Source organism: Rhinatrema bivittatum, chromosome 2, assembly GCF_901001135.1.
Source record: "Rhinatrema bivittatum chromosome 2, aRhiBiv1.1, whole genome shotgun sequence".
NCBI lineage: Eukaryota > Metazoa > Chordata > Amphibia > Gymnophiona > Rhinatrematidae > Rhinatrema > Rhinatrema bivittatum.
Window position 1 is genome coordinate 403359284 of NC_042616.1, and position 288358 is coordinate 403647641.

General features: G+C 46.2%; 2 protein-coding genes across 4 annotated transcripts; both read left to right on the plus strand.

The window, feature by feature from the left end:
* Positions 1-40308: 40308 nt before the first annotated feature.
* Positions 40309-156002, plus strand: CARD10 (caspase recruitment domain family member 10). Of its 3 annotated transcripts, XM_029590053.1 has the most exons (24): positions 40312-40917; positions 59558-59809; positions 60348-60485; positions 66815-67140; positions 71316-71504; positions 90498-90650; positions 91197-91322; positions 91492-91674; positions 92426-92590; positions 98086-98116; positions 110643-110680; positions 111728-111843; positions 112668-112708; positions 117674-117791; positions 118869-119049; positions 123851-123974; positions 126796-127036; positions 129321-129402; positions 151291-151387; positions 151812-151976; positions 153607-153722; positions 154861-154976; positions 155353-155574; positions 155713-156002. In XM_029590053.1, exons 1-23 carry the CDS (start codon positions 40911-40913, stop codon positions 155558-155560), a joined length of 3213 nt encoding a protein of 1070 aa, XP_029445913.1. In that variant the 5' UTR covers positions 40312-40910; the 3' UTR covers positions 155561-155574; positions 155713-156002. The 3 variants fall into 3 exon arrangements, with proteins under 3 accessions (XP_029445914.1, XP_029445913.1, XP_029445912.1); XM_029590052.1 differs by having other exon boundaries at positions 155353-156002; XM_029590054.1 differs by lacking the exons at positions 118869-119049; positions 123851-123974; positions 126796-127036 and having other exon boundaries at positions 40309-40917; positions 155353-156002.
* A 13036-nt stretch (positions 156003-169038) lies between these two features.
* MFNG (MFNG O-fucosylpeptide 3-beta-N-acetylglucosaminyltransferase) lies at positions 169039-230354 on the plus strand. Its single transcript, XM_029590055.1, has 8 exons — positions 169039-169844; positions 201620-201668; positions 202053-202155; positions 219900-220053; positions 223543-223628; positions 224131-224296; positions 224580-224665; positions 227296-230354. The coding sequence occupies exons 1-8, from the start codon at positions 169545-169547 to the stop codon at positions 227363-227365; spliced, it is 1014 nt and encodes a 337-aa protein (XP_029445915.1). The 5' UTR covers positions 169039-169544; the 3' UTR covers positions 227366-230354.
* The last annotated feature ends 58004 nt before the right edge of the window (positions 230355-288358 follow it).

Sequence of the window (288358 nt, forward strand, 5' to 3'; positions counted from 1 at the left end):
TATAAAACATCAATCATAAAAATAAAACCATACTAATAAAAAGAATACATAACCAGGTTAATAAGATATTTATTATTAGTTCTTTGTAATTGTTCACATTTGAAGATAATTTGAAGATAATTTGAAGACAATTTGAAGATAATAAAAAGAATACATAACCAGGTTAATAAGATATTTATTATTAGTTCTTTGTAATTGTTCACATTTGAAGCTCTGTTAATGTTCTATGTAATTGCTTTCATTTACCGAAGCACTGTTTTCTGTTCAATGTAAACCGAACTGATTTGTAAACCCTTACAAGAATTTCGGTATATAAAACTGTTAAATAAATAATAAATAATATTTAAAACTGATGAATAATTAAAACCTCATAAATAATTAAAACCTCAAAAATGTTTATAACATTTCTCAAAATACCATTAAATATTTCAAAACAGCAAACATTTCAAATAACATCCAATAATGAAACTAATGAGGATTTTAACAATCTCCCTTTCTTCATACCTGGGATGCTTTGATTTCCAGCCACTCAGATTGTTGGGGATTGGAGGATGGAGAGCTGTACAAACGTTATCCTCTCATGCACACGCACATAGGCTCTCCTCCACACACACACACAAGCATTGGCTCTCACCCATCCACACTGGCTCTCACCTACACACACACACACACACACACACACACACACACACACAAACATGCACGGACTCTCACCCACACGCCCACCCACCCAAACACACACTCTGGCAGTCCACATGCACACACATGCTATCACCCCACACACACACACACACATTCCACACACACACACACACACAGGCTGTCAAGCTCCCACACACATACACACACACACAGTCTGTCACCCACAAGCTTGCACCCAGGCTAACACCCATCCACCCAGGTAGTCATCCACACATACACAGGCAGTCACGCATCCATATCCACACAGTCACACATAGACACACTGGCTGTCACCCAGACACACACCAACCCAGGCTCTCACCCCAACCAATACAAAAGGAGTTACCCACACAAGCAGTCACCCAAGCACCCTTACACACACGCAGCCTCTCTCACACACACACAGATCCCATCTACCCACAAACACACACCCAGGCTCTCACTCACCCACCTAAATAGTCATCCACACAAAGGCAGTCACACATACACCCCCACCCTCACAGGCTCTCACCCAGCCACACTCACCCACCCACTGATATCCACCCACACAGGCTGTCACTCCACACACACACAAGCAGTCATCCACACATACACACATAGAAGCAGTTATCCAGCCATGCATATATATATATACACACACACACACAGGACCTGGGTCTCTTCTTCAGCCACCAGCAGGATGGAATCCATTGGCAGTCATCATGTCCTCCTTCTCTCTCTCTTCTCTCTTTGGTTGTTAGCGGGATGAGGTCTGCTGGCAGCCACTGTGTCCTTCTTCTCTTCGGCTGCCAGCAGGATGGTTGTCCATTGTAAGCCACCACATCCTTCTCCTCTCTTCAGCTGCCAGCAGGATGGGGTCTGTGGTGGCCACGGTGGCGGATCTCTCTCTTTAGCCGTTACGAGACAGGCTCCGTGGCGGCCTGCTGAGTCATGGGGTGGGCAGCAGCAAGAGTCACGTTTATTCAAACGTCATCTCCTGCTGCCGCGGGGCTGGTCCCATGGTAAGAGCTGCAAGACTGGCCCCATGGCAGCAGGAGATAATGTATGGATAAATGTGACTCTTGCTGCCTGTTAGGGTGGGGGAGTGACATGTAGCTAGATGTGATGCAGTTGATCGGATCGAGCAGGGGTTTATCCCTACTCGATCCAATGTATAAATTTGGGGTGACACTTGCCACCTTGAAGCAACGCCTATGGACTGGGGATTCACGAAATCCTTTGAAGGCCCTGACCGCATGCCGTTGTTACTATTGTTGTTACTATTTGTATCTGCATGCTCTGTATTTAAATACATCTAGCATTTTTCAGCTGTTACACCCACTTCTCTGTTGCGACATTCTAACTAACTTGGTTTGGCATCACCCTTCGAAAATACCTCCTTCAAACCATACACTGCTGAATATATGGGCTAAATTAGCCACATAAGTTTATCCAGCTAACTTGTTGAGCAGCACAGAGGCGGAATATTGACCTTCTTATTCCTTGTCTCCGACAGAGAAATGCACCTAGGAAGAGAAACCTCTGGAGAAAGTGTTTCCCAAGACAGTCCAGGAGGCACACCTAAGCAGTCTGTTTTTCAGGATAACCACAATGAATATGCATGTGATAAATGTTCATTGGAGACCTAGAGCATGCCATGCTATCTCATGCATATTCATTAGGTTTACCCTGAAAATGAGACCAAGCAGATGTGCCTGCAGGACTGGACTGAGAACCACTGCTCTAAGAGAAATTCTTGAGAAGATCTAAAGTTTCAAATTGAATATGATCCAGCACCAAAACCTGGCAATTGTCATTGTTGTTGTCCTTTGTTTACCCAATAATTTTATTTTTAATCTTCTTACTAGTTTCTAAATTTGTTCCCTTATAATTGTAAATCATTTCATATATTACTTTGGCAATACATGTAAAACTGTCATGCCAGTAAAATTATCTGAATCTGAAAGCCTGTTTTCCTGTTCAGGGCTATATGCCCATCTCACTGCTGCCACCAGCTGGTTTCACTATAAATAGTCACTTTCACTTGAAAGAGTTATATTCCTAGTTAAGGAAAAAAATGTTGCCGTACATGAGAAAAATTAAAGAAAAGTTGTGTCTTTGGCCTAGTGTGTGATATTTTAAAAGTACACACAGTGAGGAGCAACCCTCACCTTCCTATCACAGTAATAGCTAATTGGTTAAGTTACAAGACCAGATTCCCACCAACTTCAGTCTTCCTTTCATTGCTAACACTAACTAGGCAAAAGATGTTAGTATATTAGTTAACAAACCAGAGATGAATGTATGAATTCAGGCAGCAGCGGCCAGAACTAGACACATGTTGGCATGTATTAAATGACTGGGAAGGAGGGAAAGGGTACAGGGAAGGAATGAGGATACCATCTTATCACTGTGTAAGCCTGGGCAGCTGGCTATGAAGGGCTTTTTCAGTTTGCCAGTGCATTGAAATAGGTGTTGTTTTCTCACTGCGAGGAGTTATACTGGCATGTATTTAACCCTTCACATACACACATAGAAGCAGTTATTCCTTGATAACTTGGGTTGTAGAACTGAGCTGTGATCTGTAAATAGTGGACTTTGAGTGAAAATTTAAAAATGAAATCATGCCTGCATTTCACACCTTATCTCTAGGAAGGTCAGGAAGTCAAGAGCTTATCGAGGGGAGTACTACCTCACAGGTTCCCTTCTTCAGTCTTCAAAAAGATCCCACTTTTCAAAGAGTACTATACAGATACCACACTTCTATATCAGCGAGTCTCTTTACGGAGTCTTGAGAAAGTGAATTTTTTCAAAGCAATTTGCTCAGGTACAAAGTATTTTAACCAGGTAAATTATCTACCTGATAACTGCCTTCCCTGGGGCAGCTACAGGCAGGGGTGGTGGAAGCACTAGGTGGACTAGGTTGCCGCCTAGAGCACCACCATCCAGGAGAGTGGCAGAACGAAGAAGTGGAGTAACAGGGGCTTCAATTGTTGCAGTAGGAGTAGGAGTAGCTTCAGGCCCATGGAGTCTAAGAAATGAGGAGTAGTAGGAGGGCAGGTCCTTGGGGCGAAAAAAAACCAAAAGAGCAGGAGCTCCAACAGTGATAAGCCAGCGGGGTGAAGACAACTGAAGAAGCAGAAGCTCCAGCAGTTGTGGGCCCATGGGGTTGATGAAAGGAGGCAGATCAGGAGCTTCAACAGCGGCAGCCACAGAATCAAGAAACAAGGAGGAGCAGGATGTCAAGCAGTGGTAGGTGGGCCCAAAGAAATGAGGTGGAGCTGGAAGCCAAGCAGTGGCAGGCCTGAAGAGTAGAGCAGGAGCAGCTCAAACTCAAAGAAAGAGGAAAAGACTGCTGCTGCAGCAGCTTGTACTTCCAGAGAGGGAGAAACTGAGTGAATGAGAGAGAGAGAGAGTGTGTGTGTGTGTGTGTGTGTGTGTGTGTGTGTGTGAGAGAGAGAGCAAGCATTGTGTGGGACAGTGCGTATGTGTAAGAGCACGTGTGAGAGTGTGAACGTAAGCACGCATGTGTGAGCATGTAAGTGCATGTTGTTTGTGAACATGAGAGCTTATGTGTGTGAGAGCATTTGTTTGTGAATGTGAGCCAATGTGTGTGTGAGAGCGAGTGTGTGTATATGTGAGCGGGTCTGTGAGAAAGGGAGCAAGTATGTGTGATTGAGAGTGTATACGAGTGTGGGAGCGGAAAAAGTATGTGTTCACAACAACCATTCCTGCCACCTGCTAATCTACATTCTAGGGGCAGCTGAAAATAAAAAATTCACAGATATGCAGAGCAGAGGACATTTTTTAATGTTTAGTAGTTTTAATTGTGTTTGCTGCTTTGAAATATTTTATTGGTCTTTGGAAAATTTTTAAAATTTAGCATTATTATTTAATGAACTTGATATGCCACATATAGCAAGAACATCCCTTGTTGCTATAAGTACATCATTTTTAATCGTGTGTGTGTGTGGAGGGCTGTGGGAGAGGCACAAAGCTAGAAGGCCAAATATCCTTGCCCTGGCTAAAATTCCACATGTTGGTCCATGCATGTGGGTGCTTTTAGCCGCATCAAAGGGAGGTGTTCCCAGGGGCGTGTTGAGGTTGGTGTTGTGACAGACGGCCTCGAAAGGCATTGCATTCTGTTGTGTGATTCGGGTTTTTTGTGTGCCCTTGGGCCTCAGCCCGACCCCAGATGGATCCAGGACTAAACTGAGGGTTGGCAATGTGTCCCAGCATGGCAAAACACAGTCTTACCCTCTGCTGGGCCTGCAAGCTCCCAGAGCCAACAACAAGATGATGTTGGTAGGGGAATGGTCCTCCGACCGTTCCAAGCCCTTTCGGACCTGCCGCTTGGATCGGCATGGAGCAGCAGGCCGGCCTGAGGATGAGGGCAGACGGAGGCCTTGACATGAAGACATGACACCAAGGTTGAAGCAATGGCATCACAGACAAGGGTTGATGCGAAGACATGACACCGAGGCTGATGTGAAGACAATACACCAAGGCTGATGCAACGGCATCAGAGACGAGACGAAGAACTTGACAAAGTCCAGACGAGACAAGAAGCTGGGAAGGTAGACGTTGGCACTGTCTCTCAGGGCACCCTACTCAGCCCACCTTCATGGGCGGACCCAATGGGCTGGTCGCGGACCACCCTGTCCCACTACGCGCCCTACACAGCCCAAGGAGGCTGGTCACGGACCACAAGGAGAGCGGAACGAGCGCAGGAAGGAATCCAGCCAAGGCGGGACTTCGACGATGGAGCCAGTGTCATCCGGAGCACCACAAAGGCTGGCAGGACAGGACGGCTCAGGAACACAGGACACCAGTCCACTGCCGGCATCTCCTAAGACGGAGCAGTGTCACCTGGAGATCCACGGCCGGCAGAACAGAAGGCTCCAGAGCACAGAAGCAAAACACCAAGGAGGGCAGGAACACCATGAAGCGGGACATCAGACGACGAGACACCAGGACATCTGGACGGGGACCTCAGGCAATGAAGACATGACGAGAAGCAGACAAGACGAGGAGCTCCACAAAGAACACAAAGGACCTGTCGGAGAGCTGGCAGGCAGGAGCCTCCAGGGCTGAAGTAACTCCAATGCAAGGCGAAGAGCAAATGCAAACACAGCCCTTTTATAGGGCTAGGACAGGAAACAGTCTCAAAAGTGGGGCCCAGGGCATATCCGGCCATAGGCCCTTTAAATGTTGAAGAAAGGCGCGGCCGCGCGCCTAAGAACAGGAAGGAAGCTGTGCAGGACCGTGGACAGCAGTTCTGCACCGCCGTCAGCGATGCAGCAGCAGGGCTGGGCCTGGAGACAGGCCCCGATGACGGCAGCGGCTCCAGCCGCTGCAGGAGGCCCCGAGGGCAGCTCCAGCTGCCAGGTGGACTCGGGGATTTCGGCCTCCAGCCCCGGAGGAGAGCAGGACGGCGGCGGCAGCTCCGTGCCGCGTTGAAAGCAAAGAAGTCCACGGCTCCGGCCACGGCAAGGCAGAACAGGATGGGCGGCCTCCAGGCCACGAAAGGTAACAGAGTCCGCGGCTCCGGCCGCGTGGGAAGGCCCGACTTCGGCGGCTCCGTGCCGCAATGAAGAACACAGCAAGGTGAGGTGCCTGCTCGCAGGGAGACCCGCGGGCACAGTTCATAACAGTTGGAGAGGAAAAGAACAGACGTAAACGGCATTTTCTAAATCTTTTTATGTACTTTTCCAGAAAAATTGTACCCACATGAAAAAGAAGATGTGCGCTAACGCATGACACTTGTGGCAAGTTTCCCTGTGAAAGTACGCACACACTTTCATTTTGAGAATTGTTGCAAAGCCTGTGGGTAAAAAATACATGTGGATTTTGTCTCGATGCGGACGGTTTGAAATCACCTCCCCCATCCCCACCCCTGAGGTACCTGTGTATCAACAGCTGTAATGATAAAGTTGGTTTCTATTCACAAGTCCAAAATAATCTGGAAAAGAAAGAAATACCACCATGGGCCCCCTTCAAAGAACCTCAGTAAGCGAAATGAGAATTTGGCTATAAGCAAAAGATAATTTTTTTTTTTATCAATATGAGACTTTTTTTTCTAATTGCTAATAATTACTAGCTGTTTTTCTTTTAAAAGTCAAAATTAACATGTACATGCTCTATCTACTCCTCACTAGGAAGGTAGGGGGGTGTTGAAATTCCTCAGTTTTGTTTAAACAAAACATTCAAAGTAGACAGTGTGGTCTGTTTTGACAAAAAGCAATAAGTGATTTAGGAGCTTTAAACTTTAATGTGCACATTAGCAATTTAAAACAGCAGCTGTGCAAAAGGCTTTAATGTTAACGTTGAAATGGTCTGGAAAAATGTTAGCGTGAGCATGCTTAAATTAGTGTATCCATGCATATAACTGAATGGATGTCATATGCAAACGAGGGTTTAGCATGTGTAATATAAATAGGGTGGTACGTTCCTCCCCCACACTATTTAACATGTGCTTGCTAACAAACTGAAATTTAACACTTGCCTTGAACCAGGTGTTATCTTGCTAATGTGCACACTCTAGAAAGCTTAGCTAATTGCAAACAAATGGCTTAAGAAACAAGGGCGAGGACACTGCTAAAACTGTACCCATAGGTCCTTAACCACACTTCACTTTGCCAAATCAAAACATACACAACACACACATTTTTCAGGTATTTTATTCAATACATATGTGTTTCTCAAACACAACATTGACACTTCACAGAGGCTTTTTAAGCAAGGCCCCATACCTCAGAATATAGAAGGCACAGAGGTTTGATAGTGGTTTGTAAATAGGTAGTCTTTAAACCTTATTGAAGTCTAAGGTACTGACATGATTTTCAGGATCATTGCTGTCATTGTTCTGGTTAATCTGGCCAATGAGCAGTGCAGGTATTCTTAGATTTGATCACAAATTGTGTTTAATGCTTACTTATATTGTAAACCACTTGGATAATTTGTTTTTACATGTTATATAAAATTTAATAAATAGTTTTGTGAGGACCCTCTACTAGTCACAAAGATAAGGGGTTTCCTTCTAAGGGACTCCTTCAGGGGTAAATTACAGAGCAATGGACCTTCCCAGATCTTACCCCTATCCCCATTATAAAAGGAACATTTTCACAGGGCACCATCAGGACAGAGGAGACATGGAGAAGAGGGAGAGAATGACAGAGAAAGAGAGAGAGAGAGAGAGGTGACAGGAGATACACTGAACTCTTAGGGCACAATAATCAAAATTGTTTATTTGGGTAAATGCATGTTTACCAGTTTAAATGTGCAGTTTGAATGCTGTTCCCTCTCAGTGTGGATTAAACTGTTCAATGTTCACATCATACATACTATCACTCGTTTGAAAAAAAGGGACAGGGATGTGTTGGGGTGTGAAAGTACGCACAGAGATTTCATTTTGATATCTCCATATATACTGTCATACACATACGTTGTACTTTCTTCAAGGTAGGTGCAAAGTACACAGATACAAAAGTACAGTATTTGCGTTTCCCCTCCAGCCCATATTTTTAAAGGAAAATTCCCTTATTGCACTTTTAAATAAGAAATCCACTTTTATTTACGAAAGGCAAATTTATTTTCAAGCAATTGGTTACCAGAGGACAAAGGTCTGTTATGATATTGAGGTGTTTGGTGGATTCTCAGGGGCAACAGTGATGGTACCCCCTCGGGGAGGAGCCCTGTAGGGAACAAGCACCGGGCTAGACTCAGATGCACAAACACAGAGAATATATCTTTTATTATACAGCTATTGTGGTCCACCAGAGGTGGCAGTAGAGAGTAGATTAGGTAGCAACAGTCTGTGATCCTTGGCGTAGGAGACCCGTTCCACAATGGTGGTGTAAGGCCCCGATGCAGATATCCAGTGAGGCGCTGTAGGAGAGACAGACTGGCAGATGTTATAACACACTCCCTGGTAGCTGAGTAGATAGAGTTCCCAATGAGCAGTAGAGAGAGGATAGGTATTAACAGTCTGTAATCCTCGGCAGAGGAGACCCGTTCCACAATGGTGGTGTAGGGCCCGATGCAGATGAGCAGCGAGGAGCTGTAGATGGACAGACTGAGAGAAGTTGTACTCACTCTCTGTAGCTGATAGGTAGTGTTCCAGCAGGTTGAAGAATTGGTAGCAGGCACCAGGATAGACACACAGGCCCTCGAGGAGCGAGTACCTGTATTTAGGATAGGCACCTGGAAATAAGCAAAGGGCCCCCGAGGAGCGGGTACCCAGGTTAGTAGAACCCCGGAGGGTGAAGGTGGCTTCCAGCAGAGTAGAAGCAGCAGAGCAGCTTCAGACCAGAACGAATCCAATCTGTTGCTAACTCTGTGAGAGTCAGCAAATGGGCAACCTTATGAATACGGAAGCAGTGACGTCACTCGAGGGGGACACCCCTGAGGTTCGCGCCAACACTGCTACAAGATGTGAGGCGTCCACGCGCCCTAGGAGACCTCAGGTCAACATGGCGGGACGCCACACCAGAGCCGCTCCGGGGAAGCCGGAGGGTGCAGCAAGGAGATGCTACGGACGCCATTCTCCCAAGGCTGGTGGAGAAGGCTGAAATAGAGGCGATGCATGTCGGGCAAAGCCATCTGAGACCGACAGACGCAACAAGGTCTTTGCTGTCATTGACATTGTTAGTGGCCAAAGATCACTATAGGCATTGAGAAGCCTGAAGCTGAACTGCAGTCTGTTTAAAATCTTCTAAGAGCTCACCAATTGTTTTGGTTTGAGTGCAGAGCTCATTTCTGTGAGCTTTGAGGAACTAGCAAATGGTGTGGTCCAACCATTGTGGTGTCTACACTACAGAGTGATTATAGAGGGGGTAATGACCAGATATTGGTGCCCTTCTGAGTCAAGTTGACCAGATTCCTTACTGGGCCATCCCCTTCCATTTTCCCTTCTCTCCTTCTTCTCACATTGCTCTTTGAAGACCTTTTATTGACACAGAAGACAGATGACATACCCATGTCAGTTTTCTGCTTTCCTGGAACATGGCTTGCCTTTCACCTCATTTTCTATACCTCTTCCATTTCTTCCCTTAACAATGACAAACAACACATATCTGCCAGGCTTGCTTGCATATCCCTTGGAAATACACAAGAGGAGCCAGGAAGAAAAAAAGAACTGAGCATGGTCAATTTGGCATAATCACATTGTTTAGCTTCCCATCAGTAAGTAATTCATTATAAGGTGAATTTTATGTTTCAACAATTTTTATTGCGAAAATATTAACATTGCCAGCCGGGAGAGAGCTTTCCCCACTGGCAGATACAACACCAAAACAGTTTGCAATAGAAAAGATAAATATTTTCCCCAATACCCTGCCTTCCCCCCCCCCAAAAAAAAAACCCCCCACATGACCCAAGGGATGCCCAAAAAAATCCCTCCCTTTTCAGCCTGTAGTAACACAGCAGTTCATAATACCAAGAGATCTATGAATTGGTCAGACATTCACTATGAGCCTCCGAGCGCAGTGCGGCAAGGATTGGAGGTAGCTATCCCATATTAATAAAAATAACCGCCGACGAGTCGGAGAAGTGGTGGATGCCATATGTTCCATCTGCATTAGCTGGTGCAAGGAATTTCTCCACATCCAGAACTTAGGTACTTCAGCTCCTGTCCAAAGCACAAGAATGAGACTCTTCCTAACCAAACATGCTTTTCGCACCAGTAGGCGAGCTCCCCAGCTTCGGATGGTTACTGAGGAGATGTTGTTAAACAGAAGCACCTCAAGGGTTACTTGAATAACAATATTTAATAAGTCAGCAAGATACTGGGTGATATGATCCCAAAATACTTTAATCTGGGAGCAGCCCCAAAACAGATGAAAAACAGAACCGGGAGCTTTATTGCATTTAGAACAGGAGTCACTCATAGCTAATTTAGCAAGGAACAGAACTCAAGGAGTCAGGTATGCTATGTACAAAAACTTGAATTGCAGTTCTCGATAATACATATTTGTGGTGATGGTAGTGAAACATCGAAAACTGGACTGCACTGTAGACGGGGCAAGGGCCAAAAGACTGTCTTTGTTCCATCTTTCCGTCAGAATAGAACTGATATCCAGTTGGACATGAGATCTAAAGTTTTTATAATATGAAGACAAGGAGATATTACCAGGGTGGTCTAGAAAAAGAATCGAATCCAAAGACTGAAATACCATTGGTTGGCGAGCCTCCAGAGGGATAGAAAAAATATAATGTTGTACCTGCAAGTAGGAAAATACCTGGGAGAGGTGAATAGCATACAATTCCTGCAATTGTTCAAAAGTGAGAATCTTCCCTTCCCCATCAAGTATATGACCCAACTGTACCAGACCTTTAGCAGCCCACTTAGCAAAAAACCCCAGAGTGCATACTGGGTAAAACAGCGGTATTACCCCGGATATGTGCCAAATACACCCACAGACGAGAAAACCCAGTTGTTTGGTCAAGCGGAGCCAAGATTGGCGTATCAGTTCCAGCAAAACATGACTCTGAAGGGACTCCGGAAGATTACTAGCTGGTGCCTGTAAGACATAGCGAAGGTCCAGGGGAGCCACCAAAGCCTGCTCGGCGGAAACATTTACATAAGAAGATCGGCCCACCAACCAGTTCTCTGTCCCTTCCTTCATCTCTCTTCCAACCCCTCTATAGTTCAACCTGCACACCTCTTTCCTTCTCCTTTGCATTCTTTCTGCCTGAACTCCTCTTGTACTACTGGTCTGCACCTACTCTTATAGTAATTGCGACCCAACCATCATGCTCTCTCACCACCAATAAACCAAACACAGATTAACAAACAGAGACAGATAAGCAAACAATTCTTTCAAAGCAGATGTTGACCACTCGAAGGAAGTTCTTGAGAATATGATTTACTCTTTCAGTCTGTCTATTAGGGATGTGAATCGTTTTAGGACGATTAAAATTATCGTCCGATAATTTTAATATCGTCTTAAACCGTTATGGAACACAATACAATAGAGATTCTAACGATTTATCGTTATAAATCGTTAGAATCGTGAGCCGGCACACTAAAACCCCCTAAAACCCGCCCCCGACCCTTTAAATTAAATCCCCCACCCTCCCGAACCCCCCCCAAATGAGTTAAATAACCTGCGGGTCCAGCGGCGGTCCGGAACGGCAGCGGTCCGGAACGGGCTCCTGCTCCTGAATCTTGTTGTCTTCAGCCGGCGCCATTTTCCAAAATGGCGCCGAAAAATGGCGGCGGCCATAGACGAACACGATTGGACGGCAGGAGGTCCTTCCGGACCCCCGCTGGACTTTTGGCAAGTCTCGTGGGGGTCAGGAGGCCCCCCACAAGCTGGCCAAAAGTTCCTGGAGGTCCAGCGGGGGTCAGGGAGCGATTTCCCGCCGCGAATCGTTTTCGTACGGAAAATGGCGCCGGCAGGAGATCGACTGCAGGAGGTCGTTCAGCGAGGCGCCGGAACCCTCGCTGAACGACCTCCTGCAGTCGATCTCCTGCCGGCGCCATTTTCCGTACGAAAACGATTCGCGGCGGGAAATCGCTCCCTGACCCCCGCTGGACCTCCAGGAACTTTTGGCCAGCTTGTGGGGGGCGTCCTGACCCCCACGAGACTTGCCAAAAGTCCAGCGGGGGTCCGGAAGGACCTCCTGCCGTCCAATCGTGTTCGTCTATGGCCGCCGCCATTTTTCGGTGCCATTTTGGAAAATGGCGCCGGCTGAAGACAACAAGATTCAGGAGCAGGAGCCCGTTCCGGACCGCTGCCGTTCCAGACCGCCGCTGGACCCGCAGGTTATTTAACTCATTTGGGGGGGGTTCGGGAGGGTGGGGGATTTAATTTAAAGGGTCGGGGGTGGGTTTTAGGGGGTTTTAATGTGCCGGTTTTGTGATTTTTAGATTTTTAGATTTTTCACGATTTTTCACGATTTTTCACGATATTTTACCCCCCCAAACGGCAACAATACGATTCCCTCCCCCTCCCAGCTGAAATCGATCGTTAAGACGATCGAGGACACGATTCACATCCCTACTGTCTATTGGTCTGTGAATGATAGGCCAAAGAAAAATCCAGGGTGATATCCAGTTTTTTTTGCAGAGACTCTATCAACCTAGAGATAAACTGTATATGTATAACAAAATAGTACTCAAAGACAACTTTTGTCAGAAGTCACTTCCTCACTAGATCTCCATGTCCTCCAAATATCCAGCACAGACTTTAATTTTTGGACTTAATTTATCACCTACCTGTAGCTCAAGCCAATGTATAGTTTATGTCACTGTTATGCATCCCGGCCGTGCTAGGCCCATGCCCAGGCCTACTCATCCCAGGAATCCAACTGCCAGCTCTGGTTCACCTTTGCTCGTGGTGGTGGGTAGCCGCCTCCGTCCCCGAGCGCCTGCAGCCACCGCTGCCACTTCTGACTCCTGCGCAGTTCCTCCTTGTGCCCGGCGAGTCTCCCTGCGTGGGCCGCGGAGTGACGCCGCTGCCCTGCTTCTTCTGGACCCTGGCTTAGGTGCGCAGGCATGTGACTCACTCACTCTTAGAGGGGCCGCAGCGGGAAAGTAGCATGCGGCCCCAGATGATGACATCACTGGGCCTCTGTATAAAAAGCAGGGAGTAGCCACTTGTTCCCTGCCTTGGCAACAGGTCTCCACGATTGCTCGTGTGCTCGTTGCTCATTCCTGGTTCCTGGTTCCTGTTCCCATCATCGTTCCTGTCATTGTTCATGGTTCCTGTTCCTGTTTTTTCCTTCATCTGCTCCTCGTACACTTGGACTGATTCTCTGGTTTTGACCCCTGCTTCATTTGGACTATGCTTGGACTGATTCTCTGGTATTGACCCCTGCTTCGTCTGGACTACGCTTGATCTGATCTCCTGGCTCAGACCTCAGCTCTGCTTCCAGTACTGTGCCTTCCTGCCGCCTGCCCTGACTCCAGCTTGCCTTGGACTCTCCTTGTATCCTACGAACCTGGCCTCTCAGGCTTCAGCCTATCTTTACTTGGACGCCCCCTGCTCTCCTCTGTTCCTGTTGGCATCTGGGTCTTTGGAACCCTGCCTCGTCCGGTCCATTCTCGGCCCTCCAGTACCTCTGCTGGTTCCTGGCATACCCTTGTCTACATCAACTGGGAGTCATCACGCAGGGGCCCACCTAAGTCCAGCTGGCCCCGGCACACAAGGGCTCAACCTAAGGGGAACGTGGGCTGGTATTGACGAAGCTCCAGTCGTCCTCCGTCTCATAACCTGCTCTGCCACCCGGTGGGGACTTGTAGGGCTTGCCCTGCAGGTAGTGTCAACCCCACCTTGGGCCAAGGGTCCACCAATAGCGCAACAGATTGCCAAGGCCATGGATTCGGCGGAGCCTTCCACCCTCCAGGACATTCCTGGCCTGGCCCTGAAGATACAAGAACAGCAGGCATTGGCCTCTTCTGTCAAACGTCTCCACGCTCGGCTGGATACTCATGCACAGCTTCGATGTCTGCACTTGTCAGCCCACCAGGGCTTTGCTGACCCTACCCGCTCCACCCCGTTTTAACGGGGACCCTCGTCTCTGCAGAGAGTTTATTAACTAGTGCTATATGCAGTTTGCTCTGCAGCCTTCCATCTTCCAGGATGAACTGACATAGGTGACTTTTATTCTTTCCCATTTGGAAGGCAAGGCTTTGGCGTGGGCTTCTCCCTTATGGGAGCATTCAGACTCTCTCCTGCAAGAATTGTCACGCTTTGTGACCGTCTTCCGTCGGAACTTCGATGATCCTGACAGGCAGGTTGTGGCCAGTACCCATCTCTTACGCTTATGACAGGGTCAGAGATTCCTCAACAACTAAACCATTGAGTTTCGGACTCTAGCCATTGAATTGGCGTGGCAAGAGGATTGTCTTCAAGCTATTTACTTGGACGGTCTTTAATCCCAACTGAAAGATGAACTCGCACCTCGAGAACTTCCATCCTCTCTGGAGGATTTAATTGACTTGACAGGCTGGATTGATCACCGCCTCCAGGAACATCACCGTGAAGTTCGGACACCCTGACGTGTTGCTATGGAGTGATCCCACTCTCCTCCTACCATGAGGCCCATTAGTAGTGGGATTCAATCTACCATCAAGTTGGAGAAACCTATGCAGCTGGGTCGTGGACGCCTTACTCCGAAGGAACCTCCGACAGAGGGACTCCGGCTTGTGTACTGTAGGGCTTCTGGCCTTGTCCTGTCCGTCCAGGAAAATCCTGGGCCTAAGTTCGGTTGAGGTCCTGAACTTGGGCACTACTACTCTGGCCCCTCAATTATCATTGCCAGTTATGCTAACCTGGGACTCTCATTTTTTCCCAACCATGGCTCTAGTTGACTCTGGTGGGAGTTTTATTTTGAAAGACCTGGTATACCTTTTAGGCATACCTACTCATGCCATAGAAGTCCCTCTGCAGATCGCCTCCATCCATGGCAAACCGCTACCTGGGCAGATCTCTCAGATTAAGGACAGATACCGGTTACCTTTGATCTCCAAATTGTTTGATCACCTACAGGGCGCTACCGTCTTTACCAAGCTGGATCTGTGGGGCGCCTACAATTTAGTCCGTATCACCCAGAGGATGTTTGGAAAACAGCATTTAACACAAGAGACGGGCATTATGAATACCTTGTCATGCCTTTCGGACTTTGCAATGCCCCTGCAGTATTTCAACGGATGATCAATGAGATCTTTCACGACCTTTTATACTCCAAGGTCATCACGTATCTGGATGATATCCTTATCTTCTCAAAGGACCTGGATTCCCATCGGGCCGATGTCCGCACTGTGCTCCAACGGCTTCGCGAAAACCACCTGTTTGCCAAATTGGATAAATGTTTATTCAAGTAGTCCAGTTTGCCTTTCTTGAGTTACATCTCCCAACAAGGATTTACCATGGACCCTAGTAAGTTAAAGGGTATCCGTGACTGGTCTCAACCAGTGGGCCTACGGGTACTGCAAAGATTTCTTGGATTCACCAACTACTACCGTCATTTCATAGCAAATTACTTTGTGTTGGCCGCACTCCTCATAGCCATGACTAGGAAGGGCAGCGATACAAGAAATTGGTCCCCTGAAGCCTTGGCTGCCTTCCAAAACCTTAAGGACACCTTCTTTTCTGGACCTTGTCTCCGCCACCCAGATCCAAATCACCCCTTCGTCGTCGAGGTAGATGCCTTGGCTATTGGAGCAGGGGCAGTTCTAAGTCAACACTCCACTCGTGGAGCTCTCCTCCCTTGTTCCTTCTTTTCTCATAAGTTCTCTAGTACTGAACAGAACTACAGCATTGGAGACTGGGAATTGCTGGCCATTAAGCTTGCCCTTGAGGAGTGGCGCCCCTGGTTGGAGGGCGCTCAGCACAAATTTACTGTCTATACCGACCACAAGAATCTCAAACACCTTTGGCATGCCCAGCGTCTCAATGCTCGCCAGGCCCGCTGGGCTTTATTCTCCTCTCGATTTGATTTCGAGCTCCGATACCATCCGGTGGAGAAGAATCTCCGAGCAGACGCCCTATCTCATTCTTTTGACCCTGATGGCATTCAAGAAGAACCCAGCCATATAATTGATTCTGCTTGCATCTGCCTTTCTGCCACTATCACAGTCCCAGCCGGGAAAACCATTGTGCCTCGTCAGCTCCGAGAGAGAGTCCTATGCTGGGTGCACAACTTCAAACTTGCTGGTCCCCCTGGATGTGCCCGGAACTTAGGGCTACTACAGCGTTTTTATTGGTGGCCCACCATGGTTTCTGACACCCGTGCCTATGTAGATTCATGAGTCACCTGTGCCCAGCAGAAGCTCTGCCACCCAACGGTGGGGACCCGTAGGGCTTGCCCTTCGGGTAGCGTCAACCCCACCTCGGGCCAAGGGTCCACCATTAGCGCAACTGTCACTCTTCCTCCCCCCTCCCAAACAGCATTATTGATGTTGAATTTCAAATTGATGATACTTTGCAAAGTCTTGTATGTTGTAAATTGTAGTTACAATACAAAATTTAGCACATAGTGCATGCTGATTAACACTTTTTACTGCACGATAACTTCATGTAAATCAGACATTACCTGTTTTGAGGCCTTTAATGCAACTGCAACATTGCTCCCCACTTAGACGGAAGGGAGAAAAGAGAAACTGGATTCAGATGACAACAGAGAGTCCCAACGTCCATGGTCTGGGATACTGATATGCAGACATAAAGAAAAAACACAGGACTGCTCCTATGGCCAAGTCCTAAAGGAAACAATGAAAGTGTGCATGGGGGTAACCTGCTGGTGTGGCGGTTACTAGCCTTAACCAATAAGCCATGATACTTTTGATGCAACTCCAACATTGCTCTTTGCTTCAACAGCAGGGGGATGAGGGAATTGGATTCAAAGAGCAACCAACAACGACCTTGACTTTTATGGTCTGAAGAACTGATAAGCATGGGGGTAACCTGCACAGAGCAGCAGTTACTACCTTTAACAGAAGGTATGGGATTACGACCCTTAACCTATAAGCCTTGATGCTTTTGATGCAACTGCAACATCGCTCTCTGCTTCGAAGGAGTGGGGTGGGAAGTGGAAGGAAGACGAATTGGATTCAGAGACAACCAATACGAGCCATGACTTTTTCACAGTCTGGAGTACTGACATGTAGACATTAAGGAAAAACACCGGACTGCTTCTACGGCCAAGTCCATAAGCAAAGCACGTCAAGCAAAACTGATTGATAAATGGGGGTAACCTGCAGTGCACGGCAGATACTACCATGCGACGCTTGCTGGGCAGACTGCATGGATTATTGGTCCTTTTCTGCCATCATTTCTATGTTTCTATGCATAACTAATTCATATTTAATAGTCTTAATGTCTGCTTTTTATTTAAAATGTCTAAACCTTTTGCTTGCCAGAGTTTTCAAGTGCTATTGAGCACTCTTGGATGAACAGACCCTCTTATATTTTAAAACAGTTATTATTAGAAACTTTATATGCAGAAAGACAAAGAAATAATGACATGGTGAACTCTCTGCATTAAAAGAAGCACATAGTACAGAATTTAAAAAAACGATGTAAGGCCCCTTACCTCCAGCATAGCACCCTGCACCATGATGCATCCAAGGGTCCTGTCTAGAACTTCCTGAACTCCTGAGCTCCTTTTGTAGGTCCAAAGCTGGGACTTCCTGTGGCACTGACTGATAACATCACTTTCCGAATTGGTATATAAGGAAACCCTGTGCAACCAGTCAGTGCCTCATCAACAGGTTGTTCAGCATTTTTAGTTGATGCTATGTTGCTTCTCTGTGTCCCTGCCTGCCCTGCCAGTCCTTGCTTGTTCTGCCATGTTCTTGCTTCCCTGATCATGCCTGCCTGCCCTGTTCTTCCCTATATCTTTGGTATGACTTCTTGCTGCTGATGATTGCCTGTTTTATGACTCTACTTGAACTCTGCCAACCCTGACCCTTGCCTCTTCTATAACTCTACTTGAACCCTGCTGGTCCTGGCCCCTGTTGTGCCTCAGCTCTACCTGTGATGAGTTCGGGCTCGCTTTGATTTGGTTGCACTCACCTGACAGGAGCCCTTTGATTCACTTCCTGAAATCTTACAGTTTGCTGAGTCCATGAGTCTGTTGACCTGTCGCTTCTAGAGTATCTGTTCAACAACAGCAAAGCTGTCTGGGGCACATCATGAGACTCCTGCAAGACCTCTCCACCTATGTCAACAATTTACAGATTGCCAGAGTGCCAGCCACATCCCCTCCTACAGCACCTCCAATTCCGGTTCTGTCTCTTGTTCAGCAAGGGCTCACCCTGCGACTCTCACCACCTCGTTATTACAACAAAGACCCCCAAGTCCTACTGCAGTTTCCTTAATTAGTGCCTCATACAATTTGAGTTGCAGCAGCTAGTTTTGGTTCTAATTGAGCCAAAGTGACATTTATTAGCTCCCTCCTTTCTGGCCAGGTCTTGGCATAGGTGTCTTCAGAATGGGAGAGGAATGACCCTATCCTGTCCAACCTCCAGGCTTTCCTAACCCAGATCTGGAAGGTCTTGAATGAACCTACCCATGCCTCTTCTACCACAACTGAGTTGCTTCGTCTGCTCCAGGGTCCTAACATGGTGGTCTAATATGTTCAGTTCTGCACCCTGGTCTCAAAGTTCCAATGAAATGAAAAAGCCCAGATTGCCACTTCTGGCAAGGCCTATCCAACTGAATTAAAGATAAGTTGGCAGATTGTGACACACTCGCCACATTGGATAACCTGATCTCCTTGTGCCTGAAAGTGGACACCCACTTCCATAAGAAGGGCTGAGAACGGGATTCCACCTGTAGAAGCATCTTCCTGGCCCCCAAATTCCACAACTTCTGTCCGAGGAAGAACCCATGCAACTGGGCCAGCCAAGATTACCAAAAGAGAAGCACAGACGAAGGTCCATGAACTTATGCCTGTATTGTGGTGGATGGGGCCACTGCACTACTGCCTGCCCCAAGAAACTGGGAAACTCCAGGGTCTAGGGGCTGATTGGGAGGCCAGTCCTAGGCACAATTCGATTGTCTCCCCTACTACGGATTATCTTGCTGGTTCACCTGGATGCCACCTCAGGGTGGGTTTCATTGAAGCCTTTTTGGACTCTGGAAATGCTGCAAACTTTATAGAAGAAGGGCTGGTACAGGACTACTACCTTCCCTTTGTCCCTCTCAAGACCACATTACCATCTCCTCTATCATAGAAACATATAGAAACATAGAAACATAGAAATGACGGCAGACGAAGACCAAATGGCCCATCCAGTCTGCCCAGCAAGCTTCACACATTTTTTCTCTCATACTTATCTGTTTCTCTTAGCTCTTGGTTCTATTTCCCTTCCACCCCCACCTTTAATGTAGAGAGCAGTGATGGAGCTGCATCCAAGTGAAATATCTAGCTTGATTAGTTAGGGGTAGTAGCCGCCGCAATAAGCAAGCTACACCCATGCTTATTTGTTTTACCCAGACTATGTTATACAGCCCTTATTGGTTGTTTTTCTTCTCCCCTGCCGTTGAAGCAGGGAGCTATGCTGGATATGCGTGAAGTATCAGTCTTCTCCCATGCTGTTGAAGCAGAGAGCCAAGCTGGATGTGCATCGAAAGTGAAGTATCAGGCACATTTGGTTTGGGGTAGTAACGGCCGTAACAAGCCAGCTACTCCCCGCTTTGTGACTGCGAACCCTCTTTTCTTCTCCCCTGCCGTTGAAGCAGAAAGCTCTGCTGGATGTGTGAAGTATCAGTTTTTCTTCTCCCCTGCCGTTGAATCAGAGAACTATGCTGTATATGCATTGAAAGTGAAGTATCAGGCTTATTTGATTTGGGGTAGTAACCACCGTATCTATGGAGAACTGTTGCCCATGACCATTCACTTTGTCACCAAGCCCTTGACCTTTAAGGAAGGACTCCTGCCCCAAGAGCTTATCTCCTTTTACATTCTCCAGAAGTCAGTAAATCCAGCATTACTCAGTTTATCATGGATACAGCAGCATGATCTCACTATCAACTGGTGGACTGCACTGGGGTCAACAATGCTTCCAATGCTGTATTCAGCCAGTACCCCCACCTGTCTTGCTCAAGTTATCTGAACTGCCATCTGCTTCCAGCCTCCTCAACACCTATGCAGCATTCACCGATGTATTCAGCAGGAGATAGGCTAAGACCTGACTGCTCCATTGACTTGCTGCCTGGAAAAATGCTGCCATGAGGAAAAATGTTGTCCAGCTCGGAAACACAGACAATGTTTGATTATATCAAGGAAAACCTGGAACGTGACTTCATCAGACCCTCTTCCTCTCCCACTAACGCAGGCTTCTTTTTTGTAGGGGGAAAAAGAACAGAACCTTATTACCCTATATTGACTACAGAGGGCTGGATGCCATTACAATAAAAAATAAATATCCACTACCCTTGATATCTGAAATTTTTGACAGAACCAGAGCACCTCCATATTAACCAAGTTTGACTTCAGAGGAGAGCAGGGTTTCCGTATGGATCCCTCCAAACTCTCTGTGATCCAGGATTGGCCCCAAGGCTCTACAGTGCTTTTGGGGCTTTTCCAATTATTATCATGAATTTATACACCAATACTTCCCAATTACTGCACCACAGCCACTACCGATACTGGAAAGATCATGGACCCATATTGCCATGGACTTCATCACAGGTCTTCCCTCTTCTGCCAGCCATACCGTTGTTTGGGTAGTGGTAGAGCAGTTCTCAGAGATGGCCCTCTGTTCCTACCCACCACTTTTTCCAACAAATCTTTAGAATATATGGCCTCCCCTACCAGATTGTGAGTGACAGAGGAGTACAGTTTACTTCCAAGTTGACACAGTCTCTGCAAAAAAACTGGATATCACCCTGGATTTTTCTTTGGCCTATCATTCACAGACCAACGGACAGACTGAAAGAGTAAATCATATTCTCAAGAACTTCTTTCGAGCTTATGTTTCAGCCCAAGAAGATGATTGGTCCCAGCTACTTTCCTGGGCAGAGTTCAGTTATAACAATCATTGCAGTGAGTTTTCAGGGTCCTCCCCCTTCCATATGATCTTTTGCAGACACCCCAAGATGCCATTACCCCTTCTTTTGTCTATTAGCACTCCAGAAACAGAGCAACTATCACACGCTAGTCAGGAATACTAGAGGGAGACACAAAAACTCATTGGAAGACCTCCAAACATGATAAATGTAGTGTGGACAAAAAACACTGCTCAGCCCCAGTTTTCTCCAAGTGATAAGGTGTGGCTTAGCACTAAACATATCTTCCTAAAGACTTCCTCACCTAAATTCACCCCCAAATTCATTGGGCCTTACTCCATGGTGAAGCAACTTGGTCCTATCAACTCAAACTACTTCCCACTCTTCACAGCTGTTATCTCCTAACATGTATCCTTTTTAAAACCCCTGATTCTAGGCAAAAGTGCTAAGAAGATCTCGAGTCCTCCCAGCATTGTGGCCAACCCTGATATCAAATTTGAAATCTGGAACATCTTAGATGCCAAGACACACAGGGATCGATTATATTATCTCATCGACTGGAATGGCTATGGACCCGAAGACAGGTTGTGGGAGCCTGCAACCAGTCTCCATGCTCCCAAGATGATCCGGAGATTTCATTGCCTCATCCCCCACAAATCCAGAATGGGCAGACCTGGAAAAGGGCTTAAGAGGGGCTACTGTAACACTCCTTACCTCCAAGCACCTTCGTCATAGAGCCCTGCACCATGCTGCATCCAAGGGTTCTGTCTAGAGCTTCCTGTTCTCTCGTGCTCCTTTTACAGGTCCTGCATCCAGAACTTCCTGTGGCATGGCTGATGACATCACTTCCCAACTAGGTATATAAATAAGGAAACCCTATGCAACCAGCCAGTGCCTCAGCAACATGTCGTCCAGCATTTTTAGTTGATGCTACTTTGCTTCTCTGTGCCCCTTCCTGCTCTGCCAGTCCTTGCCTGCCCTGCCATATTCCTGCTTCCCTGACTATGCCTGCCTGTCTACTCTGTTCTTCCTCTACCTTCAGTTTGAATTCTTGCTGCTGACCCTTGACTCTTCTACAACTCTGCTTGAACCCTGCCAGTCCTGAGCTCTGTCTATGCCTCGGTTCTGCCCATGTCAAGTCAGCTGCTGCCTGTCGGGATCAAATCCGGGTTCACTTTGACTTGGTTGCGCTAATCTGACAGTGGCCCTTGAGTTCACTTTCTGAAATTGGACAGACTAAAATGAAACTATGTCCTCATAAGTAAGCACCGTTAAGAGTCCACCCCCTTTGCCAATTCCAGCATGGTGCCTGAATTAAATCATCCACACTGAACTGCTTTGAAGCATGTAAGTCAGCTGCTCCAGCAGTGCAATTTCAGCTGTCCTGAGCTCCCACCTGGCCAAATGCACAGCTAGCTTCCAGAAGCATGTGACTCTCAAGCAAGCCACGTGAATTAACCGGCTTATCAACCTTGGGCAACAGAGGACAATGACCCATTGTGCCACATACCCAACAAGCATGCTGTTGGACGCAAAACAAAAGGTCCAATTATTCATCTTGGAAATATTTTGTGCCACAAATAGCCAAAAATTCTAAACATAATGACAATATCACCACATGTATATATTGCAATCAGGTGGCTTTAATAAACCCACTGGGAACTTTCCTCAGGGGTAAACTGAATGCAAAATCTGTTCTATTACTTCAAGGATGGCACAACGTACGGAAGGTGGAGTTCCCACTTGGCTGCTTTTACTTAAAAATGTCATAACAGGTTTGGTTTAAACAGTACATATTATAGCACCTCCAAATGGCAATATCTCAACTGTACTACAAACTGAAGAAGGCAAAAATAATCACAATTCTAATGTCCCTTGGATTTGCCAGCTACCGTAGTCACAAATTCTTACAGGCCAATACAATAAAGTGCGTTCAGCTGAATGCACAGTTTTATCCACACAAGCGCGCATCTTGTGCAGGTAAACATTACACTGGATGCAGGAAGGAGTTTTACCTGTACAAAATGTGCACTCAGCTCAATGTCCTCACGTGGAAATTCCATGCTAATGAGAGTGTTAAGCATTCCCTCCCAATGCAAAGAGGTGCACCAGCTGAGCACACATTTTCTTAATGCTAGAAACTTTATTCCTGGTCAGAGTGAAGTAAAGTTTCTAACGCTGGATCTGCTCTTGGGGTTCCCCCGTTCTCAGGAGGACAAGCAGCAGAGATTCAAAAGTGCATTTACTTTTTAAGTCTAACTGTGGCCAGATGGCTATCTAGGAGCACAACAAGAGATAACCCATCTAAATTAGGAGCACACCTAAAGATATGCTCCTATATGCTCTGTCTCGTTCAGCCCTTCCCCTCCCAAGTTAAAATGTGCGTTCAGCCTGTGCTGATGACATCACTGGCTGATGTGCACACATTTTGACTCCTGATAGCATAGCATTAGCTTACTACACTGGGAGTTGAAACAAAAATTTAACCTGTGCATTAGAACCATGCACTGAATTTCAGCATGCAGGCTCTTATCGCACAGACTACTGCATCAGCATCTCAGTGTTTAACTTCTGCTTTCTTACCATGAAATTCTGCAGAGAGAAACATGCACTCCATGTCATGGCTGTGGCACACAGACAGGCAGCAATATCCTCATTGACTGTTGGCTCCTCTTTACCATAATAGATGGAGACAACCCATGCGCTATTACTGTTTATGGGGGTCTTCCGCACTGGCAGTTAACTAACTGCTACTGTTTTACTGCATTACATTAATACATGAGGAGAGTTCACATGACATCCAATGGCTCGCTCACTTCCCTATTTGTTTCTCCTGTGTTCCCAGAGGAATGGGATTCTCAGAATCCTGAGCCTGGTCAGGAATTTGATTCCTGCGACTTTACAGCACTCTGATTCTGTTATGCACGGACTTGGTGAGATGTTTTTTCAAGATGCCTGAACTGTTCTATTTGGAGCTCATACTCCTCCCATTGGGAGTCAGCTGGTTCTTAAGAGCTATTAAGTTACCCAAAGATTTTAGGTCAGTCCTGGATTTCTGACAACCCCATCCGATAAGGGCTGTGTAACATAGTCTGGGTGAAACAGGTGGGCATGGGTGTGGCTTGCTTGTTGCGGCGGCTGCTACCCCTAACTAATTTATTTTATTTAGGATTTTTTTTTTTTTTATATATACCGGCAATCATGAAGACATATCTTGCTGGTTTACATAGAACAGGAGTGCATTATATACAAAAACTAGAACTGTGGTGACGGAAGGTACAGTTACATTTAACAAGGGAAGCCGAACTTGGAGAAGGAAGAGAAAGGAGAGAAGAGAAATAGTTAAACAATATACAAATTAAATATAGTGTACAAACTAATATACAAAATAGATGTTAAATACAAGAGAATGGTGTTTTTGGAGTCATTGGATTGTGTCATTGGGTTGTGTCCGGAAAAGCTTGCTTGAATAACCAAGTCTTGAGTTTTTTCCTAAAAGTTAGGAGGCAGGGCTCCTGTCTGAGGTCTGTGGGAATGGAATTCCACAGAAGAGGGCCAGCTGTGGAGGTGGCGCGATCTCTTGTGGTAATGTGTCTGGTCGTTTTCGCTGGGGGAACTTGGAGGGAGCCTCTATAAGCATCTCTGGTAGGTCTAGTAGAATTATGTACTAGGAGGGGGAATTGAAGATCGAGAGTGGTGAGTTGATGTATAGTTTTGTAGGTGGTAGTTATGGCTTTATACATGATGCGGAAGTATACGGGTAACCAGTGAAGCTCTTTCAGGACGGGGGATATGTGGTCTCTTTTCCTTGCGCCTGACAAAATTCGGGCTGCAGAATTTTGAACCATCTGTAGGGGTTTGGAGTATGATGAAGGTAGACCTAGCAATAGGGAATTGCAGTAGTCCAGTTTCGAAAAGATAACTGCTTGGATGATCGTTCTGAAGTCTTGAGCGTGGAACAGAGGTCTTATCCTTTTCAAGACCTGGAGTTTAAAGAAGCAGTCTTTGGTTGTTTTGTTAATGTGTGCCTTGAAGTTAAGCCGGTTGTCAATTATTACTCCTAGGTCTCTAGCTTGAGTGGTAGGCAGATTTGTGGGAAGAGTACTGTTGGAGGTGTTCTCCGGAGAGATGAGTAGGATTTCAGTCTTAGAGGAGTTTAAGATGAGATGTAGACTGTTGAGTAGTTGTTTGATTTTTTTGTGGCATGATTCCCAGTAGTCAAGAGTGTTAGAGTATGTGTCTTTGATAGGGATGATGATTTGAATGTCATCTGCGTATAGGAAAAACTTTAGATTGAGGTCGGTGAGAAGTTGGCAGAGAGGAAGAAGGTAAATATTGAAAAGAGTCGGAGATAAAGACGAACCTTGTGGGACTCCTAAGGTAGAGTTAAATCTAGAGGATTCCTTATTTTGGAGTTTAACTTTGTAACCTCTATTGTTGAGAAAGGTTTTAAACCAGGAAAGGACGGTGCCGCTGATTCCTATGGATGACAACTGGTTTAGGAGGATGGCGTGGTTGACCGTGTCGAACGCTGCGGAAAGGTCTAGCAAGATCAACAGGTATGAATTTCCTTTGTCAAGGCCCAGTAAGATATGGTCTGTCAAAGAGATAAGGAGGGATTCTGTGCCTCGATTTTTTCGGAATCCGTGTTGTGGGGCGAAGAGGAGATTGTTGTCTTCGATGTAGTTTGAGAGTTGAGTGTTGACTAGTTTTTCCATGATCTTGGCGATGAATGGAAGGTTAGCTATGGGGCGGAAATTGTTGGGGTCTTTCGGATCAAGGTTAGGCTTCTTTAGGAGGGGTGAGATTGAAGCCATTTTGAGATCATCTGGGAAGGATCCTTGGGCTAGAGAGCAGTTGATGATGTTAGTCAATGATGTGGTTATTGTGTCTGGAATAGATAGAAGAAGTTTGGTAGGGATGTGGTCTGCAGGATGAGACGAAGGTTTCATTCTTCTCAAGATGGATTGTATCTCGGTGGAAGAGACGGGTTCAAAAGTGTTTAGGCTGGAGTTTTTGAAGGTCGAATGTTGACATGTTGGAAGGGCCTCAGCAGTATTGGAAGGCAGTTGAGTTAAAAGATTGTTGATTTTATCTTGGAAAAACTGAGCGAGTTCATCAGCTTTAGACTGTGCCATGTCGCCGGGGATTTCTCGCGGTATGGTTTGAGTGAGGCTGGAGACATAAGCGAAAAGAGCTTTTGCATCAAAGACCAGGTTGTGAATCTTAGATGCAAAATAATCTTTTTTTGATTTTGAGGTGAGGGCTTTGTACTGATATAGAGTGGATTTGTATGAAGAAATGGTAATGTCACAAGGGGTTTTACGCCAAGTCACTTCTTTCTTTCTTAAGCTTTGTTTTAGTTTTCTAAGTTCTTTGGTGAACCATGGTTGTCTGTTGGAGGCATTGGTGTGAGCTTTTTTTGTAGTTGAAGGGCAGAGCTTGTTAGCTATATTTTCTGTTATGTTGTTCCATGAACGAATGGCAGTGTTCGGGTCGGTGAGATCTAATAGAGGGAGCTGTGAATCCAACTGGTTGTTAAGGTCTTCTGGGGAGCATCGCCTCCTGTATTGAAATGAGGGTGAGGGGATATTAGCAGTATTGGTTTCTTTCAGAGCGAAAGAGGTGGAGATGAGAGTGTGGTCCGACCATGGAACCTTTTTATTATTCAAATTGGATGTATTCGTAATGCCTTTGTTGATGAAAATCAAGTCCAGGGTGTGACCCGCTTTGTGTGTGGGTTCATTGACTAATTGTTGGAAACCCATTGCTGACAGGGCTGTGAGGAGGGATACGCAACTGTTAGATGGTGAAGGATTGTCTATGTGCAGATTGAAATCTCCTAAGATGATTGCTGGGGAATCCAGGTTGATGAGAGTGGTGGTGATTTCAAGGATGGGGGAGACATCGGATTCTAGGAGCCCTGGGGGGGCGTAGACAAGAAGGATTTGAAGATGTTGTGATGTGAAGAAACCAACTTCCAATTTTGAGTTAGAACTGAATGGGTGTTGGGTAAAGTTAAGGCTTTTTTTGGTAGCCAAAAGGATTCCACCTCCTCTTTTTTTCAGTCTTGGGAGTGAAAAGAAGTCATAGGTCTGCGTAGGGAGTTGATTTATTAGAGCTGTGTCTGAGGGCTTGAGCCATGTTTCAGTTACTGCGCAAATATCTGGATTGGCGTCGGTGAGGTAATCATTGAAAATTAAGGTTTTTTTTGTTAGGGATTGTGCATTGAAAAGTGAGAGTGAAAAGAGGGTGAGGCCTAAAAGCTGGGTGGTAGGTGCAGTCAGAATAGGGGTGAGTGCCTTTAAGTTGTAGTGAAGGGCTTGTCTTGCAGATGGTCTTTTAGGTAGGAGGTGGTGTTGCAAAATTGGGATTGGAAGAGCTGGAGACATTTTGGAAGGTTAACTGGTTGGAAGGTTGTCGGAAGAACGCTGGATGGTTGCTTGCAGGATGATGGTTGTTGCAGGATGATTGTTGCAGGATGTTGCAGGATGGTTGTTGCAGGATGGTTGCTTGCAGGATGATGGTTGTTGCAGGATGATTGTTGCAGGATGTTGCAGGATGGTTGTTGCAGGATGGTTGTTGCAGGATGATGGTTGTTGCAGGTTAAGCGCTGGATGGTTGTTGCAGGATGAGCGCTGGGTGGTTGTTGCAGGATGAGCGCTGGGTGGTTGTTGCAGGATGAGCGCTGGGTGGTTGTTGCAGGATGAGCGCTGGAGGTTGTTGCAGGATGAGCGCTGGGTGGTTGTTGCAGGATGAGCGCTGGGTGGTTGTTGCAGGATGAGCGCTGGGTGGTTGTTGCAGGATGATGGTTGTTGCAGGTTAAGCGCTGGGTGGTTGTTGCAGGATGAGCGCTGGGTGGTTGTTGCAGGATGAGCGCTGGGTGGTTGTTGCAGGATGATGGTTGTTGCAGGTTAAGCGCTGGGTGGTTGTTGCAGGATGAGCGCTGGGTGGTTGTTGCAGGATGAGCGCTGGGTGGTTGTTGCAGGATGAGCGCTGGGTGGTTGTTGCAGGGTGAACGCTGGGTTAGCACTGTCATGGGACCGATGGGGTAAAGCTCAGGGAGAGCGAGGGGCGAACCGAAGGGGCGATTTAAATAGCCCGCCGGTCGCGCCTCTGACGTCACCGCCGCGACGTTTTCGTGGGCGGTTCGGGGCGAAGGCTCGCGTCTCAGCTCGGGGCCTACTGGGTGCGAGGGCTCGTGGTCCGAGGCCGGGTCGACGCGCCGGATCTTGGCTCCGCTCGTGGCCGGCTGGAGGAGGAGAATCGCGGCCTCACCGGTAGGAGAGTGCTGGATAGACAGGCCGGCTATCGGCGAGGGAGCCCGATCGGGGAGAGCGGAACAGGAGGCCTTACCCCGACGGGCTTCAGCGCCGATCGCGCAGGCCAAGTTCACCGCTGGAGCCCCGTGGAGGTAAGAGGAGGAGGTTGAAGAGAGCAGCGATTTAAATAGCCCGCCGGTCGCGCCTCTGACGTCACCGCCGCGACGTTTTCGTGGGCGGTTCGGGGCGAAGGCTCGCGTCTCGGCTCGGGGCCTACTGGGTGCGAGGGCTCGTGGTCCGAGGCCGGGTCGACGCGCCGGATCTTGGCTCCGCTCGTGGCCGGCTGGAGGAGGAGAATCGCGGCCTCACCGGTAGGAGAGTGCTGGATAGACAGGCCGGCTATCGGCGAGGGAGCCCGATCGGGGAGAGCGGAACAGGAGGCCTTACCCCGACGGGCTTCAGCGCCGATCGCGCAGGCCAAGTTCACCGCTGGAGCCCCGTGGAGGTAAGAGGAGGAGGTTGAAGAGAGCAGCGATTTAAATAGCCCGCCGGTCGCGCCTCTGACGTCACCGCCGCGACGTTTTCGTGGGCGGTTCGGGGCGAAGGCTCGCGTCTCGGCTCGGGGCCTACTGGGTGCGAGGGCTCGTGGTCCGAGGCCGGGTCGACGCGCCGGATCTTGGCTCCGCTCGTGGCCGGCTGGAGGAGGAGAATCGCGGCCTCACCGGTAGGAGAGTGCTGGATAGACAGGCCGGCTATCGGCGAGGGAGCCCGATCGGGGAGAGCGGAACAGGAGGCGGAACTAATCAGGCTAGATATTTCACTTGGATGCAGCTCCATCACTGCTCTCTACATTGAAGGTGGGGGTGGAAGGGAAATAGAACCAAGAGCTAAGAGAAACAGATAAGTATGAGGGAAGCTTGCTGGGCAGACTGGATGGGCCATTTGGTCTTCTTCTGCCGTCATTTCTATGTTTCTATGTTTCTATGATGCACTATGAGACCTGCAGCACTGATTTCAATGGGTAGAATCAGGGACTATAAATACCATACTGCATTTGGATATAAGTTCAAAACTCCTCTTGGAACTGGGTAACTATTATGAACGGCGGTCCGTGAGCCAACCCCGCAGCCTGCCACTCCTACCTCTCTGTCAGGCCTGGCTGCGTGGTCCTGCGCCGCCGTGCCCCTCCTGCCCAACATGGCCATCTCTGCTGAGCACGACAGGGAGCGGTGCCGCGCTGCTCCGGCCTCCAGTTCCCCGAAGCGGCAGGACACTTTCGGGGCTGCTGCGCAGGGCTCCTCTCCCTAGGCTCTGCCTCTTTAGGCATGTGCATGACCATTTCCCCCACACTTAAAAGGTCAGAGGTGGGAATGGTTGGCGGCGCTCCCTCAGTGATGTCAGCGGCCTATTTAAGGTCAGTTTTCTCTCTGTCCTCCATGACTTGGCAATCAGGATCCTCGCCTGTAGTGTTGCTGGCACTCCTGCTCCTGAGGCACCTTCGTCCAGTTTCTCTGGGCTTCTAATTCAGCTGCCTGGTTCTTTTTGCTTTCCAGTTGGATTTTGGGACCTGGTTTGGACCTGATCTTACCGCTACCTTGGCTTGACCCTCCGGTGTGACCTTTGGCCTGGTTTACGACTCCGTTTGATCGCCACCTGCGCTGACCTCAGCCTGCACCTGACGCTGTGCTTCTCTGTTCCTGGCCTGCCACCTTTGCACCACATCGGATTCAACCATCCAGAGGTCCATGCCTAAGTCCAGCCAGCCCTGGCACCCGAGGGCTCAATCTAAGGGGAACGAGAGCTAGTATTGGTGAAACTCCAGCTGGGCCTCCACTTCAGCTTGCTTCACCTGCCGACGGTGGGGACCTGCAGGACTCCTCCCTGCAGGTTGTGCCAACTCCCTCTCGGTCTAAGGGTCCACATCGCCAACAGATTGCAAGGCCATGGACTTGGTGGAGGCTACCTCCTTTCAGGCCATTCCAGAACTAGCACATAAGATCCAGGAACAGCAGCTCTTCCTAGAGGCTTTGCTGGGCTCCATTGAGTGTCTCAATGCTCAGCTGGATGCTACGGTGATTCAAGCTGTCCCCTCATCTCCAGCAGTGGCTCCTTCGACTCCGGCTGCACAGCCTACTGGCTTGTGGGCTCTTCAGAGATTCTTGGGCTTTGCCAATTATTACCAAAATTTCATCATTAATTAATCTTCACTTGCTGTGCCCCTCACAGCCCTCACACGAAAGGGGGCTAATGTCAAGACCTGGCCTCCCAAGGCTGTGATGGCTTTCCAAGATCTGAAGAACACGTTTCTGCTGGAGCCCTGTCTGTACCAACCGGACCCTAATCATCCCTTCATCTTAGAGGGAGGGGCCGTTCTGAGTCAGTACTCTCCTAAGGGCACCCTGCACCCATGCTCCTTCTACTCAAGGAAATTCTCTTCGGCTGAATGTAATTACGGAATAGGTGATGGGGAACTCCTCCTATTAAGATGGCCCTAGAAAAATAGCACCACTGGCTGGAGGGCGCCCAGCATTGGATTACGATCTACACCGAACATAAGAATCTGGAACACCTTCAGCACACCCAATATTTAAATGCCCGACATGCCCACTAGTCTCTTTTCTTCACTAGTTTTGAATTCGGGTTGAGGTATCGTTCAGCAAACAGCAATGCTTGAGCTGATGCACTCTCTCGCTCCTTCCTGACAGTTGATCTTCCCGAACCACCGCAGCCCATCATAGATTCATCCCAAATCCTCTTGTCTGCCTCCTTGACTGTTCCTCCAGGGAAAACAGTTGTACCCCGCAGATTCCGCAAAAAGGTGTTGAGATGGTCCCATGACTCCCAAGTAGCAGGTCACCCTGGTTGGGCTCGGACTCTCGCTCTCCTCCAACGCTATTATTGGTGGCCACAGATGCAATGCAACGTTTGACCTATGTGGACTCTTGTCCCACCTGCGCACAGCAGAAACTGTTGGTGGGATGACCCTGGGGGCTGTTACAGCCATTGCCAGCACCCAGGGAACCCTGGACCCACTTGTCCACCAACTTTATAGTGGACCTCCCCTTCTCAAATGGCTTCTGTGTTATTTAGAAACATATAGAAACATAGAAAATGATGGCAGAAAAGGACCAAATGGTCCATCCAGTCTGCCCAGCAAGCTTATGGTAGCATCTGCTGCGCCATTCAAATCACCCCCTTACTTAGTTTCCCAAACCATCAAAGTCAGGGCTCTTGTTGGTTGCTGGCTGAATTCATTTCCCTGTTGCCTCTTGCCGTTGAAGCAGAGAGCTATGTTGGAGTTGCATCCAAAGTATCAGGCTTATTGGTTAAAGGTAGTAACAGCTGCATTAGCAAGTTACCCCCATGCCTATTTGTTTTTCCAAAATCCATTGTCCTTGTTGGTTGCTGCCTGAATCTAATTCCCCTTTTCCTCTTTTCCCCCTGTCGTTAAAGCATAGAGAAATAATGGAGTTGCATCAACAGTATGAAGGCTTATTGGTTAAGGGTAGTAACCGCCACACCAGCAAGTTATCCCCATGCACACTTTTCTTCATTTTCATCCTCTAACCTTTTGGGATTCACAGTGTTTATCCCATGCCCCTTTGAAATCTTTCACTGTTTTTGTCTTCACCACCTCCTCCAGAAGGGCATTCCAGGCATCCACCACCCTCTCTGTGAAGAAATATTTCCTGATGTTGGTTCTGAGTCATCCTCCCTGGAGTTTCATTACGTGACCCCTAGTTCTAATATCTTTCCAATGGAAAAGGTTTGTCGATTTTGCATCATTAAAACCTTTCAGGTATCTGAAGGTCTGTATCATATCTCCCCTGCACCTCCTCTCCTCCAGGGTATACATATTTAGGTCCTTCAACCTCTTCTCATAAGTCATTTGAAGGGCGACCATTTTTGTTGCCCTTCTCTGGACCACCTCCTTCCAGTCTTTGTTCCTTTTGAGATAAGGTACCTAGACCTGAACACAATAATCCAGGTGAGGCCTCATCAAGGACTGTACAAAAGGACTATCGTGTCCTTTTTCTTACTGGTTATTCCTCTCTCCATTCAGCCCAGCATTCTTCTGGCTTTAGCTATCACCTTGTCACGTTGCTTTGCCATTTCAGATTGCTGGACTCTATCACCCCAAGGTCCCTCTCTTGCTCCATGCACAACAGCCCTTCACCCCCCAAGACATGCAGCTCTTTTGGATTACCACATCCCAGATGCATGACTCTGCACTTCTTAGCATTGAATCCCAGCTGTCATATCTTTGACCACCGTTCAAGCTTCCTTAAATCACGTCTCATTCTCTCTGCTCCTTCTGGTGTGTCCACTATGTTGCAGATTTTAGTATCATCTGCAAAAAGACAAATTTTACCTTCTATCCCTTCCTCAATGTCGCTCACAAAGATAATGAACAGGACCGGTCCCAATACTGATCCTTGTGGTACTCTGCTTAACCCTGCTCTCTTTTCAGAATAGGTTCCATTTACCATCACACGCTGTCTTCTATCCGTCAACCAGTTTGTAATTCAGGCCACCACCTTGGCGCTCACTCCCAAGTTTCTCATTTTATTCACAAGCCTCTTATGTGGGACTGTATCAAAAGCTTTGCTGAAATCCAAGTAGATGACATTGAGCGCTCTTCCTCGTTCCAATTCCTTAGTTACCCAATCAAAAAAGTCAATCAGATTTGTCTGACAGGACATTCCTCTGGTGAATTCATGCTGTCTTTGGTTCAGCAATTCTTCTGACTGTAGATAGTTCACTATTCTTTCCTTCTGCAGCATCTCCATTACTTTTCCCACCACTGAGATGAGGCTAACCAGCCTGTAGTTTCCAGCCTCCTCTCTGCTCCCACTCTTGTGAAGCAGGACCACCACTGCTCTTCTCCAATCACTAGGCACAACACCCATTTCCAGGGATTTATTGAACAGATCATGCAGCGGACCCACCAGCACATCTCTGCGCTCCCTCAGTATCTTGGGATGAACCTCATCAGGCCCCATGGCTTTGCCCAATTTCAATTTTCCTAGCTCTTCCCATACATTCTTTTCTGTAAATGGAATTGTATCTACTCCACCCCCCTCCATTTTCTTGTTAACTAGTGACGATCCTTCTCCAGGGACTTCTTTAGTGAACACTGAACTGAAGTATTTGATTAATATTTCTGCCATTTCTTTGTCTGTCTCCATACATTGACCCTTTTCACCTTTCACTATACTACTTTTCACCCTTCTCACTATACTACTTCGGACCTTTCTCCTTTCTCTGATGTACCTGAAAAATATTTTGTCACCTCGCTTTACCTCTTTGGCAATCCTTTCTTCCGCTTGACTTATTGCTTTCTTGATTACTTTCTTCATCTCCCTCAGTTTCACCAGCTATTCTTCCTTGTGTTCCTCCCTTTGGGATCCTTTTATATTTCTTGAATGCTTTTCTTTTTGCTCTTCTTTTATCAGCCATCTCTTTTGAGAACCAGATAGGTTTCATATTTCTCTTGCTTTTCTTTACTTTTCTAACATATAGATTAGTTGCCTTTGTAATTGCTCCTTTTAGTTTGGCCCACTGTTATTTCACCTCTCTCATTTTCTCCCAGTCTTCTAGTTCTCTTTCCAGGTACTTCCCCATTTCAATAAAGTCCGTATTTTTGAAATGCAAAACTCGGGTCTTCGAGTGATCGACCGTTTCTCAAAAACAAAATGGCCCATTTTGTTCCACTTTCAGGCCTTCCTACATCACCCAAGCTCACCCGACTCTTCTCTCAGCATGTCTTCCGCCTTCATGCGTTACCCCACCACATGGTTTCCAACCGAGGTTCCTAATTCACAGCTTGATTCTGGCGATCTCTATGTAAGAAGTTAAATATATCTCTGGACTTTACAACTGCATACCACCTACAGGCCAATGGCCAGGCTGAGTGGACCAACCGTTCCTTAAAGACGTTCCTCAGGGTCTATGTGTTGCGACAGCAACCTACAGGTCCTGATACGGGCACGGCCGCTAGCTCATGGGAGAGCGTGAGCCCCTGAACCATGGCACAACTCAGAGAGGAGCCCCGAGCCACACCGTGGGAGATGAGCACATGCAAGCACGTGCGGAGCAGGAACAAAGCAGGACTGGAACTAAAGCAAGGAGCTCAGAACAGGCACCAAGTAGGATCAGCCCTCTGCTGGACCTACACTCACCAAGAAGACCCAGCAATGCAATGCTGGTCTAAGGAGTAGCCCTCCGGTCACTTGAAAGCCCTTTCGGACCCGCTGCTTGGGAACAACGAGTGCGTGAGGCCAGACGAGAGCTGAGGGCAGGAACAAGATGAAGACTTGGAACTTGGAAGGACTCAGATGAGAACTTGGAAGGACTCAGACGAAGACTTGGGACTTGGAAGGACTCAGACAAGGATTCAGGTTACTCAGAAGATCTCAGGCAAGGTTTCAGGTCTCAGGCGAAAGTACTGGGTGAGAACTGCATCGCAGCGTGCCCTACACAACCGCCCGTGGCTGGTCGCGGACAACGCTGAGCGCAAAGCAGACTCCAGGTGAAGTAGTGGAACTTGAGATTGGAACATGTCAAAGATTCAGTAGAGGCCTGCACCGGGGCACACCCTACGCAGCCGCCTGTGGCTGGTCGCGGACCACACTGGAGTGAAGCAGGTTCTAACAGAGTCTTGGGCATGGATGGAAGGAAGCAAGCAAGGAACTCCAAAGACCGGGACAGGATTCAAGACTCAGGATTCAAGACTCAGAGCTTGGAACTTGGAACTCAGAACATTAAAAACAAGGTCTTCCGGAGACTTGCACTGCAGATGAGAAGAAGGCCTTGTACCACGAAGTGCCCTACACAGCCCCCCATGGGTTGGTCATGGACCACAACGGTGGCACGCCAGGAAAGGTGGACGCAGGAAACTGGGAACTGGTTGCAGAGGCGAAGATGAAGGCATCAGGACCAAGATATCAGGAACACGGAACATCTGGAACATCAGGACTCAAGAATGGAACCACGGAACATCAGGACATGGAACAGGTGACGAAGGAGCTCCGACAAAGGACAAGACCAGGAACACGGAACAAAGAGCCATCTAGACAAGTGAAGACCAAGGAGGACCTGGACTGGCACGGAAGAACATGGACGACCATGAAGTCTGATCCGAAGAGCTTGAGGAACAGGAACTGAGCCCTTTTATAGGGCTAAAGCAGGAAGTTGAAGAATGAAGACTTCCAGTGGGGCTGCAGGCTTTTCCTGCTGCTGGCCCTTTAAATAGATTGAAGAGGCACACGCCGGCACCTAGACGAAGGCCCAGAGAGAAGCAAGACCATGGTGTCCCTGCTGCACAGATGCAGGAAGAAGCAGGCAGGCATCGGAAGCGGCCTCCAGGCCGCAGGATGGCATCAGCAGCGGCAGCAGCTTCCCCAGCTGCTCAGGGATGACTTCGGCGGTGGCAGCAGGGTCCCGGCGGCGGCGCAAGGCCGCGATAGCAAGGAAAGCAACAGTGGCAGCTTTCTGCTGCCCAGGAAATCCAGCGGTGGCACAGGGCCGCAAAGCAGAAGGTTGGCGTGGCGGCTCCACACCGCAAAGGAGCAGCAACTCGGTGGCGGCACCAGGCCGCAAAGGCGGACAACAGCGCCGGCCTGAAGTAAGTGAAAGGCTTGCTCTCGGGATGGGGTCCGTGAGCATGATTGTAACACTATGCCAACAACCAGCAGGATAATTGGGTCTCCCTCTTGCCTTGAGCGGAGTTCTCCCTCAACTCCCATGCCTGCACCTCCACTGGATCATCACAGTTCCAAATTGTGTACGGTAGGCAATCCCTACCTCCATTACCTGTTCCTCTCTCCATTCCACTGCCAGCAGCTCAACTGACGGCAATTGAACTCTAGAAATTATGGGTTTGCACCTCAGAAATGTTGCAGAGGGCAACCAACCCGTCCAAAAAATCAGTGGATGCCCATCAGAGACCTACACCTCAATTTAAATCAGGAGACAGAATCTGGCTTAGTACCTGCCATATCCGGCTTTGACTACCATCTATATGATTTGCTCCCAGATACATCAGGCCTTTTCTCATCACCAGGCAGATTGGTCCTGTGAGCTATCAGCTATGTTTACCTAATTCCTTGGGGATTCACAACGTCTTCCATGTCTCCCTGTTAAAGCCATTAATCCTTTCTTGGCCCTTCCGGAGATCACCAAAACCCCAGGAGATTTCCTCTGAGACCGATACTACCTATAAGGTAAAGGACATCCTCAACGTCCGTCAACGAGGCAAAAAATTAGAATATTTCATTTCTTGGGAAAGTTCGGCCTGGAAGAAAACACCTGGGACAATGCTTCCAATATTCTAAACAAAGGTTTTCTGCACGAATTCCATGCTGCACATCCCAGTAAGCTTAAAACTTCAGGGAGGGGGTTTAGAGGAGGAGGTACTGTTATGCACGGTGGTCCATGGGCCAACCCCGCAACCCACCTCTCCTACCTCTCTGTCAGGCCCGGCCACGTGATCTCATGCCGCAGTGCCCCTCCTGCCCGTGGCGGGCCCGACATGGCCATCCCTGCTGACCACGGCAGTGAGCGGCACCACGCTACTCCGGCCTCCAGTTCCCCGATGTGGCAGGATGCCATCAGGTCTGCTGCGTGGGGCTCCTCTCCCTAGGCTCCGCCTCCTTAGGTGCATGTGCGGCTGTTTCCCCCATACTTAAAGGGCCAGTGGCGGGAATGGTTGGCAGTGCTCCCTCGATGACGTCAGCAGCAATGACATATTTAAAGCCAGCTCTCTCTCTTCTCTGTGCCTTGGCAACCAGGATCCTCGCTTGTAGTGTTGCTGGCACTCCTGCTCCTGAGGCATCTTCATCCAGTCTCTCTGGGCTTCTAGTTCCTTCTTGTGCTGTTCAGCTGCCTGGTTCTTTTTGCTTTCCAGTTGGATTTCAGGACCTGGTTTGGACCATGTCTCAGCGTTTCCTTGGCTTGACTCTCCGGTGTGACCTTTGGCCTGGTTTACAACTCCATCTGATCGCCACCTGTCGTGACCTTCTGCTTGGTTATGACTCCGTCTGATTGCCGCCTATCCTAACCTCAGCCTGCACCTGATGCTGCACTTCTCTGCTCCTGGCCCGTCATCTTTGCACCTCATCTGATTCAACCACCCGGATGCCCGTGCCTATGTCCTGAGGGCTCAACCTAAGGGGAACGAGGGCTGGTATTGGTGAAACTCCAGCTGGGCCTTTGCTTTGTCTTGCTCCGCTTGCCAATGGTAGGGACCTGCAGGGCTCCTCCCTGCAGGTTGTGTCAACTCCCCCACAGTCTGATCCACATCACCTACAGTAACTTTGCAGCTCTGGTTCTGGTCTTCTCCATGAGAACTTCTCCTCACTGCATACTCCCCCTTCCAGATGAAAGATGGTTCTGGTTCTTTCTCACTGAGTGCCTACTTACACACCCAGGACCCAACCACATGGAGTCCTACTTGTGGGGGTGTTCCTGTTCAATACCTTGGTGACAGTTTTGAAAGAAGCAGAACAATAAAATGATTAAAATAAATACTACTACCTATACACAAGATTCCAGTAGCATTTTCTGGTGTACAAGGGTGGCAGAAATCATTGTGGGGGTGCCTCTAACAAGGTGGGTCTCTTTACACTTCATTTTGTTTAACTTGCTGGTGGCCCCTACCTGCACATGCCTTACACAATGGTTTCTGGTAGTATCATAGATACTATACATCAAAGACAGCCTCTGATCTCCCAAAATATAGCCCAAACCATCTCTCAACATTTGGAGCTAGAGCAGACTACCATAAAAATTCCATTATCCGGCATGTTGCCATCCAAATTTCTCTGATAATCGGCATCTTGCCCAGGCAGCACTTTAGGTGAGGGAGACTGGAGATGAGGGGATAGATTGGGAAGAATAGTTTTTCTCTAATGTGTCCATTCTAGTTTCACCCCCTCCCCTCCTGTTCCCTGTAATGGACAGAAGAGGAGGGGAAGAGAGGGGAATGACTGGAAGGAAAATGCTGGATTATGTAGAGTAGCTCTTCTTGAGCCACTTTGTGCTCAATTGATTGTAGCCTCATCCTCTCCTCTTCTGTTCCCTGCATGCTGCTGCTGCCTGGGAGGGGAGTCCCTGGAGCAGTGAGCAAAGCCTTCTCAGATAACCCGTATGTGCCTTCTCTATTCCCCATGGATGCCGGATAATAGAACCTTTATTGTACTGTTTTAAATTCTCTTAGTAACTATTTAATTTATTAGTTAAACAGGACTCACAGCAATGGAAGGACATTATGCTGTCCACTCTGTCCCTCATACTGCCTGGCACTAACTACTCCAGAGAAAGAGTGTGCATTTCTAATAGGAGAGCTTAATATTCACATGCTGTACATATATGATTTGGGAAGCTAGAAAAGAGACTCTGAGGGGAAGAACTGTAGATACCATTTCTGCAGCAGGGCCTGAATTCTTCCTGGATGTGATGCGGTGTGCATGGAACAAGGGTGGGCACATCCAGCCCTGAAAGTGGAGCACAAGCCATTTCTAGCACTCTCTTCTGTCTCTTAGGATTTATTGTCATTCACAAGTCTCTATGCCTTTCTGGGACTCTATTCCCGAAACCAGCCTGTCCTATTCAGTTTCCCAGCTTCCAGTGAATTCAAGTCTTTATCTTTCTTGGCATCTGTGCCATGACAGAAACCCATAGGAATGCGGCGTCCCGACCAGCAACACCCTTTCTGTTTTGTCTGGAGAAATGCAGCCCCCGGCTGCATACAGGCACTATGCTTATTTCCTGCTGATTCGTCTGGGAGTCAGCAGTTCCAGTGGCTGGCAGATTTAGCCCCTGGAGCTGTTACAAGGCCTGAACTCCCTCCCTCCCATCCTTAGAAGTGTTCCCTCTGGGCAGGTGTGCTTAGTGGTGTGGGTGTGGGTGTAGCTTAATTATTATGGTATAAAATATATGAGCGGCTTCAGTTTTCTAGCACCTTTCAGGGGTACTGCAGAAGTCACCAGTGAAACATATGACCTCTCAGAAGGAAAAGGGAAAAAAAAAAAACCCTTCTGGATAGGATTCCCATATCCCAACTGTGCCATGACAGTGATTTGTTTACTCCTCTGAGGATCTGCTTGCCACAGTACAGACTGCTAGAGGTGCAGATAAAAAGTCAGGGGGCTGACCTGCACTTTAAGGAAATATCTAGGGCACTTTTCCATGGAGGGGGTCCTCTTCCTGTTAGATAAGCTCTGAGTAACATTCACTCATCTTGATTCATAAAATCGTTTTCTTGGGCGTGCACAGAGACTGCCTCTCTCTCCAGCTGCATGTGAAGCTAAAGTGCTTCCATGTCTTTCTCTTAGGCGGAAGTGCTTTATTTTCATTAACGAGGCAGGCTGCCCTCGCGCCCTTTTTTCACGATAAGGATTTGATAGTGGCCGTGAGTACCGTCACATATTAACTTTCTCAGCTTCTGCAGGGGCACTCTCTGTTAGGATTCACAACCTAGGCTCTTTGGCTGTGGGCAGCTCCCTTCTCATTTCTCTTACTCTGCTGGAGGTTGCCACTTTGGGCCAGCCTTGAAGGCAGCTTGGATCCGGTCAGGGCTGTGTGGGCACTGACTTGCGGCTGGCCTAGAGAGGAATCTGGCGTCTGAAAAAAGAGATTCCAGCAGCTGTGTGGGTTTATTGTGTTGCTATCCAGATGAGAGAAATATCTAATTTTATTTTTACAGTTATTTTTATTATCTATTTTTATTATTTTTCTTCATTTGTTGACCACTTTATGTATTTCTACTTTGGCTACACGTTCAAATTGCCGTGTCAATAAAGTTTCCTGAAGCTAAAACTAATCGGATTGGCCTTGGGATACCTTTTTCCTCCTCTTCCACGTTTTGCAGAACTTAAGCCTGGCAGACACTCGGGCTCCTTGTCTTGTTCTGACAAGGGACCTGTGCATGTCTCCAGGTGAAATGCAGCAGGGTTTCCTTCCTGCTACGCATCAGCTTGTGCAGTGTATGGGAGGAGGAAGGAGCGAGGCAGAGGTACAGAGAAGTGACACAGAGAGAGAGAGAGACTTTAGAGTTGCAAAGGAAAGACAGAATGAAGCTGAAACACTGCAGGTGAACAAAATCCTTTCCCTGCTGCAAAAAGCCAGAGGGGTAAAATACAAAGGTCTTGATTTCATTCGTTTTTAACCTCCCTTAGCAACCTACAAGATAAGAAGGGGGGAAACAAGCTGTAGCAGAAGAGGAAAAATGAGAGTGAAGAGAGAGAATATGAGCTGAAATCGGGATCACCTTTAGCCCTACCTGGACGGAAAGTGACAGTGGGCAGGGCTGGAGAGAAAGCGTGGAGGGCGGTGCGAGACCTGTCAAGAGCAAGGCGCCAGTCCCCGCTTTGAAGCGGTGTCTCTTGCCCGCTCAGGGGTCGGAGGTGCGCGTGAATGCCCCGCAGGAGAGGGGGGAGAGGAGGAAAAGCCCTGCCCTGAACCGAGCAGTAGGAGTCAGCAGGATCCAGGGCTGGCTGCGGCTCTTTCTTCCCTCGCCGGCCGGATGGATGGTGAGTACGCATGGTAGTGCTGCTGGGGGGGGGCGGCGGCCGTGACCTCAGGGCCAGGCTCTGCTTTTCTGTTTGTCTATGGCAAGGCTGGGAGGCAGCTTGCCACGTCTCACTGGGGTTGGGGAATCGTTCTCCGTGGACAAACGGAGCTGGATTTCTCATCCTAATCGAGCTCCAGCCATGCAGGGAGAGGGATCACCCGATGGATTTGGGGGGAGGGCACTGTCATAGCTACTGGTGGTTACTCCCTCCGTGCCATAAAACAATCCCTTGTTCAGCTCCAGAGAGGCTGATGAACACACAGAGCCGTGATCTGGAGATCCCTGGTTAAACCCTACTACGGATATACCTGGCCCTTAGTGGGACTTCAGGGCCAGGTATATCAAAGTTTAGCTACAGTGAAGAAACTGCTGCACTTTTGATCCCGGTTGTCCCTAATAAAAAAACAAAACAAACAAAATCTAGGGCATTTTCATGGATAAACCAGTCATTTTTGCACTGGAAAACTTGAAAATGTGTCTGTGCTGAACCCTTTTTCCAGTTCTTGCACTCTTGAATTTCTCTTATTTCACCCCAGTGATGCAAGACGTACATATTTGCTGCTTTGTTTTCATTCCAAAGGTGCTGCTGCTCATTTCTTTTTTGTCTGTGTTTATGGTATTTAACATTCAGCTGGTATAAATGACTGATTTGTTTGTCACTGTGTTTATGAAGTGCTATGGTATGGAGATGGACTGACTAAACTGAAAATCACAGTCTGGAGATTTTGAGATTTGGGATTTGTTTCCAACTTGGTGTAGGCCCAGGTCTGAAAATCATAGTTCACAATGAGGAAATTATATTTTTGGCCCAATTTGAGGGTTTAATCCCTTTGGCAGGTATAGATAACTACATCAATTCTGTATAAAGTGAACACATTTAGAGATGTGGAAGTAAAAGAAAGCAAACTGGGATCCCACCCTCTTTTTGGAACTTTGCTGCCCGAGTTAATCTGCTGCTTTGGGTTGCCCAGTTGCATGGCTTTGTAATTCTAATTTTCTTAGAGTTGATCTGCGGTGAGGTGGCAACCCTAGCACTCACTGCCTTACGGTAGCACCAGGCCTTGTTGATTCTCCATCACTGAGGTCTTTCACAATTTCTTTGCTCCACAGTTTGTGCTTGATTTAACTGTCAACAAGAAAGATTAAATCAGCCACAACTAGTAAGTGACATCATTTGATGGTGCTGATATGGACCCAACTCTCAGAGCTCGGAAGTATGGGAGTTCCCACATGCAGCCAATGCCTCATGAGCCCTTCAGTCTTTCTTCATCTAAGCTACCACATGGACATGTTACCACTCTCTATTCTTTTTGACATTTTTACCTTTCGTTGCTGTTGCAAATATTATATTGAGTTCTTTTTGGCCACTATCTCAGTAGCCCCTCATAAAAAAATAAAATGAAGAGGAAAAGTCCAAATCGAAGAAGGTCATCAGTGCCTTCAAGGTTTTTGAGGGTAAGTGATGAATTTCCATCATGGACACCCATACCATCTGCTACCTCTGTCTGGGGCTGGACCATATTGTCTTGGGCTGTGTCTGATGTAGCAAGATATCCCCAAGGATACTGCAGTTTCATGTATGGAAAATGGAGGTTCTACAAGCCTCTGCATCAGGTAAGACACTCTGTGCCTCTGTGCAAAGGTAGGCAGTGGAGCCACTCTGCTTCCTGGAGTGAGGCCTTGACCTTAGTGGCATGGTGTCACAGTGTTTCAACAATAAAGCAGTGAAGAAAGACTAAAAGTGATAGAAAAGCAAATAAATGTCAAAGATAATATACTCATGCGTGTTTTGAAGTTACCTGGACCTTCACATACATATCCGGAATTTTCGCAAAAATTATATTTCTACTCGAGATCTGCACAAATTTTATTCAAGATTATTATTCCTGCAGTTCTGCTGCAAGAGAACAAAAGAAGATCTCTACACCCTTAACACAGCTCCTTCTCCTCCTGCACGCATTCTCCACCAAAAATGTTAATTCATCTTCTTAAATAAACAATCTAGGCAGCATTTAGTAAAAAGAAAAAAAGGTTTATTCACAGAAGAAGTAAAAGAGCTACAACAAACATCTCAGAAAGATAAACAAAGCATAAAAGTTTCTGAAGCTTCTGAGGGACAGAGATCTTACTCTGCTATGCTACCAAAAACCAGCAAAGCAAGATGTCAGTCGAAGTATCTTTTGTTTCAGTCAGGTCTTTATACCAGTCTTATCTCTGTTACGCCTATATTTTACTTTTTGCCCTTTTTTGGTCTAAATTCCATAGGACTACATTCCTGAGCACATGCTTATCACAGTGCTTGATCTATGCGTGTTGTCTGACACATATACAGAGAGCACTAAGTAACTGCATCTAAAATTTTCTAAAAATGAATATTAAGTTTCCTCAACAGGGAGCATTCCAGACATCGTAGGGAGTTGACATTTCCTTTCTCTCTCTGTAGATGCTCTGTTGGTGCCACCTCATGGTTCTTCCTCAGGTGAGTGCAAGAGCATGGATAGGCAGGCTAAGGTGCAGGATGATATTCTGAGAAGAGCACTTGCTCTGTTGGGGCCAGCCCCTCATCCTCAGCTCTGAGAAGGGCGCTGTCCATTTCCTTAGTGAGGGGTGCCACGGCATAGAAAGTGCCATCTTTTACTACATTGCGGAGCTCTATGGTGCTTGGCAGCCTATTTTTCCACGGACATGGCTGTCTCTGCCCCAAAGAAGGTACCTTTGTTTTCAATAGCATGGAGTATCTCTATGCCAAAAAGGGCAACAACGATGGACCGGAGCTCTATGGTGCAGAGAGAATTATTGCTGGCACCTATGGTATGGCCTGCTTCTAGAATGACTCAACTGGCTTAGCATGCCTCTGCAGCAGATGCATCCAGGAATCGGTGTCAACAATGCTGAGTTGATCTTTGGCGCACCTGGGTATCCCACCTCTAGATCACAGAGAGAATGAACCCATCTTGGTGTTGGAAGATGTCTCCCCCACCTACCCCAGTACAATGGTTACTCAGTTGATAGAACAAGTGAAGACTTCTTTACCTCCTTACTCACAGAGGGAGGAATGCTCTCTCACAGTTAGATTTTGGAAGGCCCTCAGAATGTTTCCATATCACCCTAGTGGGCTTCACCATCCATGGGAGCCCAGTCGATGTGGCTACATGGTCTTTTCCCCTGAGTAGCTAGAGGGATCAGAGGGGGAAGAGGAAGGATCGATACGGTTGGAGTTCATGCAGGTATCCTCCACCTCAGTCTTTAGAAGTCCTCATCTCAGGCTCCATTTACTTCACCAGCTGAGTCATGAATGAGTACATCCTGCAGGTCAGGGGATGAAGAAACCATAGTAATCCCTTCCAACCCCTCTTTGGCACTATCAAGATATACTTTGCAACTGGAGGACCTGAGCTATTCCAGATTCCTAGAGAATAACCTCAGGATGGAAGAGGATCCTAGAGCAATGTCTCTAGCATCCTAGAGCAGGCTGCCTCATTTCATTAAGCCCCCTACTGAATCCACCACAATGCTGGAACATAGCTTCCTGTAGGATCACCAGCTGAGGAAGTGGCAGAACCCAAAGTCTTGCCAGCTGGTGACATGCAAGATTGACTTGAAATAAAAGGTCCAGCCCTGTCTAGGTTTTGGCATGGTCCTAGTCCAGCTTCTCCTTGGTGATGGTTGAACTGGTATTGAAATGTGTGAGGCACTCCAGAAAATAATTCTAGCACACCTCCTGGGAAAGACCAAAATGTTCTCAATACATTCAGGTAGAAGACATTACAAGGGTCCATGATCAGTGCGAGGATTACAGGACACTAACATTTCCTGGTGCAGTACCTACACGAGTGTGTGGAGAAGCTGAAAACACTGGTAGGCTCTGGATCAGGGTCTAAGTGCACTGAATTGCAACAATTCTTTGCTGATGTGGAGGAATACAGGAAGCAATCGATCAGGTAGACGTGAGAGGAATTGGACATTGTAGCTGTCAGTGGTGTCCACTGGAGTCAAGTGGCTTGATTGGCTAAGGGTGAACAAGCTTAGAGAAGATTTTCACAACCATCTGGTGGATGTCTGTTGTAGAGGAGAAAACCTCTTTTGGGACAAAGTGAAGGAGATGGTCATGCTGATTAAAGAACATCAGTCCACCCTTCAATTACTCTTCTCTGCTCCTATGGATCATTCCTCCACATCCAGAAGGCCCTATTTCTCTTATAAGAGACATTTCTTCCAAAAGAAGCTCTTCCTGAGGCAACAGACCCCACCACTTCAGCCTCAACATTACCCTGCCAAGGGATGCCCAAGAGAACAGAGGCAACTAAAGCACAGCTGCCCCCTCAACTCAAGTCTGGGGCAGGTTTTTTATGCTTTTGGTGGCCACATCCCCATCTGTCCCCATGGATGGAAGGATTGAGTCCTTCTTGATGGAGTAGAGTCACATAACAAAGGACAGGTGGGTACTGAAGATTATGGAATATGGTTACTGCTTGTGTTTTTCTCAACTTTCCCATGTTAGCTGGTAGGAGAACTCTAATCCATCTCCTTGAGGCTGGAAGTAACATCTCTTCTACAGCAGAAGGCCATATAGCTTGTTCTTTCTCAGACATAAGGTGCAAGGTTCTACTTCCAGTACTACTTAATCCCTAAAGAAGTCAGAAGGATTTGAAATATATTATGGACCTAAGGGACTTGAACAAGCTGCTGGTTTGTAAAAAGTTCAAAATGAATTTGCTCCAACTATTCTCCCATTCATTCAATCAAAGCACTGTCTGTGTATCTTGGACCTAAAAGATGTATATGCTCACATTTCCATTCAATATGCACATCGTAAACTCCTCAGATTTATGGTGGGGAGCACACTACTATCAGTACAAGATTCTCCTGTTTGGCCTCTCAGCTGCCCTAAGACTGATCATGAGGTACCTGGCAGTAGTAGCAATGCAGCTGTGGAAGCAGGGAGTCTGTGTTTCCCATATCTGGATGGCTGGTGACAAACTCATCCCAGAAAGTTGTCCTTGAGTCCTTCCAAATGATTTTCTTCAGTCACTGGGGTTCAGTCACTGATCCCCTCTCAGAGGATACAGTTTATAGGGGTCTGGATAGACTTGATCAAGGAAAATATTATCTTACCAGTACAGGGATCTAGTGGGCCTTGCAAATGCACTTCTGGGAAAGGGACTATATGTCAGTGAGGTTAGTTCACATCCTATTAGGGTACATGGTGGCAGTAGTCCAGGGGGTCTCTCTGGCATGCCTCCACATGTTTGGCCTAAAGTGGGCCCTCAAAGATCAGTGGGATCAATTATCCCAACTTCTATCTCACTAGCTACACTTCTCCTGAAATGTGTGTCTCTCTACAGTGGTGGATAGATATGGAGTCCTTGCTAAAGGACTTCAGTTGTGATTCCCAGCTCATTAAATAATGCCATTGCTTCCATTAGAGGCCGAGGGGCTTGCACCAGTGCTTCATGGACCCCATGAAGCACTGGGATCTGAAGCAAAAGTCATCTCAAAATCAACCGTCTAGAATCGTGGGCTATCTGGTATGCTCTGGGAGCTCTCTCCCACCTTTCAAACAAGAGGAACTGCAATCAAACAATCAGGTGGCTCATAGGCCCTCTGCGAAGAACTCTTGAAAATCTGGTCATGGGTCTGGAACAACAGTTTTTATCTCCATACAAATTATCTCCTGGGGATCCAGAATACACACGTAGACTGGCTCAGCAGAGTCCTTCAACCACATAAATGGTCTCTAGATCAGAGGCTCATGGTTGACCTATTCTTCTGTTGGGGGTACCCCAGTGATTGACTTATTTATTTTGGGGGATGACTGGAAGGTCACTCCGCTTTGTTCCATGAGACCTAGCAGCTACAGATCAGCTCCTGATGTATCCGCGCTATACTGGAGGGTCGGCCTGCTCTGTGCATACTTCCCAAAACCACTCATCTTCAGGACTGTCCAGAAGATTCAACAGGGCAAAGCAAGGTCATTCTTGTAGCCCACCTTGCACTTGTCAGGTATGGTATCTTACCTCTTCCATCTGTCGATTCAGACCCCAGTCTAGCTGAGGGTCTCCCCAGTTCTCATCTCCCTGCACGAAGGGAAACTATCGGCTAAAACTGTCATCCCTCACAGCATAGGTTTGCTTTGAAAATTGGTGTAACTTGTGTGCATATTTGCCATCTAAGTTATATAGCCTGTTAGAGATATTACCCCCATGGAGGTAATTTTCAAAGGAGTTATGTGTGTAAATATAACATACTATCATAGCAAGTTTCAAAAGCCATTTACCCGTATAAAGTGCACTTAAATGGATAAAACCTATGGACAATTCAATAGCATAAATTGTAGAACCTTTCAAAAGCCCATTTGCATGCGTAAAGTGCATTCACATGTGTAAAACCCAGTTTTAAGCACGTAAATCCTTTTGAAAATTACCTCTAATATGTGTAAGAATCAAAATCTGACATGGCTCTGTTTTTAGATCAAAACTATCAAACTCAGAAGCCAAAACAACTTCCTTATAGCATTGTCCAAATGCCCGCTAGAGTGGTACAGATGCCTATATAAAAAGAAGGAACGATGAAAAATCCTAAACATCTCTCTTCTAAATCAGTTCACTGTAAACCTTTGGGTTGCTGGGCTGGAGTGCAAGGTGTGCACTGAGTGCACTTTTACATCTTGTTGATCTTTGGAAAGGCACGCTGAATAATAATACCAGCCAGTTTACCCCTAGTACCCTCTCAGAGGGATACTGCCCCTGGGGCTGTTATTACTGCCCCTGAGGAGGGAGAGGGGCCAAACTGGCTTGAATTATTATTCAGATTGTCTTTCCAAAGTTCACCATGATCATCACAGCTAAAGACCGCCAGTGCTGGCTGAACATGTTTTGTAGCTGAGGCAGGCAGGTTTTAATCAATTAAAAAAACAATGTTGTGCTTTTATCTGGATTGGGGTGGGGGCCGGCGGGTTCCTCTAAACCAGATGAAGAATGAATATTTTTTTCTAATCTTTTTTGTTTTGAATATTTTTAATTGAATTTTCCAACAATAAAAGATAAAATAGAAGACCATGTACATTCTTACAGCTTCACCCCCTTCCCTTTCCCCTATCCTTCCCAACCCACCCCTTAGTCATCCATAAAAGAGATCGATTGAACTAAGTAACTTGATATCGAATACCGTTACCATTATAGGCTCTATACATCCAATTGTATATACAAATACATATATGTGGCGTCCGTGTATCTAACAAAAGCATCTATACTTTGAAAGCTATTATTTATAAGCATTGCGCGCTATAATACTGCACCATTTCCGCAGATCAAAGGGTAATGATTTCATATATAGTTCTCAAACTTGTTGTACCAAGGCTGAGCCTTTCTTAGAGCCACCTCTGACAGACTTGATCTCTAACAAATATATATCCATAAGAGCATCTTTCCATGTTGCCAGAGTGGGGCTTAATTGTTCTAACCGCTTACATAATATAAGGCGCAGTGCCACCAAACATCCCTTGATTAGCAGCACCTTATATGACCACTTAAGGTTTGAATTTACACTTACATGGCTTAGCAGACAGAAAACCACCGACCAGTCCCCGGTTGGAATTTTCAGGGTCTTAAAATATTCTTTTACAGATTCCCAGAATGATTGTATAGGTCCACATTCCCATAAACAATGTAATAGGGAGGTTGACGGACAAGCACACTTCAAACAACACCCAGAAGCAGCTATTTTTGCTGCATAAGCTTTACTTGCCAGAATATAGTTCCATGTAATATCCTAATGTGAATCTCCCAAAGAACCACACATTTCATGGCCCACCAGGCCAATAGATCACATTCAAGGATATCATCTTCTGTCAGGTTGACTGCCAACTCGTGAGACCAAATCTCGGCTAGTGTCAGATATATTTTATTTTTATGTCTCATGTAAAAAACTAGATATTTTGGGCCGGATTTTCATACCTACGCGCGCGGCGTACATTTGTGTGGGCTAACCGGCACACACAAATGTACGCCCGATTTTATAACATGCGCGCGCAGCCGCGCGCATGTTATAAAATCCAGGGTCAGCCAGCTGGATTTATGCGCGTAGGACTTTTAAAATCTGCCCCTTTAGATCTAGGATTAAATGTTTTTGCCATTAAACAAAGAGGGGCAGATTTTAAAAGCCCTACGCACGCCGATCCTATTTTACATAGGTCCAGCGACGCGCGCAAAGCCCCGGGAAGCGTGTATGTCCTGGGGCTTGAAAAAAGGGATGGGGTGTGGGTGGGGCGGGGCAGGGGCGGGACCGAGGCCTCCGGCACAACAGCAAAGCCATTGCATGCCGACAGCCGGCCAGCGCACACAAGTTACGCCTGCCAGAGGCAGGCATAACTTACAAAATAAAGGTAGGGGGGATTTAGGTAGGGCTGGGGGGTGGGTTAGATAGGGGAAGGTGGGGGGGGGCCAAAGGAGGGAACGGGGAAAGCCATCGGGGCTCCCTTAGGGCTCGGATCACACAAGGTACACTAGTGTGCACCTCCTTGCATGCGCCGACCCCAGATTTTATAACATGCGCGCGGCTGCGCGCGCATGTTATAAAATCGGAAGTACATTTGTGCGTGCCGGGGAGAGCACAAATGTACCCCGCGCGCATAGGTATTAAAATCCGGCCTAGTGGAGTGGATTTTAAAAGGGTTACACGCGTAAATGCTCCTGCGTGCGCCGAGCCTATTTTGCATAGGCCCAGCGTCGCACGCAAGCCCTGAGATACGCACATGTCCCGGGGCTTTGAAAAAGGGGCAGGGGCGGGACCGAGGCCTCCGGCACAGCGGCCGTGCCGGGGGATCGGGCGCCGGCAGACGGCCTCTGGCAGGAGTAAATAACAAAATAAAGGTGGGAGGGATTTAGGTAGGGCTTGGGGGGCGGGTTAGATAGAAGAAGGGATGGGAAGGTGGGGGGGCCGCGCATGTTATAAAATTAGGCGTACGTTTGTGCGTGCCGGCTAGCGCGCACAAATGTAGGCCACGCGCTCAGGTTTTAAAGTCTGCCCCAGTAAGCATTGGACAGCACCATTTTTTATTTCCCTCACCCCTAACTGTAACATCTTTCCCACATAGCTTTTTATTTGTAAATAAGTAAGACAATCAATTTTAGTTAGATGCAAATAATTGTGTACAATATTCAAAGGAGTGCATTTTGCCAGACTGCAAATTGACAAAAGGCTGTATGGTTGCTATGCCTTGGGACCATAGAGATTGATACTCTCTATCAGGCCGATACAGTACCAACGCGTAAAAAAAAGTGTGGCAGTGCCGGGTGCCCGCGTGTTTGACGCGCTCGCATTTTGGTTCGCAAGCCACTTGATTCAGTATTCAAATTAGATGCAAATCCAAGCGGCGACAAAAGAGTGTCAAAAGCACGCCTATGAAGCGGTAGGCGTTCGCAATCCATTTTACTGTATAGAGCGGTATACAACGCCTAATCAGTATCCAGGGTGCACTGGCACCATACCTGTCATTTCAAATGTCATTTCAAATGTCATTTCAAAAGTCATTCCAGCAGGTAAGTGGATGGTTCTTTTCTACAGACCCCGCATGGACACCGGGGCCGCTGCCCTGAGCATCCAGACGTCCTTGATCGGAAACCACCCCCAACCTTCCATGTCCAGGCGCTTAAGGACGTGCAAGGACATCTGGGTGTCTGTGAAGGTCGGGGCCTCCAAGCATGGACGCCCAGAAAGAGATGGGAACGCTGCCTTCCAACGTCCATGGCCGCTGCCTTGAGCGCCCGCCTGGACGTCCAAGGCTGGGGCTTCCGTTCATGGACGTTCCCGCCTCTTTCCGGGCATCCATGATCGGAGGTCCCGCTGCCTTCTACCGTCCATGGCCGCTGCCTTGAGCGCCCAGCCAGACGTCCAAGGTCGGGGCTTCTGTTCATGGACGTTCCCGCTTCTTTCCGGGCATCCATGAACGGAGGGGAGGCCTCACTGCCTTCCAACGTCCATGGCCGCTGCCTTGAGCACCCGCCCAGACATCCAAGGTCGGGGCTTCCGTTCATGGACGTTCCTGCCTCTTTCCGGACATCCATGACTGAAAGGCCCCGCTGCCTTTCCGGACGTCCATGAGGTGTCCATGTCTCCGCTGGACCCCCGGAACCTCAGGACGCCTAGTAGACTCCGGAGGAAGGCCTGGCATGGTTACCATCTCTCCGGCGTCCGTAGAGGCATCCATGTCTCCGCTGGACCCCCAGAGCCTCAGAGACGCCCAGAGATGGACGGTACCATTGAACACATACCTCCTCCAGTCTTGCTGCAGGGTTCTCCTGTTGGCTAGGTTGGCTGGGTTCTCCTTGCTGCAGGGCTCCCCTGTTGGCTTCTCCAATCTGCCTTCTAGAATTTGCTTGCCAAGCATTTCTTATTCTGCTTCTCAACCGAATGAAAAAGATCGCTAGAACCAATATATACATGTTGTCCATGACGCTGTCCGGTCCGAAGCTGACTGAACACCACACTAGTGCCAGGGTCAGGGCAGGCGGTAAATATAGAGGTTAAAGACACGATAAATAAGCTGGTTAAAGACGCGATAATTTGGGCGCACGTTACTATATCAGAGGGAATAGCTAATTTGATCATTAACATACCATATACATGCGACGGTCGGAAATGGATACGCGTCTTTTTCGGCAAGCGCTAAGGACCCGTAAAAGCCGATACTGAATCGCGCGTCCATCTTACGAGCTCAAAACGTGCGTCCAAAGCGGGTTAAAAACCGCGCAACCACGGCCGCACTTTACTGTATCGGCCCGTATGTGAGGCACCAGGTTTAAAGGTGGAGTTCCCAACTAATGGTAAGCAATAATACACTTGCCAGTTCAAATCCAGGTGCTTCCTAGTTGCTCTCCAAGTCTTCCTTATGGCACTGATCAAAAGCGATTGTAATATAAAGGGTGATAGCGCCTCATCTTTGGTATGAAGCAAATGTAGCAAACTGAAAGGCTTCACAAACTCACTTTCTAATGCTGTTATCGAATCCTCTCTTATGGTGCTCAACCATTCTCTTAAGATTGTTAAAAGGCAGGCCAAATTGTAATAATATGTCAGCAAATCCCTTTCCACCTTCTGTTCTGGGGGCCAACAGAGTGGAAAATTTAATTATTGCCTTTTTTGACTTCCAAGAAAAGCATGTACACAATTTTTACATGAGTCGAAGGTCTTTTCTAGTAATGAAAAAGGGTGCCATTTGCTGTTTATATAAAACCTTAGGGCCGGATTTTAATAGATATGCGCGGGCGTAGATTTGTGCGCGCAACTCGGCTGCACAAATCTACGCCTGATTTTATAACATGCGCGCGCAGCCGCACACATGTTATAAAATCCGGGGTCGGCGCGCACAAGGGGGTGCACACTTGTGCACCTTGCACGCGCAGAGCCCTAGGGGAGCCCCAATAGCATTCCCCGTTCCCTCCGAAGCCGCTCCGAAATCGGCCTCGGAGGGAACTTTCCTTTCACTCCCCCCCTTACCTGCCCCCCAGCCCTACCTAAATCCCCCCCTACCTTTGTTTTCTTCATTACGCCTGTCTGAGGCCGGCGTAACTTGCGCACGCTGGCTGACTGCCGGTGCACGATTCCCGGCACGGCCGCCATGCCGGAGGCCTCGGTCCCACCCCCGGATTGCCCCCAGACCAGCGCCCCGCCCATGCCCCTGCCCCTTTTTCAAAGTCTCGGGCCATATGCGTGTCCCGGGGCTTGCGTGCATCGTCGAGCCTATGCAAAATAGGCTTGGCATGCACAGGAGGGGTTTTAAAGGGTTACATGCGTATCCCTTTTAAAATCTGCCCCTTAGGTATTAATACCATCTTAACTAATGCCAAACAGCCCAATAAAAAAAATGAGGAAGTGCTCCCAGCTGAGAAATTTTTGCTTAAGCTCCTGAATGAGAGGCTTAAAATTAAATTCATACCATCATTGAGTATTCCTGTGAACTTGAATTCCTAAGTATTTAATGGTTTCTGTCACCCAGATCAAGTGGAATTTAGTCCAGGTATCCTTCAAATTACCCATAATGTTGAGAGCCTCAGACTTGGATAAGTTTAGTTTTAGGCCAGAAAAACTGCCAAAGAGGAAAGTACAATATAATACCCTGGGAAGAGAAACTCTAGCATTTGTCAAGTTCTTCAGCATGTCATCTGTGAAAAACATCATTTTCAATTCTTTCTGACCTAACTTTATGCCAACAATATTCCTTTGTTCCTTGATTTTACGAATTAGTGGTTTCAAGGACAAGATAAATAAAAGTGGGGACAAGGGACATACTTGCCTAGTCCCTCTATTTAAATTAAAAGTAGGAGATTGGAGTCATTAATGCAGATATATGCTTTTGGGTATTTGTACAGGCGACAAACTGCATTTAAAATGACTCCTTTAAATCTGAACTTCTCCATAACAAAAAACAAATATTCCCACTCCATCCTATCGAAAGGTTTTTCTGCGTCGAAACTGACCAATAGGGGGGTCTGCTAACTGAAATTTACTACATGATTCTAGTGCTAATATGAGACGCCTAATGTTGGTACTCGGTCTCCTCCCTATCACATAACTGATCTGCTCTGGATAAATCATAAGAGGTAGTATATCCTTGATGCAATTGGTGATAATCTTGGCGTATATTTTAATATCCTGATTTAGAAGCAATATCTGCCTAATATGTCCCAGGTTCAGTCAGATCCTTACCTGGTTTGGCTGTCTCGGACATTTGACTTAGAGATACTGTCCTCCTCTGCCATATGGTTGAATAGTTCCACGAGCAACACTGATACTGCAGGTGCTTATAAAATAAAGAGTTTAGGCAACTATATCTTTTTTAAGATACGGCGACCAGAATTGTACACAGTATTGAAGTTGCAGTCTTACCATGGAGCGATATAGAGGCATTATGATATTTTCTGTTTTATTCACCAGTCCCTTCCTAATAATTCCTAACATTATGTTTACTTTTTTGACTGATCAAAATTGAATTCATAACTGGAGGGGGACAGTTAGTAAATCCACGATTGTAGCACTAAATTTTCAAAAGGGAAACTGATAAAAAATGAGGAAAATAGAAAAAAAACTGAAAGGTGCACCTCCAAAGCTTAAAAGTGTACAACAGGCATTGTCCTTGTTTAAAAATACAATCTTAGAAGTGGAATCCAGATGTATTCCATACATTAAGAAAGATGGAAGGAAGGCAAAACGATTACTGGTATGGTTAAAAGGTGAGGTGAAAGAGGCTATTTTAGCCAAAAAAAAATCTTCAAAATTGGAAGAAGGATCCATCTAAAGAAAATATGAAAAGGCATAAGCATTGTCAATGTGTAACCTATCATTAAAACCATCCATTGCACCTGAAGGCTGGAGGGTGGCCAGCTTAACCTCAATATTTAAAAAGGGCTCCGGGGCAATCCAGGAAACTATAGACCAGTAAGCCTGACTTCAGTGCCGGGAAAATAGTGGAAACTATGCTAAAGATCAAAATTACAGAGCATATAGAAAGACACGGTTGAATGGAACACAGTCAGCATGGATTTATCCAAGGCAAGTCTTGCCTCACAAATCTGCTTCATTTTTTTGAAGGGGTTAATAAACATGTGGATAAAGGTGAGCTAGTAGATGTAGTGTATTTGGATTTTCAGAAGGTGTTTGACAAAGTCCTTCAAGAGAGGCTTCTAAGGAAACTAAAAAGTCATGGAATAGGAGGCGGTGTCCTTTTGTGGATTACAAACTGGTTAAAAGATAGGAAACAGTACGATTAAATGATTAATTTTCTCAGTGGAAAAGGGTAAACAGTGGAGGGCCTAGGGATCTGTACTTGGAACAGTGCTTTTCAATATATTTATAAATGATCTAGAAAAGAATATGATGAGTGAAGTAATCAAATTTGCAGATGATACAAAATTATTCAGAGCGGGATAAGCCGAACCTGAAGGTTGGAAATGGAGAGCTGGAGCATAGAGGTACTCACTGAGGAGTAGTGCAGGAATCCTCCTGGTAGTAGATGAAGGCGGGACCTGAGGTCCATGGTGCAGGTTACCCTGAGCTGGATAGGCCCTCGAGGAGCGAATACCCAGGAGCGCAGATGGATCCTGAAAAGAGAAGAGAGACCCCTGAGGAGCGGTTGTCTAAGTTAGGTAGTAGAAACCCCGAAGGGTAGGTGGAAGCGAGAGGCCCCCGAGGAGTGGGTGCCCAGAGCTTCTTCAGGAGCGAGATACCCCGAAGGGTAGCGAGGAATCCAAGCATGCAGCTTAGAAGCAGTCAGAGTAGCTAAACCGAAGTCCTTGCTAACTCGTTGGTTAGGAGTGGAGAGGAGGCTTAAATACCCAGAGGTATTGACATCATGCGGTGGGGACGCCCCCGAGGTTCCCGCCATGACGTGTTGATAAGCGTAGGCAGCGTGCGCGCGCACGCACCCTAGGAGGCCACGGGAAGGAGCATGACGGACGGGGACGCCCATGCTGAGTTGGAGACGCCGAGGGTTTCAGCACTCGGCACCAGAGGAAGCCATCTTACCCATGGAGGAGGAGAAAGGTAGAAAAGAGGAGAGGCAGAGCGGTCGCAGCCGTCTGTGACCGACGGATGCAACAGGGGCATTCCATGAAGTTAGCAAGTAGCACATTTAAGATTAATCGGAGAAAATTATTTTTCACTCAACACACAATTAAGCTCTGTGTGGTTAGTGGATGTGGTCAGTGTGTTAGTGTGGCTGGGTTCAAAAAAGGTTTGGATAAGTTCTTGGAGGAGTAGTCCATTAATGGCTATTAATCAAATTTACTTAGGGAACATTCACTGCTATTAATTGCATCAGTAGCATGGGATCTTCTTGGTGTTTAGGTAATTTCCAGGTACTTGTAGCCTGGATTGGCCTCTGTTGGAAACAGGATGCTGGGCTTGATGGACCCTTGGTCTGACCCAGCATGGCAATTTCTTATGTTCTTATGTATTAAGCATTTCTCCCATAAACTTAGAATGGGAAAAATGCCTTAGTAAATCAAGCACTTAGATTATACCTGAAGCAATGGAAGGTGAGCTGATTTGGCCAAGGGTCACAAGAAGCTTTAGTTGGAGAAGCAGGATTTGAACTTTGGTTTCAATGGTTCTCAGCCCTCTGCTCCAATCAGTAGGCTTCTATTGACCATCACCCTTCCTTGCCTCCTCATCCCCAGCACTTTCCTCCATGTTAATTAACTGGTTCTGGCCACACAAACACTTTTTTGCAGGGCTCTTTCCCATTCAGAAATATATACCGAACAATTTTCTCCTAAGAACAAACACACACACAAAAAATAAACCTGCCTATTCATCTCCGACTCACTATATATATATATATATATATATATACACACAAAAAGATCAGGTAATATGTCATAATACGAGGTACTCAACAAACAAACCCAAATACACTCTGCAGGAGTGGGAAAAATCACTAATATGAATGAATGTGATAACAATTAAAACAGTATGGGCCGGATTTTAAGAGGTACGTGCGGGTGTACATTTGTGCGCACAACCTGGTGCACACAAATCTACGCCCGATTTTATAACATGCACGTGCAGCCGCGCACATGTTATAAAATCCGGGGTCGGCGCACTCAAGGGGGTGCACACTTGTGCACCTTGCGTGCACCAAGCCCTAGGGGAGCCCCGATGGCTTTCCTTGTTCCCTCTGAGGCCGCTCTGAAAACGGAGTGGCTTCAGAGGGAACTTTCCTTCCGCCCCCCCCCCCCCCACCTTCCCCTCCCTTCCTGTATCTAACCCACCCCCCAGCCCTATCTACCCCCCTCCATACCTTTGTTATGCAAATTGCACTTGCCTCTGGGCAGGCATAGGTTGCGCGCGCCAGCCAAGTGCCGGCGCGCGATCCCCCAGCCTAGAGGCCCTACAGAGGCCTCTGGCCACGCCCCTGCCCCACCCCGGACTGCCCACATCCCGCCCCTTTTTTAAGCCCTGGGGCATATGCTCGTCCCGGGGCTTGCGCGCATCGCTGGGCCTATGCAAAATAGGCTTGGCGCGCGTAGGGCTTTTAAAATCTGCCCCTATATCTGTCAATTGTACAAAATAAATAAAATACTAGTACACCTTAACCTGCCTAAATATCTTACAACAAATAGCCACACACAACCTCTTATGTATGGCTGAGAAAATATATTGTTTCAAGAGGCACTTCCTTGCTTAAAGAAGATCAGTAATACTGAAAAATAAGTGCAGAATTTATATGTCAGGTTTAATATACACACAAAGAATATTATGAAGACGCTGTTGTCTCAGTTTATAGAGCATTTACATGTCGGGTTTCACAACTAAACAATGGACGCTGTTAAAATATTGAAGTCTCCGGTTAAAAATTTTAAGTAACTTGAGATTCAAAGTGTTTGAATCTCAAGTGGAATTGCCGCCAGACTAAGAGTTCAATGGGAAGAAATCATCTGTTTCAGTCGATATACATGGAGAGTGGCATTAGCAATTTGGCTGAGATTTGTAGAAAATGAATGCAAAAGTACAAGAATTTTTAAAGAAAAATTAGTAAAAAATGAAAGAGGATACAAAACTCGTGATTGCAACAACTGGTCATTGAGATTCTACAAAATCAGATTCTTCACCAGTACTGAGGTCTTTCTCTTTTTTAAAAAAATAATTTTTTATTTTTTGATGGTTAAAATAAAAATAAAGGATAACATTTTAATTGTGAAAACATAAAAGTTGGAGATTCGCATTGGCAATCAATTGTTTCAATATAAGTTAGGCAATACAGTAACATTTAAAGTGTGAGTCTCTTCCTGTTGCAATACTATGTAAACCAAGTAACCAGATGTATTACAAGTTTAAATGACATCGTAAGATCAATATAACATGGTCAGCTTGACATTGTATGAATATACATTGCTAGAATCCACCTATTAGCGAATAGATACAATATCATTTGAATGTCAAATCTAATCAAAAACATGGAACACAGTGCTGTTACAATATGAAAGTATTAACATGTTATTACAATGAAATACACATAAACGCTACAAACAGACCCTATAGGTGATAACTATGTATGAAAACAGTGATGTAATGCAAATACTAGCTGGGAAAACATTAATCCAAAGTCAAATTACAACAAAAACATTGCATATAGTCATAAATTAAACCATGATATGTTTATTCAATGATCAAGTCTACAAAATTGCATGAACCTGGTGTTCCACTTGGGTATGATGACAAATGCCCCGACAAGGCCCTTGTTTCACCACATATGGCTTCCTCAGGGGGAAACCCTGATGTGTCCGACAGCAAAAAATCTCATGCCTAAGCAGGGGGAGGGAGATGTATAATTGGATTTAAATTACAGATAGGCTAATTAAATCAGTTAGAGCTACTGCTTAGCTAAATGTCCTTTAAGACCGGCAAGAGCAGAGGCGTGCTTGGTCTATGTGCGTGATCCACGGAGCAGCGACTGCACTCAAATAGGAGTAACAGCAAAAAGCTCAAAACAGCATCTTAAACTTAAACGGCTCATACATGTGAGAAAGGTAGGGCCAAGGTGAGTAGGCACAAGATCGCCCCTCAATCCAATGGCTGCTGATTTCAAGGCCCGATTCACGAGTTTCTTAAAACGGTTGCACGGCATCTTCCTCCCATGCCTTCCACACTAATGGGGACGACGTGGGAGAAATGGCAAAGGAAAGAGGGTTGTGCCAAGCTTAATGCAGAAATCCCTGACTGACACCTTATGTGGCAACCTGAGCTGTCTTGACTAGCCTAAGAACAGACTCAGGCTGGACTCTGGCAAGTCTTTCATAAACTTCTTTATTATTGATCGGAAAACACAACAGACGCGGCTCTGCTTGCCTATGCATTTCACAAAATTAAACTAGTAACATAACTTACAGTTGAACTTACAGTTCAGCAGTCTTCCTTCTCTCCCCTGGGGCCTCTTTGTTCTCCCTAGGCCTAGCTTCTTATTCCCTTCTAAGGAGCCCGCCTTCAAGTGGAATTCCCTTCCTGTTTGTGGTTTAAGATGAACCAGGCTATATGCCTGGTCCTGGCTTTTAAGGAGGGTCTAATGTGCACTCCTTTACAGTAAGAAAATATGTTTTCATTGAGAAGACAGTAGATACCTGCAACAGACTTCCAGAGGAGTTTATAGGAGTCAAAATAGTGGCAGAATTCAAGCATGCATGGCATAGACACAGGGAGGGTAAAGTTCAAATGTTCTGTGGATAAAACAATGTTTTATATGTAGCAATGACCTTTTACAACATTACCTGACCAGCATGCGGCTAAACTTACATGTGTGTCATGCTCACATGTATATTTACCTGGACTGAGAGGAAGCACTCTTGGGAGCGGAGTTGGGGAGGGGTTTACACTTACATGCATGCTTTTACATTTTCAAAAGCATGCACATGTGTGGACTGGGAGGACCAAGCATTCCTTTTCTGTCAATGGTGTCTGCTTCTGCGTTTGTAATGTGCTCTTTGTGATGCAGTTTTTTATAAAATGTGTTATAGAAACTCAACCTTCTTTCCTTTGCCTAGAGCACCCATGAGCCTTTACTATTGCTTTTGCCACAGAATTCCGTATCTTATGACTCTGTGTTTCAGTTGCAGCGAACCTTTCTCTGCTGTCCCCAGCAGAGATTGCATGTGACCCTGGGCAGGTGGGGAGCAGTGCCTTGGAGAAGCAAGATGAGGAAACCTTGTGGGAGAAGATTGAGGGTGTGCGCCACATGCTGACTCGTTCATTGAACCCAGCCAAGCTGACCCCCTACCTGCGGCAGTGCCGAGTCATCGATGAGCAAGATGAGGAGGAGGTGCTCAATGCATGCAGGTTCCCTTCAAAGGCCCAGCAGACAGGTAAAGAGGGCAAGGGTGGAACAACCAGGCTCAGCCCTCTCCTTCCCCAGGCAGCGCTCCCACACCATCCTTTGCCCTCCCATTCTCACACAATCAGTGCTCCCTCGCGCTCCATTCCCCTCCCTCCCTCACACCATCCCTTCTTCCACAGCCATTGCTTGCCTCTCACACCCTACTGCCATTCGACAGTTAGAGCTCAAATACCTCATGCAGGTTCCTTTCAAAGGCCCAGCAGACAGGTAAAGAGGGCAAGGGTGGAACAACCAGGCTCAACCCTCTCCTTCCCCAGGCAGCGCTGGGGAAGGAGAGGGTTGTATATGCATTGGACACATCATGTCCAATGCATATCCACCCTTACCTTCAAGCCTACACTCTCACACCTTCACCTCCTACCCCCAAAGGATTTCCTGTTCTTTCTGGAGAGGCTGAGACTGACGTATCTCTGAGTTTTCAGACCTTGGTTTTGAGTGTAATTTGGTGTAATCTTTGTGTGCCTGTTCCTCTCTCTCTCTTTCTCGCTCTCTCTTTTTCTGTCTAGGTCGGTTGATGGATATCCTGCGAGGTCGTGGGAAGAGAGGTTATGAAGCTCTGCTGGAATCCCTGGAGTTTTACTATCCCCAACATTTCAGCCGACTGACGGGACTTAAACCGGTGCAGCGCTGTTCCATGATTCTGGGTACATATGAGGCTCTCTTCTTCTCAGGGAGGGAGGGGCTTCAGCCTTACTCTTCTATGTTAATCACTTGTGCTTCTACTTACACAGACTGCCTGATTCACTAAGGCTTTTCTCCCATTCTGTGTCTATGGGAAAAATACCTTGATGAATCAAGCCCAAAATGAGAAATATTTGAGTAAGGTAAAACAAAACAGTGGGAACAATATGATTTTTTGTTTATTTATATTTTATGAAAAATATTACAAGTAGCCATTTGTAACAGAACATAGGATATCATACACAGAACTATTACAAAGAACACAAAGAAAAACCCCAGGGGTGGCCAACTCCGGTCCTCGAAAGTCACAAATAGGTCTGATTTTTCAGGATATCCACAATGAATATGCACCAGAGAGATTTGCAATTTGCATGCACTATGCAAATCTCTCTGGTGCATATTCATTGTGGATATCCTCAAAACCATGCCTGTTTGTGGCTTTCAAGGACCAGAGTCGGCCGTCCCTGCCATAGATGATGTTGATATAAAAAACTACCATATACCTACATCACTGCATTACCCTCAATTAAGCCCCCAATATTAGAGATGATGGGAATCCAATAGAAAACAAGGAAAGATGTAACCATCATAAAAAGAAAAAAAAAGGATTAGCTCTTGTGTGGGGAACATATACTTTTAGCTTGCATAGCTTAATTACCAAGGCCATCTAATAGCAGTCCATTATTCAGCAGTCTTTTTATCAAGAAATTATCTCAGATGCTTAGGTTTCAACAATACATAGTGAACATTAGAGAATTTGATTAAATATTTAGAGGGATAGTGCAAAAAAAAAACCCCAAAACCTCCCCACCAATAGTGATCCCCTCTTGTCACATCTGCAGGGATTACTATCTGTTCTGTGTTTGCAACGAAAGAAAAGCCGCATCACAGAATCTGTGTCCGTTTCCAATACAAATGAGACCAAGAGAGTAACATAAAGCGAATCCTCTAGGAATGCAGTATGATCCAAACTGGGGTTGGATGTCCACTGCTGGCTGCTCCCCAACCCACTTCAAAAATGGGAGAGAAAAGACTATTCAAAGGAGAAACAGCTTCTCCAGGAATCTTCAAAATTTCTATCAATAATTTCTTAAACATCTCCCTTGGATTTATAGTGGGTACTTGGGGGAAAATTGAGAACTCTTACATTCAAGTGATACTGTCTGTTTCCCTTAACTTCGGTTTATGATTTAACAAGTTAGTCTCCTCTACCAACTTGGAATTCACCCTTTGCACCTGAAAAAACATGTCTCAAGAGACCCAGTCTTCCCATCCTGCCCAGTCCAATTTGCTAACTCACATACTGATAGTCTCAAGGGTATTCTCCATATGTGTAATATTTGTACTCACTGCCTTCTCCAGAAGCATGACGGCCTACCAGATAGTCTCAAGAGTGATATTGCAAGGTCTCTCCAAAGTTGACGTCCAAGGCACATCTGGATTTGCTGCTTTATCTGCTGCTTCTTCAGTCCCTGAAAATCCTCCTGTTCTAGCAACTCCTTCAGCAGCAACCTTCAGGTTGCATTTACTGGAATACACGCAGCCGCAGCTATGGCTTTATCTTCCATCAAGCTGCCTGGCTCCATCGCAGAATTTTGAGACAAAGTATCACTGCAATGCCTCAGTCGTGGCTCTACAAATACTGAGGTCACTGATCCTAGAACCCATGGAGGGACACAGTCTTCAGGGTCTAAGGACATATTGGGAAAGCCAGCATGCTTCTCTCTGGGAGTGAGATCAAGAAATAGGTCAGCTATTGGGGATCAACTAGATACTTGTGGTCCAGGCTGGCCACTGTTGGAGACAGGATGCTGGACTTGATGGACCTTGGTCTGATCGAGCATGGCATTTCTTATATTCTTATCTCAGGCCCAAGAGAGTTTCCCTCCTCCCCATGGGCAGCAAGAGACACTACCAAGTCTTTGGTCCTCTGTGTCTGCCCCACAAACTGAGATATGAGATTCTGTCAGGGAGGAACAACTTCAGGGGGGACTCCCTCAACCTTCCCTTTCCTTTTCCCTCCGCTCTCCCACCGGTAACAATAGAACATTTTCAGTTGTAGAACAGAGAGAAGATGCCTTCCTGCTCCAGCGTCATCCTAGATTCCTATCCTGTTGATGTCAACAGTGCAAATTGAAACTAGCCACATCCTGATCTAACACACTTCAGCATTCAGAGGGAGAATGGGGTCTCCGGTTTAAAACATTTGTCCCTTTCCCAAAAAAAAATTAATATCCCAGAGATCCACTACTAGTTTCCACACTTCAGTCCTCTCAGCCGTTGTTCTTCCAGTCTCTCCTGGGTTCCACAAACACCCGCTAAGTTTTAAAGCTGCCTTGTGCACATAAGTCCGCTTTGAAAGTTAGGGCTGAAGTCTGCATGTACTTTCTTGAGTCCTGTGTGGGCTGTTATAAAATTACCCTTTCTTTATTCTATGAGCTGAAAAAACCCATCACAAAATGATGGGCAGCCTTGGCCTCCACACATAGACACTATGGCCTGTACTGTTCCTACCTCAGGCTATGGTGGAGCAAGTCTCTCCCCAGTGCTTCTCCCTGCTTCGCTGTCCTGCCCCACCAGGACCTGGGCAGGCTGCTGTGCTACTGACTGCTGTAAAGCCAAGCCACCTGTGGAGTCAGGGTGGGGGGCATGCACGATGCATGGCTGATTCTAGACCGTGACTGTGCACATGCGGTCATTCCTATGCACACAATAGAGCATGTCCCGAGTCCTCATGGGACATGAATCGTCTCCATGCATGCTGATGTTTCTCTCCTGCAGGCGGCATGTGAGAATCAGGGTCAGTGCTTGCTCTCAGGCTAATTTTAAAATGAACGCACGTGTGCCCAGACACATGCGAATGGGCGCGCGAGCAGAGCTACGCTGGAATTTAAAAATCATGCGTGCAGTTATGCGCGTATAAGTCAAAATATGCCTACCATGTGGAAGTGTGCTCCTAGTTTTAAGAGGTTCCGCGAGCAAACCTACTTCATGTATCTTCCTTAGGACTTTGTCAGCTGTAACACATGTATGTAAACAGATTTTAAAACATGCTCGCATGAGGGGCATTCCCATTTTTTTTTTCAATTAGTCCACCAGTTTTCCCAGTCAATCTCGAGGTCATCCAGATCCCTGTGGTTCTTGATCATGCACTCCCCCTAGGTGTCCCGGACCCTCACCCTGGCGTGTTAGGCCTAAAACGCGATTTCTGCAGACTTATACCTCAGCAGCAGCAGCAGTAAATATACGCTGCTAATAAGCTGCTGCGGCCCCGGGTTTTAAAATACAGAGTTATGCGCGTAGCTGTTTGCCCCACCACCTTTTGTATTTAGGGAGGATTTATTCATTTAAATATGCTTAGCATCTTCTTCCCCAGCTGAAGACCAGCTGTCCAAAGAGCAGCTGCACATAGTCAACCAAATGGCATAATAAAGCACATGGAAACAGCTATGAACGAGCGCACCTTAAAAGAAGAGAACCAGCCCTTCCATAGCCAACTGGCATGTGAGTCCAATCTCTTTCTTAAAAAATGTTCTAACCAGCATATTGAAACATAGAAACAACGGCAGAAGAAGACCAAACGGCCCATCCAGTCTGCCCAGCAAGCTTTCACACGTGATTTTTTTCTCATATTTATCTGTTACTCTTGGCCCATAGTAACCTTTTGGTTATTTCCCTTCCATCCTCGCCATTAATGTAGAAATTATAAAGTTATAAATTTATAAATGTATAAATTATAAAGTCAAAAAGAGACTCCCCAAAAGCAACCCTCCCCCACACCCTGACTGCACCCCTACCTAAACTGCTTAGGGAATAACCCAAAATAGGAGCGATACAAGAAGACATATCTTTGGGAATAACCATGCTTCCATTTTCTTCTAGAAGGAAGAGATGCTAAAGCACGTTCATTCAATGATCAAAACTTTTACCATAGCATTTGCATGTGGGCCATGGTGACTATACAAGCAAAAAATAGCCCTCCCGACTGGGCCTCTTTCTTCCTCAGGCTATGTACTATTAAGTATTCCACAAAGCATGTATCTGTATCCCTGGAATCAGTTCAGCTACAAGAAGTTAATGTTATTCATCCATGTTTTCTTTTTTTTCCCCAAACTGAATCGCAGAGAAAATCTCTACTTATTTGTTTAGTAAAGACCTCGGGTTTCTAACTGATTCTGTTTACTGCTTGCCTCTCTCTCTGGTATTGCCATCAGTCTGTCTTCTTTTTCTGCACACTTAGGCCGATACAGTACAGTGCGCTCTGGTGGAGCGCACTGTTAACCCGCGATTGGACGCGCGTTTTCGACACACTAGCTTTACCCCTTATTCAGTAAGGGGTAATAGCGCATCAAAAATGCAGCCAAGCCGCACATTTTACTTTCAGAAATTAGCGCCTACCCTAAGGTAGGCATTAATTTCTCCGGGCACCGGGAAAGTGCACAGAAAAGCAGTAAAAACTGCTTTTCTGTGCACCCTCCGACTTAATATCATGGCGATATTAAGTCGGAGGTCCCGAAAGTTAAAAAAAGTTAAAAAAAAAAAATTTGAAAATGGCCAGCAGCTCGCGGGTTGAAAACCGGACGCTCAATTTTGCCGGCAAAATTGAGCGTCTGCTGTCAAACCTGCTGACAGCCGCCGCTCCTGTCCAAAAAGAGGCGCTAGGGACCTCATTTGAATACAGAATCGCGCACACAGGAGAGTGGCTTCCTGCGACTTTTACTGTATCGGCTCGACTGTCAGTACAAATGTGATCAGCGCTCCCAGGCCTGGCGTTTGGTGGAGTCTAAGGTTCCAAATCCCCCAAAAGTTCCTTCCCTCTTAGTATGCTTTTTTTTTGTCGCCTCCTCTGATTTTTTAATGTCTGTGCATATTTGACTAGGGAAATGGGGGGGGGGGGGGGGGGCGGGAGTGCTGTACAATTGTCTTAGTTTAAACAGTGGAAAAAAGGTCAGTGCTGTGTACCACCCTGATCCTGTAGCCCCCGGGAGATGGAAGTGGCGCAGCAGGAAGACTTTATTGGAACCTGCGAGGTCCTGGTGGGCCATGTGCTTTGGACCCGGTGCTGTGCAAGCAATGGCTACTTTTCAGCATCTGGTTGGGCGTGAGGCTTTGTTCGACTGAAGCTCTTACGTGATGCACACATCATCACATTTGCAGCATGAAGACTGTCAAATGCTGCATTTTGCTTTAAATGTGGATATCTTTTTACAGCTTTTCAGCTGGGGCTGAGGGTTATATAGCAGTCCTTTAATCTATTTGGGGGCATTAGAGCTTCCATGAAACAAAGTGTTAGGGGGAAAAGCAGAACATGGCCTTGGCAATATTAAAAAAAATAATAATAATAACCTTGATCTGGTAAGGATGGGGTCATTATCAATAGGGTCAAAGTTCAGAAGTGCTAGCAAATATATCTACAAGCATGATTTATACTTCTGGCCTTGGTATGTGCTGTGACGATTTTTTTTCTTTTTTTTTTTTGAGCTTCTGAGCAGATCGTTCTTGGAGCTGCTAATGCTTATGGGCCGATACAGTACAGTGCACTATTACCCCTTACTCAGTAAGGGGTAATAGCGCGTCCAAAACACGCGTCCAAAACATGCGTCCAACCCCCCCAAACCTAATAGCGCCCGCAACATGCAAATAAACTGCTTTTCTGTGCACCCTCCGACTTAATATCATGGCGATATTAAATCGGAGGTCCCGAAAATTTAAAAAAGTAAAAAATAAAAAAAAATAAAAAATTTAAATGGACCCACGGCTGTCGGGTCGAAAACCGGTCACTCAATTTTGCCGGCGTCCGGTTTCCGAGCCCATGGCTGTCAGCGGGCTTGAGAACCAACGCCGGCAAAATTGAGTGTCGGCTGTCAAACCTGCTGACAGCCGCCGCGCCTGTCAAAAAAGAGGCGCTAGGGACGCCGGCTAAAAGTGCGCTCCATCGGAGCCGGCTCCATCGGAGCGCACTGTACTGTATCGGAAAGCCTGGGTGATTATCGGATAGGCCTCATGTTATCAAACTGAGCAGGTTCTGTTTTACCCCATTGCGTGGTGCGGAGTTGCAGTATCAATATCTTTAAAAACGAAAGTAGAACTATATAAGCCCACAGATGCAGTGGGTCAAAACCCGGATTGAGTAGTCTGTTCAAACAATGTGAAGCTCTTTAGTATCCCTAGCAGCAAATAACTGGGAATAAGCCTCCTACAAAAGGCCCTTGGAAAGAGGGCCAATAATTCTGGGCGGGACTGCATCTGCCTCCTCTCTGCTTTTGCTCATCTCTTCCTCCTTGCCCCACAGATGAGGAGGGACCAGAGGGGCTGACCCAGTTCCTGATGGCAGAGGTGCGGAAGCAGAGGCTGCAGATGAAGGAGCGTCTGGCCTGGGGGCAGCAGCTTCTGGTGCAGAACCAGGGCTTGGCGGCTGAAAAGGCGGGCCTGGAGCAGCGCGTGCAGGATCTGCTCCACGTCCAGGAGCGCTATCGGACCCTGCGGGATGAGCGGGACCAGAGCAGCCTGGAGCTGCAGCGACTGAAGGACGAGAACTACACCCTGGCTCTGCGCTACGCCCAGCTCTCCGAGGAGAAGAGCACGGCGATGCTGCGCAGCCGAGATCTGCAGCTCCAGGTACCCACCGAGACTGCGCTGCTGGCCTGCGCGTGCCCGAGCTTACATGTGTGGCTAGCGTCTGTGCATGCTGGTCACTGCAAGGGGTGTGTGGGCACATGCTGAGCAAGAGTATGCACAGACACGTGTGGATACGTGGCTGCACCTGTTTGCAGGTGTCATGGGCGTGCATATGTGCGTGTGACTACTTGGAGTTTTTTGTTTTTATCTAATTTTTTAATGGATGCTATTCTGTGCATTCCCAAAAGAGAAGAACCTGCTTGTTCTTTGAAGACAGGGTCTCCAGATGCATTTGTGTAGCCACGTACATTGAGATGTGTCTTTTCCTAAGTCTTTTTTTTTTTTTATGTGGAACTCTGAAGCACCTACAGTTTAGAATGCTGCACATGCTAGACTGTGAAGACTATTGCCCATACCTGCAGACTTAATTTAGGGCAGTATACAGAAATCCATCAGTGTAAACCTCTTTAGATTGCGCAGTAGGGAAGAGAGAAGAAAAGCAAGCAGCATAAGCAACGGGAACCATATATGCCCATAGGTCTCTCTGGAAAAAAAGGCATCATACCAATGTTTCATTCTGCAGAAAATAAAGATAGGATTGTACAAATCACCAAACCCAGAGATACAATCACATGATAGTGATCTATGAGGGATCTGTCTGTACCACTCTTCTTACATAATCTGTGATTTTAGGATTATCTCCTTTTGTTTGACTAAAGATGATTATTAAATTTGCCTTCATCTCTCCAAAATGGATTTATAATTCTGGCTCATGCCAGAAATTTCTGTGACGCTCTGTCCATTCTGAACATTCCAACCATCCTATTTTCCCCACATGGTTTTTGTCTGGTAGGACGCCCTCAATTCATTTCACCAGCATGCATGGATTAGCTTTTTTCTTACTTTGTGCATTGATTCACCAAAGAACATCCAAAGAGGTAGGTTTTAAAAGCATCGTATGTGAAAAATGGCCACATGTGTGTGTATTTGGGCCATGCGCAAGCAACACGGATTTTAAAAAGCTGCAAAGTACACACATATTTACTGGTGCACGCGTCAAAAATAAGAAGACGGAAAAGGGGAGGGGCCTGGACGTTCCAGGGCGGGGCCAACAGTTATACGTGCAACTCCGTATTTTAAAACCGGAGACCGCAGCGCACATTGGCTTGTTATACGTGTAACTTTACTGCTGCTCCAGTTGAGGATCAAGTCTATAGATTTTGAGTTTTAGGATTTACAGGACAGGGTGAGGGGTTTAGGTCAGCTGGGTGGCATGCAAGATGAAGAATCAGAGGGGTCTGGAAGACCTTGATATTAACTGGGCAAACTGGTGGATTAATTGGAAAAACTGGGTTGTCCCTCATGTGAGCATGTTTTAAAATCCACCTACATATGTGCGTAAAAGCCGACAAAGTCCTATGGAAGACACATGCACTAGCTTTGCTCGAGTAATCTCTTAAAAGTAGGAGCACAAGTTGGTGTATTTTAAAACATTTGTACGCAAGTGCATGCACAATTTAAAATTCCAGCGTATCTTTGCTCGCGCACCGATACACACATGTATGGGTGCACACAGGTTCATTTTAAAATTAGCCTGAAAGTGGGCCAGGCCAGGCTGCAAAGCAACACCTTAATCTTAGTAGGGCATCCTTGGATTTTTTGTGTCAGAATTTCTGACTTTTCTTGCAGGTCCAAAAGCAGTGAGGTAATGAGCCTGTCTGAGATTGACATTTGAGGCATTTATCAGCTCCTAAAAAGCCAAATCTTTGTCCCTGAAAGGGAAAAGTTAAGGAGCCTTCTTAAGGAAGGGATCCATTTGGATGAGATCTTACTCATGTCCTTACTGTGTCCTTGTTAGACACTGGTGCCTAAGGTGGGCAGTAGAGTTCATGAATTTACGGTATATGAATCTCATAGGAGCTGCCTGTAGACACTTCTGCTATAGCCCTTGGAACTGGACTGAGGCCACCAACTCATTTGAACCAGTGGCCTAGTGGTGAAAGGCTCTTCAAGGCTGCTATCATTCCCCTGAGCTGTCCAGTCCACTTTGATAAACTGAATGCTGGGTAACAAAAGCTCTTGACAGCCAGTGGTTTCAGGCTCATCAGATTACTATTTCCTTCCCAGCTCCCACAGCCACCCTCCTTAAGTTGAAATTTGTGACCAAGTTTAATTATATTTTCCAGCTTTTGTGAACTCTGGCTTACAACATCCACACCTGCATATTCCAGTCTACCGCCATACCCTTCCCTGAGCTTAGAGAAGCAATGCCTCCTTTGAAGATAGGCATAGAAGTCATGCTTACTAAGGTCAAATTTGTTTTACAGCCATTCAAATGAGCCAGTTTTGTTACCTGTGAAGGGAACCACTAAATCTGAAATTGTATGCATGCCCTTATTAGTCCAATTTTTGAATGCCTTGTTTTGAAGATCTGACCCAAAATCTAAGTTGCCCCAAAGGATCACAAATGTATTAGATGTTTTGTCAAAACTGATTACATTCTCTCCGTGCTTTGACCATTGAAAATTAAAGTGGGTTGTCCTCAGGGCTGGAGTTGTTGCACTCGGGGATGGACCCTTGGTCCTGGAACAGTGCGGGGACTGCCCCAGGGGGTGGAGCACGGAAGGAGACAGAGGCAGTGTAGAGCTTCACCAGTGGAAGCCCAAGGTCCCCCCAGGAGGAGCCCGTAGGGACCCGGGCCGCTTGGACTTAGATGGGCCTCGCAGGGTCTCCTGGGAAAATGGAAGTCCGGTGTGCCCACTGAGACTAGGGGAGCGCTATTGGGTTCAAGGCTGGAGACAGGTTGAAGCAGAGAGAACCAGTATAGTGATGGTGATGACAAGGCTAGGGACAGAGCCAGAATCAATGGACAAGGTCAGACAGGCAAAGGTCAGAATCCAGAGGTCAGTTCGAGGAGTGGTCAACGAAGCAAGGGTCAGGAGCTGGAGGTCAGAAGAGGTCAAGGAACAGGCTGAGGTCTTAGGCAGGCGGCAGGCAGGCAGGCAGGTCAGGAACAAGCTGAGGTCTTTACCAGTAAGTCAGTCCGGGGTAAGACCAGGGAGACGAATAAATGGACGTAGGCAGAAGCAGGATAGGAAGCAGGAACAAGTAGGAACAGAACTGGAACAGAAAATTCCTGGAACGAGACTAGGGACAAGCAAGCAAGATACACGAACAAGGACAATTTCAGGAACAAGCCAACCCGATTGCCAAGGCAAGGAAGTGAGGACAGGAACTTCCTTTTAACAGGAACTCAATCAGGGTGCCCGCGGAACTAGGCCCCACCCTGGAGCCTACATCAGAGCGGCTAGTCCGCGCGCGTGCGCCTAGGGGCATGGCCCGGGATGCTGAGGACGCCGAGGCTCGGCGTGATGCCTGGTGCACAGCCGCAGGCCCGGCGACCGCCGCCGCGGGACGCCGGGGCCTAGGTGGACTAGCAAGAGCCACGAGGGAGACTGAACTGGGACCCGCTATGGAACCCCAAAGGTGAGCGGTCCCGTGTGTGGGACGGCTGCGGGTGGGCCGCGTAACAGGAATAAGACAAACCTGATGTAGCTTAAGGATTCAGCATAAGAGACCCCCTGGCATCTTTAAAAAAAAATGTAAAACTTGAAATGTAATAATATTTTGTTTTGTATTTAGAGGCCTCTCAGTAATTTGAGGCCCTTGTTTAGGCTTGTGCCTAAATCAGACACTGATTATCTTATATATTTGAGATATCTTTTTTTTCCTATGTCCACCACATGATTTTGGCATATCTTTTCATATAAACACACTTACCTGTACTTTTTTCTATGTTGGCATGTTGCATGTGCATCTGGGATAGAAGCCGTACCTGATCATGCATGTGTGTGTTAAGATAGCTTTGCTGTTCTGTGTGCAGCATGCATTGCTATGCATGCATTTTTTGCATGCGGGTCTCTGCATACACTGTGGCCGTGTTACTATTTGTAGATGTCTGTGTGAATCCTCTCCTGTATGCAGACCTTCAGAGGTCACCCTCATTCTCATGTTGCCCAAAGCAGGAGGGGAAAAGTCCCCTTCCCCAACCTCTATTTCTCTACCATTGCAAAGGTTCTTTGAGTACTTTCCAACTCATTAGAAGCCCCGGCCACCCAGTATTGTATGAATGCCCGTGCACAGCGTAACCCTGCTGTGCTCCTTTCCACACCCAGCTTGACCAACTGAAGTGCCAAGTCAGCAGCCTGCATGAAGAGTGCTCGCTCATCAAGAAACGCTCCACCAAGCTGCGCCGGGACCTGGAGGAGAAGAGCCGCGATTCACAGCGGGACAAGATCTCCAGCCTGCAGGCTGAGAACCAGAGGCTGAAGGCATCCCTGCAGGAGCTTCAAAGCACCGTTCAGGTACAGTGGTTGGGAGTAGGGGTGTGCATTCGTTTTGAACGCATATGTAAAACGCAACTTATATTTTTAAAAGAGAAAAAAAAAGGTTTGATGCACAACGCATCGCGACTTCCAACTTATTCAACATAGCTATGTTGAATACGTTGAACCTAAATAAACACTTAAACCCCCCACCCTCCTGACCCCCCCAAGACTTACCAAAACTCCCTGATGGTCCAGCGGGGAGTCAGGAAGCCATCCCTGCATTCCTTTGCGATTTCCTCACGGCGCCGATAGCCTATGTCACAGGGGCTGCCCATGCCATTGGTCAGCCCCTGTCACATGGTCACGGCGCCATCTTGTGCTTCTACCACGTGACAGGTAGGTCATTGTAGAGTATGGAGGCAAAGAAGACACTTGAGACAGCTTTCATCGCAGGCAGGAAGAGAAGGGCTGAGCCCTCACGAGGCTCTTCCTTTTATTGTACATTCATACAAAGGCAGATGATGTGTCATTACATGATTGGCTACATTCCCCATAGCAACAGGCGAGTCCCTACACTATTGGCTTTGGCTCAGGAGGTGTGCACGGATCATCTCATTGGCTGCTGAAATCTATACCTCCTGGCTTTGTCCTGCCTCTGGCTAGGGAACACCCAGCCCCTCCCCCAGGAATTCAAGGCTAAGCACAAGCCAGAGAAATACATGATAGTCAGGTATCCTTTCCCAGGCAGAGACTTAAGCACAAGTGATGCTTTTATTCAGGCAAAGGTCAGGGAGAAGGGAAGTTAATGTTTAAACCCTGATGAAATGGCTTGCTGGCAAGCGCATATTTCCCACATCTCACCCTTTCTGTTTTTGTTTAGGCAGCTCAATGAAGCTTTAGACCCTTACTGAAATCTGTTATGTCTTGGTATGGGCTGGAAATAGGGGAAGGGGGATTATGGAGAGAAGAAAGCTGATTCGACGTGGTGTGCCAGCTGCCGATGAGCTCCTGAATCTCCATATCACCCAGAGCTGGTGCAGGTGGTGTGCCAACGCTGCAGGGCTCAAGATTCCCTATTAAGCATCTTACAAGACATCTTTGTATCCGGGCTGAGAGCAAGGTTTCAATATGGATATGAGGGTTGGATATGCACTGAATACAGCATCACAGGCAAATAATTAAGACAATTATGGTTATTATAATAGAAATCGCCCTTTTGAGACCAGAAATATCAGGGAGTCAGGACCATAGCCAGTCCCATGGAGAAGTAGGTATTCTGTCTGAAAGTGGTGCATCAGCAACCATGGTTTCTATCTGCTCTATGGTATGTGTGAGGTTTGCTTTATAGTCTGATATGTACACACAGCAATGAGATCCAATTAATGCACAAACACCACCCTTTAAGGCTAAAATGGTTTCTAAGGTATAGCTGTTCTGTAATGCTACTTCTCTAATCTGAGAAACTTCTGTTGTGAGTAGTTTTAATGCATGGACTGTCTGATTAAATATGGCAGTCGTCCAGTTAGCTAGGATGTGTAAGTCTCTGTAATTCATAGCTGTCCCCATTGGGGGAAACAGGCTTCTAGCTATCCGAGTTTCTGTATACTTTTCTATGGGATTATTTATCGCCTCCCTTTTGTTACAGAGCCTTGCTTTGGGTAAATTTTTGACTGCATAGTATGAGGGGAGGATGTAGCCTAAAGTGCATCTGTCTCTCCATCTTGGGGAAATGTACATATATGCTCTACGCCTACATAACATCCATATGTTTCCTAACAGATTAGTGGACATGTCATTGGTTATCATTTGGGCTATATAACTACAAAGGGTAAATCCTTCATCCCCTCTATACTTTCTGTACCTGCTTGGGTCTCCCACTGCACATCCTGAAATCTGCCAATTGCATACATATGTGGTATAATTATGTAAGTGTTCAGTGATTAATACAAAAGTTCAGTTACAATATGGATATTTCCCACCTGAATTCCCTTTCCCATCCCCTGTATCATAGTCCCAACAAAGAGCGGCAGTCTCTTGAATACAGTTACCAATGTGCAGTATGGTATTATTAACTGGAGAGTTAATGAAAACACCTCTCTGTAAAGGATAATTAGTCCATACTGTAAGGTTAAAGGGTACAGCATGCATCAGTAGTTCTCCGCAGGCTTGGGTTGGCATGTGTGTGCAGATCCAACAGTCTGTTCGATTCAACAGGTGTGAAAAGTTCTGTGCAGAGGATGTACATGTTGTTCTGTCAGAGTCCTTGTTCTGAAATCGCCATAGCTGGAGAAATAAGGCAAAGGAGGAGGATGCAGAACACAATTGTTAATGAGTTGGCATTCAGGCAAGAAAAGGCGGCTAATAAGTTCTCTGGAGTTTTCTCAAGGCCTTGCTGTTCTAAGAGTTGTGCAGATTGGTTGGATAGGGCCTTGATCTGTCCCCAGGTCATGTGGTGCTGCTTTTTGCAAGGAGTCCGGTCTCTGTCCTTCTGAGGGCTGTGGAGGCTCATGGAGAAGTTGGGGATCGGGTCCTGTAGACCTGGACACCTTTCCATCTTTCCCCGGCTTGATTGGACCTGTGGAAGCAAGCAGAGAAACATATCCTCGTTCCCCATTTTAAGGGAACGGGACCGTACCAGACATTAAATATTCTATACAAAACTGATGGCTGTGGGTGACTAACCCTAGTCCCATAATGATTACTCATGGCTGTGGTCTTAAATTTGATATGTTTAGATGATTTAAACAATACTTTGTTCAGGGGGAAAATCCAGGGGCAATCCCTCTTTTTTCTTTTTGTTTGGTCCAGAGCTCTTAAGGGTATGATTTGCTCTCTCCACAAGGGCTTGCCCTGTGGTGTTGTAGGGGATGCCAAATAAGTATTTAATGTTCAATTATTGACAAAATTCATGCAAAGGAATGGCTGCAGTAAATAGAGCCATTATCAGTTTTCCGAACAGAGGGTAACCCCATTATCAAGAAAGTTTTTATGCAGTGATCAATTTTCATTCAGTAAAATAGCAATAAATGTAAATTAATCGTTTAAAGGAACAATCATTTGCAGTAAGCTGGATCACAAATGACAAGTATGCCATACATTATATTAAACATATGTTACACAAAACTGACATATATTCATATTCATTCTGCAAATATTCATTCATAGTCTTCTTGGCATCAAGACAGACAAAAGATAACACATAATTTGAGCTAAAAATCTTATCAAAAAGTTATCAAAAACAAAATTAGATCAAGGATCAAAAGTCAAAAGGTGTTAGAAAAATGTTAAAATAAACTGCAAAGTGTTCACCTTCACATCTCCTCATGGCAGGAAGGCTGTAAATCTGGAAAATATTAAAAACTGGCATACAGCAAAAAATTTACTAAGGTAAGGATTAAAGTGAAATTCTTACTTTTTTTTAACCTTGGAGAATCAATTCTATCATTCAATTTAATAAAATCAATTTGGATTTGCAAGAAAAGGCTTGGGAGGGATTGCTTTAGAATGATGTAGCAACCTCTATCAGTAAAAATTTTAAGGTTCAGAATTCTGTAAAAATTTGTGAAAAAGAAAATAAAACTGAAGTTTCTGTAAGACATGAGGACCGCAGATCTGAAAAATAAAAACTAGTATACAACAGAATTATTAAAACAATAATAACTTGTAGAATAGCATAGCGCCTCCTAGTGGAGACCCCATCATTACTTTATAGATTGCAACTATTGTTCCAGGTTGCAGTCAGTAATACTCTGAGCTTACTTTCAATGTGGAATATCAGAATAGAATTTCTTCTTATAATTATTAGAATAGGAAATTAAACACGCTGTTCAGTAATCTCAGTTCAGTATTAAGGAAGTTTGAAAGTATGTTTGAAAGTATTAAAAGATTAAAGACAGATTGAGAGGAAGGGCTAGTACAGGAATGCTGAGTTATAACATATAGAATCTAGAGAGAGAAACTGCAGTACTAAGTCCAGTTTTTTTTCTTTTCAAAAGTTCTCCCTCCCTCCCCCATGAGTGGCAAGCACGAGTTAACAGAAAGACAGTAAAGGGGGGGAGGAGCAGTGTTTCTCAAAAGAAAAGAACTGCACCCAAGGAATTAATCCTTCAGTCAATAGGAACTTAAAGATAGCATTGTTTAACAATTTAGATATCAACCATAGACAATGGCTTGGCAAGGACTTGCTGATTCCTTGCAGACAGATACTATTTTTCTCCTGTAGAGAAAATTACAATAAAAATCTGTGTGCTGGCAATTCAAGCTATAAACTTAAATCTCAGAGAAATGGAGTCATTTTAAATGTGAGCCAAATTAATTTTGCAAGAAGTGAACATCTCACATGAAATCCACACAGCAATTGTTCAAATTTCAGTACAGTTTTAACATAAGGCTGTGCATACACTTTGTGGGGGGAAATACTCTCAAAGTATGCAGACTTTCTGTAACTGAATTCAAAGACTAATAGAAACCATTTTTTCCAAATCTGTACTGTTTGTTAAGAGAAACCATTTTTTTTTTCATAGTGATATTTTCTTTGCTTGTAACGCAGGAGTCTAATTAAATCCTTTTTTTCATATTGATATTTTCTTTGCTTGTAACGCAGGAGTGCAGCTGCTTGGCCCAAGGTCTTACACGCTGATTTCTTTGAAGACCTGTGGGCATAGCCACTGCTCATGGCACTCCGGGCACTCAACTCTATTGCTGCCACACCCAGCTCTTTAATCCCTTTTGTAATAGGAGAGGCTTGAATCCCTTTCAATAATTCCTCTCTTGTGAGATTTCCATGTTCTAGGTGAAATCCCATGCTGACCGCGGCACATAAATTGTTACCGGGAGCAGTGGTTTGAGATGGTAATTTACCTGGACAAATTGATGATGCAGAATTAATGACTGTCTCAGGCAATGGCAAATGAGGGTACAGGGAGTGGTTGGTGGGGGAAGGGGGTTGCAGGCAAGATGGAGGAAGGCTAGTTTTTCTGACCTCAGTGTTTTCAGTTTCCTGGGGCCTTTTCTCTGAGGTGGATGCAGAGGAAGCCACAGGAGCCATGTGAGTGTGTGTCCCCAGATGTTCTATTTCATTTTCTGTCCCCCTTTGTTCATGGTTCTTTTCTGTGATGGGGAAGGCTTGAAGTCCTTCCAACAATTCTTTTTCTGTAAGGCTTTCTTTCTGCTGAAATTCAATGCTAATCGCCCCACCCAGGCCAGGTTGTGGCTCAATTGTTCTCAAGGACTGCTTTTCTAAAGAAGTGGGGAAGGTGTGAATGGGCTTGGGTGTGGGTATGGAGAGCTGATACAAAGAATTTGCTGTCTCTGAGGGAGACTGAGCATAAGATGGGGGAAGGGTATTCTGATTGAGTCTGCCTGCTTCTAAAAGCACATGGTTTGAAACTGCTGTCTTTAAACTTTTTTTTTCTATGTGTTTGATGGCCTCTGTACATTTTTGCCAGATTAATCTTTGCTTTATGGGAGCTCTGGGAGCCATATGAAGACAATTGCCGATTAAAATCCATTCCTGGGTATTTAGAGTTCCAGCCTGTGAATACCAAGGGCAACGGCAAGCTATTTCACTTATTAATTTTTCTAAGTCCCCCAGGCTGACTTGCGCTATTTTTCTTCTGGTGATGAAATAATGATTATTGATTATTTTCTGCAGCTCCCTGGCATGTAGCCTCTGCTGTACAGTCAAATCATTGCCCATGCTCACGAGTGTGGGGAACAAACTTGCTGAGAAATACTTTAAAAATTACTAAGAAGTACTTTTTTAAAAAATATTACGATTGCAAATCTGTTGAATGGTACGTACCTAGGCTATGACCAGCCGAAATGAGCATGGAGTTTATCATCACGTCGCGGGGATCACCAGATGTAGAGTATGGAGGCAAAGAAGACACTTGAGACAGCTTTCATCGCAGGCAGGAAGAGAAGGGCTGAGCCCTCATGAGGCTCTTCCTTTTATTGTACATTCATACAAAGGCAGATGATGTGTCATTACATGATTGGCTACATTCCCCATAGCAACAGACGAGTCCCTACACTATTGGCTTTGGCTCAGGGGGTGTGCACGGATCATCTCATTGGCTGCTGAAATCTATACCTCCTGACTTTGTCCTGCCTCTGACTAGGGAACACCCAGCCCCTCCCCCAGGAATTCAGGGCTAAGCACAAGCCAGAGAAATACATGATAGTCAGGTATCCTTTCCCAGGCAGAGACTTAAGCACAAGTGATGCTTTTATTCAGGCAAAGGTCAGGGAGAAGGGAAGTTAATGTTTAAACCCTGATGAAATGGCTTGCTGGCAAGCGCATATTTCCCACAGGTCATGTGGCAGGAGGTCGCTCCGGGACCCCCACTGGACCCAACCGGGGTCCGGGAGCGGAGGCGCGGAGGAGCACGTGACGCCGGCGTCACGCCGACGTCACGTGCTCCTCCGCGCCTCCGCTCCCGGACCCCCGCTGGACCCAACCGGAACTTTTGGCCAGCTTGGGGGGGCCTCCTGACCCCCCCCAATCTGGCCAAAAGTTCCGGTTGGGTCCAGCGGGGGTCCCGGAGCGACCTCCTGCCACATGACCTACCTGTCACGTGGTAGGAGCACAAGATGGCGCCGGTGACCATGTGACAGGGGCTGACCAATAGCACAGGCAGCCCCTGTGACACAGGCTATTGGCGCCGTGAGGAAATTGCAAAGGAGTGCAGGGATGGCTTCCTGACTCCCCGCTGGACCACCAGGGAGTTTTGGTAAGTCTTGGGGGGGGATTAAGGAGGGTGGGGGGGTTTAAATTTGTATTTAGGGAACCGGGAAAAGTATGGACAGATCCTCAACTTATGGAATTCTCCATAAGTCCATATTGAACGAAATCGACACCCCACGAAAACTTATCAATGATTCAACGACAACTTTTTGTCTGCACATCCCTAGTTGGGAGCAGGAAATATCTGTTTCCCTCTCTCTCTCTCTCTCTCTCTCTGGGTCTGTATAGAAACAGAGAACATGATGACAGGTAATAACTGTAAGGCCTCCAGTCTGCTCATTCTCCCTTCCTATGACAGCACCGTAGACCTCACTTGATCTCTGATTTGTACCCTTAACTTCTCTTCTCTAGAGATCATCGGTGCTTATCCCAGCCTTCTTGAATACTGATACTGTTTCCTCCACACACACACACACACACACACACACACACACCCACACACACACATACAAGGAAGCTGGTCCATGCATCCACCTGCGAGGAAAGATTTTATTGTTCTTCTCTGGAGACTTACCCCTTTGAGCCTCAGATTTTAACATCTTACTCTAAAAATTCCTTTCCACTGAAAAATGCTTTCCTCCTTTGCATTATTCTGCTTCTGAGGTATTTGAATATTCCTGTCATATCCATCTTCCCTTTCATGTAGGGGATATACTGTATATTTAAGACCTTAAGACTCACCTCATAGGCCTTAGTTTGCAGACTGTACACCATTTTGGCAGCCCATCTCTGAAAATGTAGCTGCGTGGCTAAAACATCCCCTTGGGGTGAAATATTTGTATGTTTCATTGACTTCAGAAAAGCTTTGGTTTCCTTTTTTTGTTTGGACTCGGGGTTTGCCTCCTTCTCCTTTCTGCTTCCAGCCCAGTCAGAATTAGGGCTGGGATCTGGCGGCAGGAGCCTCCCTTCACAACTACTTGGGAATTTTTTTCCCCTTCAAGAATACCTAATCTGACCTTCCAGAACCTTCCAGAACCCTGCAATCATGGACCCTGACTCTGGCTATGAGGTGTAAACCGTGGGCAATGGCCACAACTCCATCTTCTCACCTCTTCTCTTCTCAGCAGCCTTAGCCCCTGCCAACCCAGGGAGTAGAAGACCCGAGTTGGGGCTTGAACTAGGGGCCTTCCACACTGGGCCAGCCAGGTTGTTCATTCTATTTGGCACCCTGACCAAAACCTCAAACTACTGCAAACTGGAATCGGCTCTTGGGTGTGAAACCTATGACAAAATTAAATCCATGAAATTCATTCATTAGCTGTAAGGCAAATATAAACAACCTGCAGACAAACTGCTTGAGTTTGGAATGAGGACCGAGACAGGGATGTAGCCTGAGCCCAACCCTCTTTAACATCATCTACATCTACTGGAAAGATCCTCAGTTGCAGGTCTGAAACTCAACATCTCATGGATCAAATGTATCCTGCTGTGTGCAGATGATTTGATCATTTTATTCCCTGCTGTAAAATGTCTACAAGAGAGTCTAAGACAGCAACTTTCAAAATGGCGCATGGGATGCACATTTGCATGCATACGTCAGTCCACACCCAGGAACGTGTCTATTTTATAACATGTACATGTGTGCCAAATTTTAAGTGGGCGTGCAAATCCTGAATCTACTAGTAAGTTGGGAGATTTTAAAAGGGGCGTACAACAACGCCATTACCAGTTTGTTCGCCAGTTAAAAGCTAGGTCCTCTAGACACCCCCCCCCCCCCCCCCCCCGGTTTGATAGGCCTATACTCCTCCCAGTTACCTCAGACCCTTTAAACCCCTTCAAATTATCTCAATCTTTTTTTTTAACTTACACACCATCCTTAGCAGAAGTAAAGTTATGCAGCAGGAGACCTTGGTGCGCACCGGACTGTGGAAGTATTTATTCTCGCATCACTTGGCCAGGTCCCAACACGCCCATGCCCTGCCCCTTTCAGAAAAGTTGTGAGATGTGCACACGGCCACATTTACATGTGTATCTGGGCGCTTTTTAAAATGCTGTCGGTGCATGCAGGCCCCACTTATTCGCACATCCCCAGTTATTGCATGTGCCAGACTTTCAAAATTCACTTTTAAATGTGCTAGAGGCCTACTGCAAACCATGGGCCTTATGATTTTCCCTAAAAGGCCAAAAAAACTTTTTTATAAACTAAACTTTTACATAATAACCAAGTGGTAGCGCATACCCTAGAGTAGGGCCTCCACTATACATAATGGGCCTGATTTTAAAAAGCTTTTACTCGAGGAAAACTGGGTTTAACTTGAGTAATTGAGCTTTTGAAAATTGCTACAATATATGCCATTGAATTGTCCATAGGATTTACTCGAGTAAGTGCACTTTGCTTGAGTAAATGACTTTTGAAAATTGCTACGACCGTATGTTACATTTATACGCATAACTTCTTTGAAAATTACCCCCAATCTTAGCCTGAAACTGAGTGCATCTCAAAGCCTTAGATTGGCTATGAAGATACAAGATGCTGCTGTACGGGCCAAACTAACTCTTAGTTTCAACTCTCCAGTAAAACTACTATTAAAATGATTCAGTAATATTCTTCATCCAATTCCCTATATGGGCGTGAAGTCTGGGATCTGTCATTAACCTAAAACTTTATAGAGTGAGACAGAACCCTGAAAAATATGCTGCACCTCACATTTCTTTATTTATTTGGATTTTAAATCACATTTCCTTGGAGCTCAAGACACTGTACAAGAAATAATCATAGAATAGACAAATAGAATAAAAATAACAAGTAAACACAATGGGCCCAATATTGAAAGCGCGTTCAGCACTCAGTAGTTGGATAAGTAGGACTGAATATTAGTTGTCCAGCTATCTCTTAGCTAGCTTGATAGTGGTTGGATTTGGGTAGCGCTGCTTAACTGGATAACTTATCTGGCTAAGTAGTGATATTTAGCCTTAGCCAAATAAGTTATGTGGGTAAGTTATAGCTGCCAACGAGCACGTTTAACTTAGCCAAATATAACTTATCGAGCTAAGTAGAAGCTTGTACAGAGATATTCAGCAATATAGCCATGTCGCTGAATATCCCTTGAAACTTAGCCAAATAAGTCAAATGTGGCTACCTTAAGTTTCTTCAACAGGCAGCTTTCAGTTTTGAGCCCAGTATAAATTAAATCATAAAATTCCTTAAAACCATATTCTAACACCCCTAAAACCTCAATACTGTCAAAACATAAACATTTCAATGTCTAAAAATAAAAAAATCAAATAATCATCAACTTCTATATATAAAAAGTGAAATCACTAATAAACTATACATCAAAGGCAGTTCCAAAGATCGATGCTTATCAGGTGTCTAAACATCATATATACCTTCTTTCCAGGAGCTTCCCTTGGAAATGCAGTGCAAAGCACAATTAAAGGCACATACCATAGTCCTGACCAATTTCAATTCTCTCAGCGGGGACACAGAGGAAAGCTTCTTCAGGTGACCTTAAAGCTCACAGAAGCTTAGAGTTCAATAATCGGTCCTTTAAATAAGTAATTCCAGTGCCCCTGAGGACTTTAAAAATAAGACCTAACATTTTAAATTAAGCATGAAAAGAAATAGGTAGCCAATGTAAATCATTAAGAGCTGAACTTGTACGCTCTCTAAAATTCCAGCCCAAAATTATTCACACTACTACATTTTGTATTAATTGCAGCCAACGAGAGCTCTTAGCAAACAAACCAATAAAAAATGAATTGCACTAATTTAGATGTGTCAATACCATGACGTGCACTATAGATTTTAGATCTGTACTTGACAAAAATGGTTTAAGTTGATGAACCTTGTGTAATGTAAAAAAAATGTGTTATTTGCCGCAAATAAGATCTACACCTCCATATTTGGAGCTGAATCCAGCACTACTCCTAAACTTCACATGTGGAATTTTAAAGAAATTCTCACTTCATCCAAACTTAGCTGAATATTTAGAATAGTTTTCAGCTCTGTCCTGCTTACCCATAGAACCTCCGTTTAGTTTAATTTATTAGCATTCATCCAGTTCGAGATCACATGTAAATACTGATTTAAAACTGAGATGGATTCTGTTGGATCCAAACTCAAACTAATATATCTGGATATTATTGGCATGAAATTGATTTTTCGTTCAAAATGATCTAGTAATATTCATCAGTAAATTAAGGTATATATTAAACAGCACAGAAGCTAAAATGGATAATTGTGGGTCACCACATTTCAGCAAATTAGGAGCAGAGGAGCACTCATTTCAAATCGCTGGTTGCAATCTATGCACTAGAAAGGATCAAAACCTTTGAGCAACCTTTCTAATAAAATCTCATAATCCACAGTGTCAAAGGCAGCCATTGAGTAAGATCAGAAATGATGATTTTTCCTTTTGTCTAAATCCCATCTTTAGGTCATCCACAAGTGCAGTTAGAACAGTCACATTACTAAACTCAGATCTAAACCCTGATTGGCAGGGATCATTGAAGTCAGTCTTGGCTAGGAGCTCCAGCAATTGTTGATGGACTGCTCCCTCACTTAGCCTACTCAGTGGCAAGTTGGAAATTGGCCTATGATTTTTATGCAAATTCGAGACAAGACAGGGCTTTTATAAGAGAAGACAGACCATAGCCATGTTTAAGTAGCCTTAGAGAAATTGCTTCATTTAAGCAGGTTTTTATTATAACCTTCATCTGATCTGGTAGTTTTAGGTAAGCGTGAAAGACAAGGATCCAGTGTACAAATGGATGGCTCAATTTTAAGGGCAATTTTCAGAAGCCATTTATGCGAGTTAATTGGATGTCTGAAGATTTCTGTCATGTAAAAAGGAAGCCCAGATAAATGAAAATGTACTCTGTGTTAATCAGACCAATAAATTATGCCTATTGTAACATCAGAAATGCTCATAAGAATATCACTAGTAAAAGGATAAAAAAAATAAAAAATAAAACACAAACAGCTTTATGTGTTGCTTCTGAGGCTACTGGATAATGGATATAGGCCCAGAACTAACATGGAAGTCCTGGGATTTTCAGTCTGAACATTACAATTAACCTGGATGCATCTACAATTAGACTAGATGTCATATCCACTAGATCAGCCTGACAAGTTACATAAGAACATAAGAACATAAGAAAATGCCATACTGGGTCAGACCAAGGGTCCATCAAGCCTGGATTGGACCAAGCCTGGATTGGATCCAGCCTTGATGGACCAAGGGTCCATCAAGCCTGGATTGGCCACTGTTTCCAACAGTGGCCAATCCAGGCCATAAGAACCTGGCAAGTACCCAAAAACTAAGTCTATTCCATGTAACCATTGCTAATGGCAGTGGCTATTCTCTAAGTGAACTTAATAGCAGGTAATGGACTTCTCCTCCAAGAACTTATCCAATCCTTTTTTAAACACAGCTATACTAACTGCACTAACCACATTCTCTGGCAACAAATTCCAGAGTTTAATTGTGCGTTGAGTAAAAAAGAACTTTCTCAGATTAGTTTTAAATGTGCCCCATGCTAACTTCATGGAGTGCCCCCTAGTCTTTCTACTATCCGAAAGAGTAAATAACCGATTCACATCTACCCGTTCTAGACCTCTCATGATTTTAAACACCTCTATCATATCCCCCCTCAGTCGTCTCTTCTCCAAGCTGAAAAGTCCTAACCTCTTTAGTCTTTCCTCATAGGGGAGTTGTTCCATTCCCCTTATCATTTTGGTAGCCCTTCTCTGTACCTTCTCCATCGCAATTATATCTTTTTTGAGATGCGGCGACCAGAATTGTACACAGTATTCAAGGTGCGGTCTCACCATGGAGCGATACAGAGGCATTATGACATTTTCCGTTTTATTCACCATTCCTTTTCTAATAATTCCCAACATTCTGTTTGCTTTTTTGACTGCCGCAGCACACTGCACCGACGATTTCAATGTGTTATCCACTATGACACCTAGATCTCTTTCTTGGGTTGTAGCACCTAATATGGAACCCAATATTGTGTAATTATAGCATGGGTTATTTTTCCCTATATGCATCACCTTGCACTTATCCACATTAAATTTCATCTGCCATTTGGATGCCCAGTTTTCCAGTCTCACAAGGTCTTCCTGCAATTTATCACAATCTGCTTGTGATTTAACTACTCTGAACAATTTTGTGTCATCTGCAAATTTGATTATCTCACTCGTCGTATTTCTTTCCAGATCATTTATAAATATATTGAACAGTAAGGGTCCCAATACAGATCCCTGAGGCACTCCACTGTCCACTCCCTTCCACTGAGAAAATTGCCCATTTAATCCTACTCTCTGTTTCCTGTCTTTTAGCCAGTTTGCAATCCACGAAAGGACATCGCCACCTATCCCATGACTTTTTACTTTTCCTAGAAGCCTCTCATGAGGAACTTTGTCAAATGCCTTCTGAAAATCCAAGTATACTATATCTACCGGTTCACCTTTATCCACATGTTTATTAACTCCTTCAAAAAAGTGAAGCAGATTTGTGAGGCAGACTTGCCCTGGGTAAAGCCATGCTGACTTTGTTCCATAAAACCATGTCTTTCTATATGTTCTGTGATTTTGATGTTTAGGACACTTTCCACTATTTTTCCTGGCACTGAAGTCAGGCTAACCGGTCTGTAGTTTCCCGGATCGCCCCTGGAGCTCTTTTTAAATATTGGGGTTACATTTGCTATCCTCCAGTCTTCAGGTACAATGGATGATTTTAATGATAAGTTACAAATTTTTACAAATAGGTCTGAAATTTCATTTTTTAGTTCCTTCAGAACTCTGGGGTGTATACCATCCGGTCCAGGTGATTTACTACTCTTCAGTTTATCAATCAGGCCTACCACATCTTCTAGGTTCACCGTGATTTGATTCAGTCCATCTGAATCATTACCCATGAAAACCTTCTCCATTACAAGAAATCCATCCATAGGGAAAGGCGGGACAGAGAGGGTGGGCAAGGAAGGCAAGGAGCAACACAGGAGGCAAGGCACACTGAAGACCTGAAGAGATGACCACTGGGATTGACATACAGGACAAGGACCACAGAAACTGGAGAACGAAGATACTGGAACTGAAGACCTAGGAACAGGAGGATGAAGACTCTGGAACCAAAGACACAGGAACTGCTGAGGCAACTCACACTACTCAGAAAGTAGAAAGACCTGTTGCCAAGGGGAAGAGTGGATGCACTGGTGGCCTTTTATAGGCCCTTCCCTGTGAGGTATTAAAGGGGTGCCACTGGCTTTTTCCTGCCACAGGCCCTTTAAATGAAGGGAAGTTGAGGGTGCATGCACCTTAGAGAGGTCCAAGGAAGACATCAGCAGTGTCCCATTAAGGAGACTGTTGGCAGCATCCTGCCATGCCATAGAGTGATGTCCTATTGCACAGGAGGAGAGAGAGATACAGCGACATCGGGGAGCAAATGGTGAGGCCTGGCCTGAGGGGTAAGTGTTACAGTTCACGGGGAAGGCCTTGCCCATGGACTGTGAAATGCAACATGATTCTTCCAGTAGTAGCTCCTAGATAAGAGCTGTTTTATCTTTTCATTGGCCTTGCTTTCATTGACATGATCTGCAAGCTGGAGGAAAGGCCCTTGGACACTTAAAAGGTTTCTCTTTGGACTTTCCGATTCTGCCTCACTGTCTTGAGTTCCTTTTTAAATTCATAACACCCCCTCTCCCAGCTAGTAATTACACTAATCTGCTGGCCTAAGCTCATCTTAAACAACCTATGGCTATGCATACAGATAGGTTATGATGCAATTCATTTTGAATTGGTTGTATTTGCTTTTATTGTGAGATGAAGTTCATGTGTGTTTATACATTCTGGGCCGGATTTTAAGAATTGTGTGCGGGCGTAGATTTGTGCGCGCAACCCGGCGTGCACAAATCTACACCCGATTTTATAACATGCGCGCGCAGTCGCCTGCATGTTATGAAATCCAGGGTCGGTGCGCACAAGGGGGTGCACAATTGTGCAACTTGCACGCGCTGAGCCGCACAGCCTTCCTCCGTTCCCTCCGCCCCCTACCTTCCCCTCCCTTCCCCTACCTAACCCGCCCCCCAGCCCTACCTATACCCCCCCCCCTTACCTTTAACTTCTAAGTTGCACCTGCCTCCGGGCAAGAGTAGGTTGTGCGCGCCGGCCGATGGCCGGCCTGCGATCCCAGGCACAGCGGCAAATGGCCGCTATGCCTGGAGGCTCTGGCCACGCCCCCACCCCACCCCCAGACCGCCACGCCCACTTCCCGCCCACACCCTGCCCCCTTTTTCAAGCCCTGGGACATACGCGCGTCCCGGGGCTTGTGCGCGTCGCCGGGCGTATGCAAAATAAGCTCAGCACACGCAGTAGGGTTTTAAAAGGGTTTCGCGTGTATATTACGCGCGTAACCCTTTTAAAATCCGCCCCTCTGTGTTTTATTTATGGATGTTATCCTTGTTCCCTGCTCTGAGCCAAGTATTTAGGATCATCAGGATATAAATGTTCTAAATAAATAAATACATAAAAAAAACCAGAGTCAGCACAGATAAGGCCTGAAAATGACCAGATTAAATGGTTACAATTAACACAAAAGTACGACAGCCACTAGCTTTGATCCCACAGATCTACTCATAATTAATGTTCCAAGGTTGAATATTATTTCAAACCATTATATAACTACCTACCCAATCTATTTTGCATCAGTGCTGTTATCTAGAAAGTTCAAACTAATTGATTAAATGCGAAAGGTGTCTTCATACATCCACCCACCACCTCACGCAGCATGAGAATTTGTGAGGGAGCCGACAGAGTATTATAATCATAGGGCTCCAAACAACACTTATATGGGTTGTTTTTTTTTCAGTTTATTTATTAGATTTCATTACATATACATGCACAACAAAAACAAGAAAAGAAACATATACCAACCAAAGGCCAATAAGTACAAATTTAACAACTAAAGAATCACAAGTCTTCAAATAAAAGAAAAACAAGGGGATAACTTAGATTAAATTACCTGGGGTCCAGTGGGGGGGGGGTCCCGTTGTGATCTTCCACTCTCGGATGTCGGGCGCGTTGATAGAAAATGGCGCCGGCGCTACCTTTGCCCTGTCATATGACAGGGCAAAGGTAGCGCCGGCGCCATTTTGGTTCCTGTTCCCCGACATCACAAGCGTAGGAGATCAGCTCCCGGACCCCCGCTGGACCCCCAGGGACTTTTGGCCAGCTTGGGGGGCCTCCTGACCCCCACAAGACTTGGCAAAAGTCCAGCGGGGTCCGGGAACGACCTCCTGCACTCGAATCGTGTTGCCGTACGGCTGGCGCCATTTTGCTGTACGGCAATATGGCCGGACCCCCGCTGGACTTTTGGCAAGTCTTGTGGGGGTCAGGAGGCCCCCCCAAGCTGGCCAAAAGTCCCTGGGGGTCCAGCGGGGGTCCAGGAGCGATCTCCTATGCTCGTGACGTCGTGGAACAGGAACCAAAATGGCGCCGGCGCTACCTTTGCCCTGTCATATGACAGGGCAAAGATAGCGCCGGCGCCATTTTCTATCAACGCGCCCGACGCCCGAGAGTGGAAGATCACAACGGGACCATGGCAATATGGCCGGCGCCATTTTAAGCAAAATGGCGCCGGCCATATTGCCGTACAGCAAAATGGCGCCGGCCGTACGGCAACACGATTCGAGTGCAGGAGGTTGTTCCCGGACCCCTGTTGGACTTTTGGCAAGTCTTGTGGGGGTCAGGAGGCCCCCCCAAGCTGGCCAAAAGTCCCTGGGGGTCCAGCGGGGTCCGGGAGCGATCTCCTACGCTCGTGACGTCGGGGAACAGGAACCAAAATGGCGCCGGCGCTACCTTTGCCCTGTCATGTGACAGGGCAAAGGTAACGCTGGCGCCATTTTCTATCAACGCGCCCGACGCCCGAGAGTGGAAGATCACAACGGGACCCCCCCACTGGACCCCAGGTAATTTAAGACATTTTGGGGGGGTTCGGGAGGTGGGGGATTTATTTTAAAGGGTCGGGGTGGGTTTTAGGGATGTTTTAGTGTGCCGGTTTTCCCGCCCTCCCCCGATTTACGATTTACACGATATTTAAAAACACAAAACCGCGACGATCCGATTCCCTCCCCCCCCAGCCGAAATCGATCGTTAAGACGATCGATCACACGATACACATCTCTAATATTCATTCCTAAACTGACCTTAACTGTCCTGAAAAGTGTCAAATTGTATCATTTTCTGTTAGCACGCACTAACAATGGTTAGTGCGTGCTAACAATGCTAACAATGGTTAGCGCGCACTAACTCCTGTTAGTGCGCACTAATCGGAAAAAACAATTTTTTTACTAAAAAATCGTGCCAAACACGATTTTCTTCTCCTGCCAGACGATTTCGATCGTTAAGACGATCGGGCACACGATTCACATCCCTACTGGCTACTGGGCTCTTTTCACTCTCTCCTAGCAATTGGCATTGAGATAAACTAGGTGGTGCATGGCTTTCAGGACAAAGTGAAGTGTCCATGGATTCTCCTGAAACATTTTGAAGGGAAATATCTGAATGAGTAATGTGAAAATCTATAGGGCCACTCATCGGAGTCGAGGCTGTTGGGGGAATAAAATCTTTTCCCTTTCTTTACCTGTCCATGGTATTGCAATGAAACAGGGGAGAAGGGGTGCTGCATAGCTGATTTTATAGTTCCCTTGAAACCGAAGGTAATGTCAGCGCCACACCTTGTAGCAGGCTTCCCTGAAACTCCCTCCACCAGGAACACAGGCAGGCCACGGATAAAAATCAGGTTGGATGACTATATATCAATATATATTTTTCTTAAATCCTTTTGCTCAAAAACAGGATAATATCACAAAAACACATATTTGTATTTGGTTACATACCTCCTCATTTAAGCAAAATTTATCAAAAAACGAAAGCGCTTCCCTTTTATTTAAAGACAGATATCTGGCATTTCTTTAAATAAAGGGAAGTTATTTTGTTTTTGATACATTTTTCCTAAATGAGAAGCTATATAACCAAATACATATTGTATATGTGTTTTTGTGATACTTGAGTATACGCTATTTTATAAACTTCAAACATACATGTGTATGGGTTCACATGTGTAAAAAAGAGGTGATCCAGGGTCATTCCTGGGTGGGGCCAGCATTGAAACCTGTAAAGTTGCTATTATATAAGACATTTACATTTGTAGATTTGGCAGCTTACTTGTGTATAATTTACTCTTGCTCTGTATCTGGTGCAAGTGATAGTAAATATCTTTAATGTGAAATACTGACTGAGTGGGAGGTCTGGGTGAACTGGGAAGAGTTCAGACTGAAGAGACCTACAGATGGACTGAGAAAATTGGTGGACGAATTTGTAAAACTGGTAATTTCATTGATGTGGATGTGTTGAAAAATCTGCTGACTTACACAAATAAAAGTCGACTTAAGGGAATAAATGCAAGTAAATTACGTGTGTACAATCTCCCAGCATATACTTCTACAGTAAGAAGTAAAAATGCATGCACAGAGTAGTTGTGCGCTACTTAGCTGGCTTCACCACTACTTAGCTGGCTAAGTAGCTCTATTTAAGATGAATTCAGTTATCTTATTTAGCTGGATAAGTAGCTCTATTTGAGATGTATCTGGCTAGCTTTCTTAACTGGATAAATAGGGCCTATAAGACTTATCCAGTTAAGTAGCGGCAAAACTGCCAGTTAGCCGGATAAATCGGAACTTGTCCAGCTAGCTTGAATATCTATTTGTGCTTTTTTTACATGCCTGTGAATGTTGCAGGGTAGAATTATGTGTATTTTATATCCCATGCGTATATGATACGCATGAGTTATAAACTACTGTGGTAAATCTGTGCACGGCCATATGCATGCATATACAGCATGCACATGTGTGCAAGTCTTTTAAAGTTATCCTCCCTAGCTCCAAAGTTCACTAAATGCTATTTTATTTCAATTTTTCAGGCAGGGGAAAGAGAGGGGGGGGGGGAGAGAATTGCTGTATTATTTTACCTGTTCCTCATCCCCTCCCACCCACAATCTGCTTGAAGTTGCAAAGGCAAACTTGGCTGGTCTGTATTTAAAACAAGAAATGTAAAAGGCAAAGCCATCAGTTAGTTTAACATAAGGACACAGATGGGATGCATACAGCCACAGTTTTGTTTTGATTTGAGGACGTTTCCCCTGTAAAGTCAGTCCCCTCTTTCCACAATACACCAGGGTTTCTCGTACTGTGGCAGAGGAGGAGGAGGAGGGGTCTCACTGCACGGCTCCTGCGCTGTGCCTGATCACCCCCCTGTCTTTCCTGTCTGTCTGCAGGCCGGGAATGTGGAGGTCCCGACCGCAGAAAGAATCCTGCTGGATGTCTGGGAGTACGACTGCAAGGAAGCTGAGGAGCAGCAACAGGAGCTATGCGAGAAGATGAACGCCTTGCAGGATGAGCTGCAGCATGCGGAGCACCTGAGAGACAAGGTAAGACGTTGCCTCCTTCTGCATGGGGGTGGGTCCCGGTGCTGCAGTTTATTTTGGAAATCGGCTGGCTTTACTGGATACTCAAATGCATTAGAGAGATCCTTAGGTGCTAAACCTGCTGGAGAGTCGGATATAAATGGAAAATATGGCAGATTTGGAGGGTGTGGTAATTGTTCTCCTCAGGACGAGCGTAAAGAAGGTGGCTTCCCCATGATTAGGGAGGTCCTTTAAGATGATGGACTTTGCGTTACTTTCAATAGCCGAGCCGTACCGGAGCATGAAACTTTGCGTGTGTAGTTCAAGTTTACTTAGGGAATAGTCACTGCTATTAATTGCATCAGTAGCATGGGATCTTCTAGGTGTTTGGGTAATTGCCAGGTTCTTGTGGCCTGGTTTGGCCTCTGTTGGAAACAGGATGCTGGGCTTGATGGACCCTTGGTCTGACCCAGCATGGCAATTTCTTATGTTCTTATGTTCTTATGTTCTTATGATATCCAGTGGCGAGCAGGGCTTGGCATTACTCTTTTTTTTTCTTGTTCCCCACAGTATCTCCATGAGGTGGAGGATTTGCAGCTGCAGCACCAGAGCCTGCAGAGGGACTGTGAGCTGTACAGGCTGCGAATGAACACTGTGCTGGGTCAACTGCAAGAGATCGAGAAGGAGAGAGACCAGGTGACTTCTCGGATTTCTACACTGAGAGGGGGGGGGGGGCAGGCCTCATTCCTCCAACCCCACTGTCCCATGTTGGGAGGGAGGGGGGGCTATCTTCAACCCTCTGTACCTCTGACCTCTTTATGTGGTTTGTTTGGTTTTTTTTTTGGGGGGGGGGGTCATGTCTTAGGCCATCCAGGGCTTGGATCAGCTGCAGCTGCGGTACTCTCAGAGCCTGCTGGAAAAAGACGAGTACCGGAAAAAGGTTCGCGCCCTGGAGGAAGAGCGGGATGAGCTTCAGAGCAGACTGCACAGGATGGGGCTCGCGAATGGACGCGTGCAGGAGGAAGCGCAGCAGAGTCGGGGGAAGGCCGTGAGTAGTGGACCCTGGGGGTCATGATCTGAAGAGGAGTGAGGTGCAGGGTGCCCCCTTACCCCTATTAGTCTTCAAGGCGAGTGCATCCCTTTCAGGACTGAATATGATTTCTTGGGGGAGTTTGAGAATTATCCAAAGAAATTAGAGTAGGCGCGCTTTTGAGAACATGCACGTCTCTTCTTCAGAGGGAAAATAAAGAGAGGGGAAGGAAAGAAGGGGGCAACAGACGCTTCTGCAACAATGTGTTCTCTCCCCCCGCTGCCTGCCCAGGCGTGACCGCACCTCTGAAATGTCAGCACCCACCACCACCAGCCCATTCAGCTTGGATCTGATACTTGGGGGTCTCAAGAATAGACTCTGCAAAGTGAGCAGTTCAGCACTGAGCTGGCAGGGGATCCCTGAATCTTTTACTTTCCCTGATTAATTTCCTAGGCCTGCACCACGCTGCTGGGGGAGCAAACACATTTTTGGGTACCTTTTCCCAAATTGTAATGTCTCACTGGAGGGCATCACACCATTACCCCTAGTACCTCCACCTGTGCTGCCTAGCTGCTGAGCCTTCCTCCGTACACCAGCCTCTTATTTCCACTCACAAGACTGATCTTTCCTATCTACAGGAGCAGCATCCTTGTAACTCCAGCTTGCCAGCGCCTTTTCTTCCATACTAGAGAGGAGGTGTGGGGACCTAGGGGAGGAAAGTGGAGGAATGGTAATCCAGTTGTTCACCAGATGTTTTCTCCCCCTCCAGATGTTTGCAGCAGATCCTCCCTCCCTCGATTTTGACCTCGTGAGCAGCTGGATTCTCTTCGATGGCTTTTCCAAGCAAAAAGATCAGTGTTTGGCCAGGACTCCGGGGGAGAGATCGGAGAAATCCGTGTGCACCTGCCCAAAACCATGTGTGAGATCTGCACTGGTAAGAAAAATGGGTGAGGGAGGCAGGGTAGGATCTACACACAGGAAATCAAAAGCTTTTTTTTTCATCTGGGCTAAGTACTAAAGTCCAGTTATAATCCCTCTGAGATAAGGCAGCAATCAGCTTTCTAACATTTTTTTACTCCATGTTGACCCTAAACAAATCCCATTCGATCTGGGGCCACCAACTGTGGCAATACAACATACAACCACCTTGCTAATGCAGCTATGAAGAGCTTCAGGTCAATATTAACAACAACGTGGAGCAATATGAGTGCACATCATACAGATCTTTATTTTTTGTTTTTGGTAGGCTTAACTTAGAGACTTGTTTGTGGACAGGTAGCGTGTATGTCTGATTGACAGCATGTATGTACGTGAGAGCATGTTTGTGCATGTGTGATAGACAGTATGTGTCTGATTGAGAGAGCATATGTGTGAGAGAGAGATAGGTCAGGGAGGTGATTTCTGTGTATGTGTGGGAGACAGAAGCTGGTCAGGGAGGTGACAGGTGTGTGAGGGAGACAGAGACTGGTCTGGAAGAAGACTGGTGCGTATGTGTGGAAGACAGGGACTGGTCTGGGAGGTGACTGGTGGGTGTTTGAGAGACAGAAACTGTTCAGGGAGGTGACAGGTGTGTGTGAGAAGAAAGAGACTGGTCAGGGAGGTGACTGTGTGTGAGGGAGAGAGAAAAACTGGTTGGGGAGGTCACTAGTGTGCTTGAGACAGACTAGTCATGGGCCCTAAGGAAGAGGACCATGAGGACAGAGCTTCAGCATCCATTGCTGCTTCTGGTGTGTGCTTTTGGCCTGTAAGGAAAAAGAGTAGGAAAGCTGCTGGAGAGGGTAAGTAACAGTAGCTTTTTAAGTTTATTTTTTTTGAATGACTGCCATTTTAATTATTGGGTATTATGTGATGTGTCTGCTGTTTTGAAATATTTTATTGGTGTTTGAAGAATTTTTAATAATTTTTATGAGTTTTTAATTGTTGAATGTTCTATTCATCAGCTGTTTCGAAACATTTATTAATATAGTTTTACAATTATTTCTGTGTGGGAATCTCTAGCAGCTTGGCTTGTTCTGTTTTCCTAATAGGAAGTGTCTGGTTTAATATTTGTAGTGTTGCCTTTTTATAGATAAGTCTGAGTGTGTTCAATAATACAGGTGTAACTTTGTGTGGGTTAGTTTGTAATCATTATTGCAGATCCTAAGTGTGTGTTAGGTGCTATATTTCTCTTTCCATTTCTCCAGGTTTGCACTGTACACAGAGTGGTTGGTTTTTTTTAGGGGGGGGGGGGGGGTTCCATTCCAATTTCTGTCTCCATATTTATAATTTGTGGTCTTTCTGTACTTGTGAAGGTCGGTTTTGTGTTGTAGCATAGGTGAGGTATTTTACTAGCATGTAGGCATTTGTATCGGTCTTATTTGTTGTGTTTTCTCAATAGGACTTGCATTGGTGGTAAATTAGTCTTTTCATAAGGAAGGTTATTGTTCCTGGTAGTAGAAGGAGTTTGTTTTGCTGCTACTGAGATGACACCAGAACATCTTTTTTTTGATTGGTGAGTTGTATGGGTAATGCCCTAGTTCTGCTCTGCACCCATTGTCGGGGTGGTCGAGGAGGTTTCAGTGGATGCAGAGTATATGTTTACATTTAGCCCCATGACAGTCATGTGTTCAGTGTGTCATGCATGTAAAAACCATCTGTCAGGTGTGTCCTGACCGAAAAAAGATGTAGAGAACCACTGATGTAGAGAATTGTAATTGCAGGAATAACCTGTGGATTATCGGTCTCCCAGAGATGATAAAAGACACTAATTTACCTGATTTTGTTGAGCAATTGCTTCCATGAATGCGCAAGAATATCGGCCGTGCTGCAAACATGCACACTGAGTAGATACACAGCAAGAAAAGATAGCAAGGCCAAGGCCTGAAGTGGCTCAGATCCTCAATTGTTTCCATAAAGTCAATTCGCTCAAAGCATACAGCAAAGCTGAAAAGTTGGAATGCCAAGGCAGTAAGATCCTCTTCTTTAATGACTATTTGATGTAAGTGGTCACTCAACAAAAAGAAATGATGATGCTCTACAGGGAGCTCTATCGGAGGGGAGTGAAATTATCTCTCCTGTACCTGGCTAAGATATGGGTTTAATATAATGGAACTGTACACTTCCTTTCAACTATATCAAAGGTAAATGTGTTTATTGCCACCCTGCCAGCCACTGAGGGTCAGTGGCAGAAGAGCTGCGGATGAGAAGCCATCATAAGAGCTTGGTTTATAGCGTTCGGGATAATAGTCTTCAGTACTGCTAGCTGGCACCTTGTTTTGAAGCATGCAACCTCACTGCTGCTCTGTGGTCTGCCATGAATTGGCCATTATTCCATGTGCAGAGACATCTGTTTTTTGGAAAGGCTTGTTAGTATACATGTTGCAGTGAATGTTTCTCTGGAACTTTGGAAAAGTTGTCAACTGGAGTTTTAGTTTGCTTTGGCTGTTTTATCCAACATTACTGCTGGGATGCTCCCCAATTGGGACTTTACCGCATATTGTTTTTTATTTACTGTTTGTAGAGCAACAGAGTTGAAAGACCACTGTTTCTTGGGCAACCTATTTTTCTTTTCCTAATTATTATAAACTTGCTGGGGATGCCTTGATACTATCCTGGTCTTTTGATCTGTGTACCCACAGCAGCCTCGGGGTTTGTTGCAAGAGTGTGAGGGAAAGCTTGTATTAAGATGGTGCTGAAGACTGGCTTGATTTCTGTTTGACTTCGAACTGCTTTTGGGAATTCACAGTCACCCTAGTTTATTGGTCGATTGCTTATTAGTACCGTTTGATATTCGATGGGAAGCCTGTCAGGGCACACCCTAGAGTAAGAGGTGGAAGAAACTAGAGTTTGTGATCCCTTGAAGAGTGAAGGGGGTGGGGGTGGGGGCGCCTGAATATGTTTATATCTGCTTCAATGGTTATGTGTATAATTTATTTATTTTATTTATTTAAAATCTTTTCTATACCGTCGTTACGCTGGCTGCCGTCACAACGGTTCACAATAAGGCACATAATAGCATGTTTGCTTTAGATTATGTTAACTAAATAGGTGCCAAAAAAATACTGTAACGTAGTTTCATATTAAATATTACTTAGTGGTAGTGATAAGTCATGTCTACATATAATGTATGTGTGAGAGTGTCCACTGGAAAGGCATTATTGCTATCAATATTGAACAATGGTTTTGGGAATACCCCAAGCAGAGCAAGTAAGCGACATAAGGGAGTATTGTCGATATTAAACAGGGCTGCGGAGAACGCGGAGCCCTGCGCTACTCCAGATGTTAATAGGTGCCAAGATGAAGAGAATGTACCAATCTTTTGTTGAGCACAGTCTGACAAGTAAGAAATGAACCAGTAGAGTACCAAGCCTGCCATCCCAATATCCTTTAGCCGATGGATTAAGGTAGAGTGATTGATGGTATTAAATAATACTGCAGTGAGATCTAGCAGCACTCGCATGTAAGAGAACCACTGACAAAGCCACAATGAACAGCATCTAAATTCGAGATCAACAGGGTTTCTGTGCTATGAAAGGCACGAAAACCAAATTGATGTTGTCCAAAATGATATATTTATCAAAAAATTAGGATAATCGCCTTAGTATCACGGATTCTATTATCTTTGAGAGGAAAGGCAAAGAAGACACAGGTCGATAATTAGAGAAATCTGTTTTGTGCAAAGAAGGGTTTTTTTTCAAGAGAGGCCTTAACTGCTTACTTATTTGAGGCAGGTGGGTATCTCTTCACTAGATAAAGATAAGTTGACTAGGTTAGTGATCTCACTCAGATCTTCAGCTTAAGAAGGGCTGTTAAGCATGGGTCCAAGGCACATGTGCAGGAACTCATACGCCAAAGCACATTGATGATATCAAGTGATGAGACTGAGGAGAACCTACCCTGCCTTGCTCCAATGAAAGCATCAGTTAAGTCTAGACTATGAATATTCACAAAAGAAGAGGGAAGGATGGAAATCTTAGTGGTGAAAAATACAGCAAAGAATTCAGACAGTGTGTTAGATAACTTTGCTGAAGGGAGGTTCGGGAATTGGGAGGTGAATCTTGTGAGGGAATTTACTGTATCAAAGAGGTCACGAGTATTATTGCCAGATGCTGGGATATGTTTGTTGTAGTATTCTTGTTCAGCATCAAAAGTGGATTGCATATAGCATGCTAAATGTTGCTTGTATAATGACAGACTTTCAGCTGTGGAAGCTTTCCTCCATCTGGATTCCAACAGATGTAGTTTTCTCTTAAGCAGCACCAGGGTCTGAGTGTACCAAGGAGAGGAGCGAGCTCTACTTTTCTTACAAAGCTTAAGAGGAGCTAGTTCATTCATTACAGAATTAACTGTATTATGCCGTCCATCAACCATAGCTGAAATGCATTCAGATGAAACAGAATGTAACAATGGTAAAGGCTTCTCCTTGAAAGCTGCTGGTTCAGCGTGAGAATGCTTATAAAAAGCAATATTAGTACCACAGTAACATAGTAATGACAGCAGAAAAAGACCAAAATGGTCCATCCAGTCTGCCCATCCCTATTTGGATTTCTAGACTCCAAAAGAACTATGCCAAAGGATCAAAAAATGATCAGACCAAGGGACCTTTGAAACATGTAGGTTAGCCTGATTTAAAGAAAAGGCAGAGGAATTAACAAAAATATGGTTAATTGTATGACCATGGTTAAGCTCTGCGGGTGGGACAATGAAGATTCTGATCCCATCCACACGCTGATATAGTATTAAATAATAGTTCTCTAGTGATGGGGTGAGAGATGAAGTCGACATGTACACTGAAATCACCCAGTATAATTGTTAGTACCCTCAGATCAATTCATGGGAGGGGGCACTGCAGGAGCTCCATCTCCCTGTGTCCAATCAGCTGCCAGCCATAACTGAAAGTCCCATCTATTTGTTATATTTAAGTGGTCAATACATTTGTTAAATGTATTGTGTGTGTGTGTGTTTGTGTAATTGGATGCCCATGGGCCAGTATGGATAAAAATGCCCCGGGCTGATATTTTCGCACAATCCGCCCCTGTACACAAGGCCTCAGTTACCCTTCTCCTCACCTCAGTAGATCAATAGCACTGCTGTTAGGGCCTGACCCACTAAGGATTTTTTCCCATTCTGTACCTGTAGGAGGGAAAAATGCTTAGTGATTCAGGCCCCTAGACACCAATCTGGCAGGGGAGTGAAGGCTGATGTATTTGCTACATGTAATTTGTAATGTTGATAAAAAGAAATACAGAAATAGGAGGGAGATGGGTATAGGTTGGAGTCAAATACTAGCTGTGAGGAGGAGCAGTGAAGTTTAAAGCGGTACAGTTCTGGCTTGCTGTGTTCTGGTATTCAGACTGACCTTGGAAGTCCAAGGTTTGAGGGAGATGAAGGCAGCATTTACAGTAGATGCTGACATTTGAAATTCACACTTCTTTTTATGTAATCTTACAGGATGGCTGGTCAAAGTCTTCGGATCTAAAAGGTATGGAAGAAAAAAACAGAAAGAGAATGTGTGTGTGTGTGTGTGTGTGTGTATGTGTGCGTGAATGAGGTGGGGAGCTCCTGGATTATGGCAGTCACTCCCTGCTCAGCTCTTACTCTGCTCTGGGGATGACTGGTGCATTTTTTTCTCTCTTTCTCTCTTCGTCTCATTCTCTTCAACTCTGCCTTTCCCTTTCCTTTTGTTTCTCTTTCTCTCAGGGTGTCTGATGCGAGCCATTTTCAGTCCTCTCGGTCACACAGGCCACAGCTGCTGGGCAGGAGGAGAGTTTATTTGAGTCCAGGGTTTTTCTTCTCCCATTACAGGCAACATCGGTGATAGATAGGGTGGGCCTTGGCACAGGAGGGGAACTGAGGCCTGATGAGAGCGTGAGGGAGGACTCATTTCCATGTTTTGGTGTGTTAGTGTGTAAATATTGCTCTAAGCTGTCCTACCTTTGGTTCTGCACTTGTGAGATTTCAGGCCTTGGACAGAGGCTGTTAAGGAACATGGTTGCTTCCAGGAAGGAGGACAGTGACTCAGTAGCTGGAGTCTTTTTTTTTTTGGCAGTTCAGAAAGCTGCTTATAGCAACCTTCAAAACAGAGGCATCTGACGAAGTGGACTCTGTCCTCGAAAGCTCATACTTTAATAAACTAGTTAGTCTATAGGGTGCCACTCGATTCCTGTCATTTTTAAATCATCCTTTATTTATTTATTTTAAAAGATTTATAGTCTGCTCATGTCCAAACTTTCAAGGTGGAGATTACAATAAAACTACACATACAAATAAATCATATTAACATAACACATAAAAACTAAATACATAACTTAGCATAAAACATTAAACTGAACAATGCCATTAAATTTCAAATATAATGATTAATATTATTGATCTTGCAAGCACTTTAATCAGATCGTGAAAAGTCTGAAAATAATTGAAAAATAAATCCCTACCAAAAGCCTGACAAAATAAATAAAAACTTTCTAAATGTGGTAGCACAGGTTACTATCGTGATAGAGCCGGGAAGGGTATTTCACAATGCCATCCCTGCAGCTGAAAAGGTTTGATCATGGGTTTCATGGAGATGAATAACCCGGAACGATGGGTTGTCCAAAAGGCCAACATTAGATGATTGCAGAGAGCGTGTTGGAATGTAAAAGTGCAGCATTGCATTGACCCATGGAGCGATTTTGTTATTTAACAGTTTAAATACAAGCATTATGATCTTATTCTTAATGCAATATCCTACGGGCAGGCAATGCAAAAACTGCTCTTCAGACATCAGTGGTTTAACTCTGAGTAACAAATGCAATTTTAAAAAGCTTTTAAATGAGCTTTCATGAAGAGGTCAGAGCCCAGGATTACTCCGAAGTCACGAACCACAGGGGAGGCAGGAATATCCAGCTTCTCAAACCTAAAACATGAGGAAATGTCCTCTAAAGGAAGCCTGCTCAAAATTAGAAGCTCTGTTTTCTCCTAATTTAATAGCCAGGAATGCAGTTTCAATCCCAAAATTGGGCCAAAATCCCGAATGACAAGAATAAATATTCTCCTCCTCCAAGTCGTGTCCCATTTTTAGTGACATTGCTCATTCTACTAGCTCAGCTAAAATTGGGAGATTCAAGAGAGGTCTGGAATTTGCCACCTGCCCTGGTCCAACATTAGATTTTATTTGTAAACTGAATGAATCAAAGCTTCTTTCAAACCGGTTTGACTGGGACATGGCTGGGACATGGGCAGTTTGTAAAGAAACATTAATAATAATTTGCAACACTGGTTTCAAGTTCAGCTCCATGATTTTTCACCCACCAGGCTGGATAAGGAACCATAACTGTGCCAGATGGCCTGGAAGCTTTTAAAATTCCCTCAGACTCTTGATTCGAGAGTAATTCAAGTTCCCTCCATTTAACTTCTTTCTGTACCAAATCCTGACCTCTCCTCTTGTTGTTCACCCCATCAAGACTGGATTTCAAGCGACTAATTTTTTTCTTAAAATAAGAAAGCAAGATCTGCTGCCCCTAAAGCTGCATCATGTTTAATATCCCCAGTGTATTGCTTTAAAACAAAAAGACTGAATTTCTGGAAAACCGTTTTCGGAGGCTAAATCTAAGGCTGCTAAATTTCCCCAAAGTAATGGGAGAGTTGCCTAGAGTGACTTTACGTAGATATCTGATAGAGGTGTTGCATATTGCCTCAGAAGAGATACCAGCATTTAACAAAGTTTATTTTCTTCCCTTTTCTCGTTTACAAGGAGATGGTAATCAGAATCAAATGGATTTGGGGAACTTGACAGCTTTTTTAGAATCTTCCGAAGCAGAGATTGTGGGAAGAGCCACCTTGCTAATTTCTTTTATATATGAGAAAGATATGGGGGTGATCATGAAAAGTTACTTTCAGATATAAGCACACAGTTTATGGGCCAAAAAGTCCAGATCTTTCCTGATCTGGCGAAAGCCACACAAATGAGGAGGAAGGGATTCTTGGCTTTAAGGCAAGATACTGGTCTACTGGGTGCCACTTTCCAGCTAAGGTACCCATGTAGATGTATCGTGAAATTTAACAATAATACATATGTTTTCCTTAATCCTGAACACCTCAAAGTGTGGCTCGATTCCCAAAATAGGGTGATGAGACAATCATCACCTATGGTCAGTCCAATTTCTCAGCAATAGATAAATGCAACGAGTGTTTGTAGCAAGCTATTGGCAATTTCTTTATGTTATTTTTTTTGTGTGTATGATTGGCTTCACTTAATGACGTCCGCCCCCCCAAATATATTTTGTGGACTGTATAACATATTTATTTCTTTTTCCTACTATTGTTAATGATCAGACTGATCGTTTATTATTTGTTTCTGAATATTTCTGTGCAAAGATTTAAAGCTTTGTAGTATCATGAAAATTTAATAAAGAGTAAAATAATATCCCCAGTGCCTTTATCTGCACCGCCTTTCAATTCCTTGATCCAACTAAAAAAGTGCCTTTCGGTTTATTATCTTGAGCAAAATAATAATTTTTTTTTTTGTTGCCTCCTTAATGGCTATGTTGTATCTGCATGTGTGCTTTATATACTTTTGTATCCTGTGGTAACTTTAACCAAATACTGCAACCCAAAGCCCCAGGTGGGAACCTGACTGGCTTCCCATTGGCCTGCACAGCTCCTGTTTTTTATTTACTGGGAGCTAGCCCGGACCACATGGTTTCCTTTTATTTTATCCAATTCTTTTGAACTGAGTTCGGAAAAACGTGTCGAGAATCGGTTGGGGGTGGGATGGAGGAAAGTCCTGTTTGGGAGCTGTTTCTCACCAGCTTTTAAAGAGAGAGCGCCGTGATCGCTGCAGCACACGTTCACTAACCACCCGTCTCCCCTATCCCTGGCATTTACACCTAAGCCTCCTATTCACGCTTATGCACCTACACTGCACATGTTCCCTTGCACACCAGGACTCAGAGCCTCTCATTCACACTTGCACATTCACTAAACCTATTCGTTAACGCACATGGGATGCAGATGTTAATAAAGATCAATCCAGTTTATTTTCAACTCCACCATGTAACTATAAACTAATTTTTGGGAGGCTTCCCCCTCTTCCTGTGGAGGTGGGGGGGCGGCAGTCCTGGTATGGCTTTGGGGTAGGAAGGGGATAGAGTTAAGGGTCTTCCCTCTGCCTCCAAAGCTGCCGCTGCTACCGTTGCTGCTGCTTCCGGAGATGGCGTAAGAAGGTGAACAAGCAAGTCTGAAAAAGCCCAAAAAAGAAATGACAGCCGCTCGGGACGTCTCACCAGCCAAACACGGAAAGTACCAGATGCAGAACAGAAAAAAAAAAAAGCAGCACATACAGCTGCACTTCCGGAAGAGGGGGGGCATTTCTCCCCCTGCGGAGCAAAGGTCAGGAGAGTGCATGCATACGGCTCATTCGCTGGCGGCGTGCCTGCACCGCAGCAGCCCGGCCCTTTTGGAGAGGCCACTGCATGCTTAAGGCAGTCAGGGGAAAAAACGCAGATCAAGGGAGTGGGGGATAACAGTTACACTTATGATGATTAAAAACAGGAAAAGAGGACAATCTTCAAAGCTATTTACCTGAGAAAAATTGATCGGCTGTAAATTGCCCTCCTCTGGCAGGCTGAAAGTACGAGGGGGGTGGGGGGGGGCTTCCATGGCGTGCATGTTTCTATCCAGACCACGAGGAGGCGTCCCCAGAGGCGTGATTAGGCTGGGGGAGGAGAATTGCTCACCTAAGTGACATTTTCAGACGCTCCCATGCTATTTCACCTTCCTTGGCCTCCTGCACAAAAAAAAAACAGCTGCAAAGTATATTAGGGGGAAACACACCTTCTGGAAATTACCCCCCCCCCCAACACAGGTGTTTTAAGATTGTAACCAATGTACCGTTTATGTATGTAAACGATCTCCCGACAGCGGCCGGTGTTTCGCTGCACAACTTGCAGCTTCATCAGGGGTAAAGCACCTCCTCCATAATGGGACATTGGTTACAACCTTAAAACACCTGTCATTACGGGAGTAAATATACAGACATTCAAGTTACAAAAAAAGCTTTCCTAGGCTGAACAGCCAACAATAGTTACTATCAGGCTTCTTAGCCGGGTAAGAGCCGCAAATGAAGAAAAGACCGGACGGTTCAACCTTGTCAGTTTGAACACGTTGTCAGGCTTGCAGATGCGGCTTTTACTATAAATATTCTTTATCTATACATTCAAGTTTCTTTGCAGAGCCACAAGCGATTTTTAAGTGATATAGGTGGTGCCTTTTGTGTTTTTTGAGACCTTAAAAAAGAACATATTGGGTGATCTAAGTCCAACAAATTCAATGTAAAATTTGTCTAGAGAAGAGATTCATTCTCACTCTGCCAGTACACATTGGACTCAAAAAATAATGTGTGCAGACAGTACTGTTCTCAAGCAGAAAACTTGGCGCTGACAGGAGGACCCTCCAGTAGCAGTCCTGGAGGATTAGCTGAAGAAAAGCCAGTGTGCAGTAGCTGAGGGCTGCTGCAGAGGTGCTGGCTATTCTTGGCTGTCAGCCAGGCAATAAGCCATGAGCACGTGATGCCTGCATGTTTACACTGAGCCTAGCACCATTGCTAGGGCGGTGCATTACCAGCATTTAAAGGGACCATATCTATTTGTGTTGCCTTGAAAGCAATGCTGACAGGCATCCTGGGGCTCTTCGGTCATCAAAAACATCAACCTCTACAGAAGGGGTAAGAAAAGTGACCTACAACAGACACTCTTTGGCCTTCATTTGTATGCACGTGGCATGGTTACCTCCATACATACGGATATGCTTAGGGCAGTGAGAGCGGGAGGAGTGCAGGACATCCTATCCTAAACAATATACAGCATGTGATGCCTGTGCTGGAGAAGATGACAGGCGGCTTGCTGGAGTGGGATGTCTGAAGGCAGAACACCCTGTATGACTGCTGGGGATATAGGGGATGCAACACAGTGATGGGGAGTCCTTGTGTGGGGGCCGAAGCCTTGCTCTCTGTGTTGACATATGAAAAGTAGTTGCGATGCTACGACAGCAAAGCAGGGGCTGACAGTTGCATGGAGTGGATATGGGTAAGGCGTGTGCTTAGTGTCCTGTGAATACTGTCTCTTCTCGGAAAGGACAGCCGTGAGCGAGGGAGGAAGAATACTTACAGGCCAATGCAATAAGGGGCATCCAGCCGAGGGCACGATTTTACTCGCGGTTGAGAGCGTGCTTTGTGAGCGTAATAATAGCCGCCTACGCAGCAAGGAGATTAATGCGCCTAAAATGTGCGTCGTAACAAGCACGTACCAGATAACACCCGCGCATGTAAATTCTATGTAAATGAAGGCATTAGATGTCACCATCCGTGCGCGGGGAAGTGCACCCAAAGGCTGGGCACCCAATGCACATTTTTTAACACGGGGAAATTTACTTCAGCTCTGGAGGTGGAGTAAAGTTAATTTACAGTCGAAGGCTCAAAAAACAAGATAAAAAAATGTGTTCTTCCGTGTTGCGATAAATGTGTCCTCCTTCTTAGTACCATTCTGATGGAATTTACCGTTTCTCCGATTTCCCTGATGAAATCGATGTGTGTTTTCAGTTAATAATATACTGTATATTTTTTTTCCCACCTTGTGTTCTTGTAACTAATTTAATAAGGGCTGATTTAAAAATGTGTTTTGAAATGTTTTAAAAAAATGTGTCTGAAGGAAATGTACAGTGTGAGGAAAAGGTCAGGATTTTAATTGGTACCTTCAGACATAATATTTAATCAACCACAGTTTTTTGTTTGCCTTGATGCCGCTCTAAGTATATCTGGGAACTTTTGCGAGATGAATGAGGAAAGAAACTTTATTGTTGTCTGGACTTTATCGATAAGTTGAGCAAGCCAGTACCCAGCTCTCCACCAAACAAGACAAATTAATGGCAACTAATCATTTAAAACTCCCCGAACAGACAGGCATAGCAGATTTCCACAATTTCATGTTAACTGTGCACATTTGTTACGGACGCGCAATTCAGTTGCCCGTGCGCCCAATACAATAAACTTTGAGTGCTAGAAACACACATTTCTCCCTCAGCACTCATTTTGAATACCGCATTGGGTGCACGGGGGATGTGGCTGCGTGTGCGTTAGGTAAGAGGTTTTTGTGCGCGTCTTATTGCATTGGCCTGTCAGTGTATAAATGGTAACATGCTTGTTGCCTGTTGGACATATGCTGACCTTGCTTGCCAGGCATGCAAAAGGACTTTCAGAATACAGTTTTCTGAGGTAAAAATATCACTTAAAGCAGTGCATGTACATTTAATATACATATTGTATGTCAACCAGAATATCCTGCTAAAAAACAAAAAAGACACTTGGAACCCATATGGAATTAGGCCTATTGTAATGTGTGTTAGGTATGGGCTTGGCACTCAGAGAGCCATGAGTACATGAATTACAATTCCAATATAGTAAACCTCCCATACTAAAACAACACTAACTGCCAGCACTCAATCCATAACAACCATATATATATATATCTATACTAATAAACGAAGCTTGACCGACGTGCCGCAAATGCGCAGTAGAGACCAGCTCTACCGCGCATGTGCGGGCGAGCACGTCAGTCTGAGCCCAGCGTCAGAAAAAAAGAAAAAAACAAATGGCGGGCTACAGTGGCAAGCGGCACGCGTGCGTTGGGTGGGCGGCGTCCGGTGGTAGCGGGCGGCGGGTGCAAGCGGCATGGCGGCATCCAGCGGCGGCGGCATTTGGGTGGTGGCGGCGTCCGGTGGTAGCGGGCGGCGGCGGGAAGGCAGCGGCGGCATTGTGTGGCGGCGGCGGCGTCCCGGTGGTGCGGCGTGGTGGCGGCGGGTGGGTGGCAGCGGCATGGCGGCGTCCAGCGGCAGGCGGCGTTGGGTGGCGGTGGCGTCCGGGGCGGCGGGTTGGCAGCGTCGGTCAGCGAGGGGGGAGGACAGAGAGAGGGAAGGGAATGAGTGAGAGGGGAGAAGAGAGAGGGAGTGGGACTGTAGTGAGAGGGCGTGGGGAACGAAGTGAGTGGGAGGAGGGACGATAGAGAGGGAGTGGGGATCTGAGGAGGGGAGTGGGAACATAGAGGGAGGGGGAGGGGGGATGGAGTTGGGACAGAGGTGGACGGAGTGGGGACTGCGGGAGGAAGTGGGACAGAGGGAAGGAGTTGGGACAGTGGAGAGGGAGGGAAGACAGAGTGAGAGGGGGAGGGGAGGGGACAAGAGTGGGAGGGGGGAGGGGAGCAGTGGGACAGAGTGAGAGTGGGGGTAGGGAGTGAGACTGAGTGGGAGGGATGGGACCTGAGTGAGAGGAGAGGGAGGAGTGGGGGGGTGGAGGGTAGGGGGTGGAGGGGAGAGAGAATGAGGGGGAGGTGAGAGACAGAGGGATGTAGCCCTTTTTAACGGGCGGTGGACAGCGGGAGGGAGGAGAGATGAGAAGAGAGGGAGGGACCTGGACAGAGAGAGTGAGGGATGAGTGAGAGGGGAGGAAGAGAGAGGGAGTGGTGACTGAGGGAGGGAGGGAGTGGGGGACTGAGGGGAGAGTGAGAGGGGCGGGAGGCAGAGGGGGAGGGAGGGAGTGGGGAACTGAGGGGAAGAGTGAGAAGGGAAGTGGAGAGAAGTGGGGGGAGGGAGGGAAGGGAGTGAGACTGAGTGGGGGGGGGAAAGGGAGGGACTTGAATGGGAGGCAGAGGGAGGAAGTGGGGGCTGGAGTGGGGTGAGAGGGGAGGGAGGTAGGGGGGTGAGTGGGAGAGAGAATGAGGGGGCAGGTGAGAGACAGAGGGATGTAGCCCTGTTTTAACGGGGCTTAACGGCTTGTATATAATATGAAAAGGTATGCTGTAAAAATACTTACCACCCTGACCCTCAAAACACCAATACAACTCCTAATGGGAAAACAGAGCAAGTCCGGTCTGCTATGGATCCCCTACATAGAAACTACACACTAGCAGAATAGTCTCACCTTCTATCACACATGTGGAACACAGGGGGTGGGGGGGGGGGACAGGATCCTCACCAAATCATAGAATAAAGGGACAATAAAGTAAAAATTAAAGATGTGCAGACAAAACCTGAACTGGAAACCACAACACTAATCTCTGTATGCAATGCAATAATAAAAAAAAAAACCAGAAACATTGCCATTCTTCATAAAATGTGAAACAATAAAATCAAGCAACATCCAGAATAATAAAACCATGCGGGGTTGATTTTAAAAGTGGTGCTCGCGCAAAAATGGCCACATGCAAGCAACGTGCATTTTAAGAAGCCTCTAGGTCCACGCGTACATACTTGTGAGCGCATCAAGAAGTGGTGGGAAAGGGATGGGAAATAAGCGTTCTGGGAGGGGACCAACACTTACTTGTGTAAGTCCGCATTTTTAAAAAAACCTGACCATGGAGCATGTCAGCAATTTATCCGCCTAATTTTCCTTCTGGTCCTGATGAGGAACAAGTCTGGAGATCTTACGTTTTATGGCATTTAGCAGTGTGAGAGTTTGTGGTCAAGATGGGGCTTGAAGAACCAGAGGGGTCTTGAAGATCTCGATATCAACTGGGCAAACTGGTGGACTAGTTGTGAAAAATGGTTTTCCCCTCACGTGAGCAGGTTTTAAAATCCGCATGCACACGCGTAAAAGCCACTAAGCCCTAGCCGAAATATGGCACGTGCTTTGTGAGTACAATTTAAATTGCAGCATCTCTTCGCTCGCACACCCACTAACACGCATTTATGGATGCACGTGCATTCCTTTCAAAATTATCCTGATACTATTTAACAGAATATTTCAAAATATCTGACAAAGAAAATGACATCAAATAATTAAAAACTCAAAAATTCTAAAACATATTCCAAACAAAAAAAAAAGACATTGAAAAACAGCAGACACATTAAATAACCCCCATTGATTAAAACTAACAAAGATTTTAAAAAATCATCTGCTGCCCATACCTGGGAACTTTTTGATTTCCAGATACACTGAGATTGTCGTGGATTAGTGGATTGGGTGGGCAGGGGGGTTGGTGCGCACAAACATTCTCCTGTCTTTCTCATACACATACACACACACGCTCTTTCTCTCACACACATACCACATACACACATACACTCTCACTCTTACTGCTCCCTCACATACCCTTATTCACTTATACAAACTCCTCTTTCTCACACACATACACACACAGGTTCCTCATCTCATTCACACATATCTCACATATGCTCCTCTCTCTCTCTCTCACAGACACATTCTCTTACACACACACCCTCTCCCAGTCCCTAGTAGTCTTGGTCCCCAGCCACCTCCCAGTTCCTAGCAGTCTTGGTCCATAGCTGCCTCCCAGTCCCCGACAGTCTTGATTCCCAATTCCCTCTGACCTCTCACGCCATAGCAGTGCTGCTTCCCAGCCCCCTCCAAGTTCCCAGCCATCATGGTCCCCAGATTGCTTCTCAGACCTCCCAGCAGCCTTGCCTCCCAGCCACCATCTCCCTTCTCACAACCCATCTCCAGTAGTCTTGTTTTATCCCCATTCCCCAGCCTCCTCTTCTCCTGTGTTAAGGTCACACTCACATTGAGAGACTGAGAAAGTATGGGAGGCCTTAACACTCAAACGCTGCCGCTGGCACCATGATGCAAACAAACAGTCGCAGAATCCTCTGCTCTTAGACTGCTAACTTTTCATAATAAATCCAGACCATGACCAGTCACTTATATCCTACCTCCTTGCCCTCCTGCTGTAGGATCTTCACAGGTCGCAGAATCCTCTGCTCTTAGACTGCTAACTTTTCATAATAAATCCAGACCCTGTGTCCAGTCACTTATATCCTATCTCCGTGCCCTCCTGCTGTAGGATCTTCACAGGGCGCCAGGCACAGCTTCAGCTAGCAGCTTATGGCCGTCTCGGTCCCATACAGCATTCTCAGACTCTGCTTTTTTTGCATGAGGTAGAAAGTCCCATCTTCTGCCCCGTGCTGTGCTGCTCATGCCTGAACTACATCTGCTACCGACTGGCCCCATTGCCGTGAGAATCCCCCGTCACAGCTCAGTTCTTGATTTGATTTTATTTGAAAATTTTTCTATACCGTCGTTTAGTAATATACCATCACAATGGTTTACATTTCGGCAAGAAATATTGGTGTGCCAATATTTTACGGTTACATAGTTCAGTAATATACTCTAAATGAGAGATGAGTTGGGGTTACTATTTATATGATTATATGATTTTGGGATATGCTGTTTCAATTTAATATTTAATAATGGGTAACAAATTATAAAATTGTTAATTTTCTGTTTGTTGGTGATCCAGCGTGCCTTCTTATTGGCATGGAGCACCAGCCCCTCTCTTATGCACTTGTAGGGGGTGGGATGCAGGCTGCTGTTTATCTCCTGCTCAGTGGCTGAAAAAAAAAAAAGGTTGAGAGCCGGAAATTCACTGAATCCCTTGAAGACCCTGACCACATGTCACTGGAGTCCTGGGGTTTTCCCTCCTTGAATTCTATGGAGCTGGGGTGAATAAGTGTTTGGAGAGTGTGCATAGACATTTTTGTCCACTTGTCCTTTGTTTGCTCGGATGTCATGGCCTGTGCATTCTCAATGCAGTTTCCCTGCTTTTTCCTCTAGGGGACCACAGTCATCTCAGTGACTGCTTATCCAAAAAGGGAATCTGAGACTCGTGTTTTTTGTAATGAAGCTGATAAGACATCCCAGGGTCCGTATTCAGTGCATTTACCTAGCTAATTGTGACACTTAACTGAACAAATGCCAGGATTTAAAATTTCTTGAGTGCCAAATGCCTCCAGTTTATCTAGCTAAGTAATTTATCCATATAAATCTTAGCAGGATAACCCTGAGGTGTTCTGAGGGCAGAGTTGAGTTATTTGGCTAAGTTGGCTGGGTTATTTTAGGACTACACGAAAGCTAACTTGCCAGTAGGATGGTATATTCAGTGGCTCATCTGTGCCACTGAATGTGTGGTATAAGTTTATGCAGCTAACTTATCCTCTTAATATTGTCCCCTCAAGGGCTGATGCAATGAGATGTGCGTTAAAATGGGCACTCAAAAAAAAAAAAAGGGCACTCATATTGAGTGAGTGCCCATTTTTCAACGCTCACACACCCATGTCTCCTGGGCACCCGATGCTATATTTTAATGAGCTGCTGCATTAAAAAGGATGTGCTAGGGAAGAATTATGCGTCCCTTGTGCTCAAATACATCGGGCACCCAGGAGACATGATTGTGCGCTCAATTCGAGCATCTGATTTATCCCACTTCAGGTCAATTTCTGGATGCCCAATATACCAGCCCAGTAGCATCCAGAATTTATTTTTCATCAAGCCGTTCCATTATCTCTTTATTCTTAAACACCGCAAGCAGTAGGTGTTTAAGAATAACGATAGGAACCACACAGGACACTATTTTTTAAATTTCTCCTGAGCCCTGGACTCGCAGATTGATTTAATGCCATCTCTGGGGCTGGAGTTACATTTGCTGCATTAAAAAGTGCGCTTTGGGTGCCCAGCGATTTTCTGCATCGGGGGTAATAGCTAATAGCTTCCTCTCCATGGAATTTACATGCAATGAGCGCAATCAGCTATGCATGTGTGGGCACGCGTTTTGGACCCGCTAATCTCCTTGTTGCATCGGGTGCTAGTCTGGCGTGTCCAAAACGCACGTCCAACCGCGCGTAAACCTGGGCGCTAGGCTGAGCGCACTGTATTGCATCGGCCTGTCGGTGTTTTGGAGCCGGGTGGGTCCCAAATGCTTCATTATGCCCTCACAATCACTCAATTTCCTGCTCTTTGGCTTCTCTTACAGCTTTTGGTCAAGCACTGAATAGTTATTTTTTTAAAATTCACTGGCCTTTCCAACTAGCTATTTGCCTCAGTCTCCATTCCAGCCTCAAAGGGATGAAGTCCCTCCCTCTCATTTTCCTTGCCTGCAGATCTGTTCTGGGGGGTAGGATCTGACATCATTAGAAAGCAGTGTTTTTAGTCGGATTGGCAATGCCTGTTTTTTTCTCTTCCTCAGAGTCCTGCAGCGGTTCTGACGAATTCTTGCCTGCCAAGGTGCGTCCATTGTCGGCAGACATTGTCGTCCTTCCGGTGAGGGCGGGCGGTGCAAGACGGCAGCAGGAAGGAGGATGAGGTTTCGAGGGGCCGGGGGTATTGAAGGGAGAACTGACCAGCAGGGGCGTTTGTGTGTGAGACACAAATGGGGAGAGGGCTGTAGACCGGGGACTCGGCGAGGGGCAGCCTTGCTCTGAGTCAGTATCACACAAAAAAAGGGAGCATTTTCCCACCCTTTGGATTTAACCAGAGATCGAATCTGTCCTGTGAACGTCCCATGCAGGTTTTGATAAGAAAGTAATTTCTAAGTGTTCTGGTTAAATTTGAACACAGTCTATGAAATCCTCCTGTCAAACCTGCAACTACAAATCCTCCTATCCCCTTTTCTGAGTTATGTATCAGAGAATCAGCAAATACCAGGGTCCAATAATCTGTACTCACAAGTCACCAGAAATGTAATTTGTTTAGTCAGAATCCCCTGTGTTCTCCCCACTTTCCTATTGTCGTCGACCCCCCAAATTAAATGTTTCTTATCCACACGGTTCAAGGCGCCGCCCACAGTTCTTTGAGATGGCGGCGCCGAGGATTGTGCATTTGGTGCATGCCGGTGCTTGGGTTTCAAATCCTCCAGAGCGTGAGCCCACCTCGGACATCCGAAGACGATGAGAGGCCTGGGGAAAATGAGCCTGTGTCCCAGCCCCAGTTGTTGGAGCAATGTTTGAAAAGAGATAAAGGAAAACCGTGGCTAGCCCGAAAAATAGTTTGGTTTCCTTTTCCTTTTGTTCTCCACAACCCCCCCCCCCCCCCATGAACTCGGTTCACAATAAAGCTGGATTTTGCCGATCTCTGTCTGATACAGTTCGTTGCTGTAAAGCTTTTTGCAGAAATGTCTAGGTTAGGTGGGGGAGTCATGGGGCTGCGGAAGCTGTGGCTTTACCCGTGGAACCGGGCCGCGTGTTGCCTGGCCTTGCTCTGCTGTTCTTCAGCTTGGGCAGGTTGAAGCCGCCTGAGAGTGTGGTTAACATCGCTTCCTCTGCCTGTGTTTAGGGGATCGACGCAGAGTACGAGAAGGAGGTTAACCGCTTGTCCACCTTCCCTTTCCCTCCGGGCCCCGACTCCCTCCGACGCAAGAGAGAACAGGACACCGTTCCACTCTTCAAAAGGTAACGGGGACGTTCATCCTTCCCCTCTCCGTGCTGGGCTTCTGCTCACGGCTCTCCCGCCCCACTTCCTGGTGCGCTTAGGAGCGCTGGCCTACAGCGCCTACCGGCTGGGGACGCTCGGGGGCTGCTGGGGGAACTGGATGCAAGCTCATCCGGCCTGAGGACCTCAGGCTTCTCCTGCAGCAGGCAACTCATGGGGTTAAAACATGTATATTCCATACATTACAGAAAAAAACCTCAAAGCTGATTTCAGTTAAACATGAACATCAAAATCCATACAATAAATCATAATTTGGGTAAGGGTGCAGGCTGTGGGAGAGGGGAGATGGCAGCAGATGTGGGAGAAAAAGAGGGCATGAACTGTGGGAGAGGTGAGAGTGTAGGCTGTGGGAGGGGGAGGGAGTGAATGTGTTGGCTGCTGGATAGTACAGAGCGGGAGGGCGCTGACAGTGGGAGGTGGATGGTGTGAGAGAGCTGGCTTTGGCAGGGAATGGTGTGACTCTTGCAGCTGTGCTCAGTGGTGTGAGCAGAGTGATGGTCTACTCTAGCTATTGGTTTCTAAGAAACAGTAAAGCTAAGTCCTTCTTTGGAACTTCCTTCACATGTTTCAACATTTTGCCAATCTCCTACAGTCCATTGCAATAGGCACAGAAAAACAAACACATAAACAAAAAACAAAAAAAAAAACCCTCAGCTGCCTCCCCTGAAGCTGACCCTCTATAGTCAGGTTCTGGTTTGGTGGCGTCTAGCCTTGCTTTTCTGAAATGGTGAAATGGAATATAAAGCACCTGTTCATAATATGTTTTTACTTTCTCCATCTACAGTTTTTCCTGTGACTCAATGGACAGAAAGATGTATGGAACAGGTAATGCAGGCATGGTGAAAGGATGGCAAGGCCAGCGATGGGTGAGGTGCCGAATCTGATTTCAATGGTGTGGGGGATCGCTCAGGCGTTGGAAGGGAATCGGAGAGCAAGCCTGTAGTGACAGACGGTGGTCACTGGGTGGCGCTGCTGCCCACACAGTTCGGGTGCATTGGAGCCGCTGGCTGCACGGTTAAGGAATTTTAAGTAGCTTGCTATGACACTTGTAGTTTTGTTCTTAAAGGATATTTCTCTATAGGAGATTTGATTCTGTAGCATGCTAAAAATAAAACAGAACAATGCCTGCCTTTGGGTAATATCAGTGATTAGTACTTACGTTAACTGTAAACCTGAATAGTAAGCTGTCCGTTTGTAACACCTCTCGAATGTTTAATTGCATGTTCATATTCTGGGAAGGAGGGCTTTCATGCCAAAACCCACTCATAACCAGCAGTCATACACAGCACTGTTGCATTGAGGACTGGTTATTATATCCGAGCTCCCTCCTAGGATCGCAGAAATCTAGTTTAAGATTTCCTTCGGAGGGATTGGGGGGGGGGGGGGGAGGGGAGCTACAGTATATTCCCAGGCCTCGCAGGATTCCAGTTCCAATTTTTCTCATCCTCCCCAGGCTCATTTAGTGATTTATTTATTTATTTATTTTAACTTTCTGTTGACAACTTCCCTTCTCTCCTGTGATCCACTTCCCAGCACCCAGTCCCTGTCCTGCTCCTCTCTGTCGCCTCTTCCTTTGTATCAACTCCACTTCCCCTCTTTGCTCCACATCTGTAGGGACAGCCGATGAGAACGGAGGGATGCACTACCTCTCCAGTAGTTTATGGTCAGGCATCGAAGTGCCCCCAAAACAGCCACAGAGATGTCTTTGAGATGGCAATAAAAATCCCCCCAAAACTGATTTCTTTTGCTGCACTTCTTATCGCACCCTTGTTCTCTTGCTCACAGCTGCCCTTCTTGAAAAGATTATTCAGCAGGGTTGTCAAATCCTGAAACGATTTCTCACTGACAGTCTTATTTTCACTGACAGTCTAACTTTTGTACTGACACTTTGTAGCATTGCCATTTTTGCTCAGCTGGACTTAATGCCTGCCAAGATTCAGCCTTTTAGTCCTAGTTCTGAACCCCCCCCCCCCCCTCAAAAAATATTTGTACCGACTTGTCATTTGTTTGTTTGTTTTGCTGTCAGTAAATTTGCTGACATTTGGCAACCCTGTTTTCCAGACTCTCGGGGGGAGGGGAAAGACAGCCTCTTCCCTTATGCCTAGGTTCAGTGTTTTCATTGTGCGAATTGATAGAACTATGCTCATATTATCATATGAATGGTTTCTCTCACCCACTACAGGTGTTAATTAACTGAACTATGCTGAAATTATCACTTTTTCTTTGCATTCCCTACACTCTTTAATGTCCTCTCTGTACTCTGTGTCCTCCTCCCCATCCCACTCCATCTTCATGTAGATATATATGCCCGACACGCATCTGCCCAAACTCATGCCCCAAGTCTATAAGGAGCCTTGGTCATCTCTGCGCTCTCCTCCTCCCTCCCCCCTTTTTTTCTCTCCCTCCCCCAGTCCTGTCTCCTCTCTCCATCAGTGCTCTGCTTGCTTGAGCACTGCTGTGCAGCCGGCATGGCCGCCTGAGAGCTGCCTCTGTCGCTGCCCTTGTCAAACAACCTTGCTTTCCTCGTTGAAATGTGTTGTTGGGTTTTTTTTTTTTTCTTTCCACCGGGGAAGGCAATGCAAGGGGAAAAGAACGATTTCTGGCAGAGAGAGAGAGAGAAGCCCTCCGAATCATTCTCGGCCTGGCGAAAGAGAGGGGCCATGGCAGGCGGTGGGGGAGGGGGGGGGGGGGGGCCTGAGTCTAGGAAGGCGATGCTGGTTGCAAAATCAAACGGGAACAGGAGGGGGGCAGAGAGCCTTGAAGGGCGCCAGGTGCGGGTGAAGTGAGGCCGGGGTGTGAGGATGGCATAATGCAGGCACATGAAGGAGAGGATTAAAAAAAAACGAAAAAAAAAAAATGGTGTGGAGGAGGGGAAGGGAGGGCTGGAATTCCTGCCGAGAGGGAGAAGCGGCGATCGATCCCGCAGTAAGAAAGGGTCATAATTTGAACTGACAGTTATGCTGCGAGAGATGAGATGAGGTGGGATCTCTGGCTGAGACATTAAGTAGCCTCCGAGCCTTGTGATTCAGCGACTGCAGCAGAGCAGGCGGGGAAAGGAGCAGCTGGACTTCTCCTGGGAGGATCACCAGGGGCTGCAGAGGGAGAGGAAGGGGGGGGGGGGCAGCGCCCGGGGCAAAAGAAGGGCTCCGGGTGCCAGAGCAGGAGTCAGGCTGTGGGGACACGCAGGGAAGGCTCCCTCTCTTTTGTACCCTCATCCAGCCCGTGTTTTCCTTGCATGTAGTGCTGGAGAGCTTCACCGGCCCCTGGGCCTCTTTCAGACTCCGCCTCGCATGTCGTCTTGGCTTGTTTTCCAAATCGTCCGTGGCCCTGCTTTCTGCCCGCCTCTCTAGCCCGATTCCTACCCCCTCATCTTCCCTAGCTCACGGTGGTGTCGAACCACAGCTGGTGATGGGTCTTCTGGCATCCTCTGACTGCAGTTGCCTCCCGTGTGTCTCTTTCTCTCTTTAACTCCAGACTTGCCTGAGGACTCTAACCTTACCTTCATCTGGGCAAACCAGTGGCAGAGCAAAAACTGAAACTCTTTGGTGGGGTTAATATGGGAAATATTAACCCCACCAAAGAGGTCATGTCCGAGTGTGCACCCGTCCTGGTTTTCTCCCATTCAGGACACTGTTGGAAGTCCCCTATCCCCATATCTTATCCCGTCCTGTGTGGGCTTCAAGGCAGTGACCATTAAACCCTTTTAATATCTGGCAACACTCTGTACCTCCTGTTTCCCTGGCCTGTCTCTGCTGTTTCACACTGTCTCTGTGGTTAAGGCAACTGGTTTTTTTTTTTTATAAAAGTGTTAATCATTCAGACTTCTGACGAGCAATTATGTAAATGGGCTTCTACCCAGCCCAAACATTCCTGAACTTTTAATAAATAATTAGCTGCTAAAAATAAAAGGAAAGACTTTGATGGTCTCCAAAGGTTTGCAGGTCTAGCTCAAGGGCATTGGTGTTTCTCCTTCAGGTTGAAGGAGCAGAGGATCATGGACTATCAGTGATTCCAGTGTCTCAAGGCCTTCTAACTGCTGCTCCTTTAAGGGCTGGCTCAGATGAGACACGACCCTGCGCTTCCCCACACCCCCGAGGCCCACCCCATGGCTATGCCCCTGCTAGCAAACTGTCTGACATGCTGCACCTCTTCCTGTAGTTCAAGCTCTTGTGCATACATATGAACGCAAGAAGGTGTATAAAGTTTTATGATTAGCGTGTGCATCTATCTCCGTGTGGAAAGGCACAGACCGAGCCCGTCCTGGTTTTCTCCCATTCAAGGCCGGTGGAAGCAATAGGCGGTCTAAGTGATCGTCTAGGGCACCACCAGTCGGGGGGGCGGCATCGGCATGGTCTCTCCCTCTTCCCGCCTGCGTGGGGACCGCACCATGGCACGTTCTCTTCCTGCCACGTGGGCGGGAAGAAGAGGAGCGCATCCTCGCCGCAAGAAAATGCAGTACTGGCCTGGGCCGTGCTGCAATGAGGAACAGGAAGAGCAGCGGCAGCAGCCGACCAGCATGACCCCGCCCACTCAGGAAGCCATAACGGCAGCCCCAGTCCCTGCTCGGCTGTAGGAAGCTGTGCAGGAGGTAGAGAAGCGTCAGCTCCCGCAGGCCTGAAGAAAGAGGACCGTGGGCTGCAGGACGAGGCTATTGCTGTTGGCCTTGTGCTGCCAGGGGAGGGGCTGTGAGTGAGCGAGCATGTTTGTGTGTGTATATGTGTGTATGAGAGACGGCATGTGTTTGAATGTATGAGAGCGAATGTCCATGTGTGTGCATGTATGAGAGAAAGCATGCCTGTGTGTGTGGAGTATGAGAGAGGACATGTGTGAGCATGTATGAGAGAGAAAGTATGCCTGTGTGTGTGGAGTATGAGAGAGAGCATGTGTGAACATGTATGAGAGGGCATGTCTGTGTGTGCATGTTTGAGAAAAAGGTCATGTCCGAGTGTGCATGTATGAGAGAGAAAGCATGCCTGTGTGTGTGTGTGTGCGAAGTATGAGAGAGAACATGTTCATATATGTGCATGTATGAGAGACAGGGCATGTCTGTTCGTGTGTGTGCATGTATGAGAAAGAAAGCATGTGTATGCATATGAGAGAGAATAAAGTTTATGAGAAACAACCCCTCTCCTCTCCCCCTGCTAATCCACAACAATCTCACGGCATCTGGAATTCAAAAGATCCCATGTATGGACAGCAGGAGATTTTTTTTTTTTATATCTTTATTCATTTTAATTATTGGATACTGTCTGATGTGTCAGCTGTTTTTAAAAAGTTTATTGGTATTTGGAAAATTTGTATGACTTTTAAATTACTAGATGTTGTTCTATTCGTCAGCTGTTATGAAATATTTATTGTTTTTATTAGTATGGTTTTGCTCTATTGATAATTTATATTTCTTTATTGTTTATGTTAAATTATTATAAATGTATAATTTTATTTGTGTGTAGCGAGGGTGTGACGGGGGGGTGGGGGGGGGGGGCAGCAGGTTATAAGTTTTGCCAAGGGCACCTATTAACCTTGCAACAGCTCTGCTCCCTGTGTCCATAAACTTGTGGTATTAGGATGGGCCCAGTCTGTCCCTTTGCATGCAGAGCTATGTGGTCACTTTCATCCCAGAGGGGCTCAGTTCATCCCAGAGGGGCTGGCCATCTGGTGCGTGGTCTTCTCCCTGGGCTGAGAACGAGGCAGAGGGATCTCCCAGCTTGGATCTTGATCTCCTGTGGAATTGATTCTCTGCTTCTGGCTCATCTCTCTCCTCACTTGCTGTCTCTCTCTCTCTCTTTGCAGGAATCCTCCCGCCTTCAGTAGCCACTAGCTCCTCTATGTCCTTCAACAGTCTGTTCAGCACCAGGAAGTCAGAGACAAAGTCTTCTGTCAGCTCAGAGAGTGGCACTTTCCTGTGCAGGTAAAATGGGCCTCTCCTTCGTTCCCTCCTTCCCTTTCCAGGCAAGGTCCGAGAGATGCCTCCGACAGGCTGAGTTCAGCAGTCCTTGCAGCGTATGGCTCCCCCAGTGCTTGTGAACAGTGCAGCAAGCTGAGTAATTAAAGTAAGGAGCGATGAAACCCGACGAGCCGGGTTCAAATCCCACCACCACCATTTGCAGTAACCTTGAAGCCTGCCCCTTAATCTCCCTGTACTTCACCTCTCTGCCTGCACTTTCCTTGCTTCTTATTCTGCGCTTCATGGTGATAAAAGTGTGCCAGTGCCTACATAACCGCAGTCCAGCATCTATCCAAGAGGACGCAGCCCATTGGCTTTCGGTGTGTAACCCCGATCGACCCCTTGGGAAGACAGTATTGCATCTGCATGCTGCCCTGCCAGGCCCACCCTCTCCTAGGCTGAGATAGGGACACGCTCTCCCTGCCCTGTCTGTCGTGGGCCTTCCTCAGTGCCCCCACCACCATCACCACCACCGTCATGCCCTTGACAGACACAGCTCTGTCTTGGCACCCCCTCTTCAGGAGGTGAGTGGCTGGAAGGAAGCCCATGAGCTGGGGGATGGCCATGACATAACAGACCAAGGTTGTGGGCATCCCCTGCCTAGGAAAAATTCTTTCCTCATCCTCAGATGATGAGAGCAAATCCTTGGGGCTTAGCTTTTGTCAATCAGAATCTCCCTAAATATGAAAAACGTCACAGACCTGCATGTGCATGTCTCCTTCCACATTGAGTCCCCCCCCCTCCCCCCACCCAGTTTTGTGTTCTCTCATAAAACATTCTTTTATGTGTCTGCCTCCAAATCATTTTAAATAGATTAGAAAGCAAACGACTTGGTAGTGGGTGGTGTGGCACCTCCCTACTTGCACGGCACCGGTCAGAGGCAGTCTGCGATCCAGAGTTCATCCTGCACCTGCTGCTTTCCCTGTTTTTGCACGCTCCTCCGTCTCTGAGTCCTGTCCTCTCTGTTAACCCCGTGGCGTCTTTGTGACGTTATTGGAGCTGCTGCGGTGGGGTTCAAGGTTCTCTCCTCTCCTCTCCTAGGCCTCTGATCATCAGCCTTCCGGGGCCCAGTCCTCCCAGCACCTTGCAGCCTGCGCATGGCCAGCTGGGCAGTGACATCTCCATCCTGGGAGGGAACCGCACTGGCATTTTTGTGGCATGGGTGAAGCCCGGATCAAGGGCAGAGGCGGCAGGACTGAGCGAGGGCTGCCGGCTCCTGGAGGTAAGAGCTTCCCAAGGTCGGGGAAACGGAGAGGGTTGTCGCTCGGGCTAGCAGCTGGCTCCGTGTCGCTAAGCCAGTCCAGCTTGTATCCCCTTTTTTTTGTTTAGTGGCTGTGGTCCCGGCTGTCTTTGAATAATTAGAAGGACAAGTCTGTTAGCTGCACTGGAGTAAAGCCAGGGCTGGCTCGGTTTGTCCAGCTGGGCTAGAGCCAGTTGCTAGAACCTAAACGTGAATGATGGAGCCTCTGAGCCCCCGGGGATCCCTAGGGCTCTCTCTGACAGCTCAAATAGCCACAGGTGTGCCCTTTACTCTCAGATTGCTTCAGTATATCCAATGCCTTTCTACAGCAAATGCCCCTGCCGCCTCCCTCACTCTAGCACCCCATGCTGAGGGGACGGCGAGTAACTGCTGCGGCACAGGCTATGGTGGCGCAGCCTTGTTTTCCAAGAAGCCTCCCTATTTATTCTGCCATACGAAACTTTAAAAACAATTGCATGCTAGTCACGTCAGAGGGCTGTGTTGTAAATATCTGCGTGCTGCTCTGCGTTCAGGCCCATGCTGTATGAAAGAAGTGGAAGCGGAGCGTGCAGAATGTGTCGGAGACGTTCTCATTAGCATCCCGGTGCAGGAGAGTGGAGGAGCTGCAGTGCCAGACCGGGGAGCATGTGTGTGTGTGTGTGTGTGTGTGTGTGTGTGTGTGTGTGTGTGTGTGTGTGTGTGTGTGTGTGTGTGTGTGTGTGTGTGTGTGTGTGTGTGCGGTGTATGTGTTCACCTGTTTTTGATATTGGTGAAGCTGCTTTAGATATTTGGTTATCTGACGCGGCAGGCAGTGAGACGATGGATGTCACAGGCCTACAGGAAGCATCATGAAGAGGCTGGCTGCATGTCTGCCGTGCACCGGTGGTTGCGCTGCTGGGCCAGTGACGTCAGGTTCTCTGGTTCCAGTGGCTCGCGAAATGTTTTTCCCCCCAAGTTCTCCCTTTTGGCAATCTGACTACATTTCCCGGACTCCCCTTTCATTTGCACATGGCCCATGAGACGGCCGCCTGCAGCGTGGTGTGCACCCTCTCCCGGGCTAACCAGGAAGACTGCAACCAGGGGGCGGCTCTGTAATGAGGCGACAGCTTCAGGCGGCAGAATTACCAGGCGGCAAAAAAAAAAAAAAATGCCCCTCTCAGAACGCCGCCGTGGTGTCTGCCTCACACCGCCTGCCCCTGCTGTGGCCTGCCGACCCAAGCCGGCGGCGGCTGAAGAGAGGAGGGACGCTGCAGAGGCCAGGCTTGCCGGGTCAAAGAATGAGCAGAGGCTCCACGTGAGAGAGGAAACGTGTGTGTGTGTGTGTGTGTGTGTGGCAGCTTGTGAGTGTGTGTGTGTGTGTGTGTGTGTGTGTGTGTGTGTGTGGCAGCTTGTGAGTGTGTGTGTGTGTATGTGTGTGTGTGGCAGCTTGTGAGTGTGTGTGTGTGTGTGTGTGTGGCTGCTTGTGTGTTTGTGTGTGTGTGTGTGTGTGTGTGGCAGCTTGTGAGTGTGTGTGTGTGTGTGTGTGTGTGTGTGGCAGCTTGTGACTGTGTATGAGAGGATGCAGTGTGTATGGAAGAGGGAGAGAAGTGAATGAGGGTATATGTGTGCATGCATGTATGGGTATGTGTGTGGCAAAAGGAGAGGGGGCGGGGGTGAAAGGGCAGGGGGCAGGGTGAGGGGGGGGACGCCATCTCATCCCTCTCCTCAGGCAGCAGATGGCCTTGAGCCGCCCCTGCCTGCACCCCCCTCCCCCCCAACCTTTACTAACCCGGACGCAACGCAGAGATACACACATAAATAAGAACATAAGAAATTGCCATGCTGGGTCAGACGAAGGGTCCATGAAGCCCAGCATCCTGTTTCCAACAGAGGCCAAACCAGGCCACAAGAACCTGGCAATTACCCAAACACCAAGAAGATCCCATGCTACTGATGCAATTAATAGCAGTGGCTATTCCCTAAGTATAATTGATTAATAGCCATTAATGGACTTCTCCTCCAAGAACTTATCCAAACATGCTTAGACAGAGATACAGGTACACACAAACACGCCGTCACAACTCTCCAGACATGTACATATACGTCCTCTAAAGCCCTCTTACCCACAGATACATATGCACAGAGACAGAAGACACACATGCATACTTAAATCAACATTTTTTTTTAATGTATATATTTTACTTAAATAGTTAGCTCACACCTATTCAAGGTAAGTTACATTCAGGTACTTGTAGGTAGGTATTTCCCTGTCCCCAGAGACACGCACTCACACACGTATGCTGACAGACACCCAGACAAATACAGATGCACAAACGTACACACAGGCACACACACACCCACTTTCAGCGTCCCCCCCCCCCCCCCCGCCATCAACCCACCACACACACACACACACGTACATATGATCACACACTCGCACATGCATGCCCCCTCTGCGCACACACACACTCACACACACACACTCACTTCACAAGGAGGACCCCCCTCTCCAGGGTTCCTGGGACTTCCTCATGTTCCCTGTGCTTCAGCTGTGACTGTCAAACTGGCCTTTAACTACAGCACGATAAGTGGTGGTAACATCCAGCCTGAAAGCTGATAAATGGCAGTGACATGAGTTATTTTACGCTATGAAGGGATCCAAAAAAAAAAGAAGCATATGCACTCATAAATATTTTGAAACTTTTTTTTGGTAAAAAAAAAAAAAAGAAAAGAAAAGAGGAGTAATTGATGATATTAGTAGCTGAAACTACAAATCTGAGTAGTGCATGCGCTTCCGATTTCTAAAACAACTTTGCTCTAAAGACACCAAATGTTGTTTTTTTTTCCGACCAGATGTAATTGCTTTTCTCTTACACAAAAATCCTTTTCAAACATTTAGGGGTAGATTTTCAAAGGGTTGCGTGCGTAAGATACAGGCGCAACCCCCGAAAACCTCCCCCTGCGCGAGCCGAGCCTATCTTGCATAGGTCGGCGGCGGCGCAAGCCCCGGGCCGCGCGTAAGTCCCGGGGCTTGAAAAAAATGGGCGTTCTGGGGGCGGGACCGAGGTCTCCGGAACAGCCACCGGGCCGGGGGATGGAGAGCCAGCGCACGCAAGTTACGCCTGCCCAGAGGTCGGGGGCGGGGGGGGGGTGTTTAGTTAGAGCTGGGGGGTCTGTTAGATAGGGGAAGGTGCGGGGGGGAGCGGAAGGAAAGTTCCCTCCGAGGCCGCTCCGATTTCAGAGCGGCTTTGGAGGGAACGGAGGCAGGCTGCTCGGCTCAGCGCGCACAGGTTGCACAATTGTGCACCCCCCTGAGCGTGCCGACCCTGGATTTTATAACATGCGCGCGCAGTAGCGCGCGCATGTTATAAAATCGGGCGTAGATTTGTTCGTGCCGGGTTGCGCGAACAAATCTATGCCCGCGCGCATGTTATAAAATCTGGCCCTTAGCGCACGGGGCTGACCCAGGGGACCCACCCCCAGTGCTCTTCGCCGAGTCCTGGACCTGGGTTCTGTTCCATGGGCCGGGGATGCTGCAGAGTTCGTGCTCATAGCCTCTAGAGGAGAGAGTGTGAGAGGGAAGGCACCTCAGCACTCGAGGAATGGTGACACCTAGAGGCCGATTCCAGACTTCATCAGTGCCGAGTTAGAAAGGGAGCCAGGGTCTGTGCCTCTCAGACAGCAGGACAGGCGTTGCAAGGGCCAGATTGGGAAGGGAAGTGTGGGAGTCAAAGTGAATGAAAAAAAATATCTGGGAAGCTGTGAATGAAGACTGATGGTTCCGTTTAGACCATAAGCATAGTTTGGGAGAGGAGAGATTTCCTCTCTAAATTCTCCTGGTGCTAGTACTGAATTGGTCCCCTTTTGCACCTCCGCCAACAATATGTCCACCCTACCCCTTGCCCCCTATTTCCCTTCCAAACTAAACAAGTAACGCCTATGTTGGAGACCCATTTGGGCCTGGTTGAGGTGGCAGGAGAAAGAAGTATCAAGGAGCTATCTGGAGAAATAGAAAAAGCCCAAAGGTGCAGACATGAAATGTGAGACTCAAAATAAATCCACAGGCTTTTCAATTTAAAAAAAAAAAAATGGGGCGAAGTGGACGTATCTTCTAAAAAGGTGGCTTTCTTGCACATAGAGGTAACCAGATTGAAACTCCCCCACCCTCCCCCCACAAACACAATTCTATAAGCAGAATTACCGGCTAGACAGAAGGAGGGAGCGAGGCAGTCTGCTGTTAACGAACGTTTTATGTATCAAGAGGAGCAGAATCTGCAGTGTTGTGCTGGAGGGCACTCTCGGGAGCCCCTGGTAAATTACCTTAAGAAAATTAGGAGCATCTCACCAGCAGGAGCAGAACTGGCGAGAGGCTTCACATAAGAACCTGACAGCACATCGCTGCTCGTGGGACTCTCACGGCACAGGAGAAGCCGCTTGCATGGAGAGGAGACGATTAGCAGAGAAACCACAGCCAGCACATACAGTCAATAAACATCACAAAACGGCCATGATCGTCTTTGGGTCACACAAAAGCGTGAAACCAGAAATGACAGAAAGTAAGATCCAGGCAGCGAAGTTCAACGCTCCTTCCCAATAGAGAAGTTAGCGTGCTGTCCCAGTTGGTGTCCGTTCTGGCACTGGTAGATTGCCCCACCCTTCGTGGCATGTCTCCCTCGCGCATGGCTCCTCTAGGTGTCGTACCTGGGGAGAGGTTGGCAAGGGATCAGGGAAGGAGGCAGCAGCTTGGTGCAAATGCATGGACTTAACTCTGACCTCTGACCTGCTCCTTCTTGGTGCCTTGCAGTTGAGAGGCAGCTCTCCTGGCTGGGACCCTCTTCCCCTCGACAGCTGCACAAAGGAGGTGGCGCACCTGAGTCTTCAGCACTGGGATGACCCGGCAGCCCTGACTTTCCAAGCAGACTCGAACGGTGAGTCCTGGGCCAATGAATGCTGAAGGGGAGGCGCTCAAGCCCTCTAACCATGGAGTTGGGCAACTAGATGCTAGTTTCTGAAAACCATCGCTGAGCAGCTAAAACCAGTCACCTGGTGGTACTGGGGCAGCTGTCTTTAGCCATTCATGAAAGGGGCACTCATAGAAACATACAAACATAACGGCAGAAAAAGACCATATGGCCCAACCATCCGGTCTGACCGTCCGCCCAATTAATTTAGCATCATAATTCTCATCACTTTCTTAGCAATCCCTTGTATTTATCCCATGCTTTCTTGACTTCAGATGCTCTTTTTGTCTCCACCACTTCCACTGGGAGACTGTTCCATGCATCCACCACCCTCTCGGTAAAGAAATATTTCCTAAAATTACTCCTGAGTCTGCTCCTTTTCAACCTTATCTCATGACCCCCTCTTTCTAGAGTCTCCTTTCCATTGAAAAAGGCTCACTTCCTGGGCATGGAAACCTTTGAGATATTTGAATGTCTTTATCATATGTCCCCTATTTCACCTTACCTCTAGGTTAAGCATGTTTAGATCTTTAAGTCTATCCTCATATGCTTTAGAATGAAGACCACTGACCATCATATTACCTACCCTCTGGACCAGCTCCATCCTGTTTATATCCTTTTGAAGATGAGGTCTCCAGAATTGTACACGGAATTCCAAATGAGGTCTCACCAGGGACCTATACAGGGGTAATATCACCTCCCTTTTTCTGCTGACCATTTCTCTCCCTATGTAGCCAAGCATCTTTCTGGCTTTTGCCATCGCTTTATCCACTTCTTGGAACACTTTAAGATCATCAGATACAATCGCACCCAATTCCCACTCTTCTTTCATGCTTAGAAGAATTTCACTTACAATACTGTTCAATCCCTTGGGATTTTGCATCCTAAATGCATTACTCTGCATTTTTTAGTATTAAATCTTGACTGCCAGATCTTAGACCATTCCTCGAGCTTTGCTAGATCCCTCCTCGTGTTTTCCACCTCTTCCTGGCTGTTCATCCTGTTACAGATTTTGGTATCATTGGCAAAAGACAAACCTTTCCTGACAACCCTTCCATTATGTCACTCACAAAAATGTTGAAAAGAACCATTCCCGGACTGATCCCTGAGGCATGCCGCTAGTAACAGCCCCCTCCTCAGAGAAAACTCCATGTACCTCTACCCTTTGATGCCTCCTACTCAGCCAGTTTCTAACCCAGTCAGTCACTCAAGGATTCATACCAAGGGCGCTCAATTTATTTATAAGTCTACTGTGCGGGAACCGTGTCAAAGGCCTTGCTGAAATCCAAGTACACTACGTCTAGTGCTCTCCCTTGTTCCAACTCTCCTTTCAACTATCAGATTTGTCTGACAAGATTTACCTCTAGCAAACCATGATGCCTTGGATTTTGCAATCCATTGGCTTCCAAAAATTGCACTATCCTCTGTTTATCAGTGATTCCATTAGTTCGCTCACCACAGAGGTCAGGCTAGCTGGCCCGTAGTTCCCAAACTCTTCCTTGCTTTTATGAATAGGAACCACATCCACCCTTTTCCAGTCCTCCAGAACTGTCAAATAGTTCAGTGCTTCTTTAGAGTCTAAACAAGCATTGAAAAGGTCAGTCAGTAGAACTGCCAGGACATCTTTAAGTTCCCTTAGTATCCTTGGATGTATCTTAACTGGTCACATCACCTTATCTAGTTTAAGTTTGCTTATTTATTTATTTAAAAGCACTTATTTCTGCACAAGTTAAATTTTGCAGGGAAATATGGCCAACAGAAATATGCAGGTTATTCTGTGGGTTCTTTTTGCACATTGACACTTTTGCAAAGTACAACACAGCTTAGTACATCAGTCTCCTGGTGCTCTAATCCCCATCCCTACACATTTTGTAAGACAAAAATGCCTGCACTTGCAATGCAAGTGAATGAGTGGAGGTAATTGGGAATGGATTAGTATGAAGCTTGACTGGCAGCACTGGAAGAGGCACCTCAGGTGTCACATGAAATTTTAGCCCCCCCGTCTGCAGAGAGAAGACAGTAGCAGATCACAGCTGGTGCAGAGTCTTCCTCTCTTTCTACCCCAGCCTTCATGACCCCTGCATGATGGCCTCCTGCCAACAGGAAGAGTCAGTGAGCAGCGCTCTTTACCTGCTGTGGCTGCGGCCTCCTTCTCTGACAGCTTCCTGCTGAAGATGCAGTGAAGAAGAGCTAGCAGGTCTAGCGAGACTACCGGGCTCCGCTCAGTCTTGACTTAAGTGGGAAGCTAGCAGAGGAGGAGGAGACAGCTGCAGCAGCACGTAAGGAGTGCTACTTGCACGAAGGAGATGATCTCAAGTGGAGAAGAGAAGATGGTAATACCGGGGTTGGGGGCGGTAAATGGAAGGGAAGGAAAGCAGTGATGCCAGGGGATGGGTGAGGGAAGGAAAGGTAATGAGGTAATGGGGTAGGGAAGACGATGGTGTATTGCTACAAAGGGAACCCAGTGCTTGGTATTCCATGGCATAAAAAGAATGAGAACCATTGTTGTACAGTATCAAGGTATTGCCAGCTTTGAAGACTTTTTTTTGCATTTCTTAATGGGCAACTCCAGTCCTCCATTCCAGGATCTCAACCTTTTCTGTTTCAAATTTTCTATTTCAATTACTGCACCAGATTTGTCATCCATATCTCTCTCTCCGGTATTAAAGTAGGTCCCTGCCATCCACCCTTTGGAATCCTTATAAAGAAGATGGTTGGTGTGGCAATTGGTTTCGCCCTCTTGTTTATTGCCACTGCTGGTGGTTACATGCCATCTCTCCATTCTCAGGGTACCAAGCCCTCAAGATGGAACTGAAGAAACGGGCCCAGCTATCTGGGGACTCCTTCTATGTACGCACCAATCTGGATATACTGGTGCAGCATGAAGCCTACCTCATCCGGGTGAAAGCACAAGAGATCCTGCACATTCTGGACACCATGTATCGGGGGCGCTTGGAGTGGCACTGTGCCCGCGTCAACCGCGAAACCCAGAAGGATCTGGTGCAAGGGGTGGTGCCCAATTTCAGCAGGTAATTAGAATTTGGGGGGGGGGGAGTTCCTCTAAAGAGCAGAGATATTGAGTTTCTGGGATCTTAGAGACACTGTCCAATTTTCATGTTCTCTGTAATTTCCCAGGATCCTATGAAGAGGGCCATAACTCCATTTCTTTGCTTTCTATCCCATGGTAGGGACACTACCTTACGGGCCGATACAGTAAATCCCGCGGGAGAGCTAGCGCTCCGAGGTGAGCGCCCACTCTCCCAACGTGCGCCCAGGCCACACTCAAGTATTTAAATGAGGGCCCGCGGTAAAAAGAGGCGCTAGGGACACTAGCGTGACCCTAGCGCCTCCTTTTTGACAGGAGCGGCGGCTGTCAGCGGGTTTGACAGCCGACGCTCAATTTTTCCAGCGACGGTTCTCGAGCCCGCTGACAGCCATGGGTTAGGAAAACGGATGCCGGCATAATTGAGCGTCTGTCTTCCGACCCGTGGGCCGCGGGCACATTATACATTTTTTCTGCTTTTCTGTGCACTTTCCTGGTGCCGGCCGAAATTAACGCTAGTCTTTGGGCAGGCATTAATTTCTGAAAGTAAAATGTGCGGCTTTAATGCACATTTTACGTACTGAATCGCGCGGGAATAACTAATAGGGACATCAACATGCATTTGCATGTTACGGGCGCTATTAGTTTCGGGGGGGTTGGCGGCGTGTTTTCAACGCGCTATTACCCCGTACTGTATAAGGGGTAAAAATAGCGCATTGAAAACGCACGGCCAAACGTGGGCTAACAGTGCGCTCCACCGGAACTGTACTGTATCGGCCTGATAGTCAGTACTAGAGCTTGGTTGACAAAAGCAGCCTGTTATTGAATAAAGAGCTGCACAAACCCAAGATGGAGCTGTGGGAGTTAAGATTTGAGGACTGACTCTAGTGACCTGCAGGAGTTTTTATTTATTTATTCATTTATTTATAAAATTTATTAAGCGCTTTAAAATTTGTCAATAAAATTTCCATAGCGATGTACACATATAGCAGCAGAATCATACAAAAGCATTAAAAAAATCAAAATTTTAAAACATAATTAACATATTAATAGCCGTCCAGACTAGCATCCCTAAAAAGGTACTCACCTCCGTCCCGTTACAGTCATTCTATATTTAAGTTTGTGCCCCATATATATCTAGCTGATTTTGGAATTATATGCCAGTATCTCCAGCCCCTGAAGCCTAGATGGTTTTCCCAAGAATTAATTTGAAAGCTCCGACATCATTAACCAAGTTTTTACTTTATGCCGAAATTTCATCAGATCCATTTCTTCTCTAACTTCCATTGGAAGACTGTTCCATAATATAGTAACCGACGTGGAAAAAGACCTATTTTGAAATTTTACATAGCGGAAACATTTTACCGAGTGGAGTTGCAGCTGTGAGCCATACTGAGAGTGAATAACTGTGGGTGGACTCCTGCTCTCTCCTTTGATTGTTCAAAGCTCAGACCCTGTCTGCTGTGATATACGCACATTTGCTGAGTGTTGCTGATAACTCTGGGGTCACTGTTGGCGTCAGGATGCTGGGCTAGATGGACTACTGGTCTGACTCAGCTTGGCTGTTCTTATGCTCTGACTGAAACTAGAGTGTTTCCCCTGGAAATCCAGCCAAAGGCTACACGCTTTGTGCAGTGGAAGGGAAGAAGAGATGGAGGCTCAATTGGATGAACAGACATTGGTTTAATGTAAGGGGGTTGAATGCCACTTCAGTGAAAGAGCAAACTGACCGTAGGTAGAAGAGATAATAGCAGAGCATCCTGGGATTCTGGATGCAAAGGATCAGGTGTAACCCTGCAGTGGTAAGGTACCAGAGAGGGAGGGAGGGTCCTTAGCAGCTCAGGTGAGAGCAGCGCAGTAAATGTGAATGGAAAAAAAATGTGTGGAATTGGTGGACAAAATTCCATGCCTGGAGCCCAAAGACAAAAATCCCTAAGAAGCAACAGGCGAGAGAAAATTCCCAGCTCAGATATGTATATAGTCTGGAAATAGATTTTCCACTAACACAGGTTAACATCAAATAAGGGACAATTAAAAAAAAAAAAAAAAAAAGGTCTTTAAGTGAAAGGTCACACAGAGAATCTCTCACCACTAAGAAGGGATGGGTAAGAGAGAAGGGGTCTTCCCCTTATTAGGAGACTGCCTTGGAATTCACAGGAGATGTCCGAAATGTTACTGTTGGTTAAGCTCCCTGGCTTCTAATGTTCTATGCACTTACTATGTATTAACTTAAGGTTGACTGTCTTTATTTCATCCTTTTTGTCTTTCAGAGCACAGCAACTCATGCTGATTCAGCAGAATCTGGGTTTGGTGGCAACAGCTGGAGGAGGATACAAGACCCCCAAGAATATGGTAAAATGGAGTGCAAGTGCCTCCTATCTGCTCTACTTTGGGGAGTGGGAGAGGTAACTGAAAACAGAGGTTCAGTGGTGCATCCTCAACTTGTAGCTGGCTGAAATGGGTCCAACGATTGTAGGCCGAAGTCGCCCCAGAGTCATTTTTTGGGCTATCCTGAAAAAAAAACAAATGAAAATGCTGTCTTCATGGGAGCAACGTAGAAACCTTCCATGAAGGGAAAAGAGATGGATTTTGTAATAATGGAAGACATCTAGAGGACGGCACGCAAAGGGGGTCATTTACTGAGCTGTGATATTTTATCACGGGAGGGGGCATTTCCATGGTATTTTTCCCCCTCCCGTGAAAAAATATCACAGCAGCTCCCTTTGATATGTTTTCTTGTGGAAAAACTCCGCAAGATAAAATATCGCTGGAAAACGTGTAAAATATGCAATGGCGCCCCCTTTTGCCTGGGGCCACCATTGTCTTAAAGGGCCAGAAGCAACCCAAAGCACCCCTCCTAAATGTGTAAAATACCCCTTCCCCCGGGGGTCTGAGTAGACCCCCCCAAGCACCCCTCTCACCCTCTGTACAGGTGGCTTAAAAGTAAAATAAATGTTAAAAATCAATGTTTACAATTGTGTGGCGATGCCCCGCACCCCCTACCCAAACCTCTTCCTTTTCAAATGCAACTTGCCCCCTCCCCAGGATCAAACCCTTTCTAGTTAACCGTCCCCCTCCTCCCTTAGGAGCCATCCTACCCCTGTCCCCTTCCCCACCCTCCAGACCTACCTCTTTCTTAGATTGTCTAGTGACCCCTCCTGACCCCCAGATTCCTCCGATAGCATCCCTGGTGTCTAGTGAGTGTCTAGTGAGGGCCAGAACACCCTGCAGGCTCTGGGCTGGTCAACGCTATCTGTCAGCGCTGGCCAGTCTTTGCTCCCATCTAGTCATGGGGCAAAGGCTGGGTGGTGCCATTTTGAAAGATGACACTGACCAGCCTAGGAGACGCTCTAGGCCCCAGTACAGACCAAGGATACCCACTGGACCACCAGGGCCATAATGGAGGAGTCCAGCGGGTGAGCTAGGGTGGGGGGGGCAGAACTGGGAAGGGTTGATCATGGGGGGGGGGGGGTGTTGGACTGGGAGGTGGTGACTTCTATTCAAGGGGAGGGTTTGGTAGAGGGGGTGTGGTGTCACCACTTGACCTTCAAAACATTTATTTTTATACCTTTGGGCCACCTCTATAGGTGACAGGGAGGGGAGGCGATTTTACACGGTTAGGGGGGATGTTTAGGGCTGTTACTGGCCCTTTAATTGTCAGCGCCAGAGCATCGGGACAAGCATTAGCATCCTGAAGCTCTGGAGTAAAACACCTGTACAACTCCTGTAAATGAGGTGGCTCTAGCAAGCCAAGATATTTGATTTGGTAGAATGAGTTAGGCATGAACTGCTTTGCATACATTTGAGAACATCATGCATGCAAATCATCTCATTTTCATAAGGGTGTTTTTTTAAGGAAAATATCACATGATATCACTACAATATGGGTGTATCGCATGATAAAAAACATTTTTCACATGTTATATCGATATCATGGCTTAGGGAATAAACCTCGGAGGGAGGTGCTGCAGGGGGATGACTTCCACTCTAGCGAAAGTGGGCTGAAGCCTATCTGCTGCAGCTTCAGAGAGGAGTGGAAGAGTCTGGGACAACCTGCGGGGGTCATTCTCAGGTGCCATGGCAAACGGCTCCTTCATTGATACTGACAAACAGAGACAGCATAACCGTTGTCATAGTGGGGAGACGATTTCGGCCTAGTGATCACCATACCGTGTTGTTCGGCATTAGCCTTACAGAACAGAACCATAAAAGACAGAGGTGCTAGATTTTCAGGAGGGTGCATTTCAACACATTTCATTGGGGAAGCCAAAGGGAGGTAGGGATTAAGAGGACAATTTGTAAAGCCATTTCCGTGGGTAAATTGCAATTTAGCCGCCTAAACTTCCTGTCTCAAATTTGCACGCCTCATGTGCAGGCAAAAGTTCTGGCAGTGTCCCACAGCACGCACCCATTCAGCTGTATGTAGTGGAGGTGTTCCGGGTGGGATGGAAAAATCCAGGCACGTCAATTGAACTCTCAAAGTCTTCGCTTGTTGGTTTCCATAGAAATTCCCACCTGCGCAAAAAGCAGAGGGCAGAAGTCAGCGGATATGTTTGGAAGGGAAAGGAGGCGAAAAAACTCCCTTCTCTGTCCCCCGCATTGGAGTTTGTCCCAAAGCAGCCGGAAGAACGCCCCCTATAGGAGAAAGTAGGGTTAGTGAGGAAAGGGGTGAGCAGAAGGCAGAAATCTTTTACAAATTTCTTATGGCTTACATGGAAGAAGGAGAAGGCGATGCGCCTAAGGCAGGATACAGGGAAAACATTGTGCCGTGGTCAAAATAACATTTAAAGTGCAAGATCACACAAAAAGGAGATGAAGCAATGGGACTTTGTGAAAGTCCTCCCAGCATACTGAGAGCTGACGGACATGCTCACTACACCCCTCACAGCTTGCGAGGTGACCAGGATAAGCAGGTCATAGAGGTGCAGTAGATGTTAGCTGGATTTCAAGAAAGCTATTGACATTGTTCTGCATGAAAGAAGGATAAATAAGCTTGCCAACGTGAAAGCAGGACAGAAAGCTACTAACTGGGCCTGGAAATGATCAGGCAGTGGATCTTAGAGCGTGGCACTCAGTGGTGCCCATTCTGATGAAGGTAAAGTTGTTGGCAGAGTAGAACCAGTCTGGCCCGATCTTGTTCAGTCACAACTGGGTGTGTGCAGGGGGATTCCTTGCGTCTCCAGCAGAAACACTTACTGTGAAGTAGAAATAACTTGGCACTCTTCTGCGAAAGCATGCAAGGACCCTTTGCTTGGGAAACTGGAATAGAAAAATAAGAAACATTAAATATACAGTTGTATGGTTTTGTACTGCACAGAGCAAGAGCAGACTCAGATTCATTAATACAGGTTACTTGCCATCTAGGTAACCCTTTCAGTCCCCCTCTGTCCCACACAGGGTCAGGTGACACAGCCAGAGAATGTTAACCCCTTGCTGTCCGCTATGGAGAATGACCTTCTGCTATTGGTCCTCCAACAATTGTGAGCATTGGGGTGCACAAGATCAGTGTTTGGGTCAGTTCTTTTTAATATTTTTATTAGTGATGACATTTTCAGTTTTTTGAGCCTTTCTATGTAGGGTTTGTGTTGTAGGCCTTGTACTATTTTGGTAGCCCCCCCTCTGTTCTTCCTCTGCAGAGGTACAGCCTCCAGAACTGAACACAGTAATCGTGGTGGAGGGTCTTACCAGGGATCTGTAGAACAACAAAATTACCTTTCCATATTAATGCAAGCACACTGTGAATTTTCCTTGCCGTATTATTACATTGACGGGCAATCTTCAGGTAATCCAAGATGATTACTCCTAGGTTCCTTTCCTGTTCGGTAGTTGCTAGTTCATGGCTTTTATTTATTTCATCAGGCAGTCACTCATTCACATTTATTATATGCTCAATGCTGAGTGAGGCTCAATATTCATAACAACATTTAATTGAATTTTGCATTTCAGGTGCATGAGTTTCTAAGCCCTCAACCATTCTTCCAGTTTCTTCTAGTCATCTTTCATATTTTCTAGCTCTCCCAATGTGTCTATTCTGTTACAGGTTTTTGTGTCCTCTTCAAATAGGCAGTCCTTCTGGCCACAACATGACCTGCCACTTCCTCACCTCTCCCATGGACCTCTCTTCACACAATGGATATTCCCTCCCTCACCTTCCTGCAGACCTTCCCTCCCACTGTTGATCCTTGCCAGGGACCTCGACTTCCTCTTCCCCCTCTCCCCACAGTGACCCTCCAATTCCTCTCTTCCTTCTACCTCCTGACTTCCACTCCCTCTCCTCCCACCCCCTGCTGCAAACCTCCACTTATGCTTCTGTGTCTGTTCTTTCCCATGCAATATTATATTACCTATAATCAGGCCTCAATGAAGTGAAGTATTATCACTGAAAAACCCTTCAACTGCACAATGTTTTCATCACTTTCGAAGAGATCAGGGGGAAAATGTTACATGGCATCTTCAAGATCATTGCCTGAATGGTGTCAAAAAAAAACTGCATAGTTTGCCTAGGTAAACATGAATAATGAATAAGCTCTTGTGGTTTGAAAGTTGTATTGCAGACCTCCCCACCCCCAACCCAAAATTCCTTTGGCTATATTGGTGATAAACACCTGAGCAGTTAATGTAAGTAGAATTGCTTTAGAATTGGTAGAATAATATTGAAGAGTGGAACTTTGATAAGATTAGCGGGACTAAGGACGGTCCCACGCCTGAGGCCATAGTGCTGTACTGTGAAACACAACAGTAGGGATCAGGACTGTTGTCTGATGGATCTGGAAGGGCTTGGGCACAGCAGAGAGATGGCACGCTGGAACCCGGGGAGAGAAGGAGCATGGGCCCGTTTGTTGCCAGCCACAAAGTGACTTGGCGTTACAGTCTTGGAAGAGACTTGGCTCTCAGCCCTTTTGGCTGGCGAGAGTACCTGTGCCACTTGGGCAATGCCGTCTGTGGGGGGGGGGGGGGGGGGGGGGTTGAATAATGAAGGGAAAAAAAAAACAGGAAGAGAAAAGAAACAATTAAAAAGATAAAGAAGATTGACACACCTAGGTGGGAGATAAAATCAGCTAATTGCAGATTTTCAGGACTTAAGTGCTAGGAAAAGTAAGCCTCAATCAATTACAAATAACACAGCCGGAATTGGATCCATACTGCATGCACAAGTCATTAATCATATTCCAAGAATCCTTATAAACATGTCAAAATGTCTGAGATACCGTCATGCCGATGATTTCCAGGTGCATGGAAACAAGAAAAAAGAAGATGATACCTATCAGCAATATGTTGCCCGTTTCTTGTCAAGAGGCCCTTGCTTGTGAGGAATCATAAATCGGAATGGAATAAGATTTGTCTGTTTGAAAGATTCTTTACTACAAGTAGCTGAGCTTGGAGCACTGATCCCTGGGACTCTTCAGTAACATTCCCTCTAACATAAAAACATAAGAATTTGTCTCACTGGGTCAGACCAAGAGTCCATCAAACCCAGCATCCTGTTTCCAACAGTGGCCTATCCAGGTTACAAGTACCTGGCAAGTACCCAAACAGTAAACAGATGCCATGCTACTGATGCCATTAATAAGCAGTAGGGATATGTAGGGGGAAAAAATGCATTTTTGTTTTTCGGTTTGTTTTCGGGAGCTTTGTTCCTACAAATTTCGATTTGTGGAATGTTTGATTCATTTCATTCATGTGAAAAAAAACAAATGAATAGAAAATTCAAACAATTCTGAGCAAATGGAAGATTTTGTAACTCACACAATCAAATAATGAACTCCCATCAAATAACTTCTTTTAATCAATTTTTAAAACACATTCATCGCTGAAAACAGGGATTAATGGAAGGAAAAGACCTCAGAATCTAGCATATATGGTATTAAAATATTCGTTGGATATTATAATCACTGGTCTAAAAACAGACCTTTAAATACCATCCAATTTTATTAATCACTTCACAAAACATTTTTGATAGTTTTATATTTTTTTTAAAAAAAACTTATCTTGTGATGGGAGCTGAACTGCCACACTGCCAACGATGGCCAGCATTTCGCAAAAAGCTGCTTTGGACAGTGTATTTGTGGCAAAATAAATTTCAGCGAATTTCTTGAAAATCGGAGCTCCAATAGCATCAATTGAAAAAGACCAAAAGAATGAAGAGGACTTTGTCGGAGCTGCTTCGAAACCTGGGCTCTGGACCTGGACCGGACCCTAGGCCCAGGCATCGAGACTTGGCCTCCAGGCCAGGCCCCAGTGTCGGGCCTGGGTCCAGGTCAAGGCTCTGGCATTAGGGCCCAGCCTCTGGGCCAGGCTGCAGCATCAGGCCTGGGGCCTGGGCTCCAGTCTAGGTTGAGTCCCAGGCTTCAGGACCCGGCCTCAAAGTCAGGTCTTGGTGTGGGCCCGGGCCTGGGCCCGGGACAAGGTCCTGGCATCTTGGCCTGGCCTCTGGGCTGGCCACTGTGTTGGGCCTGGGCCTGGGCTTCAGCCTAGGCGTCAGGACCTGGCCTCCAGGCCGGGATCTTGCATCAGGCCTGAGTCTGGGTTGAGGCCCAGGCATCGGGAACCAGCCTGACCAATTGTGGTTACCCAATGGATCAGGTAAGTGATTATTTGGGTGGGGGGCTCAGGTCTCAATCAAGGCCCCGGCATTGGCCAGTTCCTAGGCCAAGATTCTGGTGTCACACTTGGGCCTAGGCCATAGCCCCTGCTTTGGGCCTCTGCTTATGCCCTAGGTGAGGCCCTGGCATTGGGCCTAGACCTAGGCCGAGACACCAGTGTCACACTTAGGCATAGGCCATGACCCCTGCTTTGGGTTTCAGCCTATGGCCTAGGGCTAGGTCTGATGCATTCATTTAAAATGAATGCTGCAAATGAGGTTGGTTTCATTTGGGGGGCCAAAATGAAATGAATTACCCTTATTTGTCATGTTTTCCACATTTGTTTGAAATTAATTCACATCCTAATAAGCAGTGGCTGATTCCTAAGTCAACATGATAAATAGCAGTTTATGGACTTCTCCCCAATCCATTTATCCAAATCTCTTTTAAACCCAGCTGCACTATCTGAGTTAACCACATCCTCTGGCAATGAATTCCAGAGCTTAATTGTGCATTGAATGAGAAATAATTGTTTTTAATTTATTTTAAATGTGCTACTTGCCTCCTAGTCCTTGTATTATCTGAAAGAGTAAATAACTGAATCACATTTACCCATAGAAGTCCTTTCATGATTTTATAGGCCTCTTTCTTATCCCCCCTCAGGTGTCTCTTCTCCAAGCAGAACAACCCTAACCTCTTTAGCCTTTCTTTACAGGGAAGCCGTTCCATCCCCTTTATAATTTTGTTGCCCTTCTCTGAAACTTCTCTAGTGCAACTGTAATTTTTTTGAGATGTGCCGACTAGAACTGCATACAGGATTTGAGGTGCAGTCTCACCGTGAAGCAATACAGAGGCATTATAACATTCTCCATTTCATTCACCATTCCCTTCCTAATAATTCTGTCTATTTTTTGACCACCGCAGCACACTGAGCCAATAATTTCAATGTATTATCCATTATGACGCCTAGATATTTTTCCTGGGAGTTAACTCTTAATATCGAATCTAACATTGTGTAACTACAGCATGAGCTGTTTTTCCCTATAAGCATCACCTTGCACTTGTCTACATTAAAATTAATCTGCCATTTGGATGCCCAGTCTTCCAGTCTTGCAAGTTCTTCCTACGATTTATCACAATCTGCTTGTGATTTAACTACTCTGAATAATTTTGTGTCATCTGAAAATGTGATCACCTCACTCGTTGTACCCCTTTCCAGATCATTTATAAATATATTAAAAAGCAGAGGTCCATGAAGAGATCCACGAGGCACTCTACTGTTTACCTTTTTCCACTGTGAAAAACATACCATTTAATACTACTCTCTGTTTCCTGTCTTTTTTAACCAGTTTGGAATCCACAAAAGGACATTGCCTCCTCTCTCATGAATTCTTAGTTTTCTTAGAAGCCTCTCAGGAGGGACTTTGTCAAATGCCGTCTGAAAAATTCAAATACATCTACCGGTTTGCCTTTATCCACATGTTTATTAACTCCTTCAAAAAACTGTAGCAGATTTGTGAGGCAAGACTTCCCTTGGGTAAAGCCATGCTGACTGTGTTCCTTTAATACATCTATCTATATGTTCTGTGATTTAGATCTTTAGAATAGTTTCCATGATTTTTCCTGACACTGAAGTCAGGCTCATCGGTCTATAGTTTTCTGGATCACCCCGAAGCCCTTTTTAAACTTTGGGGTTATATTGGCCACCCTCCAGTCCTCAGGTACAATGAACGATTTTAATGATAGGTTACAAATTACTAGTAATAGGTTTGAAATTTCATTTTTTAGTTCTTTCAGAACCCTGGGATGTATATCATCAGGTCCAGGAGATTTTCTACTCTTTAGTCTGTCACTCTGACCTACTACATCTTCCAGGTTTACCGTGATTTGATTCAGTTGATTCGGACCATTACCTCTGAAAACTATCTTCGGAATGGGTATCCCCCCAACATGCTCATTAGTAAGCAGAGAAACAAAGAATTAATTTAGTCTTTCTGTGATGGCCTTATCTTCCTTAAGTACCTCTTTAACCCCTCGATCATCTAATGCTTCAACCAACTACCTCACAGGCCTTGTGCTTCAGATAAATTTTAAAGTTTTTATTATTGTTGCAGGGGTGCTAGGGAGCTCTCCCGATTCTGGAGAGATGTGTGCCCTTGGACCATGGTGCACTGCAGAGATGAGCAGTGAGGAAGCACTGAAGCAGGCATGATGTATCCAAGCATGGGAGGAACAGGCTGACCACCGCCCTAACCTCTGCTGAACCTGCACACACCGGTAGAGACCCAGCAATGCAATGCTGGTCTCTGGGGTAGCCATCCGGCCACTCCATAGCCCTTTCGGACCTGCCACTGGGTAGCGGCAGATGCAGCGGGGCGGCAGAGGTCGAGAACAGGTGATGGTACTGGAGTTTGGAACAAGACGGGGACTCGGCCTTGGACTAGGCAGAATACTAGAACAAGGCGAGGTTACTTGGAACTTGAAACTCAGACGAGACGAGGACTCTTGAAGACTCAGGCAAGAGAAGGACATATGGAGATTGGGACTCAGACAAGAGAAGGACACTTGGTACTTGGAAGCTCAGATGAGACAAAGACACTTGGTACTTGGAAGCTCAGATGAGACAAGGACGCTTGGTACTTGGAGACTCTGAGACGAGGACACTTGAAGACTCGGACGAGATGAGGACGCTTGGTACTTGGAAGCTCAGATGAGATGAAGACACTTGGTAAGTGGAACTTGGAAGGACTCGGGCGAAGGCTTGGAACTTGGAAGAGTTCGGACGAGAACTTGGAACTTGGAAAGGCTCAGGCGAGGACATGGGGCAGCTTGGAACTCATACGTAACGAGAACAAGATGTAGCTTGGAACTCAGACGTAAGACGCTCAGATGTAGATGAAGATCAGAGGTGGATTCTAGAGAATCAGGTGAGGATCTGGGTACTTCGATTAGGACTTGGAACCCAGGAATACTCAGACGAGAACAAGGACTCAGGACACTCAGAAGAAGACAGAGGTTCAGGATCTGGGAAGGATCCGGGCAGTGCTCGAAAACAAATCCTGCCAGAAAAGGACTTCATCCACCAGGAAAGGACACCAGATTGATACGGATTTATTCCCAGGAAAGGTCAGCTGAAGACGAGGACCGAGGCAAGTGAGGCTGAACCTGGAGTTTGAGGACAGATGATACTTCGGGATTAGGACTCGGAACATCAGGGATGGAATGTAGGACATTGGATACAAGGGAACCACCGGTACCTCGGGACATCAGGACATCTAAGCATCTGGACATCAGGGACCTTGAGAGAGGAGGACCTCAGGGACATATGAAACATGAAGGACAAAGACATCAGAGGACAGAGACATCTGGACATCCGAAGACAAGGGAACGTCTGGACATGGAGACACGTGGATTTCAGGACATCTGGAGACAAGAGGACGGGATAAGTCGAGAGACCAGGACACGGAACAAAGATGACAACAAAGGTTCACAAATCAAGGACGAAGACAAGGAGTATCAACGAGGAACAGAGTGCCTTGAAGAAGCGAGGATGGACGTCAGAGCCTCCTGAATGAAGAGCTGGAACAGCAGAGACTCCAGAAGCAGGAAACTCCTTGTGAAGGAAAAGATGGAGTGAAGGAAGGCCCTCTTTATAGGGCTGAAGAGACGCCTTGGAACATCAGCAGGAGGAGCCTGGAAGGACATCCCACTGTTGGCCCTTTAACTGGAGCAGAGAGGCGTGGCCGCATGCCTAGGAGGAAGGCAGGACCTTGGAGAGCGGCGGAAGCAGGCCCGACGTCGGCGGCTCCCTGCTGCGAAGAGAAGAAGATTGATGGCGGCTCCCCGCCACATGAAGAGGAGCTCCGGGACAGCCTCCTGGCCATGGAAGAGGACATCGGAAGCGGGCTTCAGGCCGCGAAGAACCCGTGGAGTTGGGGGCGGCCTCCAGGCCGCAGAAAAGGAACATTGGCGGCGGCCTAACCGCGAAGAGGAGCAACTTCAGCAACGGCCTCCTGGCCGTGAAGAGGGATAAGGGCAGTGTAAGCGGCGGACTCCAAGGCCGCAAAGGATCTCGTTGGTTTTGGTGGCTCCCAGCCGCGAAGTGGAGAGATGGCGGCCATTCCAGGCCGCAAGGGAAGCTCCAGGGCGGCCTAGCTGCAAAGAGAAGGTCAGCTGCGGCTTCCTGCCACTACAGTGGGGGAAGAGTGTCTGCGGCCTTCGGGCCACATGAAGGCACGACAGCAAGGCCCACTGTGCAGGAACAGAGCGTGGGCAGTCTCTGGACCGTGGGAAACACTGGTGGCGGCCGCAAGGCCGCAAGGCTGAAGACAGCAGCATCAAGGAACTGGCTGGCAAAAGGAAGAAAGGTGAGAGGCTGCTTGTGGGCTTGTTCCCACAAGCAGTATTGTAACAATTGAGTTTTTACCTCATCTTTTCAAATTCTCTCTTTGCCTGTCTTACCAATGTTTTCCATTTAACTTGCCAATGCTTATGCTTTTTCCTATTTTCCTTAAATGGATCCTTTTTCCAATTTTTGAAGGAAGATCTTTTGGCTAAAATAGCCTCTTTCACTGCATTTGAACCATACTGGCAATTATTTGGCCTTCCTTTCACATTTCTTAATCTATGGAATAAATCTGGACTGTACTTCTAAGAAGATATTTTCAAATAATGTCCATGCCTGTTGCACACTCTTAACTTTTGTAGCTGAACCTTTCAATTTTTTCTAACCTCTTCATTTTATTAAAGTTTCCCTTTTGAAAGTTTAGGGTTAGAGCTGTAGATTTACATATTGTCCCCCTTCCAATCATTAGTTCAAATCTGATCATGTTATGATCACTATTGCTAAGTGGTCTCACCAACATGACCTCTCTCACCAAATCCTGTGTTGCAATAAGAATTAGATCTAAAATAGTTCCCTCTCTCATTAGTTCCTGAAACAGTTGATCCATGAAGCAGTCATTTATTCCATCCAGGAACTTTATCTCTCTAGCATGTCCTGATGTTACATTTACCCAGTCAATATTGGGTAATTGAAATCTCCCATTATTAGTGCATTGCCAAATTGGTTAGCTTCCTTAAGTTTTCTTAGGAGGTCATCATTCATCTTATCATTTTGATGAGGTGGACGATAATATACTCCTATTGTTATAGTCTTCCCCAACACACATGGCATTTCTACCCATAAAGCTTCTACTGTGCATTTAGGGGCGGATTTTAAGAGCCCTGCTCGCCTAAATCCGCCCAAATCCGGGCGGATTTAGGCGAGCAGGGCCCTGCGTGCCGATGAGCCTATTTTACATAGGCCTACCGGTGCGCGCAGAGCCCCGGGACTCGCGTAAGTCCCGGGGTTTTCGGAGGGGGGCGTGTCGGGGGCGGGACCGAGCGCAGCGCCGTTTTGGGGGCGTGTCGGGGGCGGGTTCGGGGGTGTGGTTACGGCCCGGGGCGGTCCGGGGGCGTGGCCGTGCCCTCCGGACCTGCCCCCAGGTCGCGTCCCGGCGCGCTAGCGGCCCGCTGGCGCGCGGGGATTTACGCCTCCCTCCGGGAGGCGTAAATCCCCCGACAAAGGTAAGGATGGGGTTTAGACAGGGCCGGGCGGGTGGGCTAGGTAGGGGAAGGGAGGGGAAGGTGAGGGGAGGGCAAAAGAAAGTTCCCTCCGAGGCTGCTCCGATTTCGGAGCGGCCTCGGAGGGAACGGAGGTAGGCTGCGCGGCTCGGCACGCGCCGGCTATACAGAATCCATAGCCTTGCGCGCGCCGATCCCGGATTTTAGCGGATACGCGCGGCTCCGCGCGTATCTACTAAAATCCCGCGTACTTTTGCTGGCGCCTGATGCGCCAGCAAAAGTACGCCTATTCGCGTGGTCTGAAAATCTACCCCTTAGTCTCTTGCAGGATCCCTATTGGATTTTCTGCCTCCCGGACATAAAGCGCCCCCTCCACCACATTGAGACTCCCTATCATTGCGATATAATTTGTACCCTGGTACTATACTGTCCCATTGATTTTCCTCTTCCCACCAGGTGAGATACCAGTGTTTATCTCATCATTCAGTGCTGTACACTCAAACGCTCCCATCTTACTTCTTAGATTTCTGGCCTTGGCATACAGACATTTCAAATTGTGCTTTTTGTTTTTATTAATAATCTGATTTTCAGTTGATAGGGATAATTTGTAATCTTTTAGCTCGGGTGATTCTTCACTTGTAGGCATATGGACTACTTTTACTTTTATTGGAACCTCTCTATTGGGATTCCTAACTCTCCTGCTTCATTAGTATCTTTTGAAGATTCCTCCCTCCAAACCATCCACTGCTAAGTGAGTGTTGGCTTTCCCCTTTATTCTGGTTTAAAAGCTGCTCTATCTCCTTTTTAAAGGTTAGCACCAGCAGCCTGATTCCACACTGGTTAAGGTAGAGCCCATCCTTTTTGGAAAAGACTCCCCCCTTCCCCAAAAGATTGTCTGGTTCAGTGGAGACCATCATGGACCCTGGGCATTGATGGAGGATGGGCATTCCTTTCCTAACCACAGGGTCGCTTCAGGGGCATCACAGCAAAAGCTGGTGCATCCCCATGCCTGGCACCATGCATCAACAGGGATCGGTGCCAATGCTTCTTAGACTTCCCTTATGCTCGGCCCGGTCCTTCTCTGGCATCGAGGCTGAGGACAATGAACCCGGCATCCTCGGCCCGGAGGAGACTGACAATTGGTGCTCGGCGCCCCTATCCACCGATGACCTCGATGGAACCAATGATCCCACCAATGTCGAGGTGTCTATTGGTGCGGCTCTGAGGTCCCTTGATGCCAATGTTGCCGATGCCACTGCCGAAGACTCGGACTTCTTAGACCCAAAGAGCTGATCCATCTTGTCGAGTCGAATGTGACATCCCTTCGGGGTCATCTGGGCACACAATTGGCAATCTCGAATGTCATGCAATGCCCCAGGCAGAGGATACATACTTTATGAGGATCAGTGATCAACATGGTCCTCAGGCACCATGGCCATGAGGCTCACAGCTCTGCAGAAAAAAGAGACTGAAGAGGGACCTTGCATGAATGCATTATATAGGGCATGCTGGTGGGCATGCTCAGTGTGCCTAGTCAAAGTTTCTAGAAACTTTGACATAAGATTTCCGCATCGGGCTCCATCTGATGATGTCACCCATGTGTGATGATTACTATTCTGGTTGTCCTTGAAGAATAGACAATGCATCTAGAGGTGTTAAAGAATAGTGATATAGTATTAGCGATGCTTGATGACATCACAGTGTGCTCTGACCTCACTGAGATTCCAGTTGAAATGTTGGACTATGTGAGAAGTTCAGTCAGTTACTCAATTACTTTATTTATAACCTGCCTTTCCAACAGGAGCTCAAGGCAAGGAAAAACAAATGTAAAAACAATAATAAAACATATTTTTAAACAAAGAGCCACAATATAACATCAACATTAAATAACATGGCAGGATGTGATAAACAACAGAAAACTATAAACATACAATCAACAGTCAAGAAATCCTAAAATAATTGTGGAGTTGGTCCCAACTGAACCATGCTTGATTAACATCTACCTAAACTTTACTTAATTACTACCCATAGAAATCAATAGGATGAATTTCTTTCGGTGTTAGAGTATATTGGATTTATGCATTTAAGCATTGATGATTTTAGTTGTGACATTTAGTGAGATAAAGAGTGAGGCTGTTTGTTTTTGCTCCATATTGCAGAAACCAGGAGAGTTAACACATTTTCCCATGGAGAGAGTAAATCTAAAACTCTGCTCCTAGGCATAAGGCCCAGCTTCTTTTTGGAAGAAGCCCTGGTAGTAATCATGGGGACACCACCAAAGAGAACGGCCTTTTGGAAGTCTTGCCATTTATTTCAACTGCAAAGAATTGACAGGCCAGTGCAGTAATCTGAGCATTAAGAAACTGTAGGCTGGTTTTTCAGCACACAATTTTAATGCTCAAATGAAATATTTGTTTTTTTAACTCCCAATACAGCAAGCTAATGCTTTGAAAATGCATCAGGAGTTTAAAGTGTGTTGAGTGTAAAATGTGCGTTTGCCACAGGCCAAATGTACATTTTAACTAAGGAAGGAGGACATCCCAGGCCGATGCAGTCCAATTAGCCACCGTCACCACTTATTCAAATAGGTATAAATGTATCTTGTCTAAGTGGTGGCAGTAAGCCCAATAAGTACAGACTCTTTTTTTTTTTTTTACATTTTAGAGGGTTTCAAGTGCCAGCGCAGTAGCACCGGAAACTTAATTCCATCTCTGGCCCAGGAGTTAAGTTTCCAGTTATAAGAAAAACTGCGTTTTGCCAGCACGCATCTTTGCATGGAGGAGTACTGCTTAATGCCTTTATTTGCGTGGGATTTCCATGCAAGGGTGCTACACAGAGCACACATTTTGTGGGCATAAAACTCCTTGCTGCATCAGCAGTAAGGTTTAGGGGTGTGCATTCGTTTTCAACGTATTGGCAATCCGCAACGTATATGCCACATTCATTGTATTTGTGGGGGGTCACGAAACGTATGGCGAACCCCCACGAATACGTATCACTAACGAATAAACCCCCACCCTCCTGACTCCCCCAAGACTTGCCAAAAGTCCTGGTGGTCCAGTGGGGGTCCTGGAGCGATCTCCTGCACTCAGGCCGGTATTCAAAATGGCGCCTATAGCCCCTGTGACATAGTAAGGGCAAAGGCTATCGGCGCCATTTTGAATACCAGCAGCCGACTGCCCGAGTGCAGGAGATCACTCCAGGACCCCCGCTGGACCACCAGGACTTTTGGCAAGTCTTGGGGAGGTCAGGAGAAGCCATTTTGAATACTGGCAGCCAATGGCCCGCGTCAGAGTCCTGACGGCCCGGGTCAGAGTCCCCCCAAAGACTTGCCAAAAGTTCCTGGTGGTCCAGCAGGGGTCCTGGAGTGATCTCCTGCATTCGTGCTGTCGGCTGCCGGTATTCAAAATGGCACCGATAGCGTGGAGATCGCTCCAGGACCCACGCTGGACTACCAGGGACATTTGGCAAGTCTTGGGGGGGGGGTCAGGAGAGTGGGGGGGTTGTAGTAAATTCAATTTGCATTTGCATGTGATGACCACTTAGTTTCGGGGGGTTGGCTGCGCGTTTTCCATGCGCTATTACCCCTTACTGTATAAGGGGTAATACTGGCGCGTCAAAAACACGTGGCCAAAGGGGGGCTAAACAGTGCACTCGGCCAAGCGCACTGTTCTGTATCTGCCTGATAAATTATGCTCTGAGTATGCATGGGAATTCCCACACATGCACTGCCTCGTGAGCCCCTCACACATTTTTGTCTGAGCTTCTGCATCGGCATGTACCCTCTCCCTCTAAACTGTGTTGCACTTCATAATTTCATTTTTGATCTTAACTTACTTTGAGTTGCTTCGCTGTCTCAGCAACCCCTCAATAACACTTTTCAGTGCTACTAAAAAAAAAAAATAATAATGTACAAGAAAAAGAACAATCCAATATGTCCAGCTCCAAGAAGGCCGCTCCCTGCATTTTCAAGGCCTGTGTTTATAGCCGGAAGACTGTCTATCACCAATGACCACGAATATCTGGGGCCAGAATATGATGCAGTCAGCTGCTATGACTGTGGCCAGATGTCACCGATGTCCCTGAGGAATAGGGTGTGGAAGATGGAAGAACTTTGCAGGTCAGTGGAAAGCTAGAGCTGTTCCATGTCTCGGAGCAGAAGGGCCACAAACAAAAGGTCTGTAAGTCTTTTGTAGGCCCCAGGAGGCTTGATGCATAAGAAATGCCATGTGTCGGAACCAGTGGCACAGTTCATTATTTATTTTAAAAGCTTAGATTCCGCACGTATCCAAAGTTCAAGATGGATTACATAGCAACATGCATAAAAATACAAACAATAAAAAACAATATTTATTCATTTGTTTAAAAGTATTTGGATGGGTTACATAAAGAACAATACACAACAAAAGCAAACAAAATCATGAATGCTAGCTGGACAAGACAAACAACTAAGTACAGATCAAAAGATTAAATGCTGAAATCTTAGGACTGCAGAAGAGAAAAACTGGAAAAGACTTATTCTGGAAAGACCTGCTTGAACAGAAACGTTTTCAGAGCTCTCTTGAACTCTTTCGTGTTGGTCAAGGATCTAATGGTGAAGGACTGAATTCCAGGCAGTGGATCCGGCAATAGAAAAGGCCCTTTCACATGTCATGGACAATTGGGCATGCCTTGCTGCAGGGACCTTGAGAAGAAACTGATTTGCCAATCTGAGGTTTCTTGAAGGAACATAGACGTGCAAGACCAGGCTATTTATTTATTTATTTATTGTTTTTATATATCGTTTTATCAACATTAAATGCTGACCAAAGCGGTTTACAATGTACTTCAAATTAAAGGAAAAAGAATTAAGTTAAAAAAAAAAATAAAAACTTCAATAAAAGCAAGAATAAAAATACAGTAAATAATCAACCTAATAAATGAAGGTTGACCGACGTGCCGCAAATGCGCAGTAGAGAGCAGCTCTACTGCGCATGTGCGGGCAAGCACGTCGGTCTTAGCCAGCGTCAGAAAAAAAAAAACATGGCGGCGGTGGGTGGCAGCGGCAGCGGGCGGCGGCGGTGGCAGCGAGCGGCGGCAGCGGCGGCCAGTAGCGAGGGAGGGAGGAGAGAGAGAGAGGGAGGGACGGACTGAGTGAGAGGGAGGGACGGAGGGAGGGAGTGGGAGGGAGTGACTGAGTGGGAGGGAGGGAGGGAGGGATTGAGTGAGAGTGAGGGAGGGGGAGGGACTGAGTGAGAGGGAGGGAGGAGTGGGTGAGTGTGTAGGAGGGAGGTAGGGGGTGGAGAAGAGTGAGGGGAGAGGGAGAATGAGGGAGAGGTGAGAGACAGGGATGTGAGTAAGTGGAAGGGGGAGAGGGAGAATGAGGGAGAGGTGAGAGACAGGGATGTGAGTAAGTGGAAGGGTAAGAAGTTGTGGAGCAGAGAAAAAGGGAGTGGAGGAGGGCTGGGAGGGAGGGGGAGGGAGGGAGGAGTGGGTGAGTGTGTGGGAGGGAGGTAGGGGGTGGGGAAGAGTGAGGGGAGAGGGAGAATGAGGGAGAGGTGAGAGACAGGGATGTGAGTAAGTGGAAGGGTAAGAAGTTGTGGAGCAGAGAAAAAGGGAGTGGAGGAGGGCTGAGGGGGAGGGGATGGGATTGAGAGAGGGTGGGGAGTGACTGAGGGAAGGGGAGAGAGGTGGGAGTGACTGAGAAGGGGAGGGAGGTGAGAGTGAGGGGAAGAAGGCAGTGGGAGACAGAGAGTGAGTAAGACTGAGTGGAGGAAAGGGGAGGAGTGAATGAGGGGAAGGGGGAGAGAGGGAGAAAAAGTGTAGAAGGGTGCTGTGTTAGAAAATGGACTGAAAAAAAAATGTAATGTAGCCCGTTTTAACGGGCTTAACGGCTTGTATTATCAATAACGTAAAAATTAAATGACATGGGATAAGAAATCTGGCTATTACTTCTAAAAAACTTAAAGATCAGAAAATAAAGCAAAGTATAAAATATTCAATATCACTGATCTACAGTATGAATTAAATCTAATACAACTCAATTCCGATTACTGAGTGTAAGTCAAGGCCTAAAAAAACACCTAAAGCTTATAAAAAAGGAATACAACTAGAAAATCTGCATACTGTAACTAAACCTCAATATCCTTATAAACGATGACTGCCATCTTGTGTGTTATACGCCATTGGACTGGTAGCCAGTGACTGGGGAAATATGATCATGAAAGTAAGAAGTCAGGCTGCCGAGTTTTGAACTAGCTGGAGCGATCTAAGTGTGTATTGAGAGAGACCAGCCTAGACAATAAAACAATAAAAACTGAAAGATGCGACTCCAGATGACGTATTCAGTTGAGGCCTTCAAAGCTGTTGATGGAGTCAGTCCCATTAACATACCTGTCACTGTTGATGCACTGGGCAATGGCACTATTGACACACTGATCCTAAGGCCTCATGTCCATATAGACACATTGGACCTCAATTCAGCTGATGTAACTGTTTGCTCCATCAGTTTTGAGGTCCAACATTCTTTGGTGATGTTCTGCCACTTTTCCAGGAAAAGGTCGAGGCCTAAAGATAAGAGTCCAGCATCTGAGCCATCAATGCTCTGTGGCCTGGCACAATTGGGACACTAGTTCCCAGCTCCATCAGTGCTCTTGACATATTCAAGGGGAGAATGATCATTAAGAGGCCCTGAGGGTGATTCACTACCCAACTCTTCCTCTATCTTGACATTCTTATCTTTATCCCGTCTTCTTGAGCAAAGATTTTATCTGGAGACATCAGATCCATTATGCTCCAAGGTGCCTCTGGTTTCCATGCATCCACCAGTTCAGTTGACCCCAGGAGAGGGCCTCCTTCTGGAATCTATTAGGAGATTCTCAAGAGGATGAACATATTCTGGTCTCAGGAAAGAATGTCTCTTTCCCAATTCCTTGTCAGAGGGCTCAGCAGCACACAGACCAGGTGAATGGAACTGGTGAAGATTTGCTTTGTCTCACTGCAAACTAGTGACAAAGAGGGCACCCTTCAACCTCTCCTGTCCAGAGTAACAGATTTGTTTCCTCAAAGGGGAGTCTCTCTTGCCTCCACACCTCAGGAGCTCCTATCAGAAGTCCAAGTGTCAGTATTAAGCTCCCAACCATCCATCTCTGAGGAGGAACCTAGTCAGTCTGAGGAGCAGAAGCATGGATCATCACCATCTGGAGCATGCCCCAAGAATATTAATCTCCGAGATGGCCAAGGATCCTGCCCAAATCACCTTCATCAACATTGGAGGCATGGGTTAGTGTCCCTTCACCTCTCGATTCTGAAGAAGGTTCTATAGGGATTCTCTCTGACCCCCTTTTTGAACCTCAAGAGCATTCTCATACTGGGTAAGGCATTGGGAGTCAACATTCGCAAGGATAAGGATACCTGCAGAAATCCCACTCAATCCTATGGAATTTACAAACAATTTGGGAGCAACTAGCATCTTATACCCCATTAGCCAGGAAATTGGACCTCAAATGTAGAGGTCAGCTAACCCCAGGGTTTGGGGTAGTCCAGCGACCACACCAGTCAATGATAATGGAGTTGGCACTGAAATGGGTTAATAAGACAAGGATCTTCTCCAACACATCACCAGGCAAGGTCTTTCAGAACTCGATGCTCAGTACCTTCTTCGCAGCATTGCAGCTCACCAATTCTTCATCATGCAATACTTACACAATTGTATTGGCAAGCTGAAGCCCCTGATAAAGTTGCTGGACAGAGATCAGGCTCTTCTGAATGCAGAGAAGTGCAAATGTCATCTTTTCCACTCAGTGTATGACTCTTTTGATACCATAGCGAAATCTTTGCACACACTGGATGGCTTGTTTGGAGCCAGCAGTTTGCATGAGGATGTTCATGATAAGTTGACCAATGGGCCCTGTTCTGGGGACAACCTCTTCAGAGACAAGGTCAGGGAAAGAGTTGCCCAAATTAAGGAGTAGCATGCTGCCACTCAGTCTCTCTCGAAAGGATTGGAACAGCCACCTTTTTCTAGGTATCCTTACTTTGCTTTTAAATGTTCCTTCTTCCAGAAATTCTCTTTCTGCCAATTTCAGTGGTATCATGCACCATCTGTGTTTCTACAGCAGCTGTTTCTGGCTCGCAGACATCAGCACACAAGATTCCAGCCAAAGACATTGCAACAAGCCCAGCCTAGGCTTGGGCCTAGATTTTGACTGAAGTCTACCTTCAGGCCTCGACCTCTCCGATAGAGGGGAGGATCCACTTTTTACTGGAAAAGTTGCAGAAGATCACCAAAGATCATTGGGTCCTCAAAATTGTGGAATCTGGTTATCGTTTGCACTTCTTCTGCCCTTTTGCGCTACATCATTGTTTGGCCTTCAATTCAAATCCTTCTCAGTTGACCCAGCTCCTACTCAAGATATAGTTGCTTTTCAGTCAGCAGGCAATACAACCTGTTCCTCTCAAAGATCATGGCAAGGGGTTTTACTCTTCCTATCCTCCTTATCCCCAAGACGTCAGGGGGCTGAAACCCATCCTGGATTTACAAAGACTGACAGAGCCTATTATGGGAGAAGTTGAATTTTCAGTGACGCTATGACGTTTGTTCAGCATAATTAATTTATTTGTCATGATTTGTGTTTATATGGTGTGTTTTGCTTCATTTGTTTTGAATTTTTCTCTGAATTCAGTTCCTGGTTATCAATTTCTCTCTTGATTAACCCAATTTTTAAATATTAAAACTGTTTCTTGCAAAAGCCTATGTCAGGAGGATGTTATCGGTTGTACTCAAAACACCAATCATAAATCTACATCTCTTTTGCTCGGTTTATTAAATAAGAAATCATTAAAAAAAGTAATTGTTTACATTGTCATGCCATATTTTCTGAAATTTGTAAGTTTAGCATTTTTAAATGTACATATATCTTCCATCTCAGGATACCACAACTCCGAGCCCTAAAAATATCATTTTTACTAGTGAGCATCTGAAAATTTGGGATCTCTATTGAAAGTACAGGTTAACCTATAACTATGTGCACATGAGCTGATACAAAGAATATTGCTGGTCAAGTGTCCAAGATATGTTGAGCTGAGCACAACAGTGACCGATTTAGGATTTTGGCACGCCTGGGCACTGTTGGTGCTATCACCCCCTGTTACCTCCTCTCCTACTTTCCTTCATCCCTCCCCCCACCTACCAAGGTTGGACAACAGGGAGGAGAAGCTCTAAGTCCCCTAGTTTCCTGTGGCAGCTCAGGGGTAGATCCTGTGGCAAAAACTTTTAAATTCTGAAGGAAATTGGAAAACATTTCCTTCTTTTATATTATAAGAATAAAGTCATTTTACGCTATAATTACTAGTATAATTTTTTTTATTTTTATTGGGTGAAGAAATGTGACCTCAGGGGTGGGGAGAGGAAGGGAGGAGGGATTAGGAATGGGGTGAGGGGAAATGGGGAGGAGAGAATTGAGAAGATTAGGAATCTGAGATGGAGAAGAGAAGGGAAAGCGAGGGAGGTTCTTGGATTGAGGAAGAGGAGGAGGGAGTAGGAAGGGTTAGGGAGTAGGCTGCAGAATCAGGGACGAAGGGATGAAGGGAGAGGAAGGAAGGATGGAAGGATGGAAGGAAGGGAGGACCAAGGGTCTGGGTGATAGAATCCAAGATCAAGGGAGGGAGGATTTGAATTGCAGTGGGGTGGGGAGAAGAGGAAGGAGGTGTCCCTACCACGCTCATGTCTTGCTTCTCCTTGCCTTCCCTCTCTAACATCCTACCCAGTATGGCATACACTTACATTTGGCACCAATCCCTTCTCTTTCGCACATACACAAACACTGCCCCTCATACCCTTGCTCCCTTCTCACATATTAGGGACCCTAGACCACCAATATGTATTTATTTATCTAAATTTGGCTTGAAATAAAACAACACGGGCAATGTACAAAGGCCTGTAGCTCCATAAGAAGCTAAACCTTTTTTCCTTACATTGACCTGAGGACTTTATCGGGAACTTCCACTAGGAGGGTTTAAGAAAGATAGCAAAGCCTTGGCAACAGGGTCATTCTTAGCGTTGCTATTGGCATGAACTTTTAAAGTACCATTTCTTTCTCTTTGTGCCTTACAGATGAGAAAATGCAACCCAGAGAATCTCCAGCCACCAAAAAACAAAACGCAGGCTGATTCAAAGAAACTCTCCCTTAGCTCTCCATGGCCCAGCCAAGGTGAGTTGCGTTTCCTCACTTATTTCACATCACAGTCATTCACAGCACAGTTAAGCTGTGGAATTTGTTGCTGGAGGGCATGGTCAAGGTTAACTGAGCTTAAAAAAGGGTTAGTACAAGTTTCTGGAGAAGAGGTCCATTAATCCCTTTTAGCCGGGTGGGCTTGGGGAATGCCACCTCTTACTGCTGGGAGCTATACGTTAGGATCTGTTGGGTACTTTCCCAAGGATTGGCCATTGTCGGAGACAGGATGCTGGGCTTGATGGACCATTGGGCTGACCCCAGCATGGCACATCTTATGTGATTTCCTAAGGAAAGCATGTTAGTTGGCCGCTGTTAAATTAGACATGTACTTGTTAGTAGAGTAGGAGGTGAGGATCAGTTTGGCGGAGGATGCTGAAAATCTTTTTCCTTTTGCTGGCAGATGAGGAAGAAGGATATTCCCTGAAGCCCTACAGCCTTTTATGGCCTCGGAAGGTCCAGAAACGACGTCCGGTGATCTTTTCGCCACCTGTGCTAGCAAGGGGTCTGATCCGGGGCCTCCTGGAGCTACACGCATCGCAATTGGACTTTAACGTGTGCTTATCGGGTAAGCAGCCTCGGCCACAAGCATGTCTGCTACTTGGACGTTTTACTTATTGTGTGGTGTGAAATCCATTCCCACCTGGATTTCTGTCCTGGTGGGTTCTCAGAATGAAAAGACATTAGTCCTTCCCTAACATGACTTTATCTAATTCTGGATGTCCACCCATAACAGTTCCTGGTAATTTTTGGTTGCATGTCTGACATAGCTCTATGCATGTGCACACCTCTCAGACCTTCCAGTGCAGTCTGGCATATGGACAAAATTCACCTCATCCAGAATTTTTAACTAAAAAACCTCATGTGACAGCATGAGTTAGGTTTGTTCTTTGTTAGCTGTTTTAACTTATTTTGCATTTTTAATGGCTTTCTTTGTAGAAATAAAATAATCAAATTTCCAAAATTTGTTGTTTTTTTTTTTTTTCTGGGTAATTTTCTTCTTTTCTCTTCCTCTCTCTGTCCAGTTTTCTCTTATTTCTCAGAGAATTTTCTTTTTCCTTTTCTTCTTTTATTTTCTCTCTCCCTTGCCTTGTCACATTTCCTTCTGCAGTTTTCTGAAGTCTGTCACATAAATTAAAGCCATTTCATCCCTCCTTCCTCTAATTCTTCCCTTTCGTGTTCTCTCTCTCTCTCTCCATTTTTTTTCCATTTTCCTTCTATCCTCCATCCCTGTTCTCATGTGGTTGTCTTTTGTGCCTTGTCTTACCCTTCATCTCCATTTCTTCTAATCGTTTCTCCTTACTCCTCCATGGCCCTCCCTGCAGCATCCCTGGCATCCTCATCTTCTGCGTTTTGTTGGAGCTCCTGGCATTCTCAGCCTGTGGTTTCTCATTTGTCGCCCCTTGTTCCAGTTGGAATATGTTTCAGTTATTGTCATCTGCTGCTGTTCACCTTCAGCCAGTTCCTCACCCACTCAGAATGGGGTCTCTAAACTACACGTTTGGACTTTGAAAATCAAACTTTCACGCAGTGCCACATTAAATATTTTAGCAAAATCTAGATAAATTAAATCGATCATGTTTTCCAGATCAAGCTCATCCAGGGCAGGCTTGGTAGTAGTGCACTGCCATGCAAAGGGATCAGGGTTTGACTCCCCAGATCAGGTTTTCTGATCCAGGGGGTCAGCCAGTGCTGGAGATGCTGCAGAGGCAGCAGTCACAGGAGCTGGGATAGGGGAGTCCCTGTTAGCTTATAATAGCAACATCTAGTGCCTGGATTTATTGCCCATGATTTCATGGGCTCCAGAAAGAACTGTGGAGGACCATCACTGCCATGACTGAACTGGGTGAGTTGGGAGGGGGGAATTCCCCAGGTAATTTTGAATGAAGGCTCAAGGCATCAGAACCCAACAGAGAGGCCTGTAGCAACTGAGTTGGTCTATAGTTGCCTGGTTGTGACTTAGATTCCTTTTTGAATATGAGGGCTGCATCTGCCCTTCGCCAGCCAGGAACACATAGCTTACCTAAACAAATAAACACATCCATAACACCTTTTTGACCTTGGAGTCATTCAGACTGCTTGTTCTAGAGCCAGTTGGTGGTACTGGTTGCCCTCCTGTCAGATCTCGGGGTGCTTTTTAAGCATTGCTTTGCTACAGGGTGCATGGGGAGACTGAACAGTATGCTTTGTCTTCGCAGAGATCATCAATGAGGAGGAGTTTGTTGCCTCCCGAAGGGTCGTTCTTGTCCGAAGCATCCCCCCAGACCAAATGGAATGTGTGAGGATCAGCTTCATTCAAGATGTCATCCAGAAGGTGCTTAGTGCTCTGTGTGTGTGTGTGTGTGTGTGTGTGGGAGGGGGCATCATTGGGCTGGAAGAGTTGGGTGGGGAAGGGGTTGAATACATCGAATAGTAGGGTTGGTCCAATTTGCGCTGAATCTTTCTTCAATGAAATGGGGTCCCAGCACCTTCGACTTGCTGAAGTCTGTGATGGAAGACACATGGAGTCGACTTCTATTTTTTTTTTTCTTGTGAATTTCATAATTATGCAAGGTTTTGGATTAACTACATTGGAAGGAAAATTCATCCATTTCTCCATAAAAGAAGGTACAGCATGGGCAGTGTCACAGCAGAATACCCCACACAGCCCTGCCAATGTGCCTCAATCCAGTTTTGTAAAGGGCCCCAGGGGAGAGAGAGCATCGCCCGTAAGGGTGATGGAGTAACGCAGTCTATGGCGCCCTGCTGAGATTGCCACCAATGGTGCGGCTGGTGCCCAGCTGTTGCTGGTGGGTTTTGTAATGTATACACCAGTCCACTGACTCATTACAAGGTGGAGATGAATTTGGATTTTGACTTTAGATTTAATTATCTTTCCAAATTCAGGCTCAGGGTGCATTACAAATTCAGGTAGAGTTGTTAGGTCTCTGCTCCAGAGGGCTTACATTCTAAGGGCCTGATTACTAAGCTTTTTTTTGTTTCTACAGACCCAGAATGGGGAAAATGCCTTAGTAAATCAGGGCCTAAGTTCATACCTGAGGCAATGAAGGGTGAAGTGACTTGCCCAGGGTCATAAGGAGCATTAGTGGAAGAAACAGGATTTGAATCCTGGCCCCCCCTGCTGCTTCTTGGTCCCCTGCTCTAACCATCAAATTTCATCTAAACAGGTGATCTAGAGGTGAATAATTCTGTAACCCTTTGCCAATTCTCTTGAGTTATCTTGCCCCCACCTCAAACAAGGTCAATCTATTAATAAAATGACTCCTTTCACATCTCTTCCTCTTCTCTCCAACCTGGCAGTAAATTAACCAGTTGATAGGTTTTTTTTCCAATAGCAACTCTAACACTTACAGTGCCTGTGATTTGAATTTTTAATGCCTCTGTTGGTAACTTTCATTACTTTTTTTTCTCTCTCCATTTTAATAAGTAGATTATATTGGATTTTGTTTCAGAATAAACACTGCCTGCTGGAGCTCAGAATGCAGGGTGTGAGGGATTTAATTAAAAATGATATTGTTCCCATCGTAATCCATGTCAGGGCAACAGAAAAAAACATCAAAAAGCTCAGGTAAGCTATGAAAATATTTTAGGTTCCAAATTATCCTAGGGAAGGGTGGGGAGTGGGGAGTTGACAGTTTCTCTGGGTTCTAGCTGAATGTTCAAATGATATTCAATGGGACATTTCAGGAGCTGTGATGATAAGAGGTACTATGTGTTCAAACCACTTTGAAATGCGTTGAACTGGATAATGTTTATTGAAGGGCAGGGTATAAAGGTGGGATGGTTTGCCCACCCTGACCCATCATGAAGCGATACACTGCAGCAAAGGGTCTTTTAAACTTCATTTATGGGTCTGAAAAGTCAAAACATCAGGATAACGGAAATCCCACCCTCTGAACTGACTTTGACGTCTTCATTTCTTGCTCCCCTTTTTCGTCCATCAGGAGCCTGGCAGCCGCACCGCAGCAGAGTGAGGTGGACTTCTTGAGGCTGTGCCACCTGGAAGCTGAGGAGCTGGCATGCCTGCCTTACCCTTGCGCCAGCCTGGAGCCGCAGTCCTGGTCGCGCCTCGAGGACCTTGTGAAAGCCTTGCGAGGACGCATCTTCCAGGAGCAGGGGAAGGTAGTGTGGATCGAGCAAGACAAGCTGTGACCCAGGACACTGGAGTGAGTTGTGAGAACAGAAGGGGCTGCTCCGTGCTTAATTTGGTTTCCTGGTGGGTAGGAGGGGGGAGAGGTGATGACAGTGGTCTGTCAGGAAAGGACTGGGGTTTATACAGAGACATCTCCCCCCTCTTACCCTAGATGCCGTGGTATTGTGGGGGGAAAGCGGCTTCATACCCTCCGTGTCGCTGCAGTTTGTTTGGTGCAGTATAATGTGGACAGATGCTCAGCTGGACGATGGATGCGATGGTGAGAAGACAGCAGCTTCTCAGCAAGTCCAGGAGCGGGAACTCGGCCTGAGAAAGGGAGGTGTTGTTTAAAAGCCACAGCAATGTCTGCAGTATTTCTACAACCATGAACTCGCTGAACAGCCTATGTGGAAAAAAACAGAAACAAAAAGAGAATTAAACACTTTTCATTAAAAAGCAATGCAGGAAAAAATGTATTTTTGGTGTTGCATTCACTTAGGGGTCATTTTCAAAGGAGTTACGCATGTAAATGTGACATACTATCGTAGCAATTTTCAAAAGCTATTTACTCGAGTAAAGTGCACTTACGTGAGTAAATCCTATGGACAATTCAATGGCATATATTGTAGCAATTTTGAAAAGCCCACTTACTTGAGTAAAGTGTATTTACTCGAGCAAAAACCAGTTTTGCTCGAGTAAATGCTTTTGAAAATCTGGCCCTTAATGTTTTTTCGTCACTGTAGCTCCACAAAACAGATGCATGTGCCGTCCCTGATTTTCTCTCTCTCTCTCCCACTTTTTTTTTTTTTTTTGCCGTCTCTTTCGGACTCCTTGCTTCTCTCTTGCTCGTTGGCACAGTGCGTGCAGCCTCGTGGTGATGGCACTGAGCAAGTAGGCCCAGAGACGTGGGGAGAGGTTTGGTTCTTTTTCACTGCTCGCTTTGTGACCAACACAGGTGCTTCTTTCGTCCCCAGTAAATCATGCCTCCCTCTTTTATAGTGCTGCTTTTAGTAATTGCAGTAAGTAAATTCTGTTTATTTTGTAGTTCTTTATACAGTACACCATAAGCCACTATGTACAGCTTTGGTTTAAAAATGCTTGGAAAATCATAAGTCATATTTCTTGGGCTTTTTCTTCCTCCTCCATCTATTCTCTGTGTCCCCCCTCTCTTTGTTCTTTTTTTTTTTCCTCTTTGGTCCAGTAGTCTCCTCTTGCTCTTTTGTACTTCCAGCTCAATCAGAACTGGCCTCTGCTGGGCTATGGTACCATAAATCTTCATTCTCAGCTACTTGAAATTTTTTGCCTATTTCATGATGACCCCTGTCATCTAGCCTAGCCATGGTAGAAACAGTCCGTGGCCAAGGACCACCCAGACTGTGGCTCCTCCAGAGTCAGGTACACTGGCTTCCTAAGCCTGACCACCAGGGGCCAGAAGTACTAAGTATTTGTTTTTTCCAGTAGATAAGAGGCATTCAAACCGTGGCCACATCCATGAGTGGTAGTTCTCCAAGGACAAGCAGGATGTCAGTCCTCACACATGGGTGACATCAATGGATGGAGCCCAGCTTGGACCTTTGATCTCAAAGATTCTAGAACTTTCAAACATGCCCCACTGAGCATGAGCAGCTGTAGTTATCACCCTGTCCCCTAGGCAGAGTCCCTCAGACTCTTTTTTTTTTTTTTCCATGGAGCCAGCCGTGTGGTCATGGTATTCAGCTTTGCTTTCTCCTCACAGTTTTTGTTGTGATTTTTTTCTGGAGCTGCAGCTGTATTTCTTTTTCTTTCCTTACAGTAGCTTTTATTTTAATTTTTCGCTTCCTTTCAACTTTCTCCCAGCCGCTTGCTGGGCCTTAGTCGCTGTGCAGCCTGGCAGAGTCTAATTCTATTCCTTAGTAAATAAATACTGCATCTGCAGTCTAATTTCTGTGTTCTCTCCTTGCTCTGTCTATTTTTGTGCCTTTTTCTGGTGCTGACAGGACTGATGGAACGCAGTCTGCAGGTGATCCACGAAGGCCACTGAGCCTGGGGACTTGCCTGAGTTCTACCCAGGCAGGATTTCCATGTCATTTCACCGTTGTGCGGGGGAAAGGGCAGTGAGCCATTCATGACCTCAATTCAAGGATTGCAGTCAGCCTCTTGGAGCATTATCAGGTATAGTGAGTACCATGGGGGCAATGCCATTCACAACCAGAGACAGCCATAGTCAGAACCCCAGTAGCACTGGGGACACAACTGTTACACTGTACATGCTGACTATTAGGAAGGGTCAACAGTAATTGTTCACACAGGGCTGCAAAAATAGTAAGCACTGGCCCTGCATAGCGGTGCCCTGTGGTGACGCGCTGGCTGGGTTCCTGCCCTTCCCCAGTGAAAAGAGATCCCACCCAGTAGTACCATGTGATGATGCGCTGACGGGTGAAGGTGGGGGAGAAAGGGGGGTGCAGGGGAGACAACACAAATGCATTGAGGCCCCTGGGTGCTGGACACCCTCGCTGCGCCTAGGTGGCACGTGAGGTCTGCCACCTTCGATCCAGATAGGCATGTTACCAACAGCCACCCAGCTATCTACATTCCTAATAATCGAATCACCAACTATGACGGCCGACCTAACCCTTCCCTCCTGGGCAGTAGGCCTTGGGGAGATATCCTCGGTGCATCACCTGGAGAGCAGATCCTTGCTACAGGATCCTTTCCTGCTGCACCCGGTTGATGCTCTCCAATCATGAGATCTTCTTCCTCCAAGGGAGCACCAGGGCTGCCAGTCTGAAGTTGGAACTTGGCTACTATGTCCCTGAAGGTCTCATCTATATACTTCTCTGTCTGCCTCAGCTCCTCCAGGTCTGCCACTCTAGCCTCCAGAGATCGGACTCGTTCTCTGAGAGCCAGGAGCTCTTTGCATCGCATGCACATGTACAACTTCTCACCGGTGGGTAAAAAATCATACATGTGACACTCAATGCAAAAGACTGGGAAGCTCCCCTCTTGCTGCTGGGCTACTGCCTTCATCTCAATTTTGTTTAGTTCCTAGTTAAGTTTTAGGTTGCTATGGGAGTAGGAATGTGTCTCATTAATGTCCTTTAAATGTATTAGTGAATTCACTATATGTCTGGTAGTGGCCTACAAGGGACTGATCAAACTCTCAAAGTTTTTGTTGTTGTTTTTTTTTGTGAAAGTGGCACCTGCCTATAAATTAAAGGATGAGCTAGGGGTGGGAGGATTGTGAAATCCAAGCAGTCTAACTTCAGTTAGTCAGCCAGAGTGACTCACTGCTCTCTTGATTATCAAATGTTGGTACCTAATCAAACCAAATCACACTACCTCAACACCTTTCCAAGGTGAGTAACTGAACTGAACCTTTCAACCTTTTTACTTAGGTATACACTGCTCCTAGCTTATTTCTAGCTTCTGGCTAATTTTTTTTTATTTTTTTAAATACAAACACTCAGTTCTGCATACTAGTTGCCTTACAGACTTTTAAACACACTAACTACTGCTTACTAGCTGCCTTACTGACTGACCATTTAAAAATACAGTCTAACTTGTTTATTCGCTGCCTTATTGACTATTAAAAGCGCAAACACACTAAATAATATTCCCAAATAATTAACTTTGCCCCAATACGTTTGAAAAAGACAATGTCCAAAGCAAAAACTTACTGATTTCTTTCAGCCACCAGCAAGGTGATCCTCTCCTCTCAGTGCTCCCACCATTCCTCAGAAAACATAAAATAATAAAATCAACCGCCTCTCAGACATCGGTATATCAGGAACAGCCCTTGACTGGTTCAAGTCATTCCTCGACAATAGGAACTTCAAAGTTAGAATAAGCAACAAAGATTCTCACCCTGTCAAGTCCACACTCGGAGTTCCTCAAGGATCCTCTCTCTCCCCCACCTTATTTAACATTTATCTTCTCCCCCCTCTTTCAACTTCTCACAAATCTAAAGGTTACGCTCTTCATCTACGCTGATGACGTCCAGATCCTGATACCAGTCACAGAATCAATACCCTCAAGTTCTGGAACAGCTGTCTACAGTCCATAAACACCCTCCTCACCAGCCTTAACTTAGTACTCAATACTTCAAAAACTGAACTTCTGCTTATCACTCATGATGACAATGCTCAGGCGGTTAACAACCTTACCTCACCTCAAACGACCCCCACCACACATGTAAGAGACCTCGGAGTAATTATAGACAACCGGCTGAACCTAAAAAAATTCGTCAATAATACAACAAAAGAATGTTTTCACAAACTACATATCTTAAAAAAGCTAAAACCTCTCCTCCATTTTCAAGACTTTCGAACAGTTCTCCAAGCAATCTTATTCTCAAAAATAGATTACAGCAACTCCCTGCTAATCAGCCTTCCAGCTATCACCACCAGACCACTACAAATGTTACAGAATTCCGCTGCCAGGATCTTAACCAATTCCAGCAGAGGAGAACACATCACACCCATTCTTAAGAACCTACATTGGCTCCCCATTAAATCTAGAATTCTGTACAAAGTCCTAACCATGATCCATGAGACCATTCACTCCCAAACCTCGCTCGAATTAAACTGCCCTCTGCGTCATCACTCATCATCCAGACCTATTAGAACAAGGTACTTAGGCACCCTTTATGCACCCCCCACAAAGTCATTGCTCATGAAACGCGCCTTCTCGACAGCCGGTCCCACACAGTGGAATGCTCTCCCCACGGACCTTCGCCTAGAACCTTGTCTGCGGACGTTTAAGAAAAAGCTCAAGACTTGGCTTTTCACAAAAGCCTTTACCTAAAGGCTTTACAACCCCAATACCACAGCATTGATTGCTATCCCTCAGTTATTCATTCATTACTGTATCTTGCGCTAGATTACTCTCGGACCTTGGTCTCGGATGAGATCTTCTGTGGCAAATGCCCAGTTGTCTACTTGTTTACAGGTGAAATCTTATGTTCTTATGTTTTTTGATTCAATTCTTGTTATTATGTTTGATGTAATACTAACTTTGGTTCCCTACAATCCTTATTTGGTACGCTTTGTTCGATGTATCCCTTATGTTCAATGTAATTCTAACTTTGGTTCTCTGTAAACCGACGCGATATGTACTTTTACATGAACATCGGTATATAAAAGCCTTTAAATAAATAAATAAATAAATAAATAAATAAAACAAACAAACATCAATCATAATAGTATAATCATACTAATAAAAAGAATTAATATTTCAAAACAGCAGATTAACAGAATAACATCCAATAATTAAAACTCATATTCTTTTTTTAATTTCTCAAACACCAAGACAATATTTCAATACAACATACACATGAAACGACACCCAATTAATTAAAATCAAAAAGGATTAAAAAACAAATCACTCACTCTCCATACCTGGGAACCTTTGACTTTTGTCGTGGAGTAGTAGGAGGGGATGGGAGGTATACAAACTTTCTCATTTTGACTTTTGTCGTGGAGTAGTGGGAGGGGATGGGAGGTATACAAACTTTCTCGTTTTTCATATACACACATGCTCATCCTCATGCTCACACACACACAAACATTCTTTCAGAACTCACACACGATCACAGACTAGCTCCCTCTCTCTCAGGCTCACATACACACTGGCTCCTCTCCCTCTCCCTCTCCTACACACACACACACACCCATATGCTGGCTCCACTCCCTGTCTTCCACATAAACAGATGCTGGCTCCTCTCCCTATCCTTCAGATATACACACACGCTCACTCCGCTCCCTCTCCTCCACACACATGCATATGCTGGCTCTACCTCCTCTCCTCCACAGAAACACACACACAATATAGTTGGGCTCTGGCTCTAGTCCCTCTTCTTCAGTTGGGCCGCAGGCCTCCTAACCTCTGCCGCTGGGCAGGATGGGCTCCCATGGTGGCCGCAGGCCTCCTCCACCTTTGCTGCCTGGTGGGATGGGCTCTCTCTTGGCGACTTTGTGCTTCCTCCTCTTCTGCCACTGAACTGGATGAGCTCTCCTGGCAGCCATGGGCCTTCTCCTCTTCTATCATCGAGCGAGATGGGCTCCCCCAGCATCCACATGTCTTCTCCTCTTCTGCCACCAGGCTGGATGGGTTTCCCCGACAGCCACAGGCCTTCTCCCAGTGGCATAGCCAGAACTGATTTTTTTGGGTGGGCCCAAGGTTAACAAGGGTGGGCTGTAGGCTTACAGATCTGAAACCTATTAGTTGTAATCTTATTGATAAATATTGCCTTAGCATTAGTAGTCTACAACAGCCCTTATGCATCATGAGTAAAACCTTTTACAATATTTTAACTCCATTATTTCAAGCACTTACCAACATTAAAAATTCCTTATTAATCTGCATTAATTTATTTTATATTTAGTGTCATTTATTAGTACATAAGAATATCAGGTAAAAAGCAAAGGGCACATAAACTTCTGAACCAATCAATCATGTCATAAAACAAATATCAATGTATTCTTTCACAAATCCTCTTTCCAGGAAGACAGAGATCACCATAACTACAATAAAATAGCAATAATCATAAGAGCTGGTGCAGAGCAAAACTACACCAATTCACATTATAACCCAAATGAAAAAAACCCCCTATATTTATATTTAAATTCTGGAGTCACCTCAGCAAAAAAATTAAAATTCCCTCCACTGCTAAACATTTTAGGGTCAATTTTAAGACCTGAGCGTGTGCGTGGTTCCCGGCGCGTGCACACAGGAGCGGCCATTTTATAACATGTGTGTCGGCGCTCGCATGTTATAAAATATGATATCCGCGCGCACATGCGCACCAGATTTTAACATTCGTGCGCATGTGCGAGTGGATTGGCTCTTCCGCGTGTGGGGAGGGGCGATTTTATAATATATGCACAGCGACACGATCGACATTGTTTCCAGTTCCAAACCCCCCTACCTAACCTTCCTCCCCTTCCCTTTCCGCCCGACCCCTAACTCCTACTTATGTACCCCAAATTTTTTTTGTTTCAATACTTACTGCTCCTCCGGAATAGAGGTATCTTTGCTTGCTTCCCTGGGTCAGGGCCTAATGGCCCCTGTCCCGCCCTGCCCCTTCCTGCCCAGACCATGCCCCCAGCCTGCCCCTTTTGAAAGGCCCGGCACTTCTGGTCATACGGGATGTTACGCGCATGGCCGGGCCTGTTCTAAAATGTGCACGGCACAAGCAAAGCCTGGCCATGCACGTAACCCTCGGATTTTACATGCGCGTGGGTTTTAAAATTGGGCCGTTAATGAAGTAACACAACCCCTTAAAAAAAAAAAGGTGCCTAGAACCTTGCCATATCATTAAAGCACTGACTCTCAGGACTCAAATAAGAGCAACCTTATGAAAAAGCATGCTGCAAATACTATACCAAGCCCTAGAACATTAATACACCACCTACTGGGATAACAGAACAAGCCAGACTGCTACAAATCCCAACAGAGAACCTACACGTTAGCAGCAATACTGCTTCTCAGACACACACACAGGCAGAACACAGAACAACCCTTACCTAATACAGAAATAAGGGACTACAATTTAGAAATAGAACATGCAAACAAAACCAAAATAAAAAGCCTGAGAAACCAGACTCTGAACAGTGGAAAGCTAAAGAGCAAAATACAAAATTATAAGAAATGCATATTCCCAAAAGTGGCATATTCTAATTGCTAAAATCTCAAAATAATTGTGTTTTTTACCTTTTTTGTGTGATCTTTTTATTTTTCTAATCAGTTGGTCCTGGTCTCTTTTTTTCTCTTTCCCCTTGTCAGTCTTTTGCAAATTCTTTCTTCAGGGTCACTCTTCTCTTTCTGTTTCTTCTCTCTCCTATCTTCTTCCCTTCCTCTCGCTCATACAAACCACAAACAGGCCGATGCAATATTGGTGTGGGGAAAACAGGTGCTCATAATTGAGCGCCCCGCTCTCCCAATGTGTGCCAATTGACTTCTCCGGGGCACTCGATTTAATATTTAAATTGGCTGCTGAAGTAAAAAGGAGGCGCTAGGGGAAGGCACCCAGGAGAGGTCGGCTGTCAGCCGTGTAGGAAAATGGACGCTGGTTGAGTGGCCCTTTTCCCAACCTGACCACCAGCACATTTTTTTTTGTTTTAATGATGTCCTTCTTGTTCCTCCGACTTAATATCATCATGATATTAAGCTGGAGGAAGCTCTGGGCAGCTGTTAATTTCTGAGAGTTAAAATCTGTGCATTGGGTGCACACTTTTTTTTTTTTTTTTGAATCGTTGGAGAATAGCTAATTGCCACATCAACATGCATTTGCATGTGATGAGAGCTATTAGCTTCGCAGGGGGGTTGGACGTGCGTTTTGGACCTGCTAATCCCCTTACAGCATAAGGGGTTGTGGATGCATGTCCAACCACAGGTTAAACAGTGCGCTCAGCTGAGTGCACTGTATTGCATCGGCCTGAAAGGCTCATGCTTTCTCTCACAAACTCTCTTATACACATAAGCTCTCACATGTTCTACCAACATAGAAGCTTTCACTTGCACACCTAGGCTCCCATTCTCACACACACACACACACACAAAACACCGAGGCTCCCATTCTTACCCACACAAATCTCTCAGGCTCCTATTCTTTCACACACACACACACACCCAGGCTCCCATTCTCACGCACAAACATCTACATTCAGGCTCTCATTCTCACAGGCACCCACCGGGCCTCACCGCCAAGCCACACTGCTTCTTCCACCTCTGCCAGGATGGGCTCCCATGGTGGCCTTGCTTTGGCGAGGGTCTTCTTCACCACCAGGTAGGATTAGCTTCCCCAGCTGCTGCGGGCCTCCTCCTCTTCTGCAGCTGGGCGGGATAGGTGCCCCCAGCGGCCGTAGAGCCTTTTCTTCTTTGAGTGAGATGGGATCCTCTGCCCTCTTCGCATTCCTTACAGCCTGGTGCCCAGGGGCCTTGATCCTCCAGACCCCCACCCTCATTATGCCACTGTTCCCTGCTTGGGGGTTTAGGCTAGCAATCCTATTTCTGGGATTGCCTTTTATTCCCTGCCACTCTTTAATTGCCCCATCTGCTCTGGGAAGTCAGATCTGCGTGGTACTTTGGCAGCTAGGATCTGCTTCAGACACTGTTGCTTTTGCTGCTTATTTTTCCAAACTATGCTTGGTTTTTCTGCCCATTCTGCCTATAAGCCAATCATTGGGTGAGCTTCTGCAAATGTATTCTGTCCTTCAGAAGCTAGTGGATCGCAGTTTCTTTCTGGAGGGCTCTCTGGTCTGATGGCTTTTCAGTTGTTTTATGACACCAAAGGAAACCTTGTGGTCTTCGTTCAAAAGATCTCTCTTGGTGGGTTCTCCAAGCCTTTTCCTGTATCCAGGAGGATGTAGGACTACTGTCACTGACTGTAATATTTTCCATGAGACAAAGTATCCTTGCTGGAACTCGCATTACACCCCTGCCTTAGGTGCCTCTGCTACGCATCGGGGTTTTGTGACTGTCTGTTCTATAGTTTTCTTTTATGTAGAACCCAACTCTTTTCCCGCCTAGACCCGTTTTTGGGTTGTCTGCCTCACAGGCAAAAGGGAGAAAAGTGCTTTCAGCACTGTGAGGTTCCCTGTTTTGTCCTGTGCAGGCAGTCTATGGCTTGGGAATCACCCATGTGTGAGGACTGCCATCCTACTTGTCCTTAGAGAAAGCAGAGTTTCTTACCTGTAACAGGTGTTCTCTGAGGACAGCAGAATGTCAGTCCTCATGAAACACACCTGCCTTCTCTGGGAGTTGGTTTCTCCATGTATTAGCTAAATCATGGACTGAGGGACTCTGCCTACGGGTTAGGGTGATAACTATAGCTGCACATGCTCAGTAGGGCATGTTTGAAAGCTCTAGAATCTTTGAGATCAAAGTTCCAGGCTAGGCCAGGCTCCAACCAATGATGCCACCCATGTGTGAGGACTGACATCCTGCTGTCTGCGGAGAACACCTGTTACAGGTAAGCAACTCTGTTTTATGTCTGGCTGGAAGTAATGTCACTGCTGGTCTGTTCAACATTAACCCCACCCCCTTCATTCTTCAGACTCTGGGGAGTCTCCCACTACTGCAGAACTCCAGAGAAGATCCTTATTGGCTCCCTCCCCTACCAGGACTGGAACCCTCTCCCCCATGTGGCCCTTAGGCCCACAACTTGCTCCATCCCTGCTATGAACAGAAAAGGAGAAAAAGCCATTAGGACATCTGCCCCTAAGTGTCACAATCTAAAATGGCTGCTAATGCTGCTTTCACTCATCCCCAGCCCTGGCCAGCCCCAGTGAGCAGAAGCCAGGCACAGGGACCGAAGTTGGGTCTTGCATGCAGCAGCACACATATTACTGTCACCCAATCATTTCTGTGTAATAATTGGCCTCCGTGATTTTCATCCTGTTTTGGTCACACCTAAGATGTCCCTCACTGTCCAGTCACAGAGCTGGGCTTTCCTCTCTCCCCCGTGTCTAGCTGGTGGAGAATTTAAGATAAGAAAATGATTGTGTGTACACAAATTGCTTGTTCACTTGCTGGATTGACCGTTGGTAAATGTAAGAAGGGGAGTGGGGGGAGGGTACCGTGTTACCCCAGCTTTTCGTGAGCTGTGTCCCTCTCACTGGCACCTTTTCATTCAAAGCTTTGCTCCCTGCCCTCTCTCTGGTTACCTCCTCAGTTGCAGGAGTTGCTCGCCATCTGCGCCGAGCTCACTTGCTATTCTCCACAGGAACAAAGGCTGAGCCCAGCACAACAGGAGATGCTGAGGCACACCCGGACTCCCAGAGGCCTAACCAGCCAGGATCACCTTACCAGTGGAACAGAGCAGGTTTTCAAAGAGCGACTTGGGAGCGAGAAGCCAGGACAATGTGGATCTGAAATCTAACCACCTCCTTTCACTCTCTCCCGCGCTTTCTCATCCGTTTCCCTCTGCATCTTTTCTAAAGCATCTCAGAAACATGCTTACAAGGGCTCCAGTGATTTCAGGGAGAATGACTGTTACTTTGTTACTCAGAGTTTGGATGGGGGGGGGGGGAGCAAGCACGGGAGAAGGATGAAAGAGAGATAGGCAGTGAGACATGGAAAGACAAGACAGTCAGGGGATAGGAAGAGAGGCATGCAGAGAGACAGGAGAGAAAGAGGGAGAAAGATGGTGCAAGGGACTGGGGGAGAGAGAGAGAGCATGGGAGAAAAGAAGACATAAGATGAAAAGGGTGGAAATTAGAGAGTCAGACAGTTTAGGAAGGATGGAAATCTGCAAATCTGGATAACATTTCTGGTCTATAGACGTTTCAAGACCAGCTCCCTAACCCTCAGGGGAATGGGAAAGCAATTGGAAGCACTGCTGGCTCTAAGAGCTGGGCATCCATCACCTCGGAGCCAGGAATTTATTACCGACCTCAAGGCCAAGCAATTCTTACAGAAGGGGCCGGGGGAACATGTGACACAGAGAAAAGTGGTATCTGCATCAACAAAGCAATGCCTTTTCTGCTCTGCATTATTACTTCTGTGTCTGTTCACGGCTTGCGGGAAGCAGAGGAAAGAGCAGTCTTGGTGATAAGAGACAGAAAACTGAAGGCATCCCCAGGAGAGTGGTAGGGAAGGGGATTGATGGTGCATTGAACCCCATGTTGCAGGACTGACCACACCAGTCTGTGGGGACTTGCTACTGCCTCCAGTGTGGCTGGAAAAAAAAATAGAGAGGAACATTTGTAATAAATAGCGAGAAATGTAACCAAACCTTTAACCTAAAGCATGGGCTGCAGGAGAGGGAGACAGTAGCAGCCTGCAGCTCTGCCCTACACAGACTCAGTTCCATTTTCCTGTTGGATGCGGAGAATTTTCCTGCTGCATGTGGAGAATTCAGCCAGGCATGGAGTAATTAACAACTAGAATTTCTATTAGCAGCAAAACACCAATTATAAAAGACTTAAGACGTGTACTTTCAGCTGTAAAGAGTAATTTAGATGGGGCTTAGAGGGCTCAGTTTGTGTCTTCCAAGTATAATAAAAGCATGAGCTGAGGGGTCCAAGCTCTGTCCTTTTGTCAGGGTTCAAATAAAGAAACAATGTAGTGTGGATGCTCTGTTAACCCACTTAGAGGCCGATGCAATATCCTGCGCTCAGGCTAGGACACAGATTAGCCCATGATTGGATATGCGTTTTGGATGTGCTAGGCTAACGCCTGATGTAAAAAGGGGGGGTAGCACATCCAAACACGCTCGTAGCCAATAGTGCTCATAACATATAAATACCATTTAAGAAACATAAGAACATGCCATGGGTCAGACCAAGGGTCCATCAAGCCCAGCATCCTGTTTCCAACAGTGGCCAATCCAGGCCACAAGAACCTGGCAAGTACCCAAAAACGAAGTCTATTCCATGATACCATTGCTAATGTCAGTGGCTATTAGCAATTGCCGATGCAAAAAAAAATCACCATGTGTCCAACACACACATTTTTACAGGCGAGAATTAATGCCAGCCCCGAAGTTGTTAAGTCTTGATGTGAATCAAGGGCTAAAAAAAAAAAAGCAGCAGAAATTACTGCAGCATGAAAAAAAAAATCTTGACTGCAGTCATTAGGAAAATGGACGCTCAATTTAGGGGTGTCCATTTTTTAAACCTGTGGCTGTCTGCGGGTTAGGAGAACGGACGCTTGTTAATTGAGTGTCCTTCGGTTTGATATTGCATCAGCCCCTTAGAGAACTAAAGGTGAACAAAAAAAGTTGTTACTGAACTAAACATACTGGTGACTTTATTTATTCAAAAGCCACCTGGAAGGGCTCAGGGTACAGCACAGTATAAACAAAGTATTCCTAACTTCATAAAATCACAGCACAAGCAGGAATGCACTTGCAGTGAGTATAATAACGACGAACGGTAACCCCCAATCATATCAATTCATCTCACGTCAGTCCTAGGCCCCCAGCAGTATGTGACGTAAGTACGAAACAAGTATTGCAACTTGCAAGCTGCGGGGGTAACCGCCTGGGTCCGTCGCGCACACGAGGAACGGGAGGGGAAGGCGGCTTTCAGCATGGCTGTTGACCCCAGCTTGCTCTGCTGAGGCTCAAACTTCATCACTTCAGACGGTTGATTGGGCCTTTTTTTGTTTTTAAAGAAACAAATCTATGTGGCCTTCTTTATTTGAACGGTTATATCTGGTGCATTGATTGGAGTCTCAGACATTTTAGAAGTGCGATGATAGCCACTCCGGGAGCTGCATCTAGGAGAAAGGAAGTACCTGTAGTGGGGGGGGGGGACATACAAAGAAAAGCGCATTCCCTACAGAGAGAGGCGGAGGAAGATGCTGCCGCTGCCGCCGCCGCCGCCGTTATTTCTTTCTTCACATTTGAAGCTGCTTCAGAGTTTTAGCCTTGTTTGGTTTCGGTACCTTTTTCCGGGCAGTCCCCAGGCGGCAGGGAGGGAGGGGCCTGGGGTGCGCGTAGGGGCGGCAGCTGGAGTAACACCTGCCCGCCGGCGGCACTGATTGGACGGACGGCAAGAGGGGGCGTGGCGATGCAGCACGAGCCGGGCCACCGCGGGAGAGCCGGGACTCGGCGCCTGTCACTCGGGGGCGGGACCCTGCAAGCCGGGGTCCGGTCCCTCCCTGGCATGGATCGCTCCTCCAGCCACCTCCCGGGCTGCAGGGATCCCGAGTCCAGCTTGACTTGCGCTCTTGTAGCCCTTCCCCTGCCTTTCCGCTCTTACCGTTTTCTGTTCAGTAAGTCTCCGGGGCCATCAGCTCTCTTGTTCCTCCGGGGGCTCTCCCTGCCCTGTAACTTGGTTTCTCTCGCCACCCTGGCTCCCGCATCTCGGTCCTTTCCTCTACCGGTTAGCGGACCTCCTCCAGCCGCTTTCTTGTAACTGGCTCCCAACACCTCCTTCTCGCTGGTGGATACCAGCTGGCCTTCCAGCCCCGGGGGTCTCCTGAGGGGTGCGCGGGGAAGCTGTGATCTCCCCTCCCCCTCGACCACTCCTCTTCCCGGCCCAACTGGGATCTCACTCCCGCAGCGCAATCTGGTTTGAGATGCGCTGCGTACACACCCGGCTCTTGCAGGGCCTCTGGGGCGCTCTGCTCACCCTCGGCTTCATGCTTCTGCTCTCCCTGGGACCTCGGGGCATCGCAGAGGAGCCCCAGCAGCCCGGGGTTGCTCGCCCCGGGATAGGACCTGCGAGCCCCAAGCTGCACAAAGGAGGACCCCCGCGGCAGGGGCCCAGCCGGCCTCAACTCCATGATGTCTTTATTGCTGTCAAAACCACCGAGAGGTATCATCGGTCCCGGCTGGAGATCCTGCTGGACACCTGGGCATCCCGGGCCAGGGATCAGGTAAGGAGGGAACATTCGGGGGTCTTCCCTGAAGCGTTTAGAGCGCACTTCCTCTGCAAGGAGTTGGGCTTGCAGCCTATTGGCGCTTTGAAAGGCATGGCACAGGGCACTGTCATCCTACGGTGACCCCATCAATCAGAAGACATTTGTCATGCACTTTTCACTGTTCCAACCGTTTTGCACAGATTTTATGGAAAAGCGTATCCCATGATTGAACAAAATGCATTTAAGGGAAGATGAAATGACAGTACTTTAAGGAGGGCAGACTGATAATGGCCCTGCTGCTGAGCCCTCAGGAGCAATGAATGGTACTGAAAGGATCCTGCTACTGCACAGTTAGCAAATAGCATTTGAAACCCAGTGGTGTATAATTTAAAAGTCCTTAATCGGAAGTTCAGGTAGTTAGATCAGGGGAGAAGAGGGTCTCTCCAGGGAAGACCTGGCTAAAAACTCGTGTCATAGCTTTTTTTTTCCTGAAAGTGAGGTAGTGCAGTTCAAGTCATAGGTGTAGTGGTACCTTGTTTCAAATTTTTGGTACAAAGCAGCGGAAAGCATGAAGTCTTGTACAGGATAATCTAGCAGCGGCCAGAGGAGGAGCAGAAAGAAGAGCCATTTGGGAGAAGAGGAGTTCTCTTGCAGGTGTGTAGGAGGAGAGAAGTTCAGAGAGGTATTCAGGTGCTTGTTTGTTAATACAGTTGTAAAATGAAGCAGATATTTTTTTATGTTATCCTGCTTTCAACTGGGAGCCAATGAAGATGGTGAAGTATTTGTTTTATATGGTCTATTGCTCTGGCTCCTACCAAAATTCTAACAACAGTGCTTTGTAGAAACTGGAGAACGCTTCATGCTGAAATTATGTGCTGCCATTAAATAGGGAGTTGCAATAGTCAATTCGACTGGAGATTAATGCATGGATTACAGTAGCAAGGTTGTATTCATTGAGGTAATTGCACATTTGGCGAATCCGGCATGGGTGCTATACATAAAAGAAATCCTTATCAACATTCAGGCCGATACAGTAAAACCCGAGGGAGAGCCGGTGCTCCGAGGCGAGTGCCCATTCTCCCAACGTGCGCCCAGGCCACTCTTTTGGGCACGCGATCAAGTATTTAAATGAGGGCCTGCGGTAAAAGGAGGCGCTAGGGACACTAACACGTCCCTAGCGCCTCCTTTTTGACAGAAGCAGCGGCTGTCAGCAGGTTTGACAGCCGACGCTCAATTTTACCGGCGTCAGTTCTCAAACCCGCTGACAGCCACGGGTTTGGAAAACGGATGCCGGCTAAATTGAGCATCCGTCTTTCGACTCGCAGGCCAATTTTTAATTTTTTTTTTAAATTTTGGGGCCTCCGACTTAATATCGCTATGATATAAAGTTGGAGGGTGTTCAGAAAAGCAGTTTTTTCTGCTTTTCTGTACACTTTCCCGGTGCCGGCAGAAATTAAAATGTGCGCCTTGGCTGCACATTTTACTTTCTGTATGGCGCGGGAATTTGCATGTTGCGGGTGCTATTAGTTTCAGGGGGGTTGGCCACGCGTTTTTGACTCGCTATTACCCCTTACTGGATAAGGGGTAAAAAATAGCGTGTCGAAAATGTGCAGCCAATCGCGGGCTAACAGTGCGCTGCGCCGGAACACACTGTACTGTATCGGCCTGATAGTGATGTGGGATTCCATGGTGAGGTTTTAATTGAGCTGAACCCGTAGACTACAAACTGACTCCTTAGGCTGTAAAAGGGTACCTGACAGGGAAGATAATGATTGCAGGGGGTTGACCGGGTTGGCTAAGCAAGAGAAGTTCCCATTTGGAGTTTAGTTTGAGTTTGTAGTTGCTAAGCCATTGGGCTACTGCTGTAAGACAAGAAAATGAGGTTGCCAATGGATGAAGTTTGCTTGGCCCAGAGGCAGCTGAACATCTTTGTGGCCGGGGGGGGGGAGGGGCAACCAAGCTCCGCCTCTAACTCCACCCTAAGTTCCACCCACATTCCCGCTGCCAAGTTTTTACTTTACATTTGTTGTTCTATCTTACATATATTCTTTGCATTAATTAGAGAGTATAATTGTTCATTCTCCCAAGCCAATTCAAAGCTTGATGCTAGAAAACCAGACATAATTGTAAAGAAGAAAATGACAAAAACAGCATTACTAATAGAAATGTCAGTACTACGGTAAGTGACTATTTGTCATCACAGACCACCCCTCCAACATACACATACACAATCCTCTAACAATAGGAGCAGGGTAGGATATTTTCCCCCTCACCTCAACATAGAAAAAAATTCTGGTGTCACCTGAGTAGCAGAAACATAAATTTCCTCCACTACCAAACACATTGTGAAATAATACAAAATCCTGGGGGGGGGGGGGGTGAGGAACAAAACCGTGCACATACTTAGCAAACCTGTGATACTACAGCAGCACTAACTCACAAGACTCCAAAAGCAACAACTCTACCTGTGATTTGGCAGCACTGAAAATCTTACACCGGCCCCTAGAACACCAATAGGCCTCCTGTTGGGAGAACACAATGAACAAGACCGCTAACAGATCCCTACACAAAACTACACGCTAGCAGAATACCTCACCTTAGTCACACATGCAAAATGACCCTCAAAAAATACAAAATAAATGGTCACAAATTAAAAAAAACAAAAATATGCAGACACAAAATAGAACGATAACCTCATGAAGCCAGATTCTGCCTGCAGTGCAGCACTAGAGCACTAGCAAAAGACATACATTTCCTCCTTAGACTAAGGAGAGCCCAGTCATTGTTCTTATGGGGAGTGAGGGCTGTTATGTAACATACACCCCTCACAAGAAAAATGACAAAGTCTCGGCAGCACCCACATATTATGGTATAATATTGGGGCTGCTGAGCCATTTTCATTTTTCTTGTGGGTGGGAGGGGGAGAGAACAACAGGAGAGGGATGGGAGCAGGGAGATCGAAGGGAGAGTAGGGGGGATAGGCAAGAGGCAATGGAGATGGGGGAGGGATGTGGGGTTCTGAAGGAGGCAGGGGGGCAGTGACGTACCTAAAGTATTTGGCACCTGGGGCGGATACTTTGGCATACAGAAAAATATACTATTATGTCTGCAACTAGATTTTTAAATAGTGCACTCAGTACAGTACTGTCATAAATTGGAAATAAGAAAAATGCAGGGCATTAATAATTCAGTGAACAGGTATTATTGCACATGTAGCTAAAAATATTGTACAAAAAGTTTTAAAACTACATAGGCCTCTTCTTCAGATGTCAGATCAGAGACATTCACATCTAAAGATGGGTCCTACATTGTCTCAATAGCTCACATACAGTATTTTTGGATACTACTTACATAGCGCCAATAAAAGCTACCACAGCCTGCCAAGCATACAGTTTCTCCCAAGAGACAAATCTGTTGTATCAACACAACACTAACTTCCAAGCCTCAAACAGTAACAACCCTACCCAGGAAAGAGCAGCATTGCAAATATAACAGCAGGCCTTCGAAGACCAATACACCTCCTATTGAAAACAGGAATATAGAACCCTACACAGAACTATACACTTAACAGAATCCCTCAATGTGGTCACACATACAGAACACAGACAGACCAACAATCAGGAAAATCAAGAAAAATAAAACATCAATCATAGTAAAGCCACACTAATAAAAATAATAAATATTTCAAAACAGCTAATCAAGAGAACAACTATAGACCGGTGACCCTGACTTCAGTACCGGGGAAAATCATGGAAACTGTTAAAGAATAAAATCACAGAACATTTAGATAGACATGGTTTAATGGAACACATCCAGCGTGGATTTACCCAAGGGAACTTTTGTCTCACAAATCTGCTTCATTTTTTTGAAGGGGTTAATAAACATGTGGACGGAGGTGAACCGGTAGATGTGGTGTATTTGGATTTTCAGAAGGCTTTCAACGAAGTCCCTCATGAGAGGCTTCTAAGAAAACTAAAAAGTCATGAGATAGGAGGCGATGTGCTTTCGTGGATTGCAAACTGGTTAAAAGATGGGAAACAAAGAGTGGGGTTAAATGATCTATTTTTACAGTGGAAAAAGGTAAACAGTGGAGTGCCTCAGGGATCTGTACTTGGACCGGTGCTTTTTAATAGTTATAAGTGAGATGGAAAGGGGTACAACAGTTGAGGTGATCAAATGTGCTGATGACACAAAATTATGGAGTAGTTACATTGCAAGTGGATTGTGATAAATTGCAGGAGGACCTTGTGAAACTGGAAGATTGGGCTTCCAAATGGCAGATGAAATTTAATGTGGGCAAGTGCAAGGTGATGTATATAGGGAAAAATAAGCCTTGCTGTAGTTAAACAATGTTAGGTTCTATCTTAGGAGTTACCACCTAAGAAAGAGATCTGGGCATCATAGTGGATAACACATTGAAATCGTCGGCTCAGTGTGCTGCGACAGTCAAAAAAGCAAACAGAATGTTAGGAATTATTAGGAAGGGAATGGTGAATAAAACAGTGGATGTCATGACGCCTCTGTATCGCTCCATGGTGAGACCGCACCTTGAATACTGTGTACAATTCTGGTCGCCGCATCTCAAAAAAAATATGGGGCAGATTTTAAAAGCCCTGCGCGCGTAAATCCAGCCGGATTTACGCGCGCAGGGGATTTGCGCGCCTATGTTGCATAGGCCGCCGGCACGCGCAAAGCTCCGGGACGCGCGTAAGACCCTGGGGTGGCACGGCATTCGGGGGCATTCCGGGGGCGGGGCTGTGGGCGTGGTGCCGGCCCGGGGGCATTGCGGGGGCGTGTTCGAAGCCTCCAAACCAGCCCCCGGGCTGGGGAATGGCACGCTGGCAGCCTGCTGGCGCACGCAAGTTACGCCTGCCTTGGGCAGTCGTAACTTTCTGCACAAAGGTGGGGGGGGGGGAATTAGTTAGGGCTGGGGGCTGGGTTAGGTAGGGGAAAGGAGGGGAAGGTGGGGGGGGGGGGTGGAAAAAAAGTTCCCTCCGAGGCCGCTCTGATTTCGGAGCGGCCTCGGAGGGGACGGAGGCAGGCTGCTCGGCTCGGCGCGCGCAGGTTGCACAATTGTGCACCCCGCTGTGCGCGCTGACCCTGGGTTTTATAACATGCACGCGGCAGCGCGCGCATGTTATAAAATCGGGCCTAGATTTGTTCGTACCGGGTTGCGCGAACAAATCTACGCCCGCGCATATCTTTAAAAATCTACCCCTATAGTTGCACTGGAGAAAATGCAGAGAAGGGCGACCAAAATGATAAGGATCATGGAATGGCTGCCCTATGAGGAAAGGCTGAAGAGGTTAGGGCTGATCAGTTTGGAGAAGAGACGGCTGAGGGGGGATATGATAGAAGTCTACAAAATAATGAAAGGACTTGATCAGATTAATGTAAATTGGTTACTTACTCTCTCATATAATAAAAAGACTAGGGGCACTCCATGAAGTTAGCAAGTAGCTCATTTAAAATAAATCAAAGAAATTCTTTTTCACTCAATGCATAATTAAGCTCTGGAATTCATTGCCAGAGGATGTGGTTATGTCAGTTAGTGTAACTAGGTTTAAAAAAGGTTTGAATACATTCATAGAGGAAAAATCCATAAACTGCTATTAGTTAATAAGCAATAGTAGCTTGAGATCTGTTTAATGTTTGGGTACTTACCAAGTACTTGTGACTTGGATTGTCCACTGTTGGAAATAGGATGCTGGGCTTGATGGACCCTTGGTCTGACCCAGTATGGCATGTTCTTATGTTCTTATACAATAATTAAAATCTCATGAAAATGTTTATAAATTTCCCAAAACTGCAATATAATATTTCAAAACAGCAGACACATTAAAGAACATCCAATAATGAAACTAATAAGGATTAAAAAATCTGCTGCTCTCCGTTTTTGGGATTTTGTTAAATTGTTAAATTATTTCCAGTTACCCTGAGATTATCATAGATTAGGAGAAGGAGGCCACACAAACTTTATTCTCTTTCTCTCACATATACGTTATGTCTCACACCCTCTCTGTCTCACACACACACCATGTTGCGTTTGGTGGACCGCGGGCCCATCCTGTGGCCCGCCGCCCTTACCTACTGGCTGGGCCTGGCTGCGCGGCCTTCTGTCGCCACATCTCCTGTGCTGCTCCCAGTGGCCCCACTTGTGTCCTCCTCCTGATGCAACAGGAAGCTGTGCTGCTCCAGCTAGCCTCTCTCTAGCACGGCAGGACGCCGCTGAAACATCGGCCCCAGGACCGCCTTCCAGGAAGCCTCCCCTCCTGCTTTCCTAGGCACGCGCTCAGCCGATTCCCCCACATTTTAAGGCGGTGCCCTCTGATGACATCACTTGTTGGCTCCTCCATAAACCTGCTCCAGACACCTCTCCAGTGCCTTGGCAATAGGTCAACTCCTCCTGGAGAAGTGCTCTGCCAGCATTCCTGATGCCTGTTCCTGATCCTGCTTCTTCGTTTCTGTCTCTGCTGTGATGTTCCTGAGTCTGTGTCTTCCATCCTTGTTTCCTGCAGTTGGTGTGCCTTTGGATCTCCTCGCCTGTGGTCTGTCTCCCCTCCTCTGTCTTCAGTGTCTCATCGTATTGTGTGGTCCCTCCTCTTCGCCATCCTCCTCGGATTGATCTTCTGGCTGACCTTGGGACTGGACTTAATGCTGCTTGACCTCCACTTGCCACTGACCACCACCTGTACTCTTTCTTTGATTGAACTCTGCCTGCCTCTGAATGCTGCCTCGTCCAGACTCTGCTGCCTGTCGCCTGATCTGCTTGTGGCCTGACCTGCCTGCGTCTTGCTGTACTGGCCTGCCTCATCCGCCAAGCTTCAGATCTTCTTCTCCTCGGAGGCCCGCACCGAAGTCCAGCCGGCCCCGGCATCCGAGGGCTTAACCTAAGGGATCGAGAGCTGGTAGTGGTGAAGTTCCTATTGGGCTTCTGCTCCAGCCAGCTCCGCCTACCAACAGTGGGGGGGACCTGCAGGGCTTCTCCCTGAAGGTTGTGCCAACTCCACCTCGGGCTAAGGGTCTACTTCCACAACACCATCCCTACTCTTTCTCTCTCATACACACATGCTCACAAATAGCCCTTTTCTCACAGACTTTCTTATATACCACTCTGTCTCACACACATAATCGTATCTCTTCCTCACACACACAGGCTCTCTGGATCTCATATACATACACACACACACGCGCACATAGGCCCTCTAGCTCTCATACTCATGCACATTTAGACACAGACTCTCTGGCTTTCATACACCCATCCCCTGCAGTCTTGCTTATCAGCCCCCAGCAGTCTTGGTCCCAAGCTCTCCCTTGCCTCTCAGATGCACTCTTGGTCCCAAACCCCTTTCCCCTTTCAGACCCCCACTCCCCAGCAGTCTTGATCCCAAGCCTCATTTCAGACCCCCAGCTCATCATCAGTCTTGGTCCCAAGTCCCATTTCCCCTCTCAGACCCCTCCAACTCCCCTCTCCCCTTCCAGATATCCCATTTCTCAAGTCTTGCTCCCCAGCCCTCTTTCCCTTCCCCCTCCCAGATCCCACATTCCCCAGCAGTCTTGCTGTCAGCCCTCTCTCCCCTCCCAGACCCCTCCCTCCCCAGCGGCCTTGCTCAGCAGACACCTTTCCCCACCCTTGCCCCCTCCCAGACCTCCCCCCTTCTTCCCCGAAATTGTTGCCCAGTGCCCAGCAGTCTTGTTCCCCCTTCCCATACCTTCTCACCCACAATCCCCTCACTCAACGCGGTTGGCCAGTACATTATTTCCTATCCGTCGGCGCTGCCGCGACCTCCTCACTCACCCTCCATGCTTCAAGCATTCAGAGGATCACTGCCTTGCGGCGTGGGCTGCTTCTTCCTCTTCAGCTGTTGGCATCTGATGATGTCATTCATGCGCCAGCAGCCGGGAGGAGGCCACACTCCTTTGATTCTTCAGGCACAAGAAGGGTGAGTGAGGGGATCACGGCATCACCGCAGGGATGAGCAGCAGAAAGGGAATAATGCACGCTCCCACTGCCTCCAATGAGACTTCTTCCGTCGTTGGCAAAAACTGGGGGGGGGGGATAAATCCTGCAGAGCCCCCCCCCCCCTTGTACCTACGCCTGTGTTGGGCGTCATTTTGAAGCATAGTCGGATGTCTTCAGCAAATAGGTGGCATTCAATGTTGAAAGACTGAATAAGCTTCACAGCTAGGCTGGATGTAAATGTTAAAAAGGATTGGGGAGAGAACCGAGGGGTGATATGTCTGGGTTAGGATGTTTTGTTGGCCCTTGCAACCAATTGAGTTCTGTTAGGAATGATTCAAACCATTTAAGGGTTGTGCCTTCCATGCCAATGTCACTTAAGCATCGGATCAGGAGTTGGTGATTAACAGTGTTGAAGGCAGCAGAAAGATCTAAGAACATAAGAACATAACATGCCATACTGGGTCAGACCAAGGGTCCATCAAGCCCAGCATCCTGTTTCTAACAGTGGCCAATCCAGGCCATAAGAACCTGGCAAGTACCCAAACACTAAGTCTATTCCATGTAACCATTGCTAGTAATAGCAGTGGCTATTTTCTAAGTCAACTTAATTAATAGCAGGTAATGGACTTCTCCAAGAACTTATCCAATCCTTTTTTAAACACAGCTATACTAACTGCACTAACCACATCCTCTGGCAACAAATTCCAGAGTTTAATTGTACGTTGAGTAAAAAAGAACTTTCTCCGATTAGTTTTAAATGTGCCACATGCTAACTTCTATTATCTGAAAGAGTAAATAACCGATTCACATCTACCCGTTCTAGACCTCTCATGATTTTTCTAGTAGGACAGGAGGGAGTCATCGCCTTGATTCGCATGTAGATGGATACTGTTGTTGATGACCAACAAGGCAGATTCTGTATCATGGCCTTTTCTGAAGTCTGATTGATAATGGTATAGGGCAGCGGTTCTCAACCTGTGGGTCGTGACCCCGGCGGGGGTCGAACAATCAAAACACAGGGGTCGCCTGTGTTTTGGTCGTTCAACCAAAACTGATCTGCGGACCGACCCCAACGGCCCGGTCCGCAGACCAGTACCGGGCCGTTGGGGTTTTTTGCCGGGCCGCGGCTGCTGCGGGGAGGCGGGGCGAAGCTGGAGACCTGCCTCCTCCAACCCCAAAAGGGAGCGCGTCGCGGTGCTCCTCCTACTTACTTCCTGCCCGCCCTGCCCCAGAAGACAAATGTTGCCGGAGCCGCACGGGCAGGAAGGAGGAGGCGCGTCAGCCGCGTGCAGAAGAGGAGCAGCGGGGCCGGGAAGACTAGGGCCGCTGCAGAGCCCATCCTGTGGTAACCCATAAAGAAGAGGCCCAGAGGTGAGAGAGAGGTGTGTGCGAGTATGAGATGAGTTGAGAGATTGTGTGTGAGAGTGAATTGAGAGTGTGTGAGACTCAGACAGCCTGTGCCAGTGAGAGACTGTGTGTATGAATGATTGCATGACAGAAAGAGCATGTGACAGTGAGATCCTGTGTGTGTATGTGTGTTTGAGAGAGAAATGCATGTGAGAATGAGAACCTGACTGTGTGTTTGAGGGAAGAAGACAGGTGGAGAGAAAAGAAACAGAAAAAAAGGCAATATAAAAGGAAATGGCAAAAAAATAAAGGGAAGCAGATGTAAAAAAAAATAAATTACTTTTTACTGATTGGCACATGTAATCTTTGGGAATGTGCAAGAGTAGCACTTTCTCTATGGCGGATCTCACAATGTACGAGATCAACATGGAGGAAGTGGAAACCCAGGGGGCCTGCACAGAGGAGGCAGCAGAATGGGCTTCAGTGCCAATAGCAGCAATCAGTGCCTCCCCAATAGCCACGTGGCAGCAGTGGCAGTAATTAGATTAATTGTTTGACTCAGCTGGAGGTGACAAAGTATGAAGTGGGATGTGAAATCAGCTTGATCTGGTGGAGAATTAGGATTGCTGTTACACATGAACTGTATTTGGCAAACATTAAATTAAAGGGAGCCAGGATAATCAATTGAAGCCTGCAGCTGAGGACTGGTTCATTATGACTCATGTAGAAATTAGTGCATTTTCCAGATTAGTCTGCATAACACAATTCTCAACATTCAGCATTATTTCTGCTGCATAGAGTTTTATCTGAGAGGCTCTGAGGTTGTGAGGGAGCCAGTAAGAGTGAGAGCATGAGTGTGTATGAGAAAATCCAGGGGAGTAAGAGTGTGTGTGAGCGGGGGGGGGGGGGGGGGGGGGCAGAGTGTCTTACACCCTGAGAGTGTATCAGTGTCTGTGAGAGTGAGAGGTTATGGTGGGTATAAGAGCATGAATGTGTAAGTATGTGACAGTGTATGTGTGAGAGAGAATGGACATGTGAGAGTATGTGTGAGAGAGAGAGGATAACCTCCTAATCCTCGACAATATCAGGGTGACTGGAAATCAAGAGCTCCCATGTATGGACAGCAGGGGCTTTTTAAAATCCTTATTAGTTTTAATTATTGTGTGTTATTTGATATATGTGCTGTTTTGAAATATTTTATTGGTGTTTGGGAAATTATAAAAATGTATATGATTTTAATTAATAGAAATTCTATTTATCAGTAATTTTAAAATATTCTTTTATTAGTATGGTTTTACTATTATAACTGATGCTTTATGTTTCTTAATTTTATTGTTTTATGAGGAATGGTGGTTCTGTTTATAAATGTCATAATAAATAAGTATGCACTAAAATCCAACCCCATCCATAACCCCGCCCCATATGACCAAAGCCCCGCCCTCGCAGGGCGAGGGCGGGGCGAGGGGTCACCGCAACATGAGGAACTGTATTACGGGGTCACGGCATTAGAAAGGTTGAGAACCACTGGTATAGGGTGTAGGACATTGCATTCTTCTAAGAAGTCCTGGAGTTGAAGGTAAATCACTTTTTCTGTAACCTTGGACAAGAAGGGAAGGCTGGAGACTGGGTGATAAGTTTTCTATTTTATGGGTCAGATCCAGGTTTCTTCAGGGTAGGTTTAATGATTGCCTTTTTAAGTGAGCAAGGTAGGGAACTTTGGGCTAGGATGGCATTTATTATATTGGTTAGCAGGGCCCGTTCTAGGTTAACTGGCACAGTGTGCAAAAAATTAAATTAGTGCTGCCCCTCCCCCCCAACAAAAACACAAGTGCACACAGATCCAGCTCTAGGGCAAATAGTGCCCTGGGTGAAAATCGTTGATGGCACCCCCTCCCCCACAACTTATCCCTGTTCCTCAGAGGCAAAGGGTAAGGTAGACAGATGGGGGAGGGGGAGAATAGTGTACCCCCACCAGACTGACATGGATTAGCAGGAGTGGGCACACTTTCTCGCTTTCCTTGACCTCAGCACTCCTTATTACCCCCAACCATTCTAGTGCTGGCCTTAGAAATATAAAAATACACATTCTCTAGATACAGAAATGCTGCATCTACAGAATAAAAAGGCATTTTTTTCATTTTCTGTCAATCATATGTTCCTGGATCACACATCACCAGCAGAACCGAGCTAAAATATCTCCAACACAAACTTCAAATTTTGTCTAAATAGCCAGGAAGTAGAGTATACTCCTAGAATGTGCATACCTTGGCCTGACATTAACTATGTGGAAATTTGACGTCACAAGAAAAACTTCTAAGTGCAATAAAGAAAGCCCTGGCCAGTTTATTATTAAAATCATCTGACAGCATTGCATCAACAATTTTAGAAAATGGATTTAAAGATCTTATTCAGATGAAGCACCTCAGAGCTTACATAAAATATAGCCACAGGTGTCAGTTAACTTTGGAGACAAATACAGAACAAAGAGACCATAAAGCATAAATAGAAATGTGCAGACAAAGACTGAAATGGAAATCACAACAAGCTGGACACTGTAGGGCAGTGCAACATGTCCATTCCTCATAAAACATCAAACAATAAAATCAAGAAATATGAATCATAATAGTAAAACCATACTAAAAGAATAAATATTTCAGAAAATCAGAATAGAATATCCAATGATTAAAAACATGTTATAAATTTCCCAAAATACCAATAAAATATTTCAAAGTAGCAGAAACATCAAATAACACCCAAGAATTAAAACTAATAGGAATTTAAAAAATCTTCTGCTCTCTATACTTGGGATCTTTTGATTTCCAGTCATCCCGAGATTGTCAAGGATTGGAGGTGGAGACCTGCACAAACTTTATTCTCACACACACACACATTTACACATGTTCATTCTCATTTACATGCTCCCTCTTTCTCACATACACATGCACTCTCTCCCTCCAACACACACGCATGCAGAGGCTCTATCACATACATGTAAGCTCTCTCTCCACACACACATACACAGGCATGCCCTGTCTCGGGACTTCCCCTCTCTAATTAACCTCTTCTTCAGCTGCCAGAGGGATGGGCTTTGCTGGTGGCCAGGAGTTGTACGTCCTTTAACCTTTTTTTGAGGGGTGGGGGCAATGCCAGCCTCCCTTACCCACGGTGCTGGTGTGGGCCATAAATGGCAGCAGGAGTCACATTTAATCAACATCCTCTCATGCTGCCTCTGGGCCGATCTCACAGCTCCTATTGCAAGAGCGGCCCCGCGGCAGCAGGAGGTGACGTTCGCTTAAACACGATTCCAGCTACCGGCTGTGTGCTGAGGGTGGTGGGGAGGTGCATGGAGGCCGGGATTGAGTGGCTGACGGCTGCACCGGATCAGGCAGGTGTTTGTTTTACTACTGCCCGATCCGATGTATAAAACTGGGGGGGGGGGCACTTATCACCCTGCAGTGGCACCCCTTTAATCAACATGCCCTGTGCAGTTGCACAGGTCGCACACCCCAAAAGCTGGCTATCAGGCCTATGCAATACTGACGTGCTAAAAGCATGCATCCAAGCTGGATACACGTATTTTTAACGCACGCGCAGTCACCTCTCCTGGGTGCTCGATGCAATAAGCAAACGAGCTGTGGCACTAAAAAGGAAGCACTAGGGAAAGATTGTGTGTCCCTAGCGCGTCCATGGCGTCAGGTGCCCAGGAGAAGTGGCTGTGTACCGTTTAGGGAAATGGACGCTAGTAAATTGAGTGTCTGTTTGCCTATCCTGACCGCTGGCATGACTTTTTTTTTTGTTATTTTTTCACATTACTGCTTTTTGTGGTTTCTCCGACTTAATATAGCCACAATATTAAGTAGGAGGAACCACAGAAAAGCAGTATTTTGGGGACTCCTCAAGACTCAATGCTAGCTCCGGGGCTGGTGTTACTTTTTGAGAGCTAAAATGTGCACATCAGGCCCACGGTTATTTTTTACATAAGCGGTAGTAGCTAATAGCCTCGTCAACATGGCTTGGACGCGCGGGTTGGACACGCTAATCCCCCTATTGCATAAGGGGTTATGGGCGCGTGTCCTAAACACGCTACCAGCAGCGGGTTAACCTGTGCAGTAGCCTGAGTGCATGGGAATGCATTGGCCTGTATGTTGATTAGCCAGGAGGTTAGGTCTTACTTCAGGTTACAGATCAATCTGAGGGGGGATAGAGTCCAATGGGTTCATGGACTGACTGATTCTCAGGGGGATCTTCTTCACATCTGGAGGGGAGACTGTCCTGAAGTCAAAGGGATATAGTGTGGAGGGAGAAGGATTACATGTGCCAGGGTAGGAGGAGGGGGTGATTGTATTCTTGTGATGGTTTGGATTTTTTTCCATGAAAAGTTGGGCAAAGTTTTCAGCTGTGTGATCCTCCATGGTGGGAAGAGGTGTAAGGGGATCAGGTTTGGAGAGTTTTTGTACTAGTTCAAAAAGATTACCTTGGATGGTTTCTGAATAGTTCTGTTGCTTGGAGATGGTCATTTTTGTTGTTGGGTTTTTTGTTTTTTTTGCTTGACGAATGGCTGCTTTGTGTGTTTGTGTATATATATATTTTTTTTTCTCCCTTTTATTTTAACTACCTCATGTATTACTTTGGCAATACCTATACACTGTTATGGCAATAAAGTTTTCTGAAACTGAATAAAGGGACAGATTATGGGAAAACCAGACACAGTTTGCCAAGTCCCTTCCTCTGTATTGCTCTAACATCTTCCAGTTTTTTTTTAAGACATCTAGGCTAATTCCCCCAGCTTCTGAAGCTCTTTCTCTGTATCAGTCATATACAGTCTCCTCAGGGTGGTAACAGAGAGATGGCACCACCAGGTAGGACCTCCCTTGACTCTGTGTGTTCTGTTTACGTGGGGGGGGGAGGGTAATACAGTGCATGATCAGGATGTATGATACTCCATAGTACGGAAAGTTCAGGTACATTTATAAGCCATTTTAAAAGACAAAACCCAGGCTTTTAACTTAGACTTGCAGTGAGTGAAAGCTGTATGCCCTTTTATTCTGTGCTCAGTGTGGCCTCAGGCAGGGCATCAGCCACAGATTTTGACGTAACCAGTATGAATAAGTAATGCTCAGTCCCACACTGTACCACCAAGAGCTTGTGATGGGTCATCTTTTCCTGAACATAGTCAAAGTGGTTAAATTCTGCTGTATCTCACAATATGAAGCTGGAGGCGTGGGGAGTGCCATTCATATGCCTAAGGTGAGCAGCTCTGGACTGTTCCACTGCATCAAACTGGGATAACAATGGACTGTTTCACTTCACAGGGTGGTGGGAAGTTTCCCTACACAAAAGCAGAGGAATCTGTGTGTTTGAGTCTGGGTAGGGGAGTAAGCAATTTCACAGTGTCAAAGTGGACCTGGGTGTCAAGAAGACTAATCGGAGAAAATTTTTTTTCACTCAACGCACAATAAAGCTCTGGAATTTGTTGCCAGAGGATGTGGTTAGTGCAGTTGGTGTAGCTGGGTTCAAAAAAGGTTTGGATAAGTTCTTGGAGGAGAAGTCCATTAACGGCTATTAATTAAATTTACTTAGGGAATAGCCACTGCTATTAATTGCATCGGAAAACGGGCAATTGGGGTTTTTCATGAAAATGACTGACGTTGCAGAAAATTAAAAAAAAGGATTTACAATAAATTGAGATAAAGAATAATAGATGGGGCGAAAGACAAGGGCACCCACCAAATGGGCTGTCCTTTAACATAGCCACCGGACATAAGTAACACCAGAGCACAAGTGGTCCCTTGTATTGGTGTAGGTTGATGAATTAATTGCATCAGTGGCATGGGATCTTGTTGGTGGTTGGGTAATTGCCAGGTTCTTGGCCTCTGTTGGAAACAGGATGCTGGGCTTGATGGACCCTTGGTCTGACCCAGCATGGCAGTTTCTTATGATCTTAAGTTCTTAACCATGTGCACGCTGTTGCTGGACAGCAAAACACCATGAGAGTATTGTCTTGCTTGAGGCAAAAACGTAGAAGTGCCGATATCTCATTGACAGTTTAAAGCCCGGAGGATTTTCAGTCAATTGTACAATTATTTAAAAATACCTGATCACATGTTGGATGGAACTGTTGGCTGCCAATCAGAAAGCAAGAATTCTGGCTACAATTGCATAATATGATACAGTGCTGAGTTTATAGCACATATTAGGGATGTGAATCGTTTTTTGACGATTTAAAATATCGTCCGATATATTTTAAATCGTCAAAAAATCGTTAGGGCCACGATACAATACCAATTCCCCCGATTTATCGTTAAAAAATCGTAAATCGGGGGAAGGGGGAGGGCAGGAAAATCGGCACACTAAAAACCCCTAAAACCCACCCCCGACCCTTTAAATTAAATCCCCCCCCCCCCCGAACCCCCCCCCCCCAATGCTTTAAATTACCTGGGGATCCGGCGGTGGTCCAGAACGGCGGCGGTCCGGAACGGCCCCCTCAATAGAATCGTGTTGTCTTCAGCCGGCGCCATTTTTCAAAAAGGCCGCCGCAAAATGGCGGCGGCCATAGACAAAAACGATTCAACGGAGGAGGTCGTTCCGGACCCCCGCTGGACTTTTGGCAAGTCTTGTGGGGGTCAGGAGGCCCCCCCAAGCTGGCCAAAAGTTTCCTGGGAGTCCAGCGGGGTTCCGGGAGCGATTTCTTGCCGCAAATCGTTTTCGTACGGAAAATGGCGCCGGCAGGAGATCGACTGCAGGAGGTCGTTCAGCGGGGGTTCCGGACCGCCGCTGAACGACCTCCTGCACTCGATCTCCTGCCGGCGCCATTTTCCGTACGAAAACGATTCGCGGCAAGAAATCGCTCCCGGAACCCCGCTGGACTCCCAGGAAACTTTTGGCCAGCTTGGGGGGGCCTCCTGACCCCCACAAGACTTGCCAAAAGTCCAGCGGGGGTCCGGAACGACCTCCTCCGTCGAATCGTTTTTGTCTATGGCCGCCGCCATTTTGCGGCGGCCATTTTGAAAAATGGCGCCGGCTGAAGACAACACGATTCTATTGAGGGGGCCGTTCCGGACCGCCGCCGTTCTGGACCACCGCCGGATCCCCAGGTAATTTAAAGCATTTGGGGGGGGGGGTTCGGGAGGGTGGGGGATTTAATTTAAAGGGTCGGGGTGGGTTTTAGGGGGGTTTAGTGTGCCGGCTCACGATTTTAACGATTTTTCACGATAGTTTACACACCCAAACGGCAACAATACGATTCCCTCCCCCTCCCAGCCGAAATCGATCGTTAAGACGATCGAGGACACGATTCACATCTCTAGCACATATTATCCAGTTCTAGTAAGTGCGATTGCATCATTTCAGAGGGAGGCAGTTAGTGTTGCATAGTATTAGTTTGGGATGTGTTCGTGGTTTCTTTTTCTATTCACCTGTTTTATAATTGCAGTAAGACATTGCACTGTGATTTATTTAAATATCTGTCTGTATTTTCTTACACAAACACTGCTACAGTTTTTGTGATTCGGATGCTGTCGTGAAGTTGCACGGTGTGGCGTGGCTTGTGGCTGAATGACAGCTGAAGTGTGAATGGCTGTTGAGGCCAATAAATGGAGCCAGGCATCACAATCCCTTTACAACCAAACGAGATCTAGGAAAATGGTGTCCCCCTCCCCCACCCTAAGGCACTCAAGATCCTGCTCGCTGTATGGACATTATGATGCCTCAGCTGCTTGAGTCCAGACTTCATAACGTACACAAGGCATGATGCAGGAGCCAGGCAAAGCATTTCTGGCTCCTGATTTGCCGAGGGCCCTCTTAGAGATCGGCCCCTCCCTGAAATCCTGATGCACTTTAATCAATGGGATTGTAGTATGCAAATTACATTCTTAAATTGCAGCCTGTGCGGTCTTACACTTGTGGGTTGGTTTTTTGTTTTTTTTTAATGAACTCCTGTAGGGTTGGTTGTAATTCTTGACGAGCCAGTAGCCTCTGACATGATGCTTCGGCAGGGATCCAGGAAACAAGTCGTAGACGCTTCTGCTTTCCGACTGGTTTGCTGAAACTGCAAAGGCGGTTCTTTGGAAGGTCTGTTCTTGGAGAGCATGTTTAATGGAATCATTACACAGTGCTGTATGTAGTGATATGTATATCGACCTCTGTGCTACTGAACATCAATATTTATTGTCTCTGGAGGGAAATATTAACCTCCCTTTTCATGTAAATCATATTTATGCCTAAGGTGAACAAGCTTTGATATTTGATTTAACTTCTGGCTATATAGACTGAAGCACCGGGAGACAAAGGCCAAATTTATTGAGGCTTTTTTCTCATTCTGTTTCTGAGGGAGGTGGGGGGAAGCTTTTAGAATCAGGCCCCAAGTGACTGAATGGTTGGGAGAGCCGGAGTGAGAGCTGAGAAGCTTCTGATTCTTGGATCCTGGCTGCCCCGTTGTCTCCCCTCTTCCTTTTTTCCATGCCAGTGGCTGTAAGAGCTCAACGACCAAGTAGAAAGCTGTTTGGCCTGGTGCGCTTAACGAATGCCTGTTAGACTTGTGGCTGCGGTAACAGAAGGGATGCGGCAGCTCCTTTTCTTCTCTAGGGCGTGCTATGCTACAGACGTTTTGTCAGGGTCTGGCAGGCTGGAGTCAGGGAGCCCCCCCCCCCCCCCCCCCCCCCCCCCGCAGAAGTGAATCAGGACTGCAGGGCAGGACTGGAGCTGGTCTTCTACAGAAGAATAGCAGCTGGGGTCTAATCTGCTCTGACCTCCAGCAAGCCAAAAACCACTCGTGCTCCGTTACGGATTACCCGCCTGCCTTCCATAAAGAATGGCTTAATCCAGTCCTGGCTTTCCTCCCAATGTAAAGCGCTTTTATTGTTAGACAGGTTATGCGGTATATACATTTTCTAAATAAATAATGCATGACTGTTGGTTTTATTTTCTTAGCAAACACAATGAGAGGTCCGTGTGTACACTGGAAGAAAGCCAGGACTGGACTCTTCTGATATGAAACCAGTTGCCAGCCCTTCACTAGTTATTGTCACCCCCACCCCTAACTGCTGTCAGTGAATTTGGAGGCATGGAGAAACTGACATGACACTCGTGCACGAGGGGAAGCTAAAAATATTCTGGGACGGATTTTAAAAAGGTTACGCGCATAACCGGCCTTCCGCGCGCCGGGCCTATTTTAAAAAGACCCGGCGACGTGCGTAAAGCCTTGGGATGCGCGTAAGTCCTGGGGCTTGCAAAAAGGGGCGGGGGCAGCGATCCTGGCACAGCAGCCATTTGCCGCTGGACTGAGGATCGTGCACTGGCAGTCGTCCGGCGCGCGCAACTTGCACCTGCCCAGAGGCAAGTTATAAAATCGGACGTACACGTGCACACGCCGGGTAGCGCACGCACATGTACGCCGCGCTCGCTACTTTTAAAATCTACCCCTAAGTGTCTAAGATTCAGCTCACAGGATGTACAAGACAGCTCAATGATGTCTGTCTACAGAGGAAGATGTTTGTACCAGAGGTCCGTAAATCAGAAGCGAACACTAAATCCATGTGAAGGTTTGTCGTGTTTGGATTTGTCTCCTGCAGAACGTCATGGCTGGAGCAGGCATGGACTGGGAGCTGTGTACAGGCTGGGGGATGGAATCAGGAAGCTGGGCCCAGGTACTGTCAGTAAGGCTGGTACAGAGGACAGTCGGGGGCTAGATACAAGCAGGGCTGAACCAAGGACAATGGCAAGGCCTGGGAAACAGACAAGGTACTGAACTGGGCTGAGCAGGACAACAACCGAACAAGACAAGGATGGGACTGGACAACAGTAAACAAGAAAGCTGAATAGGGCACGAGACAGGGCTAGGAACCATAGTAGGCTCAAAGGCTACAAGGCAGGACAGGTAGGTCCAGTAGGCCACTAAGCAATGCAGGAGAGCCTACAAGGCTACAGAGCAGGGCAAGGAAGCCTGGAAGGCTATAGAGCAAGGCAGAGAGCCAAGGTAGGCTACAGAGCAAGGTAGGAGGCTGATAGACCATAAGGCAAGGCAGAAGGCCCAGGTAGTCCACAAGGCAAGGCAGAAGTCCTTGGTAGGCCACAAGGCAGGGTAGAATAACAAGGCAAGACATGCCAGATGACTCAATAAAGAGGTCTGAGGGACTGGACAGGCTGGGTTAAGTAGGGCTAGGGCTGAGGTTTCAGGTGATCACTAAGAAGGGAACTTGAGCAGCTGGAAGTAAAGCTTGCTGAGGATCCCTGATAGAGGGGGAAGCTGCGCAGCAGGCAGAACCGTAACACTTTTATTATTTACAGACATGTTTACCTCAGCAATCTTAACAAGCAAAAATCACAACACAAATCAAATGTAGACAGTTTTAGCATAACTGCTGTTTCCTTCTCTCTGGGGCCTTTTCTTCCTTCTGGGCCCTGGCTTTTTATCCCTCCCCTCAGGGGAAATGCCCTGCAATCCAGGATTCCCTTGTGGGCTGCTTAAGGTAGACCAGGCTAAATGCTTGGTCCTGAACTGTGAAGGAGGTCTGACATACACTCCTTTACACAACCCTAAATGTAAGTGTTACCAGCTTAAATGACTAAGCATTTAGTATATTATGAGTTCTGGCAAATGTTTTGGTACTTGAAAATACTGGATTTTTTGTGCAAGATTAAAAATCCAAAGGAAGGAATGTACATGTCCATGAAAGCCCATTGTGTAACATTCAGTGGTTAGGCCATAGGAAGCTTCCAATGCTGGTTTATTCAGAGATTCCGGCTGCCTGGCCTCACTTAGTCCCAATGGATGAAGTGCACCACTGCTTCTAATGTGACGCAGGGTGCACCGAATGCAGGAGTGGTCTGTCTGTCACTTGGGTAGTGAGTTTGAGAGGGGAGCTGGGGATGCACAGACGCATCTCTCCCGAAATGGCTGCCACAGAGAGAAGAGGGAAGCTCCGGAGGTTTGGAGGGTTCAACCCTGGTTGGCGCAGAGGTTGTTGGTGTAGCAAATGAGGCTTAACACAGGTACGCTGCACCACTTGTCCTCCCCACTCCAAGCACTCCCTCCCACCCCCTCGGTAAACACCGGTTCTTCAAAACCAAACTGTATTCTTCCAAACATAACTTAACATGTTAACTTTAATCTTGGAATCAACCAAAAATGATGGAACATAAAGACCACAGCTTTCAATAAACTATAAATAAATAAAAACCTAACCAAAAACCTTAACCCTACACTAATGCAGTGCTCACTGCCGAGGAGATTTTTCTTTTGTTATTAATATTTCCCTTTATCATCATTTTTTCTTTATTATTTATATCTACCTCACTGCCCCTCATCAGGCTGTATTGTGCAAGATGTTCAGAATGGGACAGCTGTGCTGCATGGCCCCTACCATTTATTATTTTATTATCTCTTCTTGTTTAATATTGCTTGCTTACTTGGGGGCGGTTTGCAATGCACTAACACTAATACCCATCACCAGCCCAGGTGCTCCCTATCTAGTGGCACCTCAGTGCCCCCATTTTCGTCTTCCTTTTTGGCCGGAGAGCTGCTGCCCTTTATCACTGTACCCCTAGACCCCTGGACTATTGAATGTCATATTCCCTCTGAACTTGGATTTTGGGAGTGGGAGTGAGGGAACTTCTGTCGCTCCCCTGCCTGCACCACCTCTGGACTTAAGACTCTTTATTGCCTTCACTGTCTAACCCACCCCTAAACCCGCTTGCCCAATCAGACCTGGGCTGCTGATTACCTTATCTCCCTACCTGCCCTGCCCCTTGAGATCGTGGCCACCCACCATTGTTCCCCACCACAGGGGTCCCAATGGCTAGGAGTTGGAACCCCTGTTTCAAATGTATTCTAGGGCAAGGAGGCCAGAGGCAGTGGCTGTGTTATGTGCCCTTGGCCACCTAGGGGCATCCATGGCGACTGAATCTACAGACGGGGTAAAGGTTGAGTCCCCATCCAAGACTGAATCGGCAATTGGCAGTCAGTCCTTGAGGACCTCCTTAGTAAAACCGAATGTTATTACACTGGAACTATTTGGAACGCACTGGGGGATGATCATATTAAGCATTTTATTGCTATGCTTCATGAATCCGAAGATAACAATATTTCTTATCCGGTTGTGAGGGTTTCTAAGTTGGAACAATCTACAGCTCATCTTTCTGCTGTCCAAACAATTTGGATACAAAATAAAAATATAATGCGTTGGAGAGTTGAGAAGCTGAAAAATAATGCTAGACTTGAATCTCAGAATTCTGAGTTTTTCTAAACCCCCTTCTTTTATCTCCTTCTGAACTTTTTATAAGATACTTGAAAGAAATTTTTAAAAAAATTCTGAAAGTGGCTTTCCACCTCTGAGTAAAATGTTTCTTTTTACCACCTGTAAAGGTGAAATTAGCGAGATCCAGGCAGAAAGGGTTAATATTGGCTGAAAACCGAAAGTTTGAATTTGACTAATTTTCTTGAAAAATCAAAAGGAGGATGAAGTGAACAGAGCCACTCTTTTTGTAACCTTTGTTTTCCACCAAGATCAAGAACATATTTTGAGACTGCATTTTCATAATCATCAGGCTCTGGGTGCAAAGATACAAGTATATTCCCATTTGTGTCCTGAAACACAGGGAAGAGAAATTTCTAGCCTTGTGCCAGGAGTAGCTGGCTTTAGGCATGGTTTTTTGATTACATTTTGGTATATGTTCTGGTATTATGTATATGTTTTTTGAGCCCTTTCAGTTGAGGACCTTTTTGGATAGTAAGAAGCTGGGTGAGCATGTTCTTATTATTTCTTTTCCTTTCTCTGTATTGAGGTCCCATAATACTCCCTTCACTTCTTATATGGTGGAAGTGTTCTGATATGCAGATTTTCTTTTATTCTTTCTTTTCCTATCTATAGCCTTTGTTCTATGTTTTTGCTTGGTTCTGTCTTAATATTGTGGTTTTCTTTGGCCAATGACAATTCTTTTTCATTATTTAGTTTTTTATCGTTTTTGAGATGTTAATCCTTGTCATTGTGTTTTTACTTTTTTCAAGTTGTACTTGATATTAGAATTGAAACGCATAGAAACCTAGAAATTATTGCAGAAAAGAACATAAGAATATAAGAAACTGCCATGCTGGGTCAGACCAAGGGTCCATCAAGCCCAGCATCTTGTTTCCAACAGAGGCCAAACCAGGCCACAAGAACCTGGCAATTTACCCAAACACCAAGAAGATCCCTTGCTACTGATGCACTTAATAGCAGTGGCTATTCCCTAAGGGGCGGATTTTAAAACCCCTGCGTGCCGGCGCGCCTATTTTGCATAGGCTCCTGGGACGCATATAAGTCCCGGGGCTTCCTGTCGGGGCGTGGCGGGATGACGTGGTGTTTAGGGGCGGGGCGCGGCGTTTCGGGGGTGGCGACGTGGGCGTGGTTTCAGCCCGGGGGCGTTCCGGGGGCATGGCCGCGGCTTCCGGAACAGCCCCCGGGACCAAACCACGGAGCGGGGTAAGGGGGGGTTTAGATAGGGCCGGGGGGGTGGGTTAGGTAGGGGAAGGTGGGGGGAGGGCGAAGGAAAGTTCCCTCCGAGGCCGCTCCGAAATCGGAGCAGCCTCGGAGAGAACAGGCAGCGCGCGCTGGGCTCGGCGTGCGCAAGTTGCACAAATGTGCACCCCCTTGCGCGCGCCGACCCCGGATTTTATAAGATACGCGCGTATCTTATAAAATCCAGCGTACTTTTGTTCGCGCCTGCTGCGTGAACAAAAGTACGCGCTCGCGCAAGTATTTAAAATCTGCCCCTAAGTACATTTGATTAATAGCAGTTAATGGACTTCTCCTCCAAGAACTTATCCAAACCTTTTTTGAACCCAGCTACACTAACTGCACTAACCACATCCTCTGGCAACAAATTCCAGAGCTTTATTGTGCGTTGAGTGAAAAAGGGTTATTTTTGCCTATATGCAACACCTTGCACTTGTCCACATTAAATTTCATCTGCCATTTGGTCTTCCTGTAATACATCACAATCCGCTTGTGATTTAACTACTCTGAATAATTTTGTATCATCCGCAAATTTGATAACCTCACTCAACGTATTCCTTTCCCGATCATTTAAATATATATTGAAAAGCACCGGTCCAAGTACAAATCCCTGAGCCACTCCACTGTTTACCCTTTTCCATTGAGAAAATTGACCATTTAATCCTACACTCTGTTTCCTGTCTTTTAACCAGTTTGTAATCCACGAAAGGACATCGCCTCCTATCCCATGACTTTTTAGTTTTCTTAGAAGCCTCTCATGAGGGACTTTGTCAAATGCCTTCTGAAAATCTAAATACACTATATCTACCGGTTCATCTTTATCCACATGTTTATTAACCCCTTCAAAAAAATGAAGCAGATTTGTTAGGCAAGACTTCCCTTGGGTAAATCCATGTTGACTGTGTTCCATTAAACCGTGTCTTTCTATATGCTCTACGATTTTGATCTTGAGAATAGTTTCCACTATTTTTCCTGGCACTGAAGTCAGGCTCACTGGTCTATAGTTACCCGGATCGCCCCTGGAGCCTTTTTTAAATATTGGGGTTACATTGGCCACCCTCCAGTCTTCAGGTACAAAGGATGATTTTAATGATAGGTAAAAAATTTTAACTAATAGATCAGAAATCTCATTTTTGAGTTCCTTCAGTATCCTAGGATGCATACCATCCGGTCCAGGTGATTTGCTACTCTTTAGTTTGTTGATCTGGCCTACTACATCTTCCAGGTTCACAGTGATTTCGTTCAGTTCGTCTGACTCATCACCCCTGAAAACCATCTCCGGAACTGGTATCTCCTCAACATCCTCATTATTAAACACGGAAGCAAAGAATTAATTTAGTCTTTCTGCAATGGCCTTATCTTCCCTAAGAGCTCCTTTAACCCCTCGGTCATCTAATGGTCCAACTGACTCCCTCACAGGTTTCTTGCTTCGGATATATTTAAGAAAGTTTTTATTATAAGTTTTTGCCTCTATGGCCAACTTAATTTCAAATTCTCTCTTCGCCTGTCTTATCAATGTTTTACACTTAACTTGACAATGCTTATGTTTTATCCTATTTTCTTCAGATGGATCCTCCTTCCAATTTTTGAAGGATTTTTTTTGGCTAAAATAGCCTCTTTCACCTCACCTTTTAACCATGAAGGTAATCGTTTTGCCTTCCTTCCACCTTTCTTAATGCGTGGAATACATATGGACTGCACATCTAGGATTGTATTTTTAAACAATGTCCAAGCCTGTTGAACATTTTTAACCTTTGCAGCTGCACCTTTCAGGTTTTTTCTATTTTCCTCATTTTATCAAAGTTTCCCTTTTGAAAGTTTAGTGTTAGGGCTGTAGATTTACTTATTGTCCCCCTTCCAGTTATTAGTTTAAATTTGATCGTGTTATGATCACTATTGCCAAGTGGCCCCACCAATGTGGCCTCTTTCACCAAATCCTGAGTTCCACTAAGAATTAAATCTAAAATTTATTTATTTTTATTTAAAACTCCTTTAGCTCCCTCTCTTGTTGGTTCCTGAGCCAATTGCTCCATGAAGCAGTCATTCATTACATCCAGGAACTTTATGTCCCTAGCAAGTCCTGATGTTACAGTTTCTGTTCAAAGTAGTGCTGGCTAAATAAAGTGTAGCAGACACATGGTTTCAAATTCAAACGAAAAACTTTATTTGTGGATGAACCAGCCAGCATACTATTTACATGGCTGTGAAGCAGGTAAAAATTATGGATACATCAGAAATTCATGGGCTCCTATAAAAACAATACACCACTCGGTAACATAAGCTTTACATTCCTCCATCTCTATCTTTTCCCATATGACCACTTTTTTTACCTCAGCCAACTCAGAGGGTCAAATCTGAACTCTCAGCTTCCGCTTAAGTTGTACCTCAGCCCCAACCCTGTTTAAGGAACAGGGTTCTCGCCCTAACGTGCTCATATCAAAATCCACATCCAAGACGGGCCAAATGCAGCTCCCATTTCACAGGATCTGTTCACACTTCTCTGGTCTTCAGCCTTCCGCCTAACTTTCCACCACCTTCCTCCAAGCGCAGGTTTCCCGGGACTACTGCACTCAAGAGACGCCCTGAGGTACTCCTCCTCTCGTAAGTACCCTGACTGCTGTGCTCCTGGCCCACTCCTTCAGAGGGAGGAATGACTTCTTCTTGCTCCCACCTTCTGGCTGATTCCTCGGGAGAAGGACTAGCCCACTCCACGGCCTCAGGCCTCTTTCCTTGAGGGAAAGAGCCCATGGCGTAATGAGAAGGTCCCCAGGCCCAGCCAGTCTGCAGGTGGGCAACTCCAACCAACTAGGCACGTAGTGGTTCCTTTCACACTCCCCACCCTGCAAAGGGCAAGAACCAACCCACCAAATCTTAGCCACCCAATTGCATATTTAAGGGGACAGAAACCGTTTTCCCCACCAAAAAAAAATCATTCCAAACAGCTATTGCTCACCATTTAAAAGCGCCATCCAGTGGACATTTGTTATTGCTGCATACACAAAACAGTTAACAGGTTTGCCTTGTTTGGAAAAATAACTCACCGGGTCTCCCCCACCCAGATCCTTTGGTACTGCTACAGGACTCAAAAAAGGGTGCGCCGTGTCTGGGGATCTTTCTACAAGAATGTTAAGTATTATTAGCAAAGGAATGGAAAATAAAACAGACGATATCATAATGCCTGTGTATTGGTCTGCGATGCGACCACACCTTGTCACCCTAACTCAAAAATAGTGGAAAAGGTACAGAAAAGGGCGACCAAAACAGCAAAAGGGAATGGAACGGTTCCGCTACAAAGGGAGGCTACACCTGTTAGGGCTGCTCAGCTTGGAGAAGAGATGGGGACATGATAGAAGTTTATAAAATCATGAGTTGGGGGGTGGAGGAACAGGTAAATAAAGGATGGTTAGTTACCCTTTCAAATAGACCCGAGGCTAGGAGACACTCCAAGAAACCTAACTTGTAGCATATTTAAAACAAATTGGAGAAAGTATATTGTTTCACTCAAAGCTCAGGCAAGCTGTGGAATCTGTAGCCAGAGGACGTGGTCAAAGCTTCTGGCATAGCGGGGGTTTAAAAAAGGTTTGGACAAGTTCCTGGAGGAAAGGCCCATAAACCACTATCAGCCAGGAAATCTTGAGAAAGCCATCCCTTATATCCCTGGGAGTGAGCAACGAGGAGCCGATCTATTTTATGGGATCCGTTGTGTATGAGTGGCATGAATTGGCCACTGTAGGAGAGAGGATGCTGGGCTCAGTGGACCATGGAGGGATCCAGCATGGCACATCTTATTTAGCAGCAAAAATAACTTTCGAGAGCCAGAGTCCCATTTCATCAGATGCCTGAAATGTAGTGAAGGAGGTGGTGTGTATACATGACGATGGGGTGAAAGTGGGGGGGGACGGGGACGGACAATACAAAGTATATTAAGGAGTTCAGAGGAGAGTATGAAAAGGATGAGATAACTTTAGCATACTTTAGCTAATCAACACCTGAAGTGGGTGAGAGAAACCAATTGACATGATAATCTGAGCACAGTTAAGTCAATTCACACCTGTAGTGGGGCCAGGAAGCTATTGACCCTGTTCAGGCCTAGGGTGTTGGTGTCAGTGGCTGTAATTCAGCCGTTTCACACTGGAGTGTGCCTTTGAAGTTTCTGTGTTAGAAGTAAGCAACCTGGAAGATTAATAAATAGAGTATCCTGGAATGTTGAAATGTTCTGCTGGTTTCAGGTTTTTGCCATTTCTGATGTCAGATTTGTGTGCGTTTTTTTTTTTCTTTTTCTTAGGGACTGACCTGTTTGTCCCATGTAGACAGCAGAGGAGCATTATTGGCAGATGATGGGGGGGGGAGGGAGCAAGCTGGGATGTTGTCGCCAATGCTAGGTCCTGTAAAGGTGATGCCCAAGTAGATATCCAGACAGAGTTGGCATCTGGGTTTGTGACAGGATGAACCGAGCAGGCCAAGGCAAGTCTCGGTTTTAGCCCATTGCATCTATGGATTTGTAATCCTGACTTTCACAGAAAAATTAGAACTACAAGTCCATGGATGCTCTGGGGCAACACCAAAAGGGGCTCATCCTGTCCCTTTAGGGCACCGAGCTTGTTGACGAACCTTAACTGAAAGCCACTTCTGAAGGTCATTTTATGAAGTGGCTTTTAATTATCAGAGGGATATTAGACGACGATGCACAATGTTTATTCTGTGTGCTGTCCAGGGTCAATGCAATTAAATCAAACCATACTAGAGAAGATGAAACTCAAAATATATTTGTTTTAAAGTATTGCTCTTGAGCGAGAATGGAGCTGGAAACCATATCGCATGGTGGAATAGTGTCTCTGTGCAGTTCAAGTCAATTCTCTGTAGTCTGTGATGCTTTTCATTAGACCCACAAAACTAATTATTCAGAGATGATCTTGCACCTGATCTTTCCCTGTGGCTCTCTACCCAGTCCTCGGGAACTGCCTGGCCAGTCAGGTTAGAGAGCGGCACCAACCACCAATGCCAGGCATGAAAAATTGAGGAGGGTCCCAGGAACAGGCAGCTTTAAAATCTGTAACTTGGCATTGACTTAGCTGGCGAGCATTAGTGCCGTGCGTTTCTAATGCTAATGGCCCTTTGCCTTAACTTCCCTTGTGCATGGCTTGTGCCCTTTGCCCCCCTCTCCCGTGGTGAGGGCTCACACCAGCCTGCCGGCCTGAAGCCCTGCCCTGCATCCCCTGCGAGGTGTTAAGCAGCTGCTGGCGGCTGGTGGATTGTTTAAGGCTCATGTTCTGTGTGTGTGTGTTTTTTTTAAGCTCTTTGTTGCTCCCATTGCTGCTCTAAGCTTGTTTTCTGCTTGGGCTGAGCTTTTGTGTGAGGCAAAGTGTCCCTCTGTCCCCAGCCATTGTAAACTCCCAGCCCTAATGCCGAAAATGACAGGACAGGGCAGGGAGAGTGGTGGGGGTGGAGAGGCAGAACAAGCGAAGGGGAGGGGCAGGGAGAGGCACACCACATTAGCAACTTGGCAACCCAACAGATGTTCTGTTCATGTAACCACTGTTTCTTTTCTCTGAAAAGTGCCCTTTTTGTTTTGGTTTTTTTTTCTGAAACTTCAAAATGCCAACCGGTAACGTCCCTCTCTTGCCTCTTCTTAAGCTTTCTTTTGTGGGACTGAGTGTTTGAGTTAACAAAGCATGTCAAAGCTGCGTGCAGTCAAATAAAGAAGGACTTGTGTGTCTGCTGCCTAGATCCCTTTCTGTTTTACTTGCTGGTTGCCTTCCCCTTTGAATCTTTAGCCCCCTCTCCCTTCTCCGGTGGGTGTGGGCCTCTTCTCCCATATGGCTCTGCAAGCTTATCCTCCCTAAGCGTGTCACTACCGGCCTTTCTCCCAGTATGTTTTGTCCTCTTATCACCAAGGTTGCATGTTTCCTGTGATTTTTACCATTAAAGGAATTGCTGCATGATTTCCCCTCAGCCATATAATTGTGGCAGAGAAACTCCTTTCTCCCACTTACACCCTGGCTACCTGATCCCTCTTTTGTGATTTACTTTTTTTATTTTGTAGCCCGCTGAAGGAAGCTTACAGCATTATTAGTAATTCAGGTCCAATAATCCCATGCCCCAAAGAGCTGACCTGAGGCAGTGGGTGACAGAGGTCACAAGGCGTGATGGTAGGGGAAGTGAGATCTGACCTGGTTCTCAGTTGATGCTGTAACTACTCTGACATTGGCTAGTGCTACTCTGAAGCTTCTGCTGTCACGGGTGCTGTGTGAGGCAGTGCCAACTCCCATGAGAGATCCACAGTAACAGAGACGTACCTAGAGTATTTGGCATCTAAAGCGGATACTTCTTTGGCAACCCCTCTCCCCCATAATATTTAATTTTAAAATTTCCTAAACGTCGATAAAATATTAAAAAACAGCAGACATGTCATCAAATAACACCTAATTATTAAAACTAATAAGGATTTTAAAAATATCCCGCTTTCCATATCTGTCATCCTAAGATTATTGTAGACTGGGCACGCATGCACACACACACACACACACACACTCTTTCTCTGTGTCTCTCTCACACCCACACTTCCTCTGTGTCTCTCTCACACACAGACATGCTTTCTCCATCTTTCTCTCTCATACACACATGATTCCTCTGTGTCTCTCTCACACGCTAACACACACACACGCACATGCAGACAAAAACTGAACTGGAAACCACAAGCCAGATTCTGTATGCAGTGCAACAATGGAAAAGCAGAAAATCACTATTCCTCAAAACAATACAATCAAGAAATATAAATCAATCAGAATAGCAAAACCATACTAAAAAATAGGAATATTCAATAATTAGAAGCTCCTGCACAAATTTAAAAAAAATTCCCAAATAGTGATAAAATATTTCAAAACAGCAAACATCAAATAACCCCCAGTATTTAAAACTGATAAGGATTTTAAAAATCTCCGACTCTCCATACCTGTTACCCTGAGATTGTCGTGAACTGAGGGTACACACAGAGACAAAGAAAATATGCTCCATCTGTCTCTCACACACGTACACACTTGGTGAGAAACAGAGGGAGCTTGAGTGTGTGTGTGAAAGAGACAGACACATATGTTTCTCCGTCTCTCTCTCTCACACATATATGCTTCCTCTGTATCTCTCACACATGATTCCTGTCTCACACACACAAGCTTCCTCTCTCTCACCAGTCCCCCGAAAACAGGCAGTCTCTCACACATATGCACTCACAGGCACAGACACACACTCACTCTTCTATACACTTACCATCTCTCTCTCTCTCACTCACACACACACACCCTCATACATACACACTAGGGATGTGGAATCGTTTAGGACGAATTAGGCAATTTCAACGAAATTGCCTAATTTATCCTGGTTCGGGGAACCCGAAAACTGAACTAAATTTTCCCGAAATTTCAGGAAAATTCAGTTTTCGGGTTAGTGCGTGCTAATGTTAAAATGTTAGTGCGCAGTAATCCGAAATTCAGGTCCCCCGAATTTAAAAGGTCCGAATCGCGGGAAATACAAAATTTCCCGCGGCAGCCTGACCAACTGCTGGCCTCCTCTCTCTCTGCACCTCCCCAATCCAGCCACTGCTCCCTCCTCCCTTTCTTTCTTCCCTTCCACCCAACAACTGTCAGCCACCTCCTCTCCTTTTCAAGGCAACCACTGGCCTCCTCTTCTCCCCCCCCCCCCCGACAGCCACCAACAGTCCCTTCTCTCTTCCTCCCTCCCTCCATTTACATCTCCTATAGATATCAGCCTCCTCCTCTTCAACCCCCTCCTACACACGCACATACACTCACACATACACAACGCCTCCTCTTCTCCCTGATCCCCCCCTGCCCCCACAGATAACCTCTCCTCACCTTCTTCCAGCTGCTAGCTCCCTTTCTGTTAGTGGTGGTGGTGGTTCTTATACCCCAGTGCCCCCAGTTCCCTGTGGCAGCTCCAAGGCATATTCTGCAGCAAGAGTCGAAAAAATGTTCAGTGGCAGTTTTTCTCAAATTCTGCGGCAGTCTGCATAAATTGGAACTGATGTGCATATAAAGCAAAATACAGATTAACCATATTGCCATATGCACATCAGTTCCAATTTATGCAGACTGCCGCAGCTTGCCTTGGGCTTGGCTGCACATTTTACTTTCTGTATCGCGCGTGCATACCTAATAGGGCCATCAACATGCATTTGCATGTTGAGGGCGCTATTAGGTGCCGTGGGTTGGACGCGCGTTTTCCGCCCCTTACTGAATAAGGGGTAAGGGAAAACGCGCATCCAAGGGCAGGTTAACTGTGCACGCCGTCGGAGCGCACTGTACTGTATCGGCTTGATAGTGAGGCTGTGATCACCCCCACCCTCCACGGTCCAGAAATGGGGTAGAAAGAGAGTGAGAGACAAAGAAGCTGCTGCAGAAGGTGCATCGCCAGCTGAGTGTGTGTGCTGTCACAGTGCACATGGTTGGCACTTATTTGGCGTGCTAAAGCCTAACAGGGCCTGTGTAGGACCTTCTCCTTGTGTTGGCCCATCCTCTTCAGGATGGCTCTTTTCTGTGTGTGTATGTGTTTGTTCTTCCTTTGTTTGCATGGGTTTTGAAAGACGAGACCTATTGTTCCATTGATGCTCTCACGTCAGGGTTCCTTTACCAGAGTGGCAGGATTAATGAGATTAATTATCCATGAAATAGCCATGGAAGCAACGAAGATACAGCAAATGATTAAACATTGGCAGCAGTACCCAGTACTAGCAGAACTGCCATCTGCAGATATCCAGGTGGGGAAATGCGTGTGTGGGGGGGGAGGGGGGAGGGGGAGGGGAGAATTCTCAAGGATTTTATTCAAAAAGCGCAAGGTTGTTCCCTGTGGATAGACAGAGGGGAAGGAAGGAATCACTGACATCCCCCATGGGACCCATGCCAATCTCTTATGGTGCTGCACACTTCACAGTCTCATCGGAAAGGTTGGCCTAATGCCCGTTTCCTTTCCCTTCTCAGACATACATCTTCACGGACGGCGAGGACTGCAGCTTGAGGAAGAGACTGGGTACGTGCTTCTTAAATCAACATCGCAGAAAGGTTTGGGGGGTTCTGCTTTCCGATTGGCTGGCGCAGTTTCAGGTCCCTGCTGTAACAGTGTCGGGGGGGGCGGGGTTTGTTTGCATACCCACTAGTGCACAAGCCAAAGGTAAGGAACGTGGTTTTTTAACCTTGCCCCAATAACACTGTGATGCAGCGCGGCATGTATAACAAATTCTGAGCCACTGGTTCTTCCCTCCCACTTGGAGGCAAATTCCCAGTCAGATAAACCAAGCGTGCAGAATGGGAGGGCCCCAGGATTAGAGGAATTCATCTCTCGCTGTAGCATTTGAAATCTCCGAGACCCGCTTGGACTGACAGCAGTGTTCCATGTTTACCGTTTCATTTTCAGGTCCTCACATGGTGGTCACCAACTGCTCGGCAGAGCACAGCCACGTGGCGCTGTCCTGCAAGATGGCAGCCGAGTTTGATGCTTTTTTGGCCAGTGGATGGAGGTGAGTAACTACAGAGCGAGACAGGGCCGGATCACCTGTGCTATTGAGGGACGTGATCCCTGTGCTGGAGATGAGCAGTTTTGACCTCCGAGGAGCGCATGAGCCCACTTTTATTGGGATAAGGGAGTCTGGTGAGAGCTCCGGTAGTTTAAATAACAAACGCAAGGCTCAACAAAGCTATTGTGAACTGGCTTTGCACTGATCTGATGAAGGCAATATGATTCTTGAAAGCTTGTCAGAAATGTATAAGCCCAATAGAAAGGCATTGCGTTCAGCTGGCTTGTTCCCCTCTCCTAGTGATTTTTATCCACAAAATTCTTAGAAAATTCTTGTATTTAGGATAAATGTAATCTTCTACTTTGTGCTTGCCCTTTCTTTGTCTTTTAGAGGGCCAAGCTAGGATGTTCAGTTTTCTTTTTGTTTTTTTTCATAATTTTTCATACATTGCCAAATCAGCCAGAGAACGTGCATGTTAATGCGTAGATGATGAGGACACCTGTTTCAAGTGGCAACTCGACGAGAGAGAGAGTAGATTACATTTTGGATTATTAGGTGGGCTGGTCTGCGGAGGACCTGAGCTTTGATTCCCTTTGTCAGCTCCCTGGGTTGGCTAGTGCTTGAGGTTGCTGCAACGGTAGGACTCACGGACCCTGAGGGAATGAGTGGTTAGTCATCATGCAATGGCCCCTGCCTAATGGCTGGCTTTAGGACCCATTATTGCAGGTTTTTGGAGGGAGTCCCTGGTGCTTGATCAGCCCCTCCCCCTCCCGACCCTGGCTGAGGACCATCGCTGCGGTGACCGGGCTGGATGGGAGTAGGAAATGTGAAAAGGGGAGACAATTCCCAGGTAGTTGGGAATGAAGGCTCCTGGCACCAGGATCCAAGCCCTGGAACTCGTTGAACTGAAAACCCAAAGGGGCAGGAGGAGCCTGCCTGGAGAGGAAAGAAAGGACACATTGGTTAAGTAGCCCTTAAGAAAGCCCAATCAAATATCCTGATATAGATGAAGCTCGTCAGAAATCTGCTGTGCAAATTGTTCCACTGCACGGATGATCCAAGCCTCTTGGAGCTTCAGTGGGGAAAAAGACACTTTCCCTTACATGTCAGCCTTTCAAGTTGTTGGGTATTTTTTATTCTGGTTCCCTAAACAGTGCAGGTCAGCTCCCTGCTCCCATCAGCCGTTTGTTTACACGCTGGCGGAGGGAGCCGTCTGCCCTGCAGCATTCGGAGGGGGCTTTTCTCTGTAGCAGCCCGCAAAACAGAAGCAGTTTGCAGACAAAGCCATGGCAGGAGCAGGAGGCCCTTGAAAACCAAACAAAAAAAGAGAAAAAAAAACAAACTTGTAACACAAGCAGTTGGGACGCTTCCCTCCCCTGCCTCTCCCATCCACCCCAAGTACAAAAGAAACATTGAGCTGACACCATTTTAAGTGGAAATACAGAGCCGCAGCTTCACTGAGTTACAACATAACTAATCCCGAGTGGTACCTGAGCCAATCCAGTGTAATCCACCATTGCCAGCTGGACCCTCCATGACAAGCTCGGCCCCAAGTTGTAGTTGCCCGCCGTGCAGCCAGCTAGGCATGTACTTCGGGTCAAGGTGAAGAAGAATAATGACATTCGGCCTCACCCAAGTGCCTGCCCACTGCCTCCTAACAGGAATCGGTTGCTCCCATGCCATTCCGCTCCTGCCCATCTAGGTGATAAGCATTTCCCTCGCTACCATGCTCAGATGCCACCCCTATGCTCTGGCTGCTCCCCGCTTCTCTGACCACCACTTAACAAATGAATGACCCACTACCCCGGCTGATTTTGGTCATGCTGACCTAGCTGTAACACCTAGGAAGAAACAGCAAACCCAGGTCAAGGCAGAACGGCGCGTTCAGCTCAACGCACTGCTTTACATGCACTTGAATGCACATTTTGTGAGCATAAACCTTGCTACCGATGCAGCAAAGAGTTTTTATGCTCACAAAATATGTGTGTTCTAAAATGTGAGCGCTGCTTAGCGCCCTCGCATGGAAATCCCATGAAAATGAGGGCATTAAGCAGTACTCCAGGACTGCAGAGAGGTGCACTGACTTAACCCGGTCTTTCTCAGCTGTGGAAACTTAATTCCAGGGTCAGAAATGGAGTTTAGTCTCCAGTGCTGCTATACAGGCACAAAAAATCTGAAAAAAAGTACGTCTTTTCCGCTCTGCCGCCACTTAGCGGGATAAATATGGGTATAACCCCCATCCCCGGATGTTTGCTAGACCCAGATGGGACCATAAAAGATCTGGACTCTCTTTGGGGCTGGAACTACTCTTGGTTAGCTCTGGTACTGCCCCCTTTCCCCAGGGTCTAGATTTTTTGTATGGGGGGGGGGGGAGGAAAAGCCCTGTCAAGGCCCAGATGTGTCAGGGGTGACTTTACTGTTAGTTCCCTGGGAGAGGTGCACTTTTACCCACCGTGTGTGCTGTACGTGCCAGTAACCACACTGCAGACTTTAGCCTTAGTGTCCAAAATTGCATTCTCTACTGAAGGGTGATCAGGTATAATAATGGCACAATGTAAATCAATTCTGTTGGTTTCCATAGGTGGCTGTTACAGTTCTTTCTCTCCTTCTCTCTGTCTGTGCAAGGATCTCTTTACATTGGTCCAGGGGCAAGGGAAGCACTCACCATCCAGGGCTTGAATTAAGGAGGACCCCGAGTGGGTAAGGGCTTCCTTCCTTATTGGGACGGAAAATAACTTCCTCCAGCTGGCCAAAAATCTGTTTTACAGTCCTATTCACAAACCCCCAAATAACTCTCTCCCAATCGGGGGGGGCTCCAGATGTAACTCAATGTTGATCTTACTCGCAGCTTTGTAAATGTTTCGCTCTATCTCTTTCTCTTTTTCCCTCTGTAATCCCAAGTTGGAAAGGGATTCCCTTGGACACACAGCTCTCAATGTCCCTCTGATAGGGCAGGTAGAAGGGGCAGCAAAACTCTTCCTCCGAGATCTTCTAACCAAATATCTTTGTCCCCAAAGCTGACCTTAACACCAGAAGGCACTGCAGCGGGTCACCGCCATTCCTTTGCTTCCTTGAAAGGTCACAGCGAGGCCAGTCTTCCCGGTCCTGGGACGTTCCCTGTGCCCTCACCGCAGGCAACACCCAGGAGTCTCACTCAATCTTCTGACAAAGAAAAACCTTCAAAAAGTCCCCAAACAACCCAAGGGGTCATTACATGGGCTTATCTGGCTATGCGTCAATGGCTAACTGTGGACAGATAGTTGGATAAATATGATTTATCCAGCTGTCTTTTTATTTTCATCATGGTCTCTTTTTTTCCCCACATTTTAACTCACTCCACATACTTTCTAACTCCTGATACATTAGCATGTCATTAGCTTGCTACATCAGGAGTTAAAAATAATTTTAATCGGTGCGTTAAAACCATGTGCTGAAATTCAGCACACAGTTCCTTAATGCACAAATTACTGCATCAGCCCTACAGAGAGGTTGAATGTCCCTCCTGACCAGCTCGCCCCACCCGCACGTAAGTGGAAGAGGCTGAGGAACGCCAATGGCAGATTCTCCTAACTGAGGATACCGACAAACCCCAATGGGCTGCTGTGGTGGCTGTACCTATCCTGAAAGAATTTGGGTCAAAGGTGCCACTAACCCTGCCGGTGCCTACACTGCATCTCTTAAAGATGGTGGTCAGTTGGAACCTGGTTAGCGGGGAAAGATCCAGATGGACCAGCCAGTATTTACCCCCTTGAGGACGCAGAGCAAGGTAATCCTCTGCATTCCTCAAGGAACAAGTGTCAAGTGTTTGACTAACTGTGTCCCCCCATGCTGCATGAAGTGCTCCATCTTCCAGAAACCTCACTCATATGCAGTCCAGGTTGCCAGAACGGTATATTTCTTGAGGAGCTCGCCATCCCAAATCGTCACAACTCTGCCAGTACCACTGCTCCCTCTTTGTCTGCACCAAGTGCCTCTCCCTGAAAAGAGACCACCTGAATCGTGAGAAGGAGTCAACCATACTGTCCTGGACATCAGGAGCATGCCTTGAGCTCAAACACCTCAACATGACCTCTTTCATGAGATCTGACGCTCGCTGACCCTGACTAAAAGATACTGAGCACCCAATTGGCATACATTTGTCAAAGGAATATTCACATAAAGACACCACAAAAGACAGTCTATATTTTCAGCTCACAACTGATATCTAAAACATGTTTATTAATTCATCGCTTCCTAAAATCTATGCACTCTTTATTTTACTCATAGAATTTCATGTAAAACAATTATATCATTTTCCTAATGGGTTAGCCACGACCCCATACCCTAAACACTCAAACATTCAACTAAAGACACGACATAACACATAACCCTAAAGACAACAACATACATCACACATAATGAACACCCATAAATTTCAACAAATATAAATTTTCTCACTTGTTCCTAAAGAGCCCTTCTACTATTACTGATTCACAACCCCCTGGAACAAAGTCCGTTCAGACTGATCAATTTCAAAGAGTTCAATAGAACTCCATGGAAGTCCCAAAATTGTTATATCAGACTGTATCAAAACTGTTGCGCTTGGAGGTGGACCCTTATTCTGGAGCAGTGTAGGGCGGCTCCCTGGTCGGATCCAGGAAGCACCTGCCACCAGGAGGTGGAGCACAGGAGGAGACAGAGGCTAGCTGGAGCTTCACCACTGGAAGCCCGTGGTCCCCCCCAGGTGGAGCCCTTAGGGACCCGAGCCACTTGGACTTAGGTGGGCCTCGCAGGGTCTCCCAGAAAGGAAATTCAAAAGTGTGCCCACCAGGATCAAGGGTGCGCAGTCAATGTCTGGACTAGAGGCCTGAGGAATCAAGGAAGGCCGGTACAGTGTCAGTGATGACAAAGCTAGGACCAGAATTCAGGAGGCGTGGTCAGTAGTAGCAGAGGTCAAGTTCCAAAGATCAGAGAGTAGTCAATCAAAGCAGGGGTCAGGTTCCAGAGATCAGACAAGGTCAAGGAGGCAGGCAGAGGTCATTATCTGGGCAGCGATCAGCGTGGTCAAGAGCAGGCAGAGGTCAGTACCAGAGAGACAGTCCAAGAGGTACTACCTGGGGGAATGCAGGAACAGACAGACGCTGGAACAGGAGGATGCTGGAACAAGACTAGAACAAGACTGGAACAGGCGATGAGACATGGAGACAAACTAGTACACACACAGTGTCGACCCGATTGCCAAGGCAAGGAAGTGCAGGCAGGCACTTCCTCTTGTACTGCGTTTAATCAGGGTGCGCCGTGGAGCTTGGACCCGCCCCTGGCCCTATAAGGGACCGGGCAGTCCGTGCGCGCCTGCCTAGGAGTGGGGCCGATGCCACGGAGGACGCCGAGCCCGCCTTGAGGCCTGGCATGCATAGGAAGGCCCGGCGACCGCCACCGCAGGATGCCGAGGCCTGGAGGAGCTTGCGGCTGCTGCTGGGGAGGCCAACCTGGGACCTGCAGAGGAGTTGGAGAGGTGAGCAGGCCCGTGCGCGGGCCGAGTGCAGATGGGGCGCGTAACAAAAACAGCCCTGTCCTTCTTGAAATTCAAAGATCCATGTTTAGCACCATTATCACATTAGTTGAAGGAGTAGACCAATTTATCACAAAATGCTCCTGCTGTAAGCGCCAACTTCCAGAGTGTCTTGATCATAATAATGTTTTGGAACACAATGTCCTATTGCTCTTGTATTCCCAACATCCGTTTCCAAGCACATGTGCGAGGAAAGGCAAAACCTAAAGGGTGCACTCGCTCTCTTCTCCACTGTGGAGATGATCCTACCAGCCGTGCTCCACCGTAATAAATGTTATCCAGATGTACCCGATATTGTTATTCAGCCATGCCCGACGCTGCAGCAGTTCAGCAGTGTACAGCTGCCTACATCAGGGAAACAACTTATTTAATCTAAAAGCATAAAAACATACATACAAACAGTCAATCTCTAGAATCATCATCGCAATCTCCACTCCATCAAGCCCCAAATAACACCCACATTGAAGCTCCCAAACACACTGCCTATAATCTATCATGTGTACATGAGAGCATGAGCAAGCTTGCGCTAAATATCCTCTAGCCCTTCCCCCATGAACGTTTCACAGATGCACAGTATTTTTCCTTCTCATATATTTGTCTAATATACAACTCAAACAACACCCCCATTTTTGGCAAAATATCTGTAAATCTTAAAGATACTCAAATTGCCCTAAACACTAATTGTCTTTATTTTTGAATTTTTAAATCTTTGAAAAAATGTTCTAGCCTCTGCTCTAGAAATCCCCAATGAGGCACCCGCCCCCTATTGTAGCCTTGCTGGAACTCAAAGTCTGTACCTAGACAATGATGCCCTAAAGTATCATCTATAATAAGGCGTTCCACTCAACTTCCTTATTAAGTAAAAGGGCGCCTATTAGGCAGCGACACCTTCTCCCCATTGAAAGATAATGGACATACACTACACTTCCCACAGGGAGAATGACCCCTCTGTGGTACTAGTATTGGATCCATAGACATTGCAGAGTGGACCAAATGATCTCTCAAATTTGGAGCCCTAGAAAAAGCAAACATTGGAATGTCTTGAAACAACGGATATAGCTTTAAAACCCCCCAGTGTTTCAAAATACTCTTCCATTTTGTTCTAAATTGGTCTACTCCTTCAACTAATGTAATAATGGTGCTAAACATGGATATTTCAATTTCAAGAAGTACAAGGCTGTTTTGATGCAGTCTGATATGATATAACAATTTTGGGACTTCCGTGGAATGCTATTGGACTCTTTGAAATTGATCAGTCTGAACGGACTTTGTTCCAGGGGGGTTGTGAATCAGTAATAGTAAAAGGGTTCTTTAGGGACAAGTGAGAAAATTTACATTTGTTGAATGTTATTGGTGTTTCATTATGTGTGATGTATGTTGTTGTCTTTAGGGTTATGTGTTATGTGGTGTCTTTAGTTGTATGTTTGAGTGTTTAGGGTATGGGGTCATGGCTAACCCATTAGGAAAATGATATAATAGTTTTACATGAAATTCTATGAGTAAAATAAAGAGTGCATAGAATTTAGGAAGTGATGAGTTAATAAACATGTTTTAGATATCATTTGTGAGCTGAGAATATAGACTGTCTTTTATGGTGTCTTTATTTGCCTTATGTTATAGACAGTCTCAAGCGGTGTTTGCTGTCTTAAAGTGATATTCACCCCAGAATTGGAAACCCAGCAATGAAAAGCTGCCCGGGTGAACCAGGGACAGCTGAAGAGCCAACTCTTATGTCAGCCTTTGCCATTAAAACATTTTGTCCACAATGCATACTAACTCAACAGCACTATCGAATGACGCACATTGAACCAAACACTCCACCTGAGGCAGAAAATCATTTATTGAGGACCCATCTGGATAGGATAGATTTTGTATTGGGCAGAATTTGCTTGGTTCCTTTTAAGTGACCACAGCCAATGGTGAGATCATATCCCAGAAGAGTATGTAGGGGAAGGGGACAGCTACTTGTCTCAGCTTCACCTCCTCTTCCACCATCTTGGCAAACGGGATTCTGAAACAAGAGTTCCTAGTGGGGTGAAATGCCCAAGGACCCTGATATGGGATTTTGAACCTCATGGTGAAACCTTCATATTTCTCAGGACCTTATGAGTTTTGTGGTTTTTGGCCAGCCAGGGTGCCTTAGCCTCCATCTTTACCGGTGAGGGGCCTTAACCCAAATTGCCAGTTTACTTTGCTTGGGGGCAGGACTTGCCCCCTCCCTTATTAAAACATCTGTTGGCAGGATGATAGGCTGCACATCTCAAGCAGATGTGTTTAAATGTACATTTTAGGAGTGCACAGGTGGAACTGTTGTATTCCCAGCTGGTGGGTGGTGCTTCCTGTACCCTCTGCCCTGCTGGCAGACTGAAAGAACTGCACATGGCTGGATCCTTCCTGTCGGGCCGATACAGTAAAGCGCTTTGGACGCACGTTTTGAGTGCGTAAGATGGACGCGCGATTCAGTATCGGCTTTTACGCATCCTTAGCGCTTGCTGAAAAAGATGCGTATCCATTTCCGCCTGCCGCATGTATATGATTTGTTAATGATCGGATTCGCTATTCCCCCCGATAACGCGCGCCCAAATTATCGCGTTTTTAACCAGCTTATTTACCGCGTCTTTAATCTCTATATTTACCGCCTACCCTGACCCTGGCGTTAGTGTAGTGTTCAGTCAGCTTCGGACCGGACAACGTCATGGACAACATGCATATATTGGCTCTGGCGATCTTTTTCATTTGGTTGAGAAGCAGAATGAAAAATGCTCGGCAAGCGAATTCTACAAGGCAGATTGGAGAGGCCAACAGGGGAGCCCAGCAGCAAGGAGAACCCAGCCAACCGGAGAACCCAGCAGCAAGACTGGAGGAGGTATATGTTCAACGGTACCATCCATCTCTGGGCGTCTCTGAGGCTCCGGGGGTCTAGCGAAGACATGGATGCTTCTACGGACGCCAGAGAGGTGGGAGCCATGCCAGGCCTTCCTCCAGCATCTACTAGGCATCCTGAGGCTCCAGGGGGATCAACGGAGACATGGACGCCTCTACAGACGCCGGAGAGATGGGAGCCACGCCAGGCCTTCCTCCGGCGTCTACTAGGCGTCCTGAGGCTCCGGGGGTCCAGCGGAGACATGGACGCCTCTGCGGATGCCTTCCGGTGTTTGCTAGGTGTCCTGAGGCTCGGTGGGGGGGGCCAGCGGGACGCCTATACGGATGCCTTCCTCCAGCGTCTAGAATTAGGCATCCCTGAGGCCGGGCGCTCAAGGCAGCGGCCATGGACGTTGGAAGGCAGCATTCCCGTCTGTTTCCGGGTGTCCATGCTTGGAGGCCCCGACCTTCACAGACGTCCGGACGTCCTTGCATGTCCTTAAGCGCCTGGACGTGGAAGGTTGGGGGTGGCCTCCAATCAAGGACGTCCGGATGCTCAGGGCAGCGGCCTTGGTGTCCATGCGGGGTCTGTAGAAAAGAACCATCCACTTTACTGCTGGAATGACATTTGAAAGGTATGGCGCCAGCGCACCCTGGATACTGTATAGGCACTGTATACCGCTCTATACAGTAAAATGGATTGTGAATGCCTACCGCTTCATAGGTGCGCTTTTGGTGCTCCTTTGCCACCGCTTGGATTTGCATCTAATTTGAATACTGAATTGAGCGGCTTGTGAACTAAAATGTGCGCGTGTCAAACGTGCGGGCGCCCGGCTCTGCCGCACTTTTTTTTATGCGTCGGTACTGAATCGGCCTGTGTGGTTGCCCTTTCATTTCCTTGAGCCAGAGCTCTATATCCTGCTTTCCCCAAGCCAAGTGCCTGTTCTCCATTTTTTGCAAGAATTTCTCATCATAATTCAGTCATGACCAAGGACCATAGTCCTTATAGGCACTCAGTATGATATCCACATATCTAAACAAGCCACAATACTGCACCGGGTCATTCTCTCTGATAACACTGGCCAACCTGAGAGGAATGCCCTTGTCCAATTAAAAATGTTTTGGAAGACCTTTTTCCCTTTACCATCCTTCCTTTTCTTGCCCTTCCTGCCCTTGGACCCCTTTTGCCGACCCTGTAGAAAAGCAAATATATAAATTCATTGTTGCCTAGTAGAGCAAGGAATAGTCTCCCACAGGTGAGTAAGATTAGTCAGGGATGGAATGCCGCTTTGTTCCCTTTTATCCAGCTCCAATTCTGAGTCTGAACTACTGGAATCAGAGGAGGTAGGGATGTGCATTTGTTTTAAACAAATATGCAAAATGCGATGAATAAGATCAATTTGTTTCATTTGCGGGGGGTGCCCTGAAATGAATTTGAGGGCCCCCCAAATAAAATGAACCTTATTTGTTGCATTCATTTAAAAAGAATGCATCGAGCCTAGGCCTAGGCCCAAAGCAGGGGCCATAGCCTATACCTAAGTGCGACCCAGGGCTCTCAGTTTAGGTTCGGACTGATGCAGTGGCTTTGGCTGCTGCCCGAGCCCCCCAAAAATTTAACTTACTTGATCCGTCTAGGTATCTGAAGACGTTTCCAGGCTGAGTCCTGACGCCTGGGCCCGGGCCCAATGCTGCGGCCCATGTAAACCGATATGATGTTTCGACAAATACCGGTATAAAAAAACTTTAAATAAATAAATAAGTCTAGATGCTGGGGCCTCGACCTAGACCCAAGTCCAACGGTGGGGCCTGACGCCTCGGCCTAGGTCAGGATGTGGACCCAGGCAAAAGGCTGGGTCTTGATGCCTAGGCCAGGATTCAAGCCCAGGCCCTGACAACACAGCCCATCTTGGGTCACAATGCCGGGCCTCAGCCCAGACACAGGCCTGATGCCGGGGCCTGGCCTGGAGGCTGGGTTCTGACACCTAGGCCTCAGCCTAGGTTCAGGCCCAGGCCCGGAGCAGCAACGACAGTATCCTTTTTTTTCTTTGAAAACTGACACCATTCCCTAGGGTTGCACCAGAGTTAATTAACTTGGGCGCATTCACCCCAGTGGATGGCGCCATTTTGATGTACAGTATTCTTTTTTTGGTTTTTTTTAATGTTGATTTTTTTTTTTTCACACGAATGAAATGAATCAAACTTTCCATGAACTGAAATTCGTGGGGGAAAAGCCTCCCGAAAACGAACCAAAAAACAAACACATTTTTTATCCCTGCACATCCCTAAGAGGAGGAACCAGACATTGAGCTTTTAGCGGAAACAGAGGATTCGTTACCCAAAAATCAAACTGTGGATGTTTCAGAGTCACTCCTTTCTTATCCCTTTATCATTTCCAATCCTGTCCTTCCCCTTTCCTTCTCTTCTTCCCAGAGCTTTCACCCCTTTCAATCCCTTCCTGCCCAGAGAAAGCTTTTACTCCTGTATCAGTACACAAATCAGGATTTTGCAAGGCCTTGCCTGCTCTCCACTTTGTCGACCCAGGTTTGGTGTGGTCAACATTACCTTCTGAAGGTATCTACTCGCCTCTGCTGGTATGATTTGGTCCTTCTCTGAGGAGCAGGCAGTGGCCTCCGCTCCTGTGTGCTTATCGGGTGGTGTTACACCAGTGTCCCATCTACAATCTCCCTCACTGGGCCTAGCTCAGCCATCTTCCTGCCCAGGATTGACTGGGCACTATCCATTGGAAATGCCCATCCTTGTCCACCCCATGTGGCATACAGCCAAGCAAGAGGCCAGGCTGGGGGCCCAGAGGCAGAAGGGGCCATCCTTGTCTTTAAAACCCCCTCCCCCCACACACACCGTGTACCTATGTGGGACTATGCAATAGGGCATGGACATGGGGCAAGCCTGGCCGGAAGGCTGCCCATTGTGAGCAATCTGCTCCCTGTCCTCCTGCCTCACTGCACCCAGAACCCCTGAGGGCTCCCGCATACCTGGCTTCACACTGCAAAGGAACTTTCATTGCCCACCCCAGCCTGAGCACCAATGGCTTGTACCAGGCCATTCTGTGGTGCATTATATGGGCAAAACAGTATGCTTGAGCTCCCCTAGCTGGACATAAAACCAGCCAGAGTACCTCCCAATGTTTGCTTGACCTGCAGCTCCCTCCCCTACCCCCATGCCTGTCTGCTCTGTCCCACTATCCTTTTTTTACCCCCTCAAGGCCAGGACCATTATGCAGCTGGCCCAAAGCTGCCTCCAATCTGCCCTCCCTGGGGTATGTGGCCCATCCCTGCCCCTCAGTTTCCGCCTTGGTCACTTCCGTGCACAGTCCTGCTTCCAGAGGCCAGCATAGCTCTCCCCGACAACCTTCTGCGGCTAATGCTTTATGCCTCCTTCCTCCACCCCCCCCCCCCCCCCCCCCCGCAATCCTAGAGGAGGTGGATAGGGCCGTGTGGGCACTATCTTCCCACTAACTTTCTTTTTGTTGGGGGCACGCTTGCCACGAGTGGGTGGCTCAGGCCCACCTATGGCCGCAGGAAGAGCAGCCCCAAGGCCCAAGCCTTCACGCCCTATGTCGGCAGGTAGGGCAGAGAGCACATCTGTTCTAACTGGCAGGCTAGCCCCCCTCCTCTTCCCATCCAGGGGTGAGCTACCAGTGCTAAAGGCCTGGGTACACCCACCTTGGATACTGGAGGAGGTAGGGCATCGAGCTGCATCAGGAAGGTCTGCCGAGGACTGCGTTCCTGGAGACACGTAGCTGTAAGATGGCTGTCGCTGGTTTGCTGCAGGAAACCACGTCTGCCTTCGGAGAAGAAGCAAGAGGCAGACCCTCCGTCCGTTCCAGCCTCTTATTGCCTCCTGATACTGCCCCCCCCCCCCCCCCCCCTGCTCATTCTCCTGTCCCAGAACCTCCCTGCTGGAAAGGGAGGATCACAGAGGCGGGGAAGTAAAGCCTCAGGAAATGATGCTGGTAAGGCGGTGGGGGGGAAGGAGGCTCCCTCCACACTGTTACAGTATCAGGAGAGGGCTCTTCGGCTCACAGACCTTTTTTTTGTGTGTTTGCTGGGCGGCCCCTTTTTCCCTTTTCTTTTAGGGGGTAATCTTGTAACATCACGCAGAAGTTAAACCCGTTTTCATAGTGAACTTAAGAGCATGAGTCCACTTTGAACATTATCCCGGCCATACTGTGCACACGATTCCACCGGCTGTTAGAGCTGCACGTAGGTTTGCCGAGGGAATTGGCACCCATACATTTTACGATATAAAGGTCTGGGCGTAAGTCCCAGTCTTGCCCACATGTCACCTTCTCAAGCATCTCTCCCATATGCCCATAAACGTATGCAGATATAGTGTGTCTGTGCATTAGTTTTTGCACGCATTGGTCATACTGTTTTGTTTTTTTGCAGGTAAAGGTGCTGCCATACCCACAGAAGTCCCTTTTAAAATTACTCTCTTAGCAGAGAGATGGCATGAGCGAGCCAATATCTTCCATCTTCCAGCCCCTCTTCCCCCTTTTGGGAAGGATCAAAACCGCTACAAAGTATGTGAATTTTCAGTTCATAAATAAAGTTGAGAGTCTGTATTGGCTCGGCTGCACTGTTCTTACACTGTCACTGCCATCAGACAGCAAAAATTGATTCTACAGGGTTCAGGAAGGACCCAGATCATTGCCTCCTGTGTGCTGAAACCCGGGAAACCTCCCTGTTTGTTTCTTTTAATTAAGATGAACTTCCTCAAAATTCCCAGAAAATTCAGTTGATAATTAAAAGTAGATATTTTGTTTACATTAAAAAAAAAAATACAACAAACCTTTTTGGTTAAAAATAAAACCCAGTAGTAAAGCAGAAGGCTTGATATTCCAGAAACAGCCCTGCCAGAAAAGTAACCTCTTGCATGCTGCAAAACAAAAGAATTACTCGGCTGACTGATTTCAAGAGAACTAGAATTGGAAAAATGGAACGACAGATGACAGGAACTGATGCAAGGTTATTTGGTGCCAGAGGCGAACCTTCAGCCTTGCACCTCCCCTGCCCTCAACACATACATGCACACACACGTCACTTTTGAAAATTAATATTGTGCGTTAGTATGAATAAAAATTCAGTAAACGATGGCAGGAAAAGGCCAAATCGACCCATCCTTGTGACCCAGTTGAGATTCTCATTGTACTGTGTGTTCTCATTAATCTGTAATATTGGCTTTGCTGCTGCTCCTCTTTACCAGCTCAGTTTTCCAAGCTCTGGGAAGCTTTGCATTTCTGGCCCCTCTCTCCCTGGTTGGGTCCCAGCCTTAATGGGGATGATGTTTAAAAAGGGTTGGCAGTACTGTTGCAGGTGAGGGAGAAGGAGATTTTGTAGACGCTGGAGTCTGACCATGGCAAACGGGGTCTGAGCTTACTGTATTTGGTAGGGCCTCAAGGTCCACCAATTAAGACATCATTTTTGGAAATCGAGAGAGAGTCTTTGGAGTCTGAATGGTCTCGACCTGAAGGAAACATCTCCCCTTCCAGGAGGCACAGCATTCCAGCTTGTTTGATTCTCTGCGCTCAGTTAACACTAGAGGCGGACATATCGGCAATGAGGTTGTTTTCTTCACTCTGTTTTTGGTGGCTCGTGATTAAGAAAGAGCCAGAACTTCCCGCCTTTCACAGGGAGGGTCCCAAGGACACCGATTCAGTTCAGAGAAGGAGGGCAAAAAGAAAGCCCATTATGAATAAAGATATCGCTGCTCTTTTAGTTGTCATTCTCCTGTTTCTTTTCACCATTTTTGCCATCGTGCCTTGGATCTTATTTTTCAAGCGGCAATAAACTGATTTTTAGGTGCCCACCACCAAAAAGACTGGCGGTACTTTTCCTTGACCTCATTGATGTTATCTTCCATTCTACTACAGTGAATATTCAGGGAATTATTTGAGAAGGCCCTTGAGAGGAAGATTACTGTCTGGCTAGTCCCTTACCGCACTGAGGGCCCCGGAGGTCATAACTCCTCCCCACCCATGGATCCCACTAGCAGCCCTTTATTCAGTCTCACAACGAAGAGAGGGTTACATACACTTTTCATCAGAATGCACTTGAGAATGTTGTTTTCCATGCTTTCATTTTAAACAAATGTAGAAACACACTTTCTCCAGGTCCGTGTTCTGTGCGAGCTCATGTTCTGCTGACAAGGTGACCACAGATAGCGAGCTGTCTCAAATCTAAGCCATCACCATCCGGAAGACATACAAATTGTGCATATTAAACAAGCAAAACGCTCACAAAAGGATTATAACTAAGGGATATCAGCTAGCTAGGAACTCTTATACAGACAATGAAAATGTCTTCCAAATGACCCGGTCCTCTCAATCATGTATTGCAAAGGAACTGTCCATAAAACCTATCAGTAGGCAGAATATTTCTTTCTTTTGGTAATTTATTAATTGCAAGCAAAAACTGCAGCAGAATCAGACAACATATATAGTGCACAGCAATTGCAAAGTACATATGTCATAAATTCTAAGCGTTAAGCACGTCCTAAAAGAAAAGACCCGACACCAGCTGGTGTTTCGGCACTTCCTGCATCAGGGAACAGCATTAAAATAACACTTATGTATCGGCATGCTCGGAAGCCAGACTCTGCATGCAGTGTAAGAATGGAAAAACAGAAACATCACTATTCCTCATAAAACAGGAAAATCAAGAAATATAAATCAATCATAATAGTAAAGCAGAGTTGCTTACCTTAACAGGTGTTCTAGAGCAGCAGGATGGTAGTCCTCACACATGGGTGACATCATCAGATAGAGCCCGGCATGGAAAACTTCTGTCAAAGTTTCTAGAACTTTGACTGACACGCTGAGCATGCCCAGCATGCCACTATCCACGCAGCCACTCGGGGTCCCCATTCAGTCTTGTTACAGAGAATTTAAAAAATAAAACAACAAGCTTAAAATGGAGCCCAACTCCACGGAGTGGTGGGCGGGTTTCGTGAGGACTGACATTCTGCTGTCCTAGGAGAACACCAGTTACAGGTAAGCAACTCTGCTTTCTCCTGGGACAAGCAGGATGGTAGTCCTTACACATGGGTGAATACCTAGCTGCAGGCTGCTTCTGGACGGAGTGGACCAACAGACACCAAACAGGTGCCAACGGGCACAACAAGCTAGGTGCTGTTGGTAACGGAGGAAGACAGCCTGAACCTGAAAAATAGGACCCTAGGCGGAAGAGTCGGGTTTAAAACTGAAATTGGTTACGGAGGACAGATTGGCCAAATCTACTATCCTGGCGGCCGTCTCTGGCCAAGCAATAATGAGCTGCGAACGTATGGAGAGAACTCCACATGGCAGCCCTCCAGATCTCCGCCACTGGAACTGCTCTCAGGTTAGCCACTGAAGTCCCCATGGCCCGGACAGAGTGAGCCTTAACATGACCCTCAAACTGCAATCCCGCTTGCACTACATATAGGGTCTGGCTTGATGTGGTTTCCTGTTCAGTTTTTGTCTGCATATTTCTGTTTATACTTTATAGTCTCTTTATTCTGTATTTGATGAGAGTCTGTCTGTGTTCTGCATTTGTGACTGAGGTGAGGTATTCCAACAATATGTAGTTTATATAAGCTTGGCTTGTTTTGTATTGGTGTTTTAGGGCCTGGTGTACTATTTGCAGTTTTGCCTTTTCATAGGTGGGGTTGTTACTATTTGAGTGCTGGCAGTTAGTGCTATTTTGGTATGGGAGTTTTACTATATTGTAATTGTAATTCAATTTTCTCATGGCTTTCTGAGGGCCAAGCACATCCAACTTATATTACAATAAGCCTAATATCCGATGGCTTTCTAGTGTTTTATTTGCAGGTTTTGTTGGTTGGCACCACAGCAGTGCAAGTAAATATAGTATACTGTACATATTGTTTTTAACTCATAAGAGAGTACTTTAAATGTTCTTCTTTATGTAAAATCTGTTATTATAAATTCATAATTTTAATTGTGTGTGGAGAGAGCCACGGAGGAGGAGCTCAAGGCTATAAGGTTCACCTAGGTTGCCTAATACTCTTGTGCCAGCCCTGACTGGAAAAAACACATAAATTAAGAATTAAAAAAAAAAACAAAACCCCAAACAAACAGAACAAGTAGGGGCAGCAAAAAAGCTAGCAGCATCCCTGGTGTTTGTTTATTGCAGAGTGCACCAGGTTCCATGGCAGCACTGTTACTGCGAGGTTCACCCTGTACTCTGTGTTCCATCCTCAAAGGGGGGGCAGACGCACACACATAGGATATCTCATTTATCAGATAGTGACTTTGAAAACTGTTAGTTTTGCAATGCAAGAAGCTCTGAAAATTCCTGGGTGGTGATACCAGTTTTGGTGTACATGTGCGTATTTTGTGTCCTGCAGGAGAGAGAGAGAGAGATCTGTAATCTGGTCCAAGTATCATTTCCCCTTCTTCCCTCCCCCCACCCCCCTCCACTATCTCCAGGGCCGGTGCAGGAGTATTTGCTGCCCTAGGCGAACCTTCAGTCATGCACCCCCCCCCTTCCCTAATTTACCTCCAGCACAGCTCTCTATCCTACTGGCAGAGGGGGCTCCAGATCACTGTCCCCTTCTTTGTCGGTGGTTGGCTCTGGCACAGCACCCCCTCTGGACTTCGACCTAGCAGGTTTTTGCCACCCCCCCAGAACTTTTGGCACTCTAGGCGACTGCCTAGTTTGCCTGATGGAAGCCCCCGGCCTGGCCGTCTCCCTTCTGGATCAGCCGCTAGTGACATAGCTCTGAAGGTTTTTGGCAGAAGTGAGACGGCTTTAAGTTGTCTCTGAAAATGGGAGAGCAGTGGTCCTGCTGGAATTAAATATCGCTTAAAGGAGCAGAGACTCACCCCGAGGGCTGCTTTGACTTGTGTGTCGACTGTGCCTGGAAAGGGAGCCGTGGGTGGGGGTTTTCAGATGCGTGACATTGCTGTATTGGGCTTGGTAGTCTCGCCCCAATTCTTCATCTAGCATACTCCTTCCTTCCCGCATACTTTTACCTCTGCTGGCTCCCCTCTTTACAAAGGAAACTAGAGATGGAGATATTTCTTGTTCAGTTGTACATTTGTACGTTACCAGGACTGTCCCAAAATGACCTGAGTCCCTCTCTGTTTTACTTTATTTCTTCTTTTCCTCCCATCCTTTGTCCCTGCCTCTGCCTTCCTTTTTTTCCCTCGTCCCTTTTTTCCCTCACCGTTTCCTTCCTTTTATTTCTCTTCCCCCCATCGCCTTCTTTCCTTTTCTCTCATCTTCCTTTGTGAGTCTCTTTCCTCTCGTTCTTCCCCCCCCCCCCCTCGCTCTCCCCTCTTCCTACCCCCTTTTCTTTTTCCGCGCAGCTGGTTCTGTCACCTGGACGACGATAACTACCTGAACCTGCCTGCCTTGCTGAAGGCGCTGTCTGCCTACTCCCCGGCCTGGGACATCTACATCGGGAAGCCCAGCCTGAACCGACCCATCCGGGCCGATGAGCCGCTTCCAGATAACCAAACGGTAACTGCCTCTCCCTCCCCAGCCCCCTCAAACCAAACCGGCAGAGGGATCTCTTTAACCAGCCACAAGTGCATTAATGGATTTGGTTTCCGCGTCCGCCCCGTCCTGTGCTTCTTACCCTCGCATACAGCGCCATGAGTGGGACCCTCCAATCCTGCCTTGGAGAGGACACTCAGCTTTACTTACTTGCTGAGTTCTTATTGACTCTTTAGTTGATTTTGGTTTTATTCTGGGTGATATTTGGCATTACTGAATTTGTATTGCTCTTATGCTGGCTGTTTTATTGTTGTGAGTTGTGGATGATATCTGTTGTTCAGTATCATCGGGGATGTTATTGATTTGTTATTACTGTGTAATTTATTGTTATTAAGCATTATGGATGATGATATTTGTTATTGTTGGTATTTATTGCTTGAATGCTGATTGTTTTATGTCACAAATTTATAGATTTTTTTTTATTATTATTCTTGCTTGTTCTTCCTCGCCTTGAGCACTCCATGGAAAGGTTTGCAATAAATAAAATGTTTGTTATTCCTAACATTTCCTGTGGAAAGGTGGTTAGGACTGTGCTGGCAGTGGGGACGCCAGGATGGTTATGTTAGATTATGAAGATGAACGGGGGAGTCTCTGTTGTCAGAGGCCTGGGGAGGGATTACAAATCAGGAGGAGAGTTGAGAGGAGGCTGTTGGATTCTAAGATTTTATTCTTTTGAGTGTGTGTGTGTATGCTAGAGTTTGGGAGAAAGTGGGGTGAAGGTTTACCCCAGGGGAGAAGCTGGAAATGGAGGGTTATATCGATGGATATGCAGCACGCGACTGGATGCTGGGAAGTGGAAGTGGGGAGGAGAAGTAAGGAGACTGGGGGGCAGGGGGAGGGAAAGCGTTTTGTTTTCCTGCATTACCCAATGTATTATTTTGGCAACCCTTGCAAAGGTTGTCATGCCAATAAAAATGTCTTTGAACATGAATTTTGCATTTTTGCTGCTTTCGTGACTTGTTGCTCTTTTCTTCTCCCTGGACAAGAAATTAACTAGTTGAGATAGACTGACACCCATCAATAGAATCCCACAATCTACCAATATGATACAATATAAAAATACAAATTTTATTTGAAAATTACTTTTATAAATTTTACACAATTTTTAATAAAAAATTTTTGAGCTCAAAATTTACATTAAATATGGCCCATTATCCAACCACCTAATTTCACAATTAATTCAATGCATTTCTTTGTGTATTGAGATCATTGCTGATAATTTTTCACCACTTGAATGCGATGATTAAATTTTAAACCGCAATTAAACTTCCAAATTGATTCTTTTGAACAGTTCAACACTATAAATCAATCTTACTCAATAATATCGCGAGAATCAAATTAATTCAATTCATTTCTTTGTGTGTTAAGATCGTGGCTAGTAATTTTTTCGCCACTTGAATGTAATAATTAAATTTTGAACCACAATTAAACTTCCAAATTAATTCTCTTGGATAGTTCAAAATTGAATCTTAAACCGCAATTGAACTTCCAAATTGATTCTTTGTGAACAGTTCAACAATATTGCGATAATTAGATTTTAAACTGCAATTGAGCTTCCAATATCACAAATATTTATAATTGCATCATGAACATTTCTATAAACCAATTACAAAAATGTAAAACTGATTGTATCTTTAAATACTTCAACATTTGGCTGCGTGAAAATTTCACTGAAAAATAGTCCCATTTGTGTAATTTTAGGTGCTGGAACAATTCAGCTCTCAATGATAACAGTTCTTATCGACCACAGTTCAAATTGTTGATATCAATGAGCAAAAACATTTTTTAAAAGGTTTTTCTGAAACCATGAAGCCACGATATCTTCCCAGTTGGCTTCCGGTGATAGGATTTCCACAAACTGAATAAATCTAATATTGGTGTCACCCGACAGTGATGATGACAGGAAAACCTGTTCAAGTGATAGCAAAAAAGCCTATCTTGTCCCGACAAAACCTTATCTTGTCATCTTTTAGCCCACATGTCTTTCGGCTATGCGGTCCACTTCATAACCTTGGCTGAAGTTGCCGCATTCGCTTCAATTTCTTAACAGAAGGCGGCTTCTGAAACCATGAAGCCACAATATCTTCCCAGTTGGCTTCCGGTGATAGGATTTCCACAAACTGAATAAATCTAATATTGGTGTCACCCGACAGTGATGATGACAGGAAAACCTGTTCAAGTGATGGAAAAAAAGCCTATCTTGTCCCGACAAAACCTTATCTTGTCATCTTTTAGCCCACATATCTTTCGGCTATGCGGTCCACTTCATAACCTTGGCTGAAGTTGCCGCATTCGCTTCAATTTCTTAACAGAAGGCAGCTTCTGTTAAGAAATTGAAGCAAATGCGGCAACTTCAGCCAAGGTTATGAAGTGGACCGCATAGCCGAAAGATATGTGGGCTAAAAGATGACAAGATAAGGTTTTGTCGGGACAAGATAGGCTTTTTTGCCATCACTTGAACAGGTTTTCCTGTCATCATCACTGTCGGGTGACACCAATATTAGATTTATTCAGTTTGTGGAAATCCTATCACCGGAAGCCAACTGGGAAGATATTGTGGCTTCATGGTTTCAGAAAAACCTTTTAAAAAATGTTTTTGCTCATTGATATCAACAATTTGAACTGTGGTCGATAAGAACTGTTATCATTGAGAGCTGAATTGTTCCAGCACCTAAAATTACACAAATGGGACTATTTTTCAGTGAAATTTTCACGCAGCCAAATGTTGAAGTATTTAAAGATACAATCAGTTTTACATTTTTGTAATTGGTTTATAGAAATGTTCATGATGCAATTATAAATATTTGTGATATTGGAAGCTCAATTGCAGTTTAAAATCTAATTATCGCAATATTGTTGAACTGTTCACAAAGAATCAATTTGGAAGTTCAATTGCGGTTTAAGATTCAATTTTGAACTATCCAAGAGAATTAATTTGGAAGTTTAATTGTGGTTCAAAATTTAATTATTACATTCAAGTGGCGAAAAAATTACTAGCCACGATCTTAACACACAAAGAAATGAATTGAATTAATTTGATTCTCGCGATATTATTGAGTAAGATTGATTTATAGTGTTGAACTGTTCAAAAGAATCAATTTGGAAGTTTAATTGCGGTTTAAAATGTAATCATCGCATTCAAGTGGTGAAAAATTATCAGCAATGATCTCAATACACAAAGAAATGCATTGAATTAATTGTGAAATTAGGTGGTTGGATAATGGGCCATATTTAATGTAAATTTTGAGCTCAAAAATTTTTTATTAAAAATTGTGTAAAATTTATAAAAGTAATTTTCAAATAAAATTTGTATTTTTATATTGTATCATATTGGTAGATTGTGGGATTCTATTGATGGGTGTCAGTCTATCTCAACTAGTTAATTTCTTGTCCAGTATTGTATACTAGTTTTTCTCGCTAATCATTGTTCCTCTTTTCTTCTCCCTTCCACAGAAATCTGTCTTTTTCTGGTTTGCCACGGGCGGCGCTGGTTTTTGTCTCAGCCGGAAGCTTGCTGTGAAGATGATGCCATGGGCTAGGTGAGCCTTGTAGTGAGGAGGTCGGGATTAGCCACATGGCTGGAAGCAATTCTGTAGTGGGAGTGTTTGTTTCCAGAAGAAGATCTTGTATCAGGGAGAAAAAGACAACCAGACAGAGGGGGTGAACAGGTGATGAGGGTAGAGAGAGAGAGATCAGATGATGAAGCACCAGAAGCAGGAAGAAAAACAGATGGATAGATAACAGATGAAAAGACAGACTGAAGAGGAGAGAGGGAAGAAGAAGAAGGCAAGAAGGCAAGAAGGCAAGAAGGAAGGACAGAGTGATCTAGAGAAGTGGGAAGAAGAGAGAGGTGGATGGAGAGAAGTAAGAGATGAGAAAAAGTGGACAGCTTAGGACCCACTTCAGCCAAGTGCAGGCAGAAGACCTTCTGTAGATGAAGGTGAATAGCACAAGTTGATCCTACCTGTTTTTCCTTATCCTGATGCTCTCACCTGTCTCCCCCCCCCTCCCCCCAAATCGAAACACTGCTGCCTCTTCTAGTGGCGGCAGGTTCCTCAGCACCTCTGACCTCATTCACCTGCCAGACGACTGCACCATTGGGTACATCATCGAGCAGAAGCTGGGAGTCCGACTCCTGAGGAGCCCTCTCTTCCACTCCCACCTGGAGAACCTGCACTTGATCCCCAAATCTCAGCTGCAGCACCAGGTGAGATGGAAGCCTTTGGGGAGGAGGGAAGAGAAAAAAGAGGCAGCGAGAGTTGCACAAACAGCAGCAAAAAAACAAAAAACGCAAGGAGAAAGAGGAAATGAAAGCCCAGCACATCCAGAGAACCTTCTGAGAACTTTCTCAGAATGACTGGTATTACAGGGGTTTGGTCGTTTTCAGATATTCGATGCCCTATACTGGCCCCGTGCATGTGCAATTTGTCGTGCCAGTAAAGTTCTTTGAATTGACTCGATATCCTGTCTCATTCTTTGCTCTGCTGCAGGTGACTCTTAGCTATGGCGTCTTTGAGAAAAAGCAGAACGTGGTTCACCTTCCTGGTCCTTTCTCTACCCAGAGCGACCCAACCCGGTGTGTAGCTGTTGAGTGTGTGTGTGTGTGTGTGTGGTGGGGGAGTGTCCTCCTCCTTTCTGTATTCTTAGAGCATTGAAGAAAGGGATGGCAGTGGAGCGCAAAGCTTCGGATGATTCAGGCACTGACATCGTTGTAGGGTGGGATGGGTGTGGTCAAATGATGTCAGCGCCTGATTGGGAATCTTTGTGAATCCCAATTCCTTTTTTGACTGTAACACTAACTGCGTGAGGAAAAAGTGATTTATAAGTCATACCAGAGGCCCTGGGTGTTGGCTTCAGTATTGGTTTTGTAAAGAGCAAAGCTGAAAAAGGCAAGGTTTGTAGTGGCCTAGCAGCAGGGTTGGTGGAGGCTGTCACCGTGGCAGATTTGGGGCATTCTTGGGACAGATATGGAGGAAAGTGGTGGGAAAAGAGTTGAGAGAAGACAGGTAAAAGACATGGGTGGAGGGGAATTGGTGTTTGGTTGCCCAACGGATTTTATCTACGCATCTACCCAATTTGGATGAACCACAACTGGTTGGACTGGCCATTTTGATCTTCATCTGCTGAAATTTACTATCATACTATAAATTGAGTGGGTATCAGCTGACTTCATGGTTCAGGGAAACTTGGTGGTGTGGTGTGGGGGGATTTTGGTTCGTATCCTCTCTCTACCGGAGGCCAGTCGATCAGAGTGTACCAGAGAAAAGTAATGTGCTCGGGCGCCACCGAGAAAAGATGGCCACCATTCCTATGGTGGCCCTTGAGGGCCAACAGGTGGCACTGATGTACTCCTTCAACCCTCAGCTAGTGAAGATGCATTGAGCCACCTGGGAATGCCATGGTTGAAGAAGAGGTCAAAGATGGCAGGATTCAAGGAGGGGAAAACCAAATGTGAACAGATAGATATGGGCCATAAGTCACAGAGTGCTCGTATGTAGGTATCCTGCAGACCTCCTTTCTACACCAGTGAATTTTATTGATAGAGGCCTGCATTACGATCTTGCTCCCATGTATGCTGTCACAAAAGAACATAAGAAATTGCCCTACTGGGTCAGACCAAGGGTCCATCAAGCCCAGCATCCTGTTTCCAACAGTGGCCAATCCAGGCTACAAGTACCTGGAAGAACCCAAACACTAAGTAGATCCCACGCTACTAATGCTAATAATAGCATTAGTATCCAAACCTTTTATAAACCCAGCTGTTGGGCTGTAGAGACTGCCACGTGGAAGTGTTGAGTATGGCGTAAAGATAAATAATTGCATTTTCTCGATAACATTGAGTGGAATGCGGCTGCTCGAAACTGGCATCTTAACCGGTTGCTTCAGGTCAGAGCTGCAAAATCAGGACTTCTCAGAGGTGCTATCAGTGCCGGATTTACACACAGGCTACCTAAACTACGGCTTGGGACCTTTAAATACAAAACTAAGGTACTACATTTCTTAACATGGCTTAGGGTCTCAGCTTAAGGATGTGATGCTAATTAGTCAGTTTCTATGCTGTATGGATGTGTAAATGCAGCACTGCTTACCATCTGAGCTGCATCGTCACCCTGATGTCACTCTGAGCCCCTTTCCTAAGGTCGCCACCTCCCCCAGGTCAGCCCGAAGAGGTGGATCCAGCCCTGGTTCTGCCCCCTTGCACACATGAAGGTGTGCTAGTCCTAACTTTTCTGTTCATTGCGGATAGCTGCAAAACCCAACTGGCTATGAGGAGGGAGGGTCACCAGGTCTGGGCATCGCTGCCTTATAAAGGAACTCCTATGAGGATGGTTCTGCAGGTGCATCTTGCTGAAATGTCCGTCTCCTCTGTTCAGTGTCCTCGCAAGCATTTCTGTCCCGCTCGGTCTTTCGTGGGCCGATCTGCTTGACAGCTCATCATCTGTCTCCCTTAAAGCAGGACTATGGGAGCAAGGCTCTGCAAAATAGCAGAACCTGTTTGTTTCTTGGCTCCGTTATTTCCTTTTATTTATGTCCAGGCACTTTTTTCTCCTGCTCCACTGGGCTTCCAGCTCTGTTGGAGATGGTCTCCATGAAGGCACCATGAGAGTCTTCATTCACATCAGAAGTACCTGAGCTTTTATCCCCTATTTTTATAACCTTCCCTAGCCCAACCATTGCAGTGAGAGTCCTTGACCGGGGAGCCACTTGGTATGTGCAGACCATAGTGCCAGCCACTAGGTGTCACCACTGTACTGATTTCCCCCCTTAGAGGCTGTAAATATTGCTTCCCCACCATCCACAGGCCCAGGAGAGCTAAGAAGCAAAAGCCAGGGCCTCAAGGCCTCTTCTTTGTTTACATTTTTACAGGAGTTTTTTTTTTGTTGTTCAGAATAAATATGCCCTTTTGTATTACAATCATGCCCTGCTGTTAAAATTCTCCTCACCCGAGCCCTCTCTTCATCAGTCCTTGCTTGTGTTCCTTCTTTCTGTGTGTCAATGCAATGCCTGCCCAGTGTCCAGGATGAGGAACAGCACAGCAGCGCCCGGTTTACAGAGATTCATAAAGGTGAAAGGTTAACCACCCGGGAGGAGTTTTCCCAATCTTTAAACATATTATCGCCTCAGGAATGAAACAGAAATCAGGTTTTCTAGTACTGCTTTTTTGAAGGCCGCTGTCGTGATGAGTAATTTCTCTTGTTTCTGCAGGTTCCGGTCCATCCACTGCCTCCTTTATCCAGACACGCCCTGGTGCCCAACACAGGCTTCTATCCAGTGACCTGCCGGGGGTTCGTAGGGTCAGCTCAAGCCAGTATAACTCTACCCGCCCCGTCTCGGGCTGTGCCAGGGGATGGCGCAAAGGTTTTGCTGTTGCTGGGGGTGAGCCTCTCGTAGTGGATGCTGTCTGACTCTCGGGTGAGGACTCCGTGCTGCATGAGAAGGAAACCCTACAAACAAGATGGCTGTGAGGAGCGGAAAGAACCACAGCTTGGGGGCACCAGAGAGCTGGGGAGGGAAGATTCCCACGCCTGATTTTGCACTACGAATGTAGAACTGTAACCAGCATTTGAATGCCGTAAAGAGGAACAGTGTGGAGAGAGTGAGGGGGGGTTAGGAGGCTCACACCCTAACTTCCTGATGAAAACTTGCACATGATACAAGGACAAAAATAATAATAATAATTATCCAGCTATCTAGCAGCCGCTGAATATCTGGTTATACTCGGCGGCCACTAGATAGACGAATCAGTCACATCCGTCTTATCTAGTTAGCCAGCTAAGATATGGGCAGGCAATGGGCGGACGCTACTTAGCCAGATAGGTTACCCGGATAAGTAGCGATTTTCAGCCTTAGCCGGATAACTTATACGACTAAGTTAGACCTGCTCAACAGCAAGTCTAAACTTAGATAACACTTATCCGTTCAAGAAGCACTGAATACAGGGATATTCTACAGCATAGCCGTGCTGCTGAATGTCCCATCTAAGTTAGATATGTCTGTCCAGCTAACTTAGATAAACAGATAGAAGTAAAGAACAGAGCTGTTTGAGTGGAAAAGATGTGAACCGCAGTCTTCTGATGCCTGGATCCATAGGCACCCTCCACCTCTAGAGAAAAAAAATGAACTAAGGCTGAGGACCCAAATGTGCCTTTATGTACATGAAGCGGCGTCAGTAAATAAGGTGCATTGAAACTGTTCCGGTGCCATGCTTAAGTCAATACACAGAAAGAGGGAGTGGGAAGGGCTCCATGGCTTAATTTTTTCCTCTGCCTCCATTTAGTGATGGGAGGTCAAACTCCCAGAGGGTCTGGACTGTTGGAGGCGCAATGTCCGAAACAGGATAAATAGCCAAGAGGGGGTTGTTCTGCATACAAGGCAGAGCACCTTCATTACCTTAATCCCTTCTTTAGACCTGCTGTGACAATCGTGTATTGCAGTCTTTTGACGGTTTTGCAAAATTCCATCATCATGATATAAAATAACTTTTCTTGGGGTTTTTTTTGGAGTGGTTACAAGAAGCATACCTTAAAACAGCAGTGTTACTCCTGCACCTCCTCGGATAAGCCTGACTGGAGTTAGAATGAGAAAGGAAGGGAAGCTAAGAGATCAACTGAGACCTCATCATTGCACCAGCAAAGAAATTAGGGAGACTGTATGGACATTGTGGTCTTTATCTGCCATCATGTTTTATATTTCAGTGTTAAATATGGCTAATAGAAACATCTGAAGATGTTCTGGATCTAGATCAGGGGTAGCCAATCATTCACATGTTGACAGAGTCGCAAAACCAAAATTCATAGAGGCAGAGAGCTCCCATGCCTGTCACGGGAAGGCGAGAGATGGCACCCATCCCCCAACACACACATACACATTCTTTCTCTGACACAGACACACACACACTCATATACACACACACATATTGTCTGACACAAAGACACACACACTCTATGTCTCTGACACACACACACACACATTCTCAGAGACACACACACAATATCTGACACACACACTCTCACAGCAACACATACGCTCTGATACAGACTCTCTCACTGTCTCTCTGACACAAAGATACACATTCACTCTCTCTTAGACACAAAGACATTCTCTTTTTCTGACACATACACACTCACTTTCAGATACACAGACATACACTCTGACACAAAGACACAGACACATACTGTATCTTAGAACATACTGTATCTGGGGGACCTTGACAACTCCTGTCCCGGGATTCGGAGGTTTCTGATTCCAGCGTGGGCATTCGGTGAGACACCCTGCCCCAGAGGACCCTGAGGACCATAAAAATGAGGCGTGCTGCGGAGAGAGAGGGGGGACCTTGACAACTCCTGTGCCAGGAATCGGGGGTTTCTGATTCCAGCGTGGGCATTCCGTGAGACACCCTGCCCCAGAAGACTCCGAGGACCATAAAAACGAGGCACGCTGTGGCATGCTGAAGCTGTGCACCAAAGGGGTGTGCCCCTTCTGTAAAATTTTTCATCCCTTGTTTTATTCATTATGGGAAGAAAAGGGAAGGGAAAAATTATAACATCAGCATCTATGTCTACTCCAGCTTATGGCTCAATGGATTCTCATGTAATTAGAGCTAATTCACCACTGCGGGAACAGAGTATGGAATTAGCTGGAATTTCACTATCCCCAGAAAAGTGTTCTCCACCTCCCATGCCACAAGCTTCAACAGGTGCATCTTTATCTGATTTAAATATTTCTCAGAATGACTCTCATGATCGGGGGAACATTAATATGCTGGAGTTTCAACAGGAGTCGGTCTGTGTACACCTGCTAGTGGTGATTTATTAACTGGAGAACAAGAGAACCTGGATAATGTATTGTCATCATTAATAGTCACCCACCCTGTTCCTGAGCCTGTGATATTCAATTCAGTAAAGGAGGAGCCCTTACTGAAAACACAAGAAGAACCGGTGGAGGTATCACTTAATGAAATTTGGAGAGTAATTACTAGAATTGATAAAGCTTTAACACATTCTGTAAAACAGTTATCTTTGTATACAGAAAAAGCATCTCTAAAGTTTTTGAATTTGGAAAATAGATCCTCTAAATTGGAATCTGAAGTTAAGCTGCAGTCTGGAGTTACATCCAGCCTTCAGCTAACTTCAGTTTCAGCTATTAAGGACAAATTAATTATCTACCAAAAATATGAAGCTTTAGAGAATCGCATGCGTTCAAAAATTTTACGTCTATTGAATTTCCCGATAACTCGCTTCCTTTCAGGAAGCGAGTTATTTAAAAAATATGCAACTGAGAATCTTCAGTTTTCAAATGAAAAGAGGTTTTTGATATCTAGTTCTTATTAATTGCCTGATTAAAAAAAAAAAAAAAGGTGCTAAATAGAGAGGAGGGTTCTCTTGATTTTCTAACACCCACTGATAGCCCACATATTTCTTCTTTTTTGGAAGCTGAAGAAATACGAACTAGAGACACTTTTGTGGTTACATTTGCACTAGAATCAGATAAAGATTTGTTTTTTCAACAATTCTTTAAGGAATTAAATTTTTGTGGTCAGAAGATCCAGATATTCCCAGATGTTTCGAGGGAAACCCAACTGAGAAGAAAACAGTTTCTTTTGTTGAAATCTAGGGTATTAAATATAGGGGCGACTTTTTATTTGAAATTTCCCTGTAAATGTGTTATCTCTTTTTAAGGTAACAAGTTTATCTTTTTTGGACCCTGCAGATCTTGAGAGGTTTCTTAATGATAAGAGGAATCTAGATTGAAGAGATATGGCCTGGACGTCCGGGCACAGTAATTTCTGAAATTCCTAATTTGTTTCTTCTTTGTTTTCCCCCAAAATGTGGACTTTAGTATGAATATTACTAATTTTGTTCTTTTGTTACTTTGCCTATTAATGATGATACTTTACCTGTCTTATCTTTGTAAAATGTAATGATCTGAAAAGCAATAAAGTATAAATTATCTCAGACACACACACAACAATATTCTCAGCCACAAAGACAAAATCACACACTCAGCTAGAGATATACACATACTCTCTCTCTCTTTCAGACATAAAGGCACACACACTCTGACACAAAGTCTGATGCAGACTCTCTGACACACTCACACTCTGTCTCTCAGGCACACACACTCGGACACACATCCACACACTATCTGTCTTGCACAAAGACACAGTCTGATACAGACATGCACATTATCAGATACAAAGACATGCTCACTCTCTCAGAGATACACATGGTAACACAGACCCTCTCTCTCTCTCTCTGAGAGAGAGAGAGGGTCTCTCAAGCTAGCCTACCAAATAGAGAAGGAGAAACAGTGAGGCAGGCAAAGTATGAGATATGAACAAATAGTGCGTAGCTGTATTTCGATTTGTTTTTTACTCTACCTTCTCATTCTTTGCAAGATGAGAAGTTGACACTTATAAAATAGATTTGCTTTTAAACTGATAGTTCTTGGACAGTATTGTATCACTCCCCAAGTATATCATTGAGAAAACTATGTACCGAATCATCATGGCACACGTGTAAATTAATGTATCTCAGCATCCTTATTTTATGTGCCTTACTGTAAACCGTTGTGACGGATCCTTCCTAACGACGGTATAGAAAAAATTTAAATAAATAAATAAAAAAACACATTCTCAGATACACAGACATACACTCTGACACACAGGCACACATGCTCTCAAACACAAACACTCGGACATGTATACACATACTCTTTCATACATAGAGGCACACTGACACACTTTCTGACACACTCAGACACAGACACACTTACACAAAGACACATTCTCAGACACAAAAACACTTATAGACACACACACACTGACAGACTCTCTGACAAAAATATACACATATACTCTAAAACACAAAGACACTTTAATACATACACAGTCTCATACACTGACTCACAGATACATACTCTCTCAGACACACACAGATACAAACAAAACTCTCGACACAGATGTATACATTCTCAGACATAAAGGCACACAACACTCTCTCTGACCAGACACTCTCTCTGACACACACTCAGACACAAAGACAGCCTCGCACACAAAGACACACAGTCACAGACAGACTCTACGGCCTCACACTCACACAAAATAAATCAGACACAAAGACACACACTTTCACCAAAACAAAGTTGGTCATATGCTTACTCCGTGAGTGCCCCCACCCAGTCCTTCCCTGTGACATTATGTAAAGGTCCTTCCAAAGCCTGCAGCAGTCCCGTTCCCTTTCCCATTCCCAACTCTTCTTGGAACCCAAACTTTCCAGGAGACTTATTAGTGCCTTACTCTGTTGAGAACGGCCTCGAAAGGCCTTGCATTCTGTTGAGAATCGGGGTATTTAGTGTGCCCTTGGGCCTCAGCCCGACCCCAGGCGAATCCAGGGCCGAACAGTCTTACCCTCTGCCGGGCCTGCAAGCTCCCAGAGCCAACAACAGATGATGTTGGTAGGGGAACGGTCCTCCGACTGTTCCAAGCCCTTTCGGACCTGCCGCTTGATCGGCAAGGAGCAGCAGGCTGGCCTGAGGTTGAGGGCAGACAGAGGCCTTGACACGTAGACAGGTCTATGATTGATGCGAGGGCATCTCGGACATGACTGGGTTGATGCAACAGCATCACAAGCATGACGAGGAACTTGATCCAAACAAGACAAGACGTAAAGCAGGAGGACATTGGCACTGTCTCTCAGGGGGCTGAGTCCCGCGACTCAGCCCACCCGCGGGACTGAGTCGCGGACCACCCTGTCCCAGGGGAGCGGGACAAGCACAGGGAAGACTCCAATGACGAAGCCGGTGTCATCCGAAGCTTCCCCCATGGCTGGCGGGAACAGAGGCTCAGGAGCACAGGGACGAATCCCACCTGCAGACCACTCCATTCTCGGGCACGACACCATCCGAGAACCATGGCTTAGCAGGAAAGGAAGGCTCAGGAGCATCAGACGAAGACGCAGGGAAGAACATCATAGCAGGCAGACACATCAGGACGAGGAAGATCATGGCGGAACATCAGGACATGGTCAGGGACCTCAGGCAAGACATCAAGACACGAAGACGTACAAAGCAGACGAGACGAGGAGCTCCACGAAGAACAGAAGACCTTACAAGGCTCTGGCAGGCGGGAGCCTCCAGAGGGAAGTCACGCTGATGCAAGGCAAAGACAGAATGAAGTTGAAGTCCTTTTATAGGGCTGCAGACCGGCGACTTCCTGGGAGGAGTTTGGCAGGCTCACACCTAGCTGGCCCTATAACTACGGAGAAGTGCTGCGGGCCGGTCCATAGGGAAGGGCGTGGCTCAAACCAGGAAGTCCATGCAAACACAAGCAGCTTCAGGCAGGTCCCAAGGACATCGAGGCCTCCCAAGCCCTGGAGCAAATCCTGGACAGTTCGCAGGCGAGACCCTGGCTTCGAGCGACCTCCAGGAAGAGGTAAGGAGCCTCCCGTAGTACCGCTACAGGAGGGTTCATAATATACTCAGTGCATATAGCTCATGAGATGCCAGTTGGCCACCCCTGTGCTGCCAGAATACCTCACACATGCAGAACACAGACATACCCTCACCAAATACAAACAAAAAAAGAGACCATAAAGTAGAAATAGAAATTTGCAGACAAAAACTTAACTGGAAATTGCAACAAGCCCACTTGTATTATGCAGTGCTACAAGGGAAAAAAACGAATCACCACCATTGTAAACTCCTTCACCATTACTCATAAAACATCAAATAAAATCAAGAAATATAAAACATTATTCATAATAGTAAAACCATACTAATAAAAGGAATACATATTTCAAAACAATCAACAAATAGAACATTCAATAATTAAAAATTAATGTAACTTTGTTTTAATATGTCGCCAAACACCAACACAATATTTCAAAATGGCAGCCATATCAAATAACAACCACAAATTAAAACTAATAAGTATTAAAAAATCTGCTCGTCATACCTGGCCAGACCCTGAGATTGTTGTGGATTGAGGGGAGGGGGAGGCCACCCAAACTTTATTCTTCTCTCACACTCACACAAGCTCTTTCTTCCTCACACACACACATAAATACAGGCACTCATACACACGCAAACACGCTCATTTTTCTGAAAGTAAAATGTGCGGCTTGGCTGCACATTTTACTTTCTGTATTGCGGGGGAATAACTAATAGGGCCATCAACATGCATTTGCATGTTGCGGGCGCTATTAGTTTCGGGGGGGTTGGACGCGTGTTTCCGACGCACTATTACCCCTTACTGTATAAGAGGAAGATAGCGCACTGTACTGTATCGGCCCAACTGTAAGTAAGGCTAAAGGTAGCAATAAAAACAAAATAACTTCAAGAAGGTTTATAGCACAAAATATGGGGGAAAAGTGCTTTTCTGTTTTGTTTTGTCCATCTATGATACTGACATTGTGGGGAAGGGAGGAAGGGGGTATTAGCCCTGACACACAAACCAAAAGCAGAAGTGGTGGGGGCCAAGACCAGCGCCACAACAGTCCCATAGATTCTTTCCTGCCGGGCCACCATAAAGAGTGACACCAGAGTGTCCCAGCAGAGCCAGTTGCACCGGGATGCTGAAGACTGATGCAGGAGTGGCCCAGCAGAAAGGCTGAGGATGCTGGGAAAAGAGGGAGGGGATGGGGGAACCTGCACACACCCATACCTCATGACCAGACCCAAACATCCTCTTTACACCCATACCATGGAGTCATAAATGCACTCGTTTTTTCCCTTCATTTGCAAATAGAGAGGAATCCCACACGTGACATTTTGTGCCAGTTCCAACAGAATGAGATCTATTTTATTGTAGCTAACGAGTCACCTACTGGGTGGAGCTAGCAGCCAGGGCTAAGACTCATTGTGGAAGCAGAGAAGAAAGTTCTGATGGAGAACCCCAGGAAACCGTCTCCCGGCAAAGCTGAGGAGGAGGAGGAGGAGAGTTTGACGATAGTTCCCAAGGACCATATGGACATGCCTTACTGCTGCTAGTGACTTTATCTTGGCCTGCAAAAAAAAAGTGAGGCCGTGCTTTTGGGAGAAGCGCTTTATATTTAGATGCCTAGGTGCCATTATGTTTGGGCGATAGGGAGGCAGCTCTCCTGGAGAGAGGAAAGGAACCACACTGGGACAGGCTCTAAATCCCAAACCGCTGAATCCCAGTTCTAAGGTTAGCTGCGAATGATTTTCAGTACTGATTTGGGGGAAGCAGGTCACTTCCCCCACTTATTGGAGGGGATGGAACATTGCTTCCTGCCTCGGGTCCACCCCGACGCATTGATTGATGCGCATTTACTGGAACAAAACCAGCCCTGGCTCCACCTCTTAGGCTTGGCCTGGTGCAGGTGGCAGGCGCTAGTTTGACTGGGGTCATAGAGCCTAAGTTCCTTCCAGGGTCTGTGAAAAATAAAGAATTTTCTTTCCCGTTGTGTTTGTAATTATGTAGATCTGATTTTGACTTGCCTTGGGGGGGGGGGGGGGGAGGTGGGATTAAGTTCACTTCCTGTTTACAGGGTACATCTGCCTTCTTGATTTTGTCTCATACGCGGCAGTGAGAAAATTGAAAGGAACGCCGCCGTCACACACTCCCTGAGGGGTGGGTGACTTGCCGCGCACGGCAGCCTTTCCAATGTTCCTTCGGTGCTTTCCTTTTTTTTTTTCCCTGTGCCCGTCAGCCAACTGGAGTTCAAATTAACAACATAATTTTATCACTGTCCAGCTGGAGAGAATACTGCCCCCAAGTGAGGAAGATCTTTGCGATTAGTCTATTGACTTTTAAAAATGATTACAAGTTCTAAATTATAGACTGTAATAATCATGTCAGGAGAAGGAATTATGAAGAGAGAGAGAGAGAGCGGCTGGCTGGGAGAGGTCTGTCATAAGCCTTTTTTTTTTTATTCCTTCTGAGCTCAGTTTGTGGATATTAATGTCAGTGCCGTTTGACATGCACTATTATTTTGTTACGCCGCACTTTGTGTTTTATTAACACTGTCTTTGTCCATAATTCTGTTAAGCAAGGAGTGGAAAATGTGTTGCAGTCATTTCTCCTTTGCTCTCTGATGATAGTTTTCCCATTGTCAAAGTTAGTCTCCCAGTTACAGGCATTGCACCCCCATCGTCATTGCCCTACCACCCCAGTCTCACAAGCATGGCTTGTACCTGACCCTCCCATCACTTCCACTGCCTCATAACCATCCCTCCCCATCATGATCCACCACACCCCCCACCACATTATCCCTACAGCCACCATCAACACTATTCCACCGCCATCACTCGTACCATCACCCATCCACCACCAGCACGCCTACCTCATCACTAGAAGAGTAAAAATGCCCTTCCTCTGCTTGTTATGGGAACATTCCTAATATATGATGCTATACCAGTCTCCTCACCAGCAAAATAACATTTTATGACAGGATGGTCACATAGTACCCCAGTAAAGCAGCCAGCCATGTTTGTGTGTTGGTCTTTCAATCATATTGGTCCTTTCAGAAACCATATTTGTGCTTCCTTTTCAGGACATACAGGCCGATATAGTACAGTATGCTCCGCCGGAGTGCACTGTTAACCCGCGTTTGGATGCGCGTTTTCGACGCGCTAGCTTTACCCCATATTCAGTAAGGGGTAATAGCGGGTCGGAAATGCGCGTCCAACCACCCCCCCCCCCCCCCCCCCCCCCGAAACTAATAGTGCCTGCAACATGCAAATGCATGTTGATGGCCTTATTAGTTATTCCTGTACATACTGCCCTTTCTCCCCCCTATTTTCACAGGCCCTTACATTAGTTAAAATATTAATTTGCCAGTTTCTTATGTCTTGGTCACTTTTCTTTGCCGTTTTTTTAATTTTATATGGTTGTATACATTTTGGAATAAAAGGTGTGCCACACACCACGAGTCCCCTCTCTCCAGCTATCAGTGCTGTTTTCTTGCTTTCCATGTGTCATTATGATGTCTTCAGCGGGAGGGGGAGGGGGTAGGGGTATTATGATGATGAGCAGCACAGTAACTCCTGATTCATAGAAATCTGAAATGCTGGAAGACTAAAATCACCTCTGAAATGAAACAACAATCAGAAGGTAAAAGAAGACAATTATTTTGTGTGTTTCTACTGCCAACTGAGCAAGAGCTTTTGAGGGATTTAAACAAGTGCTGCTGCTCTAAAGCTGGAGCTTTGTGACTGTCTCTAAGTCTCAGGCTGACAAGGCTGCTTTCTCACTAGCTGAATTATTTCACCTGCCAGCTAACGCCTGCGCTAATCTTTTGCCACTTCCTGTTTAGGAAGAGAACAGCTTCTCCCGCCTCTGATTTTCCCCACCCCTTTAGTTCTTTCCTCTTTTTGGATGAATGTGCTCTCCAGCCCTTGTCCCTGCTTGGGGGGGGGGGGGGGAAGGTTCTTGGCTGGGGTTCTTGCTGCAGTCCCTGAGCTTGGGTTATGATTCTTTTTTTTAGTTTTTGATTCCGTAGTTTTCTCCTGCTTCGTTGGGCTTCCAGCTCAATCAAAATGAGCCTCTGCTGAGTTTAGGGCACCAAGAGCCTTCATTCATGACTAACTGGGGCTTTTTCCTCTATTTTTATCTATATCTCCCTTGCAACTCAGCTCAAGCCACTGCATCAACACTCCTTGACCAGAGGCCAGAAACTATGACTTCCTCTGGAACCCAGATACCGTGGACCCTACGTTTGGCTATTATTGTCATCATGGCTGAGACTCCCTACCCCACCCCACCCCCCCGGGGGGGGGGGGGGTAGTGTGAATGCCACCTCCACAGCATCTCCGGCCCTAGATGACCCAAGTTGCAGAAGCCTGGTTCAGGAATGAAACCCGGGTCTTCCACAGGGCAGTGCACAGCGCTTGCCTCCGGGCTAGCCCAGCTTGGTTTACTTCCAAAATGAGCGGCAGCTTTGATGGGCAAGCTGATGAGCTTGAGGAAGGAGTAATCCAAATCGCTCCATCTGTTTTTACTGGGTAACAAGAACAGCTGGAGAGAGACAGAAAGACAAAGCAGGAGACGGATGGGTGGCCTGAGAGCCAGAGCTGCATCTAATTTGCTTCACTTTTAGTGAGGGCTGCCTGTTTCTTTTCCCTACCCCATCGGCTATCTCTGTGTGCAGAGCTGGCCAGAACTAGAGAGGGGCAGAACAGGAATGAGAGAGCGAGAGGCACACTAAGGTTAACAAAGAGATGGGGATTGTACAGGGGGAAAGGCCACAGAAGGTGAAAGACAAAGAACCACAGAAATAGTTGATTTAATAAAAGTTTTTCATTTAATCAGCAAACAAGCTCCCAGAAAAAAAATAATCCTGTAAGCAATACAAGAGAAAGCACCATATGTTAAGGAATCCAGCACCTCTAGAGAGGAAGGGGTTTATTATTATTATTATTATTATTTTGTTTTTGCATTCTCTCCCCCCCCCCCCCCCCCCCCCCCTTTCCGTGTAGATTCCTGGAGGCAGGAAGAGACCTCTCCTCTTGGCCTGGGGGATGATGGGGTTTCAGGGACCGAGAGGCTGCCCTCTTTTTCCTGACTGCAGCAAGGCAGACACTGGACTAGAACTTCAGATGCAGGACAGTCACCCATCCCTGCTTTAACCATAACCTAGAGACCCCTTCCTAGCTTTTCCTCATCACTTACAGCTGTCTAGGCACATGGAATGAGCCCTAGGAGCAGTACTGAAACCTCTGGTGTGCCAGGCCCCCTAGAGATCCTTGCTGAGTCGGGAAGCCATATTTCTGTGAGGTGCTGCACTGCAGCCCGGATTAAAAACGAAAGAAGTTGCCATACTGGGTAAGACCAAGGCTCCGTCAAGCCCAGCATCCTGATATCAACAATGGTCAATCCAGGTTACAAGTACCTAGCAAGTACTCATACATTAAATAGGTCCCATGCTAATAATGCCAGTAATAAGCAGTGGCTATTCCCTAAATCAATTTGACTAATATTTTATGGACTTTTCCTCCAGGAACTTGCATAAACCTTTTTTAATCCCAGCTAAACTAACTGCCCTAACCACATCATCCAGCAACGAATTCCAGAGTTTAATTGTGCATTGAGTGAAAATAATTTTCTATGATTTGTTTTACATGTGCTACTTGCTAACTTCATGGAGTGCCTCCTAGTCCTTTTATTATTTGAAAGAGTAAACAACCAGATTCAATTTACTCATTCTAATCCTCATGATTTTATAGACGTCCATCAAATCCCTCCTCAGCTGTCTCTTCTCCAAGCTGGTATCACAATACAGAGGGTATAATTACAAAACTTTCTCTATCTAAATCAGCAACAAACACACAGAAAACATATACTTATAGTATTGTTTCATATGTTTATTCAAAACAATTTATGTATTCACCATCTATCTAAACAATTAAAAACTCAGCACACACACACACCCCATACATACTAATTAAAAACAAACAGAACACATAGAGCATTGCACAATGTTTTTTAACATACAAAATATCTAATACAAAATTTCCTATAAATTAATTTTTATTACATTCATTTATTATTTATTACAATCTCTTGCTTATGTATATTCTTCACGTTATGTCATAGAGTACTTATTTCCTTCATAGTTATAATTTATTCTTCTTCTAAGGTACCAAGTCCAACAAAGATATCTTCATTTCACCCTCTTTCATGAGGGCTTCCTCAGGGACCAATCCAAAATTCTATCACCGCGCTATTTCTTCAAATTGTATCCTAGTACCACCACAATATGACTTTCTCAACTCTAATCCGTTACTCCGTATCTTCATACATAATCGATTACTTACAACAACAATCCTCAAATATCACAACTGGTTTTTGTGAACGATGGAGTAGTACATCAGTTCTGGTAACAAATGAATTCAATTGAATTGAAGAAAACAAATAGTTGTGATATTTGAGGATCGTTGTCGTAAGTAATCGATTATGTATGAAGATACGGAGTAACGGATTGGAGTTGAGAAAGTCATATTGTGGCGGTACTAGGATACAATTTGAAGAAATAGCGCGGTGATAGAATTTTGGATTGGTCCCTGAGGAAACCCTCATGAAAGAGGGTGAAATGAAGATATCTTTGTTGGACTTGGTACCTTAGAAGAAGAATAAATTATAACTATGAAGGAAACAAGTACTCTATGACATAACGTGAAGAATATACATAAGCAAGAGATTGTAATAAATAATAAATGAATGTAATAAAAATTAATTTATAGGAAATATTGTATTAGATATTTTGTATGTTAAAAAACATTGTGCAATGCTCTATGTGTTCTGTTTGTTTTTAATTAGTATGTATGGAGGGTGTGTGTGTGTGTGTGTGTGTGCTAGTGAGTTTTTAATTGTTTAGATAGATGGTGAATACATACATTGTTTTGAATAAACATATAAAACAATACTATAAGTATATGTCTTCTCCAAGCTGAACATCTATAACCTCTTAAGCCTTTATTCATAGGGGGGAATGTTCCATACCTTTTAACAATTTTGGTCACCCTTCTCTGTACCTTCTCCAGTGCATCTATATCTTTTTTGAGATGCAGCGACCAGAGATGTAGTTACCAGAATGTGGCCTCACCATGGAGTAATACAGAGGCATTATGACATTCTCCATTTTATTCTCCATTCCCTTCCTATTAATTCTAACATTGTTTGCTTTTTTGACTGCTGCAGCCAATAATTTCAATGTATTGTCTGCTATGATGCTTAGATCTCTTTCCTGGGTGGTAGCTCCTAATATGGAACTTAACATCGTGTAACTACAGCAAGGGTTATTTTTCCCTATATGCATCACCTTGCACTTGTCCACATTAAGATGGTAACTTTTAAACTGATATGAGGATGCACCTATGTCAGCCCGCACCCAAGGACGTGGCCATTTTATAACATACATGTGCATGTTGTAAAATAGCTTGGCTGCACACATATGTGCAGCAAATTTTAAGTGGGCATGCACAAGTGCACACAAATGCCATTTCTACTGCATAAATCATGGGATTTTAAAAGGGATGTGTGCCAAGGCTATTTCCAATTTATCCAGTTTATCCCCAGTTCACCCATTTAAGAGATAGGTCCTCCAAACCCCACTAGTTTAACAGCCTTCACTTCCCCCAGTTACCCTTGATCCTCAAGACCCCACGAATCCGCCTATTATTCTTTGTTTTTTAACTTACACGTCATCAATAGCAGAAGTAATGTTAAGCGGCAGGTGGCCTCGGTGCATGCCAGGTCACGTATTTACGCACATATCTCAGGCTCATGCCCCGAAACACCCATACCCTGCCCAGACCATGCCCCGCTTTGAAAACTTCCTAGATGTGCGTGCTGCAGGAGATAAGCGCATATCTCAGCAGCTTTTAAAATCCGCTTGACGTGCAGGAGCCTGACATATTCACGCATCCTCTAATTAATGCGTGTGTTGTCCCCGGCTGTCCCATCTCTGTGCGGTGGGGAGAGATGTGAGAGGAAGGCTTTTTCATTTTCATGTCTGCTGCATTTCCATGGCAACTGGGTTGCGCTTTTAGGGATTACCACCGGGATGTTTCAAGATCTTCATTTAACCACTGTGCTTAATGGGAAAGGATACAGGTGCACGCTGTATATATGTGTGTGTGTGTGTGTGTGTGTGTGTGTGCATACAGGCACACAGAATCTGTACACACACACACACACATATACAGCGTGCACACACACACACCCAATCTATGCAGGCACAGGAAAAAAAAACTACAAATTGTCAGAAAATAATTTGTATGCAAAACAAATCTTTACACAACAATGCCACTCAGAAACACAGAGAAACAACCTATACTCATCCAGATGCCCTTCAAAAGAAGTAAATAAAAAGACTGCAGAGCCATAGACACTATTCACCTAACCACTGCACTTCACAAAAGCAAATATATATATGTTTAGTAGATAGATCTGTGTATATTCACAAACGCATGCACCCTAAATGTTTTGGAATAGGCACTGCTCCACCAATACTCTCATACCCTATGTACTTAGAGGTGCCTCCTTTTCCTGATGTGAGCGGTGTTGACTAGCCCCATATTCATCTAATCCAGGTTCTCTCCTCTCACATTTACTCCATTAATGGAACCCTCCAACCCTTGTGACTCCTCTCTCCTCCCCAAGAAGGTCCTGGTTTTCAGGATACAACAACCAATATTCAGGATCTCTTGGAAACTGAATATCTGTAGATAAACACCTATCTAGGGAACCAGATTATTTTGCCTATTTTCATTGCTCTAAAAACCCAGACCTGTTTAAGACCCACTGCTCAAAGTAAATGAGAGTACTGCTCTACTGATCCTTATCAGAGCCTCATAAATCACACTGATAATCAAAGCATGAAGGCAACACCATCACACTGGGATGGAGAATTATTAAGCTAGGGAATGTGATCCTTTTATTTAAAAATGGGAGGAGGGGATATAGTAAGGAAGCCTGAACATTTCATTATACCTAGTTTCCTTCTATGGTACAGAAATTTGCACAGGGATATGACAACGTTCATCATGTGAAACTAAGGCAATATATGACATCAGCTGGTCACCACAGGCACCAAGCAATGACAGGGCAGCATTAAAAACGCTCAATTACATCACTATGTGTTGTGCAGTAACTGGCCTGTTTCCTTAAACTGTTTTAGAAAGAGTATCCTGAAAGCAAGAGCACGTGAAAAGTATTAGCCAGGGGGTCACTGGGTGCTCTATCTGTGGGACAAATTGGAATGAAATTGGCTGAACGCTGAAAAGTTACTGAGGGAGGAGAAGACAGACAGACAGACACACACACATACATACATACATACGTACATACATACATATACATACACATTTTATAAGGCCAGATTCGGAAACTAGGTAAAAAGTACATTTGGGCAAAAAAACATCCAAGGAAATCAGGGAATAAATTGGCCCTTCCAGTTTTATGGCATCGGGGTTCTGAAGATGAGATTTTAACAGATTGTATGTGAGTTGGTGCGAGGAGCTTTAGTCCTACTCCGCAAGTTCCCAGCTTGTCATCAGGTGCCTCCAGACTCGGGAATAAGGCGATAAGAGAAAGAAACATCGATTTTAAAACCTGACACGTTGATATTTTTAAGAATCCAAGTAGTGTGACTGTTTTAAAGGAGTATTATATATATAATGATGTTGCACACAAGTTGTCACATTTCGCAGGAATCACAGAGCGAGAAGAAAAGAGAGGGAGGGGGAAGGCGGGAGCTGTGTGTGTGGAGGGCTGGGACGTGCAGCTGTGTGGCAGGAAAGGCAGCATCGCCGCAGCACATGGCTCGGCTGGAGGATTTCAGCACCAGGGTCAGCGCACCCGAAGCTGCCCCCCCCCCCCCCCCCCCTGCCTCCCCATCCTTCTCCACTGCTTCCGTGTGTCTGCGTTGCTTTCCATTTATCAGACGTGGACACTGAGCTCTCAAACTACTTTCATCTTTCTTTTCCGGGATGGGGGGGGGGGGGACGGGGGGACGACGGACGGACCTTCCCCATCTGCCCTGTCTGTTCCTGTCCAGATGAATACTTTCATCTTTATTGCTCGCTTTCTCCTTTTGTGGATCTCCTTCACAGCTGTCTCTACTTATTTGTCCAGCTGTGTCTCTTCGTCCTCTCCTTGCCTTCGTCTGCATTGCTTTCAAGGGATCCTGAGAACGAGGTGGGCTTTTCATCTCTAGAACTCTTTCTGCCAGCTTCCTTAAGCGCCCTTTCAACGCCTCTGCCTTCCTACTAATCTATTTTCCCTTCTGGGATAGCGATTCTGCTCATCACTAGGTATACCCCAGAGTTCCGAAAGCGGGCAAAATACCTCTAAATCAGATTCAAACATCTGCCCTTTGTATTAGGAGTTTGCCAAAAAAACAAAACAAAATACAAACTCTTCCTTTACTGAAAATGCCCAAAGAGCCTTAAAAAAAACAAACAAACCCCTTCTTTTATCCATATATCCGTGTCTGAATTTATCAAAGCCTCTCTCTCTCCCCTGTTTTTAATGGTTCTGATGACATAGACAGCGCGCAGTAAAAAAAAAAACAACCCAACCCTCCTTACATAGCACTTTGGGGCACGATTTTTGGGGTAGCCTGTGAGATTTACATTGGTGCTGCTGGGGTCTCCCGTTGCAAGGGTTCTTTCAGTATCCGCAGCGGCTTTCTGCTCTCCCTACATTGCTCCGTGATCTTCCGAGCATGATTTTTTAAAATCATTTCTGAAAGGGATGCAATTGTCTTGCCTGCCCTCTGAAACGGGACGTGCAGCATCTCCAAGCGGGAGGCTTGGTTATTGCAGGGAACCAGCAGCTCGAGCCAACCTGCCCAGGCTACAATGACTATCATGGTATCATTCCCCTCCTGGCCGGCTCTTGGCTGTGCCTCCCGTTGAGATAATACTTTAATGACTCCTCAGAGCTTCCCATTAGTTCCCCGAGCGAGTGGAAGCGACAGGCACGCAGGGGGGGGGGGGGGGGGGCAATCACACTTTCGTGGTAATAATTTGACTTTTATCGCCACTGCCACCCAGCCGGGGCTCCGGCAGGCTGCACAGTGAGCACCCTTCACCGTTTCGGGTGAACGAAGGGTTAAAAGAGTGGCGAGTTAACCGTGCCCACGATCTCGGCATGAGGCAGGCACCGGCTCTTCTGCCTTAATCCGTGACCAAGCCCCCTCCCCCATCTTTCTCTTTACTAAGGATTTGGTAAAGACTAGAAAAGGACTTTAAACCAGCGAGAAGTGAGAATAATAAAAAAAAAGCTGCTGGAAGCTGGCGGGGTGACGGGGAGAAAGCAGAGGTGAGAGACTGCTGGTGCCGCATGTCCTCTCCTCCCCTCCCCTGGCTGCAAAGCCACCGTTTCGCCCTTCCCTGTGCCTTTGCGTGGGGGCGTCGCCTCCTCGGGCACTGCGGCGGTGGCGGCGGCTGCAGTCCCTCCCGTGGTCACTGCGGTTAATTGCATTTGCACAGCCGCCGCCCCTCCCTTCCCCCGGCTCTGCAGGATTTTCTGGCCCCGATCGCGGTGTCAGTACAGGAGCGCCAGGGGGCGCTGCAGGATCGCAATACCACAGGCAGGGGCCTTTCTCCCTCCCCCTCCCCCTCAGACCGTGGCCTAGGGGAGCTCCGAGAAGTACCAGCAAGAATGACAGCAACAACGATTACAAAAAAAAAAAAAAAAAGGCTGGCACCCACTGGGGAAAGAATAGCAGGTACTTTTCACCTGTCAGGCCTTCAAATGAATGTGTCCAAACATCTTAAGTCCCCCCTCCCCCCAAGGACTGGTCCCTACACTGATTTCCGGGGCAGAGGCAAAAAGGGTTCGGTTGGCTGCAGCCAATGCCATTGGATTACCACATGCTTGCAACCAAGGACTTTGGAAGGGGCAGGGAGCTCCTGTGGCTGCAAGAGAGGAGGAGATGCAGATTATTAGTATCTTAAGCCAGGGCTTCCAAAAGTGAAGGTTGGGATGCAAAGAAACTTCAGCTGGGGTCACAAGGGCCTCACACAGCTGAGCTGTTCAGGTATCTGCAGCAGTAGCAGACAGCAGGCACTTGCAGTGGTCCCACCTCTGGCATGAGTTTATGTGGTATAATAGAGTAACAGTAATGACGGCAGAAAAGGACCAAATGATCCATCCAGTCGGCCCAGCAAGTGTTTTATGGTAGTATCTGCTGCGCCATGCAGTTTGCCCCCATGTTTCTCGTAAGTGTAGCAACTGCCGCTCCGTGAGGTTATTCCTAAGCCTTATGATAACCCATAAAAAATTTAGTTTGCAACATTTTTACTGGGTGATGAACCTTCTTGAAAGTTCATACAGTGCTGATATGTTTTGCTTATGGACTTGGCCTTAGAAGCAGTCCTGTGCTTTTTACTTATGTCTGCATATCAGTACCCTAGACCCATGTTGGTTGTTGTAAGAACATAAGAACATGCCATACTGGGTCAGACCAAGGGTCCATCAAGCCCAGCATCCTGTTTCCAACAGAGGCCAATCCAGGCCATAAGAATCCACTTCCTCTTCCACCTCCCTCCCTCCCTCCTCCACCACTATCAAAGTGGACAATGATATTGTATTTGCGTCAAAAGCATCAAGGCTTATTGGTTAAAGGTAGTAATCCCTTGCATTCTGTTAAGGGTAGTAACTGCTAGGGATGTGCATTTGTCCAGGACAAATTAGGAAACTTCAACAAAAAAAATGTTAGCGCGCACTAAAACAAAATTTGGGTCTCCCCAAATTTTAAAGGCCAGAACCACGGGAAATATGAAATTTCCTGCAGCGGGCCGAAAACAAAGCCCAAACCAATAGTAACTGTTGCTCTGTGCAGGTTACCCCCATGCTTATCAGTTACCCAGGCCATAAAAGTTGGGGCCCTCATTAGTTGTTGTCTGAATCCAATCCCCCTTCCCCTGCTGTTGAAGCAGAGAGCAATGTTGGAGTTGATTTGAAAGTATGAAGGCTTAATGGTTAAGGTTAGCAACCGCTGCACCAGCAAGTTACCCCATCTTCATCTCCATCCTCTAGCCTTTAGAGATCCACAGTGTTTATCCCATGCCACTTTGAATTCTTTGACTGTTTTCGTGTTCACCACCTCCTTCAGAAGGCATCCACCGCCCTCCCCATGAAGAAATATTTTCTGCTGTTGGTTCTGAGTCGTCCTCCCTGGAGTTTCATTGTGTGACCGGCCCTACACAAGGAGGGACTGGGGCCACCGGAGGGCTAGAAAGCTTGCACTGGCTCACAGACACGGGCCTGTGCTGTCTTTCACTACTATGGCTGCTCTTGCTCGCTGATCATCACTGGGCTTGGGACAAGGCATGAGGGAAAGGGGAAAGGCTGAGTGTGCATGTCCTGCCGGAGACTGCTACTGCCTCTCTCACTGAACCCCACCCAAGAGAAAAATGTTGCCCCTGTCGTCAGCCTGCCTTCTATTCCCACCAGTTGCTATCCACTGTTGGCCCACGGCTAAAAGGAAAATGTTGCTACAAACCCTGGACAAGGGGGGTGTTTAGAAGAGGGGCTGTTTTAAGGGAGAGATCAGATGTAGGAGGGATTTGAGGGTTACAGCAGATGGAGAGGGGACTGGCTTTGGAGGGTGCGAGAAGGGGAATGACGGAAGGTCGACTACAGTGTGTAAGAGAGGAGTTAGGGACTGGGAGAGAAGGGTTGGCGAAAAGTAGTCGAGAGATATGGGATGGAAGATGAGAGTGAGGAGGAGGTGGGGCTTATGTAAGAGGGAGGAAATGACAAAGGATCCGTTGGAGGGCTTTGGTGGTGAGAGGATCAGCTGGGAGTGGGGGGAGGTTGTGAAAATGTTTGGGGGTTAAGAGTGATGTATGAGGGAATCAGCAGGAAGGATGGAGACTGACAGAGAGGTGTCCACTGGCAGGGAGGAGATTAAAAGAGGCAGCCCTCTGGAGGGAAAAAGGATTGGCAGGAGAGGGTGGAGGTTGGAAGGTCAGCTGGAGTGCAGGAAGAATGAGAGTGGAGCAACTGTTAAAAGGGGGATCACAAAATCGGGGCAATTATGCCTATTGCCAATTTGTTATTGTTGCTGTTATGTTTTGCCAATAACAGATTTAAATACAAAAAAAAAAGGGGGGATCACACCCTGCTAATTTGTTTTAGTCATAATCTGGAGTCATGTGAATTGTTGAGTGCTAGATTGGGGTCACACAGGCTAAAACTTTGGGAAGCCCTGATCTAAGCTGCGGTTCTGGCCCTGTGTTCCATGTATACTGTTGTCCCTGCCCTAGCATTACTAATCACCCAGGAAACATGTAAAGACCCATATCCTATAACGGTTTAAGACAGGCCAGCAGGCACTTCAAGCTTAGGTGTGCATTCTTAAGGGTTTCTTACTTACAAAGGGTTGACCAAACATTTCCTTTCTGTTCGGATGTTCCTAATGTCAAAATTATTATTATTTTTTTTATTTTTAATTCTTGTGTTTCTAGCAGAACAGCTTCAGTGCTGCTGCTTTCTGGTCTTTCCAGGTTAGGCAGTCTCCCTGTGCCATGAGCTTTTAAGCAGAACTGCCAAGGGGGAAACATTTGCAGGTCAATGCAACATTGTGTGCTCTGAGCCTAGTGCACAAGTTAACAAACACTTTGCCGTGCATTTTGGACGTGTGCCCATAACCCCCCATGCAATAAGGGGATCAGCACGATCAAAAAGCACGTCCAAAATCGCGCTCAGCTAATAGCGCTCATCACATGTAAATCCCATGCAGATGAGGCTATTAGCTATTACCCCACGGTGCAAACATTCCCAGTGCGCCCGAGGCACACTTTTTAACCTGTCAAATTTTACACCTGCCTGGTGCAGCTGTAAAACTTTCCTGTGCATCAAGGGCTCAACTTAAAAACAGAAAAAATTATTTTCTGTGGTTCCTTCTACTTAGTATCATCGTGATTTGTTTTTTTTAATGCCAAGACTTTTTTTTTTTTTTGCATCTGTTTTGGTAACCTGCAAGCACAGGGCACTTAATAAGAACATGCCATACTGGGTCAGACCAAGGGTCCATCAAACCCAGCATCCTGTTTCCAACAGTGGCCAATCCAGGCCATAAGAACCTGGCAAGTATCCAAAAATTGTCTATTATTAATATTAATTTATTCACTGCTTCACTTACAACCGATTGGTCCATTCACTGTCACATGTCAGCAAAAGGACCAATCCCCTTTCAGAAGGATCAATCGGGAACAGCCCTGCAGGGGGGTGGAGGGGGAGAACCCTGGCCAGGCTGCTGTGGAGGCACAGCCACTTCTCCTGGGCACCCGATGCAGAGTGCTAGGGACGCACAAATTATCCACTGCGCAACCCTTTTAGTGCAGCAGCTCATTTGTGTATTGCATCTAGTGGCCAGGAGAGGTGAATGTGCGAGGTGTTTTTTTAAACGCATGGTATTGCATCGGCCTGTTGGTGAGAAGGAGATCTGCATTGCATTCTTTTTCCTTCATGTCTCTTGCAGTAAAAACACTTGGAAATCGCTTGTAAAACACAGCCATACACGGGAGTTTTGTATTTCAGTCACCCTGAGATTTGTGAACATTTAAGGGGATGTGGGGTATTAAGGCTGGGAGAGAAAAAAAAACAACTTAGGAATGTGCTCTGTGTTTCTTGGGGCTCGGTGCTATGGGGAAGGACCTGGCTGGGTTCAGTTTGCAGTTCAGGTCTTCTGCTCCCCGCGTTGGCTGAGGCTGGGGATGCGAGATTGTAGTAATTGTGCAATGGTGACACCTAGCGGTCAGGTTTACAGCTCTGCTTGCAGGGTTCTGGTAGGAGTCCTGGTACTTGACCCCCTTGCTGAGGTTTATCAGTGCAATGACTGGACTAAAGGTAAGCTGGAAGGGGATATAAAACAGGAAATCCCCAGCTGGAAAATCCTCAACCCCAGTTCCTTCCCCACCTTTCTGCACCCTTACAGCACCCAGGCCATCTAACATAGCCCTACTCATAATCCCCACCCAGTCCCTGAGTCCCCTCTACCTCCCAATCGCTGTTTAGAGATGGCTAATGCTAAGCGGTATATCAGATCTGATAGTCTGTGCTTTCCATCTCCCACCCAATCCCTTCAGCTCTCCCTGCATCTTCTTCCTCCTCACACCCTCCATTCTTAATGTTTCTCCCTCCCCTTCACCTCTCCCTTACTACCAAAGCCCTCCCTCCTTCCCCCTCCCTGCCCTCCTATCATTTTCTTCCTCTATCCCCCTCCTTCCCATCTCTCTCCTCCTACAACAATCACCTCGCCCTTCTTGAGATCTCTTTTCCCCTCCCTCCTCTCATCTGTCCCTCCAGTCCCCTTTCCATCTCTTCCTCCCCCTCCAAGCCCTCTTTCCAATCTCTCTTCTCCCCTTCCCATTTCCACTGCTTCCCCTTCTGTTTCTTTTCTATCCCCCCCCCCCCCCCAGTCCCTGCTGGCTCCCGGTTGGCCCGACTGGCAGCGCTGGGTGTTGCCTGCTCTCCGGATCTGTTGCAGTCATTGCAGTGCGTGTGTGGTGGTGGTGGTGATGTGGGGGTGGGCAGAAGGGACTCTGATCATATACAGTGCTACTTGTCCCCATAGCCCCCTCCTCCCTGCACGCCTGCTTCCTGTTTCAAAGTGCTCAGAATCCCTGGAGAGCAAGCAACGTCCTGCCTGCGGGACCAACCGGGAGCCAGGAGATTGGTGGCAAGCCTTTTTTTTTTTTTTTTTGGGGGGGGGGGGGGATTTACTACCCATTGCTCCTATAGAGATACCACATATACTTTTGTCCAGAAAAATTTTGATTGGGGCTATCTACACCCTGAAAATTACCCTCAAAGAATGAACTGAGCTGGGGACTCTCAGCTCAGCCTCAACCACCTGCCAGTGCCTATGCTTTTCCCTACTCCCTGTTCAGAGGAGAATTCTTACCCGTATCAATTCATTTTTAGGTGAATGTTTTCATCCTTATAAAACTTCAGCCTACAAGCATACGGTTTGGGCTCTGAACCAGAGCTGGCTGCATGTCTGTGTACAAAAAGGACCAACACTTCTGTGAGATCAGCACAGTGACTCGGCAGGCAGCCAGCCCTCCAGCTGCCCATGTAGACTGCCTCTATGTGGGACCTGACAGGGACTTTACCAGGGCCACCTGTACCTGGAAGAGCTCAGCACACTCCGGCCTCCTCCCTATTGCAACCTGCTGAAAACACTACTGAAATAAAAGCTCCCCCGACACTTTAATCCCATTCCTGCCACCTCTTGGCCTCTCTTGCCTGTTTGTGGGTGCGTTGCCCTTCTCCTCCTCTCTCTGCTCTCTTGAACCGCGGGATCACAGCTCTGTGACCGATTCCCCCATCTGTGCTCCCCGCCACACCGCCGGCGCCTTTCCGTCTGCGCGCTCACGCTCCTGTGCTGCTAATTTCGCTTCTCTTTCGGCACCTACCTCCTGCAAGCAACTAATTACATCAATCAATCAATCAAAAATATGAATGTTTTCTGTAAAATAAACAAAGCAAAAGGCTTGTACATCTGGCAGCTGTACTTTTTTTTTTTTTCTCAGCTGTCGTTTTGGAGAGAAACAAAGATACAGAATAATGCGTCCATGCCACTTGTAGGCAGGCACCGAGGATCGGTGCATAGTTCGGTTTTTACCAAACACGTTTCCGAGGTCCTAATATTTTCCCCAACGCCGGCCCCTAAGCCTTTCCTTCTGGTGGCAGCGACGTCTCGTTCCGCAGCGAGCGCAGAATCCGGCGGAAAGCGGAGTCTCGGGGGTCCCGTTAACGCCACATGCAGGAGTTTGCAGAGAATAATTGCTACAACAAGAGGAAGGTCTTGTCATTCTCATGCAACAGCAGTTCAAAGATAAACTGCACTCCCTTTAGTCCTTGTAAACCCACTCTCGTCTCCAGCCTTGCTCTGTTTATGCTGACTGCGAATTCAAACTGAACTGGCGTGGCACGAATAATGCGAACTGATTCGGATTCGAGAGAGATCCAGACACGTGCACACTTTTCCCAAGACCGTGCATAGAAGAGAAATCTCGTTACAATGCTTTACTACTTGTCGCGCAGGGCAGGGATCATCATTATTTGCACATCCTCAAAAACTATTCGTGAGATTGTAGGGCGGGGCAGCCCCCCCCCCTCAAGAAACAGCTTTGAAAATGGTCCTTTCCCCGCCAAAAAAATATAAATCTCCATGCAGACGGATCCCTTTGTGGCATGTAATACAAATGATAAAATCTCAGACTTAAAGCAATGTAAAAACCGACTCACCCGGGAACTCACGATTCTATAACTACCCAGAAGGAAAGGTCTTTTTTTAAATAGAAGTACTAGCGGGGAAAAAAAAAAAAGGTTTGCTCATTCAGTTATCAGCTAAAAGGAACAAAATGGTTATGATTCCCATGTTTTATTCAGATTTTTTTTTTTTGGCGGAGCGCAAGGCAGTTTTCTCTTGCTCCTTTGGGGCTTCCGGATCAATTGGAACAGGCCTCTGTTAATGGTGCCTCCAGCTTTCTTTTAAAACTACCCAGGATGTTTTCCCTTGCCTGATATCCCCGCCCCGCTCGCTTTAGTTCATTCACTGCAGTGACAGTTCTTGGCGGGGAGCCACAGGCTGCACCCTAAATGTGGCCGCTAGATGTCACCACTGAGCAACGGCCATGACCGCGGTCTGTGCACAGCACTGGGACTGGGTCACCCGGGAGGCCCCTTCTAATGAGTTTAACGTTTTGAGAAGCTCTTCCGGAATCTCAGTAAGTCAATTCATATTCATACGTGCAAAGGAATTAAATAGAGAACTTGTAACATGTCACAAAATAAATAATCAAATAACTATTTAATGGAGCATACAGAAAATAATTCAGAAAGCACAACCCCCCCCCCACAATAATGATCATAAAAAATCAATAAATAAAGGAACCAGTTCAAAAGAGAAACTGAAGTCCCAGCAGCGCCATATTCTTTCTTTCTTTCATGTGTAATATTAACTCATGCCTTTTCATTGGTAGCTTAAAAAGAGTTCTATTCAGGAAGTAAGTGAATGTCACATGCCTTGTAACTCAGTGTTTCAATGGAAGATGCCTGCTTCTGGGGAAACTTTAAAATGATACCTTGATTCCAAATAATGCTGGATGCTGATCGAGATGACAGTTCAAATGCTGCTCAAAGATGTTCCAAGGAATGTACCAGAGTGGGGATGCAATTTCTCAGGTGGTCGAAGATTCACCTAACCAGACAGATGCAAGCAGTTCTGAGGACCACTCAATCTAAAATGCACATAAATTGCATCAGAATGCATCATATAGTCACAACCAATCAACAAATGAAGAATAAAATTACATGGACATGCATAAAAACCACAAAAATGCCTTCCAATGAATGAGGGTCATATATGTATAAAAGTAGCACACAATTTTGCAGATATATGATGGATAATAGAATAGTTCATTCATGTCTATGTTTACAAACGAGAATATTCTCATAAAGGCATAAACCCAAAAGGGTTACAGGATTGCATATAGTACAAAATGCATATAATAAACTGTATTTACATCAAAAAGTTACATTCAGAGTCCAACCATAAATAAATCTATAAGAATGGAATGTCTGTATTATAGTGCAAGTAGAGCTGTCTCTAAAAAAAAAAACCTAAATACATGAATACTGTAGGAGGCCAATACTATAAGCATATTGGATTTCCCAAAAATACTATATTTAACTTATCTTTGTAAATAAGCAATACTTAAAAACATGGCATTGTACCATAGTTTGAAAGGATATTCTGTTCCAATTAATCTAATGGAAGCATGGTTTTAACTGTGGTAAGAAAAAATGCACATAGTAACAGAATGACAATCTTGATGACAGTAGATAAAGACCAAAATGGTCCATCCAGTCTGCCCAGCAAGTTGCTTAGGTTAGTAACTGCCGCTCTGTGCAGGTACTCTCATGCAGACATGTTAACTTTAGGTCACCCCATTTCTTCATTTCCATTCTCTAGTCATTTGGGACCCTCTATATTTGTACCATACTCTTTTAATTTTGTTACTGTTTCTTGTCCTCACCATCTATTCCGGGAGGGTATTCCATGCATCTACCATGCTTTTTGTGAAGAAATATTTCCTCACATTGTTCCATGGAAATTAATATCATGATCCCTAATTTTACAACTTCCTTTCCATCTGAAAAGATTTGATTTTTGTGCATAATTACATTTCTTTCTGGTATTTGAAAGTCTGTATCATATCTCCCCTGTCTCTCCTCTCCCCCAGGGTATACATATTTAGGTCTTCCAGTCATCTCACAAGTCTTTCCATGCTTGCAGACCCCACACCATTTTGGTCGTCCTTCTCTGGACCGCCTCATCCCGTCTTTATCCTTTTCGAGTCGTGGTCTCCAGAACTGAACGCAGTACTCCAGGTGAGGCCTCACCAAGGACCTGTACAAGGGCATCATCCCCTCCTTTTTCCTGCTGGTTATTCCTCTCTCTCTGCAGCCCAGCATCCTCAAGCCTTAGCCACCACCTTGCCACATTGCTTTGCTACTTTGAGGTCTCTCTCCTGGTCCGTGCACACTGTAGTAAAAAACAAAAGAAAACAGACCCTTTGTGTTATCTACTAAACTGAAGATACAAGATGCTTACCACTGAATCCCCTACCTGCTCCATGGCAGGGCTTCAGGTTTCCTTTTGAACTGATTCTTTTATTTTGTTTGTGTTTAGGATCTTTTTTTTTTTTACTTTATTTTTATCAATTTACAATTACATCGAACAACCTGAAGGAAAAAAAAAGGAGGTACTGAGACTAAACCAACTTAAGGCAACCTAAAAAAAAGAAAAAGGCAATACATTCAGCCTATAAAGTCCAAAAGCTGAGGAGCTCCAATAACATAAAAATCATAGAGGGATAGGTATTGTAGAGAAAAAGAGAAAGAAGAAAATGAACATGAGCCAACCCTAACGACAGCAATATCTATGTTTCAAGGACTGCAGATCTGATTTAGGACCCTCGCCTCCCACACCCCTTAATCTTTTAGCATCAAGAAAATAACAAAGTTGAGAAGGGTCATAAAGAATATAAGAAACATTCAGTAACTTAATAAAACATTTACAAGGCAAACAAATAATAGCGAAAAATGCGCCAAGGATAGTCACCTCTTGGTGCATGTCCAAACAACTGCTTCCTACATGTCTGAGTAGCTTTTAGGATCATTATTGTAGGGTTATTTTTTTGTGCTGATTTGTTTAATGTATTTAACTTAATGGTTTTTGGATTACACATGTCATGAGTTTTCTACTATCTCAAGTCTATGGTCTCCCAATCACCACCATTTTTCCTGTTTTGGAGATATTTTTGTGGCGGTGTGCCGCTCTCTATTTGCCTAGGAATTAAATAGAGTCAAAGCTGAAGGTTGCTTGATTTAAGACCTGCCCCTGCCCCGCCCCCTGGGAAATAACCTTCCAGGGGGGGTGTGGCTGTAAGATCATATTTTCAGATTTATTCCCCCCAAAACATAGGAAGGGCAATTGTCACAGGGATTTATCTGGGCTGGGCATTACAAGAGTTATCAGGCTAGAGAAAACTGACACCTCCCCCCTTCAGAGCAGCTGAAAGTATACTTTACAATTTAAAATATTTCTATTGTATGCTGGCTCCTTCGAGGATTAGCTGCACATGCCTTACAGCTAGCAGGTGGGCTACTCCAAATTTCCCCACCCCCTAAAATATATTATTGAATATATTTTGCAATATATAACCAATTATCACACACAGCTCTGATCAGCCTGAAAAAATTATCTACTAAGACCAAAAAAAAAGACAAAAAGAAAGCTATGGTATAACACTAAAGAAGGAAACGAGGAAGTCAAGAATAAAAACGTAGGCTGCTATTTCTAAGACAGTAGCCATCACCGCTGCTTTATCTGTATATTAAAGGTGAGAGAGGCAGGGAGAAGAGAAAGGCCAATTTGATTCTTTGAAAAAGGCCCATGTACATAATCCTAATATCGATAACCGCATTTATAGAACACCTTTCCTTCTAGAAACTTTTAGCATGCTTTACAGTTTATTATGGCGGAAACGTGCATTGCATACTGCCATTTTTGGGGGTTGTGGCTTCTGATTGCCACTCACTGTACATTCTCTGAAGGGCCAGTGTGGAGAGCCTGGGTGGCTACAAAAGTCCCTGCTGCTCCCCTTTCCCTTACAATTTGGGTACCCCTCCCTCTCCCTTCTGTCACACAAGCCTCCGTGGTGCCCCCCATGACAGAAGCAACCCACCCTACCTTCCTATCTGGGCCAGGCAGGCTTTGCAGCAACTTTTTTTTAAATCTAAAAGCAGCTTGAAGCCAGAAGCAGTGACAGCAGCCTGCGAGGCAGAGCTTGCACTCACAGTCCCTGCTGTGACCACCTCCTGCAACTCCTTCGGCTTTCCTGTATGAGCAGGAAATCCGCAGCGAAGGAAGGAGGGTAGGTGGGGGATCAACAACCCTCATGGGCTGCCGAGCCGTGATTTCCCGATTCCCTCCCAGCTGACTTCCCGCCTCTCACCCCATCCTGCACAGCTAAGCCCCTGACTGCTGACCTGTGGCTGCAGCTATTGGTCCTGGACAGCAGCAGAAGGCTGGGGCAAGGGGCATCTAGTGGTCATTGACTCCAAAACGCTTAGTTGATCCTTTGAAGGCTCTCCATAGGCAGTTTGTCTTCTTAGTTTTCAGGAGGGGTGGGGGAGAGCAAGGACAAGGGAGCTCATAATGGTGGGGGAGAAAAGGGGTGGGAGGGGGGGGGGGTTCAACTCAGCACTAGCCTGGAGCATTGTCCCCTCCAAACTACACTTTTGAGGCTCTCTCCACAAATAGCAGTGCAGGCTGACAATCAGACTTCAACCAACATCAAGTTGTTGCTTTCAAAGGTTTGCTCAGCCACCCATCGACATTTGCCTCCCTAGGTGGCTGCCTATACTGCCTGTTAGGTGGTACTGGCCCTGCTTATGTCTACAATAATATCTATGAAGAGAAAAGGAAGTAGGAGCAGCATTGTTGTTGTTTATCTTATCCTTTTTCAACCCATTTCTGGGTGTTGAGAGTTAGGCAACCGAGACCCCACCGAGGTGCCTGTGACCATTTCTTGACAAAGTACTGCAGCGTTTTGCCATTACCTTCTACAGTCCACAGCAGCTGGCCTTTTCTGACAGTCCGTCATCCAGGCACTAGCTAAGCCTGATGCTGCTTATGTACCAAGATGGAATGAGCTTGGACTCATACAGGTGAATGCTGGTGGTAGGGAGCAATTCTACAATCATTGAAAGGCCCTTGAGTTTCAAATACTTTCATTTCTTTTTTTCTCTCAAAAACAGGGTCTTCAGATTCACAAGTGAGGCATCAGAGGCTACGTACCCTTTAGAGATCAGGGCAAGTTCCGTGTGAGCGCTAGCAGTGCTCTAAAGGACAAACAACAACCCAAAACAAGTATCCAAGGAATTACACAGACTGCTCTGGGGAATGGCAAATGCCATCATGAGGAGAGACAGATTTGTGCAGGCTCACAGGAAAACTAAATACCAGATCAGGCAACCCTTGCACACCTAGCCGTTCAGTCACAACACAGGGCATGATGCAGTGTTAATTAGGATATTTAATACAACTCAATTGCAAAACAGGAAACCTGGGAGCCTTAATTGCACCTTCACAATGGTAATAGCTCTTTAATAGGACATGGCACAAGGCAGCCATGATTAATATGATACAATATTGTAATTGGGAACTGGGAATTGCAAGCTACATTCTATGGTCTTAATTGAGAGGAAGATTAGCAGTAATAGGCACCTTTCCTGTGCATGGAGACTGCTTAGGAATCACAAATTCAACAGTGGTCTTAACTACAGCAGGTCAATAGCTACAGGGGAAGTTGTTTAGTGTATTTCATATGTGTGCAGGGTGTGAGATCTTTCATTAGGCTGTTAAGCACTGGTGAAAGCTGCTGCTGCTGTTTGTGACCGAGCAGGTCCCTTCCTTAGACAGGACCAGAGGGAAGCAACTTTGTGATCTATTAAGTCCCTGTACAAGGAACATCTTTAGATAATTCATACACCTCTCCAGTTAGAATAGTGCTTTTTAAGTCAGTCTCGGACCACCCCCTCCAGCCAGTCAGGTTTTCAGGGTATCCATGATGAACATACCGGAGGAAGATTTGCATGCACGGCCTCATCATATGCAAATCTATCTGATGAATATTCATTGTGGATCCTCTGATAACCAGACTGGCTAGAGGGGGTACTCTGGGACCGGCTTGAGAAACACAGACAGGCCGATGCAGTAATCTGAGTATTAAGAACCTGGATGCTGGATTTCAGTGAATGGTTTTAACGCACAGATTACAATTTTATTTTTAACTCCCTAATGCAGTAAGCTAATGCTATGATAAGACATCGGGATTTAAAAAAAAAAAAAAAGCATGTTGAAAGGAAAATGTGTGTTTGGCACAGGCTGAATACAAGTTTTAACCTGGGGAAAGGGGGGAGGGGCATTATGGCTGATAGGAGAGCAAATACTTATCCGACTAAATGGTACTGACATCTTTTTTTCAGGTTTTAACTGTCAGCATAGTAGTGCTGGAAACTTAACTCCATCTCTAACCAAGAAGTTAGGTTTCTACTGCTAAGAAAGACAGGGTTAGGCCAGCACACCTCTTTGCTTAATGCCCTCATATTTGCATGAGATTTCCAATCGAGGGCGCTTAAGCAGTTCTCACATTTTGGAACACACATTTTGTGAGTATAAAACTCCTTCCCACATTGGCAGTAAGTCTCCTGGAGCTGAGGAGAGGAGGAGCTATTTTAGATCTAGTTTTCAATGCAACGCAGCCTCAGATGCAAGGAGTAACAGTGGTGGTTCTGCTTAGCAATAGTGATAATAATACAATCAAAACTGACATAATCACTGGAGAGAGGACGTTAAGTAAAATTACAGCAGAAGTTTTCAATTTTAAAGTGGAGATTAGGATAAAATGAGGACATTAGTTAGGGGGGAAAAAAACCCCCTAAAAGGATTCGTTACAAAGGTTAGAAGTTTGTAGGAGGCATGGATATTGTTTAAAACTACAATATTGGAAGGCCAGGTTAAATGTATTCCATGCATTAAAAAAGATGAAAGCAAGACTAAATGACTGCCATCATGGTCTAATGGTGAGATGAAAGAGGAATTTATGCCAAAGGAAATCTTTCAGAAAATGGAAAGCAGACCCAAATGAGGAAAATAGGAAACAACATAAGAACTGGCAAGATAGATGTAAAACATTAATAAGGCAGGACAAGAGAGAATTTGAAAAGAAGCTTGCCATAGAAGGAAAAACTAATAATAAAAACTTTTTCAAGTATTTTGGAAGCCAGAAGCTTGTGAGGGAATCAGCTGGACTGCTTGATGACCAAGGGGTAAAAGGGGTAATTGGAGATGACAAAGCCATAGCAGACAAATTAAATTAATTATTTGCTTTGGTCTTTACTGAGGAGGAGGATGCTGGGGAGATACCCACACCAGAAACATTCTTGATGGTGATGATTCAGAGAAAATGAAGCAAACCACTGTGACAATGGAAGATGTAATAAAGCAAGTTGACAAACTAAGTAACAAATCACCTGGACAAGATGGCATCCACCCCAGAGATCCGAGAGAACTCAAATATGATATTGCTAGTAATCAGTAACATAGAAACATAATAGCGGAAAAAGACCATATGGCCTATCTGGTCTGCCTATCCACGTAAACTACTCAGCTTTCCGATTCCTTCCACTTCCCCAGAGATCCCTTGTATTTATCCCATGCTTTCTTGAATTCAGATACTGCCCTTATTTCCACCACTTCTACGGGGAGGCTGTTCTATGAATCCACTATCCTCTCTGCAAAGAAATATTTCCTCAGATTACTCCTCAGTCTATCCCCTTCCATTCTCATCCCATGACCCCCTTGTTCTACAGCCTTCTTTCCTTTGAAAGAGGCCCGCAGTATGTGAATGGAAACACTGGAGGTATTAAAATGTCTTTGTCATATCTCCCTTGTCCCACCTTTCCTCTGGGGTATACATGCTCAGTTCTTTAAACCTGTCCCTGAAAGACCACTGATCATTTTAAGCCACCCTCTGGACCAACTCCAACTGGTTTATATTCTTTTGAAGATACCGTCTTCTATATCTGTACATTTTAGGTGGTCCAGTTCCTGGCCCTTCCACAGTGATCACTTATCAGAAATATTTGTTAAACAAGTTGACTTTTTCCTGATCATCCTCTACATATTCCACCCCTTTACCTCTGAGTCTCACAATACCAATTTTACACTTTCTCCTATCATTAACATAACTAAAAAAGAAGGACTTGTTTGCTTGTTTTGGTGTATTTGCTATTTTTATCTTCCATTTGCATCTTTGCATACCTGACCACTTTCTCTGCTTCCTTAGCTTTTCTAGATATTATTACTACCTTCCCCTTTCTGCGATCTCTTGTAGTCTATGAGGAGAAGTCCATTAATGGCTATTAATCAAGTTTACTTAGGGAATAGCCACTGCTATTAATTGCATCAGTAGCATGGGATCTTCTTAGTGTTTGGGTAATTGCCAGGTTCTTGTGGCCTGGTTTTGGCCCCTGTTGGAAACAGGATGCTGGGCTTGATGGACCCTTGGTCTGACCCAGCATGGCAATTTCTTATGTTCTTATGTTCTTAACGCCAACCTTTTCTCCCTTACCTTTTCAGCTACTTCTTTAGAAAATCACAGTTGCTTCTTTTTCCTCTTTATTTCCTTTCCTAACAAAAATGTTATTGCCCTTTATAATATCTCCTTTTAGTTTTATCCTTTGTATTTTTACTTCAACTAAATTTTCCTGTCCAGCTAATGATTCCTTGAGGTACTTCCCCATTTCAGCAAAGTTAGCTTTCCTGAAGACTGAGACTGTTGCGCTTGGAGGTGGACCCTTGTCCTGGAGCAGTGTAGAATGGCTCCCTGGTAGGGACCAGGAAGCATCTGCCCCCAGGGGGTGGAGCACAGGAGGAGACAGAGGCCAGGATGAGCTTCACCACTGGAAGTCCGCGGTCCCCCCAGGTGGAGCCCGTAGGGACCGGGGCCACTTGGACTTAGGTGGGCCTCACAGAGAGGTAGTAGAGAGGCGTGCCCATGATCAGCAAGGGAGTGCGGTTGGTCACTAGGCTGTAGGTCTGGAGAACCAAGGAAGGCCAGTACAGCGTAGGCGATGACAAGGCAAGGGGCAAGCCAGAATCAGGAGACATGGTCAATGGCAGCCGGGGTCAGGTTCCGAGGATCAATCTGAGGAGTAGTCAACGAAGCAGGGGTCAGGTTCCAGAGATCAGTCGAGGTTACAAGGCAGGCAGAGGTCAAGATCCAGGCAGCGGGCAGAATGGTCAAGGAGCAGGCCGAGGTCAGTACCAGAGAGACAGTCCGAGTGTACTACCTGGGGAGACAGGACAGACAGACGCTGGAACTGAAGGACGCTGGAACAGAAGGACGCTGGACAAGGCTGGAACAGGAGGACGCTGGACAAGGCTGGAACAAGACTGGAACAAGACTGTGAACGCGGAGGCAAACTAGTACACTTACTGTGCCGACCCGATTGCCAAGGCAAGGAAGTGCAAGCAGGAACTTCCTTACATTGTACGTTCAATCAGGGCGTGCTGCAGAGCTAGGACCCGCCCCTGGCCCTACAAGAGGCCGGGCGGTCTGCGCGCACCGGGGCATGGCCAACGCCACTTAGGACGCCAAACTCAGTGGCGTCCTCAGTGGCGTTGGCCTGGAGGAGCTCGTGGCTGTCGCAGGGGAGGCCGACCCGTGACCTGCAGAGGAGTTAGCGAGGTGAGTAGGCCCGTGCACGGGCCGGGCGTGGACAGTACGCGCAACAGAGACTCTGGCCTTTGAATGAACGTTCATGTCCTGCACTCTAATACTGAACCCCACCATTCGGTGATCACTGGATCCCAGATGATAATCCACTACAATATCAGAAACACTGTCCCCATTGGTAACCACCAGGTCCGGTATCGCCCACTCTCATGTGGGTTTGGCTAGCTATTAATGAAACAAGTCTCCCTGCAGAGAATCCAGGGATATCACCACAGTTAGGATATCATTAGTAACAGCCACAATACGTGAAGACTCGAGAGTGTCCTATCTAATGGCAATTTTTAAAAAGGGCTCCAGTGATGGTCCTAGAAACTATAGACCAGTGAACCTGATGTTGGTGCCAGGCAAAAGGGTAGAAGATGTTTTTAAAAACAAAATTACTGGCTATATAGATAGACGAGACCTAATTGGGAAAAGAAATCATGGATTTAGAAAAATGGAAGGTTTGTCTTGCCAAACTACTGGAATTTTTTTTAAAGGTGGTAAATATGTGGATAAGAATAAGCTGGTTGATATAGTTAAGGTCCTTCATTTTTAGTTTAAGGCAATTTTTTCCCATAAATTCTCGGATTTTTCCAAAGGTGGCAGTTGGTTTAAACTGATATCTGCCTTCATTTTAGGATGATTAAAAAGCTGCTCCAGAGCTGCAGATGCAGCATTTCAAGACCTCCAGCCACTGCTGGAAGCTAGTGTAGGCCAAAGCACGTGCTGTGTGTTGCAAGCATGGATGGGCGCTGGAGACCGTGCCGCGACACAACCTGTGCAATCCTGGTCGTGGTCCACGCTGCTGGCAGGCAAAAGCATCCAGGCATGGACTGGCTGAAAGGAATACTCTTGACTTGGAAACTAGAACACTTGGATTGGCCTAGGACCACTTGGACGTCCAAAATGTACTAGGAGCTGAGACCCAGCAACGCAATGCTAGTCTCTAGGGTAGCCCTCCGGCCACTAGAGAGCCCTTTAAGACTGCCGCTTGAAAGTGGTTTGAGCGTGAGGACAGACAAAGGGTGAGGACTCAAGACAAGACATAACAAAGGCTTGGACATGACTCTGACTTGGAAACAAGATGAAGGTTCTGAGAGAGAGGCACAGTCCGTGGGACTGGTCGCAGACCACGCCAATAGCGGTGCAGGCACTGGACTCAGACTTGGAACAAGGCGGAAGCTGGAACAAGAACTCCGAAGACCGGGAACAGGACTCAGGATCTCCGATTCAGACTCAGAAACTAGGAACTCAGACTCGGGAACTAGGAAGGACTTCCAAAGACTTAAACCAGCAGCGAAGACTCTGAAGACAGGAAGAAGGTTTGGAACCAGGAACAAGACAAGGACTTGGATTCAAGAACAAGGCGAAGACTTGGATTCAGGAACAAGGCAAAGACTTGGATTCAGGAACAAGACGAAGCGAACGACAGGAACCAGGACACCAGAACATGGAACAGGAAACATGGAGGACCTTGAAAGGGCTAGAAGACATTTGCAAAGTCCAGGAGCAAAGACTAAAAAGCTCTTTTATAGGGCTGGCAGGAGATGACTTCATCGTGAGGCACCGGCCCTTTAAATCTTCAATTGGGTGCGCGTGCCTATGGGATGCCGAATAGGAGTGACGGCATGTTTGGAGTCGGCAGCATTCCAGGCTGCAAGGAAGACAGCGGAGACATCTCTCTGCCGCATCAGGTGTAGGTGATGTCCCAGAAGGAGAGGCTGCGCAGAGGGGCAAAGGCAGCATAGGCAACAAGTCCTGCCATGGAGAGCGGTGGCACTCAAGTGGCACCTCAAGGCCGCGAAGGAGCAGAGCCGGCATCTGGCCGGCACTGGTGAAGCCTGTCCTGTGAGTGAGCGCAACATTGTGTTTCAAGCCCCGCTCCCCATCAGTGAAAATGCTCGTCTTCTAGTTCCACCTAGGCTGTGTTGCAAGTCCCGCCTCTTCACCCACCTAGCAGCCAAAGTACCTGCTTTCTGGTGCAGCAAATGCATTTGAAGCAAGCCCTGTTCACCAGAAGCACTTCTTGGCCTTGGACAAATGCAAAGTGCAGTGCCGCAGAGTGTGGGAGTAAGCCTGCTGTTGAAGAAGAGGGGAAAAGTCTTGAGCCACCACCAGTTAGGATGAATGCTGTTGCAGTTGGGGAGAGGGGGAGATTCTCGGCAGAGTGGGGGTGGGGTGAGGAAGGAACATACTAGGCAGGGGATGGGGTGTTATGACCCCCAGTCGCAGATGGCTGTGACTGATGCAACTCACTTCATAACTGCTCTGCTCTCGTCTCTGGGCCTACTTGCGGCTGAGGCTAGCCGCTACCATTGCATTCCAATGGGTTCCCAGGACTTCTCATGGCATCCGGGATGCCGCCACCACTCACGCCGGCTCCGGGCCTTCTTAGGCGCGCGTGCGCACCACCAGCCTCTCCTTTGAAGACCCAAGGGCGGGAACCTCAGGGGCATCCCCAGCTGATGATGTCACCAGGCCGGGATTCTTAAGCACCGCCTTCTCCCCTTGCTAGCCGACCCGTGGTTCCTGTATCGGTTCTACCTGCTGGGGTATCCTCGGGGGCCCTGCTATGCTTTTGTGTGAGACTTGGTCTCCTGGCTTCCCCCGCTCCTTGGACTAGCCCTGCGCCTCCCAGAGTTCCTGCCTACCAGCCTCCCTGCTCCCCAGCGTCATTCCTTGGAACCACCTTCTGCTTGGAGTCTGGACCTGCGCTTCCCCGCTCCTCGGGTAGCGCCTATGATCTACACAGAGACTGTGCCTGTGCTTTCCCGCTCCTCGGGGTAGTGCTCTCGTTTCTCTGCCAGAGATTCCATCGTGTACAGCCCTGCTCCCCGGGGTTGCTTTCATCACTACTGCAGAGATTCACCCGGGCTTTCCCGCTCCACGGGTTGGCCTACATCACCACGCCAGAGCCTCTCTTGCTACGCAGCCCCACCTCTCGGGCCACTCTCCGCTGTGGACCTCCAGAAGTTCCTGTCTCGTGCTCCCCACTCCTCAGGGCCTGCCCAGCGCTTCACTCTCTCGGAGGTTCCTGCTCTGGTACGTGTCTCTCTATTTCAGCGAGTATACTTTGTGTTCTCCCAAAACTGTGTCTCTCACCCCACTCCTCAGGATCCCCCACAGTACTCCCTTTCCTGAACCTATGATCACGTGGCTTTGACGCAGGACGCTCCATTCCTCTACACTACTGAGTCTCCTACCACAGCTGACCTCGCCTCCCGATGGTGGGGACCAGTGGGGCTCCTCCCCACAGGTGGTACCAACCCTCACCTCGGGCCACAGGTCCACAAACCCACGAATCCTAACAATGCAGTAGAGATAGGAATGCTGTGAGTGGGTGGGTAGAAGAATCTATTTAATAATGTTTTATGGTCCTGGCTTCTGTCAACCAAAATAAACTCTGATATTTACCTGGAAAAATAATGAGTTTTTTTCAGCTGATTTGCTCCTGTTTTTGTTCTTGCCATAATAAATCCTGATAAATTCCTAGGAAAAATAAAAAACAATAAAAACCAAAAACAAAGGTCCCTAGATACAGTGTATCTGGGTTTACAGAAGACATTTGCCAAAGTCCTTTATGAGAGTCTTCTCGGGAAATTAAAAAGTCATGAGATGGGAGGCAGTGTCCTATTTTGGATTGGTAACTGGTTAAAACACACATAACAGAAAATAGGATTAAATGTTCAGTTTTCCGAATGGAGATAGGTAGATTCCAGACTGCCCCAGGGATCCATACTGGGACTGATGCTGTTTAACAGATTCATAAATGATCTGGAAAAGGGAACATTGACTGAAGTGATCAAATTTGCAGATAACACAACATTCTTCAAGTTATTAAAACAGAGGAGGATTGTGAGGAACTGCAGAAGGATCTTGCAAGACTGGGGGACTGGCATCTAAATGGCAGATGAAATTAAATGTGGACAAGTGCAAAGTGAAGCACATAAAAAAATATAATCCTAACTATAGAAACAATGCTGGGCTCCGTACTAGGGAGTTGCCATGCAGGACAAGGAGTCATTGTGAATAATACTCTTAAGACCGCAGCTTTGTGTGCAGTGGTCGAAAAAGCAAATACAATGCTAGGAATGATTTGGAAAGGACTAGAGAGTAAAACTGAGAGTTTCATAGTGCTTCTGTATCAATCCATGGTGCAACCGCACCTTAGGTATTGTGTTTTAGCTCTGGTCAGCCCATCTCAAAAGATATAAAGCGGAACTAGAAAAAGTATAGAGAAGGGCAACAAAACTGATGTTAGCTGGAACAGCTCCTTTATGAAGAAAGGCTACACAGGTTAGGGCTCTTCAGCTTGGAGAAGAAGCGACTGAGAGGGGATATGATTAAGGTCTGTAAAATAATGAGTGGGGTGGAACAGACAAATAGGGAACATTTCTTTACCCTTTCAATTAATACTAAGACAAGGGGGACACTCTTTGAAACTAACAGGTAGCAGATTTAAAACATTGGAAAAAGTATTTTTTTCACTCAGCACACAATCATGCTGTGGAATTTGTTGGCAGAGGTCATGGTCAGGGCATTTAGCATAGTGGGGTTTAAATGAGGTTTGGGCAAGTTCCTAGAGGAAAAGTCCAGAAACCACTATTAGCCAGGTATAAACCACGATAAAGCCATTGTTTATTCCTGGGTGTGAGCAACCAGAAATGGATCTACTCTTTGGGATCTGCCAGATAACTTGTGACCTGGCACTGTCACAGACATGATGCTGGGCTCAATGGACGTTTGCTCTGATGTACTGTGGCACTTCTTATATTATTATGTATATGCTTATCTTCTTTGTTCGCTCTATTTCAGGGGTGGACAATTCTGGTCCTCGAGGGCCACAAACCAGTCGGGTTTTCAGGATATCCAGTGGGAGCACTGAGAGGAGAGGAGAGGATGACCTTGCTGGTGGAGGGAGAGAGTAATATAGAAACATAGAAATGACGGCAGAAGAAGACCAAATGGCCCATCTAGTCTGCCCAGCAAGTTTTGCACTTTTTTTTTTCTCTCATATTTATCTGTTACTCATGGCTCTTAGTAACCTTTTGGTTCTATTTCCCTTCCACCGCCACTGGATATCCTGAAAACCCGACTTTCACACTTAAAAATAAAATACAATAAAAAAAAATTAAATAAAAAAATCAGCCTTTTAACTTAAACTCAGAAATTCCCCATACCTTATCCAAAGTTTGATCATTTCCTTGTAGGTTACTACCAGATATATAGTGAATACACTAGTACATTTAAAGGACCCTAATTATACGCAATCCTACACCCATAGCAACCTAAAACTTAACTAGGAAGTAAACAAAATTAAGATGAGGGCAGCAGTCCAGCAGTCCAGCAGCAAGAGGGGAGACACCCAGTCTTTTGCATCGAGTGGTCACATGTATGATTTTTTATCCGCCGATGAGAAGTTGTATGTGTGCATGCGATGCAAAGAGCTCCTGTCTCTCAGAGAACAAGTCCGACCTCTGGAGGCTAGAGTGGCAGACCTGGAGGAGCTGAGGCAGACAGAGAGGCATATAGATGAGACCTTCAGGGACATAGTAACCAAGTCCCAACTCCAGTCTGGCATCCCTGGTGCTGCCTTGGAGGAGGAAGGTCTCATGATCGGAGAGCATCAACCTGGTGCAGCAGGAAATGATCCTGTAACAAGGACCTGCTCTCCGGGTGGTGCATTGCTCTCTTTCACCGAGGATATGAGGGAAGGGTCAGGTTGGCCATCATAATTGGTGATTTGATTATTAGGAATCTAGATAGCTGGGTGGCTGGGGGACATGAGGATCACCTGGTAACATGTCTACCTGGTACGAAGGTGGTGGACCTCACGCGTCACCTAGATAGCATTGTAGACAGTGCTGGGGAGGAACCAGCTGTCATGATACATGTGGGCACCAACGATATAGGAAAATGTGGGAGGGAGGTTCTGGAAGTCAAAGTTAGGCTCTTAGGTAGAAAACTGAAATCCAGAACCTCCAGGGTAGCATTCTCTGAAATGCTTCCTGTTCCACGCGCAGGTCTCCAGAGGCAGGCAGAGCTCCGGAGTCTCAATGCATGGATTAAATGATGGTACAAGGAAGAGGAATTCAGTTTTGTAAGGAACTGTGGAACCTTTTGGGGAAGGGGGAGACTTTTCCAAAGGGATGGGCTCCAACTTAACCAGGATGGAACCAGGATGCTGGCGCTAACCTTTAAAAAGGAGATAGAGCAGCTTTTAAACCAGAACAAAAGGGAAAGCCAACAGTCGCTCAGCATTGCATGGTTTGGAGGGAGGTATCTTCAAAGGATACAAATAATGCATTAGAATTAGGGCATCCCGACAGTGAGGTTCCAATAATAAGAAAAGTAGTCCAAGTGCCTGTAACTAAAAACTCACCTGAGCTAAAAAATTCCAATTTATCCCTATAAATTAAAAAGCAGAATGTTAATACAAACAAAAAACACACTTTGAAATGTTTGTATGCTAATGCCAGAAGTCTAAGAAGTAAGATGGGAGAATTAGAATGAATAGCAGTGAATGATGACATAGACTTAATCGGCATCTCAGAGACATGGTGGAAAGAGGATAATCAATGGGATAGTGCTATCCTGGGGTACAAATTATATCGCAGTGACGGAGAAGAACATCTTGGTGGCAGAATGGCGCTTTATGTCTGGAATGGCATAGAGTCTAACAGGATAAAGATCCTGCATGAGACTAAATGTACAATCAAATCTTTATGGATAGAAATCCCTTGTGTGTTGGGGAAGAGTATAGTAATAGGAGTATACTACCATCCACCTGGCCAAAATGGTGAGACAGACAGTGAAATGCTAAAAGAAATTATGGAAGCTAACAAAACTGGTAGTGCAGTATAATGGGAGATTTTAATTACCCAAAGTACAAATAATGCAGATAAATGTTCAATCCTAACAGAATACTCCAAACAGCGTATTACGGTTAAGAAGTTTTTATATTTCAATTGGCAACTCCACAGTTTTAAACGAACACCAGCTTAATGGCGTCCCCCGACACGGTCCCGTGTTTCGCCGCGGGCTGCATCGGGGGGGATCGCCATACAGGAATTCACACAAGAACTGGCAACAGCATTCAAATAGTGACAGGGAGCGCTCCCTGTCACTATTTGAATACTATTTGAATGCTGTTGCCAGTTCTTGTGTGAATTCCTGTATGGCGATCCCCCCCGATGCAGCCCGCGGCGAAACACGGGACCGTGTCGGGGGACGCCATTAAGCTGGTGTTCGTTTAAAACTGTGGAGTTGCCAATTGAAATATAAAAACTTCTTAACCGTAATACGCTGTTTGGAGTATTCTGTTAGGATTGAACATTTATCTGCATTATTTGTACTTTGCGTAATTGCCTGAAGTGCAGATCTCGCCCATCCGTGGTTTCTAGATTTTAATTACCCCAATATTGATTGGATAAGTGAAACATTGGGGCATGCTAGAGAGATAAAGTTCCTGGATGGAATAAAAGACAGTTTTATAGAGCAATTGGGTCAAGAACCGACGAGAGAGGGAGCAATTTTAGATCTAATTCTCAGTGGAGACCAGGATTTGGTGAGAGAGGTAACGTGGTGGGGCCGCTTGGCAATAGTGATAATAATATGATTAAATTTGAATTAATGACTGGAAGAGGGACAGTAAGTAAATCTACGGCTCTAGTGTTAAACTTTCAAAAGGGAAACTTTGATAAAATGAGAAAAATAGAAAAAAACTGAAAGGTGCAGCTAGAAAGGTAAAAAGTATGCAACAAGCGTGGATATGGTTAAAAAATACCATCCTAGAAGCATAGATCAGATGTAATCCATGCATTAAGAAAGGTGGAAAGAACGCACTATTTTTACCCCTTATACAGTAAGGGGTAATAGCACGTGGAAAATGCGCGGCCAACCCCCCCCCCCCCCGAAACTAATAGCGCGCTCTACATGCAAATGCATGTTGATGGGCCTATTACTTATTCCCGTGTGATACAGAAAGTAAAATGTGCAGTGAAGCCACACATTTTACTTTCAGAAATTAACGCCTGCCCAAAGGCAGAAGTTAATTTCGGCCGGCACTGGGAAAGTGTACAAAAAAGCAGAAAAACTGCTTTTCTCTACACCCTCTGACTTAATATCATAGCAATATTAAGTCGGAGGCCCCAAAGATTAAAAAAAAAAAAAAATCTGCCCGTGGCCCGTGGGTTGGAAAACGGACGCTCAATTTTGCCAGCGTCCATTTTCCGAACCCGTGGCTGTCAGCGGGCTCGAGAACTGATGCCGGTAAAATTAAGCGTCGGTTGTCAAACCCGCTGACAGCCGCCGCTTCTGTCAAAAAGGAGGTGCTAGGGAAGCACTAGTGTCCCTAGCACCTCCTTTTTACTGCGGGCCCTAATTTGCATACCTTGGCTTCCTGAATCGCGCGCCCAGGAGAGTGGCCTGGGCGCGCGTCGGGAGAGCGGGCGCTCGCCTGCTCTCCCGCGAGGTTTTCTGTATCGGCCTGAATGTTAGGTAGGAATTATTAGGAAGGGAATGGAAAAAAAACGAAGGATGTCATAATGCCTCTGTATCGCTCCATGGTGAGACCGCACCTTGAATACTGTATACAATTCTGGTCGCCGAATCTCAAAAAGGATATAACTGCACTGGAAAAAGTGCAGAGAAGGGCGACCAAAATGATAAGGGGCATGGAACGGCCGCCCTATGAGAAAAGGCTAAAGAAGTTAGAGCTGTTCAGTTTGGAGAAGAGATGGCTGAGGGGTGAAGTCTACAAAATCATGAAAGGACTTGAGCAAGTTAATGTAAATCGGTTATTTACTCTCAGATAATAGAAAGACCAGGGGGCACTCCATGAAGTTAGCATGTGGCACATTTAAAACTAATTGGAGAAAATTCTTTTTCACTCAATGCACAATTAAACTCTGGAATTTGGTGCCAGAGGATGTGATTAGTGCAGTTAGTGTAGCTGGGTTTAAAAAAGGATTGGATAAGTTCTTGGAGGAGAAGTCCATTACCTGCTACTAATTAAGTTGAATTAGAAAATAGCCACTGCTATTACTAGCAACAGTAGCATGGGATAGACTTAGTTTTTGGGAACTTGCCAGGTTCTTATGGCCTGGATTGGCCACTGTTGGTCTGACCCAGTATGGCATGTTCTTATGTTCTTAGTTAAACTCTGGAATTCATTGCCAGAGGATGTGGTTTCAGTAGTTAGCATTACTGGGTTTAAAAAAGGTTTGGCTAAGTTCCTAGAGGTTAAATCCATAAACTGCTATTATGATAATTAATAAGCAATAATAGCTTGTGATCTATCTAATGTTTGGGTACTTGCCAGGTTCTTATGGCCTGGATTGGTCTCTGTTGGAAACAGGATGCTGGGCTTGATGGACCCTTGCTCTGACCCAGCATGGCAATTTCTTATGTTCTTATATCCCTAATGAATATGCATGAGACAGATTTGCATTCTCTCTGCCTCAGTTGTATGCAGATCTATTTCATGCATATTCATTAGGGATATCCTGGAAACCCAACTCGCTTGTGACCCTCAAGGACTGGAATTGCCCACCCCTCTCCATGGAATACTTAAAGTGCAGTCCTTGTACCGTTTTGGTGGCCCCACTTTGAATTGACTCCATCTTCTCAATGCTCTTTTACATGTAAGGAGGGCTTTTCTGCCTAAACTAAATGCAGGGGATGGTACAGTTCCCTTTTCTAGTTCATGAATCCCTCTTGAGGAGAAGAAATGATTTTCATTGATTAATTGTATGGAATGTTGCTATGATGCATCAAATGTGTATTGTACTCAGGTATTTGATATTCATGTGGAACTGACTGCTAACCCTGGAAGTACCAGCCTCTTATGTGATCACTGCAAGGTTCTTATTTGGTATGCAGAATGCATTCCTAAATAATTACTGTGTGTCCATGTATCTTGTCACTTTTCACTTAAGTGTGGGAATCCTTACGAGGGTGCTAGCATTTACATTTGGGAGGAGGGTGGGAGGAAGGAAGGCCCTATTGCCTAACTTAAGTAAATCCGTACCTTCCCCGAGGAAATTATACAACCCAGGGCGCCCCCTCTGGTTTCACACAAATGTCCTCTGCCAGCAAGGGCTGGCCCAGGATCCCTGGAAGGAGTCCTAGAGACTTCTCAACGAGAGCGGGAGCAAGAGCTGCTGTTAGTGCTCTCCCTTGTGGGAAGATGCAGGAAGCCTCCCGAGGCACTGCGGGGATTCAGCATGACCCTATGACTCCTTATTCTGAGGCAGGCCCAAATCCTGTCCCCGGGAGCCGCAAACCGGTTCAGGTTTTCGGGAAATCCACAATGAATGTGCCGGAGGTCAATTGCATGCACTGCCACCATTCTCTGCAAATATATACCTCACGCTTATTCATTGTGGAAATGCCGAAAAACTAACCAGGTTGCAGCCCTCGAGGGCTGGATTTGGGAACCCCTGAGATACAGCAAAAAAAACAAAACAAAAAAGCAACCCTATAGAAATGCAGTAAAAGAAAGAGACCAAAGGGAGAATAATAAAGAAACAAAGATAAAGGGAAAATAAAAAAGCAGTGAGCGGGAATGAAATACAGAAATAAATGTACTGTATTAGAAATGTTATTTTTCCTCCTGAGTGCAGCTAATTTAAAATCAATACAAGTTGCTTTATAATTGGGTCTTGATTAAACTCATATAATTATTTCCTCTGGATCATTTTTTTTCACTCCCTTACTGAAGATTATTTCTGCCTAATTACTTTAATCTGTACCTCACGCACCCTCTAGAAAATCAAAGGCCGGCCCCGAGAGGATCAACTGTGAGGGACTAAATCTGACAACTCATTAAAAGTGCCAGAGAGAATTCTGCAACCCAACTGTCACAGCATTAACGAGCAGGAACAGAAAGCAAGAAAGAAACAGATATTTTAATATTAATTAAAACATATTGACTGGCAAACTGAGCCCTGAGCAGAACTTGCTGCCGTCTTGCTTATAATGGGAGATTGTGTTAGAGGAAAAATTAAAAATCTGATGGTTTTTTTTTTCTTTTGGGTTGATAAATTCATACCAGAATGCAGCCTGTGAGAAAGCCTGGCACCAGGGATGCCACCTGGCAATGGAAAGGAAGCTGTAGAACGAGGGGGTCACGATAGGAAACTCCAGAGGAGGTAGGCCCTAGGAACAATGTCAGGAAGAAGCTTCACGGAAAGGGTGCTGAATGCATGGAGGGGAAAACGAGAACGATAATGGAATTTAAAAGGGCATAGGGTAAACCCAGAGGATCCCTTGTGCTAGAGAACGGAAATGAAGAATTGGGCTAACCTGTGGTAACTTTTGGTGAAACATTTCTGCAAGGGAGTAACCTGCGCGGAGTGGCAGTTACCACCCTGAATACCTTGCTAGGCAGACTGGATGGATCATTTCGGTCTTTATCTATTGTTATTTACTATGCTATTATATGTTACTACAGGGGTAGGTAGCTCCAGTCCTCGAGAGCCGAAAACAGGCCTGGTTGTCAGAATATCCATGATGAATATGCAGGAGATATATTTGCATATAATAGAGGCAGTGCATAAAAATCTCTCCTGCATATTCATCATGGATATCCTGACAACCAGGCCTGTTTGCGGCACTCGAAGAGCAGGATTGCCTACGCCTATATCACTATGTCATAAGGAACAGGCTAATCCAGTCCGGGTTTTACCCAGTTGCATGCAGGGACTTGCAGTTCTGATTGTATCATTAATTTACTTAATATTAGAACTACAAGTACCTGCATGCAATAAGGTAAAACTAGGACTGTCTCATGACATGGAACCAGGCTGCAATCCTAGTTGGCGCTGTCCCAAGATGCACTGATTTTCCCATCCCTGATCAAAAGCGCCCTCCCTGTCCAGTAATCCATCTATATGTCAAGCAGTCTGCTCACTTTCAAAGCACCTCCTTATGTTGCTGTATGCAAGGACTTCTCTAGGGATCATTAGGAGATATGATACCCCTTTGTACAGCAAGGGTATCATATCTCCTAATACATCTATTATAATAATAGTATTATTGGCTAGTCTCTGCTTTTTGGGCCAGCCAGGGCTGAGACACTGCCAAAACGGCATTCACAGCTACTTGGGGGGGTCCCAAGCAGTACACAGTGGTGACCCCAGGTGGCCAGGCTCAGAGTGCAATCATACCAGATTCCTGAAGGAACCATGGTCTGTAGCCCTTGATCAATGAACTGTGACAACAAGGCTTGGGCTACAAAAAAAGCATAATGTTATTAAAATGGAGAATACCCCTGAATTTAATAGAACATTAACAAATATTACTAATAATATAATAATAATAATAATAATAATAATGAAAGACCATGTCCATATTACTGCTTTATTTTCCCTCAGCCCAGGACAGACTCTGGAGATATCCTGTATGTAGGTTCATGCCTCTTCCTCCTGACAGCTTAGCTTGGGAGTTGGTTTCAGTTTAATAAAACAGCATTAAGCATTTGTTAAGGGAAATCTCTCCCTGGGGTAATGTTGCTGGGAAGCAGGTAGCTTAGCGCAGGCGGATAAAAAGCGAGGCAGGAGTTAAGTACTGAGATTGTGATGGATGAGTCCCTCTCAGGCCTCAGCAACCCCAGGGACCTGCTGGTAAAACTCTCCCTGATGTGAAATGCACGAGCAGGCAGGTTGGATAAGCCCATGCAGACGACTCGACTCGTTGTGGATCCCTGGGCTGTCTCCATCAGTGTGTGTGCGTTTTAGGTAGTCCATGAGTTTATCTGCATGTGTTGGCATCACGCGGTGTGAGAGTAAGAAACGGTATTGTGCGAGGCAGCAGGCCCTGGTAAGTGTGCGTGTGCATGCGTGTGTGAAAGGGTATGTGGGTGTTATTGTGCATCTATTGTGTGTCTATCTGCATGGACTTAAAGGTGTCTGTGACTACAAAAGGCTCAGATCTGACAAACACTGAGCTGGCTTGTCTTATCCGAAATCACTTACAGGCCGATGCAGTAATCAGGGTATTAAGGAACCGTGCGCTGGTTTTCAGCGCACATTTTTAGCGCCCAGATTAATCTTTCTTTTTTTTTTAAACTCCCTGTGCAGTAAGCTAATGCTATACTAATGCGTCAGAAGTTTAAAAAAAAAGCGTATTCTGTGGTAAAATGTGCGTTTGCCACAGGCCGAACACACATTTTAACTCAGGAAAGTGTGTGTGTGGGGGGGGGGGGGGGGGGGGGGGAGGAGTCATTCCTGACAGACAGCTGCCATCTACCCGGGATTACGTTCTGGATTTTTTCACTTTTTAAAAAGTCACCCCCCCGTTTTTTGGTTTTTTGTGCTAGCGCAGTAGCGCTGGAAACTTTAACTCCAGCTCTGAGCCAGGAGTTAAGTTTCCAGTTGCTAAAAAAGATGCATTGGCCAAATGAGATTTCCAGGCCAGGGGGCCAAGCAGCATTCCCGTTTAGGGAAGCACATCTTCTTGCTGCATCGGCAATGAGTTTTGCGCACAGGAAATGCGCGTTCACGTGCAGGAGGAAAGGGGCGTTCAACTGGACGCCCCTTTTTGTACTGGCCTGACAGGCATGGACGAGGGCCATGCTTGGAAGGCTCACTTCAGGGCTGCTGGGAGCTGGATGTGCCCAGGGACCATGCACATAAAGTGCATTAGGGCATCTTTCTTTCTCTTTCTTTCTCTCCCTCTCTGTCCTTGCTGCTTTCAGAATTTTTTTTTTTTTTTTTTGTTAATTTGTTTAATATTTAATCCTCCTCATTGCAGAAGAGAAAGATTAGAATGGAAAAGATTAAAAGATTAAATCTTATGCATACAGTGGAAGTTTCTTGATCTCTCCTATTATGTCCTCTCTCTCGCTCTCCCCTCTCTCTTCCATATCTTTGATCTTCGGTGATCAAATGCACCTTTGATTCTGGAGTTTCCAGGACCACTTGCTCTGTCTGGTGGCCCCTCTCTTGTTGCTATTCTCCAGTGCCCTCTCGTTCTGTCCGGCGGCCCCTCTCTTGTTGCTATTCTCCAGTGCCCTCTCGTTCTGTCCGGCACCCGTTTCATCACGCTTCATGCTGCAACCTGGGGAGGGGAAGGGGGTGGGAAGTGACTGTCAGTCCGAGATCGGCAGAAGCGGGGCGATGCCACAACTCATCTCTATATTTGTCCTTAAAATACTGCCAGCACCCCGGAGCCTTCATCTCTTGACTGGGAAAATCAATCACTCGCCAGCCTCCCTCACAGTCTAATTCTATAAGTTGTTCATATATTTCAAACCGAGGAGATGAAACGAGGCAGAAAAACTGAAACGCAAGGGTGTACAGCAGGGGTAGGCAACTTTTTTGAAGTGGTGTGCCAAGATTTAAATCGGGTGCAGGTAACTCTGGTCCTCGCGTGCCTCAAGCCGGTTGGAATTCTGATCCACCAGATTGTTCTTGCACAACTCTTGAATATTAATTTTACTTGATATTAATTTTAAGTTAAAATATTCAAGAGTTCTGTAAAAATATGATTGAAACTGATATGTTTTTCCTCACCTAAACACAAAATTATTCAAATTATCACAAAAATATGTCTCTCAGTCCCTTCCCAGGCTGCTCTGGATCCCTACGCAGAAATTACACGCTAGCTAGAATACTTCACCTTGGTCGTGCATGCAGAACCCCCACCAAATACAGAATAAAGTCACCAAAAAAAAAGTAAGATGCAGACAAAAAAATTGAACTGGAAACTGCAACAAACCAGTACAAAAATGGAAAAGCAGAAACATCACCATGCCTTAAAAAACATCAAACAACAAAATAAAAAATATAAAACATCAATCTTAATAGTAAAACCATACAAATAAAAAGAATAAATAATTCATCATAGATGACGAATAGAACAACATTGAATAATTAAAAACACACATAGGGGTCGATTTTCAAAGAAGTGCGCAGCTGTCCTTGTGTGCGTGGTTCCCAGCAAGTGCATTTAGATGCAGCGTGTTATAAAATATGAAACCCACGCGCACATGTGTGGCAGATTTTAGCATTCACATACTTATGTGTGGGCGGATGGCCTCTTCTACGCGCAGTGGGAGGGAAATTTTAAAAGCCCACACATGGCGATGCAATTGGGCCTCCCCCAGTTCCCTCCCAGTCTGCTCCAATTAAGGAGCGGACTGGAAGGGAACTTTCCTATGCCTAACCCTACCCTTCCTACCTCTTCCCCCCTCCTCCCCAACCCCTACCCGTTACCTAACTCTTAAATTTTTTTTTTATTTCTTACCTTGCTGCTCCTCTGGAGCAGCAGTAGATTCCGCGCGCTGGCTGGCTGCTGGCGTGCACTTCCTCGGGACAGCATTGAATGGCACTGTCCCGGCCCACCCCCCGCCCCTCCCTACCCAGACCCTGCCCCCCGGCAGGGCCTGGCCAAGCGCATAACCGCCGGTATTTGCGCACGGGGACCTCTTAAAATTCGTCGATACATTTTAACAAATATTCTAAACACCAATAAAATATTTCAAAATAGCAGACATATCAAAAAACATCCTATAATTAAAACATACAAGGGAAAAAAAATTTGCTCTCCATACCTGAGAACTTTTGATTTCCAGACACCCTGATATTGTCCTAAATTAGTTGGAGTGGGGAAGGGTATACACAAACTTTCTCCCCACTTTTTCCCGTGCACACACTCTCCAACATACACACACATATGCTCTCCTTCAATATTCCACATGCAATCACACACACACACACACATTTTCTCTCCCACACATGCAATCTCCCACACATGCTCTCTTTTCCCCACACATGCAATCACAGACACAAACTCTCTCCCACACATGTAGTCATAAACATATGGCCTCTCCCACACATGCTCTCTCCCATATATACAATCATGCACACATGCTCTCTCTCTCTTTCCTCCACACATGCAATCACACATATGCTCTCTCTCCCACACATGCAATCATGCACACATGCTCTCTCTGTCCCAGAAGCATTCACACAACATATGCTCTCTCTTTCTTCCCCACACGTGCAATCACACATACACACTCTCTCCCACACATGCAATCACACACACATGCGCTCTTTCTCTCACACATTTAATATTTAAAAATATGAGGTCCAATTATATATTTTTACAGGATTGCTCTGGGAGGGGTGGTGATAGGGTCATGATTGTTGAGTTCAATAGTCAAAATTTCAGGGGAGTCCTTTGGTCCTGAAAGTTAATGGTGGAGAGGCCCTGAGGCTGAAGGTCCATCTAGTGTGCCTAATACCCTTTTACTGGCTCTACCTATAGTGCAAGGTCTTTAAAACTGCTTGTGCCAGCTTGAGCAGGTCAGAAGGAGGAAGGTGCTTCATGCCATAGTTGTGTGGGCTGGAGGAAGGTAAAGGTGTGCTTGTGTCAGCCTGTGTAGTAGCCCTCCCATCAGCTTGCGGAAAGGAGAAAAGCTGCAGCAGAGGGCTGTCAGTATCAGATTAACAAAGGAGAGGTAAGGAGGTGGTCAATATAGAAAAATAAAAGGGGGCCCATCCACAAATGTTTTCCCCTGGAGTCCTTAAATGGTTAAAGTGGCCTTGTTCATACCCCCTGGTTGAATGTGGATGTGGGCATAGGCGTCGGAACTGGGTAGGCCACAGAAGCCATGGCCCTATCAACTTTAGCATGGCAAGGCCCATTTTTAGCCAGCCTTGGTCAGGCTTCAGTTATTCCTCCCTGCTCTCCCACCCTCCCTGTTCTCCATGATTCAACAAGTGATCCGTCTGAACCTCTCCTTTCCATGTAGCTTGTTTGCAATGGAGGTTATATCTTAAAGGCATAATTTCCACTATGAGCAAGCTTAAAAAGGAGCAACAGCAGAAGTCGGTCCTTTTTTGCTACTAGACTGATCTCTTTTTTCGAACAGTTACTATCACTTAAAGTAAATTTAAATAACATGATCATACTGGGAGACTTTAATTTACCTCTTAACTCTTTTCCTCAATAAAGTTATTGAACTTTGTTTCTAGACATTCTCTCCTCATTAGGGTGGGCTCAATTTGTTCACACCCATACCCATCGGCAGGCTCGTTCCCTTGACCTTATTTTTGTTAATGATTCCTGTAGACAGTACAGTTCTGATACAATGTCCATTGAAGAAGTTCCATGGTCGGGCCATTCCCTAATTAGATTTTCTATTATGTGGTCTAATGTTTCTGATGCCTCTAGATTGTCTAAATCTCAAGTACATCGAGGTCATATTCATAATTCTCAGTTTATTGGAGGCTTGCAGTCGTTTTTAGATTCCTCTTTGCCAGATAATCTAGATCAGACCTGGGCAAGGGGCGGCCCGCGGGCTGAATCCGGCCCGCCTACGGTCTGAATCCGGCCCGCCCACTGCTGAGAGCAGACGGGGAATGAGGCACTGCTGCCTTCCCTCTGCAAGGGAAGGCAGCGTGCCTCATTCTCCGCTCCCTCGCTCCCCGATTGGCCGGCCAATCGGGGAGTGAGGGAGCGGAGAATGAACTGGTTTTTTTTTTTTACAGCGTCCGGGGGGGGGGGGGGAGTGACTCGAGCGAAGGCACGCTGTCCGATTGGCCGGTGCTGGGCAAGGCTTGCCCAGCACCGGCCAATCGGACAGCGTGCCTTCGCTCGAGTTTCTTTCCTACATATGTCACGGAGTTTTTTTCCGGTCCGCGGCGTGCGCTCCCGGTCTCTCCCGCTGCCGCTGGGCTGTCAGCACGTTCAAGCCCAGTGGTAACGGCAGCAGTGTTAGAAGCTGTGGCACCCGCGGCTGGCCTTTTCTTCTTCCCACGCCTGCCCCCCCTCCCGTGACCCGAAACAGGAAGTGATACATGGAGCGGTGCGCGGGAAGGAGAAAGAGCCGTGCCGCGTCGGCTGCAGCATCGGCCCCCGAGCAATTGAACCAGCCGGCAATCGAGAAGAGTCAGCAGCATGAGCCTCCCGCGGCCGAAGGGATTCTTCTTTCTTGGCCTGCGGGGGCTCATGCTGCTGACTCCTTTCTCGATTGCCGGCTGGTTCAATTGCTCGGGGGCCGATGCTGCAGCCGACGCGGCACGGCTCTTTCTCCTTCCCGCGCACCGCTCCGTGTATCACTTCCTGTTTCGGGTCACGGGAAGGGGGGCAGGCGCGGGAAGAAGAAAAGGCCAGCCGCGGGTGCCACAGCTTCTTCCAACACCGCTGCCGTTCCCACTGGGCTTGAACGTGCTGACAGCCCAGCGGCAACGGCAGCGGGAGAGACCGGGAGCGTGCGCCGCGGACCGGCAAAAAACTCCGTGACATATGTAGGGGGAAGAGGAAGTGAGTAAGAGAGAGTGAGAAGCAGCCAGCCAGCCAGCCTGTGTGTGATTGAGTGGTCAGAGAGCTGATGTGTGTGTGTATGTGAGAGACAATGAAAGTGATTGCTCAGGGAGATGACTGATGTGTATGTGAGAGTGTGAGGCATTAGTCAGGGAGGTGACTGATGTGTGTGTGTGTGTGTGTGAGAGAAAAAGCATGGAAGTGAGAAGTCTGGGTATGTGGGAAAGCATGAGCATAAGAAGCCTGGAGTTGTGGGAGTGAGAAACCTGGGTGAGTGTGCATGCATGAGAGAGAGAGAGACTGCTTGGTAAGGTGACTGTGTGTGTGAGAGAAAAAGACTGGTGTGTGTGAATGTGAGAGAATGTGATTCAGGGAATGAGAAGCCTGTGCACGTGGAGAGTGAGCATGGAAATGAGAGAGACTGGTGTGTGTATCAGAGAGAAAGTGATTATGGGAATGAGAAGCCTGTGCATGTGAAGAGAGTGAGCATGAGAGTGAGAAACCTGGGTGTGTGTGAGACACAGCATGGGAGGGAGAAGCCTGTATATCTGAAAGAGAACTTGGGAGTGGGAAGCCTGTGTGTGTGTGTATGCATGAGTGAGATCAGGTGACTGGTGTGTGTGTGTGTGTGAGAGAGAGAGAGAAAGTGATTATGGGAATGAGAAGCCTGTGCATGTGAAGAGTGAGCATGGGAGTGAGAAACCCGGGTGTGTGTGAGACACATCATGGGAGGGAGAAGCCGGTATATCTGAAAGAGAACATGGGAGTGAGAGACTGGTGTGTGTGTGTGTGAGAGAGAGAAAGAAAGTGATTTTGGGAATGAGAAGTCTGTGCATGTGGAGAGAACAAGCATGGGAGTGAGAGACTGGTGAGTGAGTGTGTGTGTGTGTGAGAGAGAGAGACAGAGAAAGTGATTATGAGAATGAGAAGACCATATATGCAAGTAGAACAAGTGAGTGGGAAGCCTGTGTGTGTGTGTGTGTGTATGGCATGAGAGAAACTGTTCTGGAAGGTGACTGGTGTGTGTGTGCCAAAGACTGTTTGGGAGATGATTGGTGTGTGAGAGACAGAAACTGGTCATGGGGGCATGACTGGTATGGTGTGTGTGTGAGAGACATGGGCACTAAGGAAGAGGACCATAAGTATAGAGCTTAGCTTCTACTGCTGCTTCTGGTGTGTGCCATGGCCTGCAGAGAAGGGGAGTAGGAGAGCTGCTGGAGGGGGTAAGTAAAGGTGGCTTTAAGGTTATTTTTCTTGACTGCCATTTTAATTGTGTGATGTCTGCTTTTTTGAAATATTTTATTGGTGTTTGGAGAATGTTTAATAGTTTTTATGAGTTTTTAATTGTTGGATGTTATTCTGTTCATAGCTGTTTAGAAACATTTATTCTGCTTATTAGTATAGTTTTACAATTATTTCTGTTTGGGGATCTATAGCTGCTTGTTAGTTCTGTTTTCCTAATAAGAGGTGTATTGGTGTTTAGGGTCTGATGTAATATTTGTAGTGTTGCCTTTTCATAGATAGGGTTGCTCCTGTTTGAGTGTATTCCATAATACAGGTGTAACTGTGTGCGGATTAGTTTATGTGCATTACTACAGATCCTGGGAGTATGTTAGGTCGGTTCTGTGTCTGTTACCGAGATGAGATATTTTGCTAGCATGTAAGCGTTTGTATCGGTCTTATTTGTTGTGTTTTCTCAGAGGACATACATTGGTGGTAAACTGCTGTCTTTTCATAAGTAGGGCTATTGAGAACTGAGTTAATTATATTAGTCCGGCCCTCTAAAACCATCCCAATTTCTCATGCGGCCCCATGGGAAAATTAATTGCCCACCCCTGATCTAGATGATTGAATTTCTTGGTGGACGGATTCAGCTACCTCAGTGCTTGATTCCATTGCTCCTCTTAGACCCATTACTAGTACTAATAAGAAGAAATCTCAGCCGTGACTTACTCCTGATTTCATCCTTTTTAGGAAATCTCTTAGAAAGAGTGAATGTTAATGGCAGAAGTCTCCATCGCCAAATGGTGCGGCTAGTTTCAGACTCCTTTTATCTGAATATCAATCAAGAAATTTTAGAGGCCAAAAAGAATCTTTACTCTGAAAAAATTAGGCAAATTCGTTATGACCCCAAGGCATTATTCCAAATAGCTATGAATCTCATTTGTACTTCAAAAGTCTTATCATCTTCTGCTGATGTGTCATCTGCAGAATCTTTTATGAGATTTTTTTCTCTGAAAATTGAAAAACGTAGTCTTGTCTTTGCTGATGTTCCTTTATGGTGTAATGGTACTATTTCCCTACCTTGTTCGATCTGGACATCGTTCTCTGATGCTTGAAGTAGGTAAGATTATTTCCTCAATGAACAATGTTTTTGTTGCGAGCGCAGTCTTCGGGAGCCGATGGCGTGGGCTCGGCATGCGTCACTTGGCTCATAGGAGAGCGGAGCCCTTGGGCCATGGGGCGGCTCAGGTTGGGACACAAGTTGCACCCATGGTGAGGTATGTGTGCAGGAATGGGCGGCGCTACCTTTGCCCTGTCATATGGTAAGGGCAAAGGGCCACCAGCGCCATTTCTTTTAACGCAGCCGTGGCCCGAGAGCGGGAGATCCCGCCAGGAACCCCCCCCCCTCCCCACTGGACCCCAGGTAATTTAAAACATTTTGGGGGGCTTCGGGAGGGTGGGAGATTTATTTTAAAGGGTCGGGGTGGGTTTTAGGGTGCCAGTTTTCCCGCCTTCCCCCGATGTACGATTTTTTACAATTTAAAAAAAACAAAAACCATGACGATCAGATTTCCCTCCCCCCCCAGCCAAAATCGATCGTTAAGACGATCGATCACCCGATTCACATCCCTAGAAAATAGACATTCAAAGTACAATCTTCTGAAGTAAAAATATCACTTACAACTACATATATATTATGGGGCGGATTTTAAAAGGAGCGCGAATAGCCTACTTTTGTTTGTGCTCCAGGCGCAAACAAAAGTACGCTGGATTTTAGTAGATACGCGCGGAGCCGCGCGTATCTGCTAAAAACCTGGATCGGCGCGCGCAAGGCTATGGATTTTGTATAGCCGGCGCGCGCCGAGCCGCGCAGCCTACCCCCGTTCCCTCCAAGGCCACTCCGAAATCGGAGCGGCCTCGGAGGGAACTTTCCTTTGCCCTCCCCTCACCTTCCCATCCCTTCCCCTACCTAACCCACCCGCCCGGCCCTATCTAAACCCCCCCTTACCTTTGTCGGGGGATTTACGCCTCCCGGAGGGAGGCGTAAATCCCTGCGCGCCAGCGGGCCTCTTGCGTGCCGGGCCGTGACCTGGGGGCGGGTACGGAGGGCGCGGCCATGCCCCCGGACCGCCCCGGGCCATAGCCACGCCCCCGTACCCGCCCCCAAAACGCTGCCGACACGCCCCCGAAACGCAGCGACGACCGGGCCCGCCCCCAACACGCCCCCGACACGCCCCCAACACGCCCCCCTCAGAGAACCCCGGGACTTACACGAGTCCCGGGGCTCTGCGCGCGCCGGTAGGCCTATGTAAAATAGGCTTCCCGGCGCGCAGGGCCCTGCTCGCCTAAATCCGCCCGGTTTTGGGCGGATTTAGGCGAGCAGGGCTCTGAAAATCCGCCCCTATATGCAGCAGCACACTTTCAATAATAATAGTTTAATAAACTACCTTTCTCATAGTAATCAAGGCGGTTTACTGGATCCCATATGGCATTAGACTTATGGTAAAGTGCATTGGGTGTGGCCTTGGTCCACAAGAAGCCAGGAATACACTGAACTACAATTCCAATATAGTAAACCTTCCATATCAAAATTGCCAGCACTCAACCTATGAAAAAGCCATACTGCAAATATATCATCAGGCCTAAACCGACACAGACTCCGCCCTTTCCTCTTGGTCTCAAATTACCAACAACATTGCCAATAAGGTCTGCCCTACTCAATCCCATTTAATGAACTCTACCAACATCAAAAAGAAACCTTGGTACACCCCCGAGCTTAAAACCCTAAAAAACAACCTCAGGAAACTAGAAAAATGATGGTGCAAAGACAAATCCCCTGCCCTTCAATCAACATTCTGATCTCATCTCCACACATACCGAGAAGCCATTGACAAATCAAAAAGGGACTTCTACGCCCTGAGAATCCATCAACATCAATTTAATGCCCGAGCCCTCTTTGAGTTTGTTTCCACCCTAACCAAAACCACCCTCGCCCCCCCTTCCCAACACCGATGATGCAATCAGATGCGAGGAACTCGCCCTATGCTTCCACAACAAAATAGAAAAAATCTTGGCTCGCTTCCCCCATGCCCCATCGCTCACAGACTCCTCTGTAACAAACTTCACCACCTCCATGTCCTCACCCAGCACACCCCAAACACCAAATACCTCCACAATTCTAAACTCATTTGAGACAACCACACCTTTGGAGATAGAATCGATCCTCAAGAAGATAAACCCTGCAGTGCACCCTGCAGATACCATCCCCACCAAATCACGTCTCTCGATTCCCAACATCATCTTCCACCCCATAGCCAACATCATCAACTGCTCCATATCGCATGGTACTGTCCCCAACCAACTTAAACAAGCAATAGTAAAACCTATTCTAAAAAAACTCTTCCTTGACCCAACTGATCCTGCCAACTATCGCCCAATCTCTAACCTTCCATTTATTTAAAAAATCTTAGAAAAAACAATCAATCGCCAACTCACCGACTTCCTAAATGTTAATCAAATACTCTTCCCGTCACAATACAGTTTCCGTAGGCACCACAGCACCGAAATCCTCCTTGTTTCCCTGTCCGACCATATTCTGAAATCTCTTGACAAAGGCCAAGCTTACATCCTAACCCTCCTTGACGTCTCCGCTGCATTCGACACAGTCAACCACGATAGCCTATTAAAACGCATCAAGGAGATCAGCGTATCCGGCTCCTCCTTTTGATGGCTTCAATCATATCCAACCAACAGACAATTCAGAGTAAAAATTGGACAATATGAATACAATCCAATTAGCCTGAAGCAAGGTGTACCTCAAGGCTCCTCACTATCCTCTACCCTTTTCAATATATACCTCCTTCCCCTGCCACCTCCTATCCAAACTCGGTCTTCCGCACTTCATCTATGCGGACGACATCCAGATTCTCATACCTATAACAGACACCCTACCCAGTGCCATGAAGACCTGGGAATCCGCCCTCACCGCCATTATCGCCCTGCTATCAAACAACTACCTTGCACTCAACACCTCAAAAACTGAATTCCTCCTCATCTCACCTCTTCACAACGATATCAATATACCATACCCCCTCACAATACCCTACCCCCACCCCCACCTTTTCCCAAAACGTCCGTAGCCTAGGAGTCACACTGGACAACCACTTCAACCTAAAAAAGTTCATAAACGCCACACTAAAAGACGGCTTCTTCAAGATCCACACGCTAAAAAAACTGAAACCTCTCCTACATCTTAACGATTTTCGCACAGTTCTCCAAGCAATCATCCTATCCAAACTTGACTATTGTAACGCCATCCTCCTTGGCCTTCCAAAGAATGCCATCCAACCCCTGCAAATGCTCCACAATGCCGCCACCTGCATCCTCACCAATACCTACCAATATGATCACATCACCCCCGTCCTCAAACACCTGCATTGGCTGCCCATCCCATCTCGTATAATATTCAAATCACTCACCATCATTCACAAATTCCTCAACAACCAAGACATGCGTTGGTTCAACGAGCATCTCTGTTTCCGTGCCACTGACAGACCGATCAGAAAGTAATACCTTGCAACTCTGCACACTCCCTCACCCAAACTCACTAAACTAGTGACCACCAGAGAATGTGCCCTCTCCCTCGCAGGACCTTCTCTCTGGAACAACATGCCTTTCTGCCTCCGCCAGGAACCATGTCCAAGAAAATTCAAGCAGAATCTCAAGACATGGCTTTTTAAACAAGCATTCACCTGAACCTTGTAACCAACCCTTCTGCCTCCTCAGTGTTCGCATCCCCTCCATCCTCCGAAGATCTACCTCTGCCAATGTCTCCCTCCTAATATTAGCTTAGAAAGTTTTCCTCCCGTTACTCTTTTCCCCTTCGAACTCCCCCCCCCCGAATTCCTCCCTCTTGACTCTGCCAATATCTCCACACTGTCATATCCATTACCCCCATTTCTTTATTGTACATAATTCCATTGGTTAATCACCTCCTGTTACCATATATGTTTACTGTGTAAAGCCTGTTACTATATTATTTCCCTTATGTGTTTCTTGTAAAGCCTGTTGCTGCATTATTGTTACATGTAAACCAAGGTGATGTTCCAAATGTGCTGCTGTATATAAAAATATATAAATAAATAAATAAATAAATAAATAAACACCAATACACCTCCTATTAGGAAAACAGATTAAAGCCAGGTTGTTATAAATCTTATACAGAAACTACATGTTAGCAGAATACTTAACCTCCATCACACATGCAGAACACAGATACAGAATAAGAGATCATAAAATATAAATTGAAATGTGCAGACAAAACTGAACTGGAAATCTCAAGAAGCCAAACTCTGTAAGCAATGCAAATACAATCAAGAAATATAAAACATTAAACATGCCAATAAAAAGAATGTCAACTCTGCTGATAAATTCAGTCAATTAAAAACACATATAAAAATGTTTAAAATATTACCAAACACTAATAAAATATTTCAAACCAGCAGATACATCACATCCAATAATTAAAACTAACAAGGTTAAAAGAAAAATCTCCCACTCTCCATACCTGGGAACTTTAGATTTCCAGTCCTTCTGAGATTGACGTAGATTGGAGGAGGTTGCACAAACTTTAACCTCTCTCACACACATATATACAGGTACTCACACACACGCGCACACATGTTGCCCGATCCACTCAGTGACCACACACGTCCCTAACCCTGGGCAGCAGGAGTGGACTAACACATTAATGCAAATAAATACATAAATAATAGCATGCTCGCCCCTGAGATCATCTTAGCCCAGACACTATCATTTTTAACAGGTCTTTGCAAAAATGTGCTTCTTTTTTACAAAAATAATTCAACTTATATTGAAAAGCTTCCCCCTCCCCCCCCAAAAAAAAGATACTGTGCAAATTTCTCTACAAACACAGGAAGCACATTTTGGCAGCTCTAAAGACATTGCGTTGTTCTCAGACAATATTTTATCGACCTTGAAAGGCTCTTCTCAGATTCAAAGTTCTGAAAAGTAAACCCCTGCCCTATCTGCTCTTCCTAACAGATCGAAGAACTTGATTTTGTTCTCAGACAGATTTTCCCAAAGCATTTTCTTTACAGCTATGGATGTGTCTGGGACGATATCATTCCGCTTCATGAGCGAGGAAGACATGAGTCTGGAAAGCGCAGAGGACTTTCCTGCACCACTTGGGCTGTGAATCTCCTCATCTTTGTTTTAATGCTTGCTCCCCTGCCTCCTTCAGGCATTTAGGACTGAAGCTCAAAAGTTGGTTGATTTCGTGGTTGCTTTTCTCTCTCTCTCTCTTATTTTTTTGTCCTGTGTTGAATGGGGGTGATGGGTAAGAGGTGCCCGTCTTGTCTACAGGTGTCCCCTGCCCTTGAGGAACAGACAGAGATCACCTACTTAGGGGACAAACAAAAAGCAGCCCCATTTCCACCCAGCCTGGGCTGAAAGACATGCCATTTCTCTTCTTTTTCTAATTTTTATCATTCAGGCAGGAGGATGTGGAATTGTGGGAAACCGGGACCTTAGAAACATTACAGAATTCAACACCAAGCAAAGCAGATAAACCAAAAGTGACTCCTGCTGGCCGGAGATAGGGACATGTGTTGCCACTGAGCGGATCGGGCAGGGGTTTGGTTTATCCCTGCCCATACCAATGTTTGACTCTGGAGGCAGAGTGAGGTGGGGGCTGCGGTAGAGGTGTTTTGGAGGGGCACTTTCTGCCACTCCAAAATTCTACCGCCTGAGGCCGCCGCCTCACCCTGCCTCATGATAGAACCACCCCTGTCTCTGGGGGGGGGGGGGGTTTGTGGGGGGAGGGGAGAAACTTCCCCCACTTTCTGATCTCCAGAATCTCCCATCCCCCACTCTCCAACCCTGCCTATGGGCACCCTATGTTTGACCCAGGAAAGAGGAAAGAGACAGACAGTTAATGGACAGACACTGAATGGAAAACAAGAACTGACATCTCCAGAGAGTCTGAATGGGCCAGAGAGATAGCCCAAAGTCCACCTCAGGAAGATCGGTCACAGTAGTCCCAGTTTTCAGCAGGTGTAGCACTCTTGTCTCTTATTAGCTTAGTGGCTCTTTCAGGTGCTTTCTCTCATGTGCATATCCTTCCTGGGAGTAAATGCCCAAAACTAAACACTGTACTCCACAGTTGTCTGATTTAAGTTGCAGAATAACATCTTTGCTTCTTTGCTCCCGCACCTTCATTAGACCCTTTCACAGCCAAGATGTTTACAATCTCTGTGACAAAAGGAATTTTGGTTTCCTTGGTTTGGTTTTACTTTTTTTTTTTTTGCAATAAAATGCTTGAACCACAACTTATTCTTCCTTCAGGCGTTCTGAGGCAACCCATGTATTCTTTTATTCAGCACAAGGGCTTTCCATTGATATATCCTGT

Excerpts from the sequence above, each read along its gene's own strand:
- CARD10 (XM_029590052.1), top strand. Across the intron at positions 67,141-71,315 it reads GCCGAGATCTGCAGCTCCAG|CTTGACCAACTGAAGTGCCA; the intron begins GTACCCACCGAG and ends TTCCACACCCAG. Across the intron at positions 117,792-118,868 it reads AGTGGCACTTTCCTGTGCAG|GCCTCTGATCATCAGCCTTC; the intron begins GTAAAATGGGCC and ends CTCCTCTCCTAG.
- MFNG (XM_029590055.1), top strand. The coding sequence starts at position 169,545 with ATGCGCTGCGTACACACCCGGCTCTTGCAGGGCCTCTGGGGCGCTCTG. Across the intron at positions 202,156-219,899 it reads TTTTTGGCCAGTGGATGGAG|CTGGTTCTGTCACCTGGACG; the intron begins GTGAGTAACTAC and ends TTTTCCGCGCAG. Across the intron at positions 224,666-227,295 it reads ACCCAGAGCGACCCAACCCG|GTTCCGGTCCATCCACTGCC; the intron begins GTGTGTAGCTGT and ends TTGTTTCTGCAG.